Below are 288,358 nucleotides of genomic sequence, written 5' to 3'. Positions count from 1 at the left end.
GTGATAATGGATTGTCTGTGTACTTCTGTTTGCAAACTGATACCATGAGAGGGACAAATAAGGATTCAGTACGAGTTATCAGACATTCAACAAAGGTTTAGAAAACTAAGTATCGTTTTAAAGTACAGCCAAAACTACAAACATGCCTCTGACAATTTCTGGAGTAAGTTTACCCTGGCAGTAGTTGTAGTTAATACAACAGGTAAATATCATATTTGTCATGAAAAACAAGAAAAATGTGGCAATCAATGGGGAAATCAAAACAATTCCTGTTTTATATAAATATCCAGAACTATATTTAAACAAAAAGCATTATGATTCGCGGCATATCACTACCAGTATAACTTACTTGCTGTTTGAACCCCAAAGAAGTTCATCATAGGATTGGCCTTTGTATCTGGTTTAGGTTTGGGGGCATCACCCTAAAACACAAAACACAGCAGTAAAAAACTACAGAAATCACTTATTTATTTCTTTGTAAACAACAGATAATCAAACTAAAGAATACAAAGACGTACCACAGGTGCATCCTCCTTCTGCTCTGACTTGATGTCTTTGCCCTTGTCCTGGTTCTTGGGAGCAGTCTTATTGCCAAACATTCCCATGATGCCTTTCTGCGGCTTGGCGGACGGTTTTGAAGCCACGTTAGCGTCTCCGTTCATGCCACCCTTTTTGTGTTCAGAATCTGGTGCTGGAGCTTGATGGGTTTCTCTTGCCTGCTGCAGCTCCAGAGAAGACATGGGCACCGCAGTGGCACAGCGAATCGCACTGTACCTGCAAACACAGGAAGGAACAAGTCAGCACATTCATGAAAGCTCATAGTTTTACAAATTTAACATATATATATATTTTTTTTTTTAACTCCTACTGGTGCTAAACTACTTAAATCAACCTGTATCTCCCACTACCCAGAACTACATTAGGTGGTGAAGTAGAAAATGGACAGAAGAAGCAGATGTTCTAGGGCATATTTCTCATTTTAACATTTTGATTGTTTTTAAGAACTGTTGTTTCATTCAAATCACTGTTCTAAAACATCTACAAAATCTCTGCACGATACCTGTAATTTAAAATGAAATAGCTCTTCACATCTGTGTAAAGACACTGAATACTTCCCACGTTTAAGCACAACAAAGCATGATCAACATACTTGCTGCAATTCTTCAGATTGTCTTTCACAGCATCATAGTCGACGCTGTAGAGGGGACCACTGTCTTTCAGTAAAGCTTTCTGGACACTGTAGACATGGACACTGACTACCAAGCTCATCTTGGATTTGAAATCTGCAAAAGAAAACATGCAAGGTCAGATGTTTGCGCATCTTCTGCAAAAATTGGTTAAAAATACCAGCTATAGCCAGCCAACAATGCTGCACCAGTCCAGAGTGGTGAACTAGGAAATATATTTACACACCTTCCAACTGATCCTCTTTGACAACTGACACCTTGTGACTCTGAAAGGACGCACAACATCAGAAACACAAAAGAAAAATATCCTAAATCAGATGAAGGGTCTGTACAGAAATATGCAAATCATAAATTCATGTTAATTTTGTTGTGTTTCTCACTGTTTGGCCATTGTCCACAAACTTTCCAGACACAAGATAGGTGGCATGAAGCTGAGCTGAACTTTCCTTCCTCTTGTGATCCAAGTAATGGTAAAGCATCCTGAAAACAAGACATATCTTTTAAGGTTTTTTTGGTTTTAAAAAAGGGTCCCAGCCACTGCATTCATTGAGACCTTGAATTGTCTTGGTAATAAGTGAGATCATGCTTTATTCCAAAATAACTTCTGTACAATTATCCATGTGCAACACAAAAGGTTGTATTTTACTTAGAACATACCAGTACATACTGACCCTTTAGATGTGCCAGAACACCTGGTTTTGCCTGAGGCACATTTACAAGGTGAGTATTGTTCTATAGCCTATGTTTAGGGTACTGACCAAAATAAGGGTATCGACTGTCAAGTACTAAATGTTACTGCTAAATACCTGATGCGATTCTTGGCTTTGTTTACTTATTCCTGTATTAGTTTTTTCCCTTGATTTTTTAACAATTATTTGGGGTATTTTAGATTATATTGTGCAAATTCATTGTATTCAATTCATTGTGATGGTGGTGGTGGGTGGGGGGATTCAAATTAAACGCTTTGACATAAATCATATGAAGTCAGCCAATATTTATCAGCTATGATTTCAATGTTGGAATAATAAATAATCATAAATTTCCATTTATTGAACAATACATTTTCAGCCCTCATATTTATCATGCATCCATAATTGATAACAATTAAAGTCTACATAACATGGGAAAGTTTTTCATGTTAACATAAGCTGATAGTTATTCAAGAAGGCTGCTTTACTTTATTTGCTGGAAATTGTTTCGTTTGTTTATAATACATTAATTTATTGTTAAATAATTCAATTTATTTACTGATGATGCAGGGACTGAAACCGCAATCAGTATAACCAGGAAAACCCGATGTTTATCAAGCAAAGTCAGGCTCTTTGACTTGTTTTCTGCATGGTTATTCCAGTAGCCTGAAGATGAGGAGTAACTCACTGTTTGGCTGTGTTGACATGGACTCCAAGAGTGAGACTCAGCCATTTATATGTCACCTGTTAAAGAGAAAACACACCACAACATTTGCGTTCAAATTCACTTATTTTTTTTATTTTTTATTTTTTTTAGAAAAACACTGCCAGAATTTAACGTCCACTACAGCCGTTTAATAGGGAAGTTATTTTGCATTTAATTCGTCAGGTGCAGTTGACGTTACAATATGACTTGAACCTGGATAGATAACCCGTCATTTTTAGAAATGTTAGCCGATCGGTTTCCATCATTGCATTTGGCAAAAAATAAACATGTAACACCTCATTTAGCTTAGCAAACACAATTTTAACCTTTGACGCTTGTTAGTAAAACCTACAGTGTTCGCCTATTTAAAAAAACAACGTTGGCGGTTACCAGGAGGAACTAAAAGTAATCAACTAGCTATCAAAGAAACTAGGTTATGATTGAATTTAAGTGGCATTTCCTACACAATTCATCAGCCGAATTAATTTATACCTCTAAAATATTCTTAAGCAGTTGTAATCCACACTATGATAAATATAAACATCGCTCCAAAAGAAAGCGAACAGCAAACAGGCAATTTTCTGAACGCAGTTCGGCGGCTAATTAATTATATTGTCGTTAGCGTTAGTAAGCTGCTATTAGCTAACCGAGAATAACGTAACAAAAAGAGGACACATCCCGAATCAAACCTGCACTTACTATCTTGTCGTGGTCGTTGACAAATTCGTCAATGTTATCCAAATAAAGCTCGTCCATTTTGTCTAACTATCCGTGTATGTCTTCGTCTTGTTCGACCGGTTTAACTGCGCGGGAAGACAGTTTATTTACTTCCCGTTAAATGTCACATGTCTGTTTTCATTTCCGGTGGGATGAGAGGCTGCAACCGGCTGCCCTCTACAGGCCAACATGGGCCACACACTGATAATATAGTTCAACAAATCCCAACGAAGAAACAAAACCCATCAGTAAAATCATCATACTAATAAATACTGTCTGTGTATCCATAGCCTAATATATTTTTAATCCTCTGCACCAAAGAACCAAACTGTTAAACGTGTTCCTTTATTACCCCAGTATTTCAGTTTTAATGTAGCCTCATTAAAATGTATTTAGTTACTTGTGAGTATTTTGTAATTTGTATTTTGTTGGGCAGAAAGAAAAATAGTTTGTGTATTTGAACTGGCTAATTTTCAGTGCCATTGTTCAAGCTTTAAAATTTTTAAAATTAAATGTTATAATTGATATTGTTTCAGTAACAGCATTTGTTTCAGTGATATGGTGTCAGCACCATATAATTGTGAGGAAGTGATAATTTATTATGGGGGTTGGGGGTGGGGGGCAGCACGTTGGGTTATAATGTTAGAATTTATTTTTCTATTTTAAAATTAATTGTTTGGATTTTAATTAAATACATTTTCTCATACCAGTATTCTGTATTTTGTTTCAATACATTTATCTCTGATTACCATGAACACACTATAGTTTATTTTGACTCAATCACACGTACATCATTCTGCTGCTGTACTATAACAGTATTTGTCTGCAGTTAAAAAAAAAAAGTCCCCAGTGCAAATGCACTATTTACTTATGTATGTTTGAGTATTGTTTGCTAAAAAGTGTTGTGTCCTGGTGTTTCAGGAAATTACAGAGCCTTTCCCATGAGATAAACCACATTTTTATGACCAATATGTAAAGATCTAAGAAAGGATTTATTGAAAATAAGAATATGGGAAAACACCAGCCTTTAAACCTCCACACAGTTAAAAATCCCCCACCTTTCGCTTAAAATGCTGTATTAAAGTACAATATTAAAGTTGACTTGGGCATGTCCATTTGGACAAACTTTCTACTTTTTCCACTTCATATTACAATGATGTATTACAGTTTTTATTCTATTGCAGATTAAGATTGTGCAGAGGAAAGGCCAAAACTTTTCAGCTGACAGACACATTGTATTTTAGAGATAATAATAATAATAATAATAATAATAATAATAATAATAATAATAATAATAATAATGACCTTTATTTATATAGCACTTTTCTTAACAAGGTTACAAAGTGCTGTACAGAAAAAAAAAAAAAAAAAAAATACAAAAATATGAGCAGCCAAAACAAAGAAAGAAACAGCCAGTAAAACAACACACCATAAAAGCAAAAGGAGGAAAAAATGCATAAGGTAAAAGTCACCAAATCACATCACAAGTACAGGGATAAAAAGTGGTAAAAAAAAAAAAAATCTGTGTATCTAAACAGTTTAAGAGAAATTTCTTAATTTACTCAGCCTGTAGATCATTTAAGTGATTTGAAGGCAAGAAAAATCCAATAGTGAAGGTAAAAAAACATTTCCCCACTAGGACAGGTACAAAATGACATTTTTGGGACTATGTAAAACTACACTTCAGTAAATGAACTTCCTCAGTACACAGGAAATGTTTCCTCATTACTACACATCTCTGGGCATTTTGCATTACATTTACCTGCACGATATACCAAAATATGCTGAGAGCTGAGCTGTACTGCTGCATAGTATGTTGTGTAAAATACCCCAAAAAGGCAAAACATTACTGGGGATAGAGAAAAACGTGTTGTTTATCTGACTGCTATTTTCAGTCTCAGGTGTGATGAAGTGAGTGCACTTTGGGACCATTTTACTGTGATATCTCAGCTTTCTCACCTCTTTTAACACCTTTAGAAAAAACATGACATCCTCTGTTCAGGGCTCACCTCTGTGTGCACAGGGTCTCTCTAGATACAATGCCACATGTCACATTTGCCCCAAATATTTTTACATTTGCCACTCAATAACAGCTGGATGTTTGAAACCGAATAAAGGAGCAGTAATGAAATAAAAACATTTTTCAGGAAGAAACTGTGAACTAATATATCAAGTTTCACTCATTCTGCACCCATTCAAAAGATTTGCATATTTGATTTTAAACTTAACACAAGAGGGAGAATATTTATTTTTCCTTCAGTATCTTTCTGTCAAATCATTTCATAGTGTTAATATTTTAATATTTGAAGTTCATCAGAGTTACAGCTGCACAAATTAACAAAAATGTTCTGAGCAAATTAACAGAATTAAAGTGGTGGAAAAAGTAAGTGAAAGTACTTATTTACTGTACCTACGTGAAGTGCAAGTACCTCATTGTACTTGAGTATTTGTACTTTATACCTATACTTTGCTACAGTTCAGAGAGAAATATTGCACTTTTCATTTCACTACATTAATTTAAAAGTCCAGTGACTGGGATATAGTGAAATCTAGTGGTGAGGTTGTGTATTGCAACCAGCTGCATGCCCCGTGCCTCACCCTCCTTTTCCAGATGTGTAAGAGGAAATAAGGTGACTGCAGCTTCAGTTTCCTGTCTGGAAAGATCCATAGGGAGGAGCTTACAAACACATTCATTAGATATTTTATTACAAATTCCTCCTGCAGTGGTAGCTGCACTCTGATCTAGTTTAAAACGGGTCAAATTACATCAAAAATCCATTATTTATGATAGTCTAATCAGCGCATTACACAAGTAAAAACACAGCAGTAATGTTCTTACATTACAAAAACAAACCAAAAGCAGGAATTTGAACCTACACAAATTGTTTGATCAGAATATTTTCATGGATTTAAGAAAATTCTCTCATTTGAATTTAGTGTTTTCTGACAGCAACAGCGTGTTGCGTGTCTCTGATTTGTTGATCACTGAGTCATGTCTCCTCTGCATTTTTGTCTTAAAGTCTCAAGTCAAGTCAAGTATCTCAGCACACAGACATCTCGTTTTAGCTTTTCCATGTTTATTACATCAGCCTAACAATTATTTTTCGGGACAAACAGGACAGGATTTAGGATTTGGGACAGCTGCTCATAAGTCAGGATGGTCACAGCAAGACCACATGCCCTGAAAAACTTGTAACAATCTGAACCTGTCAGTGGCACAAAGAAGCAATTTTAGAGGAAGTACTTTAACAGGTGCATTTGCCCCTAAGGATTACATTGTGGCCACCAGCTGTGACAATCTACCGGACCAATTCCAAAACTTTTTATACCTGTATTCAGACATTTACAACCCAAAATATGTATAAATACAGGTCAGGTTTAAAAATACTGCAATTATCCCTTAAATTATGTCACACAATTGTCAGTTGAGTGGTACAACACTTTCTAATAGCCTACTACAAATGACCCAAGAAATAGAAAACACCATGAAGGAGTTTAGCTAGTTGATGAACCTTGAAATCTATTTATGAGGCTGTGCTGTTTCTGAATTGTGGCAAAACTGCCTCTTTATAAGAAATAAAATGCTGACTGTGAGATTAGCTACGAGGATGAAAGCCCATAATGGATAATAACTGCTGCTTTTAATTTGCTTTAAATAGGGAAACCAACTGGCCAGTAAATGGAAATAATCAGTGTGACAGCAGCAGAAGGCCGTTATAAATGGAGAAAAAGAAGCTCCTCAGCAGGCTGCAGGGAGGAGATCAGCAGCAGTTATTAGTGCATCGCAATACAGTCAATATACATTTTGAATTTCAATGAGCTGCCGTGACAGGGATGTTCAGGAAGTACAATACTGATATATTATACCTACAGTGACCTCATCATCAATTGTAAGTTTTCCAAATAAATCACTGGTCGACATGAGTTGTTCCCAGCTTCACAGCTCGTCATCATCGGTCTGTATCAAGTGTAGAAGATCATCATGACTCTGCCTGAATGAATGAAACTTTTCACACATCTTTCTCTTTAAAAATATGAATGAGATGATTGGCAGAGGTCTAGAGATTGATTGTGTGCAGATCTTTGTAACATGCCAGAGTTGATTTGCCAAAATAAAAACAACATTACACTGTAAAAACAAACAGTTTTTAAAGGAACAAGGATGACTACTGCAGTCCAAATAGCGAGTTGGGCTCAATAGGCTGAAATGCTGTTTAATATGCAGTCTATGGTTGAAAGACTCATAAACAGACACTTATTCATTGAACATTCTGCATTAATTTGAATTCTAATTAACATGAAACGGGTGAACAAAAACTGTTATTTTGGCCCGGAATAGAAATTAGCAACCATGGCTGGAGGGAGTATTTCAACTTGACATGTTTCCTTGTTCTCTGATGACATATTGTGGTCATTTTTGTGATTTATTCCAGTAAATGAGTTACAGATTTCTCCTTTAACTTTAGAGAGTTTGTGCCTGGGCTGCTTTAAAATTTCAAGTTGAAGTTTAAAATGAAAAGACAAGTTCAGGAAATTGAAACAAATCTTTAAATAAACATGATATTAGTTCAGTTTTACATGACAAAACATGTTGAACACTTCATCAACTGCTACTAACTCTAGTATCATGGTTCACACACCATGATAGTAGAGACACAGCAATTTTCATCTTTTTTTCTTTTCAAGTTATAAAAAAGAAGGGCCTTTGGAAGGTTTTAACGCTCTTACAATGCATGCTGGGAAGGCTGATAATATACTGAACATGTTTCTTTAGAAACTTAATTCAGTGAGTCCATTGAACAGTACAGTACATTTATTCGACTCATCGCTTCAAGTCAAAAGACTTCAAGTTAGAAGAATTCATGTTTAAAACTTCTGAAGCATTCTGATTTTTTTTTTTTTAAAGTTTAATTAACTTAAATTTGAGTCCACTAAATTCCTGTGTGATTTTTTACACTGTGAACAGTTAGAAGCTGCATTACTGGATGTCTGACAACAGCTAAAAGCGCAACAAATGATGCAGTGAAGGTCAGAGTCAGGGGTGGTCCAATCAGATTCATTATAGGCATCATGATGTACCAACCAAGTGTGGAAAATAATAATGATGACAGGTCTCCAGGGGGCCCATTAATGCTACCTGTTATTAGAGTGAAACCATAGCGGTGGTGTTTCTGTAGAACCTCGCCCTCCGTGCAGGAGGCCCAGGTTTCACTCATGGAAAATGCAATAACCTTTTCAACCTCAATCATATCAGAGAAGAATAATAACAACTGCCCTTTCAACCACAACATATCATTGATCGCCCAGTGGGGAAGTTCACACCTTCTACCTGGGGGGGCTGGATGCCATTTCTGGCCAAAGCAATAATGTAACCTGTGTTAAATTAAAGTAGAATGAAAAGGTCTCTCCTTAGCATTGATGGCTCAGTGGTAGATTTCTCACCAGCTTCCCCAGTCATACAAAAAGATAAAAAAGGAGTAAGGGACCAAATGTAAATGATACCGTCATTAAATGATCATGATACAACACAGGAAAAATGAAATCAAAATTGTCTCTGTGGCTGTGAAGTTATCAAACCAGAGGCAATACAAATGTAAAGTAGGTAAAATAAATGAGTTTTGAGAAGTTTTTCAGCATGGTTTGCAGACTCAGAGAGAGAGGGAGACCGAGGTCAGATAATGTGAGTGTTCTAGCGGTGGAATAGGGCTGCAAAAGTCAGGAAATGTATGAAGCAAAACCATGTAAGCCCTTGTAAGATCAGCAAAATCTTAAAAGAACAGTTCACTCCCAAATCAAACTGAGTTTTTGAAGATATTGGCTATAAAGATGTCTGTTTTCTCTTCAATATAATGGAACAAAATGGGCACTCAGCTTGTTGTGAGCAGTTTTGGGCTTTGAGCACCACAAGTGGAGTACCATTTACTCCCATTATATTGGAGAAAAGGCAGACATCTCTATGGTTGATATCTCCTAAACTCAGCACCGCGCACACAAAAAATTAGATGGATAAATAGCACTACAAGCCAGGGGAAAAATATGTCTTTTTGATTTTTGGGATGAACTGTCCTTTTAACGTCTCTTCTATATTTAACAAGGATCCAGTAAAGAGATGTGAGGATTGATGTGACTTTGGATCTCCAGTTGGCTTAAGTTTTTGTAATGTTCTGGAGTTGCAAGAAGCAAGTTTGCAAAAGTTTGTTTATATGAGGGTCAGTGTTCAGGTGTCTGGTCAAAGATTACACCCCAACTTGTTGGGACCAATAAGGAGAACCCTGATTTTGTTTGATTTATCTGAAGGAAGTTGAGTGATATCCATTCCTTTCTAGCAGCCATCCAGTCACTGAGGGTACAAATATTACCCATTTGCCCCTTTGGTTGGCCGCCAGCACAGCAGTGGTGGGAGATGTGATTGAACTGGGTATTATTCAATTAATATTTTTCGTTTCATAAGCTTACTGTGTCATGGATATAATGAGTGTGCCATGTCAGTGACACTCACATCTTTGTAAATGCTGTTTTTAATATTAATTTAATTACACTATCCATCATTATGAAGCTTTCACACACAGAGACACACTCATCGCAGACTGAGAGTGTGCAGGGGCCAGATTAGCACTGGGCCAAAGTTGTTTATGATGATCTGAAATTTCCTGTTTGTCAGATAGGATGGAAGCCAGTTGAGAGCAGAGGTGGAGATAGTGACCCATTAATTTAGATGATCAGCTAGGATGGAGTGATTAATTGTATCTAAAGCAGCAGTCAAGTTAAGCAGGACCGGAAGGAAATGTCCACCATTTTCAGCCTGTGTGAGGAAATCATTTGTCACTCTTAGTAGTGCTGTTTCTGTGTTATGCTGGTGGCAAAAGCTGGAATAGAATTGACCGAAGAGTCGATTCAACCAAATTATAACGAACTATTTCTTGCATCAAAGGTATCACTGGAAATAATTTCCACCAAAGAAATATCTTTATTAATAAGAAGTTTACACCAACCATAAATTTTACATGTCAAGATCAGTTGACTCTTCTTGGATAGTTCTGTTTAGTCTGTGAAAACGGCTGCATAATGTCTTCTGTGGCTCTGAAAGGAGCTCCAAAGTCTGAAACCAGCCCTGGTGATGTTACAGCGATGTCACAGGAGTTATCTCAGGTGTAGATTGGAGAAAGTATTAACAGAAAGCCTCTGTTACAGCTTAAATAAAATGTATTTTCTAACTCTCCTGTGTTTCAGGTGGACCAGTCATGTACTGACCTACAACCTGCTGAAAAGACAGAGGTAACAAAGGTAAATGTGACTCATCTACAGCAGAACACAATAAGAAAGACAGTTGGCTTTGTTCCTTCACGTTAACCGACTCTGATCTGTCTGAGGATTTTAGCTTTGCTTTGTGTCTTCGAGGTGAGACTGTGATTCTTGTCACCATTGGGGGAATATTTTTCCCTTCTCTGCTACAAGCCGCTGCCCTCCTGTTTGACATTTCTATTAGAAGTTGGCAGGCTGATCGGCCTCTCAGCAGCTGAAGAGTCAGAGCTACTTCAGTCTAAATATTATATGAGCTCATCTGAGTGCAAGAACAGCGAGAGTACACCTGAATTAATCATCATATGGACGGCGTGCGATACAGATTGGACAACTGAGCATCATTAACAAGGTTGTGGTTTAGAGTATAAACCATGTCAGCATAGTTTTTCTCCCACCTGCTTGATTATGATTGAACCTTGACATTTGTTCAGGTTTTGTGTGTTAATAAACTCAACATTGTTGCTTTTTTAAACAAGCATATATGTTCTTCAGCTCATAAGAAATTAATGTTTTGTCAAGATTAAAAGCCACTCTTGTCTCTGCAGCAACAAGCTGTTATGTAACATTGGGGACTTAAACCTTCTACTACTGTTTGTACTTTATTTTTTGTTTCTTGCACCATGCATTTACTATTTGCTCAATACTGCTTTTCCACTGAATAACAGTTTTTCTTGTAATCAGGGTACACTTCAATTCTTCATTATTTGTTTTAAAGTTGAGTTTGGTTGGTTGCATTTTTTAATTCAGTTCCAACTTGGGAAAACATCCAAAGTTGCTAAGATTAAAACAAAATTAACATTTAATTGAATTATTCATTCATTCTTTTAATATAAAGATTGGTGTGAAAACATTTGATGAGATAGCAAATAGGAAAACTGATTCATAAAACATGAGCTTTAGTTTTTAAATACGACTGAACATAAATTCAGTTTAACATATTTTTGTTGCAAAGCTCAGAAGTTTTTGTAGAATTTTAAAGGATTTAGATTCAGTTAGGTAATTTGATTTACCGTAAGCCCATTCAGTGAACTGCTATTGAACCCTGACTCTACTAATGTGACGCCGGAGTGGAACCTGAGTGGCCCAACGGACTCTCCGGTGAGCTCAAGTGCCTCTCTAGTTTGACCTAATGGGGCAAAAGTAAGCCCTGACTGTAACCACAAAACCCTGCACACTGGAGTGATGCCACTTCTCACTTTTATTCTTGAGAGACTTTGTGCTTATCGCTGCTTCTGGGGATACAAGATACTGTATGTGGTATCTTTAGTCCTCATTTTGTGCAGGAAACAATGTAGTTTCTCCGTAAAGAACTACAAAGAGTTTTTAACTGCCACCAGTTCGGATTCTCCTTGAAATCAGATTAAACTAGCCCACTGAATAGTACATTAGCAAATCAAAAGGAAGCAGGAGAATTTTGTTTTTTTTATGTAATATTTTGCGGTTATGATTAAGGAAATACTGCTGCTTTAGTCCACAAGGGCCTCCTAAACTAAATATGAAATTTCCTTGAAGTAGCTTTAATATTGGATGTGTATTTCTATGCACAGATAATAAATCACTCTCTGATCATCCAGTGTCTGTGTATGTGTATTGATCTGGAGGTTTATTGCAGGTTTTATTTTTACAGCACAACAAACAGCCAATGTTGGACTTGATAGATAAGAAATTCAGCTTGAAGTTTTTAAATTACAGATGTAATCTGTTTGTGAAGATCAATATGTGAGTGAGTGCTGGATGAGGAAAGTGTGTCGCTATCATCATTATCATGTAGAAAGAACTGTCACATACCTTTTAAATATTGTTTCACTTGATACTTGTCAGATAATATTTTATTGAATAACTAAAACAATTTGATGAGCTAATCAGAAGTCACTCCCCAAACAAAATGACACACCATTGTTGAATTTACTGGTACAAATGCTGTTCAAAGTGTCTTACAAAATAAGGCTGAGACACACATTAACAGAAGGAAAATATAGAGAGGAATTATTGAAATGGTCAAAAGAGAGACATAAATACATAAAAACATAGATAAAATGAAAAGAAATTACTGGGAGTAGTTTTATGTTACAGTATCTTTGTGACAATGCTGGTACAAAGTAGCTCCAGCAGGAGTTCTGTGTGTGAAATTAACAACTGACTCAAGAACTGAACTAAGAATTGCCTTGCTTCAGTACATTTGTTTTAGTTTGTATTACAATTTCAGTAATGTGCTACAGCTTCAGGAGTTCCTATTATTTTGCCCACCCCCTCTGTGTTGTTACTGTTTATTTGTTGTCTCAGAGAGCAAATGAGCCGACATGACAGCCTCCTGATAGCAACATCTACAGTAATATTTTACTGACACTCTCTGTCAGCAACATGATCCATCAATCACACACATGTAGAAGCTCAGTGGAAAAAAATGATAGGCTTGTGCGTATATTTGAAATCACTTTCAGCATCTTTCCTGTGTGTTTTAACCCACAACTCTAAAATCACGAGACCTCTCTGAGATTAACTTTATCTCTTTATTGACGCAGCCAAACATAAAAAAGGCTGTAGAAAAACATCAAATAATAGTTTTCAGAGGAGAATTAGAACCAAAACCACACTGATGCAAAGCACAAAGACCACTTTGTTGTTTGGATGCTCACAAAAGCAACAGTAATCCTCTTGCTCATAGAATATCAATGAATATGATGAGATCTTTGATGTCTGGTCTGGGTTAAACCTTGATAATGGATTCTTTTTTATCAGCGATATCTGATGAATGCAAACCATTTGTTAGAAAAAAAATGTTTCCTTTTATTCTGCCATGGAAATCTCTTACATTTTGAAGAAATGGGAAACATTTTGACTTTTCCCCCTGATGTTCTCTGGCCTCTGATAACACATTTGATGCTCCGGTGCTTCAGATCCACAGAAAAGATATCCGCTCTTAGAGAAATGCATAAGGAATGTATTAGATATCTCTCATGCTGCCTGCAGACCCATTTCAGAGGCGTTTGTTCTCCAACAGGCTTTAGGATTCCCTCAACAGGAAATTCAGATTGGTTTTATGATTTAAAAAGGCGATAGCTCTGAGGGGAGGTTATCTACTTAAATCCATAGCTACCGACTTTGTCAATTGTACCACGGCGGTCACAGCTCCCATCACAGCACTCAGGGGAGCGGACATGTGTGAAATGACATGTAGAGATCGGACAGATCCACGCAGAAACACAACAAACATATGACACGCTGTGCGGCCTCCTACAGATGTCTGCTTCAGAAGCTCGGCCTCTTTTTGACGTCAGGAGCCCCTCGCTGATACGCTTCAGACCACCGATCAACATTTGATAAGATGTTGTCTCACAAACTGCAGCTGAGCAGATTGTTGTCATGCGATGTGACGTTAGATCTGGATTGTAATTGTCTTCTCTGCAGGTGGAGAAGTTCTGTTAACAGTGGGAGCGGCAAAATTTAACATCAAAACATTTTTTATACATTCTCTCAGCACGCTACAGGGAAGTGACAGAATTATAAAAACTGTAGCTGTTAGTCATATTTTGGAGGAAACTGGCTAAGAGGGAACACCTTCAGGACATACTACTTTATAGAATATATGCACTTAAAAGATTTCTCACTCTGCTGGTATTATTCAGATAGTTTTTGGTTTGATTTGTTTTGTCCAGGTGGTTTTGAGACAGGTTAGTTTCGTGAGCCCAAACCGCTGTGACAGTTTTTAGGGGGTGATCGCTGCCTGAAATGCTACTTCCTGAATTTAATTTTACTGCATTGTGTGACTACTGCAAACATTAAATTTCATTTGCAATTTAATCTTTATAGTTATGTTAAGGCAATTGCTCTGCAGGGCAGCTGGAAATTCTCAAACCTATTGCACCAGCCTTTAATTGCTAATTTACTTTGTTAATTCTGTTTTTACATTTTTATTTGACTGCTGTAATGTTTGGCACTTTGTGTTTTACAGATAAAATAAGCCAGCAGCCTAATGACAGATTGTACAGACTGAAGTCTTACCAACTCTTCCAATATCATATATCCTTTAAGTCATGTCATTTATGTCGACATGATAAAATCATTTATTAAAATATATTGCATGGCACCAGGATTTGAGTTTTGGATGGGCTGGAGTAATGTCTGCTAGGCTTTTTAATTAGAGAAGTTAATGTTGTTTTACTGTTCATTGCTGCTTTACAAGTCACAGTATTGCTAAAACAGAAATCTGGTTAAGGGTTGTGTCAGATTACTTTCTAATGTAGTCACTTACTGAATACAAATTACATGGCAGTTTTTGTATTATAGTCAATCAGGTTACAAAAAAATGCAATCTAATCTGAATACTAATGGATTACTTTTGGATTATTTCAAAATAAAAAAAATATTAGGTGAAACTGTTGTAGGTTATACTAAAAAAACTGGACACGGCCACAAAAATGAGACTTCCATAAATATTCTGTTTGTTTGTGGAAATCCTCTGTCAGATGTGTTGTGATTGGTCCAAACTACTAAATGTTGTGTTTTCCTTTTTTTTTTTTTAAAGGGAAACATTTTTAGTCTTTATTGCGTTCTTAAAAGTTAATTTTGATAATCAAAAATAAAAGTTGAGAAAATGTGTTCTCCCAGTCATTTAGACCAGTGAATCAGTTGTACAAGTGGGTGTGCCCAGGCCCATTAGGCCCGTTGTAATGCTGTTTGTGTTTTATCTTAGAAATTGTTCATCGCTTTGCCATGTTCTACAGCAAAAATGTCAGAATGCATGAGCAGCAGATATCACAGCTATGTAGTCAGGCTTTGCTCAGATGTATTAGTCACTTGGTCAAATTGAGGGCATTACATTATTACATGTTGTTTATACTTTTTGGTATAGTGTTGTTAACGCTGCTGTGTGACCCTGACGGCCAAGCAGAAGCAGCGTTGCACGCTATTCATGCCAAGAGAGGGCTGCAGATAAACTGACTGAGCTTGTATTCAAGACGATGTTAGCCTCGCCCACTCCCTTAGTTTCTCTATATCCACAGAGTTGGCAGCCAGGGGTGAAGGCGCTTGGGAATTAAATTATTTACATTTTGTGAAGATTATAGATGTCTTTACTCTGTAAGAAAGAATCAAAGCCAGTCAAAAAAACAGTCCCAGCTAAAGCCCTGGCAGCCCAACATTGACAACATAGATGGTTTACAATACAATGTTGTGGTATTCGTAAGATTGTACACAGTATTCTGATTACTTTGCATAATCCACACAACACACTGGAAACTGTTTTATATAGGGACTACTTCTTTTATAGAAAGTAATTCCAATAAAAATGGTTGTGCTGGCAGTGCGATGTTGGTGTGGGAGGCAGAAATCTCAGCTCTATCAAAATCTGGGCATATAAAAGAAAAAACAAATCTGCTAAGAGTGAACTGGGTGAACCTACTCTTAAATGAACTGAGTTCAATCAAAGCCATAGATGTACATCAAAGCTCAAATTTTTATAAGAAAGCTGAAGAGAAAAGCACAGACACACGAATAGAAAATTATGAATGGCGTTTTAGGGTCACAGGCATTAATGGTTTTTAGGTAAGCTAAAGAAGAAAAAGTCAGAGCCAGTTCGAGCCACTTCAATGACGCTTAGATGCATTTTCCGTGCCTTTGCATTTCTAATCTAATCAAAGACTCTTGAGTCTATAATTCTGAAACTGAAGTGATGAACGACAGGCAAAATTCTTCACACTTATTATTTTCATTGGTTCACAACAACAGTAGCTGGATTACTTTAGTATATTTCATAAGAATAATAAGTTCATTTATATATCACATTTCAAGGGCAGTCATCACAAAGGGCTCACCAGCACAAAGACAAAAAAAAAAAAAGAAAAAAGGAAAAACAAATAAGAGAAAGTGCAACAAATATAAAGCGAAAGTGTGAGACACTTCCAAAGTGTAAGAGCTTCAATCTTAAAAGCACAATCTCTTTTTGTCTTGAGCCTGAAGTGAAGAAAAACCAAATAAACAACAACTCCCAAACCCTGATCAGCAAACTTCAGATTCCTACTGGTGATATTATTTGTCTGCAGTATCTCTTTATTTTCGGCAGGTGCCTGAACATGCAAGGATTACAACAATCCTAACAAAATAACCATGGGGTTCCATGAGACCTTTTTGGAGGTCAAAGGCAGCAGCATTCTGGACCACTTGTGAGCTCTTCCAGGATGTCTCGCTAAGACAGGCGATAAGGGAACTGCAGTAATTATAACAGGATGAAATAACTTCATGTATTATCATCCCCATTTCAGCTATATGGACGCAGTGAGGCTGAGTTCACTACTGTTTCTCAGATGGTAGAAACAAGAGCGAACCAAACAATTTACAGGCTGGTCAAGACTCAAAGCCTGGCCCAAAACCCAAGACTTTCCATCAACTTTGACACAATGCCAACTGGGGCAAAAATAAGAACCTCTTTTGTCAGTGTTTAGCTGTAGATGATAAACTGCCATCCATTCTTTAATAGAACTGATGCAATATAACTAGAGCTTAGTTAAATTTGATATTTTTAGACAATAATTTTGGAATTGCAAAGTTGACTGGGTTTTGACAAAAAAAAAAAAGTGATACCGCTAATAACCAGGTTTGCATAGATCAGATTATGGTTTTTAATACTGTGAATCATGCCATGTTGAAGCAAAGACTTATCAGTGTAGGACTGTCAGTACAAACTGTCTATTGGTTTGAAAACTGTCAGGCAGAAAGTTTAATTTCTCCCTGAGTGCATCCCAGGTCGTGCCCCAGGGTTCAGTGCTAGAACCACTGGTATTCATTATATATGTCAACAGTCTTGCTCAGAATGAAAGACAAAGACAAATTTTCAATTTGGCTGTAAATGTTTTGATATCTCATAATGTAACATATTGTTTTATGTCTGTTACAGTATCATCTATGCTGCTGCCTCAAAAGAAAAATCGATAATTCTCCTCAACGCAGCTGTGATGGCCGAGTGGTTAAGGCGTTGGATTTGAAATCCAATGGGGTTTCCCCTCGCAGGTTCAAGTCCTGCTCACAGCGTGGAATCTCTGTCCCATTAGAGCAGCATGGTGCCTCTGTAATTAGTACCTCCAGGTTTCAATTCCCTATGGGGGCCAAGGTTTTTCTATGTAGAGTTTAAAGGTTCTGTCAAAAAGTCTGAGGAGTCTTTGCTTCCACAATTTATTTGTACTAGGTGTCCACAAAGTCCATATTGAGCTTGGAGTCAGGTGCAAAACCCCTTAAATCTTCAGGAGCTGGTCTAATTGGACACTTTTAAAATGATTCTGGCCATGGATGTTTTAATATCTTATAATTATGTAATTTGTTCTCCTCATTCTATATCATTTTATGTTTTTCCTATGTCTGCAACTGTGTTATCTGCGCTGCTCGCTTACATGAAAAAAAAAAAAGCATTTTGAAGACCTGTGACGGCTGAGTGGTTAAGGCGTTGGACTTGAAATCCAGTGGGGTTTCCCCTGGCTGGTTAGAGTCCTGCTCACAGCATGCAATCTTTGCTCATTATAGCAGCACAGTGACTCAGCAGTTGCAACTGTAACAGCTAGAATGTTTTGGGTGCAAATTACCTACATTTTTGGGAGCTGGTCTAATTGGATGGGTTTAAAGAGTTTTTAAATGATGTGAAAACAGGTACATCTGGCTGTAGATGTTTTGAATGTTTTTGATATCTTATAATTCTGTCATTTGTTTTTGTTTTCATTCTATATTGTCTTATGTTCGTCCTGTGTCTGAAATGGTGTTATCTGTGCTGCTGCCTGAAACAAAAAAGTGAAAAGAGCACTTGAAAGAGCTGTGCAGATGCAGATTTCCTACATGTAGCTGACTACTGTAAGCTAATGCTAACTCCTTCAGTTGGCTGTGAAGTCTCCAGCTGACATTTTAATGTTTCAATCTGACACGTTTTAAAACAAGAATCCTGTGAATGTTGTTACAACCCCCAAAGTTGGGCTAGGGGATGAGGGGTGTAACAATAATCAGATGTAATCAGGTGAAAAAGGAATAAGGGAAAAGTGAGGCAAAAGTGCAAAGGTTGTTTTTTTTTTTTTTATTAACAAATTAAACACAAAATAAGTAAAGCAAACATAACAGAATAGTTAACCTACCAAATTAAACAACACACACAAAAGACAACAAGTGTCCTTGCCAGCGAGAGTGGCTGACAAAAGACAACAAGTCACAGACAACAAGTGACTTTGTAAGCTGGTGAAGCTTACAAAGCACATGAGGCACCTTAAGAGTGTCTTTGCTAACCGAGGAGGCTAGCAAGACACATAATACACAAACACAAATGACTTTGCTAGTTGTGACAGCACTTCACACACAAAACACTACAAGAATTCTAGCCTGCTCCTGCAGAACTAGACTGCAGACTTTCAGACCTCTGTCTGCTAAATGGCCCACTGGCCATTTCTGACAGCACCCTCCCAGCTTTTAAGCACCAGGTGCTGATTGTAGAGTGACTGCAGCTGCTGCCAATCACTGCAACTGCAAAGGGGGGGAGGGGCAGGACCTGGGCACAGGAGAGTACAACTACACGAAGACACTGTGGCACGTAACACAGTGTATATGTAAAGTTAGGAAGCAGCTGTGTACATGATGCTGAAAGGCTGAGACTAAAGTTAGCTTACATCTCAGCAAACATGGTGAAATACATTATCTACATGACAGATGACAGAGTTATCCTCGTTAATGTGGGAAAAGGAAGAGCAGGGACTCGATCAGTGCAGCGGACTTTGAGACAGTCAGCCAGCCAGACCAGCCGGACTGCAACTGTGGAAGACAGTTGGGACAGGAGTTAAGCTAACTCGGCTTAGACCTGAGACAGCAAGCCAGAGAGAGAAACATTGTTGCTGGCCCACTTAGACTGTGCACCGGCCCACATCCTCCACCTTAAATCCACACATAACAAATGTAGATGCAGTGGCATATAACAAGTTTGCATTTTTATGCAGATGATATTGTGATATACTGTTCAGCATCAACACTAAACAAAGTACTTTAGAGAGCTGTGATGGCCAAGTGGTTAAGGTGTTGGTGTTGGGTTTTCCCCTCGCAGGTTCAAATCCTGCTCACAGTGTGGAATCTTTGTTCATTATAGTGACATGGTGGCTCAGTGGTTAGCACTGTTGGAGCAAAACGGTCCAGGGTTGAAATCCATGCTGAGTCAAGGCCTTTCTATGTAGAGTCTGTATTATCTGTGAGCAAATATGTTACTTCTCCTGTCAGTTCCCTTCACCTTTAAAAAATGCAGTTGAACCGCCCAGTGTTACTTCTTATGGATTAAAGGCTATACTGTGTATGATTGTGTAAGCGAGCAATCTTTGTCTTAATAAATAAACAGCTGTCACTGGAATGGTGAATCTAATAGTAGAAGATGTTTTAGCATCACTTTTAGAGTCTTTGACTTTGATATTGTTTTATTTTTGTAAAAATAAGTAAATGTTGAACTCCTACTAATTAGAAGAGGTCTGCCAACTGAGATCTGATCTTGAACTCAAGTCAGGCCAGGCCTAAATTATAATTACTCTTACCAGGTCCAGTGTACCCCATTGTAATGCCACAGGTCTTGGATATGTGTGTCAATATGTGCAACACCCAAGTGGATCCAAATGGGCTTGCTATTTGTTTCATAGCATGGTGTGTTTATCCAGGGGAAAAATGTGTTTTTTCAGCTGAGACAGAAAATGTGAACTGTGAAGTGAAGGAAAATGACATGTATTGTTGCACTGTACATGCTGGTCTTTTTGACAGCTGCTCAGTAGTTGGTGGAGTATCATGCTGCTGCTGCTGTTGCTGGTGTTCTCACGCTGTTTGGATCTGTTCAAATTTGAGTATGCTCAGACTGGATGTCACTGTCCTTTGGTCCCCTTTGAAATTGGTTTCTTGTTATTAAAATTGCCCTTGTGGAGTATTCACAGCACATATTGTGTATCCTTGAGCTCAAACAAATGTGTTGAATGCATTTTCTTCCTTTGCAAAGCTGAGTCTGAAGTACTTTAAACCATGCATTTGTTACTTCTATGTTTTCTAGTTAGAGGTCTTCTTCCTTGACATATGCTGCTACATTGCTGTGACTTTGTGCACATTATCACCAGCTGTCAGCCAATGGACTACTGTGAAACCATTGGCAGAATTTTTTTATCTGTATCCTCATGCTCATGCATGATAACAAGGGATTTAATTTAACCAAGTTAAGTTTGGGTCGGTTCTCCAAGGGTCCTTTTTGGATCCAAAGTCCAAAATTTTGGACCCCAATTGAAGACCTCTATTTTTCAGTTGAATAGTGCCCATTTGCTTAGATTTTGGACAGAAACAACAACATAGAGACTACATTTTCCTGCAACACAAACAAACAAAGTTGTTGCCCTTGTCATTCAAAACCATGTCCATTTCAAGACCACTGTCAATGCCAACATTTCAAATATAGCACCTTGGTCAGAACCTTATAGCCAGATTTCCACTGCATGGTATAGTTTTACTCTGTTCACATTTTTAATTTTCCATGCGTGTCAGTACGTGGTACATGCTATTTTGTTTGGTTTCAGTAGTGGTTTCAATACTACACAGTGACATGGACACACTGCAGACCACAAATTGGTTGTGAGACACAGGATGTCCTGCATGTCCCGGCATTTTTAAATAGCTGAGTTAGCGACCACAATGTTTTATTCACTTAAACATGGCAGCCAACAAAACCAGGGTATGGTTACATAACTTACATATATAATTTAAGTAACTTATATAACTAAGGTTGTTATTTTCACCCAAGCCATGATCTTTTCCTGCATCTGACCAAGTATTTTTGTTGCATTAACCTAACCAAACTGCAACCATTCACCACATGTTTATTATTGTTACCATGACAATGAAGGTCACCTGATTTTCCCCTTTCCTGCACACCCAAAACTCATAAAATGTGGAATCTTTCACAGCAAACTTTATTTTGAAATATCTACTCAGATGTTGCGTATTGCTAAATTGACACAGAGCCTGCATGTGCAAAACTGATGCTACATGGGTACTTACAGTGTCATTGTTTGAAGCCTAGGGCCACTGATCAAGCTGCTGTATTTGACCTTTGAAGAAAAAATAGGGAGTCCTTCACTAGGTCAAATAAATCATGTTGGTAATATAAAAATGAAAATCAGGTGCTCTACAGGGATATGATTTCCAGACTTCTAGTGATGAAAGTCTGAGGTACTGGTTTGCAGTCTAGGAAAATCCGTATTGTGATACTATATCCATGCATTAATAAAAGATCCTTATATTCATAATCAGATTGCTTTAGACTTTTTGAGACTGCAAACCAATACTTTGGACTTCCATCAAGAGAAATCTGGACAGTCAGCGTTTGTCTCTTACCACTATTTGCTTGGATATTGGAGGATGCTAATTGTGTTTCCCCTGGGAACCAATATCACTGAAAGTGCCTCATGTATAATGACTTTTGCTGATCAATTTTCAATTCTAAAAAAGTTGAATCATTTCAGTATTTTCAGAGTATTACCAAACATCAGTTGTCAAGAAAAAAGATCAGTAACCATTCATGTCGGCAGCTCTGATCTTCCTCAGCCAATCTGATACAGTGACCTTGCAGTCATCAGCCTCATTTGCCAGCCACCAGATTGCTTCTAGTCTGAATTTTAATCACAGAGTTTGGATGTCACAGACTCTGTGCGTACTCAGACTTCATATGATGAGAAGATTTGTCTGTTAACATTGAAATTACATGGCAGCTGTCGCTGTCGGTCCTCTGCAGGGAGGCTATCGTGATTTGCCCCAGGCCCAGTGTCAGGCTCCTTCAGTGGGGACGCTCATTAGCTGCCTCCCCAAGGAGCTGTTCCCCTCCTCAGCATCCGCTCCACTACACCCTCAGCCCTTTGTGGCTCCTGCTGATAAGGCCAGGGTAATATCTGCTCAGTCGCTGGCTGCATTGGAAATGATAAACACAGGCTGAGCTGCTGTCCACTCCATCAGGACAATAGAAACTGGAATCTAGCCCCGGGCTATTGTTATTCTACAATAGAGGATAGTGTATGTACAGGCGAAATCCAGGGCAGGTGCTTGAAACAAACCACAAGACAGTGAAAGGGTGACAGATTGACTTAGTGGCTACAATGGCTGTGCTATAAACAAAATGTCACAGTTTCCACCCCACTAGAGTCACTGTCCAGACTGCTAAAATGTCCTTGAGAAAGATAATTAAGCTGTTGACATCTAAAAGTCACTGTGAGTAACAGCACCTGAAAATTAAATAGAACCAACAGCATGATCCACCTTTACCGCACAATTATTATCAGTATAGGAATAATTTAGACTGAAAATTTGTAAAAACAGAAACACCTTTGGACTAAATGTCTGATATTGACATAGAAACATAGAAACCTCACTCTGTCTACCTTTCTCTCTTTATCCCATTTGAAGTGTGTGAGTAGCTGGCAGAAATGGATTTAGAGGAGAGGAGATGCTGACGAATGAAGGAGCAGAATAACACACAGGGATTTATGAGGAAATAAGTTTGGCTGCATTCATGAGTTGGCTTTTGTCCCTCCGTAATCACATTCATCTTCCGGGAAGTTCAGAGATTGCTTTTTAAATCTGAGTAAACAACTGATTAACATGTTAGTAAGAACAGAAGAATTTTGAAATAAGATCGGCCGTATGTTTTTCAAAATCATTTATATAAAATCTGGAGACTGTCCAACCAAATTTCATTGTTTGGTGAAAATCACACAAGACCCATGGTTACACCAAGCCACATTACCAACAGAGCTGGGGCTAAGATTTGATTAATGTCCTTTGAAAAAATTGAGCAGACACCCCAAATAATGTCTCAATTTTGTATTTGATTACTTTTTATGGACATTTTTATTTATTCAGTTAACTGTGAAGCAATCAAGCTATCAATGGGGCATGTTTTGTGTCTACAGTCCAATTAGCAACTTGAGACATAAGAATAGAGTTAGAGGCTAATCTCTATTAACAGATATCTAACTACTAACTATAGGTTTCACATGCACAAATGGTACAATGGCATAATAGTGTAAAAATAAGCTAAAGGTGATTAATATTTACAGTTAATCAGGACTTCATTCTGTAATTACAGATATGAACCATCACTCTTCAATGATCAACCTCCTTGGAGGAGCTCTGAGAGCTTTTTCTAATTAAGTTTCTAGTTATCATTATGGATTTTCTCATGTTTTTTAGGAGTCTGTTCACACTTGTCGAGGCTAATAAACATAAATTTTGTAAGAAACTGAAAATATTAAACAAAAATAGACTAATTAGGCCATAATGACTCATGACTTCACATGAAAGTCAGACTGTCCACGGCAGGGCGCCAGAAAATTTCCTTTATTCTCAAATCCCAGTGTTGACAGGCATGTGCTTATTTATATGCTTCTAGAGAAGAAGGGTCCAGTTTGTAAGCTTTATTGGGCTCTATTGGCGGACTATTTGGCTATTTGTTGGACATTTGAAGTTGCACAAATAATGGTAAGTTGATGCTCTTTTGTTAAAAGGTCATTGCATTTGGTGACCAGTGCATATGACTTGTTTAGGACTTGAAACTCAAAACTTGGGACTTGAGACTTGACTTGACAATGACTTGGACCCACCTCTGCCTGGCAGTCAGGTCACCAAAATGAAGCAAGTAAAGGAAACACAACATGGAACAACTACATTTAATCAGATTACTCTGATTAATTCTATATGATTATTGTTATATTTTAACATAATAATGATTACTATTATGTGATTAACAGGAGTGACACACATCCGTGTACAATTATGTTCAGTTAAGAAACACTTCTGAAGGAGGTTTTAAGTGGTTTTCTTATACAAATATATTACTGTTCTGCTCAGATTAAAATCAAACTGCATTACAAACAAGTTTAATTACCTCATCAGCTGGTGTTGGCGGTGACTTTAAACTGAATTAAAGAGGAAAAATAACATTTGAAAACCCTTTAACAGCCTTGATTAGATTTTCATGTTTGAGGCAAATGACTGATTCCCACGCTGATTTGTTTCGTGCTAAAGATGCTCATTTCTGGCAGATTTCTTGCAGATATTCTCCTCATGTCATTATTTCTCATCCCTCCAACCATGACAGTTCACTCTCCTGATTCACTGAGTCACACAGAGTCATTATTAATGTCAGCCTTTCATGAATGCTAATAGTTTTTTTCTAATGAAGCTGGTCGTCTGACTGTCTGCTTCCCTGTAATGCAATATTTCCGCATTTGTTTAGATTTCATTAGTGTAAAATGTCCTCAGATAGATGAGAACACTCATAATCTTAATGGTGGACAGTAAACGCACAAATGCACACTCTCCTGAGGCCCAGGGGTGTGTTATTAATTACCTAAACTGACAGATACATATTCTGGGGCTTGTGTTTTTACCCACACACCAACCCGGTCATAGTCACCTGCAGTCCCAAACAAATTTTCAGTAATACTCGTACTGACCGTACTGACAGTTTAGGTCACAAACTGGATTTTCCTGAAGCTAACATTAGTGACTGGTCTGTGTAACTAACACTAGCAGTTGGTCTGTATAGCTAATGTTGGTGGTTGGTCTATGTTGCTAACACTAGTGGTTGGTCTGTGCAGCTAATATTAGTGGCTGGTCTGTGCAGCTAATGTTAGTAGTTGGAACTCCCTAAAAACTTGGATTCTCCCAGATGGACATGGTTTTGCAGGACATAGCCATGAACATTTTGGTGAGCTCATGGAGTGTGACCATTTCAGCCTTTCAGCCCATGCCCTCAGTACAGGAAAAATAGTTGAACTGAGTGGCAAAATATTGGATATTTTCATATAGGCTAGGTTTTATCTCTAAGGCTTGGAAATTAAGGCAAACTACACTGAACAATTCACATATTCAATATGAGATGTGTTTATTTGATGGTTATAAGCCTATTTGGGAAAGATACTATACTGATTTCAAAATACAGACCCCACATCTTAGTATATTTTTGTAGTTGGACATAATTTACCTTATACTTGTCAATATTTAGCAGTATTTAGTTCAGGGGCACAGTGGAGGCTAAACGAGGTGGAGGCTAACGTTAGGATGGTAAGATTAAAAATAACAACAGTCAGATAAAAGTCATTTGAAAATCATCAGGGAAGTCTAATGTCAGTTGTGGTTCAACTAACTGTAACTTCAAACATCTCCATTTGAAGTAACAGTTAGGTGTGAAGTCTCTTGTAGTTTTAATCTCAAAGTTAAACCAAAGATTAAGGCTTTGCTTTCCAAAAAGTGACGAGATGACCTAAAGCGAGCTGACAGCAACATAGATCAGGCAAACAACACTCGGTGCAATGCAGGACATAAGGTTCGTCCTCCGGATGAAATACCAGTGGTTGGTCTGTGTAGCTTTTCAAATTAGATGTTGAGATCTTGTATGATGACGGTATTTTCACAGGTGAAGGCAGAGCTGTCACTGGACTTGTGATGTTGTTCCTCTTTTCTGATTTAAAGGTTTAAATTTCCACCCATTGAAGCATTTTTTCAATAGAGACCGTGATATTGCACTCGCTGTAGATTAGCTGATTAGCTGATTAGACTTGGGACAAGTTCCCATTTTATCAGTGCTAATCTAATCTAGTCTTTTTATCTGTAATTGTAACAAAATACCTTTTTTATATCCTAATTACATAATCCTGTTACATGTAATCCATTTCTCCTCAAGCCCGTCCAGGCCTTGTGTGTGTTCTCCTCCACACAGGAACTCCCTCACACACACTAAGATCTCCTCTCTGACTCTTGCTACTAGGTCTGCATGGTAATCACACTCCTCTTAATCATTAATACACACTCACACACACTTACGGTCCGACAGGCTTCTCTGCTGAGTCCTGCTACCAGATCTGCATGATGATTATGCTCCCCACAGTGAGCTGCATGTCAACACTCTGCATGTCCACATTGCAGCTCACTCATCCAGAAGCCTCATCAAATGAAAAAGTGAGAATCCAACGCTCAGATCTGCTCAGCGTGGCTCTGACTGCTTCATACTGCAGATACAAAGCGCTGCGGGAGGCCACACACAGCATAAATCTGCCACGCGAGCCCTGCTCTGTCTGTATGAAGCTCTTATGTGGCATTCACATCATGTAGCATGGAGGGTAATGATGGGTGAGATTCCCATGGTGATGACTTTGCGTGCTCGGGACACCTGACAACTCAATGTGCTGCTTTTACTGATAATGACTGTAATTTACACACCAAATGAACAGTCGGGATACACTGTAAAATGATGTGCATTTACAAAATTTGAATTAAATTAGGTGTACTGATGTTGAATGATGGACTTTAGGTGATAAAAGGCATCCATGTCTATTTGTTTTTCTTACACTTTAGCAGTGGCAGACTCAGGCAGCGAGGTGGCAAGGGCAAAAAAATAAATTAATAGGGCACCAGCTATATGCGGTGTGTGTGTGGGGGGGTATTTGCTAACCTTGAGACCTTAAAAAAAGTATGATTTCCATAACCAAAGTGGGGTGTTTGAGCATCCTCCCCAAGAAAATGTTGAATATCACAGACTTTGGTTCCTACATTCTGGTGACTTTTACAGAATGAATATAACAAAATAATACAAAGTACACTATTTTTGCAAATAGGTAACTTTAAATTTATTAGCTTGAAAACACAATTGGACCACGGCTGTGACTCAAAACAGTTGAGAACCACTGCCTTAGGGGTCGCTTTGTCAGGTTTTCGGCACTGGAAGGCTTGACTTTGTCAGTGTCAAACTTCAAAGTGCAAACTTATGGTTATTTCCTGTACCAGTGTAGACCCTGTACGCATCAAACTCTAAAAAGTATTAGTAGAAAAGAATGGTTCACTCATTTTTGTCCAACAATAAGTCACACATGAGCAGACCCTACATAAGGTGAAACTTGAGATTCGACAGTCGACTGTCTTTCTCTAGAATTGCTTGTAGCAGCTTTAACCACATTTTTAAGTATCATCAATCTATCTTTCATGCTTCATGCTGAGTCTAATGGCTGAGACAAGCTTTGCAGAGGAACTAATTCTAATGCAGTGAGAATACAGATAACTGATAATCATATATACAGCACAAATACAATGATCTACTTAATACATTATTATAGAATCTAACATATTGAATGTACAACATGCCACAACAACATAATCTCTCTACAGTAAAGCCAGACTGGTTTGACAGGTCTGTGGTGCTTCAGGCTTCGTTGTAAAGGATTTTGATATTACAGGCATTTAACTGGAATGTAATTTGCCCGTTTGAATATTCATTTTCGGAATGGATTAATAAAGACCAAATTGACCCTGACTAAACTGACCCAGAGTCTTTGAAATTCATGGTCTCAATTCACTGTTTAATAAATGGTAATTTAATGCTCAGCGTAGCTCTGCTCTGCCGTCTTTGCTAACTGAACTTACTTCACCGTGAAATCCAGTGACCTCTGATTCACCGCCTGAATCTCCATTTATGTGTGTGTGTGTGTGTGTGTGTGTGGTTGTGCCGCACAGTCATAAACGCCCTTGGTAGTAGCTTTTGTTTTCAGGGGGCTTCCAGGAAAGCAGTTCAAGTGAGAAAAAACATGTCTATTAACCTCTTAACCTTCAATGTTCTCAGTGTTTCTCTATAATTTCTTTAAACTGAGATAAACTGTGTTATTCATGCCTCTTTATCCACTTTCCCGAGGAGTCTTTGAAGTAATATCATGCCAACACTGAGTTAAACATTCAAAGCTAATATTTCTTATGACTCCTCAGTAAAACTCCAGCTATGCTGCAGGGCACTCGAAAAGCAGCAGTTGAGGAAAAGGAGATATTCTTTATGTCCTTTTTACTGTGTGTTTCTGTTGTTGCAGTCACAGGTTGTCATTAGACTAATGGTCAAAAACACAGGCCTTACCTAGGAAGGCAGGGCTGACCTGAGGCATAAGCAAACTCTTCTCCTGCTAAGGGCCCCTGTGGCCACTAGAGGGCCCCCTAGAGCACTTGAAATGTCCCATGAGAGCTAGACGGTGACATGGGGGTGGATTTTCACTCCTGTCTTATCCTTAACCCTTTTGTTAAAAGAAAATCCTGTCCCAATCCCAGAAGAATGACTGCCGTCCCATCCTGTTCATCCTGTTCCTGCCAATCAACAGTCCACACACGTCGAGCACTGGTCACATGGCTGCAACCAGACACCAGAGCAAACAGGACAAAACCAACCGGACATCTCAGAAGATGTCCCAGAAACCTCACCAATGGAAAAAGGAACACTCTGCTAAATCTTACACCTGGTGTATGCCTGGTACATCTAGAGGAAATCTGACTTGCCTGACTTGTGGTCAGGTCTTCGGTAGTTGTAAAGGAAACAATGTGGATCACTTCTCCTTCTCATTTTGATACCAGGTGTAAATGGGATGTCAGTCACCTGCTGCAACGTTCTAAGGAGTTATGAAAGGGGACGAGGAGAGCCATCACCAGTGGAAAATGAACTCTGTTTTATCCAATGATGACTCCTCCAAGTGCTTAAAAAACAGGTAAAATAGCCTACTGGAAATTTCTTGGACCCAGTTACATGATGTTTCCTATCAACTTTTATGACTGAAATGCCATCTATAGGCTACGTGGGTGAAATTCAAGTTGTTTGCTAAGAGCTGAAAGTTGATTGATATTCTATATATTGGTCCAACAAAAAGATCAATAGTAGGCCTAGCCTGGGACTTGAATATGATAGGTCTGTAAAATTATTTAATAAAATTCATAAAAGTAAATGCAGATGATAAAAAAAGCTCTAAATAACATTTTTTTTTAAAATTATGATACTTTTATATCATTTAATTAGTTCATTAAGCTAATTAATCGAATTGTCCAACATTCAACTCTTTAGCAACCAAGCCTGATCTCATCTGACAGGCTTATAGAAGATATTTCATAACTCCGCTGAGTAACATGAGTCCTCCCACAAGAGCTGATGACAAACGGCTAAAATATTCAGTCAGGTTATGTAAATCTGTTCAGAAGTTCTGTGCCTTTTTGTTATAAATTACTCCCACTGTCACCCCCCCTTTTTCACACGTTGGCATGTACAGTTAATCAGCTGTCCATTGGCTCATGAGCAACTTTTACACTAAATCTTGTGGGAGTTTGTGATTCCATTTGGAAGCTAAGTGCCTTTTTGTGATAGTCCCATTACCATTTCCATGCCCCCTTTTAGCCAGTTCACATGAACACTAACACACCTTCACACACATACACAAACTCAACCTCCATGCCAAATTTCACCCTCCAAGAGCAAAACGGTGGCTGCCAAAGCCTGAGCAAGTGAGTGATCAATAAGGCTGCTGGTCACAACTAAAAATGATCTATTGTTAACTGTTTTTTCCTGTCCTGTCCCAGTCCTATGATGAAAATGACTCCCATCTTGCAGTAATCTGAATAAAATTCATACACACACAGGTAGAAAAATATAATATATTATGTTAATGGGCTGGCAAACCAGTAGTACTGTCCAATCAAACATTATTCTGCTAAAGTATGATAAGAAACAAAAAAAAAAAAAAAAGTACAACATGATGGCACCTCCAAAATGCAAATATGTATGTGATGCAAGTATTTCTCCAGTGCTGCCAAAAGAAAAATGAAGAAAACAAAGACAGATAGGAGAAGTCAGGATTCATTCATGAATGATAACACTCAACCCTCAAGTACTGTATTCTGATTTAGGTCAGGGCACAGTTAGTGACATGAGAGGAGGAAGTGAGTTAACAGGTGAAGCAATGCTGGAAAGTGAGTTCCAGGTGACTCCTGCATCCTGCAGTGAGTGTATGGTGTTACCTAATAATAGCTGGTACAGGATTAGTTATTAAATCCCCTAGACCTAACAACAGATCATTTAGTACCAGTGCTGTAACAGATTTCTGATCCCGAGCCTCTCTAGAAAGTTCTAATTTAGATTTAAAGTGTAGATGTCATGTCCACTTACTGTTATCTCAGAAAGTTGCTTGAAAATACTGACACCACTGGATTGCTTTTTTTTTATTTTCCATTTATTTTTTATGTTTTGGTTATCTTTTCTTTCCTTCAGCTCGTTTCTGTTAATACTCAGAAAACAAAGAGACACGATACAAGATTAGATTCAAGCTTTCCCACCTGCTGCCTAAATCCACTCTCTCACCATCTGTGTTTCCCTTCCCTGGCACAGTCAGACACACAAACATCACAACCTGTCTCATACTTGTTGTCTCATTCTCTGTCTTCTCAAGAATCCAGACAGAAAGCATGACATGACAACTAAATAAATAATGTAAATTAAATTTTCATTCTGTGATCATTGTGTCGCTATACACAAAAGTGTTGCAGACTTCATGCAAAGAATCCAGCTTGTTTTGGACACTGTTTTGAAGTATCTAGCCAGCGAGCCCTGCAGATCTTCATGCCGTAGGGATGACTCCATGAAAATAGCTGTCATTGCTGTATGACTTAAATGTGGTGAGTTATGGTCTTCATCTTGTTCAGATCCAAAATGTGTCAACACTGTATTTTGATTTGTGAGCACTAATACAGGTTTGTTAATGTTTGTTTTTCATGACAGTAGATGTGGTAGTATTAAGAAGCTTTCATGAGCTCCACTCAGAATAGCTTATTCTCAGTGTACCAAACAGAGTGAAAATCTTAAAGGATAATTCTGGTGTTTAAAACCTACGCCTTTTTAAATTTTAGGGTCTAAAGGACAAATAGGTTAAAAAAGTTTTGGAATTGACCACTCCTAAGTTCTGCCTATTTTCGCTCTCTGCTCCAGAACCTCAGTCAGCTTTCTCCTTTCCTGTTTCCTGTACATTCTGAGAAATAAAAGTGCTAACTAGAACCACAGGGTTATTTGGTCTTTTATAAAGGTTCCACTTGGAACCCTTTCAGAATACACTCACTCTGGATAAGTACCTCATACAACCCCATTAAAAAAAAACCCAAACTATCCCTTTAAATGCTTTTCTACATGTGAACCTGAGTTACAAACTGGCATTACAAGCTTTACACAGCCAACAATCAGCTGCATTCAACACTTCTCCACTTGGCAGCTGTGTGGATAGCAGGGCTGAATATCTTTTCTCTGTGTACAAAGAAAAAAACATTTTAGACATTTTCTGTTGCATTTAAAAGTCATGGCAAATGGCTTATCCACAGAAACTATCAATGAGAGCATCTGCAGCCCTGTGTTATTCTGTTTTTTTGGATGACAGAGCTCATAAATGTCTGCTGGCTGTAGCTGTGACACAGATCGGTGCTAGAAGGCACAATATCAGATCAATGCTAACATTTCTCCAACATGCCTGAGGCTGCAGCTGTCTCCATAAAGGGCAAATAATAGAGCAGATTAGCATAAAGCATCAAGAAACAGCTCAGGATTTTGTCACCATGCACACTTCTGCACACTGTCTGCAGTAAATGTGCTCACTGCACAAAATAACACCAGGAGAAACATGTCCTCCTAAACTTGGGGCTTCAAGGCTGAATGGTTGTTTTGTTTTTCCTCCGGTTTCAAGACGCTAAACCTCCATCTGAAATCATTAAATAAATCCTGCAGATCGTCGCAGCATCTGCTAACACAGCATGCTTGGTTAGATCAGTGAGCTCCGTGCTCCGCGGGGAGACTGTCGAACAAAAGCAGGAGGAACGGCACGTCGTGATTTTACATGCTCAGTTAAGTTTGACCACCGTGTCGGCTTCGAGCGTCGCTGTCTTGCCTGATTACTCCCAACAAGTTCCACTTCTCCAGTCATTTGCTGTCAACAAGTTCCAGTGGAAAACATCACACGCTTTATCTGAAGTAATTTACATAATAGCTGCCCTCTCTGGCACTGTGAGCCTCTGGAGGAAACAGTTTCTTTCTCTCATTCATCCATCCTCATGGTGCAGGACAAAGAGTCTTACTTGCTGCCTTCTGAAACACTGTAAAACTGAAAAAGCTGAGAAAAAGCAAAAACGTTCAAAAAGTGAGCATGAACTAAATATCATAGATTAGTTTTCCCTTTTTCTCTTTTATTGAACGGTTTTCTCCACAACTGAACAGCAAAGAAATGATGTTCCTCTTCTATGTCGAAGTCCTCGGACATTTCCTTCTATGTTGAAAGTTTGTGAAGTCAACTGTATGCGTAACAAGTCACTATTTCAGAGCAGATCTCGCTCTGTTGTCTGAGTCCCTTCCAGGCAGCATGTAAACACAGATGTGAATGTATTGTGAGATCTCTTATATCTCGTGTCACCCTGCTTGCAAGAGAGCTTGTGTACCCGCTTCAGACGTGTGCACGTGGATCTGGTCTGAGAGGCTACAGTTGACATTTAGGCTAAAAACATGGTGTAAATGGTGTCTTTTTGGGTCAAATTTTAAAGTCATGGCTTACCGACATTTTGTGCTATTTTGTGTTCTTTTTTTACATTTTAAAACTGGTCACCGTTCACTTCAATTATACTGGATTTGGCTGCAATGCTGTTTTCTGCTTAAGCTCCGGGAGTGTTTTGTGAACTGGAGATTTTCACCCATCCTCACATCAGCACAGGGGTGAATAGATATGAGTGAGTAAATTTTTGGGTGAACTCTCGCTTTAAGCAGTTTCACGTGATCATTATTCTCAGCAGTCCTTTGATTGGGTAACTGAAAAATTGAGGTTGTCTCTGTTTGAGTATATATGGAAATGTTTTGATGTTGCCAACATACCCGATGAAGGTCAGTTAGACCAAAACGCCAATATTCAATAAACATGTCTGCAGAAAACAACACATCGTGCAGGAGTTTCTCTCATTGTATTTAATTTGCACCTTCCTCTGATGCATCTGCCACAGATTCAGGTGTTTTTTCATTTTTAAAGGGTTCTAAAACACTAAGATTCAAGTTTACCAAAAGAATTTAAGCAAATCATCTCAACAAAAGATTACAGTTTGGCAAAATTTTAAGTTTATTTCAAAACTTAGTACAAGAAATCTGTAATATATTTACTGTTATAAATCATAAAGTAGCCCTGTCATCAGAGATCATGATATTGAAACATTTAAAATGGAAATAATCACTTCTCTGACATTTAGCTTCATTGTATTGGAGAGGAGTCAGACATCTCTATTGCCGACTCTGCAACCGCAATACTTATTTTTGATTTTTTGGGGAACTGTCCCTTTAAGAGTTTGAGTTTGATTCAAAACTCACAAAAGTGAAGGTGAAGGCAGTTGTCTTAATGATGTGTTTCCAAAACTTTTTTCTGTTTTTTTTTTTTTTTTTTTTTTTAAACAGTGAACAAATACGACAGCCTGTGAAGATGGAGGAGGCGTGTTGGCAGAAAGTGGAGCTGTTTGTGTTTGCTGAGCTGCTTTGGAAGGAAAACATGATGTTTACTTCATGTTTCCATCACTAATCGCTGTTTCACTGAAACCTGCCAGAGCTACACAACAGTCCTGGAAATCACAGTGATGTGAATTAAAGTAGAGGAATCCTTTTGCTCCGTGTAATACAAGTTAACAGGTTTAACTGTGGAGCTGAGAATAATGCTGGGATGCTGCAGAGAGAAGCAGAAATGCTGAGAGAGAGAGACAGGCAGTCATTCTGAGTTATGTAAATTTCCAGAAGCTGTTTCCAGTAATCGTTTCCATTGTAGATTGTGGTGTAATTGTGCTGCTGTTGGCTGCTGATAAACCTTTGGAAGAGTTCTGGTCTCTACTGGATTCTATCAGGACGCCGTCAGACAGGAAGCGTTGGCTCAACCAGGCAGCCAGGAGGGTTTTTTTTGGTAGCTGTAGTTTTTCCTCTTTGTCTCTGCACCAGCATGATGACGCCGCCTGTGAAGAGAAGACAGAAGCAGCAGACAGAGACAGATATCAACACCTCAGTGTCATCATATGTACATGCAGCTCGCTGGACGTTCTTATCTGCAGCAGCTCACAGCGCTGAGAGTGCATGGACTCTGAGTTTAGATGGTCCCAGAGGAGATAAAACCACTGACTGTGGAGGAAAAGCTCAACTCGTTGAACTTCACAGGACTTCTGTGTCTGTTTCTCTGCTGTCTGTGGCTCCATCAAACACTTTTCTGACAGTTTAACTCTGAGAGAAATGATGGACTCAAAGATGGAAAGAGTTCAGAAAGTTTTCTCAAGTTAGAATATCAGTAAAACTAAATCACATATATGTGAGTGTAGCAGAGTTCAGATATTTCTACCTAAGTCTGTCCTGTTGGAACAAGTCCTTTAAGGTTGCGCTAAACAATATTTTTATATCAGTAATAGAAAAATGACTATGTGCAATATTAAAACTGTCATTATTATTATGAAGCCACAGAGACATATCACTGGTATCTTTACTAAACAAAGTTAAACAATATAGTAATCTGGGATCCCATACCTACACATAATTGTATAATTCATGTGTTTTTCCTGTATCTGATTATGTTTGTTTGCAGTTTCTGTTAACAAACAAGTTGAAATGTTGTGCATATTGGAGCTTTATGATCATTTTTGTGAGTCCATATATGTACTTCATTTTTAGTGGAGATATGGGAGAGAATCTCAAACCATCTGACATAAATGTCAAATGTCTGGGCTTTGGAATAGATTTATGAAGATGTCTAATTAGAGAATCACTGAAAAGATATTTAATTGGAACATATTACATGGTCATTCCTGGGCGAACTAGTTCAAATTGTTATTTTGTTTGAATGATTTGTCATTCCTTTTCCAGAACAGGTTACTTTGTAAAATTCAGGAGATTAAGAGCAAAATTATGTATAGGGAAAAGTGGCATGTTGATATATGGTATAAACAAAAATTATGAACAACCGTCAAGATAGCTACCAAGTAGAACCTTATGTGAAGGTCCCACTGTGTACAGTCACGTTCAGGAACATTAGTATTTATCCATGAGACTGGCAGGTGTAAAGCCACTCCAGAGGAGGACAGACTTTGTTGCGTGAATTCAGTGAATATTTTAAAATTTTTTGTTTGCTGTCCTGTCTACAATGACGTGAGGGATGTAGTTTTTACTAATATGTCCTCCTTTTATGATTTTTTCTTGTGGCTGGATGATTATTATAACCTGAGTTGTGCTTTAGGATCAGAATTTATTTGCCAAGATTGGGACAGAAGACAGAATATTTTGTTTACTACTGAGCTGTAAAATTTTGCAATGAAAATAAATGCTATGAAATGTTTGAGCACTGCTACTGTGCTTTAAATCCGCGGGGGCTGGTCACTGTGTGCATGACATGAAAATAAAAGAAATCAAATCGATCAAACAGCCTGACTCTGCAGTTCCCCTCAGCTCTACAGAGCATTTTAACATCTTTCAGCTCACTGTTTTGGTTTTACTGCCCACAGCTTCACTCAAACCCTACTAACAGCCAGCTGTTTTAAGGAGAAAAGCTCTACTAAACCCACCGTGCGCCACCTGTCCAGCACCAAACAGCAGACAGAATAGGTTTGTGACTGCTGGACGTGTAAGGAAATTCACAGCCAAAATAACAAATAATGCAGGTTTGTGTAAAAGGTGTCCCTTTCTGTGATATGAATAATGCATTCTCTATCTTAGCAAATCAAGAACCAGCATGACTCGATGTCTTAACATGATGTAGTAGTGCTCAGGAGCCTTGAAAACACTTCAGTCAGGTGGTATGATGCATATTTTCCTCAAGTGTCATCAAACCGAATAGCAGTGTCTTAGATTTCTCAAGAGAAAGACAAAAATCCTTCACAGTGCTGTCTCCTTTACAATTCCCAATTCCAATTCTTGATGAAGTGTCACATCATCATGCCCTAATTAAACAGCTGGTGAAATACATATAAGGACAATATCCCCAGTCTAGGGCTGTGTTCAGACTATTCAGATCATCCAGATTCTATCCAATTTATTTCAGAATGTTTGGACCAAAAAAACATGAATTATGATTTTTGCAAATCAGATTGATCGTACCGTTTTGACGATATGATAATTGAACGGACACACAAATCTGATCTGACCACTTCCAAATAACAGTATGGTCTGAACAAAGCCTAAACATCAATGATAAACCTTATGGAAGGATGGGCTATGCTTATTGATTTCTGCAGTGTTCATAAATGATCATCAACCATGCAACAAACGGTAACAGCTTTTTAAAAATGTTCCTGCATGTTCATGTTCATGAATTCAAGGTACTTTTGCATAATGCATGAACAAATACAAGTACACCTAACAGTTCAAATGTTTATATAAGTAATCAGGATGCTCTCAGGTATGATTCACCTTCATGGATGTGAAAGTTTCTCTTTGAGATTATGACTCAACTGGGATTTGTGTATAGACACTAAGTACAATTCTGAAAATGGTGCAGATGAGCAATGAAATGGTATAATTTCCAAACACAAATAATGGCTTTATGTACTTAAGCTTAATAAACTTGGTTCACCCACTGCAAACGAATTGAAAATGTTAATAATTAAAATGATAATCAACCAGTAGCGATAATTCACAAAACTCCTCTCCAGCTCTTCATGCGTTCAATCATTTTCAGATCCAACATGCTTTAATCAGTGGTTTTAAAAGAAAATCCTCTTCACTAAATTCAGTTTACTGAGGCGTAGTGCAGAGGACAGGGCTGTTTGATGACTTGGTGGTTTTAAGCCATTCAGATGAAGATTTTAAATTACTCTTAAGGACTGCCTGAATGTCTCTCAGTGACCTGTGCTAGAGTAAGAATTCATGGAGGAATTAGGTGAGACTCTGAAAAGGTGGATAACCACACAAAGAGATAAAGTTTCTAAAATAAAGTGCAGCTCGGTGAAATAAAATGTTAACTGATCAGCAACAAAATCACATATCTCATGTATAAAGAATTCATGGGTAAAAATGTTATTTCCTATTAAAAATGAAAAACAAATGATAAGATATTTAAATGATAAATGAGCCACACATTTAATGCCCAAAGGCAGTTTAATGTGTTCTACATAATGTACAAAAGACATTAGGTTAGAAATACAGTATGATACATTAAAAAACAAACTAAAAGGACAGGAACAAAATGAAAAATGTAAAAGATGAGATAAGAGGCCGAGGCCGACAACTAAAAATACTGCCTCAGGCACTAAATGAGCATGATGTTCACAGTGTGTTGTGAGGATGATAAACTTCACTCTTCATTAGTTTCTGTTTTGTCCCTTTGTTGTTGTTGGCATTGATATAAACAAATAGAGTCATACAATTTGAATTCCCTCAATAATTCTGACACATTTATACTCATTTTATTCTAATCTAAACAAAGACATACTGCCTGCGTCCTGCAGTTTTTGCAGGAATACCTCACCAACACTTTGAATTATATAGTGTGTGAAATTCAGACCCACGGCTTTTGTAGACATAAAGAGCTCATTCGAAGTGAACTAAATCACAACAATTCTTATTTTCAGGTGCTTATATGCTTTCATGAATGAATTTACACATTGGACCTTTAAAAGTATAATCGGGAAAATGTACTCAATGTGAAGTAAAAGTACTCAATGGAGAAAAATGTCCCCCGTAATTATTATTATTACTATTATTATTACTATTACAAAAAACAAAACCACTGAACTAATGACACTAATGACACTGAAATATTTAAGTAAATGTTTATTTTATGCTTACTTATTTGTCAACCATTTTTTTTTGTTTTGTTTTTGTTTTTAGTGTTCAAATTAAGAAGAAGAAGGTGAAAAACTGTTTGAAATGGACATCTTTTTAACTTTGACTTCCAACTAAAACCAGATGGGATGTCCTTGAATAGTTGTCTTTTCAACAACATGAGAAAAACGTTTTTCACCTTTCACTTTCAAACAAAATCAAGGTTTTTTTATTAGACGTCTTTTCAACATTTTTTCAGCCAGATTTTATGGGATGGGTACATGGAGCTGCTTTGTGTGGGTGCAGCCTGAAGAGTAATTTATCATTTCATTGGTATGACTGAACGCTCTTTATGACCTGAAACAGAATTAACCACCAACCAGGTTGAGGATGAGTGAAATCTGATCTGATCAAAGCTGCCAATCCTGCAGTGCAGAGGCGGCAATAATAAGATCTCATTAACAATCTAATTGGGGATAATTAATGACAACTCATAAACCTTCTCATCTCCTCTAGTAAATCTATTTTACTGTCTATATCTTTACAGTTGTAGTAACGCTGCGTGCTGTTCAGTGACAATATGTTGAACGTGTTCGGCAGCAGTGTTTGTTGTGAGATATTTGACAGCTGTAGACTGTTAGAGGTTCACAATCTTGCAAGAATTTATGTTAATGGAGCTGATGGTTTGACAGAAACTCTTTTGGGAGCAACATAAATAGTGAAGTGAGTTGACACGAAAGAATATTTGCTCAATTTCCCATTTATTTGTGATGAAGCCTGCACAAGTTCAAGTGTGTTTCCTATTTCTGTGTGATCTCCAGCTATACTGGCTTGAGTTCATGTTATTTCAACTTTTATTGGGTGCTTGTACACAGTCGGCCAATAGGAACAATGATGCACTGAGTCTGGAAATGGAGACTTTATTATTCTGGAATTCATCACTATACCATACTACAGACTAACTGTAGCATCGCTCTCATACCCTGTTTATAGTTTGTGATCGCTTTGATCAATATTTATTCATTACCTGCCTCAGACACAAGATATCAGGTGCTTTTTCGGGGTCGAATTCAGGGTGATTTCTTTGAAGAGACGTGGCTGTACCTCGAAAGATGCTATGTGAAGCAGTTTATCTGTCTTAATCATTTTGTATTGTATAGACTTTCCCCTACTTTCTCTTGAAAAAGTCTGACTGATTTCTCTTCTCCAAAGAGAACACATTATCTTGGCCCAGTATGCACTAGCATCAGCCAAAAAACTGCAAATTTTATTTAGTAGGGCTCAGGGGGGATCAAGTTACGAAATGATTAAATGTGTCAAACACAGACTAAATTCACAAAAAGAAACTGAAGTGACAAATAAAATCAAAAGCCTATAATAACTGCACAGTTGAACTATAGCATTGAGCCTAAAGCTGGATTTATGTTTGCTGTAGTGTCCCTATTGCACGCTAAAAATTATGTCACATCTGCGGTTGTGTCTCATATGAATGCCCAGAAAGTTGTTGCATCGCTTGGTCATGTGCCTCTGAATTTTTGGCTAATTGACAGGTAGCACACGGCAACTTTTCATTGTGACATGGAGACCTTCAAGGGAAGACTGACCAGGCAGGTCTGTCTGTACAAGCATTTGTATGATTCTTCCCACCAAGAACACTGAGACAGCCAAATGCCTATCAATTAGTATTACTTCTGTACTTCTGCCATCTCTTAGTTCATTATGTGTCTTTATACAATGTGTTCTGTTTTACTTATTGTTAGGAAGTGACCATGCCTCAAAACAGGAAAATAAACTTTGTAACAAGTCTTCTAATGTTGTGTTGTCATGAGCAAAGTAAACAATTCAATTATTTTTTTACGACAGGCAATTCATCAGTTCCCCATTATAATGAAAGATGCATGACATATCTACTAATCACTGGAAAGCGTGAAAATGAAATGAAGTGCTTGTGTTTTTTCTATCAGTAACTATAGATAGAAGTCCTGCCCATTCAAATTAACAACAATTTACACAAACACGTTATACAACAGCCGAGACCAAAATTGAACACATACTGTCAAGGCAGCCACAGCAACACAAGTCAACATCATCAAACTAATACATGAGAACTGTAATCAGATGAGGAGGGAAATGACATAGAAGAGACGGGTGGATCTATTTGTCTGTTTGTCACTATAACAGACTCCAGGCTGTAGTTCACTGATAAACCATAGAAGTGTAGAACAACATTAGGCTTCATGGTCAAAGAATGTGTTTATATCATGTTCACACTTCTTTCCATATTTGCAGATGCTGTTTGTCTTTCTTTCTCTCTGAACTTTTGTAATCAATTGGTGATGTGAGCGTTGTTAACTCCTGAGAGAGCTGACAACATTTATGCTCATTAGTTGCAAACTGATCCATTTAATTCACCATTCAACAAAAACGCAAGCACGTTCAAAACACTTTAATGCACAGCGCTATAAGAGCCATACCACTCAGCAAGCGAGAACAGTTGCATAACATCCTCGGTGGAAAAGCTTCTCATAATCCCTGTGAGAAAAAGTTCCTTATGTTATCAGAATGATGTTATCTTGGGTTGGGAACTGAGACAACAAATCTACAACGGAAAGCCTGTTTCAGAAACAGGGGAGGTTTGAAAGACGATATACAGAGACTGAGCCTTACTGGGAACTAAATAACTAAAATATTTTGTCCTCCGTTGCTCTGTTTTTATCATTCTTTTTTAATCTGTCTCTTCTGAGCTCTTTGCAAATGCAGCACTAAATCAGTGGTGTTCTGTTTTTCCGTGTTTTCTTTTCTTTTTTGTTGAGGAAATACGTCATAGTTTTGAGCATTTAGCCCCTGATAATTAATTGGAAGAAACTGCATTACGGAGGTTAAACTGTTAATGAACTGTTCATCACTTAAATTCGCTCCTGGGGCATTGCGAGTCAAAAAGGTTGAGAGCAATAAGCAGTCATCCCGGCACTTCATCATATTTTACAGCACAGAAAGCGACAGAGCTTTTAACCAACTGATAGCTGCTGCAGACACACCTGCCTTTCATTACTTGTTAACCAGATAATGATGTCATTAGGGAGACTGATCTACAGCTAATGAAGCAACTGTGTTACTCAGACACTAAATAATAAACCTGCAGCGCTACACCGAAAGAGAAAAGCTCCCAACAAACACGGCTGTGTGGCTCTCTGAGGAGTGTTTATCTGCTGCAGCTGAAGGCCAATAAAAACAAAAAAGTGTCAAGAGTGTTTCAAATTCTCCAAGTACAACAAGTCCAAGGTCATTCCATCACAGTGACCACAAAAACAACAACAACAACAACAAGATGCGTTTCTGTCCAATGGGAGTTGGGACTTGTTTGGACTTGACTGGATCTTGTCAAGGTGGACGGACGTCCTTAGCTAAACTTCATCTTTGGTGTCTAAACAAACAGGATGAGCAGTGAGCTGCGATTAAAGAGAACCTGCTGAAAGTCTTTCTTATCTCAAAACACTTGCTCCCCAAAAACAGCTTAACTTGTGAGATTAAAAACATAAAGTGCTGTGTGCAAATCTGTAATTCAAGAGCACTTATGTTTGGTGTGGAAGGCTCAGCTGTTTGAGGAGCTCCCAAAGGAAGAATTACAGTGAATCTGTTTGGAGATCTAATCTTTCTTAAACACATACAAGAACATCAGATCTTAAAACCAAATGTTCAACATAAAATGAGGAGGTATGGTATAAACACACATCACTTTGTTTCAGGTCGCAGTATCTCAACAACTATTCAATAAATCTCCTCACTTTTCCTCTTGCACCATCATGAGTTTTTGCAATATTTGGTTATTATAAATTCAAAATTATTTCTGCATTTTCTAATTTTGAAACTGTGTAGCATATACTAAATAGAAAAAACTTTTCTAAAACTTTTTCGTAAACTTTTATGAACGTCTTACATCAATGGCTCAGCGACTTTGCCCCTAAATTTTGCCAGCAGCTAATCTTGAGTCTCCCTTGGCTAGTTATGGTTACCAAAATTGACAAAAAGAAAAGACAAGTGGAAAACAGATTTAATAGTTGCTGCTCCAGACAGATATTCTTTGTTTTGGGATGAAAAATGGCTCCCCTGATAGTAAAGGTTGCTGATCCTTGTTCTACTACCGCCATGAGGTTTTTGATGAAATGTCTCAACAGCTATTGGATGGATTGACATTAAATTGGGAACAGACAGACATCCATGTTCCTGACAGGATGAACCATAATAACTTCCCTAAACCTTTCAGCTTTATAGCTCCATCATTAGTCCATCGTTTGTCCAACACTTTGGTTTATGACAACCTTGAGATCAAGACAAATCTGCCAAGCTCGTGTTTTCACTTGCCTTGGCAGATACGTCTGGCTCCCATTTCCATCCAGACTGAATCTCGCCAGCCTTGGATCCAGCCGGGCTAATCACAACCATCGGTTTAATATGGGACAGGTCCTATATGATGATTGACAGAGGAATGTCACTGGTCCAGATTTTAAAAGTCACATCACACGTTTCACTGCTCTGATCGGTTGTAGGTTTGTCCAACTGTGTCCAGTCAGCAGGTCCCACCAACTCAGCGCCTCAGGCTCACGTCAAGCTGTCAAACTAGGCAGTGCTTATCAAATATGGATCAAGATTCCGGTACAGCATGGTTCAGTTTTTGCCTGACATATTTTCAAAAGCTTGATGAACTACCTGAACAATCAGACTCTTGGATGACTGGTTGGAAATTTTGTTTGGATGTCTGCAGTTTGAGAAATTCCAATGCCGTGAAAAGATCTGATAGAAACTGTGATGAACTTTAATATTATTGGAGTAGTATTTTACATGTTGAGCTTAAAACTGTGATACAACTTGTCTGCATCTTTCAGGTACCTCCTCCTCCATATTTTTCTTCCCTGTGTTCATAGAAGAATTACACAAAGTATTGCTGCCTTTCTCTATTTTTGTCAAGGTTGTTTGAGACACAGTCGTCTTGTTTGAAAAGTTGACTTTCACCCACATTGTGGTGGCTCAATTGATCCATAACATTGATCCATGAGTTTAAATGTTGTGGATACGGGCTGTGTAGAAAGGACGAACAAAATGTGCTTTTTCTCATCCTCAGTATTGTCAGTGTACAAATCTAAAATTTAAAAAACGGGACTTGAATCTGACTTGAATGAGCGCTGTTTTGTCAGATGTGTGTTTGGTCTCTGTAACAGCAGGCTCATATCTGCTGGGTGTTCAGTGATACTGACCTGACACCTGGCAGGGAGATACAATCATGTTCCAGGGCAAAGTGAACCCATTTCAACCAAGAAATACCGAAGATTTAATTGAAATTTCCCTCACAGTGATCACTGAAGTTTCATCTTATCTAATGTTTCCTGTTCATAGATTTTGGGTGGGTCACTCCGGGCACTCACCTGCTTGGTTTCCATAGAAACCATGTGGGGACAGGAGCATGACTGAGGGAGAAAGAGGACGCTGTCTTCTTCTTCTTTTGTGCTGTCAGTCTTTTATGATGGCAGATCACAGCTTGTGCGATGAATGTTGCCTTTCGGCTCCATCTCCTCCTTCCTTCCTTCCTTTTGATTTGAACTCTGACTCTAAAAACCAAAAAAAGCGACCACATACTACTGTGTCTGTCGTTCTGTGTGTGTGTATGTGCCTTTGACGCATATCTATTTAAATCTTAACCCTCCAGGCAGACTTTTCCTCCCACGTTTTGATTTTTCTTTTAACCACATCATCCCACTGAGGCTGCAAGACTCTTTCAGCCAGTCTCAACACGAGCAGAAAGGTGGCAGATAAACAACACACAGAAATCTAGTAAAAGTAAAGTACAGTCCGATGCCTGATTTGATCTTATGCCTGAAATCAATGTTATTTCCCTTTTGTGATGTTAAAGACTGAGAAAACTGATTGCACTCAGTGTTTTTCCTTGTTTTACAGCAGTTTAAGTCCCACTATACTTTTTAAGCTGATAAATCAGACAGAAACCTGCAGTGAAAAGTAACAAAATCCAATTAAAGTAGAGGCAAGATTGTTCTCCGTTCTACACACAACTGCAAAGCTCTTGCTCAAACAACAGCTTTAAACAGAACTTTCTAATAGTCTTTTTATGTGTATAGCTAAAATTCAATTATCACTGAGCACTGTGAGATACATCTGTTGTTGTTTTGGGGATTTGGTTATGCTTGTGTGGCTATGTGACTTCCTAAAATCTATTTATAACATGACATTTAAACATGCTCTGTGTACTGGAGGCTAAAAATTAAATAATAATGATAAAAAAGAAGCCACTGCAATGGACTGTTGACTCACAGGATTAGCTCCTAAATGCAGACATCTTTGCTGCTTCTAGGCCAATTAAAACATGTATTATATTATTAAAATCTCAATCATAAGAAGTCAAGTATCACACTGAAGGCAATCAGCAAAAGGCAACAACATGGCTGCTAGTGATGCTGGGGTTTGATGGGAGAAAGAGAAACGTGTGCAGGCAAGAACATCTCATCATAGAATAAGTTAATTGGCAGAAATCTTTCCGCACATCTTCTTCTTTCTTGCGCAAGATTTTTCTAACACATGGTCAACAATTTATTTTAACCCAAACCATGGCGTTTTCCTAAAACTAACCAAGCAGTTTTGTTGCTGAAACCTAACCAAACTGCAACCGAAAACAGAAAATAATATCAAAACTGTAGATAAGTCAAATAAGTCTAAAAATAACTTAATAATAATGAACAATAGTGAACTAATGACCTTCAGCTTAAATTTACAGACAAAAGTAAAAAAGAGTTGCATTGATGTACAAAAAAGAAACGGCAAGGAATTTATGGAAACACATATTACCCACAAAGAATGAAACTCTAACAAACTGTATGTCATAAAGGCACCTTGACATGGCGGAGACTCTCCTCCCAAGAAATACAGCCACATTGGGTACTGCACAGTAAAGACATCAGTATTCATGCCAACAACCTCTAGGAGCTGAAGGAATTATAACTCTTGTCCATCTGTTGTCACAGAGCCACAAAGTCTGTAGACTGTTATATTTCCCTAAACCATTACCACATTGTTTTAGAGGTTAAACCCAACCAAACCTTACCCACAGTGGTGTTAGGCAAAAAAAATGTTTGAGAAAATGGTTGGAGAAATGTGTTGTTCTGGAAGGCAATCACAAACATGTACTGTTGGTGAGATACAGAAGCAAGCAATAATGGCATGAAAGCATCAGGAGAGGGAAAATTGTCAGGTCATGAAGGTATATGTACACCTGAAAGAGCCCTGTTTAATAGATGGTAAAATGGAAAAAACACAGCATCTGAGAGAAGACAAGACCAGAGAGGAAATGAGGACTATAAAGGACAAAACAGCAGTGGCTGAGGAGAAAGAGCGCACGGCAGGAGGTGAAGACGAAAGAAGAAGAAGGAGCATGTTGACTCTGGCCATCTCATTATAAAGGTCATTAGTGTTCCTTCTCCTCTGGGTGCTGATTAATAACATCATTTAGATCAAAAGGCCGCTTAACTCAAGACCTCTGAATTATATTTTGGAGAAAATAAGGTCATCGGAGAGAAAGGCGGAAAGTTATGAGACACTGCTCTCACTGCAGAAATCACAACTTTCTAAATACTTTTATCTTCAGTCATTTAGATTTACAAAAGTCTGCATGAGGGGACATGACATGGGAGGTGTTTAATCAGTCGAAGGCTTTGTAAAACATAAAAGTCTAAACCTTCAAAACTGAACAAATGTTTAATAACGTTAATGTTTTATTCCTTTGGTATTTTCTCTAGTACACTTTATTTTACAGTACAGTAACAAGACATAGTAAGCTGCACTTTTTTTTCTTTTTTTTTTATCAAAAACTAAAAAATAATATGTCCTGTCTGTGCAGTCAGCCATATTAAAATCACCTACTGTACTATACCTCTGGAAACAGCTGCTGATGAAGAGAAAACTAAAATCAGAATGAGTCGGACTAATTTTCTCCTCACATCAGTTTGATTATTTATTCAGTCCCGCCTTTTCCTCTCGTCCTTCTGTCTAATTTCATAAACCCGGCGGCACACTTGACTCTCTCTTTAATTCAGTAGTACACCTGGCTCAGTTTAAATTTTAATTTCTCCTCTCGGCAGTGTTCATTATGTGTGTAATTGTCCTGTTTCTTTAGTGGCTGACTTTGCCTGCAGCTCAGAGAGCAGAACAGAGCTGCAGCCGGGTTGTTAATGACGGCACAGAAGAGTCAAGGAAGGTTCAGGAGACTCACTGACAAACTGCTGTTACCTGCTTCACTGATGTAATCAACCATAATAGACCACGGTGGAAACAGATGATTAAGTACGCTTTTTCACTTTGTCTTTCTGGACGCATGAATTCATTCTGAGACAATCAAAGCCTGTACTGTAAACATATTATGCTGTGTATAAACAGAAATGTGGAAACCTTGATGCAAGATGAATGTGCTGTTTCGACAGTTTCTTCACTGTAATTTTATCAGCCATAGTAATTATGCTGTATCCATGTGCTACTGGTAAAAGGAGTTATCTATTTTTTATAGTGCTGACTGAATGAAGAGCCCAAAGTGCTTTCCACAGCAAGGTAAATAAACTATTTATTATAAGAACAGCTGCGTAAAATGAGAAAAAAAACAATAAATCAGAGATAAGGACAGAAAAAGAGCTGATGACAAACATTTCAAATGAAGTAAAACAGCCAAATAGTCATAAGACACAAGCAGCTGAAAAAGACAAAATCACAAGATGAAATATAACATATTGAAATATCTCTGCGAGGGGTCATGAAAGGGTCCGAGCAGACTGTGAGCATCTAAATGTTTGTTTCTTATTTAACTGACAAGTAGCACTTGAATTCACAACACATGCATGGACTTGACCATGTACAGATTCGAACTCTTTACCTTTGTATCCCCAGAGAAGGTTACTTAAAGATTGCACCACTGCAGATACATAAGTTCCTGCACACCTTCTGACAAGGTGAGGCACGCATGCCTGAGACATGAGACACATCAGTCTGCTGGTTTTGGATTTACTGTCAAATATAAGTTCGATCAAACATTTGTGCAAAATTTGTGCAGTAGCTCGCCACCTAACAATAAACACAAATACGTATAATAATAAACTACTCGCACAGACAGCCATTGTTCTGGTATGTACGGGCTAGTTTAATGGCTGTACAGTTCAACCAAATAAACCTGACCTGATCTGGAATTTAAAAGAGTAGAGAGAGAGGGAGTGTGCTGCAGCAGGTGGAGAGAAACCCTTCGCCTCATAATATTATCCACTTCAGCTCTGCTTTCACTTCTCATCTGGGATTCTCCTGTTCCCTGTGCTCTGTTTAACGGTTCAATAGTTATCAAATCATTAATCAAGCCTGCATCAAATCTACTCCCACAGAGCCCCGTGTGTGTGTGTGCGTGTGTGTGTGTGTGTGTGTGTGTGTGTGTGTGTGTGTGTGTGTGCGCATGCAGGTGCGTGCTCTACCCTGCAGCTCTGAACATAGAAAGAGGTCTCCATGTTGAGCTCTGGTGATCAAAGCTCACTGACGGAAAGCTCAACTTCTCCATGGGGAAAATGTTGTTAAATGATTTTACAGTGAACGCTGAATTAATTAATTACAACAACAACAACAACAACAACAACAACAACAACAACAACAACAACAACATCAGCTTCTCTAAACTGACAAGTTGCAGAAAACTGGGATTCACAATGTTATGACACTGAACTATAATGCTGGTGGTAATTTATGACCCACAGTATGTCTTCAAAACCGCTTTATAGTTTGAAAGATTTTTATGCATTTGATGGGATTTTTTCCAGTTTTCTTCTGGGGTAACTCTTTAAAGATGACTTGTTCTTCTCTATTGTAATGTTATGCTGTCATGTTTTAAATGATTTTTTCTTTCTTTAATTCTATCATTAAACATGTTCACAAGTTCATCAAGTTGAACAAGTTCAGTCGATGATCATACAGGATACTTTTTTCATTCAGGTTTTTCATTATCTAATTAACAGATTTAGAGATATTAGACATTCAAATAGTAGTTAAGAAATTTCTGTAGCCCTGTGTCTCCATTCCAGTTTGATCATTCACAGTTCCTTTTGTGTAACTGACTGTGCCCAAACCTACAGTGAAACTGTGCTTCACAATCAACATACCGTGACAAGTTTAAGTTGAAACAAGTAAAATAACAAAAAAAAAGGACCAACATGGCAAGTACAAAGTCTGTGCTGCATCTAAAGTGCTCCTGCCTTTTCTTTGGAAGTTATTATACTTGCTTTCTACTAAAGATGGGTTATTTGTTCTCTTTTTTTGATCAAATCAGTGTGAAAGACAAAATATATTTATTCATTTTCTTAAAAAGTTGCTTAGGTTGTCATAGAGGAAGCATTTAAACCTCCAAGCATCTCTGGAGAAAGATACTTTTGAAATCGGTGGTTTAAATCAAGCCATCAACCTAAACCATTGATACCTCGAGCCAGAGTACTTTATGCCCAGCTGCTGTGATCGAACATACTGAAAAACACTTACTGAGAACAAGGATGAGCTGATAGTCAAGCTAGCCAAGGTAGACAGCAGTGGCAAACCGTGACTATTAGAACGAGGACTTCAGTTCAACCAGACGCACCGACAAATCAGCTTGCTTGTTTGTGACAGCAGCAGATGTCTGTAGTGTGTCGCTGTCACATGTCAAACCCAATCAAGGGCAGCAAAGGAAGACCTAAGGGGATGATATTTAGTCCCACCCACTATATCTCAAAATTTAATTGGTTAAGTCACCTGTCACTTGATTAAGTCCTAACCAATGATTGCCAGCCTGTTACGTGATGTAAAAATGAATGTATGTATTTCTGAAGGATTGCATGGTTGCAACTGGCTGATAATCTATCTCCAGAAAAGAACAGCTTGTTCAGTGACATTTCCTGTTGTCAGCCAACACAGAGGCAGAGCTGATTAGCAAGTTATCAAGTGGCATTTCTGATCAGTTGTGCGACAAAGCTTAAATTTTCACTGCAAACTCTGTGTTAAACTGACAGTGCTCAACGAGCCAGGGGTATTAATGACCAGTTCAAAGTAGCAGAAGAGTTTGTGTCCAATTCACAGTGACCTAACGAAAGTAAACAAATGTATAGACTTGCTGTTTGCATTTCTTTGCATGATGAAAATGTAATCAATGGAAACAAAAAAAGTACATTTTAAGAAATGCTCAATTTTCTCCCAGCACTTGAACATTGAGATGACAATACCATCAGTGGCCTCAAGCCAATTTGAGTATGGGTCAGTGAGTGGGGATGGGTTCAGCTGTATTTTTATGGTTGAAATGACTCATAGAAACACCTTGCACTTTAACTTCAATACAATTTGTGAAGTAGTTATTTGTTAAGCAAACTTTTGCCAACTTATGTTTCCTTCTTAATGACACGCTGACATTATTAGCCTTAATTTAGAACACTTCACATTTCCAAATACCACAAGCAGTCATCTGCCTGCATATTAATTAACTGGAGAGGCAAAACACGGGACAAGCCGTGTATCAATGTGAATATTTGACAACGTGCAACCAGAGCTGTGGGGGAAATGTGATCCACTGGGATGAAAGATGGTTTGTCTGCTTCTCACAGTCAGGATGCTGTGTTGACTGATTGCATGTAGACAGACCACACACACACACACACACACACACACACACACACACACACACACACACACACACACACACACACACACACACACACGCACGCACACACATTCTGTCAACATGACAGTAAAGCAGAGTTCAGATTGAAAACATCTGTCAACACAGTGATACACACACACACACACACACACACACACACACACACCCCCAGTGTCATTTCTGACTGGATAATGTGCCGAGCAAGAAACTGGAAGGTAATTATAAGCTTTTGTGTAATAATGAATACATAAAATCTCCAGCTGCTGACATCCTGCACACTATCACAGCTGGTTAAATGGAGGATTCACTGTATAATTTTCGCCACAGGAACAGAACGTACTGTGTGTAATAAAACTGTCTCAGTTTCAGACAATAACCACACCCAACATGTTTTGAACAAATATATTTTTTCCAGGACAGTGGCACTGGAAACATCAGAATTGTCAAGAGGTGGACAAAATAATGGAAACAATACTAGAAAGAAATCAGAGCGTGTTTACCACTGCCAAAACAATCCTTTAAATGCATTTAAAAAATTGTGAACCCTGAATTAAGCAGTGCATCACAATACACATGGTTATAGACAGCAATGGGGAACTGTGGAGCAGACTGACTTTATTCTAAGTGTTTGTGGTAGATTATTTGATAGCTCAACAAACAACAAAATCTTGCAATGTAAAAAAAAATCTCTCTGGGATCCACACTCAATGCACATGTCGAGGTTAAAGTTTTTATATCCTCCAAATAAACTTCCGTTCTTTCTGCCCCACTGAAAACACCCAAATGAATATCCTATGAATATCCAGATATGCATTTAATTTCTTTTCATGTTTGTGTTTTAAACTTAGATTTAAGATGATCACAGAGACACTTTCCTTACTCAGCAAATGACTGTGAAAACAGTCTTCTGTTGTCAAACTCTGCACATACATCATTCTGCACAGTGAAGGTCAAAACTCCAAATTAAGTAAGAATAAGCAAAATACATTTTAACTGTGACTGGCAGCTGTATAGGTCGTTCAATCCTTCTGTCAATCAGTTGGTTAGTTACATAACATGACCAAACTCACGCACCATTTTGTGTAGGATCTTATCGGAGGCTTCGCTGAATGCAGCAGATGCCAAGTTCATTTTTGAGTGGTGACGAATTTGTGTGTCTTGGCATGTGTCATTGGTCTTGGCAATGACTTTTTCCTCATACTTTAATCACGGAGGTCAAATGGTTGTGTATGTGTGTGTGTTTGTATGCACATAAGGAGGACATAAGGAGTAATTTACTGATGTTGTAGCTTCCCACATTGCTCTTTTTATGTTAAAATAAAGTCTGACTAAACAGCAGCTTAAAACTTGTTTTTGGTGACCTCCAGTGGTGTAAATTTTTTCTTCGCTGCTGTGAAGTATAATGCTGTGTTACAAATCTGATATTGAGCTGTCATCCGTCTGTGCTGTCACAGCCTCTCGGTCAATGTGATGTGTCTTCTGCTTTGCAGAGGATTGTGAGTCAGAATGGGCAGAACAGCATGCTGGCTTGCATGCAGCAAAACGTGACCAGATACAAAAGGATGTCTTGGTATTTTTGGCGTACTGCATTTGACCTATTAATTGTTTTTTTTTTTTTATGTTAGTATGGGTATCGGTTTTGTTAAACTTCCCTTGTGTGCTAAATGTGTATGTCTCTAAAATTCCACACCCCAGTTTATAATGCATGGCACACATGGCATTAAACCTCTTGTCTCAGTGGGGTGCCACTATAGCTCAGTTGGTAGAGTATATGCACCATGTGTTGAGGGTATCAGTCTTCTGCAGTGGCTGCTGGTTCAATTCCTGCCTGCAGCACATTTGCTGCGTGTTGTCCCCCCCCCCTTTCCTGTCATATATTTAGCCGTCCTATCTTAATAAGGGCAAAAAGCCCAAAAAAATAACCTTTAAAAATGTCTCAGTCTGAACAGTATTTTCAAATATGGCTAAAGTTAACTTCATGTCAAAAATTGGTGCAAGTTCCCATTTGATTTAGCAGTAGATGGAAAAGATGATGAGAGAAATTTTTCCCAATAAAAGCTTCAAGAAGTTGGGATATAAAAAAATAAATTAAGCAATAAAAATCTAAAGCAGTTAGGCATAGCATCTACTCTTTCAGTCAGTCAAACTGCAGATTTTTGTCAATAAAATGTAATCAAAGCTCTGTTTGAAGCCTCTGAAAACAGAAACTGAATGATTAACTGCCTCTGAAAAACACCAGCAACCATCAGCAAGAGGGACGATGAAAATGGACGGAAATAATCTAAATACCAAATAAGAACAGATTCCAGTCTCCCCCCTTTTATAGTCTCCTTATCATCCTGTGAAAGTGACCATCTGAAATGCAACAAGAGGAAATTTACAAAGAGGGAATACATTAAGCAGCCAGACAGCAGTGTGACTGTGAAAAAATGTTCCTCTTTAATCTGTTAGGGCTTTGTCACCACATCCTAATAGTGAGGAAATTGATGTAAATAGTCCAATTAGAGCTCTTTAGGTGGGATTTAGCCCTTTAATGTCTGTGTTGGGTGAAGAACAAAGTGTCAGAGTGCATCTGGAGCATTTAAAAACAGAATTTGTCTACATTAAAGTAGATTATTAGACCAAAGTGACCAAACAAATTTATTTTTAAGGTTGTTGTTTTAATGTTTAAGTTGTCTTTCAAGCACATAAACAAAGAGGGGAAGTATCTTCCAAAAAGTGGTGTTGATGTTCTGTAATGTCTGTATGAATTCAGAGCTGACTTTCTTGTCTGAAAAAGATCTTCACCACAATGAAGAGGCTGGCACCAACCTTTTGACAAAAAACTACACGTGAGAAAACCAATGCGCAGCATGGAGCAGACTGCACAGGTGGGAATGAACGAGGTTGGAACCACCTGGAGAGAAAACAGGGCAGGGGAGGAGAAAGAAAAGCAGGACACAACAAGCACTTTGAACCCTGCCTGTCACGTAACACTGGGATTTTACAAAATCAGCCTGATCAAGGCTGAAGGAAAGTCAGTGTCAATCACACATGGTCCAACCAAGACACTGATTTCCAACTAAACTATACATTATACACCTTTTTTGTGTATTTACTTTTATGTTTATTGTGAATCAGATTTAATTCAAAAAGAAATAAACAGATCTCAAGTAACTGCAGTGTTTGCGGTTGTTTTAAAGCAGCAGTCTGACTGCATCAGATCTCTGGTGTGTTCAATAGCTGCCCTTCTGCTGGGTTCATCAGCGGCTCATCAAAGGATTAGCTGACTGAGATTCGACCTTGATAAACGTGTGAGAGAGGGAGAGTAAATGTATGTGCCTGATCTCCCAGAGGAGCTCCATTCAGCAGCTGAACACACAGCTCCAGTGTCCCATCCCAGTTCATTGACCTCCTGCCAGCTGATGAAACCTGCTCGCTCTTTTATTTCCACACAGACACCTGGAAGGCTGATGTGTCGGACAAAAACAGCCTTTATTCCTCTGCATCTATCTCCTCTCTTTCTCTGTTGCTCTTTCATTCTGTCCATGTTGGAATACGTTACATGAAAGTTGGCTGATTGTTCTGAATATCTCTTTTTTAGCCTCATATCTTTGCCTTCTCTTATTACCTTCCACTATTTCCTTTATCCTTTTCTTTCTCTGCCTTTCTTATTTCCTTTTCAATGAAATACGTGACCATCCCTGACAGCAGATTCAATGCAGTGAAAGACTTTGTTGTTTCTCTGATGTGGTTGTAGCCCTGATTGGGCTCTTATAGCTTCAACAGGAATTGAACTGGAGCCTGACACACACAAAAATACCCCAAACACATTTTAACATGTTTTAAAATTACAAGGGAGTTCTTTCATTGACAAAGCTGCCATTTTTAAAAGTTTAATCTGTCCCTTTTCCCTGTGGAATCTGTTTCTTTAAAAAGTAGGATGGCAGTTATGTGGAAATAGTGCACTAGCAGTTTATAGGATTATAATCTTTGTTAGTATGTAAGGAAAAGTGTACAGTGAGCAGGACATTACTGTGAAATAAATCCAGATGTGGTGGTACAGGACCCCAATGCAAAGTGGAGGGGTTTTGAATCACCCTGAAGGGGTTTTATTTCATAATCATGACATGATCAATGTGCATGATCCTGCTTATTACATGGTTATCTACCAAAATAAATTGACACAAAATATTGACTTTAAAAAGGATTTTGTGTCCATAGCAAGTCTGTTATAAAGAAATAACACACCTTGGAATACTGCAATTGACCAATCAGAATCAAGTCTTTAACAAAGCCATGTAATAAAAGGCTATAATAAAATTTTTGTTATGACAAAATACTTTCTATTGTGTAAAATAATATAGAAATTGTTCAATTAAAAGTTGCTCCTGTCTCACAAAGTCTAAGAAAATAGCTTAAATTAGTTGTAAACGTTATCCAAGATCTGATGACTGCATTCAAGTTGTACATGTAGAAATACAGCATCAGCTTCCGCAAATATTGTGAACTTTGAGGCCTGTGTCACTGATGAATTCAAGAAAATGCACATCTTGACTGCAAATTCATACAGTCTGCCACAGAAAGACTATCGATTTGTTGCATCATGTTGCAGTGTGGTTTTGTTATTTTTAAACTGCATCATTTGCATGCATGTGACTACTGAGCTGTTTGTGCAAACAGCCCCAAACAGCCGATGTACCGACTGTACAGACAGCATCTGTCAGATAACTAGAAATGAGCACATCAACCGTACATGTGAAGTGACCGTGTAAGTTTGTGTTCAGCTCATTTGCTGATTTAGTTGTTACATGACTTTATCTACTAAATTTCTGGAAACAATAGTTAAACTATTACTGGCACAACCAGTTTGAAGTAGCTTGTTAGGAAGACATGGGCCATTGTGAGTAATTAACCAAATAACCAATGCTGTGGTATTTCTAGTGAGAACAATCACTTTTTATGCAAAGCAAAAGAGGCAGATTGTCAAAATTAGATCTTGTAGATTTGAACCATACTTCTATTATATTGTGGTCAGGGATTAATAAACTCCCACTTTGAAACCAATCCTGTCAAGAAAAGTGCTTAGGTTTAACATGATTTAAGTATTTTAAGATGTTGTTTTGGCATAAAAATCTTCAAATCTGACCTGGCTTCAAATTGATTCATTGCTCTTTTCTCTGGTCATGTTCTGCTCTTCTTTACCCCAATTGACACGTGGAAAACTTTTGGTGTCTGGTTAAATCTCTTCACCCTCCAGACAGACTGACAGACAGAAAGCACTGTGTGAGAAAGGTCATGATTGAGATGAAGAATTAATGATTTTGCTTTGCGTCTGTGGCACATTCTGCCTGTCTGAGAATCATTTTATTTTAATTCCTCCCACAGAAGGAGTTGTCTGTCTCGTCTGTGTTGCTGCAAACTCTACAGCAGCTTCATTAGAGAGACAGAAACATTTATTTGTCTGAAAGTCTGTTGAATCCTTGAATAATCTGCCTCAATAAGTTTGTGTGTATATCTGAATAATGTGTGTTCAGCATCATAATTAGTTCGCGTCAGTCAGTTTTGTTTGACATTTTAATTTACGTACTTTCTAAAGTTAATTTGTTGTCTTTTCTTCTTTGAATTTTTGCCATTCAAGCTCCAAACTGTTGCATAATCGCACATTTGTTCTTGTCAGCTCAGTGCAATGCATTTAGTCCCAAAGCGGCTTAACGTGTTTATGTCAAACCTGTGTGGTCTTTATGCCTTTCAGCTGGATGTATTTACTGTATATCACGTTCTGTAGCATGTGATGCACAGTGCAATTCGCCCGTCTTAGTGTGTCCGTACTGAACACATTTACAGTCGGATCAGTCTGGACCCGCAGGACTATCGGTGTAAACAATACGCAGCAAAAGTGTCAGTGTCTCTGACAGCTCTGCCAATACTGCCAGCAGTGAAGAGGATTTTACATAAACAAGAATGTTGTGGTTGGTGACAGTGTTATGAACAGTGTGAAACACCCTGTATCTTTGTGTTCCCAGCAAACTTTAAAGTAAAAGCTTCAAAATAACTGAGACTTTGTGCCTCTGTCAGCCCCACTCTGTGTGCCGTATGTTCTCGCACTAAGTAACTCTGGTGGTGCTTTACATCACCAAGCGGCACACCAAGTCGTGTCACATCAGTTTTATTTGTATAGCACCAAATCATGACAGAGTTATGTTTATCTTTTTAGTAAGAACTTTATTTTTACTTTCTTCCTCATCTTGCTTGATTGCAGTGTACATTTTGAAGTGTGCAAAATTAAAACTGTTGTCTTTCTTTTACATGTTCTTGTAACGTGAAGAACTTTGAGCTGCATTTCTTCAATGAAAGATAAGTTTTTTGTCTGACCTGGATTGACTCCACTTCATTCTACGCCCACAGCACACTTTGATTTTAAATATAGCTACAAAACGTATATATTTTTTTATGTTGTCATTTTGTTTTTTTTATTGCCAGCCAAGTGCACTTCAATGTGCTACATGACAAACTTATGATTTACAATCTCTGAAGCAGAGGTACAATTAACTAGTGGGGCCATTAGCCTGCCAGTCAGGCCTTGATGAGGAGAGCCAGCGGGGGCTGTTTCTTCACCACAGGGCCTAATGAGGCTTGTCAGAGCCAAGGGAAGCTAAGCTGACGTGGGAAACCACACGCTTTCTTTCTTTAAAACTACGATCAGAGTTGACAAATCATCTCTGATGATGATGATGATGATGATATGACAGGATAAAATTTGGTGGTCTTCTAAAGGTCTTCATTAAAAAGTTTTTTAAAAAGACTTCTGCTTGCCCTCTCAAACTTAAGTGGAAATTAAATCAACACTTCTCTGAAAATGCCAGGGATACAAGTGATTTTTTTTGAAAAACATGTCTTTCACCCTTCACTGCCAAAACAGCCTCAGCAATTAACACGCTTCCCTTCAGATACTTGAAAGGGATTTAGTTTCCTTTGTCACATATCAGCCTTTGGACAGAGCTGAAACGAAAGGAGTGGATTTAATTTACAAGGACGTCTTTGTGTGTTTGGGATTAGCATATTTCAGGAAGGTCAAGGCTAAAGAGGACGTTTCAAAGGCCAGATCTCTACTTTGTTTTATCAAAGGTCAGTAAACAGGATGTGCTGACAAACTGCCTGGACTCGACCTCTGATATCAGGGAAGAGGATTCCCATGAGATTAGACATTAAAAATACAAATGCACACAAAAATCATTAAGCTCTTATTAGCTGCGTCACTAAAAGCTGTACACATCAATACCAGGTCTGGGCTTCATGCCATACAGCCTCTACAAACCTGTGACACACCAGCTGATATTTAGGATTTACTGCGGGAATTCACCTCTCAAAGGAACTAAATTACCAGCCTGAAGATGTGAGGAGGCAAAGCGGCCACAAACAAGATAATTGTTGTCTGTTGGCGAGGGCTCAGTGAGGATGGGAGTTGAGGCGTTGATAATTCTTTCAGGTACAAGGCTTTGGTTCACTGTGATCTCAGTATTTTTATCTTCCTCATTCATATTCCAGACGAGACGCTCAGACTGTGTCAAATGAGCGATAATTGCGCAGAGCTGAAAGAGTCTCACTCATACAGCCACTGTGATGTGACTGAGCCCAGTCCAGCTCTGCTGATGGGAAGAATGGTTGGACACCAACCGCCCACAATCCCCTGCTCTGTTTCATTACAGCAGCGGCGTGCCATCGGCTGGTTTCAGTAGAACCTGCTAATAATCTTAGTGTTTCTGGATAGTTCATCAGATATAATGTGGAGGATCACTTTTCATTTTTGGTTGATGATCTGATGCCTGTCAGATCTTCAACAGACTGTAGAAAAGAGCTGCCATTGTTTCAAATGCAGAGCCAATCAGATGCTGCTGAATGTGAAGAAAACCAAAACTAGATCTAAGCATTTGTTCTTTACTTTTGCTGCATTTCTTTCTTCCTTTCTTTCTAATCTTAGGTTTGGCTCCAGTGCATTGCAAGATCCAAGGTAATAGCATTCTTCTTAGTTTCTGTTACATGATTGAATTTTCACAGGATGGAGTTTTTGGCATCATGCCCAACCTGGAGGGCCAAGCGCTGATTTTTGTCTGATCTTTACTTTAGTATCTCTCCAATTTAGTTGAACCTGCGGGGTGCTAGGTCCTTGTTGGTATAGCTCTCAAAATTTTTGGAGATATACAAGCTTCCCCACCAGGACAAGGTAAGCAGCAAATGAGACAAAAGGTCACGATGGAGACAGATTTTATTTGACACAAATTTTGTTCTTTGAAATGTTGTTTTTTTCTGTCTTCAGACGTGCAAGTAGGCGAGGTTGGAGAGAAATAAAAACAACTGAGAAATGCGGATCATACTATTTATTTGGATGATTGAAATTAAAAGCTTACTTTTAACTAGACCCAAAATGGTGACACCCCTCCATAGGACAGAGCCAGGCAAGATGTTTCCCCCATCTCCAATCTCTAAGCTAAGCTAAGCTAAGCTAATTTAGCAAGCCAAAAAGGAAATAAAATAATTTCCTGTTTAAGCTTTTTAAAGCTGGACTACAAATTGAAATTGAATCCTGAGACATTATGTGATCATCACAGGAATTCAGACTAAAGACATCAATCCTTCACTGACTCATTCAGGGTCACTTCCTACAAATATGAACAGTTTTCTCAAGGAATAGGCCTAGATCCACATGAAACTGATGACAGAATATTCTGTGAATTATCTAGAGCAACCTGCTGAGTCCACTGGACACAGCACATGTGCACCACAGTTTTGATCTGTCCTCCACATGGCTGCATTTCCCACCAGCAGCATTTCAGAAGCCTTTCAGCAGTGGAGCATTTTTCCCACCTGATTGTCTTTATTTGCTCAGATTTTGTTGATTTGGTCCTCTTTCCTTGCTTTTTATGTTTCTACCATGGGTAAGTACAGGATACATAGTTGAAAAGTTTCTGTTTTGTCTGCTATTGTCTAGAATGGTGACAATTTTCTCTGGTGGACGTGGCATGTAGCCGTTACAGGATGCAGCCTTTCCCGGGGGAATTAAATTGTAACAGGGACACTGTGGAAACCAATGTTGGTCTCTAAATTTTTTAATACAAAATCTCACAGACCTGGACTAATACAACCAAAACTCTCTACATGGCAATATCATTAGAGGTCGGTGAGAAAATATGTTTTTCTATAATCTGAGTGAACTGACCCTTTAATGCACATTAACACTTGATCCTAAGAAGCCCTTGGCTTGCAAGAGGTCATACCTTACTTGGAAATCATCTAAATTAATAGCCTAATGAATTACTCTAAACAACATTCATTTAATCACAATTAAGATTTTAAACTGCTGAATGTCAACGTAACTATGTCAGTTTTCATTTCAATATTTATTCATCAAAGACAAAGAAAAAAAAAAGCCAGACAATTTAGTATGGGATTTTTTTCCTCCTCCTTGGTCAGGTCAGGGCATTAATTAATTCTTCTGTGACAAAAAGGGAATATTAAGCATCTAATTAGTCCTGGCAGAACATAAATGGGTGTAACTATGAATAAATGACCTCGGCTGCTATTTAACACTGTTGAGGTGAATTAAAATGTGTTGCAGGTTTGCACCTTTAGAGAAAGAGCGAGAAGAGAGAAGAACCATATAACAGAAATAACTCTCCTCTCCTCTCCTCTCCTCTCCTCTCCTCTCCTCTCCTCTCCTCTCCTCTCCTCTCCTCTCCTCTCCTCTCCTCAGATTACCATATTAACACCACATTATTTGCCTTCCTGGCCCTAAAGGAGAAATAATCCATTAACCCTTTGAACCTGCAGCCACTGAAGCACAAACAGCTCCAGTCTGATTCAGTGGAGTCATTAGTGCCTCCGTTAATTCGACACTCAGCAGTTCATCTCCTGCAGACAACAATTCAAACAGCCTGTGGACTAAACAAGCATGTCGTCAGTTACTGCGAAGAAGATCATTACCACAGAGTGAATCAGCTCTTCCTAATATTCAGCTGAGAAATTCAAATATAGCTCTGCAGGTCAAACACTACGACACTGAATCAACAGATGATTGGTGACATTTTGATGGTGAGTGCTGAGACGGTCCTGAGCTCTGAGGAACGGTGCAGCTGGCTCATAAAAATGCTGAATTGTCGTATGATTGCTTGACCTTTGCAGCAAAGTGCTGATGGGAAATGAGGTGTTTAACTTATTCTGTGTCAGTCCGACCATTAGTGTCAGTGCAGGCTGAGTCCGACCTTTGACAGGACTGAGCCAGAATCTGACAGCAGGTAAAAAAGAATGTGACAGCTTTACGCTCAGATGTTGACGTTTCAAGAGCACCATGTTCTTCTTCAAGGAAACTACTTTACAAGGTTTCATCATCCCAGGCTTCATTAAATCATGTTCAGATTGAGGTTACATCCATAATGAGTGGGCTGCCAACAAAAAAAAAAGCGGCTGGTGACTTTGCTGTCAAGCGGCTCCACTTTAATACAACCAATTTGAACTGATGCAACATAGCTGTCAATCACAGAACCATTAACTAATTAAATTACAACATTTCAAAGGTTTTCCTCTGAATCTCTGTGTGCAGAAAGCAAAGATTCAAAGTTGAAATAATGTAATGATCACCTGAAACCTGATTTGACTTAATAGCCTTCTTTTACAGTGACAATTATTTAAAATACTGCAGAGCAATGTGCATCTGGGGCTGTATTACAGAAACGTCCGAAGTTGCAGATCCTATAACTGTTTGCTAACCACAGTAACTGATTTAGGAAAAAAGACACTACAGATGAACAATTCTTAACTTAAGATAGGAAATGTGAATAATACAAGCATCCTAACTTCCAGGTTATCTGTTGCTATCCAAATGTTCACTTTTCCACCTGTAGTAGTCACTAACTTACTAACTAGCAAACTAGTTATTTTTGCTAATAGTAGCTAATGTTAGTGTTAGCCAACTTCTTTAATCCATGATTTTTTTTTTCTTGCTTTTACACAATGGAGTCTCCTGTGTCTGAAACCTAGGTAGAATCCACACTACATGTTTGTTGTAAAACCCATAACTTATGCTGAAATTCCACCCAGTGTCCACATTACCCCAGTGTTTTTCGATACCTAAAACAGTTGTTTCAGTTTTAAAACACTGACATGCTCCTCCTGATTGGGTCTATCCGTCATTTTGTTTCATTCCCTAATTCATCACACTGCAAGCTTACAAACACTGCGAGGCTGGCTGTCATTTGATCCCTTCAGTTATGCTTATTTTATTTAGTTTTGATGCTCTTTTAAAAGTTCATGTCTCTGGATGTTGAGTTCATAAGTAATCTTCATCTGCTTTACGATCTGAGCCTTGAGGACCCCACACTTAACTTTAATCATGAGGAGGATCATATCAGTCAATATAGGCCTCCCTCTGATTGAGCCACCAGCAAATGTGCAGAGAGTTGTCTGTTTTTTTAGGGCAACATTATTAGTTCAGCTGTGATATGTACCGATCATATCAGCTTTTTCTTGACGCCTCACTTGCTGCTGCTGCTGGTGTAGCGCTGCTGGAAACAAGTGGTGCTCATGGAGTTTTTGTAATAGAAGCTGACTGCTGCATGGAAATGTTCTCACCTGCTGCAGAATTGAGGTCAAAGCTTTCACAAGGTTTGTTTTGGTCGAGACATTTGAAACACATCAGCTGTGGATGCACCAACCCCTTGTGGCATCTTACATCCTCCCTTTCTCACTCTCTGTCTGTGTCTCTCGGTGGTCAGTAATGGATGTTTACGAGGGAGGAGAAATAGTTTGCTCAGATCAGCCCCGCTGCTGTCAGCAGGAGATTGGTGGAGGGGAAACAAGTGTCAGCTGTGACAGGAAGGAGCCCTGCAGAGAAAAATGACCGACACCGACAGAAGACAGAGAGACAGAAGAGGAGACAAAAGAAAGAGAATGGCCCGATGAGACAGACAGATGGACAAGAAGAGGACAGCAGCACTGATACAGTGAGACAGAAGGAGAGGAGGAAATAACATAGGAGAAACTTAATGTATTTAGCACTGCCTCAGGCTACATTCTCCATTCAGATTAAGAGTTAGTGAACAGCAGGAAATTATGTTATTACCACGGAGTGTGAAGCAGGTTATTAGAAATGAATAATTGTCCAAATGTATATGCGGACAATTTCCTTTTTATAGGCTTGAGCCCTGGAACTAGTACAGCAACACTGCAGTATTTTATAAAATGAATCCAAACAACCTGTTATACAGAACTCTCAGACCAGTTAGACTTCAGCCCTTTCTAATATCCTGTTTTTCATTTGAGATATTTTTATTTATTTTTATTTTTTTTACATTAGTAAAAGTACAGTCAAATCAGAAGTGCTGAGGAGAAATTAGCGCACAGAATGTGGGGAAAAAAATACCACTTATCTAATCAGGTATCATTTATAAAGGTTTTAAAAGCTGCAACAATGGGTTTTTATTAATGGCTAAGCAATGTCAGTTATAAGCAATGTTAGGCAAGTTACTCAAAAGTGTATTAAGTTATTTTATTTTTTTCAGAGATGGGAATTAATTAAGTACAAATGCTTCATTACTGTACTTAGGTTTTTCAGATATTTACTTGAGTATTTCTTTTCCTGAGAAGTTTTTACTTTCTACTCTTTACATTTTCAAGACAGTCTCATGACTTTAGTTTTTAATACATTTTAAGGGAATTACTGATTATTTTTATTGTCCATAAATGTGTCATTCTTGTGTCAAAATAGGACACACAAGAATGACCGATGTAACAATTAAAACAAAGTAATAAGAGGAAAACAATGTAACAATACATACTAAGATGAAAATTACATAAAATATGTAACAAAACAAACATGACAAAACACTATAAAAACAACATAAGAAGATGTAACAGCACAGAAATTATGTACCAAGCTGAAAATGACATAAATGATGTAAAAAATTAAAGTGACTTAAAAGAAATAACAAGGTGAAAACTGTAAAAAGATATAATAAAACAAAACAGAGAGAGAGAGAGGGAGACTCATTGAGAAAAGGTGAGGTTCAGTTAGCTTTGCACAGAAACAGTCAGTAGGAATGACTTTCAAAGGGCGACTTTTTACTTTTATACTTTGAGTACATTTCAGAACCTGAACTTTTTCACTTTAACATGAGTGAAGAGGTTGAATCAGTAAGTTTGTAGTTCAACACAAACAACTGCAAACTTGTTATGCTGACTTTCACATTGAGGTGTATGTTGGTCATTCTCATTTCTGGCAGCTCTTACAAGCACTGAGTGTCTAAAACAGCCATAGAAACCTAATGTTAGATTGTGGCTTGCTAACGTTGCTAACGGTTATCTGTATATCAAAATGATCAAAAGTACTAACACCATACCTTGTACAAAGTGAAATGTAAACTATTAACAATACGTACAAATCAAACTGTAAAAAGTGAAGCATTCTGTAATAGCACCACCTACTGCACAATGCCAGCGGCAATGAATTTCTCACTCTTGTCACTCTCTGGTGTGACTGGGCAGTCAACCTAGACTTTTAATAGTGTCATCTTGTCATCCAGTGATCTGTGGTCAGTTCTTTGTCCTGTTAGCAAGTTCACTTCTGGGTCTCATCCAAGCCCATCAATGTTATCAATGCATTTAATAAACTGTAGACAGTCCCTCTGTCCTAATAGCAGGTTAGTCTGCTAACCCTCTCCTCATCATTTCACACTATTGAGGCAGTTTCTCTCGTTTAGCAGCATTTTGTTCCAGATGAGAGCAGCTGTCAGTCACAGCTGAGGGGTCGGAGATGGTTAGAGGTTGTTAGGACTCTTGAGTTCGCCCGCTGTGATGCTTAGGGTCTAATATCACGCTTCACAACACTCCTCAAGGCTCCTCAGCTAGATACAAACCACAGAAATCAGTCAGTCAAACAGGCACTCGTCCACGCAGTCATTCGTTCAGTCCTGCAGTGAGGCTCTGGGTCAATGTCATGCTCCACAACACTGCCAGTACCCCAAGGCCATGAAAACATTGCCTTAGTTCATCAGTCAGTAAAACACTGACACAGTCAGCCAAGATGTGAGAACTAACAACCTTAAGTGCTTAACAATAACATCACCTCATACCAAAGGTCAATACAATCTGCTCTGTTTTTACACATGCTCCATCCCATAAAGCAAGTCAACTAATACTTACATGTTCTTGAAATTGTGTAGCACTATATGCATGTTGACAATTCTTCGAGAGCAGAGTGTTAATGTTAATTTGAGTAAAGTGACATTCAGATTCCTGCACATCCCTCTGTGCATTAACATCACATTTCTGCCATTAGTTAAAATTCTGGAATGTGATAAAGAAGTGAAATAATAATTTTGTATGTAAATATGTAATTTAGCTGTAAGGTGATGGAAAAACCTGAAAATGAACATTGAAAATGCTTGAAAAGTGCTTGAATTTGATTTTGGAAAAGATGCATGAACCCTAAAACTGTGACTTTAGTTGACATGTGCAAATGTGATTTTGTGTGCGTCAGAACAGACCATCTTGAAAAATCCCTGTGATTTGTTTTTTTTTTTTTTTTTTCGGTTTTTATAATAGATTTCTGGTGTCCCATAAGGTTCCCAGGTTGGGAACCAAAGTCCTACAGTCCAGCATAAATCAAATGATCTACATGTGCTATATGTCTTACCTGATGTTATCATATTGTTGTCATCAAAATAAAGGAAAACAAAGTATAGCACAGCATCATTCAGTGGTTGATCTCTGGATTTTGTAGGGCTCAGACAACAGGAGTTTTAAAATCCTCATTGATTTTGAAATTGGTTTGCACAACTCACAAAAGGACATACTTCACAGATTTTCTTTTCTCTAATCTCAATCATGCATACACAAGATTTGAATATAATAGAGCATCACACACTACAGAATAATATTAAGATTATCGAGTCAGAGGGAGGGGAAGTAGATTTAAACAAAATGGAGACTGACATGCTGCAACAACTTGCTGTAGTATTGTTTTGCTGTGAGAAATCTGGATGAGCATGTGGTTGGACCAGATTTGGATGGGTAAAACTGGGGTAAGTTGTAACAAAACCTTTATAGTCCGAGCCTGGCTTTACTGGCTTTGGTTTCTTTGAGATTAGTTGCATCAGTGTAGTTCATAAAACACTGAGTGTAATTGTCTCTCATTTGGTCTAGTGTGTTGAGGTCGTACAAGACCTCTCCTCCATGGGTCATCACCTCACTGTGGTCAAGAGGCGAGCGTGTCCCCATGATTCCGAGCGCGATGCCATCGGAAGTATTAAGCTCTGACAGGGTCACCCATATCGGCAAGGTTGAGGATAAGGGTCCAGAATAAGAGCAATGAAACCTATGAGACCTCAACGCTTGGCCAAGCAGACAAAGTTGCTCTGAACTCGATGACTGTGAAGGTGGTTAAAAGCTGCAACAAATCCATTAGTTTCATCTTAGATTATTTGCCATTGGAATCAGCTGGTTGGCTTATGAAGTGTTGTGTGCTTTTTGGAGAGAAACATGAAGTAAACATTAAATAAAGAAACACACAGGCGTCTGCGTCCATAAATGGATCCACAAAAAGAAGACCATTATCCTCGGCCTCGAGGAACAGCCTAAACTTTAAGTCCGCTACAGAGGAACCGCACATGACACCTACAATTACATTTTTCATCTACATGCATTTTAATTCATGTAAACTTAACACATAATTGCACATCCTGTTCAAACTGACATTCAGGCATCAGGCATGGTTATTACCACCACCAAGACGGTTCTGTTTTTGGTGCCATTTTTTTGGTTTTCATGAAATTTGGTGTAAGGTAGCATGGGCCAAGGAAGAACCCATAACATTTTGGAGTGGATCTGAATTATGGGACAGATACACAAACCATTTTGCACTTTCATTAACACTGTTAGCCTTGGCGGAGGTCTGCACTCTTCAAGTGTCCTTCTAGTTGAATACAGACTGGTTAAGTTTCCAAGCAACATTTAGTCCCTGTTTATGTATAAATCTGCTTATAAAATGGCACCCATTCACCCTGCTGCTTCGTGGATCACAAACCAAAGTGGATGTTCTGTAACTACAGAAGTATATTTCTGTTTACCACTGTGCTTCAGATCAAACCTCTCCCCTCTGCTTCATTATCCAGCTGTGCTCATTAATTCAACAGTCGGTAAACACCTCTCTATTGACTTTTCTCACTGTCCTCATGAAAAATTCTGTGAAATTATTGCAACATCTTGTTGGACAGTTTCTGCAGGTAAAAACCAGAGTAAACAAGATGTTTGTTTGATCCTGTTTTCACTTCCAAAGAGAGAGGTAATCAACAACATGATGGATTCATAGTGTGCTCTTTTTATTTATTTATAACAGAATTTCTCTCTATGAAGCAAAATTTTAGTTTACCTGAGTAAGTGTGAGTGACAAAATGAAGAGGATGGTGCTGTGGGACTTTCAGTACAGTGTGCAGACACATATTTTGAGTTTGTCTCAGTTAAAACTCAATTCAGGATATCCTATCATACCAGGAAAAATGAAAGGAATAATACAAAGATAAGGGTTTAGATCAACATGACATTTCAACCAAAAGGTATTTACCAGACACTGTGTCACAACTTCTCGCTGCCTGATCTGAGATAAACAGTAATTGTACATCCTTCATATATTTGAGAAAGCTTTAGGAGCTCTGCCGTCTCTTATCTTGAAAAAGATGTTTCCACTTCCGAGGCGGTTAGTGTGTCAGGCAAGATAAACCGAACACCACTTCATAGGTTCAGTCAGTTGACACTATTTTTATGTATATTTCTGCTCCTTTCTGACTTTGTGTGAATAAATCTAATCTGAATCGAGAAAGTGAATAGAGATCTGAACCACGACTTTAACAAAGAAAGAAAGACCATTTCCATTTCTGAGGCTGTTCAATTTATATCAGATACACTTCAGGAAGTAAAGACATTTCATGCTTTATTCAGACATTTTTCCAGGAAGGGCTGTCTGAATGAATTCAATGGAAATAAATAGCCTTTAAAAAGAAAAAAAAAAAACCTGCTTGTAGAGTTTGTCTGAAAGTGCTTGTCTGTCGAGTGTCTACCTTTTCCTGTCCTCTGCTCTGTCTCTTCAGCTCCATCACTACTGAACCAACAGAGATCAGAAAAGTTTAATCTCATGTTAGGGGCGCAAAGCAAATCACTGTTTATTTTTTGGTGATTTCAGATTAAATACAAATGTTTTTACATTGGTGACACACACATCCCACATACACAGGCATGGGCACCTGGTTATGTTTTAAAATGGAAGCACAAACTTGGAAAGATACATATTCTGCAGGGGATGTGGGGGTCCGCCTCCTCCTCCACCTAACCTCATAAGTCAAGAAACAGCAGCCTGCAATGTGTTTACCCCCCACTACATCTCAAATAATAAAATCAACATGGTAATGCAGGGTAATGATTGTTTCATGGGGGCGTGCTCTCCTGGAAGAAAATCTTGTTACTATGATGAACTTTAAACACATTTGTTCGATGGTGGTGGTGATGACACAGCAGAAATGTTACACTTAGTCGTGGTCTCATTTACCATACTTGTGTTTCCATGTGGTGCAAAAGCAGTCATTGCACTCCGTTTAATATTTTTCACCCTCAGCTGAAATTTGAATAATGAATGCCAAGTGCAAGACAGAAAATCTTGGCATGTGCACTGTGCATCTCCACACCAGCACTTTATTTTGCTTCATGTATGTGTAGCTGGGCATCGGATTGATTGATTTCCATCACCTAGATATACAGAGCTATCATCTCATAATAACCATATTCTCTTTTCAACTGGCCCCAATTATTATTACCATAGCAATTGCTGTAGTAACTATAACAACTACCTTGCAAGAATTTAACACCCAAACAACTGCCTGTAACACCACAGTAACCACCTTAAATGCCCTAGTAGTCTCTTAGCAACCACCTATAACATCTCACCAGAAAATATAGATTGTCCATGCAAGCAACTCATGACCTATGTTTATTGTTGGGAAGCAACTTCTAGTGACAGAAGCAGTATAAAAAGTGAAATAGTCCATTTGTCTTTTTCCTAACCTGACCAAACTTGCCTGGGACCAGAATTTTGAATCGACTGGCACAACCGAGTTGGCTGTCTTTCTGAATGTGAAATCAAGTGTAACCAGTTGACAGTTTTGTCTGACATCAGGCTATAACTAAATTGCAACCCTGACTGACTTATGCTATGTGACTTGGATTATGTATTAAAGGTTAGTTCTGCCATGTTTGTCCCCCAGGCTATGTTAGCTGCTAACTGCTATTATCATGTCCTTTTTCAGCTGAAGTGGCAGAGTGATAAGTATAATTGTTCATGAATTATATACAGTACAGTGAGCATCTTTACAAGTGGTCATTTTCTGCCCTGTTATTGTTTTCAGGGCTGAAAAGCCTCTGAAACATCATTTAGCCCATCGTGAGACACAAAACCCTCAATTGAAACCAGGACTGTTTGTCTACACCAGATGCAACACAGCTGTGTTTTAATCTGTCAACAACATTGTCATTTTAAGCGATACCCTGTCTTTGGCTCACATCACTGCGAACTGAAGCATTTTTGTGAGCTTTCATGCATAAACCTGTTGGTCAGATGCTTTCACATACAAGGCAGAAACCTGGCTGAGCAGAATTGTGCAATGACAGAGGTTGAAAGTATTGATGAAGTGCTGCTTACATGGTGTCCATATAGTTGTTGAGCCATTAAAGCCTTTAAATGAAAACTCAACCCACAATAAAGCAAAATTAATATGTGAGAAGTATGTGAGTGATTTTGTGTGGATGGCTGCCTTTCTGTCTGTACACAGTATTTTATTTGCTCTAGTTTCTCTCCTGTATGTGTAATGATAAGATCATGTCAGGAAGTGAATCTCTGTTGAAATGAGTTCCTCCAGAATAATTTAATCTTCCTCTGACTCTGCTGACCGACAAACCATCCATCCATCCTGCCTGCCTGCACACCACGTTCAACAGCCAGTATTCTGGGTAATTGAGCTGTTTTGGATAAAGCCCCTCTTCTCCTTCTTATTCTCCACAACATAGTTGCACTGACAGTGAATGAGCAAAAAATCCTCATTCAATAACAGCACATTACAACAAAAAAATAAATAAATCCATATTTAATGTGTGCATCATTACAAATAATCACTCACTGCTTTCTCTCTCTGGACCGAAGGTTGGAGACACAGACAGACACATCCAGCCAACATTCAGGGTGGTAATTATGATCTGCGTGATTAATTTCCTCACTGGTTGAGCTGCTCTCCAATAACGGATGATTTTGGCTCTGATGAATTTCCTTTCAACAACATTTTTAATGAAGGAGGTGAATTGAAATGCTATTTTCAGGTTTAATGAAAGCCTATTTCCCTCATCTCCTCAAATGAGGTCATTAATGGATATTAATAGAAGCTCAGGTGGAATCAATGTAGGCTGCACTCCAGTTACCTACACTGATCAATCATTTGTTGAATTAAAAGGTATTTCTAATAGGGATTTCCAAATACAAATCAGTGAAGTAGACTTATTTATGTACCTAAAGAAAATTGTGTTTTTAGCCAAAGTGAATCTAAATCTAAATATGTATGGTATGTATAGTCAATAGATTTGCTTCTGGAAAATCAAATTTTCAATCCTGTTTCATAATAACAGAAAATATAGTGGTTGATATAAATAAATGATGATATAAAGTTAAATCCATGTGTTCCAGTAAACTGCACAGATATGATCAATGGATTAGCAGGCAGGATATTGTCTTACTAGTAAATGGGTTTTAAGCACGTCATTGGCATTTCAGTGCAGTAAATGCAGATTTCCAGATGTACAATATAGACATTTACATCTGTAAATGATACAGAGAGAGAGAGAGACAGAGAGAGAGAGAGAGAGACAGAGACAGAGACAGAGACAGAGACAGAGAGACAGAGAGAGAGAGACAGAGAGAGAGAGAAACAGAGAAAGAGACTTACTCTGGACACAAACTCAGCAGCTCTTCTGTCACTTCTAATTGTTCATTAATAACCCTGATGAAAATGTCAAACTGACCATTGTCAGAAACCATAGAGTTTGCTGTTAAACTTTAGCTTTGTCATGTAACTGATCATAAAGGTCATTTGACTACTTGCTAATCAGCTCTGCCACTGTGAAGAAATATTGTTTAACTTTCTGGACAGAGAATGTCGGCAACATGCAATTCTTTGGAAATATATACATACAATATTTTTTTCACCCCCAAATTGTGTTCAGCTGTATTGTAGTTTAAACTGGTATTAGACAACCAGAAAGAATAGTTAAATAGAAAATCATTTTGCAGGCTGGATATCATATTTTTGATATCATTTAGCAGCACTCAGTCAAGTTTAGGGAAAGATCATAACACAAACCAAAGTGACTTTGTTATGTAAACAGCATATGAGAATCTGGATGAATGTTGACTTACAACAGTGATCAAATACACTAATGTTACAGTGTCATCGCTAAACCTCTATTATTTGTTGATATCTCACACCATTAAATGTGTAATCATGTACTTAGTTTCATTTATTTGCCCTGAAAAGATTTTTGCTGGATTAAAAATGCTCTATTTACTTATGTAAAGTTCATGTTGTGGGAAAAACAACACTGGTAAGACATTTGATTTGTGTTTAATAAAAATGTAATTTCATAGAGAAAACAATGAGACTTTTGTAGAAAAAACAAAACAGTAAAGCAGTTGAATATTTTCTTCTGCTAATTACTGCAGATGGATTAGCAATATCATCTTTGTTATGTAGATGAATGTTGTGAAATGTTCTGAATAAAGAGGATCACTTATGCTTGGCTTGTTCTTACTGCTTTGATATTTTAATGTTTAATTGTTATAGGATTAAAAAAAAGAGTTTAAGGATTAAACTGTGACATCTTTATTGAGATGTGGAGAAAAGTTTTTACTCTATGATGTGGATGTGTCACTGTGTAATTCAGCAGAAGTAACTAAGCATGTTAATTCCTAGAGGAGGCAAGCTGCAGTGAACCGACCAACAACTCAACTCTCTGCAGCTTCCAGCAGGCCGCTGCTGCTCTGATCAGCTTTGTTCCAAAACAACAAAAACCCGAGTTTCCCCGAAACCAATAGGATTAGTGAAGGTGCTGTCTCTAGTTGTCTAACATCAGTGTTTCAAGGATAAAACAGGAAATTTATACTGCCATTTGGATCTCCTTTCTTTTCTAATCTGCTTTCATAAATCCAGGCTTACAAAACACCTTGAGGCTGTTTTTAACTGTTATTGAGCCAGGTGTGTTGTATAAAAACGACATTTATATTTATAGCATCCGCCAGGAGGAGTTGCTACAAGGTGAGGGAAGGTCAGAGAAGATAACTCAGTCACAGCCAGTGATTTGGCCAACTTCACCTCCATCCAGCACGATGATGGTCTCACCCAAGTTATTTCAATAATGAGCCTTGAGGAGAGGATAACAGTTTATTTATTTTGTTTCCTCTGCTAGCAAGATAAACACTTAAATGATTTTAAGTCAAAGTAGTCTCACCTGGAAAGTCTTTTTGACAGATGTGTAGGTGGGGTGGGTACATCTTATAAAAAAACAAAAAGGGAAACCTGCACTCTGTCCTCACTTGATCAATAAAGAGCACTTTTAATACACAATGTACACAATGACCATGGCCCATTTTAACTGAACTAATTAAGGCAGGAGTGAAAACGCCTTTAGACTGATGTCTGTTGTTGGGTAAACATAAATGTGTAATATATGTCTGAATCACCCAGCATTGATGGCATTATTACTCTGCTATTTACTCTGCTAAATAAATAAATAAATAAACTGAATTTAAGCCTTGGCAGACATCTGACATTTAAAGGCAAAGTCTGGAGCAGGAAGCCTTCGCTCCAAGTTTTTTTTAATTATTATTATTATCAGGGCTGAGTTGGACAGGGGGAGCCACTTTTCAACATGTTCTGTTAAGGTGCCTCTTTGCATTTTGAAATATAGTGTGCAGCACCTAAACGTCATTAGAACAATTAATAGAAAAGTCTCGTTGGGATAAACAAGAAAGATGATGAAACTTCAGTTTTTGTGTGGAAGTGCTGCTGATGCAGAAACAAGAAAACTGTATACAAACACACACCAATAGATTAGAAAGGAAAGCAGCAAAAGTGGAAATAGACTGAAATAAATATTATCAGTTAAGTAAACATTTGCCTCTGATAAGATCATCAGACTGGGACATACTGGAAAGAAATGGGTGACAAACTATAATGGATTTTCTTGTGCCTCCAGATAAATAGTGCAATAATCTTAGGAAGCAGGGTATGAATTTAAAGTGTTGCACAATGTGGTCACGTAATGTTGTTTTGTATGCCTGCTTTGTAATAAAACATAAAAATAAACCTACCAAAAAGTTCACTTGACCTTCTCTTGCAGGATTATAGATATCATCCTTGCAGTATTAACCTGCATATTACATGAACAGTTTAGTTCAGAGTATTCTCAGGATCCAGCAGGGACAGAGAACCTTCAGCTTGACAAAACCTTATTTCTCGTCTCTTTAAGATCAGATGATGAGCAGCTCACCTGTAGTCCACCCAGCAGAGGCAGAAAGGACCTCTGTGGGGAACCCAGCTGCTGTCTTCATCATCTGACTACTAGCCTGAAGGCATTTCACACCATCCGTCAGGCAAAGATTAAACAACACAGAACTATCTGTACCTGGAGCTCTCTACCTCTCACTAACAATCGAAATTCTTACACATAACTGTCAGAGAGAAGATGTCTCAGTAAATAAGTTTGATTGTTTCCAAAAGTGCAGCATAAATTCCAAGAGGTTATTTTAAAGTTGTTATGGATTGGAGCTTATGAATCATTAATGACATTCATCATGTCATATTCCTAAAAATCCTGCAGATTATTTAATGATTATTATAAAGGCCTAAGGACACGGTCATACACCCAAAGTTGCATCTTTCCTTTGTGTGGGGCTCAACAGCAGCTGCAGGCACCAAGGTATTTGTGTTCAGTTCAGCCTCTGACTGAACTTGGCACTCACCAGAGTCTCCTGTATGTTCATGAACTAAAGTATATTTCCTCTCCAGTCAGTGGTCAACATGGATTAAGAGAGACAGTACATTATACACCTGAAAAAATTAAAGCTGGCACCTATGTGGCTTGCTCTTGCAGACAGGTTGAGAAGCAAACGCGGAGGAAATTTCACTTTACACTTTCCCCAAACTGTAAAAAAATTAAATAAGATAAATAAATAAAAATGTTGTTGTTTGTTTGAATTAATGTTTATTCTGGAACAAAACAATGAACAAATGAGCAGCAACAAAACACATGGAGTTATGGCAGTCTTTCATCATCATCAAAAAAAAAAAAAACACAATCCATATTCTAATAATTTAAGATTCAGTATTTCTTTTAGGAACTTTGGACTGTGCAAAATCTATCCAAATTTGATGCTATGCAAATAATGGTGGAAGAGGTGAGGTGCACTGGTGAAGGCAGGGGGCAGGAAAATGAGCAGGGTGGGAGCTGAGGCAGCAATTGTTGATGGTTGAGCAGAGAAGCTGGCGCTGGGATTGTGGGGCGCAGGAGAAAACAATGTTAGCAAAATAGCAAAAACACAAGAATCTCTCAAATACTTAGTGATACTGAGTGGTCGATAATACACCACTGAGCAGGTTGAACAATCTGGTGCTGAATGGCTGGAGAGCTGAGTTCTTGAGCAGTGAGTTTATAAGGTGATTGTAAACAGGTGTAGAGTTCAACCACATGCCAGGTGAGGTAGCTGCACCCACAACACACACACACACACACACACACACACACACACACACACACACACACACACACACACACACACACACACACACACACACACACACGCAGAGGGGAAGAGGAGACACAAGGGAAAATAGGGACAGCACAAGAAAAAAAAACTGGAGTCACAGCCTGAGTGATCATTTATTATTGTTTTGATGATTCTGATGATGAAGACCATCTGACAAGTGTTGCAATGATGACGAAGGTCACCTGACGTCATCCTTTGATGCATGTCCAAATATGAGCATAAAGTACAAAGATATTAGGGGTTAAAAAAAGTGTATTGTCTGAACAATGGGCCTTCGGTGCAGCAGGCTTCTGTTTTCAGGATAAGGGGCTCTTGGACAAATGGGTTTTCCATTCAGTGGGACATTTTTCAAACTACTGGGATTTCAGAATAATGGCCTGTTGGAACAAGGGACAGTCTCCTATTGTCGTTACATTGTCTTTCCTCTGACTGCTTTTTATTGTTGTCCTTCATGTGTTTTCTGTTAGTTGAATGCAGAGTTACAAAACAGTTGTCTCTCAGAACTAGTTCTGACAATTAGGTTTAACAGACAAGGGTTTTAATAAAGTCAACATAATCAAATTTCCCACCCCAAAATATGCTCTGCAAGTACTTAAAAGACACTAGAGCTATGAAGCTAATAAATCACAGATTGTCCTGAAGCAGCGAGGTGAATTGTGACTGTTAATTAGGCCTGAAATATGTTTCCAACATGCTTCATTAAATCACAAATCATAAGTTATAGGTTTTAAACTGTGAAAATGCTGAATTTGATTTAGTCTGGAGTGCTGAACCCAGTCAGGTCCAGTGGCTGCTTACCAGGCCTCCCATTTGATCCTTAAACTCATGGGAGGCCCGAGGGCTGACAGAGACTTGTGCCTCTGTAAGTTTGTTCTCGGAAGAACATTAAACTGTAGAGTTTAGCAACAATTAATGAACTCTTTCTAGCAAACAAAGCCAAATGTTTTCATCATTTAAAGGCAGAATGTGATTTTATCAAAGTGCGTTGGCAGCCAACAACACGACTCTGAGGCACTGAAGCCCAGTAGGGATCTTTCTGTGCTGCTCTGCCAAAATAAAATCCCTCACATTAATGAATTAATTAACTCTAAATACAACTGAAACAAGAGGGTCTGTCATGTTATTATTTGGGACTCCCAAGAATAATCTCCACTTTAATGGGATAATTTTTATTACAATTTTAATTAAATAGAAACATCATTACTTTTTAGTCTCAGCCTGTACCACATTATGATAAACTCCGCTCACCTGTGCACACAGCTGCAGCACATCAGTAAACAGGCCAGTATATAAGCTTCTGCTCAGTCACTCACTTCCTGATTGTTTTTCAGTATCTGCATGCGAGACTTCCAGCATTCATTCCCAGACCAATTCCCTGTTGCCGACTCTGCCTGTCCCTGACTTACTGGCCTTGTCTGTTTCCCAGCCTTCTGTCCCTAACCACAAGAGCTGCCTCAGCATTCCTAATTTCTGTCTGCCTGTCCCCGTCGACAACATTGCAGTGAGAGTTTTCCTGTTTTCCCGCCTTGCGTTCCCGTGGAGTGACTCTACTCACCCCTCTACTGGATCCCTGACTCTTTGCCTGGACTTGACTCACCTTCTGTCTGCTCCCTGCTGGTTAGTTTGCTTGGACCTCGACAACGTCTCCTGCCTGCGTACAACTGTCCTGTGTGTGAGTGTTCGGATGTTACTCCAGATTCTCTTGCTTCCCGGGTTGGCTCAGTCAGCAGGAGCTCCCGAGTCAGCCCCAAGTCTCTGGAAGTCCAAGGCTTGAATATTTAACTGAACTGTATTTTCCACTTGCCTGCTTGTACAATTTCTGCTCAAGCCTACAATGAAAGTCATTAACAATGATTCCTGTTGTATGGTGTGCTGCGATTGTATGTTACCTTAAATAAGATGATACCTTGTAAAGAACAGATGAGTAGCGCCCGCAATATCAGATTTGTCCTCACAACATAATGAATATATGCACAAACACACCTCACACACAAAACCCTCCAGCATCACCTTTACCTTGATTTGTTTTTGATGAAGCAGCAGGCCAGTACTTTGATGTTCACTTGCTCAACATTCAAAAATTCATATGAGGGATTTACTCGAAGATTATGATTGTGAATATCAAATAATGCAGGTTCACTGCAGTGTTCGTGCCTTATTTCACTGTCATGGCCAAAATCACAGATTCCACTTACATTGCCTTAAATACAATTAGACTTGTCATTATCTGGCCCTCTTTAGGCTTCCTTGGAGCTTCTTACTGTCTTTCTGGGAGGTTTAACATGTCACTCTGCTACCCGTGTCATTGCCTGTATGTTTGGCAGCCTGCAGTTAGCATCACTTTGTGCCTGCTACTGTTAAAGAGTTGTGAAATGCTCTCTGGCATTTAGAGGTCTGCCCTGACTGTTAATATTTTATCAAGAGCAGAAAAGCCTTGAGGGCGTCTGTAGCTTCATCACGACTGTGTGATAAAAACAGATGAAAACATGTGAAGTAATCCTGTCCAAAGCATTTGTTACAAGCAGCGAGATAACAAACAGGACTGATTCGTTACAAACATCCCTGCTTTTTGGTCTCTGTCTGGCTAAAACAGATGATAAAGACATTTATGTAGCATTGTAACTGAACTGTATCTGTAAAACCATGGAACATTTAACATGCAAACACCAGTGTAAATAATTAATAGTACATTCAAATAATTAAAGTGCTGCAAAAACTTGTCAGACACTGTACTTTGATTTCCCAGTGTGGGTCCTGAATCATCTAATATATGTACAAGTCTGTGTTGTTTGACGATCACGCAAAAAAGAAAAGCTAGTCACCTTTATATCCTAAAGTGTCAATAACATCATGCCCAGACTGATGGTGCATGATACTGTGTGTCATCATGTAACTGTGAGAATAAACTGCATAATTAAAGTGATTTAATTGTGTTCAGGATAACGTGGAGTGCGTCATTTATACGGCATGCCCCTTAATTGATAAGACTTCCGCAGGATACAGATGTATTTAAGCAATTGGAAAATCCCTCTTCATGGCGGAGGGGAAACGACTTCTGGGTCGACGAAAGAGAGAGGAGACGAAGAGGCAAAATTCAACGTAATGAAAAGCACCCAAGGAGACATAATTCAGCATAATGGAAAGCACCCCCTCTGTCTCTCACTGCTGGCACAGCTACTTTTAAGCTTTTCACTCAGGCCAGAAGTATGTGATTGAGCAATCAGTGGGGCGGAGTTAGAGAGGACAGAAGAGGAAAAATGACTGTAACACTACAATGGCTTTTTAGCATTTATTGACACCCAAGTCCAGTTCAACTGCCCCATGTCTGATCTCTGATGTAGTCCTGGTCAACTAAAAGAATATCACAGACAGTCTCACTGACCACAATCTCCAAGACACTAGAAGAAATGAATACAATTTGAAAAGAAAACTGGGTAGAACTTGGACAGCAAGAGGGGAGGGTTACACCATGTTAAAGTGTGATGTTGTAATACACAAAGCAGGGCATAATTATCCTACAAAGCTTGAACAATGGGAAAAAAAATTATACAATGCAGAAAATGATTTTAGATTTTGGCTGAGGTAGTATATAAGCTCTCTAATGTTTGTGTAAGAATAATTAAAAAAAAAAGTTTCTGCTGCCCCAGTACACACTTTCTCCTGTTTGTAAAGCAGCCACCTGCTGTGTCCAAACACATCCAGCATCCTTTTAAAATGCCAATGGTGCACTTGATGGTGGAGTGAGTTCGTTCGTGCTGCTGATTGAAGGACACCTCCTGGTGAGTCTGAGGGTTGGTGAGTGGGGTCTTTAACCAGGGGGCCAGGGCATATCCTCGTGTGGCCAGTTGATTTATTCCATCCACGACTTGGAGGAGAGTGCAGCTGATGGATGTCTGCGATATGCCCATCCTGTGTCCGAGCTCCCTCTGAAATGTCCCAGTGGTTTAAAAGTCCAAGATGGAGAGTACCAGCTGGATGTGTGTTTAGACGGTCTGGTATGGCTCTGCAGTGCTGGCTCCAAAGTATGGCAAAGCTCCATGAGGACAGCTCTTGGTAGCCTAAACCCTCCGAAGAAATAGGTCTGTTGCAATAAACAATTTTGAAATACTGTTCTGCCAAATGCAGGGGATGGCAGGAAACTGCACACAGCACTAGGTTCTTGTTTTTTCTTTTTTTCATGAAACTAGGGCTTTCTTGTTTTGCACTTCAATGAGTATTAAATGAATGAATCGATGTTTCAAAACATCTGTCAAGCAATATGAGGGCCAGTAATGGTTCAAACTCAAAGATGAATCGATACCGGCTGTCTGTGACCCGACTTTAAACTTGGAAACTGTTGGTTTTACGCTGCTTTACTGTTCATTTTGTAGGTTAAACTGTTGAACTTAGCATTAGCATGCTGCGTGGTAGTGTGGCCACTCCCATGATTTTAGGCTAATGTTACTGGGACAGTTAAAACATTTTCTCTTAAGTGCTAGGCCTCATTTGAAGAAAATTAAATAACAAGAGTAACAACAAGATGCCTGTAACTTTTTTTCTCATGTTGCTTTTTGTGACAGTTTATACTGCTACGCTAACTGTGTTAGCTTTGTTACATGGAAGGTGACCAGTTCTGCTCTGTGATCCTTGTTGCTGGTGCGTGTGTGTATGTTGCTGTTGAATATAAATGTACTCAATAAACATGCCCTGAAGGTAACAATACAGCTATGTGTGAAAAAGAAATGGTCAAACTGCAGGAATTCATTTAAAATGATGTGCTGCCCGTTGAGCAGTGAGGAGAGATCCACAGATAGTGTTACACTTTGCTTTATTGGGCCAAATTACTTCTGTTATCATAAATGAAGTAATTTGCAAACAAAAAATGCTGCTCATACCACACGTATGAGATAACTTAACCCAGCAAACCTGAGATGTCTGACAGATGTCTATATTGCATTTGTCGGTTCAGCAGCACAACTGTGTGTCTGCATGACAAGCAAATCAGCTTCAATTTCTGAATGTCTGGCTAGAAGATTTTTGGTGGTCTGTGGACGTTCATTTCATTTGTGATTAAACAAATAAATAATATATATAACTTATGTGGACATCAAAACATAATGTACAGAAAATGTCCAGCTCCGGGGACATCTTTTCCACATCCAACAAGATGTTCAGAACTGCAGGAGAAATGCAGTCACCGCAACAGGTCTGCTAATACGTCCTCATTCTTCTCAGCAAATAGATCAATATAGTCCTTGATTATTTCATTCATTAGGGCACAATCTGCAACGTCTTACAGCAGCAGTAATATACGAGTAGGTCTGCAGTGCAGAAGTGAGTCTACTTTGGACCTACAAATAGTGTGATCAATCACTAATTTTCATAACTTTTGGTTTAAATATTTATGCTTCTCATTTCTCATTTGTCTTCACTATCATTGTGTTTGTTTTCAAATACTGTTTTCATAGTTTCACCAATAGACCTAAAAACTTCAAAAGACCAACTGCTGTCTTCAGCCCATACTGGATTTGGGTTTAGTTGGATGTAGAGAGAACAGAAAGAATTACGAGGCAGGTGGAACAGAGGGTAACGCTTAAAAGGCAGTTCAGGATGTCAGCACTATATATTGGCAGCCTAGACGGAGGTCAGTGCCTGCCAGGCTGGACTGAGGGAACAAAACACTGAACCAAGCAATCATCACCTACAGTGCACTGGGGAAAACTACATTACAGCAGGTCCTCCATCTCTCCCACATGACCTGTTTTACTTAATCTACAGCAGACAGAGGGGCAACCCTTCCAACCTAAAATACTGTATGATGCATCAGCGTACAGTACACAGAAGAGCTGACTTCTTTCTGAAGCTTGCTGATGTCTCTCCTTCTTTTCTGGCTTCCAGCAGCTTGATCTCTGCTCTGCTCTCAAAGAAACTCTGAGTGTCTTTTCTGTTTCAGCCAACTGGCCTGCCGCTCGGGCAGCAGGCCTCCAACAGCCTGCAGCTGCTGCTGTGAATATAAAGTAGAGTCGGAGAGCATCGATCACCAGCTCGCTCCATCTGCTATTCAACATAAAAAGGAGCATGGACAAAAAGACGAAGAAACGGCTTTCATCATTCAGCAGTAAACTCACTCATCATGTCTGAGACACTGTGGACCTTTAATGCTTCAGTATATTCTATTATCTGTTCTACTGACAGCTCACTGTGCCTTTGACTACATACTGATGGATGATTTTCAGTTAAAGATTTTAAACTTATTCTGCTTTTGAACTTTTAAGTATTAGCTCATTTGAAAGAATAGCATGTGAATATTCGGTTCTTTCTCATTATGAGTGAAAAGTTATGATTGTGGACAAAAGTGTCCCAAATCTAATTTTTTTTTCCCTCATACGTACCCGAGTCAGATCTGTGCACAAAGCTATGATAGTGCATTAGGGTCACTGTATGTTAAAATGATTTTTTTTTTTTTTTTAAAAAAAGATACAGACTGAAGAAGAGGATATTCAGAGATAATCAGAATTTTTGAGATTAAAGTTGTAAACTTGCAAGAAAAAGACTTGAATATTCTCTGAGATTAATATGGTAAATTCACAAGAAAATTGTCACAAATTTCTGGGGAAAAAAAAGAATTAAAAACAAGAGCTGGAGAGGCGTAAGATTCTGTGAAAACAAATCATAATTTCATAGATTTGTGAGAAAAAAAAAACCTTTAATTTTCTGAGAAATAAGTAACAAATTTGTTCTAAATTTGTACTGAGTTTCTGTTAAGTATTAGGTGTAAATTATCCTGGCCCTGACAAAACATTTTTTCCAATTTTCTTTGCAAATTTATAACTTTATAACCTCAGAGAATAATTTTTTTTCTTGGAAATTTACCACTTTAATCTCAGAAAATATCAGTGTTTTTTCTGTAAATTTACAACTTTTATCTTTCTGAGTTTTTTTTCTGAGATTGCCCCCCTCCCATACTCTTTTTTTTTAACCTGTATCACTGGACAATTAGATGAAATTAGATATTTTCATCCTAAATTTAGATACAGATCAGATCTTTCTTTTTTCTTTGCAGTGCGACCTCAGCTTGAACAGTCATATCGGGATTTGTGTGACTTACATCACTCTAGAACATTTGTCACAATTCTGCACTGGGAGGGGTTACTCTGAATACAAACACGAAGGACCTCTGTGATGGACGTCAGTGGAACAACAGTGAGGTGTTAGACCTCATCCTCATTACTCTGTGCTTACAAATATGTTGGCATCCACTGCACATCGACTTATAAATGAAGCCGTAAATGCAGACGGCTCATTGTTTATTTCTGTATTACAGCGTGTTGTTACTGTTCTTTTGTGATGGGATCAGTTCAGGACTGTGACTGGTTCAGAATGGAATCTGATGTTGACCACATTTTAAAAATAATGTGAACAACCAAACAAAAATGTCAGATCCGAGCAATAATTGAGTACTAAGGCTGTATGTAGTGTGAGCCTTAAAGATGATAGGAACAACTGAGTGTGAAAAATTCAGCGAATGGACTGAAACTTGACGCTCTCACTACAGATGAAAGATGTTACCAGGATGAATTCATTCATTCATTAATCATGCATTGTCCAGATCAGCCTCTCATCACACAAAAACGGCCTCTCCATCCTGCTCCCTGCTGCTGTCCTTTCTTCCTTTCAGAAGACCATTCAGCATGTTTGTTTAGCTGTTGGGAGTCAATTGCTGAATAAGTGCAAAATCCCATTAATGTTTATAACAGTTCATTCAATCTAATTTACTCATTTAGTGAGGTTCATTCGGCCAAGTGAGAGTGAAGTCATTTGGACTCGAGGGCACTAATTAACAGAAACACCTGAAAGTTAATTTCCTCTTCTCAGAGAACTGCTGCCTGGTTTGTCAGGAGTGAGAAACTAAATCTAGATATAGGTGAGGACATCTGCCAACCAGCAAGCTTACACATCTGGACAGAACAAAATGAACTGAGGGTAAAAAAAGAACTAGCCTGGCATCACCAGACTATAGGACTCATCAGGTTGGAGTAGGGGCATCATGTTGCAGTTCACTAGGAGAACCCAAATGCTGAACACAGACTCAAAAATCAGGGTGACAAAAAGGGGTTTTATTGCAAAATAGTGAGTGCGGCTGTAGGGGGAAAATCAATGGGAAGAAGACTGAGGGGAGCGGCCTGATGGCAGGGGAGCAGACAAGGTTGGAGGGGTTGGTCTGGCTGTAAGCATGGTGAAGGACGGGCAGGCAGGCAGGCAGTGATCCTAAGACAGCAGAAAAACAGGGTAAGAATCCACAAAAACTTCACTAGCAAAAACAAGGTAAACTTCTCATTTCAAAGGACAGCCTGGAGCATGACTGTACCACAGTGGTAGATGCAACGATCTGGAGAGGAGAGCCGGTGTTATATACTGAAGGGTTGATTACTGGATGGATCACAGGTGAGCAGCAGGGAGCAGGTGAGTTGAATGAATGCAATCAGGAATCCAGGAGATTGAGGGAGTTGCCACACCCACAGCACAGACACACAGAGACAGACAACGGGAGAGGGAACCAGAGGACAAGGAAAAACAGAGAGAAACTAGTGACACGGCCAGGGCTGTGACACATCAAGGCAGTTTGACTTCACACTTTTAGTGTGTGTTCAGCCATTTAAAAGAATAGATATACTCTAAAACACGTGCATCAGACACTTTCAATGCGTTGGGCCTTAAGGGTGCAATAACTGATTCTAACCTGTGATGGGAGACTTTGCCTAGTCACAGGTTGGTAAGCTGGTTGATTGTTGAGTCTCATTTGTAGGTTGTGCAATACTACACAGTCCCAATACAATCAATCCCATTCTTTTGGGAATGAGACTCAACAATTAGCTCTCACTGACATGGGACTAGGGCCCTATCTTACACCCGGCACAAAGTCATTGTGCCGCTGGTGCAAGTGTCATATCTGCCATGCCTGCAGGATAGCAAATGCACTTGGTCCATGTGGCTGAGGGCGGGAGGTGTAAAAATGACGGCAAAATGAAAGCATGGCCCGGCGTGTTTGCTGTTTTGTGGTCGGTACATTGGAGTAAAAACCACTTGCGCTTAAGACCAGCTAAAACCTGTTCGAAGCACAAAGTGTTTGGTCTTTCAGCACAAGATAGTATCCAGCGCATTAGGCTGAAACACACACACACACACACACACACACACACACACACACACACACACACACACACACACACACACACACACACACACACACACACACACACACACACACACTAGTATTCACAATCACAAAACACCTTCATTTCTGGTCATTGTTTTCCTCACACTGGAGTGTGTATTAGTAAAGTATCATTTGAACATATCTTCTATCAGCAATAAAGTGTAATATTGATTTTAAAAGCGTGCATATGTGTCTCCACAATCACAGAATACTTTTTATTGATATTAAATAGCCGTGGGCGCATGTCTTTGAAGATAAACTCACTAATAAGGAAAAATAAATTATTTTATAATTATAAATCCAAATCTAAACTGACCTGCAAAGTGTGCATGGGACAGGATCACAGCTGTCTTTATCAAATGAGTCAGCATGACAGCTAGAGCAGCTGTAGTGTTTCTGCATGTTTGTTGTGATCCAGACAAACAAGGATTAATCAGTTATGATCTATAACATGCAAAATGTACAAGACACTATATTTGATTGCACGAGTCCGGCCCAACCCGGAGAGAAAAAGGTATGTGTGCTTCTGTTGGAGCTGGTTTGATATATTTGTCCCTAATTTTGCATGCTTCAAAGCAAGGATGGGAGGAGGAGATGAGGATTAGGTGGGAAAGGAGAAGAAGGAGGAGCACGGACCGCTGCATATCTGCTCCTACACTTGGCTCAGGTGGGCCAGCAGAGCAGGGCAGCTTTGTCTGATACGTTTCGCATAAATAATTTGCAGCAGTGTTTTTCTCTTTCTTATAAAACCCAAACTTATTCCTCACTTGCACATTATGAAAGTTTGGTGGTGCGACGTCAGTTCTTTCACTGTCTGTTTGGCGAAATGAAGAGACGAGACAGGAGAGGGAGGAGGGAGCGCTTGTTTTGTGTGAGTGAAGTAGCAGGCGTCCAGCGAGAGCGGTGCAGACAGAGGCAGGGGGAAGGAGAGAATGGAGGAAAGTTACAGCAGCAGTTCCTTGATGCTAAAAATGAAACACACACATTCAAATGAGATGTATTGATATGCTAGTGCTGAATTGATTCAGCTTTTTACCAATACAGGCCATCTCATTGATGCACTCGCATCTTACACATTAAAGCCTGATGCATTGGATGCATTACTGAATTGTTACACCCTTAGTTATTGTGGAACTTTTGCTCAGTAAAATCAATCCTCCACCCTGACCTCCACCCCAATAAATAGATATTGGACATAGAGTAAACTGTGTGCTGCAGAACTGTCCAGTTGGCCTTTTTCACATCAGACATTTTGACTTGTCATAGTCGGATCAGCAAAGGTGTTACTAATAAGATTAACAATTGCTCCATGACATTCAAATGTCCCAGTAAACCGTGACAGTGAGACAGCGAGCCAGCATGCAAAATACCAGGACCTTGATACTAAAGCAGATGAATGGAATTCAGTCACCATCAATTTATAGTCTGTGCTTTTTTTCTGCTTTGACAAGTCAAACTATCTGTTAAAAATAAAAAATCTATATGAAAGTAATTCTTAGTACCAGCTGGCATAATCCAGGTGAGAACTACATGTCCCAAATGGTATCAATAGCCAGTACAAATTTGCTACAAGGTTATTAAATTATATTCATATGGGGTTGCAAGGAGACATGCTGATCAGATCAGATGCTCGAACCACCTCGACAGGCTCTTTTCACTTCTCCTGGATATCCAATCTCTTCACTGTCCCTAAGGATGTACCCAGACACTCTGTGAAGGAAATTTGTTTCGACTGCTTCTATCTGTGATCTTATCTTCTCCGTCACCACTCAAAGCTCATGACCTTAACTGGCACTTTGTAAATCTGAGCTTCCCCCTCAGGCTCTGCTCCCTCTTGACCCCGAAGGCCCGCCAACACTGCCGTCGTTGACTACAAGGTTATTGTTTGGGAAACGAGTCACTAATGGACCTTTTTCATACAGAGAGTCAGGGACTCTTTGATTCCAATTCAGAAGTGTACAATTCAATGAAACTGATTGTTGATGCATCAACATTTTAATCTTTCAAGCCACAGGGTGCCAGTTGGATTGTCCATCCGCAGCATATTGGCCAACCCTCTAGATTTTCATACTCCCTTTTTTTTACTGCCTTCTCCCTATTTCATCCCAGGATCACAATTCTCTGGGATTTCTCCCAATTTATGACAAATTTTCACACATTTTTAGCCTTTACATTATCACAACCCATTTCTGGTACTGTATGGTTTAAGAAGCCTAATGTCTCCAAAAGTCTACTGTTTCCAGGACAACATGGCTACACACAGAATAATTCCTGTTATTTATGAAAAGTTTTAAAGGAAAGGGGCATGCATTTTGTAAAATCTGCCACGTCAATTTTCTTTTGTGATAACTGCAAAAGATAAATTAATGAAAACTGAGCTCATACCAAAGGGGTGACCTTACTCTGTATTCTTTCCTAAGAATTAAGAGTAAAATAAAAAGTATTTAGCATGAAAATGCTGCTGTAGTGTACTTATTTTGTTATTTTCAAGTCTCAAATATGATCTATGGTTGCTCACAATCAGGCATCCTCACCAAAACTAAGCATCTAAGAATCAAGTAATCCCCCACCCCTACATTTTACACACATTTCTGTGAAATAACAGTTCAGTCAACTATGAGGTAAAGCACATTTCTCCTTGAAATGGAACAAATTGCTTTCACCACATTCCCCATTGTAGCCCAGTTTCACTCACGACTGCCAAAAAGAGAGATTTTATCAACCCTTTGAGAGCAGCAACAAGTAATCTTCCCTTAACAAAACAGGAATAGTATTATTCTGCTTTCTCACAGGAGGTAAAGCTGAGGATGGGTTTTCCAACAATGAAAGTGTTAACAAAAGCCATGTAACAAAAAGAAACATGTCGCCAGTCCACCATAAAGCACTTTATTTAACTGAAGGGCTTTCTCGAGGAAATGGGAAGGTCTGAGCTTCTGACAATAAAGCCTACAAGAAAAAATTCATTGCGGCCATTAAATAGCCCATTGCGTATCTCAGGTTCGCATAGTTTTAAAATCTGTCACCCATCTGATTTGAACATTAAACAGCCAGCTGGTTTCTCTGTGTGAGGTGTATCCACGGGCCACCAAGGTGTGTCGATTCATGTCGATTGTGTATGTTGGCGCACAGTTTGATCCCTTGTTTCTCGCAGACTCTGGCTTCAGTGTTATCTGATTCCCCTGCTGTGTTTGCTCTCAACAGGTCTTTTATCATCTGATTCCCCTGCTGTCTATACTCTCAGTAGGTTTTCATTATCAGATTCCCCCGCTGACTCTCTCTGCTCGCCTTCCCCTCTCCTCTCTGTTTTCAGGGCTTTTGCTTTAAATGTACAAACCCTGCTGAATGCTACCAAGAGCTCCCCTCCCATGTGGGCTCACAGTTACCCGTCTTGTCCACTAACAGGGATGTGCATCTGAGCTAACACAGAGCTGGTTTAGTCAGGTTTTCATGGCCAGCTACGTGAGCTGCATGAGAAATGGGTTGTGTTGTGCATTCCATTTTTTTTCTTGCTGCTCCTCATATTTACACTGAATGCCCACTGGCTTCTGTTGGTAACTGCACCTCTCATTTATTCTGGATTGGATATAAAACTCTTTTTTGAAAGGGTTATATATGTAAAAATGTAAGTCATGGTGCCCCAGTGTAAAAACACAACAGAGTGGATGGAAGCTTTATGCAAAGTTGTGGTGATTTTTGCATAGAGTCCATTATATTACAGAAATCCTCAGAGTGCATTCAGCTACTTAGCAAAAAAAGTTTGAATTGTTACTACTTTTTAAAGTTTGCCAGTAGTTTTGTAATAATGTCCAGTCTGTAAAATTTAGGGAGATCTATAGGTGGAAAAGTAGTCTGACTGTGGGCATAAGGCTGCCATTGGGTACCTTCTTCAGGAGTCATATGCCATATCCACTATCTGCATTTTAAGAGGTGCCTGTCTCAATGGGAAACAACAACCTCTGAGGTCGCAACCTACATGCTGAAAATGGCAACTTCGCACCTGGTTGCTAACAAGTCGAACGTAAACAAGCAGAAAGGTGCTGGCCATGGCTACCATGGTTTGCCTTCCCACATTTACATGTTCTACCAAAACAAGATCCGCTTTGACATGATTTAGCACAGGCACCGTTGCTGCATCATGGGCCTAATGAGGCCCAAGACACTTCTGATTGGTTCAAAGAAATACAAACTCAGCAAAGTGTTTTTCCTCTCTTGGAGAATAATAATGTGTGAAGCCTTTCTTCAGCATTGATGCAGCCCTGTGGAGATCAGTATGGCTATGTGAGACTAGCAGGAAAGGGACATTCATAAGTATGTTTTTATTAATGTATAAACACCCAAAAATAAGTATTTTTGTTTGTTTTCATTAGCTTAGAATAAGCTGTTTGTATCTACAGGATGCAGGTCCTCTTCCATGGAGGCCCATAGTATCCCAGAACCCTGGCTCAAGATAGAACCTTTTGCTTTCCCCAAGTTTTGCAACCACCATAGGTTCTCCTATATGCTAAGAGTGAGCGATACATGCCATGCCTGTCCCACAACCGGGATTTTGCAATACTGTCATTACCTTGATAAATGTCCTAGCATGTTAAAACTAGCGTGCTGTGGCTGCAGTAACATGCAGGTAGAGGGCTTCGCACAAACTTGTACAACTGCACACAAACATCTGATGATGCTTCGTGCACAAACACAGTCAAAGTGTTGTTTACATTCAACACGATGCAAATTCAAAAAATGCCATACAGAATTGTTTCTTAGGTCTACGCATTACATTTTTACCCTATTCCATTCTGAATTTGATTATCTGCATTCATGTATTTTGAAGGAACTGCAACTCTAATTTCATTGTAAAACCCTGTTTTGTATAATGATAATAAATGACCTAGAATCCATGAATACTGCATCATAAGCTCAGCAGAATTTGCTGTTACAGAAAGCCCCCACTGCTGTGTGATTTGCACTGGTGTGCTTGTGTGTGTCTGTTGCTGCTGTATGTAAATTTACTGACAGACATGCCTCGCGGTAGACTGACTATTGTACATATATTTGTGTGTTTTGGGTTTTCCTCCATATAAATGCTGCTGAGATGCTAATCCCAGTCCTTGTCTAATTCTGAGAATTAATCATATTATGTTTACTAATTAACCTACATAATGGAGCAGCCTCACAAAACACTTGTAGGCCTATACCTCATTTTTATTCCTATTTGGAGCCAATATACACATTTGCTTTTTCAATCATTTATTATTTCATAATATAGTCTCATACATTGCCAAGAGAGTGAAAAGAGGTAGAATCGTGTTTTGAGTGGAGTATTCCTTATTATTTTCAATACAGTTTTATAAGGCTGTCAATGTAAAAAAAAAAAAAAGTAATACCATCATATAACTTTTTAGGTCATTGTCCACCCCAACTACGCTTGGTTTGGATGAGGAGGGTGAGGCGAGTCAGCTGCCACCCGCAAAGTCACCACAAGATGCTACTAAATCCCACAGACTGGTCATTGGTCGTGTGGGGTATAACAATTGCTGCAATAGTTACCTTCAGTTCAAGTGCAAGATTACCCAAAATGCATATTTTGTTTTGGATTCCTAAGCTGACATTTTACAAAAACAAATCTTGCCTTCAAATTTTTGGATGTTCAATGCTGTCATAATTTCACCCACATACATGTAAGCACACTGCTTTGTTGAGAGGCTACTCTTTTTTTTCATCTCTGTAGCTCTGTTATAAGCATATACATATATATTTTGTTGTTACTGGCTAGATAGCTGCAGGAACAGGGGCAGACTGAACATTGGGCAAAGGTCTGCACTTGCCTATCAAGGGCCCCACAAAACATCCCATAAACTTTTAGCTACGTTTTTTTTCCTCTACATTTTACTAATTATTCAAAAGGAGGACAAGTCGGCTGTAAAACAAAAAGACAAATGCTTTTGCAGTATCAGCTGGATTTGTGAAATGTTTGTGGGGCATGACGACACGTTCTATGTATTTCATTCTCATCTTATTTTTACACATGGGTTTTGTTTTTCAACTTATTTTACATTATATTCCTCTTTTCTGTTCATTCTTTGTATTGGAATCAAACCAATTCAAACTGATGGCAGCGTTCTCTGTTTTTGTGTAAACTACAAACTTTTAACAGCCACTTGGGTTTTATGGAGAGTATAATTTTTATAATACATAATGTAAAACAGTTCAACTATGCCTTCAACACATTTTTAATGTTATACAGTCTAACGAACACCTGGCTGCCACTCAGAATTAGTACTAAGGATCATGATACCAGCATGAGCAGTGCAATGTCAAATTTATATTTCTGCAAGCCAGCGAGGAACATTCTGCACATGAAGCGCTCCCCTGAGTCAACTCATCTCCGTACTCAGTGAAAATGGACAGTTAAGTCCTTCCTGTTCTTAATGTGTAAAGACACAGGTAGGTGATTCCTGTAGATCAAAAGTTTAATTAAGTTTTGTACTTCCCACAATATTCCACAAAAAATAATATCTACTTTCATAAATATGGTTTAACTGCAAAGCTGGTTGCCGGTGGAAATTCATCTTAACCCATCTGAGTTCATCATTTGATTTACCATTGTATATGATAAGACATTGCGTCTCTCATGACCTGGATAGGATCCTGTACGTCTTCTCATGTCTATTCTGGGTTCATGTTTTTCCCGTGGGGTCTGTATGATCCACCTCCTACATATTTCTATTCTTGTTTGTTGTCTTTCACTGTCTCACACATTTATTTCTGTCACTGCTTGCAATCTGTACAATACTTGATGTTTGAACTACCTGGGACTTAATAGTGCAGGTACTACCTCTGCTGTGGTATTTTTTCTGAAACACTTTGATCCACCTCCTATCTGCCCTGGAGACTGTGCTGGATACTGATTCTTTTAAAAGTTACCTTAGTCCATCAAAATTGTGGCATGACACTACTTGCCTTTGCCTTCATCAGGTTGGTATATGATGTCGATAGAGACAAGTTGGAATTACTACAATGTGTAGCAAGTCATTACTGAATGCATAGCTTCCTTATATCTCAGTCACCCATTGCCCTTCTTTCACTTTCATGCAGCGATTTTCATCCAGGCTAATGAGTCTGTAGGGATGGTGATGCTGATCGGTTCACCATTTTTTTAAGACTGAAATATCTTGACAAATATTGTCTAGATTGCCAAGAAGTTTCTTGTGGAGGTCCGCAGAGGATGAATCCTAATGACTCTGATGATCCCTTGACTTTTCATCTTGCGCCAGCAGGTCGGTTTTCAGTTATCGAGTGAAATATCTCAACATCTACCAGATGGACTGGCTCAAAATTTTGTGCAGACATATGGTTTGGCAGATTGGGTTTCAAGAGGGTTACCCCCACTTGCAGTCACAGACTGTAAATATGAGCTACTTTTCTTGTTACCTGTTTATAGAGGTTTATTAAAAGTTCAATTGCTGAACCCCAGTTTAAACACAAATTGCTGAATAAACAATGTCAGTGTCTAGATTTGATTTCAGTTAGATGTCAGCGATAGAGGCTTTGCTGCCATGCGGCAGGTTTTTGATACTACTTTTGATACTACAGTTTGGTTACCGCTGGCCTAAGTGAAAGTAGAGATACCTTCCTAAAAAAGTGGTTCTCACTGGGGTGGGCCGAGGCACACTGATGTGTCATGAGGCAAGTCCAGATGTGCCTTGGGGTTTTGGAACAACAATGCACATTATTATTGTGACATACAAATATACAAAATGTTATTAATCAGTGTTTAATTTACTATGGCAGCACTTTGTACTTACATATTTCTCAGTACAGATGCAATTTCTATACCCTAAAAAACAGGTCACTATTTTGAAATAAATCCAGACAGGATGAGGCAGCATCATGAAGAGGTTAATTTCACAATAATTACCTTACTGTGCATAACCGTGCTTATTTACATGGTTACTTATCACATTTATGTGAAACTAAATATTAACTGAAAAAATGACTTTATGGCTTTTTTTTTTGTTTTGCAATAGTGACCTGCTGACTGTACATTATCCTGCTTGCTACATGGTTATGTACCCCCCAAAAATCAATGATTTTACACAAAATATTAATTTTTAAATGATTTTAGTGATTTAACAATGATTTGATTGATTTAATTTATTAATTTACAGCCGTCTTTTACTGTTCAGTCTGTTCTTCATAACAACAGAAATAACAAACCTCAAACAAAACAAACAAACAAAATCGAATATTTACCAAAGCCATAGAATAAGGTACAATAAAAAGGATGGCTTATAAATTCAGTTAGGACATGTCAGTAGAAAACAATGCAATCAAACAGACTTCGTCTGTGTTCAGTAGCCTCTATCTTGGCTATATTTTTTAGCTAACTGTATTACTGTCTTAAATCCTGTTGACAATGGTCGTTTTTCATGCCTGCCCTGTAATTCATCCCTATATTACAAAGAATTTCCAATTTGTAACTAACTAAATCTTCTCAAGTGACCCCTGAGAACCGAGTGCTGTCTGAGTGAGGGACTGTGCGCGCATTTCAGTTTGGCTCCAACCACAAAGATGCTGTATTCCTGAGAAAACAACAGACTGCACATTACACTTCACTGACCTCTCTCACTCTCTCTCTTTCTCTCTGTCACACCCCCTTCTCCCCTGTCCCCCTCCTCTCTCCTCCTCCTCCTCTCCTCCTTCAGTTCCGTGGGTTTGAGGAGATCTCTCTTGGAGCTGGAGAGGAGAGGTTGGCCGTCTCTCTCCTCCAGCAGGCACCGGGCTTCTCTGCAGCCTCCCGCCGCCTCATCATGGATCTGTGGACTAAAAGAGTCGCTGGGATTATCGTTCAGGTCGCCCTGCTTCTCTGCGGCTCGTCCGGGACAACCGGAGAAGGTGAGCAGGCTGTGCGCTTTTTACTTTTCCCCGGAGGAGACGGAGCGAGTCCGGGCAGCGCAGACCCGGAGGGGCGGCAAAAAACTGGGCTTTATCCTGGAAAAAAGCCCCTGCTTTCTAGATGCAGTGAAATTCAGCTGTTTCTTTTACTTGTTTTGTTAATTTGGATAAGTACAGGGATTTAGCGCGTTTCAGTTACGCATAAGCGCTGGATTGTAAAGGAGAAAGAAGGAGAATTTAAGTGGTTTTAATGGGAATGGTGATTTAATTTTCTGTTATTCACAAGAATTGGATCACTTTAATAGTGGACGGCAGTTGCAGCTCTTAAATTCCTCCTTTATTGAGTCTGTTTTGTCGCATTTTTATCAGCTGTTTGTTTACTTCCAGGCTTGGACTGATCATATTCCCTCATGGAGAGCTTTTCGTAAACGAAGGTGGCTCTTGCTTTGTCAGACTCTTTCTATCTCAGAGCCAAAATAAACATCTAATTGTTACTCAAACGTGTAAGGAGCCAGTTCATCCACTGTATGTGTGCGTAAAACAACGTTATCTCGATGTTTTCTGGTTAATTTGGCGCTCAGCGCAGCGTGCTGTGCATCCTGGGACTGAGCCACGTTTGTGCTCACACACTCCAGAGAGCAGCCAGGGTGTGAAAGTGTGTGTGTGAGACATAAAGGTGGTAGCCTATGCAGGTTGCAGATGATAGCATGGGACTGAGAGGCTGCTGGTTGCATTATTCGACCTCTATGGTGGAGAAATGGAGGAAAAAACGTCTTTTTTTCTGTCTATCTGTGTGAAGTTATTTTATGCCAATGAGTTTGGCTCAGCTTTGAATCTGTACGCGTGTCTGCCCCCCTGCATGAGAAAGGGAAAAAGAGATGGAGAGAATCCGGATGAAGTGAGGATAGAGACTGAGATGAATCTCAGTGGTTAATGAGACGTACTTGTGTGTCATTGAAACAGATGGCTGGAAAGTTCTCCATCCCTTCATGGTTTTATTGTCCTCCATTAAAACTTACAGATGTGCCACCTGATCTTCTCTTTGATTCTTCTTTTCTTTATTTTATTTAATCTCTCCCTGCTATGTGACTAACTTCTCCCTTTCTGGCTTCCTCTCGAATCTTCTTCGTCCCTCTTTTCCTCTCTCTGACAGACTGCCTGGCACACATCATCACGAAAGCATCATATGAAGCAACATGCACTGTAATGATGGTTCTGCTGCGGTTTAATAGAAAGGCAGTCGGCTGTAGGACAGTCAGAGAGACACATAAGATGGATTGCTTGTACAGTTGACAGATGAGAAAAGAGATGATATAATGAGGAGTGTGCAGTTAGAACAGATCTGTAGTTTTTCCACTCTTCGTTCCTGAAAGAAACACTGACAGCTTCTCTAAAATATCTGAATTTCTCAGGCCCTTTTGTTTGCCTTTTCTTTCTTGTCTTTTTCCCTCCTGCTGTTCCGCTTGTTTCTGACTCAGACCTGCAGCTAACTCTCCGTCTTCCCCTCTCTTCTCCACTCATTCATTCTGTTTTCTCTTCCTGCTGTCCTCCTCCGTTCTCCTGTCAACAAATTTCTCTCTCCTGGTTGCGTCCTCTCTTTCTCATTCTCTCTCCATGCTCACTGTGTCTATCTATCTGTCTCTCCGCTACAAGGATCTCTGCCCTCCTGCTGAATCTGAGTCAGAGAGCTGCTGCTGTGTCGCTGGATCTTTCTTCCCTCATTCATTTTCTTCCCCCTGACTGCATGTTTTCCTCCTGTTTTTGGCTTTGTCTCCTCATTTCTCTCTCTCCTCCTGCTCTTTTCTTTCTTTCTTCTCAGTTGATTTGATATTTCTGTTATCACCTCCATCTGTGCAGCTGCTACGAGTTGGAATTCATACACAAGGGGATTTCAAGACACAAACCAACACTAGTGCTTCTGTTTTATTCCTGTCAGGGTGTAAAAGCCTCCAAAACAGCATTAAGATCACAATAAGACACTAAAACCCTCCACAGAGGCTCAGAGTGATGACATTGTTGCAGCTCTTCAGAGCAGGTTTTCCCACCACACCTATTCAGCGAATGAGAAAGGCTTAGATACGATGAATTAATTTACATGTTTTATCACTTTGGTTATTCATGACTGGTGATTAAGCATTTAAGGTGAAATTTATCTGAAAGTTTTACAGATTGTTTTCATGCAAATGTTTTCAGGAAGATGCTTCATTATATTAGTGGTAGATAACACTGACTGATCATGAGAGTGGCTCGATTGCTAATGATTGCCAAAACAACATGTAAGACCATTGGAGAGTACCAGCGTCCGGCAGCACCAGACCTTTAGTATGTTATATAACCGACATAAATCAGTTGATTTTAAACATAAGGTTGCCCCCTGAAAGTCAGACTCCATAGTCAGCTGTGATTCTTCAAATTATTTCTTTTGTCAGTCATTGCACATTTCAGCAGCTAAACTGTTCTCATTCCAACTTGTCACATAGTGATGTTTTGTCACCACTGCTCTATGTCTCATATTGATACACAATGCACCCTTTAGTAGCCAGAAAGCCCTTTTAACATGTGGTAAACATTGTGAAACAGTCACAGTTTGGTTAGGTTTAGGCAACAAAACTTACTTGGGTAGGTTTAGGATAAGAGCGTGTTCAGGGTTACAATAATTATGCTACGTTCCTTATGTCATGAAGTCATTGAAGCCACCAGTAAGAAGCAAGTCACATGTTGCACATCATGTTATGTGCCTTAAAACTTTTAATAACAATTTGGTTTCACATGGGCCATGATCTCAGTCTCCTGGGTGAAAGTCCTGTGTTTGCTGCCATCCATCCACCCCACCTCCATCAGTCACAGATTTCTCCCTTTTTATACTCTGTGAACGGACTGGAGCATCTCATACAGCCATGGATTGGTTTTCATTCAAGTCATTTGAAAGTGTTGTGCGTCTCTTACAGCTGTGAACATGCACTGGGTGCATCTGCATGAGGGGCGGTGACAAAATGTCGGTACTTGTCAAGTTGGGAATGAGAACGGGCTGGCATGACAATAACAGAACAAAACAGAGAGAAGCTTACAAAAATGAAGGAAAAAAAGAAAACAGTTCAAGTTCAGTTCAGTTGATATGACAATGTGCACCGGTGGTTATCTGGTGAGTGAAGGTGAAACTTGAGGTGGAGCAGTTGGTAAAAAAGTTTTAGCTCTTGTATTTTGCCTGCATCATCGTACATAGAGCAATGCAACAGCATGGCAGGCTGTAAACTTTGCAAAATTGGGACGGGTCATTGGACAAATTGATCAGCAATTGGTGATTGGTAAAGTCCATCAGTGGTTCCTTTTTCTGAGCAATCTGTGTGATTTTATTTTGCAAATTTGATGGTATGAATGAGTGAGATCTGCGACTCAGCGACAGACTGTTGTTCAGCAGCACATGTTGTAAAACATAAAATGTTTGGGCAGGTTCAGGCACCAAAACTACTTGGTTAATTTTTGGAAATGATCATGGTTTGGATTAAAGTAAGTGTGTTAAGCAAGTCATGTGACGCAAATACCTTAAAACGATGGAAACGTCTTGTGGGTGTATGTTGTGTTTACTGGACCCATCTATTTATCCACCAACCTGCTTCCTCCATACTCAGTCTTTCTTGCTCTTCATACGGCTCTTTCGCAATTGCTATGTCCACTAGAGGTCGCTGCCTAACAAATGTAAATATGGGTTGTAATAAGCTGCTTGAACTGATGACCTATATAGCCATTTTTCTAGTGAGGACTGGATTAATCAATATTAAAAACTGACATTAGTTCAGTTTACTATTGATCCAGCTTTAGTTTTCCTCATTTCCATTAATACACATACACACACACACACACTCTGTATCTTACTCTCACTGTCTTTCCTTCTGCTATGTCTAACTCTCTGTTTATCTCGCACAGCCTGATCCAGCAGCACACTTGTCATGCATGGACCATAAACTACAGCAGCATAATAAGTTATGGCTGCAAAGGTGGAGGGATTCCAGCCACAGGTTTAAGACGGAGCGTCACATCTCCTTCCCCCCTGGAGACAGTTCACTGTTCATTATGGAGGTGGTGCTAAATGACAACAAAGTAGAAATACATATTTTATCAGCCACAGATGGCGCTCAGATGACTTGTTAGCCGGAGGAGTGAAGCGCTGGGGTTTATGTGATGAGATTCAAGGAAGTCAGTGTGTAAAACAGCTACCCGCAGGGCAGTAAAGTCACCGTGCGTTTAATCGCCTTCTGATATTAACAGCATGATGGAGTCACTGTGTGTTTTGAAATAGCTTCTTGCATGAAGGTTCTAGTGGAACAAAGGCAAGTGGGCCCAGTGACCATAATTTAACTGAAAGGTGTGATCAGACAGGAGTCTTTGTCTTGTAGTTAGTTCAGGTGATGATGATAAAGAAGTATGAATTGATTTTTCTGTTCAGTTGGGTGGGAGCAGCACAAGGTGTAAACAACATCAACATATCATTGCTAAAATTTGTCACAGACATTTTGCCACTACACATCTAGTAGACATGGCGCAGCATTAGGATACATTTGGAGTTGTGTTTCTGGCTGTCTGATGAAGGTAAGTCTAGGGTTACAAGGAGTTGGTGAATATCTGGATAATTTCTAGAAATTTTCCAAAGGAACTTAAGCTTGGAAATTTAGGAAATGTTGCACAGTTTCAATTAGTGCTGACTAGGGATGTAACGATACATTCAACTCATGATTCGATACGATTTCTGATACTGTCTTCACGATACGATTTTCTCACAATTTTTTTAACAGAATGAGCTTGCAGACAAATTGCATGAGTGCGCAATATATGAAGACAGCAGGACGTCTCCAAAACAACTTCATGTGGAAATAGTTTATTTTACATGAACGCTTGCAAAAAGTAATACAATAAATGAACCACAAATGTCACACAGATATGTAACTGGTTATGTTTTACACTGGTGTTCCTCCAGATTTTCACCATCCGTTGTCTTTTCAGATGTGGATCAGTCGGGAAGCAATGATATGACAACGATTAGTCTGATTCTCTAAGCGCACAATTTACAACCTGGAACAACCTGAATGTGATGTCAGAGGAAAATGGCAGCTGTATGAATGTGGTGAATTGTTGTCAATTTGGTGATGAGCTCCAGGGTTAGCTAGTACGATGGCTGAGGAAGGAGAGAAGAGCAATGTTTGGATTCAGGAGAGACAATGTGGTACAAACAGAGGTATTGTGTTAAACATGACAAACAGTTGTAGCAGCTTATTAATGTGCACACTTGTTACTTACTTGTTTATATTATTCATATCACAATATTGAACAATTTTATCCCTCATCACAGATTTTCCTGATATCATGCAGGTTAATGTCAATAGAAAAGGCATACGTTTTACTAGTTATTTGGGGGGAAATACACATAAGAAATACTAGAACTTAGCATGTGTTGGAGAAAAGTAAGCCCAGTGGGCACACTTGGAATGAATGAGTCAAAAAAACCCTTGGCATTTTTAAGCATCCACATTAAAATAGGATCTTTGTGCCAGGTGTCCTTCAGTGAAGACGAGCAAAGGCTTCTGTCGATAGTGGCAGTTTTGCACTTAGGTTCAAAAATCATGAGAAATCCATCGTAATGGGGCAGAGAGACCAATTTTTCCAGTCAGTTAGTTCAGTTCAGTCAGAGTGGCAGAAAAGAGAGCAGAACCAAGCCAAAATGCAGCCTCAGGGGAAGCTGTGCTCTGAATAAAGCATGTGGCTGTCGTCATACATATGGTGCACAAGCAAGCCAGCCAACTTACACTTGTTTGTGTTGCCATACACTCAGCTTTTATTGGAAACGACAAATTATCAATCAAAGTCTGGCTGCTGTGTAAAGAGTCTGGAAACTTCAGCACTAAATATAGCAGAAGTAATAAGTACAAACTATGATGTTTCAAACATCACGGACCAATCAGATCTATCTGACGCTGGGAAAGCTGAGGCTTTAACCTCTTCTTGCAGACACACAGCTGTACATGAATAACATGAGCGCATCCGCATGCATGTTGAGGATGTGAGAATGCCACATTGAAAATGATTACCTCTATACAACGATACGATACATCTTAAAAATCTTAGCTCATTCATAGCTAACGATTTGGTATGATATGATTCAGCCCTGTTATGATGCAATATGATATGATGTAAAAAGATACCAATCCAATTTTTGCAGTAAGTTGATATCCTACTCTGTTTCATATGAAGACAGATGTGGTTTTGATTGAATTTGACCGTGTAGAGGAAGTGAGGTGTGGAGAAACAGTGATGCTACGTTACCTGCTCTCCCAGTGACATGACGTCTGTGTGGGTCAGTAGACTTATGGTTCTGTACACTGCTGTCTGACACGTTTTGCATAAATGATTTACAGCAGTTTTTCTTATATTTTCTTATAAAACCAAAACTTATTCCACATTTATGAAAGTGCATTATGAGAGTTTGGTGGTGTGATGTCAGCTCTTTCACTCTCTGTTTAGAGGAAATGAAGAGGGGAGATAGGAGAGGGAGATTGTTTTCTCTGAGTGAGGCAGCAGGCATCCAGCGAGAGCGGTGCAGGGAGGGGCAGTGGGAAAACAGGGGAAAGTTACAGCAGCAGTTCTTTGATGTACATACAGTTTGTTGGTCCTAAAGAGATCCGCTAATGCTGCATCATTTTTTTTCCAATTCACGTTAAGTTTTTTACTGATACAGGCCATCTGAATCGATGCACTCGATGTTGGTGGTGGAAAATTGTATTTGTATCAGGATGAAGACTAATAGCCCACAGCCATTCCAGAGGCTCTATGAGACTGTACCAAGGGACAGCTGTTATAGGATGACCAAACATCCTAAAAAAATCAGGACAGTCCCAAATTACAGGCAGTTGTCCCAAATCATGAATCAAGTCCTACTGTCACAAAATTAACCATTGTAGTAATAAATAGTAACAAATAATATGAACATGTGAATCTGTGAAAATATTCTGATCAAAATCAGTTATACAGGCCACAATTATTGTCTTATTTGTTTTTGTAAAATATGAGTTGAGTATTAATGTTTTCCTTTGTCTATTGTACAGATAAGGTTATCTTAGATAACATATTTTTGATGTTGTTCGACCAATTTAAACCAGATAACAAAGAACGCAACCTATACCTTTAAAAATGTGTCTGTAAGCTCTTACATCTTAATGATAATCATAGCTACTGAGAAGATATTTAAAATCACTGTAAAATACCTGTCACTTCAACACCTCATTAACCAGGTAGCGCTATGTCACATGTTTCGTTGCTCTGAACACCTGTTGGTTAATCCAACTGCATCCATTGGTATTTTGGCCTGTGTGCGCTGGTAATGCCCCTTGGAAATAAAAAAATGAGCACAGAGGTTCCAGACTAAGTCACATTTGTCGATTAGTTTGGCGATGCCAGGGCAGCATTAAATGAAAAGTCATAAGATCACCAGAGTTATTATAGTTTGTCCTGAGGGAGACATGGATGTGTGTACCAAATATCATGGAAATCCATCCAATAGTTGTAGAGACTAAAAACCACAAATGTCAACCTCATAGTGGTGTTAGAGGAAAAGTCAGGGGGTCACCAGAGTCAGGAGGATTCATCCTCTAGGGATTTACTTTATGGCAATCCATCTAGTAGTTGTTGAGATATTTCACTCTGGACCAAAGTGGAGGACCGGCTGCCAGAAAGGCGGACACGGCCTTTAATAGTACCAGCATGACTGAAAATGTGAATGTGTGCCATTGATGCAAAATGCTTTTGCTGAATAACATTAATATCAATAACAATAAACCCTGCTCTGTTATCCTTACAGCACAGGGAGATACAAGTATAAGCAATTGTGTTTCTTCTTCTTCTGTAGTGTTTATTGGTATTCTGCTGTGTCTCTAATTGTACCCTCAGAAAGTTTAGATCTCTTGTGGGTTATTTTGCTCTGGTTTATTTTGCTGTTTCTCCAAGCATAATTTGAGGAGGTACAACAATGCCCTGGATCTATTTCTACATTAATTAGTGGATTATTTAATTAGTGTTGCTGTATTGTTAGGCTGTGGTTGTGTTTTTTTCCGCTGCCTTCCTCCTGATTGTTGCACTATTTCTTTTTCTGGATAATTCAACTGTTTCAAAGCATAAATTTAGGGCAATCAAGTCACGTCAAACTTGGTTGTTATTTCACGCTCTTCTTGTTAATTGTAAACTGTACCGTGTAACTATACATAAAGGCCAGTGTTGTGCTCATTAGCTGATGTGCAGTTACACTAAGAAACACGTGAAGACTTGCATTATTCAAAGTGTTTGATTTGGGCAGATGTTGAGTACAAGCTAACTCTAATTAGAGTTATTCTTGGAGGTGTAATGTCAAGCCCATTCCAGCAGTTATTGTGTGAAGAAGTTTCTTAACTCACCTCTTTTACAAATCTTTTACTGACTTCTTTTTCACTTTGTAATTTCTTATGTTTTCCAAGATATTTCTCAGGAATCCCCAGAGAACAAATCTGAACTTGTTCCATATTTGGATGCTGAGAGTGACTCTTTTTGGGATACATTTTCTGATGCAATATGTTTCAGAAAATGTAATTTGTGTTGTGAATTGAGTTTTACTTTCTCTCTTTTTTTCTGGCCATTTTTCAGCATCATTAATGCGTTAATGCTGTCACAATTCTGTGATCTGGTCTGGCAAACAGGGGGCAGTTAGACTTGGACAAACAGGCTCACAATGAAGTGTACTACAGATGCAAAAAAAGAAAAAGAAAAACAAAGAAAAACATACTATTCTTTCACTTCTGTTTTCTTAGAAAAAAAGCTAAATACTGTAATTTGTAACAGCACATCCACAGCAGACAGCTTAACAATAAGGATTGTCTGCTTGTCCAGGGTAAGTAAAATGCAAATTATATAGCAACTCATATACCTGACTTATCTATTAAACTATTTTGATAATTGAATGAAGCTGTGTGTCAGCCACTCAAATCTGGAGGTTTCCTGCTTTTCTCCATTTATTATCATACTAAATGGAATATCTTTGGATTTTGGAATGACAAACAAGACAGTAAAAGACATCATCCTGGACTTTGAGAAACTGGTATGGACATTTTTCACTATTTTGCCCTAAATTAAACATGATAATTAACTTTTAACTGTTAATAAATAAGGTCCCTAACAAACAAATAGGCAGCTTGCACAGATGAGCTATACTAATGGTTAATGTTTTTTTTTTTTGTTTGTTTGTTTTTCACTTTTTTCACTTCTGACAAGTGGGTCAGAAATCTACTTGCCCAAAATCAATTTTTACTTGCCCCCGTACAAATCGGCTTATTATGGTTTGTCAAATAACACATCTAAAGCTAATTGTCATGTTTAGTTTAGGACTGTAATTTCCATAAAATGTTTGAAAGAATTGGACGGACAATTTTCTAAGCCCATGGTGTAGATTTTCAGATTAATGTGATAATAAACAGAGAAAAGAAGTAACTATCCATGTTTTAGAGTCTGAAAAAAGCATTTTCTGCCATTTTTGCATCAAAAATTACTAACAATTAATCAATGATCAAACTAGTTCTTTTTTACCACTTGCCCACTTGTGTCGAAATGACACACACACGTGGGTTGGTGTGTAGGTGTAATAAATTCATGCACGTGACTCTTCCCACTGTGGGTTTCAATTAATTGGATTGGCCCTGGGTGTTTTAAGCAAACATGGGGTTAAAGTTTATGTAAGCGCATTAATATGAAGATGTAGGCGCCTCTGACCTGCTTCTAAACACACTAACAAATATATCTCTGTGGACAAGACTCTCCCTCCCTCTACAGTAGTACTTCCTGAGGCTGAGGCTGTAAATTAGAAAGTTGCAGTGGAAATGCTTGCTTAAGTACAGTGGTGATCAGAAAGCATAGGATGTAATGTACATTAAAGCTCCTCAGTATTTACACTGGAAGATTAGAGGGAGATTAAAAACAAAGAAGATTAACGTAGCTGTTTGTTACTATGAATTTTACTCATTATAAGATACATGCACATATGTAGTATGCAGTAACACTAAAGTTAAATTTAGTAGCTTTTAAAACCTTTTTTAAGACCCCTTTCATACATTTTAAGACCTCATCTGCACTTTGCGTTCTATCCGGTTTCATCACTGACACATCTTAACTTTTACTATATGTAGCACAATTAAATGGTCTTAGGTGGTGATGATTCCTTGGACGACTGCATCAATGCAGCATAATTCAGACAGGCGGCATTTATACACCCATCAACACTCAGAGGTCAGCAGGAGATGATCAAACTGTGACCATTGTAGTTATTTTAGCAGTGGTGGGACGGGACATTGATGTAGCACAGAAATGTGCACTGATGCAACACAATCTGTTAAATTGCACTTTTTCCTTTTGCTGTTCCTCTAATTGACAGGTATAATAAATGGTGGAGCAGGCACTCATTTTAATGTGAAAAAAGATGTTTTAGAGCAATTCTATGTCCATTTATGAATAATTGTGGGAGTGGAAATGAAGGTTGTGCATCCACTTCCAAAGAACTGATTTATAAAACACAATGAATTGTGCATAAAAAATAAAAAAAATATATCATATTTCTGTCTCTGCGCATGCACATTTTCAGCAATGAATACACAAAGCGTTTTATGCATCTACCCCCTGTTATCTGACTCCCATAGCAGCTTTGAGGCTAGCACATAGCTTGTGGGAGCATTGATCTTCATTAAGGGTACACTTCCACCTTTCGACACACAGAGCTGTATGCCTAGACCTGGGCAATGTAGTTGAAATGTATATCACAATAGTGAAGTTTCTTATCAGGAGATATAGACAATTATTGATCAGCTAGCTTGTGACTGACAACATGTTGTGTATTCCAAGGGGTGGAAGCAGCTAAGGTGATAAAATAAGTTGGTTGTATTAAAAGTTTACAGACAACATTGTTCTGGTAGTTGTCTGTCCATCCATCCATTTACTTCCACTTATCCGGACTTGCGTCATGGTGGCAGCAGGCTGAGCGTGACATCTCTTTTCTCAGCAGTGCTTCCATCTCTTCCACCTCAGTTGGCACCTTTTGGCGTGAAGCATCAGTGGTTCTACCCTGAGTACCCTCTGGGTGTCTGGGTTCCTTGCCCTCTGATAGTTGTCCGACTTAAAAAGAAAAACACAAACTGCCAGGCTGCTGAGCTGACCTGGTTTTTGTTTTGTTTTGTTTTTTTCTATCTGCACTCATTTTGCACACATTTCCCACACTGTTGTGTCACATGGCAATGGGGCAACTGAACAATATACCTGTTAAATGATTGGGTGTTTGTTTGTCACTTTTAGCACACTGCATTATCAGGGATATGACCGGCTTTTTATGAACTGGGGCATATTCATTATGTGCTTTTATGGTGGTTTGCATTTAAGTGAAACAATCAAACATTATATCAAACTGCCTTCTTATTGCTATTGTCTATTGCTGATACATATCACTATCATTTTATCGCCCAGGCCCATTAATGGCTCATGATTATTTCCAGAGACAGGTCTCAGCCATTGTTCAAACTTCTTGTCTTCTACCCACTTGTCTGAAAAAACTGGAAATTCTGCATTAGCTAGGTAGTTTAATATGAGGGCGTAAAGGAACCTCTGCAGGACATTATCATGCAGCAGTCAGTGGGTCAGTGAGTGTGCTGAAAGCATCTTTTTCAGATGATGTCAAATCTGTCAAGATTCCATAAATAAACTTCACACCAGCGTAAAGATTGAATTCCTGCTAAATTTAGCATACGCATACGACCTCATAATACGATGATACATATTGAAAACAAGATACGAAATTTAGTATCTTGGAAAATGGTGTTAAAGGATTTTTGATACTTCTTAAGGGCCTTAATTGTTGTGAAGTTAATTTATTGACTTACTACTTTTGAAGACCCTGCATACACCCCTTCAGAATGAACACCATTATTTAAGCTCATTTCTCAACACACCTGGTCAAATAAGGGTTAAAAATCAGTATGAGTAAATCAGTATACTGGTACAAGGATTAGGATGGCTCAATAAGATAAAGGTTAGGGATGAGTAATTAATAGTCACCATAACATATAGAACAAGACGTTATTTCAGAATTTTCAGAAAGCAAATTACTATTGAGGGATCAGATCAAAAGACCACAACAGACAGTTCAAGGAAGAGAGTGATGAATTGAAAATATGATATAGACCCCCCATATTACATCAGTATAGACAGATAGCAGCTGGATTTAAGAGTTCACTCCCTCAAAGGAAATTAAATAAGCAGTATCTGGCATTTAAAAGCCATAGAGCCAATAGAAAAAAAGGACATACAGCTCACTCAAACCAACATGCTGTCCTTCATCCATTTATTCCTATGAGAATATGAATCGTCCGTTCTCTCCACACGTCATTTGCTTCAGTGTTCTGCCTGCGCCAGGGGCAAGGTCCATCCGAAGCTGTTTATCAGAGTGAATTGAAAGAGCTCAAATACGTCCTGAGAGGTTGTGATGTTTGTGTTTCTTCTGTCACAATAATTCAGCATCTGTGGGGCATGTAGCCCTCATTTCAGTGCTTAGTGACAGGCACAACAAGCCTGCTGATTTATAGTTATTAATGAGAGAAGCACTTGGACAGTTTGACCCTAAAAGAACTACAGGGGAAATCATTACCTGTAATAAAGCAATTCCAGACATGTGTTTTTACAAGAACCAGAAGAAAATCTATGGTCCCTAGAAGGCACAAAATCAGCACAGTTTTTTTTTTCCATTGGTATCGTCTCATGTGCAAGGTGCAACTGACAGAAACAGTCAAAGGTGCTGACTGTCTTTCAGCGATGGGCTGAATCCATTGCTGGTTGCTTTTTTGAACCAAATTTTGGGGAGATGTAATTTTATTTTGCTAATGCAATGGTCTACAGAGTGACAGCTGCTGCTCTGCTCCACGCTCTCACCCAGCGGCACAGGACACTCACACTCACCGGACTATGAGTGCATTGAGCTGGGTGAAGAGCGAGAGATAAACAGCCTGCAGAATTAGACTTTTTGCCCTCTTTTCACGTGGTGAATTAAGGATTTAATTCCACCAAACCAGAGCTGGTGGTTGTTGGAAGAGTGGGAAGACGAACAAAGATGCTTTTGGCGAATTTTATGTTTTTGAATGAAATGTGTTTTACAAGGAGTCAACAAGACAATTAAGCTCATTTTAGTTCAGTACAAGAGAGAAACTTGAATTCAGAAGGTGTACAGCTGTATTTCTCCATGTAAAAAGGGAAATGGAGGAAAGTGTGAGAAAATTTAACTTCTTGACAGTTTGTAAGTTTATTTTCCTTCTTGCACATTGTGAACATACACAGTGTGTGTAAAATAGTGAATTGGCAGATTGATGGGCCGACAACGGTCGCTTGAAAATTTAAACATATCTCCCAAGTGTACTTGACAGGCTAATTTTTGGTAGCCTTGTTAGCATGGATGCCTGCACTGGAAAAGTTAGGCCTAATTAGTGGAGAAGTGGACTTAACTACAGCTGTCCTTGAAGTTTACAATTAGTCAAATACCAACTACTTTTCACAGCAATGAAAAACTATAGGTTTAACTACAACTGCAGATTTTGAAATGATCCATTCAGCTCATACAGATTTCCTTTGTTCACGCTCTCACATTTCAGTCATTTGATTTCTGAAATCTTCTCTCAGTGTGACTGTTTTTCAAAAGGGTTGAGCTGCACCTTAAAAACTGTACTTTATCTTCTTTGGTGTGGTCGTCAGGGAAATAGTTACAGTGCAAGGGAGGATGTGAGCTACTTTAACCTGGTTTAGACCTAAGAGAGCGAGCCGGAGAGATGAGCCCACTTTGATTCTGCACAATCCCACATCCTCCTCCTCAAACTCCCCACATAACAAATGCAGAGGCAGTATAATTGGACCTAGTTAGTAGAGTTAGTTAGTTGGACATGCTAGCATTTACAGCTTATGTTAGCGCAAATAAAGACAAGGTTTAATCCTCACATATATTTCATGTTGTTGAAAGACTACAAAAAAGAGACCACTGTCCAGACTGTTATAGTCCAATGCACACAGCTTCAATATGTACAGAAATGCAAAGCTTGACAGGCATGTGGCTCGCTAATCATTTACTCACATGTGCACGATGTGCAAGTTGGGATCAAGATGGTTACAAATCTAACCGGCATGCAATGTGCAGTGATCACCACTGATTGATTCTGTGCAGGCCTGGCTCATCTCACATGAGCCTATCAATACAGAGTCACAGAAAACAGGTCCCTCAGAGATGACTCCTTCCTTTTCATCTTTAGATCATGTTCTGGGCAAAGATGAGAGTAAAATGGGGTCATGTTACGATCAATACATGGGCCAGCTATGATGACACACAACCCATCATTTATTCATATAATGCTGTCTTCTCTAACATGCTCTGCAATGGTAGAAATGAAATTGTTTTCGTCTCATAAGTCATTAATCATATTACTCATCATCCACACATGAAGGATGGATGGTTGTATTCACTTCCCCAGCCCTCATCTTCAGGTATGCTCTCTGTCTTCCTCTTTCTTTTCCTCTCTTAGACTCATCAGTCTTCCCTGAGGTTTTTATCTCCCCTCTGAGCTGATTTAAAGTCACTGGAGTGTGTGCTATAATCATACCCTAATGACAGATAATCTCAAGAACACTAAATGACTTTAATCCTAGCCTAATGACAGATAATACCACTACACTCCTGCTGCGTGTGTGTGTATGCTGATTTTCTGGGTGTTAAGATGATGGCGGCTCACTGGAGTCACAGGATTCCCAGTTGTCTTTAAGGTGAGAAGTTTTAAACCTGAAGCTGTTATTAGTAGTAAGTTTATTTCCCGCCTGTAGAGAGAAAGAAAGGTGTCCTGCCCTGCCTCAAAGTCAGCTGTTGAGTTTCAAAAGCTGTGTGGAAGTCAGACATTTTGTCAGGTGAAAGGTGAGGTGAAATTCATTCATACTTAGCCAAGCACATTTTTTTCTCCTTGTCCTCCAATTGTCCTGTGCCACAAATCAGCAGACATGACAGGCAGGTGACGAAGATGAAATCCTTGTTTCGATCTCGTCACTAGTATTTCTGCTGGTTTCTGTGGTCAAATGCTCAACACAGATAACACTCTGTAAAGTATTTGTAATGTCAAATGCAAAGCTGGTGAGGGCAACACATCTAATCTGAGGAAAGACCTGGTTGAACACAACAAAAAAGAAAACCAAGACCCCTCTATGAGCATGTTAGATGATGCTGGGGTATTTAATTAGCTAGTTACATAGGTTGATCATGGAGATAACACTGTCTTTTTATTTATTATCTTGGTTGATGATGAAGTAGATTTTTTTTTTCTAGCATTAACCTACACTCAGCCACCAGCCTCATCCGAAACTCATTAGCATTATGTTAGTCTGCTAAAACAGAATGTGAGATTTATTAGTATGTCAGAAACCGATAAAATCAAAAGTATGTGAATTGCACACAATTTTAAGGGAAATGTTACAGCATGCAAGCACTGTGGTAATCACAACAACAACATGACAGGAAGGATATTGTATGTGCTTTTAAGCCTAAGACAGCATTGGATTTTAAATGATTGAGGATTTTATTTTGTGGGATGTGTAAAATCTCTAAATAAATAACAACGTTTTAAATACATAATGTTGAAATTGAGAAGTATGGACTGAAATTTCTTTTTTTTTTATGATAGAGACAGTAAGGTACCCAAAAAAGGTACAGTTCGGTACCAGTACTGAATTCCAGGTATCTGTACTGGTTTTTGCTCAAATGTGAATGGCACCTAATTCTATTACTCACCCAATGAAGGCTATTGGGCTCTTCTAAAAGACATGGTTATTTAAGCTGCGGAGGCTCCAGGGGAATATTAGTAGTGCTTGATTAAATCTCAGAGCTCACGATTAATCCATCATGTGCTCCAGGATTAATCTGGTAAAGAAAATGCTGAGGTTGGTGCAAATTCAACAGCCTATTTTAGGCGTGGCACTGCCCTGTCATATGAATTTATTGCTTTTCAGTGAGCTGGTTGCTTGCACCGAGAAGAACATAACCCTGTGAATGTAAACTATTGGGTCTGAATACGGTGAAATGTAAACCTCCCTATCCTTAATGATTCATGAGAGGGCAGCATCAGCGAGAGGCAGGATGGGGGAAAAGGGAAGTAGCTGAGGATGAATCCCCTTCATATTTCTTCTTTAGTGTCATTTATGGAAATGTGTGCAGGTAAAGTGGAGCCATGAATGGGATCTGATGAAGTCAAGGTTACAGAGGTGGAGGCGCCAGCCATGAATGTGGATTTATTAACCCAGGAACAGTTAGTTAAGTGAGAAGCTGACAGAGTACTGCTGCTGTCCATCTATTTGATATTAGGACCTGCTTTATTTGTTCAAGGCCGTCAGAAGAAGTCTGGCTTCCCGAAAAACGAAGCTATTCATCATGTAAGATTGTCATCATCTCAGATGACTTGTTGCTTCAAATTCTGGATCTACTTCCATCTGCGGAGGTCATGATAGTCCATCACTCAGATAATAAGGGATGATGTTGAGGGCACTTTTCTCTGTGGTTGTTTCTCCAGCTTCAGGTGTAAGTTTGCAGAGTTTTAACAAGAAACATTATTCAACTCTATTGTAGAAAACGTTGACAATGGATGATTATGCAAATGTTATGACTTTTTTTCTACATCAAATGTTAATGTATTTAAAATTCTGGTTCTCTACAAAATCTGGCTATGACAACTATGGAATGGTTATGGTTCTGCACAGGCCCAGTTTTGCAAACCTGCCCCACCTGCACCCGCTAAGTACCAGAACCGGCCTGTGGAATTTAGGTGTCTTGTTGGTGCAGGACACTTAAATAAATAAAAATCGATCCATCCGTCCAGCCATCCATTCTAATGGTTGTCTCCCAGTGAAAACTCAGGAGGCACTTGTCAGTTTATTAGTTTACTAATTAACTTCGAGTGACAAGCAACAGTAAAGTATAATGAATGAATGACTTATTCCATGTAACAATGTGATGCAAATTAGTTTTAAATAGTAACTAATATGTACATAAATAGGAGTAAAAATTAAGGTACATTAAGTATATGAGGATGTGATGGGCTCTTTCTGGTTAAATACCCATTAGAATAGGTTTCCATGTTAGTTGGAACAAATCATCAAACAGCACCGAAGTTGCTGCTATTCTTTGCATCACCTTCTCCTGTTTTGTCTTTTTGTTTAGTTTAACCTCAGATTAGTCTGCTCTGTTTGAGGAGAGATGAATTTGTCGTTTTGGCCTTCGTTCACCACGAATTGCTTCAGCTGTCACTACTGTCACTATTTCACCTTGATGCAGAAATGAATTATTTCACTTTTATTACAGTATTAGTTGTGGTGTTCCTGTTAGGCATGGCCATCAGTTATGTTAGATTTTCACAGCTAGCAAGCTCTTTCTACAACTTTGACATTGCTTTCAGTCTTGCTTGAACCTTCTAAAAATGCAGGCTCTATATCAGGCCACAGAGAGAGAGAGACAGGTGGTGTTTCTGAGCTCTGGAGACACAGACTGCTGTGGGAATGTTAATGTCACATTTTCATATGCCCTCCCCGCATTAGAATAATAAGTTTCACCTTGAAAATCTAAAAACTAGCCCATTAATAGGTTACTTCTGACCTCCGCATTATTCTAAATTTTTGCAAGGCTAATTGGAATAATATCTGCCTTCAGCATCAGTGCATCTACATAACATCATACCTCACATTTCAGGCGGTAATGTGTACTCGTTGCACATTGAAATAGATGCTGATCACAGCCTAATGCTGTCACTGCTGTGTATTTTTTATGAAGTCAGTGCTGCGTGACCTCAGCTCTGCAGACTGCTGATGAGAAGAAGCAGGGCCAGTCAGTTTGTATTAGTGAGGAGGACGGAGCTGAGTCAGTGGCCATTAAAGACGGAAAGGTTCGGCCGAATTTCAACACAACAAGACAGAGCTTAATCAGAGCTAAGCACCACAGCGAGGACAGGGGAGCAAGAGGAGGGTGGGAGGATTGAAGGTGGATAAGGCGAGGAAAAGAGAAGAGGAAGAGCAACGGAAAAAGTATGAGATGATAAAGTTTAGGGGTCAGAGTTTGCAGGCTGTCTGGTAGTAGTATTCCCTCTTGTGTTTCTCACAACTGCGGTGACATTTTCTACTGCCTTTCCTATTTTATCCCTCACTGACTCTGCTGTGTGTGTGTGTGTACGAGCCACCATCTGCTTTCTGGATGCACCGCCTCACATCTTTGAGATGATTTGACTTCATAAGATGAAGCAGGAAGCAGAGGAGGAGGGTGACAGGAAGGACAGCAGGTATGAAGGCAAGTGAGGAGAGAAGGAAGGAGGTATGAGGACAGTAAAAGGAGATAAAGGTAGGAGAAAGCTGGAAAAGGATAAATGTGAGGTTAGTATGGTCAATGGAGGTAAAGAGAGCAAGAAGGAGTGTGAAAAAGAACATACTGGAAGGATGAACAGATAGTTTTGCTCAGAGAATTTAGCAGGTTCCTCCTGTCTGTTTCCCTGCTGTGACATTCTCAACTGCCTCTACAATTTCACTCCCCGCTGGCTTTGAGTGTGTGTGTCTGTGTACATTTATGTGTGTGTTTTCATGTTCAGCTCTCTGTTTTGCAGAGCCCTGCAAGTTGTGGTTTTTTGCAAGACTGCACTGGTATCAATATTAATGTCTGGCCAAAAAAAAAAAGATAAGTGATTCTACTGAAAGTCGCTGTTCGTTGTTAAAACTGTTTAAGTAGACCACTGTGAAGATACATAATTAGAGAGACTACACACCCAGAAGTCATGACTTTTTCCCTTCAAAATCCGTTAAAATGTAGCTGCTGAAGCTACAGTGACTGTGTGTTTTTGTACCGGATATAATCACACAAGCATCAGGTCTTATTTGTTATTTCTCTTCACAGCTGAAAAAAAGACCAGGAGTGAAAATGTATCTGTGACCATCCTAAGAAAAAAAAACTGTCTCGGAAAATTATCTTTTAATTGACAAACATGTAATTTGTGACACAATTTCAAACGAGAGCAAATGATCATTCGACTCACACCATAGACTACTTTTTAGATTCAACAGATGCTTCAACTCATCTGAAAAAAGTGTTATGATTAGAGGTGTAATAAGAAGCTTATTTTATCCCTTCTCCTCATTGCTAATTCTATGGCAATGCAAGTCAACATAAGAGATTATGACAAGTCAAGGTTACATTGGGTCTATATATTCACAGTGCCCATACTGCCGTGCACTATGTGCTCCTATTTCTCGGCTGTCAAGTCCTGCTTTTGAAGTCACTACCTCTGCTTTTTCTTATGATTCAGCTAAATAAATTGGACAGGAAATACCTCTGATGAGGAAACAGGACCTTGGTGAATCCACACTGTCATCATTGTTGTTAGTTCAAAGACTTGGTGACATCATGTAATGCCCAGCATTGCTGAGCTTAACTTCAATGTGAATGGATGTATAATCAACTAGAGCCACTGAAAACGTGTGTGTGGGTGGGTGCCTGAAAAACTTTGGTTTACCTCTACAACCTTCTAACTTTACAAAAGTATTTCCAAAAGAATATGAACGATAAGACAAGCAATACTGTGTTGTCTGCATTATGGATAACTCGCCTAAAAAAGGCATAAAAAGCACAGATGTTACGGATAATATATACGACGGCTCTGTTATATGTGTCTCAGTAAGGCATGGCAATGAGTCAGCATGAACAATACCAGGACCCTGAAACTGATCCAGCTAAATGGAATTCATATAAAGGTTTCTGGTTGAAAAGGCACAGGAAAAAAGGCACTTTATTGTGAAACCATATACAAGACCATCAGTTCAGAACATTCAAACAAAGCAGGCAACAGGGACAATCCAAAAACCATGAAAATGTATGCTGCCTTCCAGTCAGTGTCGCAGGTTGGAATTTTGTAGTTGAAATGTCCAAGCTCCAATCTCCAAGCGTTTCAGGTGCGCTATGCTAGATGTAAACAAATAAACATGGCTGACTGTGACACATTTCTTGGCAATTGTAAATATTACTAAACTCTCAGCAGCCTCTTTGCATTTCATGCACAAATGAAACAGAGGAGGAAACTGTAACTCGCTACCTACGAACATTGGTGACATATTTTGAATTCAATTTATATGCACAACAAGTGTTGAATCCATAAAAAAACACAGCGTAAGATCCACAGGCCAGTGCAGCGTCTGCGTACATACAGTACGTCTATGGGCAAAACCAGAGGCAGGTGAATGAGCACAGGTGTGGATAACCAGGGGCAGCAGATACACACTGAACTGACAGGAGAGGTTAGCATTTCAAAATAAAACAGGAAACATCAGACACAATGTTACAAACAGGATGTTACAATTCAGCCACCATTCATTTTATTTTTTTTTACATCTCTGCTTTTCCTGCTGTAACATATCAAAATGTCCCACAAAACACTTACTAGGCTGCATAAATATTACTTAGGCTACATTATTTCTAACTAGGGCATATCATTATAATATGATTCATGATCATTTATCATTTAAATTATGTCTGTAGTTTCATAAAAAATAATTTTAATTAGATTCAAGGAAGTTATATCATATAGTTATATAATCTGATGCTGAAAAGATTTAGATGACATTATGCTCCATTCAGTACAGTACAGTATGTCATTAAAGGAAGCAATAGTGCAGTGATTAGAGGTCCATGATGATATTAAATCCCTACCAACTATATTCTGAACATGAACCTTAACCCTGCTTTAGTAGAGGCAAGAGAAAACATAATGTTCCCACAGGGACTTTACTGCATCAGTTACCATAACTACAACCAACCAGCATCTGTTCACCAATGTGAGCAGATGCTCTGTAACTGGACTCATTCTGACGCTGGTTCTCAGGGAGCAGAGAGGAGCTGCTGAAAGTTCTCAGGTCTTGACTGGTCACATCACAACTGTATGAAATTCTAACCCGTGGAACCAAACACTAAGGAACTGATTTCATGTATGTATCATTAAAATTTCCCTCAAGCTTCATGGAAACAATGAATTAAAGGCAGGCAGAGAATAAATGTGTGTAATACTTGTCTGGAGCAATGCCACCTACAGCTCCGTCACCTTCACCAGCACCATCAGCAGCATCTTTTTGAACAGGAAGTGATGGTGTGAAATGGATGGTTTGTCAGTTTAATATAATACATGGCTTGACTGCTGTATATCCTCAGCCTTGTCAATTCAATATTTTTAAATTGTAGAAGTTTTACTATTCATGCAAGAGGAAACGATGATGTCTTCCGACTGAAGTTTGTATTTCATCAAATCAATCTGTTCAGACGGATGTGACCAACGTGCTCTGACAGGAGATTTTTACCACCATATCCTATATTTCTGACCGCTGCTCTAATTGGAGTCTGTCAGGATTTGGACACAAACTTCCTCCAATTACACTGTCACATGAAGGTTTAGTAGTTCAGTGTAAAAGTCCTGCATCAATGCCCGTCTCTGCCACTTGTGAAAATAAAATACAGAAACTCTCAGTTGAAGAAATCCTTTGTTTCCAGCCTCAGGAGCTCTAAGTGCTTGAGAGGCAGGAGAAGATGGAGAACATCACATTATCTGCAGAGAAGTTTTTTTAAAGAGCACTTACTTCTAATGTCTCCTGAGGGAGGACGGCTGTAAAGTAAAACTAAGTAGATGCTGTGACTGCAGCTCCTGTTGTGGTTTAGTGAAGGTATAAAGAGGCTGTACACACACACACACACACACACACGGAAGCACACAGGAAAAGACAGAAAGAGAGCTTTTATAAAACTCTACTGCAGCACCAGCAGTAGGTACTGTCGGTCTCTTCAGCAGTGCTTTGAAGTAATGCTATGACATTTGTCTGCAACAAATAGTTTGTGGTGAAGTGAAGTTTGGTTACAGTCAGGAAAGGTTGCGGTTTCAATGAAATGTTAATAAAGACGCGTCTTGTGCTTCAAGTCACTGCAGACTTTTTCTGTATTAAACCAAGACAGTCTTTCCCAAGGCATACAACTTGAACAGAGGACAATTAAGTTTCTGTCCAAGTTTACATACAGCAGACATACATACAAAAATAAATTTAAATAAATATATATATTCACATAAATGAAGACATAAATTCAAAATAGTAAATTAATTAAAAAAAAAGTACACATACACTTGGGTTACATAGATATGTTGCTGTCATGCCTTCTACAAAGGAAATAAATGGCTGCCAGGTGACAGAATTTTCTGGTGGACCCCCTAATGGTATGCACATCACCTCTCTGATCCATTTGCCATATGTTGGAAGGAGAGCATCCTTCCATTTGAACAAAATAAGCCTTCTGGCCAACAGAGACCAAAAAGCCATCATATTTATATAGCACCCAAGGAGAGGAGAATCCACTGGAGCCACGCCAAACAATGAAATCAGTGGTGATGGGTCTACTGTTTTTCCACATATTCTACAGAGTGTGTCAAAGTTAGATTGCCAAAAAAAAATGTACGGCTTGGGATATGACCAAAAACATGTGTTGTGCAGGTATTTTGGAGGAATATAATTTTGAGATTGACTAGGCCCATATCTTCATTAAAACAAACAAACAAACAAACAAAATGTGATCTGGCGGGAATCATGCTTCCTTCAAATTTATAATTTGAAGGAGACAGGGTTGATTTCTATACATTAAATACAGAAGATGATGTGTAGTTATGGTTGTTTTGGATTTTACACAATATAACTAATTACTTTTGCTGCTGAGTAATTAGTGAAGGACTATATTCTTTCTGTGAATAATATAAGTAATTGATCACATTTTTTAGGTTACTCAAAAGTTGGAAGAATTGTGTATCATGTCACCTCATTCATGATACAAACAGTTTGACCTCAAAACATTGTTCCATAGCACCATACTATGGCTCTAAAACTGATGTGTTTTCTTAAGAAAGCATTTAATTGAAGTATAAAGGAATAAATCTCTGTACGTCCTTCAGATACCTCAAGAACTGTCCATTTGATCTAATTCACATTTGGCAGGTGTATTGCTTAGAACCCAAGGGAGTGCAGTGTCAAATTTGATTTCCTGGATTCTGTGGGTCCAGATGAAATGTAAGCCATGCCAATTTACAACCACATTTGGTGGATATGTGCTGATGATTGATTTGATATGATTTCTGAGTGACTATGACAGATTTGGTGCCATTTGGCCAATAGATGATGCTGTGGATACATAATCTAACTGGAAAGGAAGGAATCACTGTTTGTCTGCCTGCAGACTGGCCTTCACATATCTCAAGAACTGTTCATCTGATTGGCTTCATAATTGGCAGTTACATATGTTGCTGTGGACCCAAGGGAGAGCAGTGTTGAGTGTAAAGTTGATCAGATGAATGAATGAGTATCCTGCAAACAGCACTTCGGGGGTCAAACAACTGGTCTGCTCTGAATGTCCTTGGGTTCCAAGCAGCAATACCAGGAGCAAAGCAATCAGCAAATTCTTGTGAGCATGGATGCTTTCTGAAGGGGCACATGCTCGGTATTGTTATACCATCTCAAAATATATGGGAGGAGGTCAAGGTGGAAGGATGGGGGCAAACCTTGACTCGCCACTGTCACATTAGTGGTTGCTCTCAGTAGGAACTGTTGGTACTCTGTAAGTAATATTAAAAGGAGTACAGTCTAGACCCACTCTATATTAGAACTGCCCTGACATAACTCCTCTTATGATTTGGCGTAGAGTTGGGTACAGAATTTGACACTTTTAAGGGTACAATTACATCTGTACTATCGACGACCAATACACATTAAATTAATCTGTACCAAATTTCTGTCTGGAAGCTCATCTGGCTGAGAGAGTTATAGAGAGTACTGAGAGAAAGAAAAAGAGAGAGAGCAATGTTAGAGCAAGCAGTAGCTTTTTAAAGTAACAGTAAGTCAGGGCAACAGTGAACCAAAAGCTCTCACAAGTGTGGTTACTTGCACCACCAGCGCACAGTGAGATACAACTATCAGATGTGCCCAAGTGCCCTCATTAATTCACCAGAGAGTTTAGGCCGGCATGCAATAAGCTGACCAGAAAGTCAGTTCTCATCACCTTTAGGAAGCAGGTGCACCAGGAGCGCAAGCGATGGCAGCATGACGGCGAATTTACCAGGAGGAAACAAAGAGAAAAGATTTTCAAAGCGAGGAGACAGATCTCCTGGTTTAAGGAGTGAAAGCACAAGTGCACAATATATGGAGACAGCAGGACGTCTCCAAAACAACTTAATGTGGAAATAGTTTATTTTTGAACGCTTGCAAAAAGTAATACAATAAATGAACTGCAAATGTCATGCAGATATGTAACTGGTTATGTTTTACACTGAAGCTCCTTGAAAATGTGTTTTACTTTATAATTCATTATCTTCGTCATTATTATACAGCTCCACTGGCTGAGGAGTGGGGGAGAGAGATGTTACAATGGAGGAGAGGTGAACCGATCCAACCACCTCAACAGAGCAGTTACACGGCTGACTGTGCTCCTTCTTTCCTCTTCTCTTCCTCCTCATCCTCATCTCCTCCTCCCATCCTCACTCCTCCGTCCTGCTCACACTACTGTGGGTGTAGGAAACAGAATTTGAAAGTGTGTCTCAAGTTTGAAGTGCGCAAAATTACACAGAGTGCATCCAGCTCTGTCAGAAGCACCCATACCTTCGGGTCAGGCCAGTCTCATGCATTCAGATATGAAAGTATTTTATGCGCTCTGCTCTTGTGGCATGGGCATTGGCATTGCGATTCATTTTTCATCTCAACTGATTTCAGTCGTCTCACATTTGTATCGATTTTTAACTGTCTCACGATTCATCATTAAATCCCAAAGAAATGCAAAGCTGGTGAGGGCAACACGTTTAACAAATGCAAAATACAGTTCATCTAAAAGCTGAAAATTGATGGTTTTCATAGCCTGAAAGCTAAATCCCTCACAACAGCAGTAGCTATTGTTAGTGTCCCTGCAACTAACATCTAACTAGTGTAACTTAACTCTCCATGGACAGCAAAACTTTTAATGAGGCATCAACATCTTCAGATGACTAAGTTTGTTGAATAAGTTGCTGGATTGTTTATTGTAGTAACTGTCTTGGTAGGCTTAGCATCTGAAACTCCTTACCAATATATTCAGGATGCCCGAACAGTGTGAAGATTTGTACGTATGTATAAATAACATAAATAAATGACAAAATATTTTAAATTGGTGACAATATATTTAATTTAAAATTTCAAGCTATTTTTTATACAGTTGAAATTGCATTTCTGTTATAACAGAGAGTAAAGTACTGAAAAAAGGTACCGTTGGGTACCAGTACCAAATTCCAGGTAGTGGTATCTGTACAGTATGGATGTGAACTGTATGTGAAAAATGTGAACTGTACCCAAACTTAATTTGCAAACAAAACAGAGTTGACTTGACTTCATTTAGACAGAATACAGTCTCAGTGTCTGACAACAAGCAAAACACTGGTTTCTTTCAATTGTGAGCACAGTCTTTACATAAATTCAACAATATGAGTCCTCACTTGTTGCACCTGATTGTCCTTCTCTGTCAAAAACAAAAACATTACCCTTCGATTAATGGATTGCACAGGAAAAAAGGTTTGTAGTATGCTGTTCTGGTGTCCTCCACTGAAGCAGTGCTGCCTTTTTTTTCTCCATTTTATGAGCCCCCAGTGTCTCATTCAATTTCATGTCTCACTTTTGAAATAAATTAATTTTGCTAAGCTGCCTGGATGATGTGAATATCCGTGTGCTTTTTGTTGAATGACAGAAGCAAATTACTTTTTTTCCTATGGAGATGTGTTGATATTTTCAATTAAGAGGCAAATATATTCAAATCACTCACTTAGTGCAGCTGGCAAATTAGTAGATATTTTATGATACATATTTCCCCCTGGAGCCATTAGTACTAGTGATGTAGCCTGCAGCATCCCCTCTAAATCTGCATAATTCTGCTGTTCTGATTGACGGTAAGTGAACTGAACTGAAGTCTTGTTTCTCGGCAGCTTGCTTCAACTCTCCGTCTGCGTTTATTTGAGTTAAACCTGGGCAATTTAAAGATGAAGAGATTTTAAATGGTGCCATGATGTGGCTCGTCGCTGTTTTGATCACTTCATTTGGTTGATGTCTGTCTCCCACACAGCCACCCACATCGCTGCTCAGTGTGACGAGCCTCACTGAGGAGGATGATTGTTCTATCCTTTCAAAGGCAGCTGTAGATTGGTGTAGTGCACAGCAGTGTATGCATGAGGATGTTGTTTGTGTGGGCTGCTGTATATGCTATATATGCATTTATGTTCTCTTATGAAGCATGTGATGTTGACAGATCTTTTGACATCAAACAGAAAAGCTTTTAGTCGACTTTGTCTCTCTGACAGACTGGATTCATACTGCAGAAAAATTACCTTCTCATCAAGTCATTTCATCCTCATCGCACTGCTTAAAGGACACATTAGAAATGTTGGTCCAATTATCGTCATGGATGGATATCGACACTGGATGTCAGAGCTGGACTTGTTTGAGCTGCTAGCTTACAAGACTTGAGTAAATGTGGTCAACAACATGTTGCCTTGAAGGTTGGGAGGATGATCCAACAAGGTCATCGATTTATTTTGGTCTACAAGGCAGAACTACTTAATTTTTGGAAAGAGAAGTTTAAATGTGAAATATGAAAACTAAAAACACTAATGGTGTGTTCTCACCAACTTGTCCAGTTGAACTGAATGCTGGAGCCGTTAGGCAGGTTGGTTGGTGCAACTGCTAAACTCAAACTCTTATGACGACTGAACAACTGCTGTCTGGTCCGCCCTGAATGGATGGTCCTAGATCACTGTCAAGTAAACTCTGGAGCGGTTCATTTCTGGTGTGAATACCATTTGAACCAGTCATAGAAGTGTAACATATGCATCATTTCATTGGTTAATAATGTTTTCAGTCACTTCAGACTAGTACAAGAACTAGTAGCACGTTTGCTGGTAAAGTGTGGACTGGCAAGGGACAAACCTGGACTCATGAGACAGTCACTGTTTTCCCTGCCAATATGCTATTTTGTTACCCTTGGAAAAAGCCAAGCTAGCTGTTTCCTCTTGTCTCCAGTCTTCATGCTAAGCTCTGCTAACTGACCGCTGACTGCAGCTTCATATTTATTGTACACATGTGACAGTGATATGAATATTCTCATCTAATGCCCGGAAAATGTAGAGTGTAAGATAATAGTTAACAAAATCAGTATTTGTTTTGATTAATGAGCAGGAATTATTTAGTAGATTTCCGACATTGTTAAAATATTCTTTTAAAGATCCTAATTGTTTGCCAGCTGATTAAGAGTCTAGGAGCCATGGAAGGCAACTGGACTTGCTGAAGTTCTTGAAGATGCCACTCACCCCTCATCCGTAAGGTTGTTCAGCTCTATCTGACTAATGAGGCATTTAACCTCTTGTAGGATCATCAACACCTTGAGAGTTGTTATTCTTCTCATTACGGTTACATAATGAGGCAAATTTATTTTTAATAACTGGCAAAAACTGTGAACTGAAATGTGAGAGTGTGCTTTGTGTTGTGACTGAGGCTTTTTTGTGTTTCAGTGTGGAGTTTACAGTCCTTGCTGTGCTCATTTCGATTATGTTTTGTGTTATTTCTCAATCCAATTAAAATCTTTGCCTTTCCTTCTCAAATTGCAGTATAAATAAAGTTCAGAATAAGCATGAAATGACTTGGTGAGGACTTTGTAGTTGCGGTATGTGGCTGTAGATGGTAGGTGCCATATGCTGGTGTGAAGCCTGATCAGATTCTCTCATCCTGTGCTATTAATTATGTGTCAAAGCAATGCTAATTAAACCAGGAGAGGAGAGCTCCTGCCATGTCCTTACCTTCAGGGTATTAGTTAGCACAGTACGCTGCTCTGAATTTCAATTAATCAATTAACAAGTTGGGCCACAGGCAGCTTTAGAACAGATACTGGCTCCTGTTGAATAATTCAGCAGTTTTAATCAGCTTGTTCTATCTATCACGGCCAGAATGTAAATCTAACATGCTGTATAAATTAAACAAAAATGTATAACTGTTGTATTTTTGGTTGACTGTTCATCTGTACAGCTGATGCATCAGAAATTCTTTAATGAGGTCATTATTTTTGTTTTTCTCATGTTTTTCAGTCTATTAACTACGACAGTGAGAACAGGTTTCAGGCTTACATTTTAGGCGTCAATCATTATTTTGAAATTTGAGTTTGGATTATATTCAGTGGCTCTTTTCTTCCGCCACAGTAGCCTGTCAATTAGCCATACTGGCAACCAAGCTTCTAGAAAACACCTATTTTGTGGGTAAAATGGAGTGTGGATAAACTTTGTGGAGCCATTTTTGGTTTGACTTCATTACTCAGAGCCTAAGGCTTATAACATAAATGTCAAGTTTGCTTTATAGGCTGTTTTTTTTAATTTATAATGTCCTGGAGAGCTGAAACAATAAGCTAATTAGCCTTACTGGATTAGTTAAGTTACCAAGAAAACAGTTCATTCATTTTGATAACCGATTGATTGTCAATCTTTCAAATAAAAAAGGCTAAATATTTACCATTCCTTGTTCACAAAAGGATTTCCTGTTTTTCTGTTTTATATCATCGTAAAGTGAATGTTTTGGACTGTGACATTAGGTGGGATAAAAGGTTTTTAAGACATCAACTTGGGTTGGCCTTTTAATAGACTAAATAATTAATCAATTAACTGAAAAGCTAATTAACAGATTAATAGGTAAGGGAAATAGCTCAACTCTTTTGTGTCAAGAGGATGTTTTTGCCAGTATTTGTATCTGACAGGTGAAATGAAATGGAGTAAACATATAGAAATATCATATAGGCCACTGGACTTATGGTGGTGGATCCTCTGGTTCTCTGTACAAACTCATATTGTGATTCAGCAGGCTACAATTCTTCTATTTTATTGGAATCAGAATAGAGCAGCTTGAACACAAAAGTTGAAGTCACCTTGTTAAATCATCCCATTGTGCAACACTGAGTTACACGCACACACTATTTTTTTTTTTTTATCTCCTCACTACTTTGGGGCTGGATCTCTCCAGGTCAGACTGGAGGTAGAAGTTGGGCAGATTAGTAAAATGAACACTGGCGTTTTCAGCTCGAGGATGATTGTTAGTGCTCTGGAGCAAAAACAACCATGGCTGGAGCCTCATTATCCTGCTCACTGCTACACGCTCTGAATGGCTAAACAAGTCGGCTCAGTTTGTACTGAGAGGCACTGAACTCTGGGTTTGTGGGGCTTACAGAGCTCTGAAGTGCAGGACCTCCTGTTTCACTGCTGTTTGTTGAGCTGATGGATGGAGCTCATCGGTATTCAGGGTCTCCAGCTCTGTCATGGAGTCTGTGGGTACTTTGCTATTCAGCGAAAACAGTAAAGAAGTGGACAATGCAGGTGAATGAGCCGTGGTCTCCCTCACTGTTTCTCCCGTGCCAAGTATTAGTCTGCCTATCATGTCAGCGGTGATTAATTGTGCTTGACAGTGCCAAGGCCTTGGCACTCCAGAGATTTTTTTTTAATCTTTTGAGACTTTTTACTGCCGTCAGATTCACAGTTTATTCACTCTGAATGATAAAACTGACACGGCGGGTGGATGGATGGGCTGTTTGACTCTTTCTCTCCCTCTAAATCCTGCTCAGGTACCAGAAACGATTAAACATTCATTTGATGGGAGGATATTTTATTGAGATTAAAAGCCATATCCCATCACTCAAATGTCAATATCATGGTCGGTGAAGTTCTCGATTATACTGGGACTTCCTTTTTATTTATTTTTTTTTAACTGAGGAAGAAACGGCATCATATTTTGACCCAGTATTAGATCAGTTAAAGGGATAGTTCAGATTATTTGAAGAGGGGTTATATGAGATACTTATCAGTTGCCATTATATTAGCTACAGTAGAAGTCAGCACCCCGCCAGTTTGGAGAAGTGAAGAGGACGCTAAGAAATATACTGCTGCCAGCAGGGTCGGTTATTTTTTATCATATATAACAATGGTATGCATTAAGGGAAAAACAAATCTGTAATATTCACTCATTTAGAAAGAAAGCAGCAAATGAGCAGCCAAACTTTCTGTGCTATCTGCTGTGAGGCTTTGACATGTGCAGGTATTATGGAGCCTATACAGACAGACGCTGACGTTACAGTGTGGCGTGAACAAGGTTGTCAGGTGACTGTGATGCTGATGTAGTCAAGGGGTTAGGTTTTTTTAAACGGATAGTTCGGATCACAGAAGTCAGACAATAACACAAACAAGCTAAGGCATTGAGTCAGTGGTAGACCAGCAACTCACATATTTTGCAAGAAAAAATTACTGGATTCACCTATGAAGTTTGGTTGGTTTGGAGGGAGCAATATAATATTTTGCTCATGCACTGGCAGTTTCCTGTCAGAAAAGGCTGAAGTAAAGCAACTGAAATATTCTAAATATAAGGTGCACTAAAAATGATGACTATCAATGAGTACCTCATACAACCCTACATAAAATAATTCAAACTAGCCCTTTAATAATGTTATTTTCTACCACATTAGATTTATGACAGAAGAATCACTTCCTTTATAGGTTGAGAAGTGAACTTATCTTACCTCTGTTGCCTCTGAGTCCTCAATCACCTCTTCTCCCATATTTTCCTCTTGTAGAGTTCTTATCTTGAAGCAAAACAGCTCTCATTTTCCTATCTTTATTCTCCATAATAGTCCTTCTAATGTCATACAAATGCTTTTCTGCTGATGCCACTGATTCAGAAATGTCACCCTTTCCCTTCTGTAAACCTGGATACCTGGAATATAAATGTCAGAGGAAAACTGTTTTCTAAATGTACCCTCCAGAGGACGTCGAGGATGACAGAAAGAGAAAGATGGTAGGTTTGTTTTTGTGTCAGGGAGGAAGGTGCAACAGTTTAATATTCAGGAAAGCTCTCAGTTCTACACAGCCGGGGTCAGTGTCGAGGTTCAGTGGCTGCAGAGCCCAGCAGGTATTCAACATTTAGCTCCATTTTCCTCTGAGCCGTCTGTGTTTGTGCTCCACTGGTCACGCTGTCAGGGACGTCCACTCTTAAATGCCAGAGCTCCGCTGAGGAAAACTGGCCCAGTGTTTTTAAACTGCTCTGCTCTGTCTGTCTCACTCTGTTGAGTGTTACCTCAGCAAGGATGTGCTCTCACCACACATTATCTCCTCAGGGATTACCACGCTCACTATTGGAGAGCTGTCCCTCTCATTTCACCTCTTCAGACTACTGTAATTCACCTGCTTTTCACGCTGAGGGCTCCCCCACCACCCACAGTAACAAGTGTCAGTGAGGCCACGGCTTACGGGGATAAAGACTATCAGGAGGAGCTTCAGAGGACCACAGAGCTGGAGGCCCTCTGATGATTGTTGAGTAGCTCGCCGCTTTTTAAAAAAGTGATTAAATATTTATGAGGCTCAAAACCACTCTATTACTAACAAGTTATTAAAGTGTGATATGACTGTACATCAAGATGCTCAGTGAGTACTGCTGTGACAAACTGAATCAAATACACTTCAGACTCAGTTGATAATTTTATCATCAATGAGAAACTACTTAGAGCCACAGTGTCACTGAGGTCAAGTTGGAGGCACTCTGGTATTGTCGGACAAAATATTCATAGACTTTAAAACTTTATGAAAATTTTAAACAGGCACAAAGTGTAGCGTTTAACATCAATAAATCATTACCAACTAGCCTGGGACATAATATAATTAATAGTGTGGGGAATTTAGTTATTATTCCTCTTGAAATTCCTGTTATGTAATGACGATCTAAGAGAGAGGAGGTGGAAAAATATAAAAGGAGCTAACCTTTTCTTGGTACTGACCTGTCTTTGTGGCCGGGCTACTTGCTGAAAAAGCAGTAGAAAATGTTGGGCTCTCTCTTTTAATATGCAGGCAGGTCCATAATACTTTGCTACAAGGGCTTGATTGTGAAGTGGTTCTTCCAAACAAGTGTGAATTCACAATAGCTATGACCACTTACATGCATGCATCCACAATATGTGGCATCTATGGCCAATTTGAGCCTCACAGAAAGAAAATTGCAGTGTGTCTTTGTGTGCATGTGTGTGTTTCTACTAAGTTGCGTGAATCCATTTAGAGGATATGCACCTTTTAGTCATAGGCCACTACCACACCCCCTTTTTGCCAGCTGGCATTAACAGTTGAACACCTGTCCTTTGGCTCATCATGACCAACATGTCCACTAAAACTTGAGTCCATTTGAATGTTATGTGCCTTTTTGCAATAGGCCACTCCACCCTTTTTGCAACTGGCATAAACACAAACACACATCTTCACACACACACACACACACACACACACACACACACACACACACACACACACACACACACAAAATAAACAAACTAATATATTTATTTATAGAGCTGGTTGCTGCTCATAAAGTCTATCAAAGCAAAAAAAAGGCATTGGAAAAACTACTTTCTCAAATAATTCAGAACCCATCCTCCAAGAAAACAACAGCATCAGTTGTTTCAGCAAGCACCTTAAAAACTGGTTTATGTTCAAGTCACAAAGCCTTCTAAGGACCATAGTAATTATAAATGAAGCAAAGGAGGAAGTCAGATGATGTTAGACGAGTAGTCTACATATAGGGAGGAGGTCAGGGTATGGATGGGTCGACAGTCAATACTGCTGGTTGTTTACCCATCTACCATCCATCCAACCATCCTTTTGTGAATATAATATCTCAAGAACGCCTTGAAGGAATTTCTTAAAGCTCACAAATGTCCACTTGGACATATTTTGGTGGTCAGAGGACAGAGAGTCAAGGTCACTGTGACCTAAAAAAAAGTTTTTGGCCAAGAATTGTTGCACTAATTCTAACAAAATTTCACACAAGTACCTAAGAGGATAAAATGATGAGGCGATGACATTTTATATCCACAAGGTCAAAGGTCACCTTCACTGTGACATAATATTCAGCTCTCCATCAGTCCTCTGTACTGCTCAGTGAAAATAGTCTCTAAGTGAAGACAGCATGTTTCTTACTGGATTGCATGAAATTCACTGGAATGATACATGTCTATATAGTGATATTTTACAAAAACAATACACTTAATACCTTTCATTAAATTCCTTCAAAGTTTTCATGTCATATTACATGAGTGCGGACGGATATGGATGTGAATTGCCACTTCACTGGTTGGTGGAGGAATGCAACCCCAAGGCAGTAATTCTAGTTTGAAATAAGACCACAATGAAGTACTTAGTGTAAGCCACACCATGAGGTTTCCATAAACTACATACTTATTCATTTTACTTATTTATCTTGTTATTTTTGTTTCTAAACTTTTCCAGACCTTAATTAGTGTTTTCACGTCATAAAACATATGTTTTTTTTCACCAGTAACGTTTTTTAGAGATCAGAGAACAGAGATTAAAGGGGAGTGAATATTGGACTTAAATCTGCCCGGTGGACACAAACGTGACTTCAAATGAATGTTAATGTTGCTCTCCAGCATCCACAGAGCAACATGTTGCTAACACCCGCAATAACAATTTGCGACTTTGATTATGCGTTGTGTTTCCTGGCTTGTTACACCGCCCCCAAGTGACCAAAAATGTCTTAATTTAGGATTAAACAACACTGAAACGTAATTGTCCTCTTTAGGCCTGTGAGGTATTTTGGGAAGTGTAGTCTTATTATTATTATTATCTGATTATTTTCTGAAATATTAGCACTAGCAATGCCTCTGGTGTGTGCAGGCAGCTCAACCAGCATCTCATTAGTTAACTGTTGTCCCACAAGTAGAGTCCATCTTCAATGTGGCATATGTAGTCCTTGTAGATAAATAAACCAACACTGTGGTGAAATCTGTCTCTTTAAACGCAGCAAAACTCTCTTTTAAAAAGTGAAATCATCGAGCTGTGGTGGATATCGAGAGGCAGATGAAGACCTTGTGCTGTAGAGATGAAGTGCACTGATGTTGACAGAATAATCAAAGCTAAAGCCTCGTTGTCAGAGTTGTGGGCTGTGATCGGACTGCAGCGTGAATCATAGTAATTGGCTCTTGTCTCAGAGGTGGAGAACAACATCCATTAACGGAGAGGCTTTAGATGGAGGCAGCATTAGTTTGGATTTAGCTTACAGTTTGGAGCTGGAGGGGAAAGCTGTGAATATTTACTGAGCTGATTTTGACGAATCTGTGTGTATGTCTGTGTGGGATACAGTTACACTACAGGCTGTATTTCTACGGTTTGTCTGTTCACTGATTAGTAGTATACCATTTCTCACAGTGATAAATTACAGGCTACAGTTATGTAAATATAGCTGCAGTGCCTCATTATACAGTAGATTATTGCCTACTTTTCATGGAGGCTGTATTTTATATTTAAGTACATTTTTATTTACAAGAATTAAGGGACTGTACATATGTTTCACCTTTTTTTAAATAAACAACACATTCACAACATTATTGTGACTTTCATTGGACCAACTGATTTAATTTTCCATCCGTAACTAAAAGTGTATAAGACCTAAAGAAGATTGTGTACTCCAATTTGAACTTTTTGGCAAACACATTTTTGAAGGCTTCTTGAGGAGACACTGTTGGGAAAGTGAGATACTATTAACTACTATTAAATACTATTAATAACTATTGAGATACTGTTAATCTTTGAAGCCTTTTCTCTTGTCAGAGCAACATGAAATAATACTGTTAAAGTCTACAGTGAACCCCACATTTGTGTACTTTTTCTAAATACTCACACACTCTACTGTCTGAGCTCCTCATCATCTGTGACAGCAATAATTCTTGGGTACTTGAAAAATTCTTTCCTGTCTTCTTTTATTTCCTCTTTGGCAGCAAAACATGTTACAAAAACCTTCAGAATCTCCTGTAAGTTAAACTGACTTGGAAACGCTCATTACTCTAGCAGCATGGACCTAAACTGCAACACTCTGCAGGAGAAAGTGTTACGCTGATAGCAATCTCTACTGTTTGCTGCTGTGAACACACAATGCTGTATTCAGACCAAATCAGGTGCTATGGTGAAAATGCCAGTCCTCTCATCCAATATGAATAGAGGTAGAACATTTAGGCTGTGGAAATTGGAACTGCAGGTGATGCCAAAAAAAAATAAAAATAGAATTAAAAAAATACAGTGGTTGAAACAGTCAGCTTCTGGAAAAACACAACCTGATGTAACACTGCAATCCAGTAAGCTAGCAATCAGACTGCTCTGAAACTGGGCACTATCGAGGTAGAGTTCATGGACCAAATAATGATACTACTGCAAAATAGCGAGAGCAAAAAGCTTTCTTTGGTGTTTGCCCATTTGTTAGAGAGTGCAGTGGTGGTCCAGCAAGCTACAGACTGAATGCTGAGAGAGAGCGGTGATAGCAAGAAAAACAAGTGAATCAGAAAAATAAATTGATATTTTCTGATCATTTTGTATTGGTTTCTTTCCTAAGACAAATAAACACACCCACATCCCCACACGTCGCCAAACAACCATACACAAATTGCTGACATGCCTGATTTGGTCTGAATCACTGATATAAAGACAGATGCCGGGGGTCCACTTCCTCCCACTATACATAACTGAAATCAAATATCCTGGATACAAGTCTGCGCAGTAGTGATCAGGGCTGGAGATGGGCTTTCAAGTTACTGCCCACACAGCAACTTAATCTCAATTGCGAGCAGAGCTCAGCTGTCAATTAAGATGTGAAAGCCACTTTTGTAGAACCAGATAACTAATTAAAACCAAAGTGATCAGAAAAATGAACACTTGAAACACATCTTTCATCTTAAGGAAAAATTTATTTGATGCATACTTTGATTTTTTTTTAGTTTGGACCATGTCTAATCTGCTAAGGAGGAGGCTGGGTTCATGACCTGTACTGCAGCAGGCAATTAAAATGTTTCTCTTCAGTTTTGGAGAGCTCTCATGTTGTCCATTTCTGTGGTCTGAAAACAATACAATCCTCAGATGATCTCCACTTTTCTAAATGTAATTTCCAGAAAATATATCAGGGACAATTATGTAATTTTTACATAGCCACCAGATGGTAATGATCAAAATTATGGCAAACATAACAAAATTATTTTTGAAACAAAAGCTATTGCTGACACTTTACATGATTTTTTTTTTTATTTGTTTTTTTAAAACTTAACTGCTAAAGTGAAGGTTGGAGCTGCTGCATGAGGTGACAAAAGATGTGCTCTGTAGTGGTGGTGGTGAGATAAGCCAATTAAAAGGACAATTATTGCAAATTATGTATAAAGTATATGACATTTTTATTGCAGCTTATCATCCATAAACCATTAAATTGTGAAACATTTTGCTTCTGACAACGCTGATTTGTCTCCATCAGTACCCAGCCTGTAATGAGCCAGTCAGGATACCATTCATCTCCACAACACGACGTGATTACAGCATTCATTTATCCATCTGGGCAAAATTACACCATTCATTCATCCAACTGGACATTATTACACTGTTCATTCATCTAATATGGTGCCATTACAGCTCAAAGACCTGTTTCCACCTGGGGAACATTAAAACCTGCTTCTCAATGATTAGACTCCACTCTGACTCTCATGTGTTAATATTCACAGAATCAGTAGCAATGATTATGAAGCTGTTGTGAAAACCGCTTGACTTTTTATTTAAAGGCATTTGCTTCTCATCGTATGACATTTTCTGCAGTGGATAAATGCTGAAATGCATGATGGTCAAGTTGAAAGCAGTTCTGTATCTCTGTGGTACTGATCATTTTGAGATACATGGCTTTTACCTCTCAGCATCAGTGAGCTCCCGTCCTGCTGTTTTTAACAATTCAACAGTTTTCACTGAGGCTGAAAGATGGAGAATAATCCATCTTCTGCAGCGTGTGATATTGTGATATCCTCAGTGTGTGATATCCTCACACTCAAATACACTTTGAAGAAAAGTTTGAGCACTTCATACTTTTATGAACCACAAAACTTATAGTCATGCTAAGAGAGCAGATATTGTTGTATCAACCTACTGTTGTGAACCACTTTCTGTTCACTGAGAGTTTACTTTATTACTTTATTTGACAGGGTTGCTGCATATTAATACCATTCCTGAATATATGCCAATTTTCATCTGTAGTCCCCAGGCAAGCAAAAAGAGAGACAGGAGTGTAATGTCAAAGACTGCACCTCAATGATAAAACTCCACTCCTCTTCAGCTACTCAGTGGTGTTTTTAATCAAGGCTATAAAAAAATGTAGTGTTCCTACCCTGTCACCTCTGGTATTCTGCTTTTCTAATTCAGTAAATGCTGCATCACTCAGGTTAAGTGTTCTGATACTTTTTTTCTCTACTATTCTGAGCCTCTGAAGCTGAATGGATGAACTTCTTATTACCAAAACTTCAGTTTTACTGTAACTTTTCAGTAGCTATTAGAGATGCCACAGTGAGGAAATTATCCTACCAGTTAATAAACTGATTGCACTGAACATTTTACAAGAAAAGATATGAGCGATGACGGTCAGCGTCTGCATGGTTAGAGCGCTTACTTTGATCTTTGATGTTAGATCTTAAGATCTTCCTTTTACTTTGAACAAAATGATTGCTTTTAAGGTTAGTTCATTAATTTTCCAGTTGCCTCCAGTTGCAATAGAAATGTGCATGTGATTTACAAACAGATGAACATTTGTAGTGTCTCATCAAGATAAGATATTTCTTCATTAGTCTCACAGCAGGGAAATTTACGGTGTTAGCAGAAAAGAAGACAGCAATTATTATATACGGTTATATACAATGTACTGTAAGGCGAATATTCATATTGAACATAGAATAAGTGTTGCACATTGGAATTCACCTGAGTGAAATATTGATCAGCTGTAATACAGAATCTCTAAAAACATGCATATATAGCAGGAAATGTATTGATTAGTATCAACAATCAATCGTATTTGCTTTAAGGAAAACTCTGCAACACATGCAACCTTTTCAGTCAACAAACACCCTGATTACTGTTTCCCTGACAGCTTGCTTGAGCTTTGAGCCACAGAATTTAAAAATAACCTTAAATCCTTTTTTTTTCTGCTTTGTTACTGGTTGACAGAGGCGTGTGACAGCACGTTGGTGTCCAATCTACCGCCATCGTCCTTCAGGAGCTCCTCCCAGCTGTCCAGCAGTCACGCGCCGGGCTTCGCCAAACTCAACAGGAGAGAAGGTGAGGAAGATGAGGAAGAGTTTCTGCTGCTGAGAGTGACTGGGTGAATTATAGATGGATGAGTGGGATTTATACACTGGATTTGACTCAAAGTGTGAAGCATGATTTGGCTAAGTATTAGATGACGTTGTGATGGTTGCAAATAGAGCTGAAGTGTAGCTGTTTTACAAGTTTAAACAGTTTTTGAAGACTTGTCATTTGCAATATGTCTTTGTGTCTAGCTTGTATTGATATATGTTCAGTATTATTTGTCAATGGCAGCCTGGCATCTCCTTGTGAATTAATCTTGCATCTCTCAGTTATTTTTTTTCAGCATGGCCTAGTTTGATGGTTTTATTTGAGTTTTATAAGCCTGGTACAGTGCACTTGAAACTTGCGACTTTTCAAATCCGGACTGGTGATGCTCCTATTAGGACGTTTCCACCAACATGGAACCAGCCTGTTTTCAGTTCACCTACCAAATTTTTGAGTATTTCCACCCAAAATAAAATGGCTTAGAACCCGATGTTGGTTCTCAGCTGGAGCCAAAAAGTAGCAGGTTTTCCTTGAGAATTGAAAGTGGGCGTTTCATGTTCTACAGGTTGTTTTGCATTGTGCAACGCCCTCTGTTGATGAAATCTTTGATGACAGTGGTTATGCTCAAGACTGGTGAAAATGCTGGCTGGTTCTTTAGATAGCACTAATGCTCCAAGAATCTTGAATGGAACCAGGTCAAGAACCAGAGTTAATTTGGTGGAAAAGGACCTTGTCAGTCAGTGTATCAAATCCACCCCATGTTAAATAAAAGATTGTGACTGAAACATGAGAAACATGAGCTTTCTGATTTGTCTGGTTCCAAGGCCAGGTCAAAGGGCCCTGAAGTGGCAATTTTAAATGCCTCCAAAAGTATGGTATTTGTTGTTATCGGTGCTTTCCAGTCCATTTTAAATGTTTTGATGATATATGGTGGCTTTGTGGCTGACTTTCACATGTGTTGGAAGCCTTTGCTTTCTGTTGGTGTCCATTTTATTAGGCAACTTTTAGGTTTATTCAATAGCTGTCAGTGTAGAGACACGCACGGAATATGGGGACAGATAGGGAAGGATGTGACATACATCAAAATTAAGGAAAAAACATCTCTATCTGGAATTGAATGGGGACATTGCAATTACATGGCATGGACACCACGACAACCTGAAACTTGTCAGTTTTTATTAAGACATCTTAGTCATACTTTTAAGTTTGCTTGCCTTTGAAAAATATTTGAAAGATTGATAACTTTTCCCTCTTTTGTGGGAAACAGTCTTCAGTCTGAGGCAGACAGGCTGGCAGGGATTCTGGCTGCTTCATGCGAAAAAAAAAAGTGGATTAAAAGTTACCTGAATAACCTCTCAGATCATTTTGTCTGTACAAAATGTTTGTCAGGAGAGGGGAAACGGTTATCTGTTTCTGAGGAGTTGCTCTGCAGCAGTTCAATTGAGCTCACTGCAGGAGAGACTTTGTTTAAGCTCAGGACACAAAGCACCAAACAAACAGGAAAGTTTTTACTGGATTCACAAAGATGAACAGACAACTCACCAGTGACCAGTTTAGGGGAAGACAGAGTATCAGAATTATTTCTAAGAGACATGTCAAAATAAAAGAGAGAACAAGCAATAGCTGCTTTGGCTGGTCTTTATTCTCTGTAGATGTGTTGCCAGAAGGATAAATGTGAATGTTGTTTGTTCATCCAACATGAAAACCCAGTGGGGAGTCCTGTGCTGGATGCTGATGTGAGGCTTTGACAAAATGATGATCAGGGTTTGTTGTGGAGCTTTCTGCAGGGAACGAGCTTCACTTCTTTATCCCGACATCAAAGCTCAGAATCAGCTGGGAGGGTGAGATGAGTTTAATCTGAATCTGTATAACTTTCACCACCTGGGAAACTAAAGGAAGCAGAGCCTGCAGATCATTGCTCAGGTTAGTTTAATGGTCGAGATTTTAAGAAAATTTTTTTGTTCTTCTTAATGCTGTCAGTCTGCTGTCTTCGCTTGTTGATCTACAAATGAACAGGCTCTGAAAAGCTGCTTAATATATTTTAAGTACTTTTTGTCATCTCTATAGAAGACATTAATCTTTTTAACATGTAGGATATTTCCCCTGCAGTCCTTTTTGATGATAGAGTAACATCACTGACTTTTGACTGAGTTGTAGATCAAGTATGCAGAGAGTGAAGTGCATTCAAGGAGATGCACACTCAGGGATGCCATTGGAAACAGAGTGAACTGGGATTAAGTGAAATTCATTTTTGTGTTATCAGTGGGTTAGTAATAGTCATGGAAAGTATTTTGACATCTTCCATGCTCTAAAGAAAGAATAAACAGTGTTGTGTTAGTTTGCGCTGAATCAATCAATTTGTTCACATTAATTTCTTCAGTTTTTAAAAAAAAACATATTTAAGATCCACTGAGACACTGGAGCCTATATAATGACATTTACACACATGTTTTTGTGTTAAAACATTAAAGGCCAGGATTACTTATGTCTTTAGTTATGACAATTTACATCAATTTGAGAATGCACTACAGCACACAGAAAATGTGAACATCCACATACTACTGAAATTCAAAATTCCAACTTTCCAGTTCAAATTGAACGCACCATAACGCATGATGATGAAGAGGGAGACAAGACAGAGGAGACGAACAAATACGCACTGCACTGTGGTTCATACACTTCATGCTACATGATCAACCAAAGTTTCCTCACCTCAACATTTGTGTCCATGCTCACATGCTCCCTCTCTCTCAGCTGCGATCACACTTCTCTTTTTATCAGCCATCTGTGTGAGCATCATTATCACACTCAGCAGTGAACGTTGCTCATGTTCACATTCGCTGATTGCAGACTGATCTGTTCAGTTTACCATTCACCAAAAATATGAGCATGTTCAATTAACAATTGTTCAATTAATTTTTTTAGCACATTCATGCACAACACTGGGTGTAAGGATGCATGGGTAAATGAGCAATTGTTTGCTAATAGTTTCATATATTTATAATGCAATAGGTTGCATGATAACAGGTTATTCTGCTGACCCCAAATGTCTATATCTGTGCCTTCTGATCGCCTGTGCACAGATCCAACAGAGTTCCCCATTAATTATAATCACGTCAATATGAGAAAATGCAGAGATTAGGAGTGGTAGTGTAATGAATGACTGGGCCACTGCTGATAGCATCATAACCCATCACTTCACTGCTGCATTTTTCAAATCTAGCTCTGCTTGTTGGTAGATTAGGAGAGCTGTTTGTGTGACATTTTCCTCCTCAGTGGTATTAAGGGTGCAAAGCCGACATGATTCCAGCTGTTTGCTGAGGAAATCGATGAATAAATGAACGTCTCCAACTCATTTCCATCTCCTGCTGCTGCCGCTAACTCTCTGCCTCCTCCAGTCGTTCCCAGAGGAGCAGCTTTGCTCTCAGTTCATTTACTCACGAAATGAACAGATTATCAGAGCCCTGGAATAACACCTACTGGATAAATACATGCATTCTAGACATGGGCTTGATTTTACATCATAACAATGGACTGTAATCAAAATTGAATCATTACTTACGTCAGTTACAACCAGGTGATGGATTTCCACTCCTGATAGACTTTAAACTGGTGTAGCTGTTAAAACTGGAGGCTTGAATCTGACCATAGACTGTAAAAAGAGCCTGATATATACAGGAATAAAGATTAAGATGAAGACCTCTAATTATATTATACAAACTTTACCACTATCTGCAACACAAAAAAGTATTTCACAGGTTTGGCATGAATTGGTACAGCTTGCTAGAAGACTAAAAAGATGCCACTGATGAAAGAAAATTATAATGTTGTGTCATATTGTATATTACATTTATAGTAGAGTGATAAATGTTGTGTATCAAAGGCCAGTCAGCAGTGAGTTATTTGCTTCATATGGTATGGCAGCCACTGGCAGCAATGCATTAGTCAAAAGTACATAACATGTGAGTCCTGGCACTAACAGGATAATTTCATCAGCAGCTTAAAAACCTTGTTTTGTTTTGCAAAAACAAAAGCTGCCAGTGCAGTTACATTATTTCAACTCAGTCCAAATGGAAATCACTGTGTGATTTTTGTTTTGTTGCTGTCGCAATTTGTATGTTGAAACAAGAACAAATTAATTCAGGATGCCGCACAACAATCAAGAAACAAATCAGAACAGACTTAATTTTGGAAAATATCTGATCTGCATTGATAACTGGTTGAATTATTCTACCTGCACTGACAGATATTTGAGAAAATATGTGAAGATTCTCAGTCTGCAGGTCATTTTATATCTAGAACTTCCAAGTCAAAAGACAACTGGACCTGATCTTGATTGGTTGATCTGAGCAAGTCCAGTTGCCTTTTTGTCTAGCTCTAAGAAAAGAAGACATTAATGACTCAAATACAGATCCAGCATCACAGCCGTTTGTGAAACTGTTGCAAAATGTAGTCTATAGATTTGTGTACATGGACACAATTTGTCAATATTTTTGGTCACAGCACAACTGTCAAAATAATAAGGATAAATGTGGTATAACTCCTTGATTTTACAGGCACATTATGTCTGTGACAGTTCAGATTCTTCCTCTACACGGCTTCACGCCCCACCAGCAGCATTTCAAAAGTGGAGCATTTTCCTCACCTGATTATGTTTAGTTGCTCAGATTTTATTGATATGATTTTGATTTTTGATTGATTTTTTCCTTGTTTTTTGTGTTTTCATCATGGCTAAGCAGGCTACATAGTTAAATAGTTTCTGTTATGATTGTAAGTCAGCACACTGTGTTTTATTTTGAAAAAGCAACCTCATTCTCTGCGGTGTTTCTGTGTCTGACTTCACATTTGCTCGATCTTCTCTGTGTAGGCTGAGGCTGCATCCATCAAGAATAGATCCTGCATATGTTGAGCAGAGTGGAGAACTGCTTCTGAGATGCACTGTGGCATTGCTGGTGGAAATACAAGGATTGCTTAGAAGGGTCACAGTCTGCTTCGGTGGCTTTGGTGTGGCAGTAATGTGATGCCCATTAGAAAGAATTCATAAAGAGTTAGAAGGTAGATCTGGATTTTTTCCCATTTGAGACCAATTGTAACTGTTAATTGTTATAAATTAAGCAGATATTTTAAACCAAACACAATCTTCTCCTAGACCTAACCAAGTTATTTTGGTACCTGAACCTAACCATGAGCATTGTGCTCACAAATAAATGTAAAGTTTGTGTCCATGTAGATGAATTGATGTACTAATAGATTTCTTTTGTAAGAATTTAGATTTCCCAGTGAATACATATATACATGTATATATACTTTCCACAATAACAAAACAAAAATCTTTAATCTTGGCAGAACAACACAAAACAGAAAAACATGAACTGCTGTGAGACTTTGCAGTGATACACTTATTGGACTTTTCTTTCCTCAAACTTTTGGACGCCTACATACTGTATGAATCCACCCACCCACCTGCATTCACATGCATGCATGAGTCCACGGCCCACTCTGCCTTTTTTGATGTTAACTCACTCTTACTTAATCTTGCTTAACATAAAGCAGAGTTGTTGTTTCCTCCATCTGGCACCAGCCTTTGTGTAATCGCAGCTGGTTGATACAGTCTCTGCTACTTTGCGGGACTTTGTTGAGACCTATGGTGTGCCTAACAGATTATGACATACTGAACAGATAACGGCTTCAGCTGAAATGCCCACAAATTCCCTCTTTGAGGTTGGTTTTTGCCACGTTGTTTTATTACGCATGGCTCAGCAGTGATAAATGTGTTTGTGCCTGGCATAAAGCATGCAGCGAGATACACAGACACATTCTTTTTTATACATGGCGGTTTCTTTTGAGAGGTTGCACACGCAATATTTTGTGCATGCACATCATTTTTACATCTGGAAGCTGGAATTGGCTGAAAAGCTCTGGCAGGCAGCTGATTGGAGATGAATGTCTCTTTCACCAAGAAGCTGCAGGATGAATGAATCACTATTCTGGGCTCGCCGCTCTGTTTTGATCCTCCGTCTGTCTTCATTTTGATTTTCCATTGTCACTTTTTATCTTTAATTTTTCACTCTGCATTTCACTTTTCCATCAGCCTTTCTTTATTACTTGCATTAAATTATCATATTTTAAATTGTCTTCTGTACACTGTGGTCTGTTGTAATCATAACTTTCACTTCATCCACAGTCACATTTTCATTGGTAAGAACTAATTAACCAGCTCTCTCTTCTTGCCAAATGTTAATGACAGTCTTCATGTTGAAACGCTTTATTTTCTTGGCCAACACTCACAATTATCAGTGATGCCGATGCAATTATGTTGAAATAGACTTTAAAAGGAATTATTGTGCCATGGTAATCACTCTCTAAATGAATGAGATTTAAAAGTGGAATTAAACCTTAATTGGAACCTACTCTGGTTGTCCGCATGGATTCAAGTATTGATTTACATGTTTGTGTGCCTTAGAGTTCCAATGTTGCACTTGAAGATCAAGTGGAAATGTGTTGTACTTTGCCTGCAGCAGACAACCGCTGTTTTCCAGCCTCCTGCTGCATCGGGCCCATTAGGCTCTCTGTCCGTCTGACATGTTATCAGTCTGCTGAAATTACCATCCGGGCTCCCTTTTCTTATGTAAATGATGAGCTCTCACCCCAGGCCTGTATTAAAAGTCTGCCTGGTACTTGTCTCTCCTCTGCCTGTTCACTTCTCTACCCGTCTCTCACTGTAAGGGCTCACCTCTTCCTCTCTCTGCACAGCCTTTTCCATTCCGCTTTTCATTCCTGTCGTTCTCTTTGTACGCTCCTGTCCATCCTCTGTACCTGTCAGGTGGAATATCGGTGCATTATTAATGATTCAGCAGTCCTTTCTTTACTTATCCATCCATCTGTTCCTTATAGTGAAGCTGCTTTCCAGAGTGTCAAGCTTGGTTTCCCTTCAACAGTGAAGCAGAGGGAGATCTGTGCAGGCTGACCGGCTCTCATCCTCACCTGTTACATACACTATACCTCCTACTGCTCTAATAACAAGAGAAAGACAAATTGAGTTGGTCTCAGGTGTCAGAGTCCTTCAAGGTAAAGTGCATTACTGAAGTATCAGGGATGAAAAGAGCACTAAGCTCACCTCAGGTTAGGTACATACCTTTGGTACATAGTTTGTGAAAGAGAATGTGCCCTTCATCTCCCAAGATAAATTGAAATTATATCCTACTCACCCTCAATTCTAAAGAAGTTGGGACATTGGTTAAAACATAAACAAAAACAGAATGCAATAACAAACAAATCTTTTCTGACCTATATTCATTATTACAGTCTGAAGACACGATATTTAGTGTTTAATGTTTAAACTGATTAACTTTGCTTTTTGTAAATATACACTCATTCTGAATCTGATGCCTGAAACATGTTTCAAAAAATCCCCTTTACATTTAACAACACTCAGTAAGCATTTGAGAACTGAAGAAATTAATTTTTAATTCATTTATTATAGAACATTATTGAACATCAATTATTTGACAATGGGACTTAAGAGAAAAAGGGGAACTCAATAGGTAACTCTTTATTTCACTGGTCCATAATTTCCCAATCATTTTTGAATAAATTTACAGGAAATTGCCTGGAAAGAAAGGTAATTTGCTATTAATTATACCAAATCACACGTCTTTCCAAAGACAGTGCCCGATCACTAATCTTCAGCGCTCAATTACTTCTCTTCAAATAAGTGATCTCCACTGGCAGCAAAAACTGGGAAGAACACAAGCTGTGCAAGCCGACCAATCACATTCTTGCAGTCTTCTGGAATTTCTGTAGCCAATGCCTGCTGGACCTGTAATAAAAAATTTTTTTGGGGGGGGTGCTTTTTTCACCTTTAGTGTACAGAGACAGCCAGTGATAGAGAGGAAAGGGGTGAGAGAGCGAAGGAATGACATGCAGCAAAGAACCATAGGTCCAGAATGAAACTAGGGCCAGTATGTCCCAGTTGTATGCAGTATGCACCTCATAAGATAGCTACTTGAACTTTGACCCTTATGCTCAGACATTCATCACAAAGGAGTGTGGTTAAGAATAGCGAGAAAAGTATACTGGCTTGCATACTGCAAAATGAAACTGGTTGCAGTAGGACATCCTGGTATTTTTGGCATACTGCATTTGACATGCTATGTATTGGGACATTTTTCTGGCATACTAAATAGTGTGGTAGTATGGGGTTATGGAATGCACAGATAGCCTCAGTGCTTGGCCTTTACCAGTGGAGCTACCAGGACGCCCATGTCATTACATTTTTGAGGTGATGCATACGAGCCTCTTAATAACCTACAGCTGCCACAGTCCAAGGTACAATGGGAAGAGGACCTAAATGCAGACTCACTCGGGTATTGAGAGAAGTTAGACCTCAGGGTTTTCTGTCAGAAAGATTTTGGGAAGTTAGATATTGTCCAAAGAGCAACAAAGTCCATGTGGAGAGCAGGGTGGATCAAACAGGAGTTTCACACAACATACTAGGGTTTGTGTTCTGTGTGAAACACTTGACTGACTTTCATTTTTTTGTTGCAATTTGGTTAGGATTAGGCAACAGAATACTTGGTTAGACTTGGGAAAAGATCATGGTTTGGTTTAAAAGACTTTCGAACTGAAGTGATCAGCAGGTTTATGATTATCAAGAAGACAGTATAAAAAGTCTGACAGAGTATAAGCTGGAGGGCTGGTCAGAGACAGGCAGAGGGTAACAGCACAATTTGATGACAGCGCAGTAAAGCAGAGGGAAGAGCAAAAGTGCCTGGTATGTGCAGTATATACACAGGGACAAGAAGTAACAAAGCACAGATGAAGTTAAATGAGAAAATGAGGAACAGGTGTGCAGGTAACTGGAAAAGAAACTCTGAGGGCATCTGCTGGACAGGTGGGGAATAACATGAGCAGGAGAGATCCATAATAGATGCAGGAGCTGAGTGGAAGATAGGGGGAGTCATGAATGGAGTAGAAAGGAAGACAGGCAGGTGTCATCATGACAGTGGTGTATGTTACTATGGCATAGCTAGAAAATTTAACTCATAAAGATGACCTAAGTTTCTGTTTGCTAGTTTAGCAAAGCTGCTTAGCATCAATCATACAGTAGCACGAGTCACGTCCTTTTTTCACTGCTGGCGGACCTGCTTCTTAAAGGTGATGACAATTGACTTTCTGATTGGTTTATTGCATGTTGGGCCTAAACGCGCCTGTGAATTAATGAGGGCACCTGGACACATCTGATAGGTGTATCCTGCTTTGCACTGGTAGTGCAAAGGGCGGGGCAGGGCAAAATACCACTTGCACCCCTGGCACAAGACGGCAAAGGTGTTTTGGACACACCTTGAATAAATTAAATCCATTGCACATCACGCTTTACACTTGCACTTTAGAGCTTAAGATAGGGCCCCTATAATGCGGTTTTATTTTATTGGTGAGAAGTAGATAATGAGCTTTACATTGCTACCGGCAACCATCTCACTCCCCTGAGTGGTAAAGCTGAAGCATAGGCGAGCTTGGCATTCTAATTGGCTGGCAGAGCAGTGATGTCACATTCCTGACTGTCATTAAGTGTAAAGTAAGTTTCTCAGTTGGTGGTTAGAATCGGTTCCTTGACACACACTGGGGAAGAAAGAAACCGGGAAGATCTCTTAAATTTAAAGTGACAGCCATGACAGGAAGTGTTCAGACCATCAGCCATCAGTTCACTGCTGTTTCAATTATGTCTGACAGGCAAATCTCTGTAACGCCTCTCGGTCTCTTAGTCGTTTCCCTCTGATCTCTTTCTCTTCTCAACCTCAGTCTAATCTTAATGAGTAAAGGTCAGAGTGTCTGCTCTTCTCTGTTCCTCTGTCACTGGACACGTCTGTTAGTCAAGTGCTTATTAACTTTGGCCTTTAGCTCTTTAAAGATCAGGCTCCACCGGCTACCAGGGCGGCACGGATTCATGTTCACTGCTGAGCTTCTTTTCTCGATCTGCCACCGCAACTTGTTCAGAGGGATTTTTGACTGGTAACAAAAGTACGGAAACTGTTGCTTTTCCCAGACACAAGGTGGGAAGAAACTAGTATTACTTCAATCCAAAAATAAAGAGCTATGATGGATTTAACCATAATCAGAAAACCAAACTGAATATTAATCTCAAAACTGATCACTACAGGTGCTTGTACAACAAAGCTGACCATTTGCTACTTCTAGATTCCAGTACGATGTAGTGGACCAAATATTTTATCCTGAAAGGTAAATCTTTGCCTTTTGATTGTTTTTTTAAATTTCATTTTTATTAGATTTCCTGGCTTTTTGTCTTTATTAAACAATTGACAGAAGAGAGCCTCAGGAAACAGGGAAAACCAGAAGCAAATGACATGGGCCTGAATCTGCGGCATTGCCATTACATGGTTGCCTGGCTTCACCAGACCAATCTGCAAATGCAAATTCATCTTAAACCTCTCAGGGCTTTATCAGACCGAAATGCCTCTGGACACAACCAATCAGAGCAACGAAACATAGCGTAGTTGGTAAATTAAACTTACCAAATCCTGTCTGAAGTACAGCAAAGACATCTTTCTCATCAACTAAAGCTTTCAGTGCAGTTGTTTGTTCTTTTAGAGAAACTTTACTGTCTAGTTTGTTTAATACAGATGCATTGATTCAACAGAAGCAGTTCCACATCAGATGCTTCAATGGTCAATGAGGTCATACTCCTTGTCACAGTCATTGTGTAAAACCTGCTCCATATTAAATGAATGGTTATGATTGGCCCAATGAAAATCTGTCTGAACAGGAAGGGGGCTGACGTATCTATCAGAGCAAATACTGAGTTGAGTTTGCAGATTTGGTTAATGGTTAAAGTTCAGTTCGATGAAGATGTCAGGTCTCACTGAAGGTGTGTCATCAATTCTGTTTTTGATTTTCATGACAGAATCTCAAGGATGAGGAGTGGGAGGTGTCCACTTTGATAGCATCAGGACTGCACTGCAGGACTGCTTTTCACTGATGTATTTTTTTTTGTTGGCTTCCATCAGACAGGGACTTACATCAGGTTGTTTGTTGCTGAGTGTGAATCATTTGGAATTGAGTGTCAGTGCCTGGTCTTATGGTGCTCCGCTGGAAAATGGCAGATTCATCCCTTCAGAGAATCATCCCTTAAGAATTATGGTGACGATGAAGCTGAGCTTTGATGGCGAAATTCTGAAATTCTGTTCAGTGCATAACACTTCCTGGTGGCCCCTGCTTGTTGGGCCCATATAGCTGTTTAGCTGACTGTTGGACCAAACAAATAATACAATTGATTAACAACTGATTCTTTTGTGATGGATTTGTGTGGCAAAAAGGTTTTATAGAGTCCCAAGCATCACATGCAGTTCTGACTTCAGCTTCTATGCTCAGTGCTGTCCTCTGGAGGCCGAGGATAAATTTTGTTTGTAGCTTTGTTTCAAAATGCTTCCTGCTGCTAAAACAAAAAGCAGACAACAGAATGGCACCATGAGGACGAGTGACATTTACACTGTTTGTTGTGTGTTTGTTCTTTTAATGCTTTCCAAGAGCTTGCCGACTCCCAGAGCAGTCCCTCCTCCTCTCTCTCTTCCTCTGTATTAATGCCTGTGTCGTCATGTTTGTGCTATGCTCTCTTTATTTGTGTGTGTGTGTGTGTGTGTGTGTGTGTGTGTGTGTGTGTGTGTGTGTGTGTGTGTGTGTGTGTGTGTGTGTGCTCAGTGGGACACTGGTCAGCAGCCTCCTCCTTCAGAATCGTCCATCTGGCGTTCTGAGCTCTGAGGCATCACTTTGGCCTGACAAAGCAATTTCCAATACACACACACACACGCACCCACACACATACAGACAGACACACACACACTGGCACCTTCTTTATCTTGTGGCAATTGCCTCTGTATCTGAAAACAGACAAATTAAAGACAATGAGCTTGTATACGGCTGATCAATAACTCCAGTCTTTACTTAAAGCATTTTGGGATAAGACATATTGTTGCTAACATAAGGTACAGCTACACAATACTACATATAAGAAATGCTACCAGTTTATTGAAAAAAACTGCACTTTACAGGAGAAGCATGTTTCACTAAACCCCCTTTTATTTTCTCAACCTATTGACCTGGAATACAACCAATCAATATGTTACAACGCGGCTCTTTATTGGTGATATGTAATACGGGAAAGGATAGGAACCTGCAGGGCTACTGTAAAACTGATCAATACCTGGCACCACAACCTACTATTGATGATATTCTATATAGCAAAGGATCCAGACTTGCAAGCAAACTGTACAACCAATCAATAGATCACGACACAGCCTCTTAGCAATTCCGTATTTGGGAAGGGATGCAAATGGTCTGGCATTCTGTGCAGCAAATCAATACGTGGCACCCTGACATCTTATTGATGATGCTTTGTTTTGGAAATAGTAATGAGCTTCACAGTGATATGTGGTGTGAAATTATGAGCTTAATCCAGCTCAGCAATGAGGTCAGAGATGATGCAAGTGTAGGATCTCACTATTAGGACATTAGGAAATCATGAAAATCATGAATTGTCATAAATTATGGTGTATCATTAAACTACCTAGCAATACAAACACTTATTTGAACTTGAACTTAATTTTTAACTTAAAAAATGTTATCTTAGTCATGTTCATAGATGTTCTTTGTGTGTGTAACAAGAATGGGGCTAAATTGCAGTTAAGGTTACATGATAGAAATCATGTACAATGGTGCATTTTTGTGCTAAGAAAGTGAGTGAAAAGGTAAGAAAGTCTGTTATCCAGAAGGACCGCTAAATAGCTTTGCACTTTCTTAAAAAAAAAAAGAAAAACGTCAATCAAATAACAAATTTCGAACTAACATGAAAAGCCATAGAGGCTGCAGGTTTGTAAATTGGAAAATTGTTCAGAAATGATGTTTTCATTCTGTTGAATGTCTTCTTATGATGTATAAAGACAAATGGACTCCAACATGTACTGGGTCTAAAATGGCTATTAGGGAACATTCTGTTATACACAGTGGCAATCAGAGTGCCACTTTTTAAATTCAGTTTCTTACATTAAAAAGCTCCTGCAGTGTCTTGGAATGAAACCAATCATCTGTTCCAGCACAAAAGAAATACACAGCATTTCGTTCAATTATTACTCTGAAATGGGTAGTATGTGTCTCACAAAAATGTGCTTTATTTTGGCTCTAACAATAAAATGTGATGTAAAGTATGACTCAAAGGTCAAGCAATTCATTCCTCACACACATATACAGCATATATACACACACCAGTGACTCCAAAGCTTATTACATCTTTTACCTTGTGGGCTGAAATGTAATAAATCAATCTTTTCTTTAATTTTCTCTCTGTCTGCAGGAGCTGGAGGTTGGTCTCCTCTCATCTCAGACAGGTATCAGTGGCTGGAGGTTGACCTGGGCGAGCGGACCAAGATCACTGCTGTCGCTACTCAGGGCCGCTATGGCAGCTCTGATTGGCTGACGTCTTACCTACTGATGTTCAGCGACACAGGACATAACTGGAAACAGTACAGACAGGAGGACAGTATAGGGGTGAGTCCATACATACAACACTGTCTAATGCTCAACAAAAACAGACAGTACATTGACCAAATTAACTTTTTTGTGCAGCAGTGAATCACAGATTTGTCCCAGAAGGCCTTTACATTATTAATGGCATTCAGAACAGGTGTTACTCCTCTGAAAAAACTGTGACAAACAATCATAAGAGTGACAGTTTGTTCACTGACAAGTTTATCTCGAATGCATTTGAAAAGTACGTAAACAATTTCAAATTTACATATGTATAGGAAACATGACTTTCCTTGGAGAATACAAATCGTGTTTGAGTGACAGTTTTTTTGCAGTATTTTCTTGAGACACAACTTGCACATTCCCAAGAGTTTCTGATAAGCAGCAAGAGGCTGTATCTCAGCTAAATTCTTTCAAATTCACCAAATACAAAACACACAAACAGCTGTAGAATATGTCAAAATACACACTTACATGTGTATTCAAATTCACATCCACCCATCAGTCCAAATTCTACCACTTATCTAGGGTCGGGTCACGTTGGCAGCAGGTAGTCCAGGCCTCTTTTTTACCAACAACGTGTTCCAGGTTTCTGTTTTTTCTCAAGCCAGATGAGATATATAACTGCTCCAGTGTGTTCCAGGTCTACCCCAGGGTCTCCTGCCAGCCATATGTATCTGAAAAACCTGCTAAGTTAGGCTTCCAGATGAGCTCCCACCAGATGTCTGAGCTCCTTACCCCATCTTTAAAGCCAGTTTTCCATACATGTGCTGGTTTGACTCATTGGATTAGCCCAGGATGGCTGAGGTTTGCATCTCGATTATGACAGGACTACCCACTTGACAGTGTGTCAGTTGAAGAGACACTTGTCTTGAATCAAGTGGCTGTGAAGTGGTGGATAAACACATTTCATTTCCTATAAATTCTTCATAATGAAAGTTCCATATTCTTTGTTATTTAAAAGCTTTTATTAATCAGTAATTCATCAGCAGTAACTTTACACACCTCCTACAGCTGAAAAGCAAACTTGAAACAATGCAATAAAGCAGATACTTGAAAGCACAAACAGCGACACAGGAGAGAAAGTAGACCTCAACCACAGAGATTCAGTTAGAAGCTACATGCACAGGCTTTTAAACATGTCAAATAATGAAGTAAATGTATGTCAATGTAATCCCTGTGAGCAAAATGTCTGGGCAGAGACAGCTGCGTATTGGTTAATTGAGCTAATTAGCAGTTACTTGCTAAAGTAGCTAATCTCCAACAAGTAAAGTGCTGTCCATCAGGAAACTTGATAAATCACAGAAAGTTGAGGCAGAGAAGAGGACATGAGAGACAAAACCAGATTATATTTCCTCCATAAAATATAATCCAGTTTCACAAAAATCAGTGAATAAAATTATAAAGTTGTGTGCTTGTGTATAGTAATCAGTCACCGAAGCCACTCTGTACCAGCTGCCTCTGTCTTATCTCATTTTTGGTTTGGTAAACAGAAAATTAATAACATTTGGTGTCTCATATCACCATTCTCAATGCTAAGACCGTGCTCAGAAGCACTGTACACTAAAGTAGCTGCTAACAACAAGAAAAAGTTCAGTCAGACAACTCACGTTTTATAATGTTTATTCAGAAGCAGAACATGACTTAAGTTTGGCATCTAGGCTCCAACTTCATCACTCCCTGAAGGTTAAAATACATAGAGATATAAGGGGAGTGATGAGCGAAGTCTTGAAACCCCCCCCCGTTGGAGCTTACAGGTGGATGCTGGGGTGGAGGTGGGGTAAAAGGAGCAGGCAGCGACACTGTGCGGGGCAAAATGGAAGGTTCGGTAGTTTAAATAGACCGCCAGATTGGAAGGGTGCATTTGGTATGTACTATGTACTATGTATGTCACGTGATTGGCAACACAGCTCAAGTTGTCTGCCTGAACTAGCTCGCAGGCGTAGCCACATTCGTTTGGGAATCAGAAAACTCTGTAGCATAAATATCTAAAAGCTAATCCAGCTTCATCAAAATTAGTGAATGAAGCTGTGTTTTCGTACAGTAGTCAGTCAGACCTGGCAGCCACTAGTCTGGAGTTGTAGAGTGGAGCTTGTAAACATATAGTTTAACAGGACAATATAGATATGGCCAAACAGAAGACAATTAAACCATTAAAAAAGATCTATAACGGAGACTCCAGCAATGTGATACAGTACAACCTTAAGAACTGCTGCACACGTGCCCAGACAGTAATGTAGGTACAGTATTACTGTACTCCACCACTCAGGTGTTCACAGTCATGTTTACAATGCATGTGGTGTTTAGCAGCGCTGGTCTGCAGGGATCAGTCCATCCTGAGGAGATAATCAGAGTCATCAGGAGCCTTTGACTCCTCATTAATAATGGATGAGCCAATGAAAGAGCTGTGCTGACTGTGTGGACCTGTTGCCAAAACACCTAAGCTGCTGTTGACGGACACTGAGTGGGACAGAGAGGCAGCCGAGCGTCACTTTCACGGAGGTGCAGCCTGGAGCACTAAAATCAATGAGGAAAAACTCCAGCGTCCTCTGAACTGAAGCTGTGGTGCTTTTACACAGATGTTCAATCTCAGGCGTCGTTTTAGTATTTTTCACTTTCAAGACCCGCACCTTCTGTAGGTATAAATGTCTCAGTCTAAGTTAACAAAAACACAAGGATTCTTATTTTTATGTTCTGCCAGTCGAGCCCACTGAATCTAAACTGGACCTTTCAAGAAATAGTCAGACATTTAAGACAGCTCAGCAGTTGTTTGTTGTTTGTTTAATCTGTATAAAAAACAAGTATACAGAAAGTGTAAAGACAACAATTTGCTGTTGTATTGGTGTTACGTGCTGTGCTGTGTGTGCTCATCTTGTTGGACCCTCTTCTTCTGCCATGGTATACTAGTTTTCCAGCCGGAGGATTGATGCCACCTACTGTTTATCTCAGTGATCCAGAACCTAGTAAATGCCAAACAATAGTGGATGGAAACAAGCATTCACTTGCATTTTCTTTTAGGTTTACTCGAAATTCAGTTAAAATATGCAGAAACATGGCTACTGATGAACAAATATGTGCCACACCAGTTGATTTAATGTGCCTCTTCTCTGATTAAACTGAGCCATACTGTATGAATTACATAAAGAAAACCTAAAGAAAACCTATTATAGCAGTGTCACATTGTCATAAATCATGAATGAAATATTTGATGCAGACATCATGTAAGAGAGGTGTACTTTCACTTAAATTAGTTTCACGGCTTTAAACTGCAATGTGAGAAACTCAGCTGGTCTCTGTAGGGCAGATTAATGAAGAAATCAGTCAAATGGACAGCAGAGGCGCTGAGGCGCCACCCCGCAGCACTCCCCTTCAGTGCTTTCCTGTCACACAAGTGTTGTGTTGTACTTGTATTTGTCCCACTGTGGTGACTGTACACAGTTCAGTATACAGCCACAGGAATACTAAGTAGTTTTGATCTGGTTTGTGTAGGAAGCAAACACAGTGATGAATCCTGTCAGAACAGAGAGCCATATGCTTGATTCTCTCACCTGCATGCTCCTGGGGAACCTTAAACCAAATCAGAAAGTGCAACAAATATGGAAAAACACCCACTAAACTGACTGTGAGCATGGACATTTATCCAGAGTAAAGCCACATTTGTTACAGTGGTGCAGAGAGGAGCTTTTCATTAGAAGTAGAGCTGAGGCAATTTCCTCATATGGAGGGGATCCAGCTAATCTGAGCACTGAGCGTCTTTCTGAGAGAGCAGAGAACAGCTTCTCACAGCTTAAAATCATGTGATGTGACGCTCTACATAAACTGAGCATGATCTCAGTCACATTTCAAGGTGTTTCTCAACCAAATCAGTCAGCTGAGCTTACAGAGTCTGTCAGAGGAGAAAGTTGATGGCAGAGATGTTGGATCCACCAACATATTTCCCACTATAAGCTTCTGCTTTTATAGAGAGGTTTTTCTCTTTTTCTTTACACTTTTGTCCTTTTGTTAAAATGATAGCACGGATTATTTAAAGTGGGGTTCTTATTGATATTCAGTGCATTTATTTGCAGTAGGCATAGAGTTGACGCACTACCAGTTTGGGGAGGCAGAGAGGAGCTCTGATGAGAAAGCTAAGCACTGAACTGCTGTGGACAGGGTCAGCAGCAAAACCTATTTTTAGACACTTAAAAAAAGGTCCACCTAAAAACATCAATATCAGTTGAAGTGGAGGCCATATTTAGAATATTTTTACTAATTAACCTTACTGTCAGACAACCTTTTCTGATGGGAAACAACTGTTATATGAGCCAAATATTGCTCTCTCCACATCGGCCCAAATCCACATGGAACCATTGTTTTTACCTTGTGGAGTAAAGGACTTGACGTTCTACCACAGCCTTGAACTTCTGGTTTGTTTGTGTTATTGTGTGACTTCAGTGTTTACAAAAAATAGTTCAGATTCACCAAAGTCTCACAGTAACACAAACAAACTAACAGATCAAGGCAGAAATAGATGAAGCAGCTCCAATGTTCTGCAAGGTAAAATTACTGATTTTATTCCTGATGGCATTTGGTTTGGAGAGAGTGATATTTGGCTTATATAATGTTGGTTTCCTGTCAGAAAAGGAGGTGTGATGGCAAAGGAAAGCAGTGAAAATAGTCTAAATATAGTGTACACTTGACTTGATATTGACTGGACGTTTTTCAAGTGGCTATAATACCTTGTGTTGCTGATCCTACCCAGAGCAGTACATCACTTAGCTTCTGTGCTGACTCACCTTTCTGCTTCTCCAAACCATGGCATTGTAATTATCAAGCAATACACAACTATATTTCATACAACCCCACATAAAAAAAACAAAAAAAGAATGAGGAGATGAACAATACAGTGTAAATATCACTTTTGTAATATTTTGTGTAGCAAAAATGCTTGTAAATTGGACAGCTTTGAAACACAGGAGTCATCCTGAGTGAAAAATGTACATTAACATCAGCAAATGAAAAACAAGAATGTCTCACCTGCCATCGTAACCAGATGTTCTTCTATTGCATAACACCATCCAACCCAAGTTCAACAAAGCGCCTGATGTGTGAATTTACACTGAAACAGTATGGATAGCACTTCATGCGGGTGAGAACACAGGAAAATTAGCAGTGAGAGAAGTTAAATTTTTTTGTGTGAAAAGAAAGTTCCTCCTCTTCTCATGGCTGTGTTCAAATGACAGATTAAGTATGCAGTTACCAGCAGACTGTTCACACTGAAGTGTACTCACACAATTGTCTTCTCTGCATCACATAACTTTTGAGGACAACGTTACTGGTATGTTATGTGTGTGTCCCCTAAAATGTCTGATTTTGACTATAGTAACTATGGTTCTCACCCTCCTCTGCTGAAGGGGATAATCTCTGTGTATTTTCCTAAGTGATTCAAAGAGCTTCAGCAAACCCAGGACAGTTCCTCCATGTGTGGACCTTATGTCTTTTTATCCTACGTCAACAGCCCGGTGTGTCACTTTCAGGCATGGAAGGGCACAGTCTGTGTTTGTATGAGTTGCCCAGGGCAGGTGAAAAATTGGCAGTGTTTGACGAGTTGGGAGTGAGACTGGGCTCTCCTGGGTCTCCTGCTTCACATTCACTCACCATCATTCTTAATTATTTTATCCAACCATGCATCTTAGCCACAGTCATGCTAGAACTGTCTGCCTTGTAGTGAGCCACTGGGCAATCTGAAGAGATACAATGCATTTTAGGGTGGATGAGTACGTCTCAGTAAGCATGCTTTGAAATTCTTGTTCATCTAGTATACATCCAGGCATTTCTCACGTACACAAAATCCACATATTATGCAGCTGGTATGCACTACATACTCAATTTGACATCATACTTAGAATGATATACAGTACGTTAGTATGCAATTACAAACACAGCCTCTTTCCTTCAAACAGTTTCCGAGACTCAGGTCATGTTTCTAAAAGCAAACAGTCATTTGCTGAGCTGATGACTGTTCTGGTTCATCAGCTTTGAGGAAAATCTATGTTCAGCTGCTCGCTCTAAAAAAAGCTGGCACATGACCCATGACTCCCAGCTGTGCTGTATAGTCACATGTATACAGCATATACAGAACATACACATCATGTACACACACCCACACACACCCCAAACAAATTTGCCGTTTTTGTGAGTGTAATGTGTTGCTGTGTGTCTGCAGTTATTTCTGTGCATCCTGTTGTGAATTTGATTGTTTTTTTTTACTTAAAAGAGCAACAAAGGTTTTTAATACGAACATAATTGAGATCCAGGCAAACACACACACACACACACACACACACACACACACACACATTACACAATTATAAGACTATTATAATATACACAACGCAGCGTCTCTCTTCATCATCAGACTCCACTCTCTCATGATTACAGAAGAATTAATAAGTTAATTGTGTGTCTAAGCTTTTATTCAGCAGTGGGAGAGCCAGTTAACCTGCATGTCAACTTCAAGGGAGGGATGTAATTAGGATAGATGGCCAGATGGGAGAGATGGAAAAAGATGAAAAGAGCAATCCATCAGGCATTCAGCCTGGAGTCACAGAGGAGACAGACCATCAGTTCACTCTGTATATCACACGTTTTGCAGAAAACGTTCATTGTTAATCCTGAAGAATATCATATAAAAATGAAGAATTAAAAATGTCAGCAAGAGAAGTATTTGCTCACTGTAAGTTCACTTGTACAGCTATATGGTGGTGGCAGATGCAAGTATTCATAGAAGTTCATTGAAAATGCATTTCAAGTTTGTGGGTTGTTGTTTGTGGGAAAATTTATGATTGGAGTTTACATTTATATCTGAGCTGCTGAAAACAGATAATTTCTTGGTATTTTTGTTTGAAAAACATTAAATCAACTATCAAAATAGTTGCTAATTATTTATTTATCAAATTTGTACCTGGTTATTAATTGAAGGTGAAAGTAAGAAGAGATTAGGCTCAAAGCACATTTATATCCTCTTGTTTTGATAAACATTTTAAAGGTCTGCATTCCAAACAGAGGGACAATGCTGGGAAATTCTAAAAAAAAAAAAGTGTAATTATTGCAAAAAACATGTTTTACTCGAGGTTGACTGAAGTTGAGACGAATAAATCGTGATGTATAAAGAATATGTGATGTCACTTTCCAGTTTCCAGCTAATAAGTTACAGTTATAGGTCATCTGCAGACATAGAGATGAGAATTTGTGACAAACAAAATTAACATACATGCCATATTTCTATCACTATGTTTTCCAGCATTTGAGCGTTTGCCTGGCACTGTTTTAATTATGTTGTCTTATTGCACCTTCTTCTTCTGCAGTGGTTTACTGCGTTGGCAAGACAATTAATACCAACTCTTTATCTTGATGAGCCCCACTCCTAATATTCACATACCAGTAATCAGATGGAAACATGGAGCGCTGATTTTCAGGGACCTGGAAACTTTGACTGTAAACCTAGTTTCATGAATAAACTTCCTCTTCTTGTGTATAATAGTAAAATGTAGCCAGTGAGCCTGTTTTTATTGTGTTTGTGTGTTTTCAGTCTTTTCCAGGGAACAGTAATGCAGACAGCGTGGTTCAGTACAAACTGCAGCAGCCGGCGATGGCTCGCTTCCTCCGCCTCATTCCTCTGGACTGGAACCCCAGCGGGAGGATTGGACTCCGACTGGAGACCTACGGATGTCCTTATAGTAAGTCTTTAAACTTTCACTGGCCTGACTGGACTCTCCAGGGCTTTCATCAGAGTGGACAGATGCTGGCTCACTTTTGGGTGATCTCTGTCACCACGGCAACACAGACTACACGCGCAACTGACTCTGCAGCACCTTAAATTCAGGTTATTGAATGCTAGCATATTTCAAAATAATAAAGTTAATGAATGAAGTATTCCTAGATGATCATTTACTGCATAAATCTAATAAAGAAAACTACACATGATTAAGAATATTGAACTCAAATTAATTAGGCGAGTAATAAAATGTCTTCAAAGGGGAACTGTTCAATTATTGTATTAAGATTGATTGTTTTGTGAGGTAACATTTATTAGAGATGTGCAGAACCACATTCATTTTTAGTTGTTAGATTTGTAATACAATATAAGTAATGTGTCCAGGCCATTTAGTGACTGTCTATAAAAATACTCTTTTGCATATAAAAGCCAGCTTTAACCAAACTGCAGGTAGGTAATTAGTAAAGGTATTGCATATTAATGAATACAGATGAATTAGCTGAATGTAATCTTTTATTGGATACCTTAGATTGGAAAGAAAATTACAAATCAGATGGAAGACTAACATCAAATTGACAAGACAAATTGCATTAATTCAAGTTTTATTTTTGCAGTGAAGTGGTTATATGACAGCAGAAATATGCATTTTAACACATATGACTATGTGCAGTTTACTGAAGTGAAGAAGTATTCTGACCCTTTTCTTTCATAAAAGTATCAGTCTCACAGTGTGAAAATACTTCATTTCAAGTAGAAGCCATGCATTTAAAGTTTTACAAAAGTATTCTTTCTCAAAACAAGTTCTTTAATAAAATCTACCTCTCTAGTTAGATTTTTTTCAATCTCTGTCTGATGTATCTGACATCAACTTGTTGCAAGACTGTTTTTGGAAAGGAGTGTAAGACTCTGGAAAGAAGACATAATGGATCACCGCTTTAGAGTCAAGAAAATGTCACCTTAATCAAAAAAAGGTGTTTGAATTATGCAAAAGGTTAATCTACAAAGAAACTCAAGAGATCTCAAATGTAATGGTGCAGAAGTAGCAGAACATTGATATACTCAAACAAAACACAAGTACTTCTAAATTAGTATTAAGGCATAGAAATATTTTTAACTAAATTCTGGACAGCTTCATAATTCATCATTTTGCTGAGGATAACAGTATTTTATATAAAGGCTACTAAACTAATCCAAAAACACAATGTAATATTTTAGCTTAAGGTCTCTGGGAATCATTTGTGCATGGAGGCACTTTCTGTTTTATCTACTAGTTTTTTAATTGGTTTCCAGATTTCCAGAAGTACAATAACGATGTACTGTATCCTCTGGATACCTTATAATCATGTTAAGTGCCTTATGTTTTCACACATTGTTTCAGCTTCTTTTTTTAAGCATGTACACCTGTGTTATCATTTTACATTATGTTTTTGCATCAGATACATCACCCACCACACCTTCTCTTATTGGTATGCTTTTTTCATATTTTATACACGAAGAAACACAAAGACTTACTGCCAACCGTATCTCCCTCTACATATTTTAATACTCAACACTGATAATCATCATGTTTCACACTTTTCTCACCTAAGAAAGAAAGCTTAAAGCAAGGAAACATTCTGGTAACAATATAATTGATCCTGTTTCCATTTTGAGTATTTCACAACAGACATAGAGTATAACTCTGAGATCCACACTGTGAAAAAATATAGCTGCAGGTGCCAATGAACACAGTCCAAGCAGGTATTGTCACATTGTTGGCAAGTTGGCTATGTGGCAATTCAAACCCTTGACCTTTGTATAACCAGAGAAGTTATTTATGGACTGTGGAGATGAGGTTTCCGCACAACTTTGAACAAGTTGGGTTGAGGCAGTCACATCAGACGTGCAAAACTGGGCCATTTTTATCTGTTTCAACTTAAAAAGATATAAAAAGGTTGGTGAGAAAATAAGAAAATGCTATGCATACAGTACAGCAATATATTAAATATAAGTACAGACTCACTGACTGATCTAAACACCATCTGAAACACCTGATATCTACCATGTATAGAATGTCTATGTCGATTTTGGTCTCATATGAATGAAAACTTGCGGGGATATAGATGATAATTTTGCAAATTTTAAGAAATACAGATTAGATATTTAGATAAAATAGAGAGATACAATATAGTGAACACTCCTGAACATGCATCTGTTCTGTGCTGAGCGATCAGCAACGTCTGTATTTAATAATGACTTTTTTCTTTAGGTAATTTGCCCACCAACCTGGGAGGAGTTTGCAAAAAAAGAGGATTTTGATAAAATTGAGAAAAAATCAAAAAAGGTGACATTTTTAAAGCAGAAGACCAGTTGAACAAAGAAGCTGCACAAACACTTTCAGCTGAGAAAAATCACTCAGTTCTGCAGTCATAAAATCCACACAGACAGAGGCTGTGTGTGTGTGAGAATTACTTTCTTTATGTAGTATAATCTGCTGGTTCTACTTCAGAATCTATGGGAACTACTCTCTTTAAAAAAAATAGTTCCTTCATGAAACTGCTTGCAAAGAGGTCTGTGGATTATTTTTGATTAACCGGGTCATGATTTTTGGAAAGAGTCACTGATTTTGAATTTTTCGAATGTGTTTTTTGGTGCTTTGAGCACCACAAGCCAGGTGCCATCTACTTGCATCACACTGCAGAGAAGAGAGACATCTCTATGGCCGATATCTCCAAAATTCTGTAACTCACACCAAAGATTTTAATTTTGGGGTGAACATACTGATATGACCTGAAGGTCCTAACTCCTTTCTCTCTATTTTTGTTTCAGCCTCTGATGTTGTGAGTCTGGATGGCAGCAGCAGCAGTCTGGTGTACAGGTTGAGTCCTGGGCCGAGGCGAATGTCCAGAGATGTCGTCTCCCTGAAGTTTAAAACCCTGAGGAATTCTGGGACACTCCTGCATGCAGAGGGAGAGGGAGGACTCGGGCTCAGTCTGGAGTTAGAGAGAGGAAAGCTACAGCTGCTGCTCAGACAAGGTACAACACACAGATACTGATATCTGCTGACAGATACTGACATCTATTCATAGATACTGATATCTACTACACAAAAATCAGTTTAAATACCAGGCTTATCTGCAGAATGATAGTGGAATATGAAGGTACCACAATACCTGTAGAAATGAAAGGCTTAAGAAGCTTATATTGTTGGCACTGCAATAAAAATGAAACTGCAGCAAGTAAGCACACTTCTTATAACAAGGGACACAATGTTTACATCTGTATCATCCAACAGAAACTAAAACTCTTCAGCTGAAATAATCTGATCAGTGAGAAAGCATTTTATTTCATGTCATTTGTGAGTCACCTTGTGGACTATAAAGAGGACGACAAATTGGTGGCCAGATATCTCAGTTGGTGGAGCATTTGCCCCATGTGCTGGGGCCATGGGTTTGACTTCCTCCTGCAGCCCTTTGCTGCATATCATCCCCCAAATCTCTCTCCCTTTTTCCTGTCTTCACCTCAGCTGTTCTGTCTTATAATAGAGGCATAAAAAGCCCCCCAAAAAAGTATATCCATAAAAAAAAGGAAGATGACAATTCAAAATCTCTGAAATAACTTCAGATTGGCTGTGGTTGGATGAGGTGGATGACACGCACACTGCCACCTGATTGGCTTAAATCTTGGCTCACAGTCTGGTGCTGCGCCTCTGTCTAGTTACAGCTATGATGGATGATTCCCGTTTACTGTAGCATGTGTTAGGGCTGGACTCTGTGAGACTTGATGCATGGCTTGCAGCCTGCACAGTGGTGTGTGTGTATTTGCGTTGTTCAACTGTATTCGTGAGGGACCGGGAACCTGCTATACTTGTGAGGTCCAGCCACCTTTGTGTGGCCAACCCCAGAAGTTTAAAGGACTTACTGGACTGCACTGGACTTAGGAGCTGTGTCAATCAAAGTGTGTTTTTTTTTCCTGAGGCCTTTTTCCTTTCTTTTTTTTCTTAGTCACAGAGTTGAAAAATGTTTAGCTATGGGTACAACACTGCACTCATCATAATCACTCTTTACCCAGCTGTCCAATCACAGTGTAGGGGTGGGACAAATACACTACCACAAACTATGTCCTGTTCATACTCCTTAAACCAAACTCTGTCCAATTTCAGCTCTTGAACCAAACAGTAGCACTCGCTGAAATGTCTCTGCACTCATAAAATCTCATAAGCCCTCACAGACTGGTAGGTCTGTCCCCTCCCCCTGCATGCTTCAGCCTTCCCCTCATCCAGAGGACCACAGCAAGTAGCTCACATTATCTTGTGTTTTTATATTCATTGATAACACAAACTATCTGGGGAAAATAGTAACGAGAGAAACACATTAACTTCTCTGTGGATATTTCATATCATGGAAACTAGAGTGTCTCAGCTGAAATAACGGTGTGCCTCCAAAGTGCTCTCATACACTCCCAGCTGCTCTTTGGTGGACACAAGCCCTTAAAGTGTTCTTCTGTCTCCAATGTCTGCAAACTTCCAATAAAAGAAGACAAACACTGTACTCCTTCCTTCTGCACCAAGTACCTCTTGTTGACTGAGGCTAAAAATATTGCAAAATTTTGAATTAAATTGCAATAGGATCAGACACAGATACAGTCAGCTCTCACACTGATATAAGATAGAGAGAGATGTGTGAGTAGTCCCAGGAACGTTGTTTTAACTAAGAGGAAAGCAAATTTCACCATTACACCACCATTTTTCCTCTTGCACACCCCATAGAGGTATTGTTATGTGTGCTTTGTCCATCCTTCTTTCATCTATCCTTTTCTCTGTCACTAACTTGTCTCTAACTCTTATGAAAAGACTTAGTCCTATAAAGACAGGGGAAAGAGAGGAAATGTCCTCTTTAAGAAAGACAGTCACACATCCTATCTCATTAAAGGCACAGTGAAATAAAAATGTTTTTTTCCTTTTAGTTATGTCTGGTTTGTTTATATGCCAAATATCCTTGACTTTTCTCCTGTTTTTTGATTGCTTATTTTGCTCCTTCTGGTGTATACTAGCGTTATCACAGTACCAATACCCAGTTTAGTATCACAATACTCAATACCAAAACAATACTTGAGACTGAAACAATATGAGGTCAATACTCGATACCTAACAGATCGTTAATATAATGTCCATAGGGAACATGAACCCTGAACATACAGTATGCTTCTGTAAAGCCAATAATTATACATACATTTACAACAAACTCTGATTAATTTCATACATATGAGGGCAAATTGTCTATCTATGATTATATTGATTGGGTCAAATGTTAATATGTTATGTTTTATAGACCTGTCCTGCACAATGCCCATGAATTATTCTATGAGTAGTTCCAAAACTACAGACCATTATTTTCCCAACAGGTCATTTACACTAAAACATTACTCTGGAAACACAGTCATGTTTTCTTTTTTAATTCAGCGGCATCATGTTCACTATGGACACCATTATGTTCACTGAATTTATAGTAGGCCTTTTTCACCGGCCATTCTGTCTGACCCTACAGAGCCACCGTAGTTGAGAAGCTACATGTGACTAGTATTAGTAGCCCTGTTCAGTGCACAGCTCAGAGGCTACACTGACACACACCTTTGGTGCTGTGTGAGGCAGAAATAATACCTGACCATTTTTAATTAAAAAGTATACAAAAATTACACAGAATTAAGTAAACCATGCAACTCTAGTCTACACAGAGATGTATGCCACCAAATGTGATAAGGGACGACAATTTACATACATACATACTGTATTTAAGCAGAGATTTAAAATACTTGTGCTTAGTATTACTATTTTCTGCTTCTTTATAATTCTACTTCACTACATGTTGGAACCCAATATTGTACTTTTTTCACTAAATTTATTTGAGAGGTTCAGTCATGATAGATTATTGTGGATTAAACTACCTAGCAGTGTATAAAGTAATTAAAAGTAGGTCCAGTGTTACCAGCTGCAACATTGGAGATACTTACACATCAAAGGCCCAGTGTGTAAGATTTTGGGGGGCTCTATGGACTGAAATGGAATATAAGTATATTTTGTGTATCACCTTAAAATAATTATTCTGTTATCATTACCTTACAATAAGCCATTTTTATCTATAGAGGGTGTCATCTTCCTTGCAGTTCATCATGTTTTTAGAGGCCACTAAATCCTACACACTTGTCCTTTAATGTAAATGCTTCGTTGTGCATGATACGTTTTTTTTTGGTACTCATTATTAAAGTTGCTCTGTAAAAAGACAGCTCCATCTTAAAGAAAAACTGTGTCACCATAAAGAGACACTATAGCTGAGAGAGAGGAAATTAAAGCCTTCGACTGAAACGATAGTTGAGTGAATCACAGTAGTTCTGCGTCTGCTGCTTCAGACCTACACTGAAAACAACAAACTGGCTTTCTTCTCACTCTTCTGTCCCTTTTACAACTCTGCAATGTTTTCAGCCTTTGCTGTTCTAATTACTGCTGTTTGTCTCCACAGATCCTATGTTCCTTGTTTTTTCCATATCAGAGAGGCTGTTTGCTTTTTCTGTTCTTCTCGTCACATTTTGGTGCACTGTTATAGTTCTCAAGTCCCCTTCTTTGTTCTTATTTCTCAGTTGGATGCCCTTCATCATTTTGTCTCTCATTATTTCTAGCCCTGAATTCCTCCCCATCCTTTTTTCCCCTCTATTTACTGTACTCTCCATCCTCTCTCTTTGTCTCTACGGAGGCTTTTAGGTTACAGAGTGTGTAATTTAGGTCATCGGCTGTGTGCATTGACCCTGAGCTCATGCATGGTCTGCTCTGCTCTGTTCACAGTAACACATCCAGGTCTGACCCCCTGCAGCAGATGCAGTTCACTTTATGAGGCAACTCTGAGTAACAACACTGCACAGAAACAGTAACTCTGTCCAGTCCTGGATGACAGAGGAAACTAAACACTAATTAGATGGATAGATTCAATTTTTTTCTGTGAGTTTAAGTTTAATTTGGTCAAACAGAGTTCAGTATCTAGTCACATGGTTAAGTTAATATAAATTATTGCAACAGCCAAAAGGTGCTCTGCAGTTGTTAAATTAATATTTATGGGGTACGTGGACTAATTAGTTTTAGTAGTTTAGTTTAGTAGTTTTAGTTTTTGTGCCTATACCTAACCAAACTGTGACTGTTTTCCAATGTAAACCATGTGTAAAATTACACGAGTAATGTCACATGACTCACAAAACATAGTTAAGGTTCGGAAAACCTGTCACCGCTGGTACCCTCCACTGGTAATATACGTTGTTTTAGGAATAATTGGCAAAAGATCTTTTCTTTTTTGTTAACAAAACTTCATTTGCAAAAGGTGTAAACACATACAGAAAAATAAATCCCTGGCTCCCCTCCCCTGCAGCATCGTTCTTAATAGCCCCTTATGGTCTTACCTGTCAGTTCAGACAAAACTTTGGACACCCTGCCCCAAAAGTCTTGAATAGAGGGATAAATTAAAGTTTGCAAATATTAAAGACTCTCTATTTGTCTCATGCAAAACCTGGTGACAGGCATATGATAAACTCTGTAATAAAACTTAAAAAGGATAAGTTGGTAATTGGTAATTTAGTTGGATGTTGTTTCTCTCAGCACCCCCAATTATGACTGTCTCCCAGCGTAAAAAAAAAAAAAAAAGGAAGAAAATTATGAGAATTAGTTCATTTTTGGGACTTTGTTCTAAAATTGTGGACAATGATCATGAACAAGTTCATTGTAATCTGTGCAAACTGAACTTTGAGCCAGCTCTTGTAAAGTGTGAACATGCACAACACTGTTCCACAGAATCCCCAAAGTCTCCTCAGCAGCAAACATTAGAACATGCTAACACAATTTATTTAGCTTATAATGACAAGTCATCTCGCCCAGTCTTTCCTATGAGATAAAAATCTCAGAAAGACACAGGAGTATAAATCTTAATGGCCTATCAGTGTGCTAAAATATTTGCTTTCCCAAAGTGTGTTTACAGTTAGAAAATTGTTTGTAGCTGATTACAGTGACAGCAGCTCCTGATAAGCGCTGGGTTTGTCTCCCTGTATAATCACATTTAGAGTCACAGTGATCAGCTGTAATGATAGTGCAGACAGGATGTTCAGCAGAGGCTCCCAGAATGAGGCAAACACATCCAGTCTGACCCTCTTTCACTCGAACAGAAAATACTTAAGTCATTAACAGCTTTTTATCCGTTATTTATCCAAAGATTCTGCTAATTATGCTCCCTCCTCTTCAGCAGCAGACTTTACATAGAATCTCACACATTCAGATTTTGTAGAGGTTTAGGTTCAGGTTATTTTGTACACAGGTGCAAATAAAGTAACCCAAACTTAAACCTGTACAGGTATTTGGTTTGTAGTAGAAGGCAAGTCATTCATCTTGATGCATTTGACAAACATGACAGAAAAACAGGCAAATATTGAGAAATAACAATTAAAAAAAAAACAATCAAATAAAATTAATTGGGTTAAATTAAATAAAATTAATAAACAAATAAATAAGCAGTACTTTTATAGCATCTGTGCAGTTTTGCTATAATTAGTTAATCTGAGTGATGGCAGCTGGAACAAGGCTATTTCTATGGTGCTTTATTCTGAACCTTGGAACTAACAAAGCAGCTGAAATTCACTGTGCAGAGGGTGGGAGACACTCCTCATTTAAAATCCAGCTGGTTATCCCCTATAACTGTCTGGTGTACAGGGACTCCGGGTTAAGCTGTGACTCACCAGTCAGCCTACTAAACCACTTAACTGGATTCAAAGACTCTCACTTCTTCAAAGAAGCCAAAGAAAAGAGAAAATTGATTCAATAAAAGCATCTTTGAATATAGCAGTCATGGTTTTGTCAATGTGGAAATAGGACAGTTTCTTCAATATAATACTGGTGCCTTTCTTTGTATACATCTTTGCGATTTGTTTTAGAGTTCAGTTTTGAGCCAATAATTGTCCCAAGAGTGTACATGCTCCAGTGTCTGACCATTAATGGATGTGGCGTCACGTGAGTGGGCATGTCTTCTAAAATAAATGATCATGTCTTTGGTTATGATCCTACAAATATAATTGGAGAGCAGGTTGTGTGTTTATGTATTTGTATGTCCCACCATTCCTCCAATCCACATTCTTCTAATCCCCTCCATTCCTTCCAAACCTGCTCCAAGAGATGTTGGGGGCCTGGTCTTGCATATAATATGTGTTATAGGTGTTATTTTTTATGGTTTTTGATCATTTCATCTCATTTTTAATGTTAAATACGTACTCAGCAATTTTACGTTTTACTTTTAAATCCTTTACTTTAAAATCAAGGACCACTGTCTTCTGGAGCTACTTTTTCCACAGTACCACAAGCAGAAGAAGAGAAAGAAAACAGTTACACTAAATGTTTGAACCCTGTCTGTCTGAGCCAACGGTACAAGGTTCATCCTCCAAAGTTGAAAAATCTTTTGACCAATGACCTTTTTTCTGCATGACCATCATCCTGCGTTTTAAATTTTTCATACCTGCTGACCCGTTGCTTGTTAATATTTTCTTCCCACATTCATGCTCCCACCAGGAAGTAACCTATTGATTTTTGGTGACCCCAATCACAATTCATATCACAATCTGGCTCAAGGACTTGGTGACACAAGGTTTTACACAGAATATAACTTTGGATTTTTGTATTCCACACCCAATTCTTTTGCCATTTGGTTTAAAAAAATATTATCCCTGATGACTGCAAAACTGCTGAAGAAAAGAAAACTGCGGAGAAAGTGACAGCAACAAAGAAAAAGAAAGTGGTCATTCTTTATGTTCAATTCATCAATTCATTTTGTATCTGTTTGCCCTCAGACCTCTCATATTGATCCCTGTTTTCCCTTCCCAGTCATTCAGCCAGTAATCAAATCATTCATTCAATGAAACCCTCAATCATGTGGTTCTCTTCCTCTCTTCACCTTCAACTACATCTGATTTGTTTTCAAGTTTTGCTGTCCTCCCTCTCATATTGATATCACTGTCTTTTTCCCACTTGTCCAGACTGTAATCAAATAACTCCTCACAGTAATGGTGTTGACATGACAGACTTCCTCTGGATAATGATGTCCATATTGTGATTTTCCAACCTGTTCTCATCCGAGGTCGTCAAAGGCCGACATCTTTGCTGCATCATTTTGCATTTCGCACTGATCCACAACGTGCCCTTAGCATCTTTATGAGACCCTTTTCAACATGATGTGAAGTGGTCACAGGTTGGTTTAGGCACCAAAACTACGGGGTGTGCTTAAGACATTACATTGTCATTACAATGTCATAACCATGTCATGACACCTGTCATGTACAAGAAGTCTTTATTACATATATGACTGTTGTCATTGAGTGTCATGTGGTCATTTTTGTTATTTGTAATACAAAGCTGTCATAACAAAGACATTACTGGCTTGATCAATGTCAGGTTGTCAAAACAAAGTCAACTCAACCAATGTCAACTTTGCATTAAAATGCTGACATTGTTTGACATGTCTTTGTTACGACAACTTGACATTAACATTAATGTTAAGTTGTCATTACAAAGGCATCTCAAATGCCAGCTTTGCATTAAAAATAACACAATTGACTTAATGACAGTCAAACATTTGTCAAGATGCCTTCATCTTCATGATAGGTGTCGGTTATGACAATGTAATGACAGTCTTATGCACACCGTTTCAAATGAAGTGGTGCCCTTAAAACTTTAGATAACAGAACATTTGGGTTTACATTCATATGTGTCTCATACAGATGCTAAAGGGTGCTTTTTATGTCTGTATGAGATGCAGAGGGGTGTGTCAGTGTATCTATATTTGATTACCTCAGAATGGGAACAGGCTGTTTTCTCTCAAATTAAGTTGTTTTTCTCAGCCAAGCTACAGTCAAATATTTAATCTCACAAAGCAGGCTGAAATATCAAAAATACATTTGTCGATCATTTTCAAAACTGTCTCTGTTCCTCTCTTTGAAGTTGGAATTGTCTCTCCCAAAAGAATATCTAATACATTTTTAATGTCTGTCTGCATTCAGCTCTTTCTGCAGCCTTTTCTCTCAGCAGAAATACAAAGTTTCTCTCTCAGGATTTTGGGGGAGATGCAGAAATGGATCCACTAATTTGGACCGGCTGGTGCTCATCCATCATTAATGATGTCTCACTATGTTTCCTCTGCAGGCTTTCAAATGAGGGATTATCACATATTTGGCTTCAGTTCTCAGGCTCTACTATGCAGATATCCTGTAGTCTCTAATGAGATGTGATGGGCTGACCTCAGCCTGCTCCTCTCTGCGGGACACTGAGAAAATTAAAATATTAATTACATTAAAGAGGCTTTTATTGGCCTGGTGTTTGCTTCTCTTAGCACCAGGTCAGATAATGGAAAACAATCCCAATTTTCTACTCCCTCTTGTCACCCCCCTGCTATCTTCTCTCTCCTCTTCATCGTCTCTTCCAGGTAGGGCTTCATCCTCTGAACCCCGGCGTCTCGCCTCTCTCGGCAGCCTGTTAGATGATCAGCACTGGCACCATTTAGCGGTGGAGCGGCGCGGTTCTCACCTCAACCTCACTGTGGACAAACACACTGAGAGGGTTCAGATCCCTGCAGAGTTCAGCCACTGGGACGTCGAGCAGGTGGGAAAAAACACAGGAAAACCCATTAAGCATTCACACTTAAGATGTTATTGTGTCAGCCAAATGCAACTCTTTTCATGGAATAATAAAACCAAACAAACACTGAATGTTCAACATTACAACAGATGCAGAAGAAGTTTAGATATTTCTATTATTTAATGTCTTTGCAACCCTTTCTATGTGTCTGTCTGATTTTGTCTGCAACAGCTGACAATAGGGACAGTGCAGAACCCCAGTTCTCAGAAACCAGTTGTCTCCCAGAGGAATTTCCATGGCTGCCTGGAGAACCTGCTGTACAACAGTCACAACTTGATAGAACTAGTAAAAAACAAAGACCACGGAGTTACTGTAATGGTAAGTTAACTGAGCTAAACACAAACACCTACACAGTGAGGTGCAGTGGGGCCACTACATAGAGTTCAAATCTTTTGCGGATATAAAATGGTGCTGACAAATGTAACTAGTTACCTATTGATGTAGTAAACCGCATTGTGTTAGGGTAAATTAATGAGATTTAAATGTTTGGAAGCCACCGAGTCACAGTGATGGTCATACAAAGTAGTCTAACACAACAACCACTAATACACTGTATCACTAATTAAATTTTCTGTAACTTTTTGTAGCTACTGGCCCCAATTAACTGAAGGCTACAGTGCTGCACACAAGAAAATGCAACAGGATACTTTGAATCTAAGTTAGCTTACTAATATAACCCAGAAGAGTGACACTGAGATACACAACCTATAATGTACTGGGTAAGTAATTTATACAGTATGACAGTTCTTAACAATAGATATGTTAATATGTTAAACTAGTTTTTTGGTAACTCACCCTGGCTAGCTGCAGGCTAACATTACAGTATCTGCAGATACTAAAACATTCAGGATAATGTAGCCTAACAGAGCTGACGGTTACAGTAAATTAACTTTGGTCTACTGGTAGCTAGAATATTATTAATAATAATAATAATAATAATAATAATTAACTTGTGTAACTTTCATACAAGAAATGCAGCCAGAAGTGCTTTGCAACAAAGAAATTACAAGCACCAAGTTGTTCACATGAAAAGACATAGAATGAACATAATAAAACACATATTAAAATAAGATAAGATGAGAATAGAATACATAGAATGCATCTTCACATGAATAAAACCCATTTGATCATACTTGTAAAAGTGAGATTAAAAATAAGGATCTGACTGCATAATTGTAGTCTGCATAATTGTATATCATAATAAAGTTGACCTTTACCTTCATATAATTTATGTTGAATTTCAGCAGCAGTGTATGATGTGCTGATATGATCTAAATCCCACCATGTTGGTAGCAAATTTGGGGGCTTACTCAATGTGAAAACTCCTATGCTTAGGTCCTTAGTGGGATGCAATGTCTGTTTATGTCATGTAGACAAGAATCGCTTTGTGTTTTTAAAGTTAAGTTTCTTTTAACTCTGTGGACTCAGACTTTTATCTGACAGTATAGCATCAGTCACTGGACATAGGCCACTGAAAATCTGACAGAGACCGCCTCCATAAAATTCCCTTTTGTCATTGAAACTCTGATAAAACATTCTCCTTGGTGTTTTGTGACTTTGTGAACCATTATTCAACACAGTGCATACATACCAGCATGTGTCTTTTATTGTTCTTGTGGCTTATGTTTTATTTTGTTTTAAGTAACAGGATAGTTTTTTTTTAAACTTTTTTCAGTTGTTTTTTATTGGTCAGCCTTGCGTGAATGTATTCCCTGTGTGTGTGTGTGTGTGTGTGTGTGTGTGTATTTGATTCATTCTGTCCCCACTAGCATTCAAGCTTATTGGCTTAACGTCTCAGGCACTGCGTTTCCTGGTTGATCTGGATGCGTCTGCTGGTGCTAAATGAAGCCAGGACAAAGGAGTGCAGACGGTGGTTAGACTTCACTAATGCCTCCTCATCTTGGCCATTAGGACTGTCAGATGTTTCTACATTCACGATGAGCCGAGCGAGCTCATCAGAGAGAGCCTGTGAAGCGTACAGGGGGTAATAAATGCTCTCTCATTACAGTAAGCAGCCCAGGCAGCAGAGAAAAAAACATGAAGTCTTGGTAAAGAGGTTGAGAGATTTCACAAGCATGACTGAGGATCTAATAGAGGCAATTTTATGTTGGTACTGTGGCTGTTAAGGTACTCACCACAAGTTATGGTCCAATTTAGCACAGAGATTAAATGGTGCTTCATATAGCTCTGCCAAGGAACATTAATACAAAGAAAATAAGAATGTGGTCGAAGGAGGACCAGTGTGTCAGTGCTGTAAGACTTTTGGGGGTTTTTAAGGCAACTTTTTAGTTTTAGCTGCTTTAGAGAGGAAGAAGAAGCTGTTTCTGCTGTCTGTGCCAACCATCCCATGAAACAACTTGCCCAATGGAAAAAAAATTACTATTATTTTACTCGCCCCAAACCAGTTGATGGAAACATGTCTAATTTGCATTTTCTGTTTTTCCCATTTTTGACATTTCAAGCAGTTGCTTCAAAATTGCTTGACAATTAGGGAAACATAGATAGTATGTCCTTGATAAACAGAAACAACAAAAACAAGCTTCTCATTTCTAGCTGTTTACTGTTGATTTTGTTAACTATTGTGGGTAGTTTTAGCAGCTACTGCTAGCAGAATGCTCCTTGATATTAGCTCCACGAGCTAGTTGAAACTGCTGTCTGATTTGTTTGCAGCTGTTAGCTGCAAGAGTATCGTAAAATTAAAACACTTGGATGGTTACATATATGATATTGTGCTAAAAGACTTGGGATGAATCTAATAAAGAGCAGGACAGAGTGGCTAATGTTAGCTTAAACTCTGATAGTATCCAGGACTCACTTCCAAAGAGAGGGGAAATAATACACAATGGATTTATAGTCATGAATGGGCCTAATGTAACTAACAGGTATTTGGTTAATGCTAATCCTCCTTGGCCTTGCAAACTTGGCTCATGAACCATGTGAGCACCAGTGCGATAGACCGTGTTGGATCCTGGCCCTCTCTGATTACTGTTCAAAGCATAACTTCATTCACTGATTTTGGTGAAACTATTTCACAGGGAAAACATTTTCTGGTCTTCCTTGTGATGCTATGCCTCAAGGTTCAGGTTATTTATGCCACAGAGTTCTCGGCCAGACAGATGAACATGGTGTGAGTGGCTGTTAGCCATTAATGGCAATTTAGCTCAGAGATTGGCCTCGTTATTTGTGAGTGCCATCTCTGCATGGAAAATCTGAGAAACCAAATGTTACTAATTTACAGTTTATCAGACCACAAATGAGACAAGGATTAGTTTGGAAAAAATGGTAGATGCAGCCAGAGCAGAGTGTGACTGGTTTCTGTATACAAGCACATAACTTTCTAACTTTATTCACTGATTTTGGTGAAACTCGATCATATGTTATGAGTGAAATATTTTCAAGTTTTCTCTTGATTTTGCCTGACGGGTCTGTCTCAACTTATGTTGATTTATGTAGTTCCCTGAAGGGCAAAGCTTTATTTGTTGTTAGCAGTTACCTGCTTTAGCCGCTAGCTGCTATTTGGCTCCATGCTGCTGGCTCAAACACCAGAGCATGCTAAGAAACAATAGCAGGTAGCTACATTAGCATCAAGTAAAGATACCATCAGAACCTCTGGAAATTAAAGAGTTGAGCAGCAGCACTGGAGAGAAAAACAGCTTCACAACTTAAGCACTTTCTGTGAGACAAACTGAACACAAATATAATCCGGAGCAGAGGAATCGAATGAGGACTGAGAGGGTGGGCATGGGTGCAAGCTCTGCTGTACCTGGAGCAGATGACCATATAAAAAAAATCCACACATGCCAATGGCAATCGTTCAAGTCATCAAAAATAGAAAAAAAAAGCATATAAAACATTGCATTTAGGGCAGTCTGAAACCTGAGCAGTTTTCTGATATGTATTCCTTCTACATATGTTCACACCATTATTTGACACTTTGGCCATGTTTAATATAAACATTGAAAATAAGAATAGGGAGGACTGGTGTGTCAGTGCTGTAAGATTTGCGAGGGTTTTTAAGGTAACTTTTTACATTGTGTTGTGCAGCATCACAGCCCACTCCATCATGAATTATTGTACGTCACTTTAACTGCACCACAAAGGGCTTTTAGATGTCATCTGTGTTTCCGGAGCATTATAAAGATAGCAGACTGATATTCCCAGCAGAGAGCCGGGACTGTAATATATTACTGCTGCAGCCTTAGCAATGGACCCGGTGTCATTACCACTTCTCAAAACAATGGACTGTAACAGAGATGTCAAGATATTGTAGTGCAGGGCGTACTGTATGCTCTCTTTCATTTTCTTTCTTTATCTCTTTTACCTTCAAGCTGGGTGACTTTTCAGTTTGCTTTCCTAATCTTATTCTAAGGCTTGCTGTTATCATTATGGTAATACCGGTGTCCTCTTTAAGGAGACTTGCTGATGAGATCATTGCGACAGAGGTCACATCGACACGCCCTCCGCAACTGATTAATATTCATGTTTTATGTTGTTTTATCTCTCTAGTAATCAGTTTTCTTCTGTCCCACCTCCTCTCCCTTCACTCTGCATGTTACCGTCTTAGGGCAATGTGACCTTCAATTGTGCTGAGCCAGTTTCCGTCGCCGTGACGTTCCCCGGACCCCAGAACTTCCTTCAGTTGCCAGGGCCGACGGCATCCTCCTCGGCAGGCGTGTCTGTGGGGTTCCAGTTCAGGACGTGGAACAAGGCGGGGCTTCTGCTCACCTTTGCCTTGCCTCAGGAAGGAGGCGTGGTCTGGCTGTACCTGAGTGAGGCCAGACTCCGCCTACAGATCCATAAAGCCGGCAGAGCGCTGCTGGAGCTCAGTGCAGGTCAGTGTAAAGCCAAACCCTTCACCCCTACACCTTCAGATCCACTTCTAACAACAAATGGTAGAGTTAGTGATTACATTACATGGATACTGAGGCATTTCTGTGTCAACCCATTTGTGAGTGAGACAAGTTAGCCTCTGTGTTATCATGACAACTTAATCCCAAGCTTTTAAAAACAAACTATAAGGACACTTTAATCACTTCTCTCTCTAATAAAGTCCGTAACAATTGCAATTAGAATTCCAAATAGTTATAATCGACTGTGTTATGCTTATCTCCTGATCTTTGGTCACACATCTACATCACTGCAGAGCACAGTGCAGCTGATGGCAAAGTCAGATGACTGGAGTGTGTTCTTGGACAAAGTATCATCAGTAAGAAAAATAGAGGAGCTAATGAGATATTGATTTATTCCCAAGCAACTCCAAACAACGCACAGATTCACACAGCAGACACAGCTGAGCTGGAACTTGTTGCAGGTTGATTGCACAGAGGATGCAGGAAGTAAAGCAGACGCCTGCTTGATCTCCACTCACCTGGTGTTTTAACCCCTTTGTACCAAATTTACTCACCAGCAGGCAATTTTTGCTCATTTCCTAAATCATTGTTTAGTCTTGACTGATAATATTCTCCTGAGTGTGAGAAGGAAATGATTCACAAGTTTTTTCCAAGTTGTTAATTTCTTGTATGTTTGGCACATCATGGTGCAATAGGATACCTAGTTTAGTCATTACTACATGAGTGCCCATGCTTGACTTTACCCTTGAAAAAACAAAATTGCAATGCCAACATCTGATGCAGGTCATAACGGCTAGATGTGCAGCCATGAACACGTGAAAAATAATCAAAGTTCCAACAGCGCGTGTTAATGGGCGTTTGGTTCCCAGGTTCTGCTCTAAATGACGGCCAGTGGCATTCGGTGGAGCTGAACTCCAGACGAGGTCGTCTCAGCATCTCTGTGGATAAAGAGGAAGGAGGTAGCGCTCAAGCCAGCCCCTCATTTCCTGTCACCGTTGAAAGTCACCTCTTCTTTGGTGGTAAGAGTGAAATCGATCAGATATATCTTTCTTAGAATCTAGACGCTGTCAAGTGTCAGACAGCCACATGGACATGGACACTCAAATGATGTAAGATCTATCTTAGACAATAGTGTTCAAATGTATCAGCTCATCTCTAAAAACTTACTTTAAGCATCATGATAGTTTATATTGTTTGACTGTATATTGACTCTTGTGGACTCTGGCTGATCTCCTCACCGCTCTTTTCAGGTTGTCCTGCTGAAGACAACATGCAGGAATGCAGAAACCCCTTTAATGTCTTCCAGGGATGTATGCGTCTCCTAACTCTGGACAACCAAAACGTGAACCTGACCATGGTGCAGCAAAAGCAGCTAGGAATCTACAGCAACCTGCAGATTGACATGTGTGGAATTATCGACAGGTCAGTTTAAAAACTGTTCGTTGAACTTTTTTAAGACATTTTTGTAGCTTTGCATCTAATGCAAGCCTCCTAATATTCTGCACAACCCATGGACCTTTATCACACCGTAATTTAATTGTTTAATCAATATTGTGCAGAATTCAGTTACCATATCAAGTGAAATAAATGAACAGAAAGCCTTATCTTACTCTGATATATCAATTTTAATACTAGGCACTTTCAAACTGTCTTGTGAGCACTGACCTTTGACCTTAAACTTAGGTCATACAAGCATCAATAAGGTATCTTTTCTTAAGTTGTTGCATTATTTCCAGTCCACTACCTGCAATCAAAAAACACCTACCAGGAGTGGGATTTGAACTTATAAGGACTTTAATCCATTATATCTTGAGTGCAACACCTTAACCCCTCAGCCATCCTGGTGAGATGAGCTCATACTCTAACAGGTCAAACGCCAACCTTATGAAGATAAGAGGTGATGAGGAGATGAAGAGATGAAGAGGTGAACAGAAAACACAAGTATAAGAGTAATTGAAACTAGAAAATAAGTATTTCATTGGACTTAAAGACCAGTGACTAAACTGCACTGAGTGAATAATTCAATAGAAATTCCCTCAAGCGTTGTGGGAGCACAGAAGGACATTTGCTGAGGGATTTTAAGCCCAACAACTTCACCCTTCAGCCATCCTGGTGACTTCAGCATTTTGGTTTCAACGGCAGGGAAACGTCAATTTGAAGATGCATTGAACCAAACTTTGCCCTTTTCATTATCCATTTTATTGAAGCACATGCACAATAGAGCAGTTGATTCTTTGCTGCTACCTCTGATATATAGCTCTCATCTAATGTCTTTTAATGTGTTAATGTTTATTTTGGAAATTTTGCCCAGTGATGCCGAAAATACACTGCATACCATAACCTTTCAGCATATTGTAATTCAAAATGTCCGAGAGAGAACTAGACTTCTGCACCTCATCTTGGCTCTGTTTACAGGTTTAAGGAAATCCTGACTGGAGACTCTGGCCAAGACTCTGGTCATTTTCAAGAGAAGGCATTCTTGTCATTTGTTTTACAAATGCAAACACGGGTGCACATCCCTTCAAATGCTAAAAGTCTGATTCAGGGGTGGCAAATCCTGTAGCTTGTGATAAATTCCTAATAACTCATTTGCATACAATGACATGTAGTACAACATGTGTGTGAACACATGCATGCTCCACACGGAGCTTTAGGCTTATTACGTTTGATGTCATGGAGTTCATATTGACGAGTGACAAAGTGGCATGATGACAAACAGTGGGGTGTACTGGACTCTTATCCCGCTGTTAGACAGTGTTGCAGCTGACCATGAAGCTGGGTGCACTCTGTCTTAGCGCTGCATTTGTGAAGGCAAGTCATAGCGAGAGGGACCAGGGTCTTGGCAAGGCTGATAGAGTGGAGAGAAGTACAGATATAACTCGGTATTAGTCAGTGTATTTAAAAGCCATCTACCAGGAGTGGGGTTCGAACCCACGAGGGCTTTTGCCCATTGGATCTTAAGTCCAACGCCTTAACCACTCGGCCATCCTGGTCCTTTGCAACTCATGTCAACAGTAGAATAAACACTAATCTTTGTCATCCCTGTCCCTGTCTACTAAAAATTTTAGTCAAATTTTCAGTCAATTCAGTCATATTGAAATACAGGTACCTTTGCATATGACTACAAATCCCAGCATTGTACTGAACCGAACTGTGACCTTCTTGTTGACTATTTTCTTGAAACATAAGCTTTGACTTTGATTGTGAAGATTTTATGGAAAGTTTGGTGTGTATTAGCCATAAGCATAAGCTGTGCATTTTCAGTCTTGAGACACACCCTCAAGCGAGCAGCCCTGTTGTCGGAATGGAAGTACAAATCCCTGCTCTGCTGGACTGATGTGCCGGGTCAAACTGAGCCAAGCCAAGCTACCACGTGTATGGAAAGGAGTATCAAAGCCATTTTAAACCTAAACCACAACATCTTTCTAACCATGTAATGTAAGGTCCTATATACATAATAGTAGAAAGTGAAAATGATTTCTTATGTTGCTTCTAAGCATAATTTAATAAACAGTGCTTTCTAGTGATGATGTGATAAAACAAAACCCAAAAACAGAGCAACAGCAGCATTGTTATTCTGTCAAACTACAGTGTGTTTTGTTGTTTTTAATCAGAAATGTTTCTTCTGTCCTTGATTGTTTTATCTCAGAACATATTTTGAGAAGCATTTTTTTCTTGATTTGACACAACATTTTTCTTTCCTCATTTTTGCTTGCAGAGTGATATATATTTGTGAGTTTGATGTGGGTCATCATTTTAGATTAAGACTGCACCATTCGGGACACACAGATACACACAATCACAAGCCTGCACACACACACTTACACTGTCTCCACTGTGACATCCACAACAATTGTTCCGTGGTGTTACAGTTGTATTCTTGCTGATATCTGCCAGTCAGCTGTTCTACTTGGACCTTTCTCTGTTCCTACTAGACCTCAGTACGCCACTAGTCACAATGTAATTGCCAAAAGTGTGTGGCCAGATCAGAGCCCTTTTTCAGAAAAATGGAGGCTGTTATAGCAGCAGAGAAATATAATATATAATAGTTTTCAACAATCACATTTGAGTGTAATGTTCAGATGTCCTCATGCGGTTAGGCTGTACAGCCCTGCTGGTTCCAGCATTTTTTCCATTTTTAGTTTTTTTTGTCTTGGCCACTTATGGCCACCTATTCATCAGTCATATATGCAATTATGGTAATGTGTGGGTGTCAAAATGTCAAGTTACTGTTCAAATTACTGTTTATAAATGTCACTTAAAGTGGAGTCGTACATGCATACAGAGAGAGAGAGAGTATAAAGTCAATACAGGGTGTGTTTGGATTGTACAGCCATCACCATGTCAACCTGTAACAATTCAAATATGTATGCTAAGGACAGACAGAAACAAAGATACTAAGAACAAAGACACAAAAAGAGATTTAATGAGTTTATTGTCTGGTATGTGAGACAGAAAGATGAACTTGTTTGCCAATTGTAGAAGCAATTATGGCAGTTAGACACTGGGTGATGATAAAAGCTTTAATTAGGAATTCAAGGATCCAAAGGCTTTATTGTCATGCAACAATAAAGTCAAATAAAGTTATCAGTGTAATGAAATTCTTAGTTTGCTATGTCTCTCTCCCTGGTACCGTCAATCATTCTATTTACAACTGGCAAAAATATACTAGAGACTTAATAGATGAAAAAGAACAAAAGAAAAGAAAAAAGAAAGAAAGACGAAATAACAATAAGATTACTGAGGTACACAAGGTGATAAATAATATACATGTATGTGTATAAAATGGTAGAACAGTATGAGAGTCTGTGCAAAAAAGACAAGGTGTGCATTTCGTTCAGTGTTTGCTTTGTTATGTGGCGCAGGGGAGGTCTGTGCAAAAAGATATTTTCCAGTATGTACAAAGCTGCATCAGGTCCATTGTTTGATTATGTGAAGGTGGGAGGGAGCAGTGGCTTAGGGGTGTTATTCAGCCTTATGGCCTTGGGGGTTGAAACTGTCTGTGAGCCTTGAGGTCCTACCTTTCAGACTCTTGTACCGTTTGCCTGACGGCAGGAGTGTGAAGAGGTGATGCTGGGGGTGGGAGGGGTCTGATGGTGTTGTGGGCCCTTTTAAGGACTCTCTGCTGGTAGATGTCCTGCAGAGATGGTAGTCGAGCCAAGTCAGTTTTATTGATATAGTACTAAATCATAACAGAATTACCTCAGGATACTTTTCAGAAAGAAGAAATTGTACTCTTAATATTATTTACACAGACCAAACAGTTCCCACCAACAGCAGGCACAGAATACTTGCTATCTGTTATTCTGTTAATATTTTTATATTAGGTTGATTAGGTTTTACATACAGTCTAACACAACTGTAACTTTGGGACTTAGTAAGTATTTGAAGTTCAACTGAAATTAATTGAACAGAGTAATTTTGGACATCATGATAAATATTTTCAGCATAAACCAATGATGCAGTCAATGATGTCAGTGTAAGTCTATGATGATGATCCTAATGCAGGTGATAAACTGAAATATAAATACTAAGGCTGTTCCTGACGGTCAACAGAAATATTCTACTTGTTCCTTTTACTTCATATAGACTGTCAAGCAAAACAAGCAAAGCTGCCAGATTTTCCAGTGCTGTTTAGCAGAATGTTCATGTAATATAGTAAATAGGACAAATTAGCCCTCTGAGCTAATGTGTGCTAACTACATGAAGGACAGATCTGAGATGTGCAAATGTACAAACTAGATATCAAACAAAAGCCAGAGATTATATCATGAAAAATCTGATGTGAGCTGCAAATACACTGCAATTCACCAAGAGGACAGAGGATAATATTATCTCCTAGCCTGACCTGGCAGAGGCTCTACTCTCCTACTTGTACTACATTTCCATGGTGTTCACAGCTGTCTGTGTACATGTCCATTTGGGAATATACCTGTCAGGTGCCTGTATCCGTCACACACATCTTAACTGGACGAATGGGACTACTTGACAGAGTGAAATAATTTTAACCTGGAGTAAAAACGAGCAGTGATCACTCTGCAGCAACTTCTGGGGACTGAAATGTGCCCTGACGTACACTACATGCTGACTGACAAAAATCCCAAATGAGTGTTTGACTCGAAGAATCTCAGTCAAATGAGGGGTCTCTAACTGGTGATTCAAAACTTTGAATATCAGAGGACAGCTCTAATAAAAACAGTACCAGCAGCGCCCCTATAGCTCAGTTGGTAGGGCATGTGCACCATGTGTTGAGGTTATCAGTCCTCTGCAGTGGCTGCTGGTTCCATTCCTGCCTGCAGCACATTTGCTGCATGTCATCCCCTCTCTCACCACCTCTCCTGTCATATCTTCAGGTGTCTGAATAAAGGCAAAAAGCCCCAAAAATACTCTAAATAAATACAGTACTAGTCAAAAGTTTGGACACACTTCTCATTCAATGTTTTTTTTTTGGTATTTTTAATAAGAGATGGTTCAGATTATACCAATAGTGTACAAATCTGTCAACACAGCAAAAGGTGGCTACTTTGGAGAATCTTAAATATCAAAAACCCAAAAACTTTTGCACACTCATAGGTCGACAGGGGCAAAGGAGAGGACCATGCATCGAAAAAACACTCTCACACTCTGTCTTCTGCACTTGCAATCAAAGATTTAATCAAAACTTTCATTGTAAGTGCAGAGGACAGTTTTTTCACTTTTTTGTTTGAATGCAGTTCCATATTTCATACTTTTGATGTTCTTCAGTATTAATTTACAATGTAGGAAAAAATAATAAATATAAATATAAATAATAAATATAAAGAAAAAACATTGTGTGAGAAGATGTGTTCAGACTTTGGATATATATCAACAATAACAATGCAGATGTGACAACATCAGCCTCAGCAGAGAGAGAGACACAGAGATGTGGGAGGGAGCGCAGAACAAATTATTTTGTTTTGTTTTGGTGTCACGCCAAATAGGAGCACAATTAATGAGACGCTTACACCAATTAAAAAAACCCCTCTGGGGCACAGCTCAAACACACACACTTTCACACACACATTCACAGCAAACTGGATGTAAACAACAACATACACACAAATACTGAATGAATCACATATCTTTGCCAGATAAGGAGAATCTGCTTGAGTGGTTTTAATTAAATGTCTCCCTGTTTCTGCATTCATCACATTATTATTAACCAGCGGAATACAGTTCCTGCACAGATCTGACCGCTCACTGAAACAAACCTACCAAAAATCCTGTTTCCCATGACAGAGAGAAAAAAAATCTACCATATGCTCTCTGGCTGTAATCCTGCTGATTGAATTTTGGGCCCGTGGGATATATTGTACTGTAAAGTCAGGTGGAAAATAGACTCACCCACACAGCTTCAATGCTGTAGCCATACTTCAGAGCAGTTATTATATCTGCAGCTGTGTGTATGTGTGTGTGTTTTATGATTATTGCCCATAGCAAAGAGTATTATTAGCCAAAGCAAACACTCCATTAAAGGCACAAATGGAGCTCAGACCCACGAGGAGCCTCTTCACACCATCAGTTCAATACCTTGTGTTATATCAAACCTGCCTGCTTGTTGAGGATTACATCATTAATGCGGGAGCACACATAGGAAAATTAGTGTTAAGATATATGTCAGGGTACATGCATGCTTCATTGTTATCATGACAATCACAGTTATCATTTTCTTATTAATAATTGTCTTTTCACTGTTATTTTTATTGATATATATTGATATATTGACTCTTTCTTGATGAAAGTTTTTGCTGTTTCATGCGTCTGGTTAGTTGCCGTCATCAGAGTCACCATCTCCTCCCTTTTTTCCCCCATCTTCTCCTCCTCGTCCTATTTGTTCTTCTTCTCCCACCATTTTTCTTCTTTTTCTTCTTCTGGTGTCTGAATCTGGGGCAAAAGGGAATGTTCTTCTCTGTCTGGTCAGAAAGAAGGGAAGGGCTGTGTATTTTCTAACAATCCTGAATCTGTGCAGCAGTTTTTCAATTCTAAGATTTGACTTTTTCCCTTTTTACCAATTTAGCACTACACTAAACTCAAATCTCAACCTACTTCACATTTTAATGCCATTTTTGTTATCTGTTATGTGAAAACATCAGATTTCCACACAGTCGGAAGCGTACTGCAGAACATCTCTCCTGCTAGCAGCTGAAGAGTCAGTCACAGTGGACGGCGGTCATAGAGAAGGCAGTACCATTGTCTGGTTCAAATGTGATTCAACCGACTTTACTGACAGTCTTCACCTGAGCAGAAAGCATCAGATCAGTCAACAGACTGCGCTGCCCTCGTTCTCCAGCATCATGCTGTTCTCCGTTTCTAGCACCCTTCTCTGCTTCTATTACAGTTAGATTTGTGGTTTATGTTCATTTGTAGACGTTGATTGTAACGTGTACTGCCTGCCATGTTGTTAATTCTATATTACTGTGTACAGCGATGTAGCTAAAAAAAAAAAAAAGTGCAGCGATTTGGCTGAGTTCCAAACTCCGGGTCTTCTCAACTAATGACTCGAATAATTGATTTTACATGGCAGCCCTGAACTACCTTAAACTAATTAACAGTATATGAACTGCTTTTACTTAAGTCAGGTTTGGAAAGCAGGACTTTTCAAGCAGGACAGGAAGAGAGGAATGGGGTTCTCTACTGGGACCAATGTGCTCCTTATGAGTGTTTGGTTGAATTTTTGGTTTGTACAGGTTAAACTGACCACGTGGCTCACAAAGTGCTGCAGGATAGTGGGCTGATGGATGTTGATGTAGTGTTTGTAGGAATGATATCTGGCTGTCTTAAGGCCTAAGTATGAATATTGTGTTTCTGTGAATGACATTCAATGAATGTGTGGATTAGAACAGGCTGTTTGCAGTCTCAACTGGTGACTATTGTTTTATCTCTATGGGAAAAACTGGTTGCCAGGAGCTATCAGTGTCATGTTTTCAATAAATATGTGTGGGGTGGGATTGTATATTCGGGGGGAGGGTGGATGGGTTGGAGTCTTTATTTCAAGTATTCTTTTTTTGTGAGCTATACAGACAGCATCATGACTGGTGCTTGGTGTTTTAATAAAGGAAGGTTGACATTAAGTCTCCCTCTCCTTTTCCTCTCTCTTCAAACGCATCATCATCTTTGTCACTATTTTTCTCAACATCATCATCATCATGGCTGAGAAAAGAAATGAACACCACCCACAGAATCGTGTCTGTTATTGTTCTTTTCAGACGGATGTCACTACTTATGCGCCGAAACTCAACAGAATAAATATGACAGCAGTAGGCGGTGGTAGTTTAGGTTAATATTAAAGTGAATTTAATGTGAATGCTAACTAGCTCACTTCACATTAAAGCAGTATATCGAGATAAATGGAGGTAAAACACACACTGTAGCAGGCTGACAGGATGCTGACTCAGGGCTTTTATTTAAATAAAGGGGAGGCTGCAGTTTCTGTACAGTCATCTGTTTTCTCTTCAATATTCTTGCCTGCATTTGGGCAAATGCACACTATCACATACACTTACATTTAGCACTCAAGCATTACAATATAAGCAGAAGTATGCAGACTACCATCCCCCCAGATACTAGGACACAAACACACTGTACACACTCACAAAGGCAGAACTGAGAAATGAAGACATGGGGTTGGAGTGAAGTAGTTATTTTTATGTGTGAATCAAGCCCTGCTGAAGGAGACAGCCAGGCTGGAAATAACACGTGGATAAAAAAAATACTGTTACCTGGGTTTCAAAAGAAGCCAAGTCAGGATCAATATAAACAGAGGTTAAAGATAACGCTTGTAAAATAATGTAATATTTATCAAAAGCCTTGTTGCAGTCAGAAAATTGCTCACAGAGCGAATGATGAAGTTGTTGTGTAATGCAGTCTCCTCAGGCAGAGCAACACTTATGAAACAAGGTCCATCCAGCTGTCTTTAAAAATACAGATCTTGGCATCAGGCTGTTTTTTTGGTTTCTTTGGTTTTTTAACTCATTTTACACACTTCTGCAACCATAGCTGGGTTATGTTGATGTGAAAATGGTTTACAGAGGAGTGGTAATCACGTCACATGACTTGATTTGAGTCAGACTTACACCCTAAATTGTAGGACTTGAGACCTGACTTAAGCAGACCAGCAGAGACCAATACACAAGGCAACTATAATGGAGGGTACTAGTCCAAAAATAATAAAATTTGGATTCAAGGATTATGTGACAGAGGGAAGCCAGGGCGGGAGGCTTAATTTTATGGTGATTTTTTTTTTTTTTTTGCATCATACATCTATTTTCACTTTAGAGCCACATCATGATTTCACAGCTCCACTCTCCTTTGCTGTTCATTTTGTAGGCTTGTTATTGATTTCCACAAAATATCAGATATCATTAAAATTTACACAAAATATGGTAGAAATGGTGTATAATAGTCATAAGTATGTTTTCATCATCTGGAAAAAAAAGAGAATAAGCTGTTTATGTCTACAGAGGGTGTGGGTCCTCTTCCACAGAGGCAGCCTCTACAGTAGCCCACTACAGACTCTTGATACTGCTTATTATATTTTGAGTTTCACAGCCACTGTAGCTTCTGCTACACACTTGGAAGGGGAGAGTGAGACAAGGCATTTGCAATGTGCATGCTGCTAAATCATAATGTACACAGTGGTCCTTTAATCGTCCGATTTCATTATTCTACACAAAAATACAGCTAATTATTATCTTTTTTCATCTTCTGTTTGTTTTTTTCTCTCCCTGTTTTGCTGAATGAGATCACTTGATGTTTTTAATTTATCTTCCCAGTGACAGTGTAGGTCAGACATGCGAGTTTAAGTAGATAAGCTGAGAAAAGTCCTTTGTATGTCAAGCAAGTACGATGCAGCCCTACGGTGTTTTTAAACTACATGTTTTATCTCTTCAGAATAAGCTCTGGATGAATCAAAAACACAACTTGAAACACTGAAAGTAGGTATTTTAAAGTTCTCTGTAAGAAGGAAAGATTTTGATTATTAGCATCAACTGAAAGAAAGTTATGAAGATGCAGAATAACTTTAATCTTCCTGGAGAAGGATGAGCTGCAGTTGAGGTGAACTGTCTTTCCTGCCAGCATTTGAAATTAAATGTTTCAGAGATTTTTTTGTGTGATTCAACAACCTCCCACTACATGTTGCCTAAATAGAAAAGATGAACTCTGCAAATATTGAAAATAAAATATTTTCTCTTTCCGCTGGGTTCATTGTTCCTGACCCTCCTACACATATTTGTCCATGAAAGGAATAACATGAACAAGTAAACATCATTTTAAATGCTTTCTGCCCATTAATGAAAAAGCTTTATGTAACAGACTAATTTTTAAATTAATTTCAAGCACGCTTTGGTTGGTGTTGTGATGACAGTGTGAGATTGACAGCATTGTCTGTCAATTATTGTTATCTAGTATCATCTGTAAAATAACCTCAAAAGATCAAAACGGACAATTTTTCCAGTCAAAGTTTCCAAACACACCGAGCCTGCTGACTCATTGTAGGATAAACAACTCAGCTAAAACACAAAAGATGCTTCAGCAGCTTTTTCAAACAAACTAACAAAAAGAAAAAACTTCTCCTGACAATAACACATGAAAGGTGTTTATTGGCATTGACTGCTTTTGTCCTCTTCTAGAGGTTTTTGGCAGTAAAACCTGCAGTATTGTTTCCAAATGTTCAAGCTGCCAAAACAAGCAAATGGATTTCTCAAATCTGCCTCAGTGTATATAAAGATTACATAATAATACATGTTTCTCTTTTCCTTCTTGACAGCAAGAACTCGTGTCTATCAGGATATTGTTTGGGACTGAAATAAAATCCTCGAGAAACTTTGTGATAAACTTTGTCGACTTCTCGTCTCTTGTCAGGTGTTCTCCCAGTCGCTGTGAACACGGCGGCCTCTGCAGTCAATCCTGGACCGTCTTCCACTGTAACTGCTCTGACAGCGGCTACAGCGGAGCGACCTGCCACAGCTGTGAGTCATCTCTCCGCCACACATCAGCACATACAGTAACCAGTGGACAGTAGGGCCAGATTGAGCCATCGCAGCGCTGTCAGATCCATCAGGTCCACTCACTCTCTTTGTTTTGTGTCCTGTTGCCTCACACGTACACAGCACTCAGCAAATGACACATGGCACCTCCATTATATGTTGCACAAATTCCCAGAAAACAACCAGTGCTCGTGTGCTGAAACGCTGTTTTGTTTTCAGGTTTTCTGTGTGTTGAATTGTTATAACATACAGTTAATTCGTCAACACATTCTCACTCCCAAAATATTAAGAATTATGCTTAAACCTGCTTTTTTTTGCATGAAAGGCTCCACAGTCAAGTTAGCAGTAATAAATATGCAACATCTGGGTAAACTTTCAAAATAATGGCACAAAAACTACTTGGTTAGGTTTAGGAAAAGATCATGGTTTGGGGTTAAAATAAGCATGTTAGTTATATAAATTAACATTGGTAATGCACTTAACATAACGTATGCAAGTAACCTAATCTAACTTACATACGCTACATAAGTTATGTAAGTTAAAAAGAATGCGGTGTTGATTTGACATGAACCCTGGTCCCCTGAGTGAAGAGCTTGTGTTTGTTTGACCCATCCATCCATCCCATGTCCTCTATATGCAGATTGTCTTTCTCTTTATGCTGCATCACCTGACTTTGACAGCACATCAAAACATAACATCAGACAGGTGCCTCCAGAAATTATGCAAGAGGGGTGCTTTCATCTTCAGAATTTTAAGCAGGAACTGACCGAGCTGCCATATTTGATTTGTGGGGAGTGACAACAGGCTGAAAAAATAAAGCTAGTAGATTTGATAACACACGTTAACACAGTTGTATACTTCTATTCTGGTCTGCCAAATATGTTTTAAATGAAACTGGATTATGCTGTCTGTTTTTTGTTTTTTTTACCACATACAAATCATAATGAGGAGTCTTACAAAGTGTAGGATTTTGACAATGAAGGCCAGGTTCTGCATCCTGTGTGCAGTCTGGTAACCTGGACCCTATTTTCCCATGTTTTTGTGCCTAAGTGACTTACGGAGACAAGTTTCAAAATCAGTATTGAGGGAAAGCGCTGTAGCCAGCAGAGGCAAAACTGAGCTGCAGTGTAATCCATCCTCTCTGGTCTCCCACAGCTTCAATTGGTTGGTTTGCTTGTTATTGTGTGAGTTTTGGGGTTTTAGAGGATTAAAAAGTAATTGAGGCAGAGATAGACCAGAGGGGTAAAGTCACTGGTTTTGTAAATGGAGTTTGGTCACTGTGAAAAGAGTGGTGTAGTACCTGTTTCCGGTTAAACAAAATGGATCTTACTCTTTAAAAATGGTCTGTCTCTGTAGGGATCCAATCCATAATGTCGCCTAACCATCTGAGCCTGTTAGTGGCTAAAACAAGCACTTTTAGTGGATGTATTTTACCAGTGTGAAGTTTCCCAAAGAGATCACTTTTCTCTTTTTCTAGCTGCAGTGGTCTTGACCAATTCTAGAAATTGTGCCCATTAGTCACATAAGACTCAATATTTTAACTAAGATGACAATCTATCCATAATGAGGAACTACTAAATGTAACCATAACATCAACGATCATGCTTTAGTGGATACTGTAATGCAGAAGTAGATTAATTACATTTTAAAAAGGTTTCCAAATTATTTTGATATAAAACAATTCATCACTACTGATCTTCAGGCAAAGATAAATGCTTCCAGATCAGAGTCTGAGAAAGTCTCCAGAATGACAATAAGCAGACGACTGACGGAACAAGGCTTAAAGGGAAGACTAGCTGCTAAGAAACCATTATTGAGGCCTGCAAACACCCAGAAACGCCAGGGAGCATGAACACTGGACTGTTGATAACTGCAAGAAGGTACTCTGGACAGACGAGTCCAAGTTTGAACTGTTCGGTCAGCATCGTCGTGTTTGTGTCTGCAGAAAAGCTGGAGACCGTTTTGATGCCAGATGCTCTGCACCCACAGTTGAACACGGTGGAGATGGTGGTGATTTTCAAATTAGTGAAAATCGACGGTATCATGAACAAGAACGTCTACCACAACATCTTAGTGCATCATGGAATCCCTTTTGGACTGAATCTGATTGGTCATGGGTTCATATACCAACAAGACAAAGACCCCAAGCAAACTTCAAAGCTGTGCAGAGACTGTTTGACCATGAAAAAGGAATCTGGAGTTCTGGAACTGATGGACTGGCCAAGTCAAAGTCTGGATTTGAATCCTATTGAGCAAATTTGGGATTTAGTAGGTTCAAAGATTGATCGCACAAAAGTTTCATCTAAAGCAAGTGTGTGGGAACAGCTAGAAACTATTTGGAACTCAATAACAAAAGAGACTGTCGAAAAGTACATAAAAACAATGTCAGCAAGAATGCAAGCTGTTGTCAAGACCGAAGGAGGCCATTCAATGTGTTAGGTTTTTTGGTTATTATGTGTGGAAAAAAGGACTATTTAGTTCTTTCAGTTTGTTATTTGCCAAAAAAAATAACAATAACATCTTTAGTTTTAAACAAGTTTTTGAAAGATCTCTAAAATATTTCTATTTTCACGTTTTTTATGACAGGTGGTCTAAGAAATTTGTTAAGCACTGTATATGCTGTTGCAAATTTGTGGTATGTAAAAGTAATTCCAGGAGACATGTTGAAAAATAAGAGAGATTTGATGGATAAAATGGAAATCAAAATTAAGTAAGAGGCCAAATGTGAAAGAAACAGCACAAAAAAAGGCAGTTAATGAATTTGCTTTTACATGCAGTTATTTTTACAAATATTATTATCGGAGAACAGGTAAAATGAAAAAAAAAACTATCAACAAATATGACTTACAGTTTAAAAGTAACAGCAGTAGAGCATATAAGAAAAGAGGGATGAAAGATGAATAAATAAAGCAGCCTGGAGACTGCACTGCTCTGTGTTACTACTTTTATGTACATGTCAGCTGTCTCGTGTAAGAGGGGATTTAAGAGACGTTTTCTAGTTGGCAGCTCCATGTGGCAAAGAGGCTGAGTTTACAGTTTGAACTTCAAATTGCAAAAAAAAAAAAAAAATCACAGATGCACTTACCGGCTATATTGTTCAATAATGACAGTATGTGTAGCTGGTGTAAATTGTGAGATATGACAGAACAAAGTAGTGTTTCTTGCTTTTTGTTTTTCTTTTAGCTGCAGCCTGGAGACATTTTTAAAACAAACAAATTCCTTTGTGAGCTTCATGTGATCAGTATTTTTACCCTCACTGTAGAATATTTATAGAATCTGTTTGCATGTGGGTGATATGATGGAAGTTAATGAGACTGTAGCTGTGACTAAACTACCAAATACTGAATGAATAAATGAAACCGCAACAGCGAGGAGAGATTTACTGCTTCTGTGCAGATTCCCTCGAGTCAAATCCTCGGGTTTCCCACACGGCTCACCTCTGGTCCCATTTTTATTGCTGATGTTTCTGTGAATTCCTTCTTCCAGCCATGCCGAGGGAATGTGATGAATAAAAGGCCTTTAGCCGCAGAGAAGTAGAAATATAAACAGGTGAGTGTGGGAACCTTTAGATATGGATTTGACTTGAAGGACTCGATTCTTTGACTGCAGACGATGAGAGGAGGAAGACTTATGGAGATAGAGAGGAAGATGCGGAGCTGATAAAGGTCTGAAGTTTTATTTATTTAGTCTTTGTTCTCCCATCAGTCATTACTGTCCTCTCTGATTGAAGTAATCTTGACTTTATGGGACGCTGCTGCAGAAATAAAACTTAAAATGATTGTCTTCAGTCTGAGATGGTAATTCAGCACGTATGAAGCAGTACCCATAATCCTCCACGCTATTTGATCTTCATCCCCTCTCAGCCCCTGTGTGAATATGCCAGCTGATGTGTTGATGTTGATGTGATTCATGCTGGAGCTGATCTCATTATCTTCCTCCCAGCTGTGTACGAACAGTCCTGCGAGGCATACAAACACAACGGCAACACGTCGGGACATTTTTATATCGACGTGGACGGCAGCGGACCAATCAAACCACAGCTGGTCTACTGCAACATGACAGGTGACACACAATCACACACACACACACACAGTCACGCACACTCACACACTATATCAGTCAACATTTTGTATGATTAACATTTACATAATTGTAACTGATGATGCTCCTGTCATCACGCTCTGATGCATTTTATCCCCCATCCTCCCTTTTTCTACAAAGCTATTTTTTCTGTCATTCTCTTCTCGTCTTGGTGCTTTGTACCATTTGTATCACGATGATACAGAACTTTGTTGATTTTATTTTTCTCGCCTTTTCATCATATATATCTTTCTTGCCATCTTTATCTACTTGATTCACATAATTGTATACATTTGAATAGTGATTATTCTTTTATTTATGTGGGTTCCTCCAGTTTTTTTTTCTCTCTCTTGCTCCGTCCTCGTTTATCACATGCACTATGTGGCCAAATGTGCGTGGACACCCGAACATCACATCACATCACATGTGATTGTGATTTTGTGCATCTCATCTTCTGAAATGTTTTTAAATATTTATTCATATTTAAAGTAGAAAAATGCTTGGATGGTAGTATGGGTGTGTGCCTGTTTACATTTTGCATTAACATGCATCTTGGGTGATCCAGTTACAAGTGGACATTTCAAGGTATATCTGTTCACACCTGGCATTAGAATGCAGCTAGTGACCATCATTTCTCTCCTCCTTATGCAAATAAACAAGTAGCCACATCATGTCTGTTTGTAAAGACCACATGCATTTTTGTTTGTAACCAGCAGTAGTAGCCATCATGCTGGGAAAAAACGACATTATTTTTTACACAAAGAAAGAAATAACTTCATGTTCAACATTTGTTGCATTTAAAAGAAGTAAGCAATCAAAAGTAAAGAATTAATAATTGTCATAGACAGTGTTTCACAAAGTTTATAAAGTTTCTCCATCAACGGCTCACCAAATTGGATGATTTTCTGGGGGATTTCTCCATGGGAGTTACAAAGAAGTAGCTTATATATGTTACTCTTTATTGTAAATTGAAACATTTGACATGTAAACCATCAATAAAATTTTGACTTCTTTAATATATTTAATGTAAATAGTGAAATAAGTCTCTTGTGAAATAAATACACACTTGTGTATTTACAGGAAGTCAGTTGAGGAAGTGGTCCTTCATTGTGGCCCAGACCACATTCACATACACACTGTTGAAAGAATATGATCATATGTGACACAGACTATGTCAGAATGTAGTCTCAATGATCAGATCTCAAAGAGTCCTCAATGCATTTTGGGTGCAGTCATACCTTTATTTATACCTGTCCACTTGTGATTGGATGACCCAAGCAGCATTGTTAATACCAGGTGTGAACAGGTCCAGTGTTTGCTCGAGGCGTTTCAAACAATGGAACTAACGTCTGTGGTCCTCTGAAATTTAGGCAGCAACTATGTTTATATACAGTATAGACCTGTGGTGATGCTTGTTCATATACCTGATGAAGGTTGAGGACACCAAAATATGGTAAATAAATAAATATATAAGCAGTTAGCGAGACAGTGTGCAGGACTTTTATGCAAAGGAATGCAAATAGTGAAATAGAAGGTAGACAGAAAAGTTGTTCTTTTGGGAAAAATAAGAGAAAAAGAGAAAACACCTCTGACCGTCAGCCCTCTAAATTATAAGCAGAAGCCAAACCTTTGACCTTACAATGTAATTTATATGATACAATAGTAATGTTTGTGTTTTCTTGTCTGTGTGTCCGTCTGCAGAGGAGAACACATGGCTGGTGATCCAGCACAACAACACAGAGCTGACCAGGCTCCGACCTTCTCCAGGGGGAAACCAGCATTCAGTTCACTTTGACTACTCGACTGAAGAGGAGCAGCTTCTGGCTGCCATCAGCCAATCAGAGCACTGCGAACAGGAACTGTCTTATCACTGCAGGAAGTCCCGCCTCCTCAACACCCCAGGTAGAGACCTCTTTCTTTGGTGTCTGTTCAGCTGGCTCAGATTTTTTTTGCAGGGATTCAAAGAAAGTAAGATGTTTTTTTTCCTAATTTGATTCTTTCTGCTTCATTTACCTCCAGTGAGAAAAAAAAACTCAGACAAAATGAGGGCAAAACAAATGATTGCCTTTAACATTGTTAAATATTCTGTTTTGTCTTTCTATGAAGGACTTGATTTACTGGATACAAATATTTGTTTTGCATTTTGTGCCGATTGAATTTAATTTTATCAGAGTGAGTTATGAAGCGTATATCATTTTGTAGAAAAACAAAAGCTCTGGAGAAAACAATCTTAACTCCCTACAGGCTCCACATATCGTTCTCGCTCTGCCAGACAAAACAGAATGATTGTTACACTCTTACACTCTCTACACACTTCAAACTAAATCAGGCTCCAAAATTATTTTCTTTTTATTTACCATTGAGCCAGACGAATGGATTGTGTGCGATTTGTTTAAATGTCTCCTTCCTTTAGAGTCAGTCCAATTAGTTTGTCTGGGTTTTTTTTTTTTTTTTTTTGTCTGTCTCCATCAAGTTTAAGTCATTAATTGACCGTCATGCTGTGGAGAGTCAGTTAAAAAAAACAAAAACAAGAACAAATGTTTCTACTGGCATTTTACTAAATTCAAAGCATTAGAATCATTTCCATCTTCTGTCAGGTTGCAGTGAAGATAGTTGGCAATAAAGCAAGACAGAACAGTTACGTGCAAACAGAATGAAAGAGGAGGCGAAAGAACAAATGGATGGATGTAGAGACTGTTTACTTTCTTTCTTAGTCTGTACATCAACATGACAAGAGGAGAGCAGTACATGGAGTATGTATAGTCATGCTCTTTTGTTGTGCAGAAGAGAAGTTCCAATAAAATACATGAAATAAAAGCAATGTAGACAGGCATCATCGATTGTTTTTGGAATGAGGGAATGGATCGACCTTTCCTGACCCCAGCTCACAGTGTTCTCATATTGATGATGCTCCCAACTCACAATAGAAGACGTTTATTTCATGGCCTCAGTGTTTTTTTTTCTCTTCCCAAAAAGTCTTTTCAGTTTGATTGTAAGAGCTAAGATATACTTTCACTGAAGTGTTTACTGGAGGACATGAAGCGAAAGCAAAACAAAATCAAAGTTTCATGTATATGTTTTTGAGTGTCATCTTTGAATGCTTAATGTGTACATGCTGTTTCAGTGTGATGACCATAAAAGATGTGTTCAAATGAATGAAGTCTCACTCGTCACCAAGGTGAACTTTTAGTTAAATGTTGCAACAAGAAAAGGTACTGAAAACATACTCACAATTATAAAAAGAGTAAACTCCAGGTCAGTGCAATGTAAGGTGTTCTTGAACCTGGCCAACCACAGAAAAAGGGAAGCCCCTGGACTTACCTCAGGCACATTTGCACTGAGCCAAGGATGCAATTAAAATGCCATTATTAGTGAAGGCATATCACATGAAAAAAATCACAAAATAACAAAAGGAGAATGCTGACCAGTTTGAAGTGCAGTGTTTTATATTGTAATTTTATTTATAAGTTTTATATATGTTTGTGTGTTTGTGTAAAGCTTTGCAACTGTGTTTTTAACTTACTTAGCTGGTATAATAAATATTAGTAGTTAGTGTTTATATCCATTTTATTTTATACAGCAAAATAACTTCTAAGTGCAACTAGTTATTTTCTCTCTGCCAACCCAAAAAGTACATTTATGAGATTATAGAGTGAAAACCACTTTAGAACATAAAAGTAAGACTAGTGTAAAAGGCTGAACATAATTGAATCAAATGTTCTCATATTTATCAAGATACAAGGGTCATTTATTTATTCCACAACACAGGACTGAACAATAAAATGCAAGTTGGCATCCTTTTATACTACTCACAAAACAAAAAATATATGAATAGATGAATAAATATTAAGTAGACTCATGGTGGAGTCTGGAGGATGAATTAAGGAGTCTTACAGCCTCTTCAGTTTTAGTGACCTGCTGTTTCCTGTCCTGGACCTGGTCCTCTGTAGAATTTAACAAGAACTGGACACTCCAGGATGGAGATGTGACATTTCCAGGGCAGATTCTCTGTTAAGGCTGATCAGCTGTTTGTGTGTGTGTGTGTGTGTGTGTGTGTGTGTGTGTGTGTGTGTGTGTGTGTGTGTGTGTGTGTGTGTGTGTGTGTGTGTGTTTCAGAGGGCTCTCCGTTCAGCTGGTGGCTCGGTGGTCCCGGTTCCGGTCGTGTCCAGACTTACTGGGGTGGCTCCCAGCCAGGCAGTCAGCAGTGTGCCTGTGGCCTGCAGGGCGACTGTGTGGACCCACAGCACTACTGCAACTGTGACGCTGACCGCACAGAGTGGTATGAAACATTCTAAGCACATATTGATTTATTTTTCTCAACATTTATAATCACACATCTTACACTTTTAAGTTCAAACATGTACCATCAGCTTGCCACCATGTTTCATGAAAGGAGGTGGAGGACAAATTATTCTGTAGTCTGTATAAATGAAGCTACTTACCATTTAATGTGTGGTGGTATTATTTCTTTATTTTTTTGTGATTTTTGTAATACTAGCTGTTACTGGTGTCCTTTAAACACATTTTTTAATATTGAAGGAGAGTCGATGTAAAAAGGAAAGTTTTATGTGATTTCTAGTTTTTTTGTTCCTTGTTGCCATCTTTACATGAAAAAACAGTTAGATAAGAGATCTAAACATGTTTTTATAGTGTAAATTTAGGATAAAGGATAGTAATTTAATCAGGAGAAACTAACTTGCTGTAGAAGTATAGAAAGACACATTTTTTGTAATTAGATCTCATCATAAATGTTTTACTCTCATGTTGTGGTAACCAGTAATTTAAGAATTTCCTCTGATGGACATGGTTGATGGTGTGTAGATCTGGAGATGATTTGGCTTTCTGCACAGGGAGATGATCGCTTTCTGACAGAAAGAATTTTCTAGCAGATATCTTTCTGCCAGAAAACCTTTCTAATATATGGTTAATGATCACTTTAAAACCTAATCATGATCTTTTCTGAAACCTAACCAAATTATTTTGTTGCCTAAACTGGACCAAATAGCAACAGAAAACTGACATAAAAACTGACAGATAGTAAGTCCACTAAATCTAAAAATAATATGTCAATGGTAAGTTTCACATGGGAGGCAACCACCAGTTTCCAGGGTAGAAGTCCTGCGCTTAACCCATCATCCACCACAGTCTCGTACCTCATATGTACTTTGTCACTCTTCATACTGTCACCTGACATCCTAACAAGCCTAAATCAATAAGAAGATTGATAAACAGAGGTCTTTTTACTGAATCTACAAGTGAAAGAAAGCAAAAGAAACTTCCTGTTGAGAAGTCTCCCAGACTGAACTTTGTTTTACCTTTTGTTAGGATACTAAACCTGAGCAATGACTGTGTACCAGCAGACACTGTTAACAAACTGTCCCAGTTTGACTTGTAACTTTTGGCTGTTGAGCAAACAACAAATCGACTGGGATAAATTGAGCAGGGGACAAAACAAAACTGTTTTAACCTTTCTTGATGTTGTAAGCAATCCTTCCTTTGCCTCCCTTCCTTCCTTCTATCTTTTCCCAGTACAAACTGTTTGTGTAACGCCGTCTCTATTTTTACAGACCGGAGCTGCCACTGCCGCTCTTCAATATTTCATCAGACTCACAAAGTGCCGTGTACACTCCTCGCTTCCAGTCCTTCCAGTGCCGCATGTATTTTTACACAGAACTTTCCTCAGCAACAAGGCTAATAGGCGGATTATCTCAAAGTGCATAAAGCTTTGTGTGGGCGTATGGACGGACAGGAGGTGTCTTGCTTTGGGAGTAGTTGTTCCAAAAACTGGATGGATGGATGCTGACTGTCAGGATGGTTAGAATTCAGTTCTGGAATAAATAGGTCCCCAAGAGATTGCACCTACACTGTGCAATATTTACATCAGCAAGTTACAACATGTAATATTGTCACAAGAGTGATGCAACACTAAAAAACACAAGTAGATTTATGCATGCAAATAATCATAGTTTGGGGTTTTTGATATTATAGAGTATATTTGAGTGTGTATGTTGATTCTCCACATATTTTTTCTTTTTCAAAATATATCTTCTTTAACTTTGTCTTCGTCTCCCTCCCCATCTCCTCCTCCTCAGCTTTGCTCTTTTTTCTTTTCCTCTCCACCTGATTCTTTTTGTCAAACTTCTCCATCATCTCATTCAATTATATTTATTTCTTCTCTTTCTCCCTCTTCTTTTTTTTCCCTGCAGGGCTGAAGACTCAGGCCTGCTCACCCATAAGGAGAGCCTCCCCGTCCGGTCTCTGGTACTGGGTGACATCCAGAGGCCAGGGTCAGAGGCGGCATACAGAGTGGGACCACTCCGTTGTCAGGGAGACAGTAAGTCCAGCCCAGTTGTCCAGTTGCTTAGTTACATGTGAATCGTCATATTATGGAAATTAATGACTGACTTATGAGACTCAGTCAAAGAAGTAGATGCTTTGTTAGAAAACATAAAAGGTTAAATCCTCACCATCATATAGTAACCCTCTGATTCTGTTATTTCTGGCCAGGAAATACTTCTAAAACAATAGTTTGACGTTTTGGGAAATTTATAAACTTTCAGTTTACGGAACAAAAAAAAAAACATACACTGGAGGTTTAAAGCACCAACCATCTGCCCCCCAGCCCCTCAGTAGAAAACTGATTACAGACAAATTGCTCTGAAATGTTTTAAGGGTCTAATTAATTTCAGGATTGTGTCTAATGAGTTTTTAGTCCTATGCCATGTTTGGGATGGAGGGAACAAGTGATTGCAAGATCTGGGCATCTCTAATCAGGCTCTTTTGATTTGTCTGGTGGAGTTGTACATATGATGTGAAACTACAACCAGCAGCTGATTAGCTGCTTAATGGACTACAATTGAGTACAATTCTTTGAGTAATGTCTGGAAAAAGGACATAAATCCCTAGGAGTTGTTAAGGTGTTTTTTTTTTTATAGCTGTCACTGATCAGCAATACAATATGTATGTTCTATTCACAACAAATCAAAGTGAACATTCTTTCTTTCTTTTATGGTACCTGTTAAATCACAGCCAGAGTTACTGTACACCTTTTGTTTTCAGCTAATTAACATAACAAGTTGCCTCTTATGATGTGATTTCTGTTTAAAGATCTTGACAGTGAGTTTTCTTTGTGTTTCTCAGAGAACTTCTGGAACGCTGCATTTTTCGACAAAGAGACGTCGTACCTCCACTTTCCCACCTTCCACGGAGAGCTGAGCGCAGACATCTCCTTCCTGTTTAAAACCACGGCCTCGTCTGGTGTGTTCCTGGAGAACCTGGGCATCAAAGACTTCATCCGGATCGAACTGAGCTGTGAGTAAGAGCTGGAGGATGAAGACTGAATTCAGATCAAACACAGTTAAAGAGAGGTGTGCTTGTCTTTTAAGCCCTTTATGGAGTGTGTGTTATTTATAGTATGACAGACGTTTTCATTCTATTTTTATTTGTATTTATGGGTGTAATAGTGATGCAGCAGAATGAAACTTTGGGTCAGTTTTTTTTTTTCAATTGCTAACAAAGATCAGCCAATACTGAAGCCACTTTTTCAAAACTCTTCCTGCAGCCTCCATTACCAACATGTATCAGTTAATCTCACCTCTGAAAGTCTTCCAAACCATCGAGACACTTTATACTAGGGACAGTTTAGGGATTTTGTTTCCAAAACAAGGTGCAGTTTAATGGATCATACAGTAAATACTTGTCATATTGTAATACAATACACTAAAGTTATAATAAATTTTGCAGTGACATTGTATCAGTGCAGGATACAATCCAAATTTGTCAGTAAGCTCCAGTGGAGCAAAACTCACTACCAGCATCCCAGACTGTAAACATACAGTAATGTTAAAAATGTTTATTTTGGTAAAACTTGCTGTATGGAAAAGGAGATATACGCTAAGAAAATGTTTTAGACTTTAGTCTTTTTGGAGATGTAATGATGAAATCAATGCACAAATATGATAAAGTACATGGGTCAACAAAAAGTTGCAGATTACATCACAAACATTGGCTCACCTTCCTCTTCTTCCTCCTCCTCTTGCTCTCTCTTTTTCTCTTCTTCAGGCTAAGGTAAGAGCTCTCGGAGAGGATTCTCTGAATGTTTGTGAGTCTCGTTGTTGACACACTTTTCGTGTGTGCAATGAAGAAAAGTTATAAAAAAACAAAACAAAAATTGCAGCAGCTGGGTCGGCTTTCAGTTGAAATTGCAATCCACTGCATTTCCAATGATTATTAAATGTTCTAAAAGAGTGATGGCATCTGAAAAATGTGCTGGAAGTATACACTGTTTTAGAGGTGGTGGAGTAGCAGAAAGAGTTCATGGATTTTGGAAAGTGTGGTACTTGAATGTATTTTGTGTGAAAGCAATGAAAAATGTTTTGCTGACTGTGTGAAGAGTTTTGACAGTGTGACCCTCAGTTCAACCAATACATGTTAGTAATCGAAAAAAACTGTAATCTCATTTTTAGAGTAACTTGGTCCTTTTGGTTTCTCTTTTTGATCTATGAACACCCTGCGTATATCCTCACAATTTGTTTTCATTTCTTTCCCAGTGCTGGGATTAAAGTGTGTTACTGCCGAGGTTTTTATTGACAGGCTGTTTTTTTTATGGAGTTTGTGTTTTCTTCTGGTGCTGCTTGCATTTTCCAACATTCTGTTCTGCTTCAGGTTGCGTTGTTTGTTGTTTTCCGATCAATTTTCTTCCCCCACAGACCTCAGCTGAATGCACTGCACAGTCAATACACCGCCGTGCATAACGTATGCAGGCCCACACGGGACAGCAGTGTGTTCACAGCACAAATAAAACGTATCCAAAATGAAATCCATTAAAAGGGAACTTATAATCATTGCAGGTTTCTTTTTTTTGCACCCTTGTTTTTAATTTTACAGTTTTATGAACTCTCAGGGACATTTTCGCCCTGACCCTCCATTAATTCCTGTCTCTTGTGTAATTCACACGTTTATGAGCACCATAGTGTATCATTTAGATTATGACAGTAATAACCAACAGGGTGTTATTGAGTTTATGGATGGCATGGAAATGTGGCCGGGTGTGAGATGTATGTTTATAGCCTACCATATATTGTGTCATTTAAAATATAGCTGTAATACCCAACAAGGTGTCCTTGTGCTTATATGGTTATGGCAGCATTGCAGATTGTATGAGGTACACGTTTATGGGCGGCAGTGGTGTGTGTCATTTAGAGTGGCTTGTTTAGGTGACTTGAATCAGTTATTAGAGTCACTTTGGAGCTCTTTCGCTTCATTTTACCTCACTAGTTGGCTTTAGTTTGCCGTTTTTTTGGCTTGTTTTGTGTTGTGTTGCATTTTGCAGGAATCTGTTTCAGAAGTGGGATTTGAAGGGACACAGAATCTAATACAGGGACACTGCTGCACCTCCTCTGGGAAATCATTGTCAGTGTGGTTGTTCCACCTCTGAATACCGCTGCTGTGTTGCCGGCTTCCACATATCGCTTCGCAACACTGTGAGCGAGCATGAGACCAATTTCAAAAATGAAGTTACCGTATGGGACGCTGGGATATTGTTTCATCTTGTTCTGTACTCCCATAGTAATACATCCTCAACACCTTCCACCAGCACAACATGAAGGATGATGGTTTGCTTCGTCTGCACTCTACTAAATCTTTGGCTGTTGGTGGAGAGAACAAAGAGAGAGCTGAGCAGACAACCCGAGAGGAGTAAATACAGACACGCAGCGCTGTGCTGCTGTCCATGGTGCTGAAACAGAGTAGCAAGAACAAGGCAGAGGAGCTGGCCGTGGTCCTGCCTCAGGATGTGGGAGCTAAGAGGAGAACTTCACTATGTGCAGGGGTGGAAGATTTATTCAGATTCTACAGAGAAGAAGGCCCAGTCTCCAGAAAGTTCTGGACAAGATCGTGGGATGGTTAACAGCCCGTGATCTGTAGATCTAGGAGCTTGGCTATACTCTACTGTACTGTACTGCAGGGCTGTAAACACAAACAGAAGAATCTTGTAAGGAATTCAATTACTGAATGGGGAGCTAGTGCAGAGATGCTACTACAAGCTTAATATCTTCCCTTTTTTACGTCTGCTGGAGTTTGGCTGCAGTATTCTGTATCAGTTGTATACAGAGGCCTGGTTAATACTAAAATATACAGAGTTGCAGTAATTGAGCTTTGAGGATATTAGAGCATGGATGGCTTTTTATATGTCTTTAGGCAATAAGAAAGTCCTGAGCAGTGCAGGAATGAATCTTAATAGACAGAGTTTCTGTGACTCTGTATTTTAACTGTGAACCCTGTGCTGCTATTTCTAATATTGTTTTTAACAGTCAGTTTTTTTCTGGATGTAAAGCACTTTGTGAATACCATGTAAGCAATAGCAGCGTAGAGGTGGCCTGATGTTTGAAGATGATGTAGCCACAGTGGAGTGATGATATCCATGCAGAGACTTACGTTGCACATTAGGACACCACTGAGTGTCATAATACATGTATAATATTATACACTCTCTGCGACAAGAAGCTGAAGAAATGCACATTATTCACCCTTTGAGTGTTGCATATTTATTTTCAGTGTTTTTCTGTTGTAAAAAGTAAGTGTTGGGTAAGTTACTTTCAAAATATAATATTGTTTTTATCAGACCTTTTGCTAACATTAGCTAGCTTTAGATGTGACTGTTCCCCAGCAACATCTTTTAACTGTCTTCTAAATGTGTTTTTCTTTTCACCATAGACAAGTATAGCACATAGCATATGTAAATACAGGGAACAGGAAAGGAGAAAGTTGCCTGAGGTTCTGCTGGGCACCAAGCTTGCTTACTGTTTTGGAACACGGTGCAAAAAGGGGCAGGATTTAAGAAGGGTCAGTTGTCATTTTTATGATAATCTATAGTTTCAAACATTAGTCAGGTGGTTGTTATTTGTTGCTGCTAAGAACTTTATACACCTATACTTGCAACATATAATAATATATTGCAATTTATGTATTATAATATGTCTTAGAATCAACTTTATGGGCCACATACATATACATGTAAAGGGAATTTGACTCTGGTTTAATATATAAAGTCTCTATTCACAAGTAATTGCAGTGGTCATATAAAAGAGTGGTGTAAAAAGTACAATATTTCCCTCTGATATGATGTGGAGTATAAGTATAAAGTGGTGTAAAATGGAAATTCTCCATTCAAGTACAGGAACCTGAACTGTAGAAGTGCAGTGATAAATGTACTGGCTGAGTGTATGAGGCCCAGAATAGTATCTGCACCTGCTTCTACCAAGGAGGTTACGTGCGTGACATTTTTCCTTTCACATTGCAAGTTTTTCCACTTTATCAGTACACAACTTCTTTGCCAGACCCTCAAGTCTTTTGTTTGTTGTTGTCCTGTGAGAACTGTACCCAGCCTGCTTAGTTAGGAGGCTCTGCTGGGTTTTGTGTTTGTTGTTTTGCTGTGAAAGAGTAATTAAACCAGATTCCAGGGAGCCCTATATCCCCCCCATCTGCTTGTTTGGTCTCCATACACCTCGAGTCCAGCCTACCTGCTTGTTAAAGCTTCTGTTTTCTATTCCCATTTGTGGCATTGGCAAGTCTTCGACAGACTGTGGGAGCTGTGTGAAAATATGCAGCTCTACAGTGAAGATTCACGCCAGATTTTTATGTAAACATACAGCTGCCTCCTTCACCTTAAATCACAAAGTGAGGTTTCAGCAGTGTCCCGTTCTCATTCATCCAAATGTTGCGAGTGGGTCTAGTATGCAAAAATTAAATGTTGGTGTGGGGTCTCTCACCTCAATTATCCAGAAAAAGCGACACTGAAAAACAATATTAAGTGTCTCCCTATAAATGCCCCATCCAGCAAAATCAAGTTTTTAAACCTTGTTATCGTGTTCATGTGTTGTTTTGGCTAGAAGACATATTATGAGCAAAACAAGCACTCAGCGTTATGAACACTGAACATTTCCACTATCATAGCTCACATACCTAAATAATCATTCTCATTAACTTTGGGGCTTTCCATATTAATACTATGGCGAAACAAGGGGTATCAATGAAAAAGCCAAGTGTAATTATGTATTAGTGTTTTGCAAGTCGATTTTCATTTTCCATTTTCCAGGGCACTGTGAACATTTTGCTACAAAACTAACCCTCTGTTTCAACTGCAAGTGAGTAAGACAAGTAAAGGCAAAGTGAAGGCAAAGGAGAGTTACATGCAAGCCACTTTCAGGAATTAATGTTTTCTTCATGAAAAAAATATTAATTTGTAATTTTCATGAGCAGAGATGAGTTTAATCAATGCCTTTAACAGCTACAGTGAAGAATGGCCCTGTTAACAAAAATTTATATCAAAACAATATCAGATCAATTTGGAGCTATTCTATTTTGTTTTAGAAAAGTTTAAAATTTTACAAAGATATAACATTGCTTTTTAGATTTGCCATTACTGATCCTAGAATAACAGAACGTCTTGTAGAAAATGAGTTTGATGATTGACAGACCTGAATTTAGTTCCTTGATTAAATTTGTGTCTGTGTGGGGGAAAAAAAACTCATTTGTTGTGACATTTTAATCAAAGCACTGTATCACTAGAGTCTTTAGTTTGATTTGTAGGATTCAAAAATGTCTTCGCACAATAAAATAAATCTGCTTTAATCACGGATTCATTTAATATGCAATTTTGTTTGGCAAACAGATGGTAAAATGTCAGGTGAAATTGGCTGGAATGACGACCAAAAATTCATCTAAATATGACTCACACAGTACATTAATTATATTGTTTTTTTCTTTTTTCTTTTTTGATACTTCCCTATATTCCCCTTCCTTTCCCATCTCCCTCTTTTTCTCCATGATCTACATAATCACCTTCTTGCTATCCCCTTTTCTTCCCTTTCACCATCTCTGCACCTCCGTCAGCCTCCACTCAGGTGGTCTTCTCCTTCGATGTTGGTAACGGGCCGCTGGAGGTTCGGGTGGAGTCGAGAGTCCCGCTGAACGACAACCGGTGGCATCGAGTCCAAGCCGAGCGCAACGTCAAGGAGGCGTCACTTCGATTGGATGGACTTCCTGCCGCCACACAGCAGGCTCCTGCTGACGGACACTTCCACCTGCAGCTCAACAGCCAGCTGTTCATAGGTGAGGAGTATGAAGCAAGAGGACAAAATATTGTCTTTAATGGACTGTTTATTGATATAAAACAGTGTTCCCATAGTACAAATGTGTGCATGTGAGTTTCTGTGTGATTCTTGCCTCATTAGTCTCAGTACTCGTGGGTTCAAGGCCCTTTCTCAACTCTTGCGGGACTGGAACAACAGTCCCTTTCTGTCTCTTCATCTCTCTCAGGCACTCAGGAACTTCCACACACACACTTGCCTTGTTTCTCATATCCTCTTTGCTCTCCAGAGAACCAGCAGTTCAGTGTTTCTGCCTCCGCAGCTCCTTGTCAGTTAGCAGCTTGATCACAGAACTTTTAGTCAAATATTTTTTTAGTCTCTCCCAGCAGAAAAAAACTGTCTCTTTCCTAAGTTCAAAAAACATTTACAGAGCCTTTCGTAAGAATTTGAAACCTACATTGTTTCATAGTTTCTACATCAACGTTTTCTTGCCAGTAGTCTCGGCCTTCCCTGCCTTTGTTGGGGCATTGTTATGTTTGGTAACACATTACCACCAGCAACTGTTAATCATTGGAAAACCACGCAACCAAAACTGTATTCATGTAAAAACCTTGTAAATTCATTTCGCTGGTGCCTTTTGTAAACAAAAGACACTGACAATTAAATACATTTAACCAGTCAACACTTAATTACTGCATAGAAGTGGATCACAACAAATTATCAGGCTGGAAAGGCACAACAGCCTTTAAAAGAAGGAGATAATTTGTGTTTTTATATAGTACTTCAGCTTTCCCTCAACAGACAAACCTGGTCGAAAAAGTAAAGTTTAGACATCATAAGCAGTTAGTTGAGGATGCGATCCTACCATAGACTGTATAAAACATGGACGGAGTCTCCATAACACCACCCAAGGTTTCTCTTCGGGTTTCTGAAGAGACTTTGTGAAGCTCTTAGTGTGACGGCTCTGGACAGTGCTATCTTGGCAGTGCCAAACTTTGCTCGGCTAATCCAAAAATCTGCAAAGAGGTGTAGCATGGGTGGAGCTTAGGCAGCTTAATGAAGTGGCTATCTAGCAGCTAGCCATCTGTGATGGCAACCATCTGTCACTCAGTGTGGCTGAACCCTTGACTATGCATAACTTTAAGCCTTAGTATAATTTACTATAGTTTTTGGCACTTCCATGTATCCCTGTCAGACAGGAATTAAATTCTCATAAAAAGGCTAAAATAGTCTCTTTTTCCACATGTGTTAACCTGCTGTTGGCTGACCCATGTTGTCTGCTCAGCTGTGTTAGATATGAAAGTTGCTGAGTCTGCAGCGTTGTTTTTTTTTTTTATAGGGTTTCTATTACTTTTCTCCCTGCAATCTAACAGTATCCAAGCCCCAAGACAATAGTCTGACCTCTTCCTAGAGAGTCCGATACTTTAAAATGAAAAGAATTATTCTCTTTCAAAGTGCTAAACTACTATTGGTTAAATGTCATCAGTTGCTCATTACTATTGAATATGAAAGTGCTGAGTCAATGGTTTCTGCCTACTGAACAATTATTACACTTAAAAAAGCATGCATCACATAGCAGTAATATATAATGTGGGGTGTGATGTGATTTCTTGCAGTGAGGGTTTTTGAATCATCTGTAAATTAAGCTCCAACCTTAAGTAAGTAGAAGTACTGATTCAATTTCTTTACTGCATTAAAAGTAAAAAAGTACAGACTCAAAGTTTTAAAGTAAACCCTATGAAGGACGTTTCTACTGGCTGTCAAAGCTAACTGAAACTCATCTTTTTTCAGTGGTTGAGTCTTACTCTCTGTTTTGACTTGTTACATCTTTATTCTCGTTTTATCTTCTTACGTGTTTTAGGTCATTTTCATCTTGTTACATCGTTTGTGCCATTTTTATCTTGCCTCATGTTTTATGTTGTTTTTCATGTTATGTGTTTGCGCCATTTTCGTATTGTCACATCGCTTTCCTCTTGTAAGGTTACTGTACATCTTTTAACTTGTTTTCATCTTCTTGCATCTTCTTACATGTCTTATGTCATTTTTGTCTTGTTGCGTCATTTTTCGTCTTGCTGCATGTTTTACATTGTTTCCATCTTATACTTTTGATTTCATTTTTGTCTTGTTACATTGTTTTTTGTCTTTTTACATGTTTTACGTCATTTTCATCTTGTCATGTGTTTTGTGTCGTCTCCATCTTACTGCGTGTTATGTCGTTTCATCTTCTTACGCATTTTACGTTGTTTTTGTCTTTTGACGGCTTTTACATTGTTTTCATCTTGTTACATGTACAAGTACAATGTTTGTACTTAGGTACTTCCTGTCACAGTTCATTACACTGTCATATGATTAACCATCTCAAATACAAACTTCATCAACACTTGAGCCCAGTTTATCTCAACTTTATCAGTTTGATTCTACAATTCAAACTCTCAGTTTGACCTCACTGTTCATCTGCAGACCTGCAGGAGAAATAAGTTTTTATCATTCTGCAAATATTATGTATGTCACTTCACATCAGTAAACACACACTGTGGAGGGAAAACAAACCAGCAAACACTGATAAGATTGGATGAAGGCAGCAGCAGCAGCAGCAGCAGCAGCAGCAGCAGCAGCAGCAGCAGCAGGAGGGAAATCGAGGTGAATATTGATTGGCTGAATGTGTTTAGCCAATAATCCACTCTGAGGTCACCACTATCACACTAAACCTGTTTATGTTTACCTCTGAATTATCAGCACACCTCACAGGAGTAATGGATTTATGTGTTGTAATGGAAATGCACTTGTATTTATTTGCAGAAAGGTTTGGTAATGGAAGTTTGCAGTGAAATATTGGACTTGATTCTGTGCAAAAGTATGAAGAAATCCCATCCTCCTTTTTTAGACTAAGAACAGTAACAAGTATAATATATTTTCTGTTACTGTCCTTGAGAAAACTATTGAAGGCATCAGTTGTATTTCTGAAATGTAAATGTGAAGTACACAATATATGTGTAAATAAGGACTGATATCAGTTCAGCTTGTATGGAATTGTAAACCACAACAATGCTGTACATACAAGCTATGAATATTACTTGTGAGCCGTAATCCTTCCCTCAACAAATTCATCAAGAAAAGTGTTTACTTTTGTTTGAATTTTTGGATATTTGTATTTTGAATATATATTTTATCACGTGCTTTGCATTCATGCAAGCACCACAGGTTTATAAGTCTACTTAGTTATGTGAATTAATGAGTTAGTGTTGTCTTCTGTGAATTCATAAGTCATATTCTATGAACAGTGTATTTACAAGCCTTAATTATTCCTCGTACAAATTTATAAGGCAGCGAATTATAATGTTTCAATTAATCACCCATTTTATTGCCTTGCTTGGATTTATAAACCACAGGATTGCTTCTCCACTTTCTTTATTGCCTGATATTTGCAGGTGTAAAATATCCACACGCAGCAGTTTCAATTGAGAGAGTTTTGCATTCTTTGCAAGCAGCATTTCACATTACTTGTTGTATCGCCTGGTTTGGAAAGATAAGCAGCAGTTTATTGGTGCTTCATTGGCCTTCGTGTTGGCTGGTGTGTTGAGGTTTGTTTTCTGCATCCTGTGAGTGGTCCCATAAGACACAGTATTTTCATTTAGTTAAAAACAGCTGCTGTTATTAGAGTGTTGTGATGTTGTTTGACCCCAGTCTCATAAATCCTGCAGAGGCTAAATCAAATCTTCACATTGGGTCTAATTTTGTGGTGGTGCCAAAAACCAGAACAATCAGCACTAACAGTTTGGTTTATTTGATGACCTTGAAATTTGCTGTGTGTCTGTGTGTCTGTGTGTGTGTCTGTGTGTGTGTCTGTGTGTGTGTGTGTGTGTGTGTGTGTGTGTGTGTGTGTGTGTGTGTGTGTGTGTGTGTGTGTGTGTGTGTGTGTGTGTCATTTTGGTGCCATGTACACAGGTGGGCAGAGCAGCACAAACAAATAGGAGGGTCACTCAAAAGGTTATGGTTGCAGAGGATTTCACTGTATTTTGAATACACTATGTTTTTGGACTGTTGGTCAGACAAAACAGACATGAAAATGTTACCTTTGGTTCTTAAACTTTTTTGTGGACTAAACAGTTAATTGATAACAAGACAGAGTCAACAGCTACACTAGCAGTTTTGATAACGTCAGTAGGCCAACATACTCACAATCACAATGCGTACAAGCTGAAGTTAAGCAGATATAATGTTCAGCTAACTGTGAACCAACCATGAAGGCACCCATTTGTTTTGAAGCGTTTTGGCATTATGGGGGTTTCCATCTTGTTTTGTTTTTTACAACCAGACATGAGCATGGAGCTGGTGGGTGACATAGTTTGACTGTTTAGTTTGGTGTTTGGTTTTTGCTCAGAAATACTGGTGGCTGCTCGTATTATAGCTAAACAGTACACTAAAATACATTTTGAAAACATTTTAGTTGAGATATAGGCAATGCAGTAACAGAATATTGACCCCTATTTGATCAGCAATGCCCAGTTTGACAGTTTGATCTGAGGTTTGGGAGAATCCGTTGGAAACTGGAAACACAATGGCAGCCGGTTTGTTGTGATCTTTCCAGTATTACAGCTAAACGGTACATCAAAATATGTTTCTTAAAAGATTTTAGTGAGAAATTGTATTGACATTGATCTAGTTTTCTATCTCTCAAAAAGGCTTAGCTTAAATGATGATTTAAAAACATTAGTTGCATCCCTAATGTACTCTTTGATCATTAATTCAATCTGGAGTGTGTTTTATTGCATAATATCCCATTTTTACCACTGCTCCTCCTCCTCAGAGCAGAGTCTGTATTATCTGATGTATGTATGATGTGGTTCAAATTCTCTCTGCTCCAGAGTTTTCTGCTGCCAACTTTCCAGTTTTGAGTTCTTTCTCTTTTTCTACACTTTTCTGGGCCTGCAGGTCGAGGTTCTTTGTATCTTGAGTCACGCACTTTGCCTTTGATGATTGCTTTGATCTCCATTTCACTAATTGTTTTTTTTTCCCATTCACTCTCATACTGTATGCTTAGTCAGTGTGCTCTCACAGTAGGATCTCTCGTTTAGAGAGACGGTAATCGTCTTGTTAGAGCTGAGGTTGTATAGGACGTTGAAATTCCCCCTGATCTTGAAGGTCTCACCGATAGCATTGCTCATTTGGTCAGAGGTGGAGTTTATCTGCTTTTGGAGTCTTTGATCTTTGCTTTAATCTTTACTCCACAGATTCCTCAATGTGCTTTTTATAAATGATCTTACCTTCTGAGACGTGATTCCTGTAAGAACTTCGGCCTTCACTTTGTCGTCCTTGTTTGAGCAGAAGCTGCACTGCTGGATATGTGGTGTAAACACTTGCTAAGCAGGCGTAGTTCTACAGCTGTATAGTTTATATAGCTGTTCAAAGTTTCCGGATTCAGAAGGTTTCACTCTCAATGGCAGTCTACAGATTCATAGTGCCACGTGAGTAAGTGAAAAGTAGACAACTTCTTACAACCCCAGTTCCAAAAAGTTGGGACATTGTGTTAAAAAGTGAATAAAAACAGAATGTAATTATTTGCAAATACTTTTCAACCTATATTCAATTAAATACAATACAAAGATATTTAATGTTCAAACAGATGCTGATGATCTGGATGACTATACAGCACACTGTGTTTTGCATGTAGGGATGGGTACAGACACTTGGTATTAAACGGGCCCCCGAGTATTGATTAGGTCCAACATTTAAGGTTTGGTGTAATTTATTATCACACAGCTGCAGGGCAGCATCTCTGCTCCCTTCTCTGTCTGTGTCAATGCAGCTGCTCCACATACTCACAGACTGAGGTCAGTACACAGCAGAGCGGAGAGGCCACTGGTAGAGACACTGAAATGAAGCAGGTGAAGTAACTACGCTCGTATATAAGTGCAATAAACCCATTGCGAGTAGAGAGGCAATATTTTTATCAATACACCTGATCCACCACCACTGTTTTACATGAAATAAGCTAAAGTCAAAGCTGTCTGTATGTTGTCTAACTGTTAAACTTAGTTTGTCATGTATGTTAAAATTTGTTTAATTATTGTAAACTTCCTGCTGGATGAGACAAACAGCCCCTCCTCAGGATCAATGATAATGATTGATGTCTGTATTCTTCACTCTGTGTTTTGATGTCAGGAATATGATTTACTTTATTTATTCATCTTAGAATTGTTTCCAGTGAGATATTAATTAGTTTTTTTTTTTTGTTTTATTTTGCTTTTTTAACTTTACATTTTCCAGTGTTGGAATGTAGTCATTCTTATTGCTTGAGGTTTACTGCTTATTTCACTCCTGATATGTCTGACATGAAAAACACCACATGAACATGTTCACAAGGTTAAAAGCCTGATTTTCACTGCAGGGGGTGTTTAAACCCACATTTATAGATCAATGGGGGGTTTTGCTCTGTGCTCCCTGTGGTTTCCTCTTGGCTAATCCAGGGGGCCTCTTAAGAATCATCAGTGCCAAGCATAACTATATTTCCATTTACCTTCTTCAGTCATTTGCAGTGTGTTACTTGTATCACAGCAGAGAAAGGGGCCAAGCATTGATGTACTGGTGTGAAGAGCAGCTGCCGAGGAAATTGTCAGCTTTGAAGGCTGAGAGCAAAGTGCTGGCATGTCTGAACTCTGACAAAAACTGTTTCAATCTGTGATCTTTGCAGAAATGACAGGTTGTCAAGTTTGAACTCTTGCTGTGCCATCTCATGTGAGTGCTCAGTATATGTGTGTGCAAACGTGGATGCCTATTTCTCATATTGTTTCACTATTCTCATATCTGTAGCTATTATGAAAAAAAAGTGAGAAACTGCACGATGTGCTGGAAAAGTGATTGAAATGGAAGAAAATCTGCCTTTCTGCTACGCACAGACAGACATCTGACCAGGCGCATAGTCACAGTACTTCAGCAAGGCAGTCAACAGCTAGATGATGCTATACAGACCTAAAGACAGCCAATGAAACTTATGTCCCTGATGCAGTTTTCCACCTCCAGCTCGTTGCCTCATCGCTGTTTCATTGTTGTGTCATTTCATAAGAGCAGTGTTGACAGATTGGAGCTTCTGGGGGAGCAGAGGCGACATGTGGATCTGCTGTGAATGACAGGAGGAGGAGAAATGAAAAGCTAGACAGAAAGAAAACATACAGACTTGTTGGCACACAAAGACATAAAAGAAAGCTGGGACAAAGAGGACAGACATCTTTGTTCTTGGAGTGGCAGATTTGATTCCTTCATGCTTTGATGAAGATTGCTTGCGATATTAGCAAGTAACAAAATGAACACCATGCATTGTTTATATATTTGCAGGAGGCACAGCCTCCAGGCAGAAGGGCTTCCGGGGTTGTATTCGCTCTCTGCAGCTGAACGGCGTCACCCTGGACCTGGAGGAGAGGGCAAGGATCACACCTGGAGTTCAACCCGGCTGCCCGGGTCACTGCAGCAGCTACGGCTCGTTCTGCCAGAACCAGGGCCGCTGTGTGGAGAGAACCAACGGCTTCCACTGTGACTGCGGCCTGTCGGCATACACTGGAGTCTTCTGCCATACAGGTACACACATATGTAATACAAAGTGTAGAGGTGAAAGGAAGCCATACTGTCAAACTGATATGTGTTAGTCAACCTTTCCTATGGCTGGAGAATATTCTCACTTTTGAGGTAATTTGGGGGTTTTCAGTACTCAAAAAACTATTTGAAATAAAAATTACTAAAAATATTACTTCTCTATTGTGGGTTTTGTCACAGAGATGCTCACAGTTGCAGGTCACGCCCATAAAACCAAACAAGCTGATGGATTTAAAAGTTAAGCTTGAAGGTGTCCTGTGCAGTTTTCTTTTAAACAAACAAAACTTGTGTTTACATGCAGTGTTATACTGAACAGAGTAAACTGTGTGCGCCCATGAAGTCCAACAAATGCATTACCTTTTTGATAGAACATTTGTAAAGCTGACAATTACATTTTTATAAATCCTGCATTGTTTACATCAGTGTTTACATCAGCAGTCTTCTTTTTCACTGGCGCATTTCTTTTGTCTAACCTCAAACAGTTTTCAAGAGTTGAGCTGACTGCATTCCAGTATAGCAAGCCAGAAAACAATGCGTTCTATGAAATTTCATATATGGAAACACTGTAACAATAAGTTCACAGACAGTACTGTGTGTAGGACTGATTTTATGAGACTCAAATGCTAATAAACAGCTTTCACTTTTGTGGATACGCAGAGCAGCCATATTGGATTCTGTGGTCAGGTTTGGAGAAGTTCCTCTGACTTGAATTTGGAAATTCTAGTTCAGGGGGCGTTAAAATTGAAATTTCCAACTGGGAACTCGAATTTAGTTCAAATGGTCATACCATTATCCATAGTGTATTACAATACTAACAGTAGACAGACAGAAGTACCTGCCTCTGTCCCTTGGACTCCCTACTTCCAACGCTCTTACACTATATTTAGAATATTTTTTTACTTTTACTTTGCTTTCAGGAAGCCTTTTCTGACAGTGAACAGCTGTTATATACACCGTTGGAGCACTCTGCTCTCCAAAGCCACCAGATTCTTTTGACAAAAACAATAATTTTAGCTTGCAGAACACTGGATTTGTTGTGTGTGACGCTGGTGTTTTTAAAGGTTAGTTCATTCACCAATTTCCATGGATGGAAATGTCCCAGTCTTTATAAAGCTAAAGTCATTAAAAGGATATATTATATTATATATTCTGCTTTAGCAATTTTGGAGGAGAATGAAAGAGTTGCCATAGAAAATTGCCTGAGCAGTGTCCTTCACTCTGCAGAAGAACCCTGACTGTCTGTGTCTGTATAAAGAGAACGTCTAGTAAGTCTTTTAGTACATACTGGCAGTTATTTCTGTAGGACTCTAATAGGATTTATTCTCATAATACACTTAACAAAACTAACAGAATGGAAATACAAAGAAAAATAAACATCAGATAAGAAGAAGAGATTGAGACCGTTGTTCAGAGCATCCATGTGTGGGTGTTCTTTTACTGCTGTTTAAAGGTTAAGAATCCATATAATTACTCTCAGCCTTTCGCTGCACTTAACACTCATCAAGAGGTACTTAGTTACCATGTGACATCAAAGGTTTCATGCAAATAGTGTCCGTTTGATGTGTTGGGGTCTATTTAAGTCATTCGTTTGATGTTAAATTCATTGCACTAATAATGCGTCATCACATTTAAACTTTTTGTCTCAGTTCAAGAGCTAAGAGGACTCTCTTCGCCCTCTCCTAACAGCCACTGGTATCTCCTGTACTTATCTGCATCTGCGTCAGTAGGCCGCAGCACGTGTTTCTGCAACTAGTTTAAAGGGGTTTTTCTCGTTTTTCTGCTGATATTTTGAAAACAGCCTTGTGTGGTAATCTCAGATGTTTAGATGCTGTAAACATCTTATTGAGCTAAATAACCCTCAGCAATTCATTCTGATATTGAAAGTGTAAAAGTGACTGTAAATACACAAACCGCGCTCTGCCCAGGGAAACAATTATTCTCTTCCTGGTGATTCTGAAAGATTATTCAACTGGAGGCAAAACGAGGTGTTGCAAATTGAAATAAATGGTGTTCATGCAGGATAAAAAGTCAATACACTCCACTTCCAAGAAATCTATCAATAAAGCTAAAGTAATAAATGATGGAAAAAATATTTACTGCTGTGCTTGAGCTAAGAATCACAGCAGCATTTTAATCCTGCTGAGTGTCAGTTTTGTTCTGTGTGTTGTGTTTGTGCCACACAAAAGAAATAAAAAGTCCCTGTTTATGTAACATCACCACAGCATCTTCCAGTACTCCTCACAGATCAGCTGGTCTGTGAAAACTTAACATAGGTAGTTAGTAATTACGAGTAAAAGTGATTTTTTTTCACTGTGGCAGAAAAACAAAATCACAGGAGAAAACACGATTGATCATCTGATCACATTTGGTACTCTATGTGCATCATTCAAGTGCATTACTTAAGTAAAAGTACTAACACCTCACGTTGCAAACACACCACTACAAGTAAAAGTCCTGCAGTCTAGACTTAAAATTTATCTGAATATTGCAGAAAAAATTCATGAAAATGTCAAAAGTAAATGTATCATTACTCACTGTTCAGTAGAATCATCCCTGTCAGTGCTTTACTATTAGATCCTATGTTTCTGGATTAATATTACTGCTGCATTAATGTGTATGTTGCATTTTCCTTCTGTAGATATTGATGGTTTTGGTCATTTCAGTGACTTAATAATACCACTGCCATTTGCTGCATGTCGCCCCGTTCTCTCTTCCCCCTTTCCTGTTTACCTTTGGCTGTTCTGTCATAATAAAGGCAACAAAAGCTGAATACATACTTTGAAAAGAGGGCAAAATCCCTGTAAAGGTACCATCTGCTTGTTTACATTTTTTACCATGAGTGACCAGGTTTGGGTTATGGTAACTTTTTGTTTGTTTGGTTGGTTTGTACTTGGTCCAGTTCTATTTGGATTCTGATGGTGCTCATTTGTGGTGTGACAGCACTGTCAGTAAGAGGGAGTAAAATCCCTATAATAGAAATATAACAGTAAGGTAGAAATGAGAAAAAAACTACTGAAGTCTACCTCCTTGATGAGAAACAAATGGTAATACTCTGCTCTGAAAATATCAAAGGCCTCAGTTTATATTTTAAGGATCTAGAGGTTTAAATATATATGTACAAGACTGGGGTTTGTGTTAAACTAAGTGTTGTATTCCTTTTAACTTATGTAACATATGCAAGTAGCAGACACAAGTTAAATAAAAGAGACTTATTTTAACCCAAACTGTGATTTTTTTCCTGAACCTAACCAAGTAGTTTTTGTGCTTTTACTCTTAAAGTCTTTTTTAGACAAGAGGGGTATCTACAGTGTCATAGCGTGAAGTGTGGGGCCACTGGCCAAGCTGTCATATTTGGTTTGGGAGCAAGAGCATGTTGGGTGTGAAAGCATCCTAAGTTATTATGAATAAGAGGCTGTAAAATACCTAAAATATAAATATAAAGATAATGTAGAAACAAGAAAGAAACGGTACTGAGGTCTACCTTGATTAATTAATCAATAGCAATAGTCCATCACTGATGCTCTGAAAACATCAAAAAGCTTACATTTATCTTTGTCTGCATGAATCACTGGCCAAAAATAAAAGCTTCATGATTCTGTTTTTTTAAGTCTGACTTTCTGTCTTTGATGTTTGTTTTGCCCCATTGTTTCCAAAGCTCACTATGCTTTGATATATCGTCTTATTTTTCCCTTTCCATTTCTAATACTGCCAAATTAAAGTCCATACTGTAAACTCTGTCTCTGTGTCCATGTCCCTTTCTTCAGAGGTGTCGGCCAGCTTCAAGTCAGGGACGTCTGTCAGCTACACCTTTAAGGAGCCATACGAGTTGAGCAGGAACAGCAGCGCTCTGCCGTCCTCCATCTACTCCGACATGACGCTGAGAGGAGAGAACGTCTCCCTGAGCTTCAGGACGCACCAGAGTCCAGCTGTGCTGCTCTACGTCAGCTCCTACTACAGAGAATACTTGGCCCTGCTCATCAACAAGCATGGTGAGAGGGAGAAGAATTGAAGAATTTTGTTTGTTTGGCTGTTGCTCAGGCAATAAGATTATAATATTAGGGGTATCACTTTCTATAAAGCTATTAAACACCCCTAACTCATTAAGACTGAGTTGGATGTTATTTATGAAAAGCAGCACAAGTGTCTGTTTTTCTCCTTCTCACTTAGTTTTATTTCACCCTTTAACACCTTTTTCCAAATTCTTACTCCTCCATCCCTCCCCTTCTAGTAAATTACATCTTCTCTGCTTTCGTGGTTCTCTCACTCCTCTTAATCTCTCCAAATTTTCAAACCTAAAATCAAAAATCTTGTCAAGACTTTTCCTTTCTGACATCTCCCTGCTTCAACTTTTTTCAATTACTTTTTCCTCCTCTAGGCCTCACCTCTTACATCTCCTCTCCTCATCCTCTCTCATTCTTGTCATCTTCTCCTGATATCGACCTCTCCTCTTTTCCTTCTCCTTCGTCTCTCCCTCCTTGTCCTCATCCTCTGCTGTGCTCTGCAGCTTTACCAGATCTATCAGGATCTGTCAGATCTTCCCTCTCTCTGGATTCACCCTGTCAGCCTCTGCTGCCTTTTAATCCGTCCAGCCGGGCCGGCCATTATGTTTTGTCTCAGGCTGGAGAAAAAAAAAATGTTCTGTGGTCTCATCACTGAGACCTGATGAGTGATGCTGAGGAAATAAAAGTTTTGAGGGCTGCTAATGGGTGGCAGGTCAGTCTGCTGCTGAATAAAGTGGCAGAAATCTTGCTGATGTGTTTTATAAACTTTTGTGTGAAATAATTACATTGCAAGTTTGGCTTTTAAGAGTAGTAGGAGGCACTTTGAACGTGAAATTACATTTTCAGCATTCAGCAGTCTAATAAAATCAGCACTTTGCCACTAGATTAGCTGTAAATGGATTTTTTTTGGTTGTTAATGAGTCAGAAAAAGCTGATGGACAGCAGGGCATTAAGGTTTCATACTGACTGTAGTCAGGTAGATGCTCTTACACTGAAGTGTCCAATTAAATCCCTGAGAGCTTTCTGAGATTTCTTTTCCCCCTCCTCTGCAGTTTCATGTCCTCAGCCAAAACAGAAATTTCTTGTCAATCACTTAAGGCTTGGTTTCAGAAACAATAGCTGATTAGATGAGCTCTTACAAATAATTATTACGTCTTGGTTAAAGGAGAAATTTGTAATATATATTATTTTATGATTTATTACAATAAATATTGTCAGAGATCAAGAAAACATGTTAAGCTGAAATATTTCTATATTTATATTTCAATATTTTCTATATTGTCATTTCTCTGACATCAACGCTGCAGCCCCCCTTTGAAATTTATATTCCAAATAATTGATTTTGTTTCCCCTTTTCACATTAAAAAGAGTTTAAATTAATAACGAATGTTCTCCAAATGAGGTAGTGTCGGTTTATGAGTTATAATAAATCATTAATAATCTTTTGAAAGCGCAGATGTGTATAACAGATAAAAAGATAAATTGAGCAATATGTAAATGGAGTCTGGCTAGCAGTGTGACATGAAGCGGTTAAACTCAGTCCAGAGTGTGTATTTTCAGAGCATTAGGCTTTTGTTTTCAGGATAACAGGCTCAGCTTTATATCAAGGGACAACTGACAGTTATAAACAGCTGATTAACTTACAGTGGAGGACTTGTCATCACTTATCGCCAATTTTAGATGTTGAGCATGTCCTGTGCTTCTGCGGAGCTTTCCCTGAGTCTGAGGAAAGGGTGGCAGGGGTAAACAACTCACTTCAGCCATAGATCATACATTAAATAGGATTTCAGCCTATATTTTAGAGTCAGTGGCTCCAAGTTGCTATTTGAACTGCTGTACTCATGTTTGAACACACAATTGCTACTTATTGCTCCTTTGATACAGCTTTGTAATTAAAAGAACATAATCATGAAATGTTCTTCTGTGGGATAAATTGCTATACTTGAAAAGTATAATAAATGTTAATTTGTATGCATTTGAAGGACAAAGTATTATCTCAATCTTAAAAGCCCAAAGACATCACAGGGCTTTTATTAAATCTTTTCTTAATCCCCCTAATATTAGTGAAATTGATTAGATTTGGAGTTGTGTTATTGATAGGGAATTAACTGCTAATCCTCTTAATATGGAAAGCTTTATTGACTCAGATACTCATCATTCAGACTCATCACTGAAGTGAAAAATACATCCTTAAAAAAGATTAGCAAAGACGACCTGGATGTTTACATCAAGAGAAAAAGGTTAAAATGGAAAAACTTTGTGTGTGTGTCTGTGAAGATAAGCTGGAGGTGAGATACAAGCTGGACAGCAGCAGAGAGGCTGAAGTATTGAGAAGCAGAGTGAGGAGCCTGGCCAACGGACAACTACACACTGTTACCATCAGGAGACTGTTGGACACTGTGTCTGTGCAGGTAACAATACATTCATACAGCCACAATAATATTTCTTATTATTTATACTATGTATCGATTGATATAGAGAGTTGAATGAATACACAGTATGATATTTTGAGAGATTGGCCTTAAATTTATGGAAATATATATTTGCCAGTTAAGATTTGAAAAAGCAGAATTAGATTTTGTGCACAACTTTGAAGAGTCGTCCTGTTAGACTCCTAATTTCAAAATAAGAGTGTGACATTTTTAACCGGTGAATGGAGACAAGAATAATATGTTCAGCGGGTTTCCATTGTGCTGTCACTGTGCAAACTTTTGAAAAACTTTAGGTTGCTGTGGTTCAGAAGATGGAGCAGGTTGTCCACTGATCACAGGGTTGGTGGTTCGATCTCCACCTCCACATCAAATCAAAACATCAAAGTCTAATGCACCAAAGGATACTTGGGTCGACACTTTTCATTGGCAGATTACATTAAAAACAAGAAGGGAGTGAACTATGTGTTTTGCATTTTGCTGCATCAGATTTGCTCTGTGCTTGTTTGCCATCAGGTGAGCCTTTCAATAATCAGGTCTTAATCACCACAGAATCATTCAAAACATTCTCTGATACAAATGCACCTGAAAAATCACCAATGATAAGTGATAGCAACTACAATTGGACCATGCAAAATTAAAAAAATATTAATGTTATATTGCATACTGTTTCCAATAATTATTGTCAGTACAAATTCTGGATATGTACATTTCCATAAGATGCTATGAATATAAATTACCGATTATCTTCATAACATACATATATAAAAAGATAAGATAATGAGTTACAATTTCTGTTAAGAGTACAAAATCTGACTATTCCATCTCAGTTAGTATAGAGGATGAGCAGATTCAGAATGCATTTCAATAAGATACCATAATACAAAGTACACCTCCACATTTACCATTTAAAAAACCCTGAAGACAAGATGTGTGTTTTGTGTTGTTAGTTTTTTCAGAAATGGTAACCAATGCCAAGTTCTTAGAGCAGGCAAAAACAACTGCAGATGAAAAGAGAGAGCAGACTGAGCTTTGGGAAAGTATTTCCTCTCTGTGTGCTCTTGTCTCCAACTCTGCTTTGTAAAATCTGGCATTAAAAGGTTTGTGTCCGTTTCCACATAGTTCCAAGGCGAAAAATGAAAAAAACATCCACTCCTCCAGCATAGTCCAATTTTCCATACATATGCTCAGTATGTTCCAAAGACTCTGCATGGAAATATGGCAAATATACATCTTACTTTAGTCACTAAGACGGTGAGCTGTTAAAGTTTGTGAGCACTGAGAAATCTAGTTTTGTGCAACAAACTAACAGCTAGACACACCAGTGACAGATGAAAGCTGTGTATTCTGCCATATTTTGGTATAGATTTCCATTCTCATTGACATGTCTGCAAGCTGAACCACTGTTGTTATGAAGAATCTTACTACCAGATTTTAACAACCACCCTCCACGTCTCCAGCTGATGACTACCGATACTAAACAGAACTTTCCATTAACTGTTTACTTGTTCATACAACAGAAAAAAAATAGTTCATACTAGGTGAAAACAGTGAGCTAGTTTTTGTCAGAATTTTGGCAATTTTCCACAAAAAAGTGACAGTTTTAAAATGATTTGTTTTCCACTTTTGAGAAGATGAGTCATCTGCTGTCCCTGGAGATATAATGCACTAAAATGTTAACTACTGAAACTAATGATCTACCAGGGACACATGGTACTACAGATCACATGTGTGGGTATAGTTTAAGGGAACTAACAGAGTTGCTTCTCTACAGGACTGTGTTGTTAATAAAGCTCCAGTGATGGCAGCAGATCTACGGCAGGGCAGCAGGGACGAACTTCACATTAGAAGAGCTTCAGATGAAATATGAAGCATCTTAATCGTATCTGGATCTACTGAATGTCTTATCTTGTTAACAATAGCCTGGGATGATGCATGAGGTAAACTTAATCTAACCAGCAGCCTGAATGTCTGTATAATTATAAACACCCTGAGATGAAATACAAGGTGACCTCGTCTTGCATGGGTGCAGCCTCCTGATTCACCATGTTGTGAGGCTCCAGTGAAATATGAGCTGCATCTCATCTTGCCCGTTTCCATCACCTTGAATCATTATATCATTAACAACATACTCCGGGGACATCAGGTGAACTGAGTTTCAGTATGCTGTGTCCCGATGGCCAGCAGCCTACTGTCTCCACACGTGGACAGGATCATATCCTCTCCCCTGAGCAGATGTCCCAATGAAAAATGACTCACTGAAGCCGAGATGTCTCTGGGCTACCGAGAGACCGTGTCTTCTGTTTTCATACGGGTATCCAGTGTCCAGTGTTCTTCCTCCAGGGGTTTCCTGTTGATCTCACAGCATGCTCCAGTTAGTCCACTCTGTTCGGACACCCGAGGAGAAACGCTCAAGGTTCTGATATGTGGAAACTGAAATAAGTCACATCAAGTGAAAGCAAAGAAAATTTTACCTGGAGCTTAGTGCAACTCTCAAATTGAACTTGTGAGCTTGTGGTTACAGCATGGGTAGTCGTGTACATGATATGCTTGGCGTCCAAGCGAGAACACTGCTGCTAGTCAACGACAACATGGAGGCCAAAACTTTGTGTCTAGAAGCCACCGAGGCTAAAAATTTAGCAAGCTTGCAAGGGGGTATAGTTTTGTAGGAAATTTAGAGGCATCATTAAAAGATGAGGCTGTTGGGAATAATCAACATTTACCTCAGACATAAACCAAGAAGCAAAATGTTATACTATCCACTGAAAAGTGAGCCTCCACAGCTATTTCTGAAAATGTCAGTAAACATGTCAAACACTTTGCAAAAAAGTTCCACTTCAGAGGTTGTGAATACCTCAAGAAAAGGATGTTGCTAAAGACTCATGGAGAACATGGAAAACACAACCCCATTTGAAGGTAGCATATTTTAATATCAACAGAACAGGACTGTAACCACTTCCTGTGTCCATTTGTGCCATTTTGTTTTATTTTTTAATAGTAGAGATTAATTTGTGCACAAGCTCAAACTGATTTCAAACTTATGAGGAACCCCAGCTCTGTAATATTTCAAACTCTCTGCTCTCTACCTTTTGTCTGTCCATTCATTACATGGAGTCACATAGCCTTGGGCTAAATTCAATTTTAGCCATGCTAGTGGCATGGCTTTAGGCTTTAGGCATGGAAATACAGCTCTGTTGGAGGATGTCCAGCCACCACTGAAACAACAAATACTGGACAGATTGCCATGAAAACTTGTAGAGTTTCAAGGGATGTATCATTGTGATTTTAGTGATCCTCTTTTTCTCTAGCACCACCAGCAGGTTGACACTCGTGGTTTGTATTAAATATTATACTATATTCATATATATTCAAAATACTAAATGGATCGCTATGAAATTTAATTTGGATGTTCATGTCCTTTTGAGATGAATTAGGTCCACTAGCAACATTATTTTGTTTCTTTAGTGCAATAGTCAGGTCAACATTTTCATGTGCACAGTACCTTGGTTTGTGATCAGATACCTTCAATACAAATAATATTGTCCTCAGCTTTCAGATTTCGTGTCATTTTGAAGATGGACCAAGCACTGCTACATCACACGTTTCACTGCTCTGAGTGGTTGTAGGTCTATGCAATTGCTTTCACAGGCATTTTGGTCTGCATGTGATGATAACACCCCTCAGAAATCGAAAATTAACTGAGAGGTTCCAGACTAATGTTAGATTAAGATGGTGAAGATGTTTAACAGTATACCTGCTTAACTGTCACTGCATATTTTAGCAAAAAGCATGGCTGTGCCAAAGTAAAGCCGTACAGAGGCAGTAGCAATGGCTAAGGTTCATTTATGCCCCCTTTACGTACAAACATAGATACATCCCTTTCAAAGGATGTAGTCTAACCATCCATGTCCACCTACTTCCAAGTGTCTTTTATGATGGCATGGATGTTAAGCAATACATTGACCAGAGGGCGCTGCTCTGAGTCAAAAGAAGATTCACAAGTTTGACAACAACAACCATGGCAACACTGGAGGAGGTTGTGATAATGAATGGTCTTTAATGTTCCTTTCACCAACTAATTGAAGACAAACATAATTTCCAGTACGTTTTCATTTTCAGGCCCTGTGGTCATGTCTTAATTGAACTATTGGCTACATTGCTACACTCTATTTGTAAACCTGAAAAATTGTGCCGAAGTAAGGACAAAATGACGTTCCAAGTCTTGTTTTAACTTGAGTTAAGAGGGAACAGATGAAGACTATGCACATATTTCCCCTAATATGGATCTCCCAGAAGCAAACCCACATTCACTAAAGTCCAACTCACCTGATTTAAAAGAAATTTGTAACACGTTTGTATGAGACTTATGTTTAGGGACTCTAATCTGAAACCATCACATGTCACTGCTAAACCACAGAATTAAATGATATAAAATATCCATTGTAGATTGAAATAGTCTTTTTCACTCTTCTTGCCACTCTGTGTGTACTTGGGTTTTTGAAAAACATGTTCATTTAAATGTATGATCCTAACAGAGTGGTGTTTTAACCAGTTTCAAGTCAAGGAAGACCTCAGTGATGTACTTACTATTTAAAACTCCTACTGAAAAAGTCAAATGGGGCTAAAAGTAAAATATCAGATCAAAATTAAGTATCTCTTCAAGCTTTGATGATGAATTACCTTTAAATGCTGAAGTTAGGTTTTGAACTTACATTTCGGCTCCGACGAGCGTTCCTCTCCACAGCCTCATGGTGAGTCTCTGTAGAGAAACCTTCATTAAAATAATCTCCAGTGGAGAATGTCACCCTGAGTGGCTGAATATTTGTCATTGAAAGTATGGACTCTGTCGCTCATGTCTCCCACTGAGCTGGTGAGATGAAACAAAGGCAAAGCTGAACGCTGCTCTACAAACTCTGCTCTAAATTAATGGAGAATTCAGACATCACCACAGGTTTTGCCTTTTGAAAAAAAAAAAAAAAGGGCGCAAAAGTCAAAATTACTGAGCCATTTTAAACTTACTGTTTTTATTTAATTAGTGAGCCACAATTAAAAGAGAAATATGTTGGCTGTTTCAGATTGACCAAAATGCCAGAGAGGACTTCAACCTGACATCTGACGGAGAATTCAACGCCATCAAGTCGCTGGTGTTGGGCAAAGTGCATGGTAAGTGAGGAAGCCGTAAAAGCAGAAACAAGGTCTGTTCAGTTAGAGCGCACTTTGTCTTAAACTCATTAAACAGCAGATGTTTGGCCTCATCCAACACTCGGCATGTGCTTTCTTAATCTACAGAAGTAAATGCAGCAAAACCTGTTTGTACCAAGACAAAAATAAAAAACACTTTATCATACTGAGTGCTACAGTAAGTAGTGCTGAGTCAATATTTAACACAAGAACTTTTACACCATGTGGCTGAATCCAACTTCTGCTGAAGTAGTTTTGCTTAGACTCAGGTTCACATCCAGAATCACATGTTATGAGCAGGTGTAGAACCGATGTTTGGATTATTTAAGTTTAAGTTTGTTTTCTCCTGTAGGACTGATTTTTGGATAAATTGATTACTTCAGACTGTACGGTAAAAGTCAATGTTTTGTTTGTCCGTTCTGGGCTACTGTAGAAAGATGGTGGTTTAATAAGGTGGCCTGCATGGAAGAGAACTTGTACCCTTTGTAGACAAAAATGTCTCATTCTAAGGCAACAAAAACAACAATTTTTATTTTAATTTTTTATTTTTAATGAAAAGATACTTATTAATATACACTAAACTTGCAAAGTCATGTTGCCTGTGATAGGAAACATTTTTGGCATCATTGAGCAGTACGTCCATAATAACCTTTTATCATAGTGCTCATGCAGGAAAAATCATTATGCCAGCATTGGCAACTACTGCTTAAAGTACACAGGAAGTCAGAAAAGGACAACAACATTTTATTGAAAGAAAGAGAGTCCTGCTAATGAGCAACATGCTCAGCCCAGGAGTATGTTGGCTCTCTGGGTTATTTTTGACTTTACCTTCAGTTAGGCTCATTTGCCTCCATTGTGGGGCTTTTGCCAACTGTTGTGTGGAGAGGCTGCCAAAGAGTCAGAGTCAATTTTATAGCTATCCAGAGTAGTGCTGGAGGATATGACCTAAAATCTATATCATAATAAATTGTCAGTCCCAACACTGCAATTCACATTTACACCACTATCATAAATACAAATTGCACTTTTACCATGTACACATGCATTTGTTGACAAGCTGAGTGATTTGAGACTGGCAAAGACTAGTGAGTCGACACAGCTAAACATTAAACAAGTACAACAACAAAAGACAAATTACTTACTAGTCAAACAGCAAGAAGGCTGTCTTGCAGACTTATTTCTCAAAGCTTTGGGCAACAACAAAAATTTATTCATGCATGGTCACTCCTTTTCTCGTCTTAGCTTCCTTTGTCAGCGTCCTCTTTGACCTCTTCACCTCTGCTATGATGTCTGTACTGGCAGAAGACCCACAGCTGGTGGTGTGTGACGTAATGCTGTAAAGCATCACGCACTTCTCGTGGGACATTGTACTCAAAGTTACATAGTGCAAGAACAGGTGTCTGGGGTGTGGAGTGGGAATGAAAGAGGTGCTCTATACATATTACAGGTCAGTGCCCCAACAAAATTATTTAAGCTCAAAGTCAATGAGCTGATTGGTTGGTTAGACGATTAGCACCTTCTAGAAATTTTGTTTTCTCACTGCCACTATTCACCTCATTGTTGTGAGTACAGGTATACTCCAGGACCCCGTGACATTATTGTTGGCTGTGGTTACAGGTGCAACAAAGCACCTAGTCTAGTCTCGACTGCACACTCATATTGCAAAAAAAAAGAAAGAAAAAAAAGGCAACACCATGCGGAGAAAAAGTTGAACCAGAGTAAACTTTCAGAAAAGGATAGCACTCCCAGTTGTGTCCTCGCTTGGTTTATTTTGTGTACCCAGCTTTGATGTCTGCATCTGGCTGCAGTTTATGCTGCAAAATAGCGAGACAAAAAGCTTTGTTTTGTTTGTGTAGATGTGTTGGACAGGCAGACAGAGGGAGAGAAAAAGCATGTAGCATGCAGGGTACATACTGAATGGGGACAAAGTTCAATGAATCAGGGAAATATGTTATTTTCTGTTATTTTCACAGCAGTTTTGTTTTAAGTTGTTGAAGATACATTTTGTTGGTCATTCAATAAATTTAATTTCTTGTTCAGCCCTAACCCAGGAAGTCAGACTGTTCGGTCAAAGCTCTCTCTGCCTTCACACAGTCTTCTCGTCAGTCCTGAACAGAAGTGGACAGGAGTCTGTTTAATGGTCGCTTTATTGCAAAGCATCACCAACCTGGGTTTAGTGCCATGTTTTATCCATTTAGCTGTGTAGTCCTGGACAGGGACCTGTAACAGAGTCGGGCTGAGAGAGTAATTGGCTCCGTCATGGCTCCATCAGAGACGGACTGAGATGTAAGCTGTTAATAACATGAGGGGCTGAGAGGCTGTGGGCTGCAGTCACAGCTCTCTGATAAGATAGACACACAGAAACCACTCTGTCAGTTTAAAGGGAAACACACTAGTTAGTAAAACTTGAATTTAAAATGACTTTAATCAACACTATCAAACAATACCATTTAGGAAAGTGATATATCTTGACAGTGTCTTTTTTCATTTCTGAAATGTAGTAGTTTCTTACTCAAGTTGCCCTTTACAAGAATCTTGAAAGAATACAACAATTTCCTCGTTGTCAGGCTGGCTTTACACATTCAACATTTCACAGAGCTAGTTGTAGTTTGCAAATTGCATTAAACGGTTTCCATACAATTTGACAGTTAATTTCTGAATTCAGGATTTTTTGGGTGAACCTGAAATTTGGCTCAGTGACATGCTGGAGCCATGATCCCCCAACACTATATAAGACCCATGAAACCACACATAAATGGCTCCGCCTCCACTACATACATACAGACATACATACATACATAACATATGATGTTTGTCACGGGCTAACTGCAAACTCATGTTTGTTTGTTGAGAGCGTGACCAACTTGAGATGAAGTCTGAGGATAATCTCATTCTGAAGTGTCCAAAAAGCCATCTTCTGTTTCATTATATTGTTCATTTTGGTGATTTTGGTGATAAGCTGTTGTCAAAATGAGTTGGAATGATATTGTATCATAGTTTGATGTCATATTTGGACATGTTATCAGCATTTTGATTGGCTGTTGCATGAAACTAGTTTCACAGAATTAAGAGTTTTACAACTGTTGTGGCTGAGTTTCAGACAAGTTTCACGTGTTGAATAGGGCTTTACATTATGCAACTCAATGACCGTTTAGTTTCACCTGAGTTTCAATCAGTTTCATGGTGTAAAGCCAGCCTTACATATTTTTGTGTGAATGCTCAACATTTCAGTCATCTTTATGAAGTCCGTAATCTCAGAAAAAATCCATTAGATCCCTCACAAGCAAATATTATCTCTTGATTAAATTCAGCAGAGGCTATTACTGTCTTAGGCTGTAATTGATGTTTCTGGAGGTTTTTTACTCAGTGTCAATCAGTGCTTGAGAAGTGTAATTACTTGCATGTTTAAGCATGAAATTGATCAAATTTAAAAATAAACTGTATGAATTTAATTTAATTTCAAAACATATAATTTAATATACTGATAAAAGAAATGAAATGTCTTAAAATAAATATTTTGTGAGGCATGCACACTATAGCTTATTTAATAACTGACACAAATTCTCTATACAGTACAAGATCTTTTGTCATTTTGGAGTAAAGCTGCAGGGCGGTGTAACTCAGCTCAGTGTGTTTTAACCCAGTCATGTCAGCCTGTGACCGGCCCTCCCCTCTGTCAAACCAGTGCAGGCAGAGAGTCAGATCTGGATCAGGAAAGCAGCAGGAAAGTGGATTTTCTGTCATTTCCTGTCAACCCTGTCATCCATCAGCCAAACTAATGGACCCGGAAGGAATACGGAGAGACAGGGAGGCAGACAGAGGTGATGGAGTAAAGAGTGTGTCAGCTGAGAGGAGCTTACAAGCAGCTGTAATGTTTCCTGCTGCTCTCATCAACATGCAGACGTGTTCTGGTAAAACCACAGTCACCTCTCAGTCATCTGAACAGACACTGATGCAGCTGTTTATAGCAGCGTTGTCGACTCTCACAGCTGCTGTTTACACTGCTGTGAAGGAATGTGGGTGAATGATGAAGGGATTTAAGTCAATAAAGTGAACAGTAGAGGTGAGAGTGCACATAGTATGTCTTCAGGAGTGATAGATGCAGACTGGAAGCTGAGACATTGACATTCTGTCCACTGTAATGAGGCTTGTGAGTGTGAGTGTGAGTGTGAGTGTGAGTGTCTTTATGATTGGATGGTGATGAGGATTATCGTTCCTGACTTGATGTCAGTTTGTGTCCTGCTGTTCTCAGCAGAGTAAACAGATATCTATATAAATATATAAAAGTATCTACAACAGAAACACTGTTGTACTCAGCATAAAGAATGAATGGCACGTTTACAGGTGCTGAATCAGTTCAAGTCCATGTCCTGCCACCAACGTTCTGATGACAAATAACAAGAGAATCTGCAGCCAAGTCAATGAACCTGTTAGTGTATGTCATGGCCATGGGCAGTCTTGTGCATGATGCTCCATGCTGATGCTAGAAAATGTTTTAACACATCTACTCTGTAAAAGCAAAGTTAAGAAAAGTTAGAATTTCAAGGCAACTAAATAATTATATTTATAATTTTGTGTCCTACTCGAACTTTCGAGTTTTGACAAAGTTTTTCCAACTTTTTTTTTTTTTTAGATAATGAACTCTTCTTCTTGAGATAACTAAAATGACACTTCAAGGCAGTTTTTGTTGGGGCAAGTGAGAGCAAATAAAAACTGGGCTGTTCGTTCCGTTGTTTGCAGCTCAACTGTCTGAAGCACTGTTTTTGGTGGTGCCCAGCATGCTTTACTGCACCTCTTTTTCTTCCGCTTTCTGCATACACACATTGGACCTCATGCAGCAACATTTTCTTAAATTGTCTCTTAGCTCATTTTAATGTGTGAACTTAACTTTGAGCTAGCTCTTGTGAAGTTTAAACTGGTCATGGAAATGTATTGAGTCAATAAGATAATCAGACGTCATTTGCACCAGTTCATCTTGAAGTTGCCATTCAAGGTGTGACCAGAGAGACAACTGATAAGTTACGATGTGTGCTGCTACCAGCTTGCAAGCACCTGACAGTCTCCTCCACTGATGTGATGGTATTTCACAACACAATAACGCCTACTGGGAAGAAATCAGATGTCTGTTTGTGTAAAGCATATGCTTTATTTAAAAAAAAAAAAACCAAAAATGTGTTTAATGGATTACCAATACATACTGATCTTCTAGCTGTCAAAATATGCAATTAAGCCTCTTTCATGTCAGTGTAGATCAGTTCATTGTATTTTTTTTATCTGTATGAATAAAAAAGAGCCAGTATTATGTCAGTACTGTACATGTGAGAGCATTTAGATACTTGTACCTTGTAAACACAGTGAATATATCTCAGTCCAAACAAATGCTGTTATTTAAAAAGACAATAAACAAGATTAAATCAAAAGCAAAGTGATTGTGGGGTTTTTATTCACTTGTCTTATTCCATTTCTTTCTACAGGGTCTGATGATTTGGATCCAGACCTGGTCAGGTTGGCGTCTCTCGGTTTTACCGGCTGTTTGTCGGTGGTCCACTTCAACTCCATCAGCCCTCTGAAAGCTGCTCTGCTCCACCCAGACACCAGCCCCGTCATCATCACTGGACCTTTAGCTCAGTCCAACTGCGGCTCCTCGGCCTCAGCCAACCCCTACGCTGCAGAGAACACACACCACCTGTCAGGTAGGAGAGGGAATGAACTGGTTGGTGGTTAGAAATTTAATATCAAACTTGATACCATGACAGAAGTTCATTATGTTTTTTGACTGCTTATTTGTAGCATAGACACTTCTAATAGCTGTGGTCCTGCAAATGTAGTCTGTCCTAGAAGTTACAAAGTACAGTTGTAAAGTAAATGACAGGTACAGGCTGTAATGCCATCAGAATGTGCAATATGTTGCTGTGGAAATAAAGCTTTGCTTGAGGGGAAAAAAACAAAATCTTAAAAATTTGCATATACCAAACAGTACCAAATGTGAATATGATTAATAGATTGTTAATTTTTACCAATGATTGATTAAGGAAAGAGCTTACAGTTTGCAACCCCGCTGATCCTGTAGAGCTTTGTTTGTGGATTGTGAGTAGCCTGTTTAGGAGGTCAAGGGTGTTCAGACACCAGCAAATCCCTTCGACTTTCTCTGGTGATTTTTTTTAATACGAGATAAATTGTCATCAGAGGGAGGGATTAATCTGTCTGTCAGCTTACAAAACTAAGTATATTTGCTACTTTGAATTATGTTTCCATAATTTTATGTTATTACAGTCAGGTCTACTCATGCTGTAATGATGGAGCATTGATATTATAAGCTTTGAAACACTTCATTGAAAAAAAAAAAAAAAAAAGAAAGCAGCTCTGCCGCCCATAGACTTGTGTATGTTTGGTCATATCCTGTAAACACCACCCCTTTAGTGTGAATGTGCTCATGGCTGGATTGGGAAACTCCAGGTTGATTTACCGAGTTGATAACTACCATTGTGCAAGTGCTAAACGTGACTGTAGTTGTTAGGTGTAGAGAAGCCAGATTTGACTAACAAGCGTTGTCTATATAGCTAAAGCCTGATCACTTATTCCTCTGTGGCATTCAGCTCCACTGTTGTCTAAATGCTGATAAAAACTGTTGCACTGGTCGACATGTTCTTTATTACTTTAAATCTGTCACTTAAAATAGTCCCCAACTAATCCAGTATTTGTTTGAGCTACATTTTTTAAATTACAGTTTTACTACAGCCGTTTTAGAAAATGAATAAGCTTTTTTTTTTTTTTTTTTTTAAGTAAAATTGTATATTTGTCAGCTTTTTAAGATTTATTTCTTCAGCGTGAACAACTGGGCTGAGAGCTACAGACAGGAGTATTTTGTGGGATTTGTTGACAGTGTAAAGGGATAAAGCTGACAGCATTCTACATATTTCAGTACTAAAAAGGAAGCCACAGTCAGCACAGCCGACAGTGACAACAATAGTGCAGTGTTGTTTGCCAGATTGGGAGTTATTAAAGTATCTTTGGTTAACTTGTCAAGCCTGAAGCCCTTATTATGTATCATGACAAGCTACACTGCTCAGCTCATTCAGACCTGCTATGGTATTTGCTTCTACTAATACTTTGTACCGTTCCTCAATTTGCACACTTTGCTGTAGTTGAACAAAAGAGTTCATCTGACCGTGCAATTGGTCGGGAGCCAACGATGCAGCTTTTACAGTTGTCATGGAAACCACAGTAGCTAAAATGGTGAAACAAAAATGTATATTTCTTAGGGAAGCTGTTTAAATCCACTGTAGTCAATTGTTCTACAACACCAAGGACATTTTCTATGATGTTGTTTAATTATGACAAATGACAAGTTGGTACACACATTATATTTTAACTTTGGGATTTGTCTGTATACAAGAGTAGCATGCACCTCCTGTTGTCTTTCCATTTGTATCCAAATTGCATGAAAGCTGCTTTTCCAGCTCATTAGTCACATACAGTATCATCTTTGTTTTTGGGAGACTAATGACAGTGTGATCAATGCTTTACTTAATTTGGACCACAGAGGGGAAAGTTTCCTTTGGGATTTCTCGCCTCTGGGCTCATTCTCATCTGGTTTGTGATGCTTTATTAGAGTAATTTGAAGGTGATGGATTTCATATCTACTCTGAATGATAATGTTCTGATCTTGTCTCTGTATTTTCTTCTGTCTGTCTCTGATCTGATTCTCTTTTTTTGCCTATTATCCTTTTATTTTCTTGTTATCTTTCTTGGTTCTCTTTGGTTTTTCATTTTCGGTTTTATTGTCCTTTTTCCCCTCTGTCTTCCTCCACTCCTCCACCACTACTCTTCTTTTTCTACTGTAGACCAGTCTGGTTCAGTGGGTTCAGGTCAACCTTTAGTCAATGCCATCAGGACTGACTCAGCTCTGATTGGAGGTACTGAACCTTTACACTGTCTTGCATTGTGCTGGAGCAGGGACCCGTTTCACCTGGTTTTAAGGCGTTTTCACACCTGCCTCATCAACCACAGGATTTTATGATGGATGATGTGATTTTAGCACCATTTCGACTGCTGATAAATCCATCAGCTGATTGTGAAATCTGTCCAGGAGGCGATCGTATAATTGATAAGACATGTATAGCCTATATTTATGAAATTCATATACTAACAGAGTAGGACACAGCAGTTTTAACAGCTTTTGACCTGTTAATCAGCGTAATAATACCTGTGCTGAAGTTCATACCTATGTGCTTTGTCTGATTTAACAGTGTGTGACAGCGATTCCACAACTACAACTGTATGTCACACACATTAAAAAGTCCGGTGAAAGGCAGATGTGCTGTCCCCTCCCCCCCTCTCTCTCTCTGAACAAAGGGAAAGAAATCACATTGCTTTCTTCTTCTTTTTTCCCCCAACACTTCTGTAAACTCAGTATAGAGGAATATACAGTAGGGCTGGCAGACGCAGTGCGCCGTCTCTGTGTGGACATTACACACATATGAGCCACAGCAGGTCAGTGAAGTGCACACAGGTGCTCTGTGTCCTGGAAGCTACAAGACACCTACTTTTCATCCCGTTTCTGTCAGTCACTCACAACAAGCTGCGACTTGCAAAAATAATGCTTAGAACTGGTTGGTTGTGAGCTCTTAAATATACACATCTGAAGCAGTAAAATGCTGCGTGAACTTCTGTCAGTCACAGGAATTTGATTTTCCCACATGGCTCCTGATGATGCAGGATGACAAATCACTAAATTCAGTGAGTTACCTATCAGTCTGTAAAACTGCATGTTTCGTTTGTAAAAAGTCAATGTGAATATGAACCTGACTGGGACTGAAATAACAGTATTTCTTTTTTGTCCTTTTGGTCCGGACCAAATGAACTGAACTGCAGGTGTGAAAATGCCATTACTGATATAACACCACCATCTGTTTTCTGGTATACTTTGGACAATCATTAATTATAATTGCAGTTTGTCATCTATCAAATATCAATATTTAATGTATTTGGTTGGTTTTGTTTTTTCAACATAGTGACGAACACACCTGGTAATAACATGCATCTTGGTTGATCCAATCACAAGTGAACAGCTTTAAGTGTCAGTTCACACCTGGTATTACAATGCATAAAACCTGCTCTATATGCAAATAAACACTTCAGCTAATTTGTGAGTTGAAGGTCCATTTGGCCATTCAATACAAAGATTCAAAAGTTTGTTCCTTTTTTGTCAATTCAGCGCCAAACTTAAGTCCTGAATAAGTGTTGTCAGCAGCCCAGGGGAAAGGAGAGACACTCTGTGGTGCTCTGGGATTTTATAACTGTACTATGAGCAGAATGCACACTTAAACTCTCTCTCACTGTATATGTGTAGGTGGTCCTTCAGTGTGGCCCTGAACACATTGCTGCACACTGCTTAAAGGATGTGGCCAAATGCAGCCCAGACCACCTGGATCTCAATGTGTCTTGGCTGCATTCACCTGTGCTTGAAGTTCATGTTTGTTTGATTGGCTCACCCAAGATGCACGTTGATACCAGGTGTAAACAGCCTCAAAGATCAAGTTTAAAGGTTACGTGACACCTTTGCTGGGGTGAACAGTTGTGGGCAAATGTTGAGCTCCGAGAAAGAGTAAAGTGATGTGCCAGACAAGAGTCCATTTAAAACTCATTTAAAACTTTGTTGCTCTGCCAGCACAGATTGATTCAAAGTGAGGACTGAAAAGGTTCAATCTATAATCGCGTAGATAGAAAAGGTGAGACAGGCAGAAAAGTCATTTAAAACTGTCCATTAAACTGCCCTGACTCTGTCTCCGTGCACAAAGGGCAGTTCACCTAATTAAACCTATGAAGGAATGACTTGCTGATGGAAAAACTTTTTTGCTGTTATCTTAAATAGCATGGCCTCTGTGTAATGTAAGGTAGTATTAAATTGATTTCAGATGTATTTTGGATTTCCAATTAAATGAAACCTGCCCTCATATTCCTGAACGTGCCCAACAGAGCAGAAGAGCCTAATAGATTTAAAAGATTTAAAATGATGTTTAATGTACTTAAAGATTAGACAGACTGGCAGCACAATGGGGAAAATAGGTATAGATTTTGTTCTAATTTTGTAATAGTTCCTCTAAATTTTTGAAGAATTCATGCATGTTAAAACTTGAAAAGATAATTTTCTGATATGTCAACATTTTTAGATCTTAAAATGTCCTCTACCTTGCAGGTGTCATAGCAGTGGTGATCTTTGTGATTGTGACTGGCCTGGCCATAACCGCCAGATTCCTCTACCAGAGAAAAGAGACATATCGAAACCAGGAAGTGAAGGGAGTCAAGCAGGAGGACAGCCAGGATTTCCCTTTCAACAACCAGGCTGACTCGCAGAATGTCTCCTGTGAAAACCCAAAGGAGTATTTCATTTAACTGGAGGCCAGATGACCTAATGAACTGGTGGGTTTCAGAGCAGACGGTGCAGACAGGGATGTCCTGTCACACCTCAGGACTTTACACTGCACTCAGAACCAATCAGAGACTTCGCTGGCAGATGTGGCTGCATAGCATGAGGAGACAAAAAAGAACAATTCACAGTGTTGTCTTTTTGTTGCGTTACTATAAATTGTGAATATACTGATACAAACAGGCAACAGTGTGGGACTTATGAGGTGTTGATATCCTTGTTTCAATTGTAAATATTCAAAAAAATGTAAATGTTTAATTAATGTCTTTGTAACAATCTCTGGCTAATGTCACTTTGTCATATTGAAATGTTGGACATAACGGAGGTGTTAGTATTTTTACGGTGGATGGTAGGAAAAATGTGAATCTACGCTCTCTTGTGGTTGGGCTTCTCTTGGAGGGAGATGTGTGCTTATATGTAGATCCAGGAGAGATCTTGAGATTGGCAGGATGTTGTTTTCTATCCCATGGTAGCTCAGTCAGACTTTTCACATGGTCTCCCTCTGACTGCAAATTCCAATATTTTTTTTTCTTTTCACCACCATCCATCCCACTACCTGCTTTCTTTGAAGGTTCAAGCTTTCACATTGTCACATTTTTGTTGGTCCTCAGTGTTTAGGTGAAGGAGAAATTTCTTTCTAAAACTGATTCCAAATTTATGAAATTAGGTGTGGATATACACAGTTTTAAAGTTACAATCCTTAAAGCAGCTCTAATTAGTATTTTTAAAAATAGTGTATTAAATGACTGAAAACATGTGGCATGTAACAGGGGTCGTTCATAGCGATGAACCTACGGAGAATTATCATCGTCAATCTGCAGCTCCCTCCTGCTTTATGTGCCTCAGCTGTCCGTCCTGCATCTTTACGAAACAGTTAGTGCATTAAGATTTCAGTCCTAGCTGGTTTGAAAACACTCCCTGAACAGCTACTTTGTTTGGCTGCACTGTGAGCAGATACACCAGTTGCTCTGTTGCGTTTCTGACCAGCCCAGGATCCACTGATCAGATCCATCAGAAGATATCATGTCAGAATGGACAACATGAGAGCTTCCCAAATGGTGATGCTAGAGCATCTTGATCACCCCCTGGCCTGCCTGCAGTATAGGTCATAAACCATGCCTCCCCAGTTTTCCTAAGACATGAGCCAAACTAAAAACGCACACAAAAATCAAATTACACATCAATTAATTTTTTCACAAATATATTTTCTGTTATTAGGTAGTTCTTATCACACTGATGTATGTTGAAGTGTTTGGTTTTCTAGTCAGTTTTGGTTTTATTAGTTATTTGATGACATAAAAAGAGGGTTTCATGTCATGACTGACAGCTGAGCTATGTTCACCATTGTGTTAGCCTGCACAGGCTCCAAATGATGTCACCAGTGCAAGATGGCAGTGTTCATATACAGGATATTTTGACTTCATTTTTGTTCAGTAGGAGACACTAGAGATATGGCATCTATCTTAATTTATAAGAAGAAAGTCTGCACAGTGAAAAAGGTAGGATGGGTAGTTGTGTCAAACACAGGAGTGTTTCACAGGGGACTGGGGTTTGGTTATTGTGTGAAACCAATAGTCATTATTGAGGAAGTAGCTATTTTAACCAAAACAGCAATGTTTTCCTAAACATAACCAAGTAGATTTGTTACCAAAACCAGACCAAACTGCAACCACCTAAGATGTTTCTCAGCAAGCTTTATTTTGAAAATCTAACCAGAGATTGCATAATCATAACTGCTTATTTGACCATGGAAAAACCAAGTGTGCTTTAAATGCCTTGGTGAGCCAAAAGGGTACACCATCAGGTCTATTAAGCGCTTTGGCATGATACCAGATTGTTCTGACAAACTTCTATTGAAGGTAGGCCTAAGGAGGCAGTTTAAATCCAGGGTGGGAACAGCAGACTCTGCCACCAACTATAGCTACTTAAAACTGTGTGAATGATTGAAAGGTTATCGTTGAAAAAAAACACCCGCCATAAATATCAAAATGGCTTTTAATGTAATGAAAATGTTAAGGAATATAAGTTTAAGGACAAACTTTTATACTCTACACAGCAATTATCAGTGACTATTTACATCCATCCAATGGCCAATCATATACATAATCACGTAATTTACAAGCAAAGCAGGGTCAGTAGGCATTTTAAAGTCTTGCTTAAACTTTGCAAAGTGAAACGACGGAGAGAAATATGAGAATGTCAGCAAGAAAGCTGTGACATCACTTAATTAACCTTTACCCTGCAGACATCTCCATAAAAAGTTTCATTAAAAGTGCAGAGACATCGGAAGCTACAAAGGTTTAAAGCATATCAAAGTGGCTTCTCTTATGTAATGCATCCTGAGAAATGCTATTTGAAAATTCATAAGTCAAGCAGTTTCTCCCACAGACACCCTGCCACCATAAGGTGACTTCTTCCTTTCCCATGGTTCAAGCTATTCAAACAGCTTTGTTCCAGTAAAACTAGGTTCCTAGTCTGTAGTTCGGGTTCATTTATTAGGACTTTTGTAAGTGAATGATTGTGTGAATGTTTGTTGCAGTGAAGGTTTGAGATCTGAGCCATAAGGAGGGAAGTGGTAGAGTGAGATTATTCTTTCGAAACATGGTGGCATGGCAGGAAACCCAGTCTTCTTCATGAACTTTGATCACTTCTATCAAATGTGCGGTTCCATTTAAAAGCCTCCACATCCTGTTCACGTTGCTTTTTCTTTTTACCCCCACTTAAAAGTTCTCTTCCTTGCTGTATGCAGGCTGCCTGCTGGGAGCTTCCTCTCCCAGCTCTCTAAATGTCTCTGAAGAGTGAAGCTTTCAACACTGACAGCAGCACAGACTCTATAAAATTGTTGGCTGTCTGTCACCTCGTTCACTGCACGCAGAGACAGTTAATGTGTTTCTGAAATGCTAATCTGCTTCGGTCTGACAGGTGGATTGTGACTCAGTGGAAAGTAGGGAGATGATCGGAATGAGAAAGTGTCAAGCAGACATGGATGTAACGAAAACAGCTATTCTGATATTAGCACTGAAAATAAAGCAAATCCCTCAATGTGTAAAGAGCTCTGCTGATAGGAGGATGAGAAGCAGGAAGGGTATCGACAGCAGCTGTTTATCAAACACACACACACACACACACACACACACCCAGAACACACAGATGGGATTTTAATGACAGAAGTTATTAAAACTTCAAAGTGCATCTTTAAACTTAATCTCTTTGAGCATTTTTTAATTTTTTCACCCCACAACAAGTTAACAGCTGATGACAAGCATCATATTCTGCTGCATTTGTGTCACTGGAGTTAAGTACCTGTTCTGTGCATCTCTGCTGCATCAGTTCTACAGCAGCCACTCTCTCTTAACTTTAAAACCGAAGTAGTAACCATGCATACATAAATAACAGTACAGTTTGGTCAGCATACTGCTGCCCTACAAAAGGAGATGGGTGGCAACAAACTCAACTAATGACCAACTGACCCTTCACTAAGCCCCGCTGTCCTCCTGTTACTGTGTCTGTCAAGCTTTCCATTCTCACACTGCAAAGTTTACAGCGATAAAGGTGGCAAATTTAAAGGAGGATCTGGCTCCAACTTGCCATTAAAACTGCAGCGATCATTTTTGGATGCATTATTGTTTCTAACTGATGACAGTGGATTTTGTTTGTTAAAATGATGACTAACTAGCTAATGTAAGCTGATGCTAATAAACTCCTTATGTCAGCTGAGAAGTCTCCAGCTGACTTTGAAAGTTCCTTGTAGTAACTTTAGCAGCTGTGTACATGATTTAACTTTAAAGCTAAAAGACTGAGGAAGACAGAGGCTAAAGCAACATCTTTGCAAACATTGTATTGATGGTGAAATATGACACATGATAGGTAACAGAAATCCACTCATTAACGTGGGAAAAGCAAGAACAGGGATTAGATTAAGTGCAGCGGACCTTTAGACAATCACTCAGCCAGACCACAATTGTCTCAGGAAGAGAGCTGGGATAAGAGCTAAGCTAACCACTTTAAACCAAAAGAGAATGAACCAGACAGGGTTGCCAGGTCTGTGTAATAAAACCAGCCCAATGAGCCTTGAGACAAAGGAAGATGCTTTATTGTTGGCGCTCTACTTTGATTCTGCACCACCCTACATCCTCCTCAAACCCTACAAATAATACTCAACTGAACCTCTGGGAATAACCCCCGAGTTTGGCAAATGCGATGGTTTCAAACCTTGCCTGTTTGGCTGGAAGAAACCTTACTGCAGGTAGTAAGCTAGTTAGCTGGACATGTAAATGTACACAACTTATGTTAGGCTAAACTTTGTCTTGCGAGTTTGGACAGTGGTGTCTTTTGTAGTCTTTCAAAAATGTAAAACACAAGTGCAAATGTGTGAAATAGAGCAGATAAAGACCGCTCTTCTTAGAGACCATTGCACACCTCTTCAACATGTAGAGACATGCAAAGCTTGCAATGCCTACTTATGGTTGCTAATCTACATTGTGATTGACTGTTGCTGTTCGGAGGAGCTGCTTAGCGAAGGGTCAGTTAGCCTCTTTACCTCTGTCATCTTCTGGTAAAGGGTTGCCTGATACATAGGTGAAGAAAACAGTTTATTTTGTTTAAAAGGCTGAGCTGAGTCATCATGTTTCACTTTTGGGAAAAAATAAATAATTAAATGTTTTTGCTTTAACTTTGTAGGGCAGAGTACAAAAAACAACAGTCCAGTGTGAAGGTGAGTCCCACTATCTGTCAAACCATTTACATGACATGGTCAGAAAAACTGTCATATTTGAACCTGCATAAAGTGCACATGAAAACCTAAAATTATTTTGACATTAAATCTCAATTGGGTTTTGCTGACAGTGGTTTGGTTTGTTTTCTGGAAAGGTTCGTAGTTAAGCTGAATGGTTCTCAGTGTAACTATAATAATGTTATGGTGCTTAGTATTGGTGATAACAGTGATGTCAGTGAGTTTGAGTGACATGCCATACAAAAAGATTTTAACCATATTCTGTTTGTTTGGTTACAGACAAAATCCTGTTTGATGAAAATAAAATGTTTTTTTCCATAGACTGACTTTGATTTTTATTTTGTTTGGAGGATTTGGACCCCCAAGGTATACAAATCACTTAAACACGAGCTAGCTACAATAACCTGGAAACTTCCAGTAATATTCTGAATCCTCTGTCATGTAGTTCAGATTCTACCACCTGAAGTAGCTCAATGTCCTGCTATATTCTTCAGGTATGTTTTACAACCTACTTTTATCTAATAAAGTGTTGAAAATATACTAAATATAGTTTACACTTGGTGACAGTTGAATAATAAACAAACTATATGATCAAGACAGCGGCAGACCAGTAACTTCTGTGTGGTAAAGGAGACAAAAGGAGTCTGGAAAAGGAGTCTATAATGGTCGTTTCCCACAGCAAAAGGCTGTCTGCAGGTGAGGTAGAGAAGTGGAAGTATTCTAAAAATAGTATACACTTAGCTGCAAAACCTGTTTTAGCCATTCAAAAAAGTCCCCCCTAAAAAATTTATCACTCTTACTATCCCCATCAGTACATCACTTAGTGTAGTAGATGCTGGTCAGAAGAGGAGAGGGGCACCAGCACAGAAACTGCCAATTGATAAGAACGTCATACAATCCAACATATATATAATCCAATATATAATCCAAATTTTCCCTTTAACCCTGTAAAACCCAAATATAGAAAAACACTAAAAAAAATTTTTTTCAACCATTAAGATGTTGTTGTAGGAGGCATTTGATGCTAAAAATGAGTTGTTTTTTAAAAAAAAATGTTTTTGTAAGTTTTTACAGAAATGTTGTAATATTGCAACGTTGGGCTCAATGGGGAGCAGAATCTCCTGTATTTGTACTCATTGTCTGAACAACAATACAGAACTAAGGATTCATTTGCAGGGTTTTGCTTTTGTCCCAGAACAGTACAACATGAAAAATAATCTCAGTCATGTTGTTATGAACAGTCATTTATTGCAACAACTAGAACTTTGACATTTATTTACAGTGATAGTCCCAGAAACAGTTCTTGTCCTCTGAAAAACAGAGGCGAACATCACACTTGCTGCATTGGGTATTAGTATACCCTTTACTGCAATGTCTGCAGCGTCCTATCTTCACCTTCATTGGGAAATGTCCAGTTAGGTCCTTGCGCACATCCTGTGGGGGGTGTGCACATGCTTTCTTGGAAGAGGGACCGTTTGGACTCCCATCACCTAGGGATGGTCGAGTCCCCGTCAGTCGCATCAGTGTCGTCGAACTCTATGTCCACATCACTCTCTCCATTTTGGACAATCCCAATCACATCCTGCACATTGTACCGAAGATCTCTCCTTGCTGGTGGCATTCTGAAATGGAAAAAATAAGATTGAAACAAATGTATATATAAACAGCACACATTCTTATTAGATTCTAGATAACCTGCAGAAAAAGAGGGGATGGTGGGGAGATTGATTTCAATATGAAGCGTTTACACATTGCACTGAAGTAACCTATTCACACATTTAACTGGTCACACAATAGTGTATAGCTGACCAATTGTAAACTCTGATTATCATACTAATAGGTATGAAGGTAGCCTCCAATTTACAACAACACCTTACATTCCTGAACATCAACACCTGTTCCAGAACAATGGAAAAATGCCCTCCCCCAAGCATCCCCCACAACTGCTTTGACTATGAATTGATAGGAACATTTTCTTATTGATAGCCAAGACAAAGGGCAGACATGCACAAACAGAATTTCTTTGTTAGAAAGTCCTGCTTTCTGTGATAAGGGGAAAATACTGAGTGTTGAAGGTGGTTAGAAATCATTATAAGTAAAAGAAAATGATTAGATATGGAAATATATCTTTGCACACTAGTTTCTAATACAATAATATGGAATCTAATATCAGGCTAGAATGTGTAAATCATGTGTAGTTTAAAGTTATATTGGGAAAATTTAAATTGAAGTTCCTCTCAAAACAGGGTTGTTTTGACTACCACATTCACCCAACGTTGTAATATTGCAACAATTACAAAACAAGCTCTAAATAAAATGTAAGGCACATTTTCCACAATGACTACATATGGACATGTTCTAGACACTGTAATAAACACAAAAAAAAATACTTAAAGCATTTTACTTACTTCAATCAGATAAATCCAGTCCAGTAAATCGAGGGGATGATGCTCTCTCAAAAATCTGGAGGTTGTGTGACTTCTTGACCCGATGGCAGGCCTTATATACAAATGTATGACCCAATAGCATTCTGAGACCGAACAATAGGACCAAACGAGTATGTTAATGTGGTTGAACCAAAAAAAAAAAAAAAACGGGGGTTTTGGGGGATAACAAAAATTGTTGTAATTCTGCAACAGTGGGTCTTACAATGTTAAACCAAATGTAACTCACGTCACATGATCATGAGTCATATTCCAACAAAAGCTTCAGATGAATGCCAGTGTTTGGAATTAATCATTTATTCTGTTCATTTCCCTTCAAACACATTTAAAAAGCTGATCTTAATCTTTAAATTACTGTTAAAGGGGAAATGTGTGATGCAGCAAATTATTACAATGCCAGCAGTAAATGTTGGCCATTTAAAATCACTTCAGTGTTACTGTGCTGAGGCCTGCTATATTCATACAATTCATTAAATTTATTTCTCCTACCTCAATGAATAAAATAAAAGATCTTAATCTTTTAATGACCCTCATTTTGTATTTTAAGCCTCATAAATGAAACCTGTGAGTGTGCAGCGATGAACGAGCAGGTGTCAGTCAGCAGGAGACCTCGGTGTTCCTCTGTGCAGAGTTGCTGATGAGGGGATCGACTTCCTCCAGCTAGACGACATCTGCGTCATGTGGAGAGCAGAAGAAGAGCTGCTGATCAGGATTAGATGGAGGGAGATAACATTTAAAAGGGAAGAGAGAGGCGGAGAAATGGTTTCAGGTCTTTACTCTGCTTCATTACCACTAAGCATCAACACAGCTGTTTATTGCATTACATTACTGGCAGATTGAAGTTTGCGCTAAAGAAGAAATGTCATCGTGAGTAAATCATTTGGGGACAATGTCTGCTTTTGATTGAGTCCCAACTTAAAGCACTGGTGTAGGAAGTTACAATGTACTGCTGTGGACAGGATCAAGAGAAATTTAAGCCACCTAAAAAAATGCATAACTAAAAAAAAAAAAAAAAATCTATAAGTAATATCACTTTAAGGGCTGAAAAAGAAATGTCAGTTGGAATCAGTTGCAACTGAATTTATGCTGTCCAGTTCTCCATGTTCTCTATGAAGGATGGGAATGGTGGAATCAAATTCTCAGGCTGTGCCCACTGACGTTTAACTTATGATGGCAGCTCTTCCTATAAGAGCATAGCGCTCGATCATAAGTCTGAAATCTCCATGATCTTTTCAGGGTGGAGAAGATCAGAATCCACTGTGGCTGTTGCTTTATTGACACAGTTGATCTCCCATATTCAAGTTTTACAACAACCCTGAAGCTGATTGTCTGACAGTGTAAAAGGTTGGTCCAAGTGGTATTTATCATTCTTACACATTAACTGTACACTGCACTGCCGAAAGATGAGACTATCACATTACACTCTAATTTGCAGTAGATTTGTTGATCTTTATCATGTTTGACATGTTCAGCATCATCAGTGATACTGGGGAGTCGGTGAAGGCAACTCAGTTATCAGCTTTATATCTCATTTCTGCTTGCAGAGATTTAAATGAATCAAACAGGGATCAGTGATGTGTGGCAACTGAATCATCCTGCAACCTCAGGCATCTGAGTGTTTTAACAGGCAGAGATGCTAAATGACTCTTCACAGAGACACACTTGGATATCCTCTGCTCTTGGATGCTTCGTGGCTTTACGTATTTCCCTCATATTTGTTGTGTGTAAAGTCGCATGTTAACAGCCATCAGATATGTCATGTGACCTGCCCATACTGCTGACAGAGAGCAACAATCACGATATAAGTGCAAGTTAATCATGTTATGTTAGCTGAGGGTAAACTCTTGCTCAGCTTTGTATAACAGAGAAACAAAAGACTCAACAATGAGCATTTAAATCTTTCAAAACAGATCAAGTAAAACTTTTGTATAGCCCAATATCACATCACAATTGACTGTCACTCTCTCCAGGGACAGTCGAGCAAGTGTCCTGTATGTTGTGTTCTAGGCCATTTTGTTAAAAGGTAACCGCAACATTTTTTTCAATTAAAAAAAAAAAAAAAAAAAAAAAAAAAAAAAAATAGGTAGAGACTCATGTTACATAATGTCTTTCAATGACCATCTATGATATTGGTGACCTATGATATTTTTTCTCATTGTTTTGCTGTGTTCAGTACACTTTACCAACCCAAAACATTGATATTTGATATTCTGATGCGTTTATGAACAGCTTGGACAAATGCTACTTAAAAAACAAACAAAATAAAATACATTGCTGGTGGACCTTTAATGTCACATATATCCATGTCTTAAGTTAGCTAATGTTAGCAAAATGCTTGCTCACTAACTACCATTAGTACCACCATTTTGCTAACATAAGCCAACTTAACATGTGACCCTATGTTGCTTTCATGGGAAAAGGGAAACCTTTTTTTAATAGATACCTTTTGGGGCTTTTACACCTTCAGTTTTCAGGACAGCTGAGGATAGAGGATAGAGGATAGAACATGGGGTCATCTGAGACCAGGGTCTATCACAGAAGAAAAAACCCACAGGAAGAGCAGCAGAGGATGGATCATTCTCTCAGGACGAATACACATGCAACAGATGACATGTTTACAGGATACTTTGTCAATTAAAGGCTCAAAAGAGTAGTACAATAGTGTAATGTTAATAGTCCTTAAAGGCTCAAAAGAGTAGTACAATAGTGTAATGTTAATAGTCCTCAAAGTCTCTGCTTCTCCACACTAGGATTGTGCCGACCAACATATCATGCAGGTAATAACCAGACTTCAAATAATCCAAACTGTCCCTTTAAATTCAAGTGGTAATATTACTAACTATTTTGTAATCCATTCACAGCAGCTTCTCTTTGCTTTAGACTGCACAAACATTCTTTGTGTATCTCTGTCCTCTCATTCCACTGTTGCTTTTAGATTATTCCTGTTTGCATCATCTCATCATGTCAAACATCCGCAGCAGGCAACATTAGAAAAAGTAGTAAAAAAAAAAAAAAAAAATTCAGATGTTTACTTCAGAGAAATTGTATGTTTTGATTCATGAGAGCCTCAGACCTTCAGCTACCTGTCAGCGTCTCATTTTCAGTGTTTATTTTCTCTGCAGCTAATGCCAGAACTATCTATTACCATCTCAGGATAATTGCTGCACTTACAGTTCCACCCTGTCATAATACCATATTATTTCTGATTTGGAGGCGTAGATACTGTGTGTATTTAATGGTCAACTTCGGAATAATATTTGAATTTAATCAGCTACAAAGTCCAGACAGAAGTCAAGCTTTCTAACTAAAAGTCCCTAAAAAATTTTAGATGTTAAAAATACAAAAATATTGGCACAGAAGGGGTGATTTAGCTGGATGATTAAGTCATAACTGTGTCCTACATGCTGTAATTGAGCTCTATAATTACCTGTAGCCTGCTATGTGAATAATGATACTTGTAGCAAACTAACTCTACACGGCACTCAGACTTCAGTGTCACACCAGACTGGATCTATTTCAGTCATCTAGAAGGTTATGGTGACATTAACCAGAGCTTTCTGACTTCTGACACCTACACAAGGAGCAGTCACACTGAAGAAGACTGCATCACCACCTATCAGGGTTGTTAGAGATGCACACTGCGTGAAAAATGTCACTTGCTCTTTTTATTATGCACAGATAAGATGAAGCCTGGTAAAAGCCATTTCCTTGTATTAATTTCTCTTATCAAATCCAAAGTTGCCACAAAAGGAGAAGATGTAAACAGAAGCAGAAGGGAAGGATTTTTAGGCTTTGAGATGACTGATAGGTGGATCAGGTGACTTGGTCTACAACTGAATATCTGGAAAGTTCAATTCAAGTTATTGTAGCTAGTGGTGAAATCAAACTTTCTTGGAGGTTTTCTTTCAAAATAAAAATGACCCAGATCATAAAGACAGACAGAAAAAATATTAACTAACTGTGTGACCAACTGATCCATGGGAGAAGCACAAAAATCAAGGAAAGAACAAAAATCTGCAAGTAAACACAGTCAAGAGGGCAAAACCCTCTGCTGCTGGTGGGGCATCCAACTGATTACAGATAAATCCAATGTTATTGTCATAGGACCAGACACAATCACATCGCCTCAAAACTTGTCACTTACGATAGTAATCTAAATTTCAATCAGTATGTTAAAACAGTTCAGTCTTGCTGGACAGTCTTCAAGATCCTGTCCAGCTTCCAAAACCCTGGAAACTGTCATTCATTACATCCCGCTTAGATTACTATAACTCACTCTATTCATGCTTAACTAAACACAATCTGTCCAAACAGCTGATTCAAAATTCTGCTGCCTGACTTACCCACATTATACATTTAGCATCACTACAGTGGCTGCCTGTGGATTTTAGAATGGACTTTAAAATTTTATTGATCACTTTTAAGGCACAGATGGAACTGACCACTGAGTATATCGACAGCTGCTGAATTCCTTATGAGCCCAAGTGTAGCCTGAGATCATCCGGTGAGAGAGTCCAAGATCCAGATTAAAAACCAATGACGACTGGGCCTTAGCCACCTGGGCCCTGTTCCTCCAGAATGAACTGCTGGAGGAGATCAGCACATTACATCTATAAAACACCCTCAGAAATGTGTTTTTACTTAATTCCTTGCTGTGTATGTCTTTATTTCAATTTCTTTATCATATATTTCTGTATGCCAAGTCTTGTGTTCTTTTTTTATTGTGTTCTTTTTATAGTATTTTATTGGATTTTGTTATTATTCAACTGTTATGAAGCACTTTGTAACCATGTTTTGAGAGGTGCGAATAAAAATCATTATTACTGGCTTTTCCAGAGCTTCCTCAGTGCAAAGTCCATCCACTGATGAAAGTCGTGAGATGTGGCTGAGAGCTCCAGGAAAAGCTCACACAGATATGTTTACAATCATTCTATCAAAATGATTCAAAAGCTTTTCAGTTTCCACCAGAAGCATCAGAAGCCTCCGCTCTCTTGTGTCGGATTTGACTTGCTGTTTTATTGTTGTTGTCAGTGGAGATGGGGAGACACTGTTGGGGTAAAGGAGGATCTTGTCTCATTACACAGCAGCAGCGGAGTAACAGAGGAGTTTCTCTCTGCTTCGACTTGAAGCCCTTGATGTTTTGTCATGATGCTCTGCTGGAGGGAAAAGATCTCTGCTGGTAATTATCCAGCCCACCTACAGTTTATAATCTGAGCGGCTGCAGGGATGTTTCTCACTGTGGAGTTTGAATTCAAACAGATGAGTAATTGGATTGCAGAGTTTGTCCCGCTAATTATCAGCCCACCTACGGGAAGACAGAGCAGAGTCAGTCCACTATCACTCCCCTTCACTCCTCGTTTCTCTTATCCAACAAGTGATCTACCAAACACTTCATTTCAGTTATGTGCGGGCGTGTGAATTGAGAGCATGTGCTAAATTTTGGTACCTGCCTCAACTGGACAGCTAATTAAAATCTATTAACATTGAAGAATGTGACATCCATGACCCTGAAAATATTAGTCAAGTGATAATTATGTGAGCAAGTACACACAATCACTTTAGTGTACCTGTGGTATTGTAATTTAGGGTTAGATATATGAATACCCCCCCACAAAAATACTACTAATACTATTTAAAATGACAAATAGTGCATGAGGTTCTATTTAGTTTCTTAAATCAATCATAGATGTGTTTTCAGCACCACATGAATTAAACCAGTCAGTGTTGTCTCTGTTTTCCTTTAAAGGCCAGATGTGCCTGTACCTGGCACATTGCCATTTGAATGGCAGATTCTGCAAGGTGGCACAGCAAAGGCTTTTCTGAAGAGGAAATAGATCTTCTCATGCATAAATTGAGGCCGTGTGAGCAGACCATCTAAAAACAGGCAGCAGTCCAAAGCTCATTGAGATGAAACACATGGACAACATAGTGGTGTCCTCATACTCTGATGTTACTAGAATGGCCACCAAATACCAAAAGTGGGTCAACAGTGGCTCAGTCCATAAGGGCTTGGGTTGCCAGTTCAAGTCCAGCTCTGACCACAGAATGGAGTATGGGCTCGTAGCACAGAGAGGTGCTATTTGACCTTATTAGCACTGCTGCCTTCAGCAAGGCACCAAATCGACAACTGCTTGGGGTGTCTTACTCAGGACAGCCCCATCAGTGTGCCAGCTCTCCCACTAAAGAAAAGATTTCACCAAGTATGGCACGTGTGCGCCACGGTTCTGATCCGTCCTCCACACTGCTGCAAACCCCACCAGCAGCGTTTCAGAAGCATTTCAGCAGCGGAGAATTTTGCTCAGATTTTGTTGCTTAGGTCCTCTTTGCTCTTTATGCTTCTGCCATGGATAAACAGGCTATGTGGTTAAATCATTTCTTTTCTGTCTGTCCGTATGATCAGTCTGCACAGGGTCTTTATTTTGACAATTAATCGGATTCGCCTCGCCTTTTCTGTGTCAGACTTCCTACGCATTCGATCTGCTTTATGCTAATTGATGTGGCATCCATCAAAAATAGACTGGGTGCATATTTGAAGCAGCGTGGAGAGCCATTTCTGGGACGCATCAAGGTGCTACTGGTGGAATCACAAGCATTGTGTAGAATTGCTGCGATCAGCTCTGGCAGACATGGCGCAGCTATAATGCAACACAGCCTGGTGGAATTTAGCCATAACTGCATATGCATGTGTGTATTTAGGCCTATGCATGCTAATAATTAAAAATGGAATAAAAAACCCGCCTATGTAAGCCCATTTTACTATCTGAATAATGCACCCTTTAAATAGCAGGAAAACACTGTGCTATTGACTTTAGACCAGGTTTTTGTTGGTCAATGGCACAAACACACTCTGCTGCCTCAAGACAACATTGCATCAGCAACGTACCTGCACACACACACGCACTCACATGCATGAAGAGGGAGAAGGAGGAAGAAAGAAGAGAGAAGTTCATGCAATCCAAACAGCCAAACAAATGGTAATGTTGCAAAAACAGGTTTCTGTTACAATAAAAATTCAGATTTGAGAAAACACTTCAGCTTGTGTGTGTTGTGGGATAAGCCACAGGTGACTGTTAGCCTTGGTTATATGGAATACACTCTTTTCATAACTAAAGGAATGTAGTTTCTGACTACATTTAATATACTGCCATTTTTTTATGTATGAAAAACAGCCCAACTAATGGTAAGCCAGCCCAAATCTTTCTACCCAGCTAAGCCCAATTTAACCTGTACAATGTAATCCAAACAGCCCAGTCTGGCAACACTGCTGTCAGCTAGTTATACTCAAGTATTTGCATTGTGCATTATATATTTAAAGTGATTGCATGTTCAAAACTTTCCAACTTCCATTTCTAAAAAGATGGTTCTAATAAATGTCTGAAACACAAGGTAGATGGTTACAGTATTCCTTTTCATTGTGTTTGTTCTCAGTGAATTATTCCCCACCCACATGGCTGATGGCTGTCACCCATTCAGAATCACTTTAATAAACAGGTACAGATGTGTAAGGGATTTACCTTGGGTAGGTGTCAGAGTTAAACAGAACAGCAACAACCAAAATTAAAAGCAAACTATACATTTACTAAATATAGCAAAAATAGCCATGTATGAAATCAGCAAGTGACTACAGAGGACAGACAAGAGAGGAAGTAGAACAATGCAATGAGAATTCAAAGATTTATCTTGGAGTACATAGAGCTGATGTTGTGCATGTCTGCAGAGAACATTTATCAGATTGTTCTATAGTCTCACAGCTTCGGTTTAAGAGCACCTTGACTCTTTCCACCTTTCCTTCTTAATAGGAGATAACACTGGTCTAATCTCTAATGGAAAAATAAAAGGCCCTGGAGAAACAGAGCTAATCAGTGACAGAGAAATAACAGCAGTGGAGGACAACTTTTTAAACATGGCTGCCTGCAGATGCCCTGTACTTTTACAAGACTATCCTCTCACTCGTCGTCTTCTCCCTCCAAAACATTTCCAGTTTCTTCTGTCTGCCTCCACACAGAGGAGTCAGTGTTCATCCTGATGCTTATCAGTTATCACCGCTGCACCATCTCACAGCCTTGCTATCCAATAATAAATTGATTGTCTAAAAAGTTTCAGTTTCACCTCCACATGCTTTTATCAGGCAGGTGGAGAGGTGAGGAGACAGAGGGTGCAGGCATAACTGAATCCAGATTACCTCAACTATTGGGATCTTTTGTCTCCAAAAAACCCTGCCAGCATTTAAATCCCTTTGATAAGCAGGTAGAGACTTGAATCTGATAAAGACATATCATTTGGAGTCAATTAGATCTTCAGCTGCATGTGTGGGAGGCTAAATAAAGTGAACATACCTCGTGCTTACTGATGTTCAGTATACAAACAGTTGAAGGACTCTTCTCTTTATCAGCATCCTTCTGCTTTTCTGCAGCTCTTGCTATGGGTCAGTGGGACTGTGGTCTTGAGTCTAAACACAGAAGCTCTGAAGCGCTTCTTCTCTCACTGCCTTACTATTGGAGGGCAGTTTGGAGTACACCCTTTCCTGGGGTTTACATTTCCTTACATGTATTTTCTGTACAGTGCTTAAGTGAATACATTATAATGGCCAAGTTCATTTTACTGATGTTATGCAAGTGCATTTCAATCAGAAGAGACTTTATTCTGAGTGCACAAAATGCACAATCAAGATGAGAAATGTGAAGTTTTTGGTGATTAGACTCCATTGTGACATCATGTCTAGAGGGGGTTGTGAAGCTGTGATTAGGAAAGGAAATCCCTGATTTGAGTCTAGAGACTGGTGGTGGTGAAGGAATGGCTGAAGATCTGGATGTGATGAGTGGACCTCTGATAAGTTCAACCTGGGCACTGGATTAGAACAACTGGAGGCCAAAGGGGTGGAGGATAATTGCAACAATTCTGTGCTGAAAAGACTGCTGAAAGTGACAGAATAACAGGTTTAAAGTTTTGATGTCAATGACATGATTGGCTGATGGAGACTGTGGCTAAACCTGATCAGTTAACTTAAAGAGTTAATGCCCATCGATTGCTGATCAAGAATGAATGGGTAAAGAGAGGAAGGAAAGAGACGGTTGAGTTTGGGGACCGACAGCAAATAAATGTGCACATTTGGAAAATTCAGTCAGTATCCAAAGTTAGTAAAACCCTGAAGAGTACTGCAAAAACACACTTCAAAAAAAAAGGTCATACAACATGGTTTTAGTGTGCTTCTCCATGTGTCTCCCATTCAATACAACTGACACCAGGCAGAGCGTATAATACGTTAGCGGTGTAATTACCCTATAAGTTTCCTTGATTTTTGAGCTTTATTAATTTTTTTCCTGATTTTAATTGGAATATGGCTTTCACATGGAACATGTAAAATCTGGTTATTCATACCCCTGTATAAATCACATTATCCAGCAGAGAGCCTTTTGGGTTTATCAGTCTTGACTTGGGACTGAAGGGCAAAGACTTGAGATGTACTTGTCGCTTGCAAAAGAGTGACTTGTTCCCACCTCTGGCATCCAAGTTTGTGATTTTCTTGACTTACCGAGTTGTGACCACTTATCCTTAATTGCCTTTGTTAGGTTCAGTGAAGTCAGATTACCTGAAGATATCCTGGGTGTGTTGAACTTGCTTTGTAGTGCAGGCCTCTGGTTTCTCAAACTGGGATCAGCTGTCTACACACACAAAAACAGGCAAAGACACCAAAAGCCTGATAATAACCACAATTCCTGTGTGCATGCAGCTTTTCTTATTTTTTTAGGTTTTGAAAAAACTGTAATTCTGCAGCAAGCAGGCACTGAGGTGTGTGTTGTATCATGACAAAAATTGGTAGATAAAATCATTGTTGGTTTTTGTATTTTCATGGGATTTGTTGATAAAGCTAACAAGACAAACTGTGCTCTCTGTGTCGATGCTGCTGGCAGTTTCATTAGTAAGAACAATCTGTAATGTTAAAAAGAAACTCATCTAAGACTTCAGTTTTCAATTATACACTGCAGGCTGTCATTTCTCTGTAGACCTTCTCCAAGGCACTCTGCTGTCATCTGTATCTCGAGGCATTCACTTGCTAAAGTGTCTCATTTAGCCCTCTGCTCCTCTCCCATTACATACACCTACATCCTGACATTTACACCAGAGCCCTATTTTGTTGTTACCTTGCTCACAGAGGCAATAAGGCTATTTTCAGCTCAGCGGGCTCCGCCTTCCCATTTGCTCTGCCTTTCCATCTGCAATTTTCTCTGTTTTTTTCCCCCTCATCCTTTTATTTTTTCCTGGCTTCATTCTAGTTTGTTTCTTGCCCTATTGTCAGCTTTTCTCCCAGGTTGGCTTTTAATCAGTTTTTCAGCATGATACATGTCTACAGACTGAATATTGATCATAATAATAATAATAATAATAATAATAATAATATACCTATTAAGCTGAGATACATCCTTATGTTTTATTCAATTAACAGCTTCACAGAAACATCTCCTTTGTTGTTGCATTTTGGTGGCAGTTGAGACATTTGTCAAGCTGCTCTGTAAATTTGAGCACAGATTTAGTCTGCCATACTAATCCTTCTGTTGTGACTGGGATACAAGTACATTTCCTTTTTCTGCTGATGTTTGTATGTTTGTATGGACATTTGCAGCATCCAGGTTGGAAGATCTGGTATGTGTTTTGTTTTTTGGGTACAGTTAGAATTATCACAGTTGCAAGAGCTTGGTTTTGGGTTCCCCTCTAGACACTCCGTCTGCTGAGGCTTGTGTATTTTGCATTCTGTTTTTCCTAAGCTGAACTTTCACACTGCCGTTGGAGCAGCTGAGAACTGCACAGGTTCTTCCCTAGAGATAGTTATCAAAAGTAAGGTTACATAAAAAGTACATGTAAAAATTGAAAACTATGTGTCTTACAGACAGCTCACTTTCAAGCATACACACAATCTTGGAGATGCTACTGCAGCAGTGGCAGTATGTTTAATTCTGGTGCTTTCCTGGATTCGTCTGTATAGAGGACACTGAGCATATTGAAGGCCAAAATGTGGCCTGCAACAGACAAGGTAAGCCTTGTTTTTAACCTAGCAGTTGACCTGCATTATAACAGAGCAGTCATGAAAATGCTTAAGTTTCTCGAAATAGACCAAACAGACAGTCATAAATGTGGACAAAATAAATTGGACTGGCCTTGGCCAGTATCCTCCAAAATATTGTAAATAAAGTTTTGAAAACAAACTTTACAACAACAGAAAGGAAACATCTTTTCTTCCTAGTGAATCCTGAAAACTCTGAAACTCTGTTGCAACAATTGGTAATAAATTAATGTCAGCATTTGAACAGAAAAAAAAGTTTAGCCAAGTTGCATTCTGCTCACATTCAGAAAGTTGGGCAGAAAGTTGTTATAAAAGGTGTGGCAAGGTCATGTTAGTGGGGGGAAAATAATTACAGTTTTGACACAAACTGACACTTGTAGAACCTGCTATTCGTTCCAATTTGGTAACCCCTGGAGAAATATTTACTGCTAAAGTAAGGCCGATTTGGTGCCGAGGGAATCATTAGTGCCATCTGGGGCATGCAGTCTGAGAGGCCTCAGAGATATCACACAACATATCTCACAATTTATTTACCCAGTTTGTTGGCAAAAGAAATGTCTCCAAGTAATGAATTAAACATAGCAGCAGGTAAAAATATATTAGTGCTTACGGGGGGAACATGAATAATGTATTGGCAAATGGATCCATTTAAACTGAAATAGGTTTTCTCTGCTCGTTTGTGTGTTCACACACAGCAGCACAGCTGAGGTGGAGCTGACGGCTACACTTTAATTTCCCCACCGGGCAAATTTGGCCCTGTTGAAATGAGGGTTTTAGAAAGCATTCAAATCTCTGCAGGATACATATAGCATGTGTAAAGAAAATGTTAAGCTGAGAGAATGTCATACTGGTGACAATGTCTGTTATATGGTGACACTAAGTCACTTTTTGTCATTTTAATGACGTAAATCTTTCAACAAAAACGTCACACTTTTTGTAATGCACAAAGACACCCAACACAATGAGTATCAGCAGCAGCAGGCGACAGTTGGGGGTTGTGAACGTGATGGATGCAATTCAATTTCAGCATCAGGTAGATTTGGTCGTCTCAACATGAGGGCTTTGGAGAGCATATCCAATCTTGTAGGTATAACAGACGTCCCTACCACAAGGAAACAATGATTTAGCAAAACAAGCTGAAACTTGTTTACCATGTACATAATGTTACAAGCTATTTTATTGCAATTCCCATGAACTTGGCCAGGCCATGCTCTAACTTTATTTCTGTAACATTTGATGGTTATCTATCTAGTGATGAACACCACTATTTATAGTTTATAAATAGGCCTCCTCAGGTCTGGTAGTGGACAGTCACCATCCTCTCTGTGCTCCTCTTCTGTTTGCTTTTAATTGAATTCATTTAAGTGGCAGTCTGCCTCTATGCAGTAATGGATGGGTTACCTGCAGTGAATTGCAAAAAAGGAGTAGGAGTGTATCTGCCTCCTGGTTTAAACTCTGGGTTGTCAGGATTTTGATTCAGCAGTAAACTCCATGAATGCAGTCTCTCCTTATCAGAAGATCTGCCAATCTTCTATCATTTGGACACCACCTCAACAATCAGTGGTTGAACAACATCATGTGACTAAAGTTGATGGCCAGATTTGACAAGAGCCCAGAGAAAACTACAGAGTCCGACGTTGTTTTTGCATATGTAGTTCTTTCACTGATGTTTATCACAATCTTATTGTATTTCTGCTTCTCCTTAGTCAGCAGTTTAAAATGGGATTGGGATTTAATGATGCCCACTAAGGCCTAGTGTCGCTAACTTCACATTTCTCACTAGAGAGCTCCAAATAACCAGAGTTGGTTTCTCAGCGGATGCGCTGCTGAGTGGAGAGAACCTCTTAGAATTGTGAGTGGGTTGGTGGTGAACCATGGACTGATGCTTTGGACTATCCTTCTATCATGCTCACCCAGAGAGGCTGGGAGTGGGACAGTTATCAGGAGCTACACTACATCAGCCTGCACTAGTTAATGGAGGCTGGCTATCTACAGCTGACTTAGACATCTTTATCTTTCTTCTTCTGAGGAGTGACTTATGGCCAAGAACATTTTCCATAGCATTTTACACAGTTAACCAGTGTAACTTGACCGCTCTGCTCTGCTGACATTTCTTAAAACAAACAAAGAGCCAGTGACACTTCACTTTATAGACCAACTCACCTACCACAGGTGTGGTTCTCAATTAGCAATCAGCAGGTGAGGCACTTCCTGTTTCTTCCATATATGGTCTTTGACATATAAAAGAAATGAACAAACAGACATCAGGTATTTCAGATCTGAGAAAACTGAAAAATCTGAACAGATAAATACAATGATTTAGGGGTGAAGAAATTTAATATTCATTTTTTAACACTATCCTCTGATTGATGTGATCTATGTAAAATAAAGGCAAAAATAAATTGCAATAATATGATTTGCATAGCATGAAAAGGGAAAACACCATACATCAATCCAAACATAAGCAGAGGTGAAAGTTTGTAAAAGATCATACAAAGGCAACTCAAATCTTATTTTATGTGGCATCAATTAATTAAATTTGTCTTTGAAACACTGCTCAAAATAATTACCTTACTCAGTTACTGTCATCTTTGGTAATTCTGAGCAACCTGGAAAGCACACAGATTGAACAGACTCATCCAAACAGTATGATGCTTAAATCAGCATAATGCGATTTATAATTTATGGCTTTTTAAACAGGAAGTGTGTTGGATACATAATGAAATTTTATTGCTTCATGGATTCTACATCTTAGATTTTCAAGTCTACAATTACTTTATTTTATGAGATTTGAATTGAATTTGAATTTCCACCTTTGTTGGATTTTGTTTAAAATGGATCATAGGAGATACTGTTTGACAAAGACGTGGTTCACAAGATGGTACTGATTACTTGCAAAATGAAGACAGGTGGAGCTACAGGTGCAACAGATGACAGCCAGATTACTGAAGGATGCAATCATCCAATAGGATGCTTTGTAGGCGTATGGTAAAACAGTATATAAAATGGTTTCTGACCATCACTTCAGTTTGAAATAGGTTTCAACAGAAATGTTGGGTTTTGATTCAATTTAATGCAGTTTGACTGAAAATACTACAGAAAAATTTGCTCTCAAGGGTTATCTCTCTGGACACACACTGACACATTAGCACCATCTGCAGCAGACTATAGTCTGTTCTGTGAGAAAATGGCTCCCTAAGAAACACACTGTTTTCAGGTGGTAATGATGCGGGAGTGGGAATGATTGTCATTAGCCAAGTCAAACCTAGCAGTCCAAACTTTTCTGGCTGGTTACAAGGCCAGAATGCGTCGACCCTACAAAGGCAAAACAGTGGTTGCACAAATGCCATGAATTTATACCACAAGGTTGAGAATGGTGATAGAAAAAAGGTACGACTTCACAAGTCTGTGCCCAACCGTTCAGGCAAAAAGACTGTACCCAGTTGGCCACCCCCAATTATCAATTAGCATTGATTTTATATTATGTATATTAATGAAGTATTTTCCAAACTTCATGCCTTACGTCTGTGAATGGAGCGTTACAGCAACTAGACCCTCTGCAGGAGTCAGTTGGTGCATCACCATCAGTTTAAGAGGCCCAAAGAGAAACATGTGACGCAACATGTGTGCTTGTGAAGCTGCAGACACCAGTGCCTGAGGAGGATGCCATATCCACAGTGTATGCGACTGTCTCTCAAGAGCCAGGTGACCGTAAACAAGATTTTTCTTCTAAAAATTTGAACTTGTATGAGAGCCCCAGTACCCCGTCGACACATTTGCAGTTAAATGATTCAGTGATTTTTATCTGATAAACCAGAACGTACATCACCCTTGTGTCTTAAGCAGGGTAATGCTTTACAACCGTCTATATCAGTGCAGTCTAATTTTCAAGGGCCTGCAGATCTGCTTGAGTAGAGGACCCATAAATTCACTTCATCAGGAGTCATCTGCTGAATCACTTGGAGACCCTGAGATACTTTTTCCTCAAATAATGTGGTTGATTAGACTGTAATTTTGTAAATAATTTGCAAATTTACATGAGCAAAATTTGAGTTGCACAAGTAACAGTTTTATTAAACCTCTTAAGCTTCTCAACAGTCTTATAAGTGCTTTGTCAGAGGCAAAATAGTGTTAACTTATTTCACTAGTTGGTATCATGTCTCAGCCTGCTGGTAATATTAATGATATCCTTGACCTTCAGTGTGCTAAGAGTGAACAATATGCCAGAAACCACGATTCACAGCCTGCATCCAATCAAAAATATAATTTTCCTGCAAGATGTTGGTCCCAACATTACACTCCATTCACTGGAAAGAAATAACTCTTGTTCTGCTCCTGTTAATGAAATTATCAGTTAAGTCAACAATACCTTGCATACCACAGACAATAGGGGTGAGTGTTCACAGCCCAGTCGGGGTGTGTGTGAGATATAGCTGGTAACTCTGGATCAAACAGTAGGGGTTCTATGAATATTGAACAGAGGGGTCAGTTTGGTGGTGCGGGTAATACTACACTCCTGGTCATACACGATAGTCCTGTGTAGATCAATGATCTGGGCAGTGGGGTGCTGGCAAATCTGGGGTGAAATCTAATTCATCCTCCACAGGTAGTGCTGAGAAAGAGCATGTACATGTCAGAGACGTACCTGCTTTTAATGCCTCTGAACTATGCCAGCGTCTCGACTTTTAGAGACATTGTGTAGATAATCCAGAGCAGGTCCCTGCTAAAATCAGAATAAAGTTGTTTGACGTAATTGAACAAGAGCTGGATGGTGCACCAGCTAGAAATGTTTTGAACGTAATTCCAAGGCTGGAGATATACTTTCTTTTAAGTACGTGTTCTCACTTGTCTCAGATTAGGCAATGTACCATGAGATTTTATGGTAAAAAATGACTGTCTGTACAATCCAAACAGTGGAAACATATGTTTCTATGTCTTGCACATATTGCTAAAGCTACCAGGTCTGAAATTTGAGAATCCCAAGTAATTGCAAACAAATATAGGATTTGATCATCTGACAGCAATGGGTACATTCATTCAGCTTTCTACCAATGTGCCTGTCTAAAATACCAGCAACCTTAGGCTTTAAAGATATGGAGAACGGTTACTTCCCACACAAGTTTAACACCAGGGACAATGAAGACTACATTGCAGCCACCCCCAAATGATCAAAAAGGGATTTTGATTCCACTGATAAATACTTAAGGTTTGAAGTGTACTGTGCTCCCGTCTGAGAGGTCTATACTGAGATTTAAAATGTAAGTCTACAATTTCATTCATGTTTCACTGCAATTTATGTACCTTCTTCTGGGCATTCAAGGGCACTGATGCAGCTCGAACAGACTGATTTAACTTGGTTTTACCTCTTTCCACCACTTAATTTTAAATCATCAAATCGATTTCAGCCCGTGTTTGTGCCGCTCTTTGCTCTCAACTACACAACCACCTGTTCTGTGTTTTGTTTGAAACATGGGGAATCTCTGGGGATTCACCCAGGAAGGAAAACAACAACCTGGTTTTGCTGTGGGCTTTTTATGTTAAGTCACGGTTCGACTGAACACACGCCCACACAATAAAGCAGCTTGTTACAACCTCAACAAATCAACCCTCACCGTGTCTCCTTGTTCGACAGGCCTGCTGTGGTTTGACTGTTTTCAGCTCCAGTCTCGGGAGTTTTGATAAGACTTGGCACAGTTCAAAGCTCCTCAGGGCTTTCATGGCTCCAGAAGTTTGAACACAAAATGACTGCAAAATCAGAAATATTGGGTTTCTAGGCAGTTCTGTGTGTGGGAATCATGGGGGATTTTAACTTTATCTCAAAGGAAAACTCTGCTGGGTGAAGAAATTTTTACAATTCCTAAACTATCCAGTAGAAAAATGTCACAATGTAGCTTTCTTTTAAAGACACTTTTCCAGAGAATTTGAGGTCTTCTTTTGGTTGCAATTGCAATAACATTTGCTTCAAGTTCCCATGAAATGGCCTGTGAAGTGCTTATTGATGGCATCACTGTCGCAGACATTGATTGACATTTACAGTAGCTACTGATGCTTTCTATCCAGTCCACTCCTATGAATGGATATATTCTCCTGCCATGTACCACTGTGAGATAAGCAAAAGCATTTCATTTGATGCTAATTTTTTGTGCTTTCCATTTACCTCAAATCAGAGCTGGGCATGACATCACACTTGAGTTGACCATGTTCCAGTGTTGCACACTTAAACACTGAATTTTGATTTTCTTCTTTTACTTTCATTTCAGCTTGCTTGCTTAAAATACACAGATGAAACAGTACATCACATTTTGACACACCTGTCCAGCTCAGCACAAAGTGCCTTTGTTTACAACTGTCAGAGGTGCTCACTTTAGTGGATACTCCCTCTTGTGTCGAAGGGGCAACAGCACTTATTTTCATATGCACTGTTTCAAATGCAGGAACTTGGAGTACAGTCACTATTTTGTTCAGACACACCAAAGGAAAAGAAAAAAAGGTATTTTGGCAGGACATTTTAACTTTGGAACACTTTGTTTTATATTGCTATAATGAAATTACAATTAGATGAAATTAACAATTACATTAAATAAAATATGGGGGTGTCTTTCCATATTAACCTTTTGTATTTATGAGACACAAGTGCTAATAAAAAGCTTTACTGATGTGAATGCACAGAGCAGGCACATTGGATTTAGAGGTCGTGGTTGGTGAGGTTCCTCCAACTTTCTGAGTCAGAATTTTCACTTCGGGGGGCATTCCAGTTTAATTTTGAACTTCCCAGTTCAAATGGAATGCACCATAAGTATCGCCCCCAAGTGCAGGAAGAGTCATCAGACTTTGATCATTTTCCAGAAGATGAAACTCTGAAATATCATTAGAAATACACAAGAATGTCTACAAATCAACTGTCATTGTTGTGCCAGATACAGCATAGGTGACATAGCAAAAATACACAGGATAAAAAGCAAACAAATTTTCATGAAGTCGAAATCTGAGTTTCCTTCAGTTCAGGGGGGAATTTATTTTCTTGGCCTCAAACAACAACAAACATTCACACACAGACTCCAGTCAATATTTTTCATCCATGGCTTCAATTCTGCCACTCATAATCCATATAAGTGACAATGCCAGAGCAGATGACAGATTGAATGAACATTATTTCATAACCGCATTCAAGCCACTTTCTCTGTCCTGATGAAAAGTAACACTTAGCTGGAATCTCCTCGTCACACACATCTAATTAGTGGGAATTAGTTGCACGCATGGCTGAAAGAAAACACCTGCAGTTGTAATGAGATCTGATCCATATTAATTTCAACATCATTTGGTTAATTCACATTCGCTGCAGTCAGATGGTGAAGGGTCGAGAGTCATTCTGCATATTAGATTTGGAATAGCAGCTCTTTGTAGAAACCACTTAACTCTAACACATATTCTGTGTAGGTCAAGACTGTCTGCTTTGTGTCTGACTAACCCACCATTCAGTCTGTGGCATTGCAACAGTGATGTAACGCCTGGTTTTAGATGCAGACCAGGACGCAGGACCAGAGAGAGTGGATTGGTGGCTGAAGAGATGCCAACTCACCTCTTGGGCACTGCTGTGGTGCCTTTGAGCAAAGTAATGAATCCCCCACAGCTCGGGGTGCCTGGTTCTGAGCAGCATCCGCTTTACCTCTCCTGCAAAATTGCATGTGTGTATACAAGCCTGTGTGTAAATTTTCCAAGAAATGGAGGAAAAATTAGACATATTTAAACATTGTTTCTCCACCACCCTAATTCAAGGTTTTACAAAACCCTTATTATTAAGCACATTCTAATCACGTGTCCAGCCTCAGAATAATCGTAATCTCTTCTATTCATAAAGTAAATTGGTGTTAACAGTTTAGTTTGGGTATTAAATTAAACTTGAGAGAGCAGAGCAGAACCTTTGCATGCAAGTTGGGGATTGATTTGTAAGATTTATTACTGATGCAAAGAGAGAATGATAAACACAACAAATACTACACAAATGTCTGAGTAATGGCTCACTGAGGATAACGAGAATCAAGAGTCCTTGTCTCCTGTTTATATTTATCTGCTTCATCTTCTGGAGCAGGTTGGCAGGGTTCAAGGTGTGAAGCCCCCTGACACTTCTCTGCACTCTAGTTTCCAACATTTCTTTCTTAAGGTCTTTGTAAAGAAACCATGATGAATGAATAATGAACACTGTTAATTCAGGTTTACACATCACGCATGGCAATCCTGTATAAACCTTGATGCATCTATGTTCATGTATATGTCTAGGTGGACCTTTTCCATCACTCTGCTGTGTAGCATGGCCAAGCAAATGTTTTGCCTTTGTCTCAGTGTTTTCTAAAGAAAGAGATCAGCTCTAGTCAAAAACACACTGTATAACACCTCTGGTAGATCTTTACAAGCCTCTTAAATCCTCCTCACTCGGAGGCCTTTGTTTGTCTACACCATCTTTGGCTCATTTTTCCATCTGATCCAAATGGCCAGATGAAAGGCAATCACTCTGTGGGCTGGCGGTCTGTGTTTTCAGGTGAGAAGGTTTCATTATGTTGATTTCCCAGGAGCCTCACATCTCCTTGGTACAGCCCTTTGTTGGGTCATTTCTGTTCAGCTTCTCAGACCTTCTCATTACTCTGCAGCCCAATACCAAAACATCAACAAATGATTCTGCAGCTCCATTCATAGCCTATAATACCTGTTATTTTTCTGTTCTAATACCAGCCACTTCTGTGTTTCTCCTATAAGATCATTTACTTTTATATTCCTCGCTGCTCTAAAACCACCAGCAGCCCATTAATCATCAAGTGTTTGTTTCTCATGCAGCCTGCAGTCTGTCATGGCTGCCTCTTCTCAGAAGGCCGCTGCCTCACAGCTTGTTACTGTGTCAACTCGCTGACCACCCACGACTGTCTGCATGTCTTGGCATTGGCCCCAGAGGCTCATGGGTAATTGTTCATCTAGTGTCTGTGTAAACACAAGTGTCATTATACATCGTTTTGATGTGTCAGCCTCACTGGCTTAAAGCCCAAATCCACTCCCACTCAGTCTTAATTAACTGCTCACATTCAGAGAAAACAATTACTGCTGATATGATTCCTCCATTTGTCCAAAACTGTTTGTAAAAAGCCATTTTCAAGTTCCAAGAAAGTGATAAAAGTGTGTGACATGAGGTGTATAATCTGTTATCTTGGGCAATGTGTGAATCCAGTGATACTGATCTAAATTTTCATGGGATATCTCTCATTTAAAGGTTTCACCTGTCCTGTACCTGTGCACATCTAATAACTTTGTCAGATTCAAATGGTATGAGAGAGAGTTGTCTGAAACAAGACAACAAATGATCATTCATAAATTATCATGAGTGTGGGGGAAGGAGTGGGTACCTGAACTTCTTTCCTTGGAGCAGCAATTCCCTTTCCAGCTGGAGGAATAAAGCAAGCATTTTCTGCCAGAGATCCATGGATTCAGGTTTGGGGGTACATCCCAGCCGCCTCGCACTCAGCTGCAAAACTGTTCACTGCATGCTGGTAGTTTGAGGAAGCTAAAAGAACATCATGTTTTCGTGCTGCTACAGAAAAGCCCAGAAAAGGGACACTATCGTTGGCTGTCTCAAAGTCCACAAAACACATGTGGACTGGACTGTCAATCCCCCGTGACTCCCCCAGTAACACTTCAAGGGTAAAGAGCCGGTCATCTGTTCCAGGGTGGAGTTGTTCCTACTGAAAATGGGGTGCTACAACCGCCTTGACCCTCCGTTCAAGCACCCTGAAGTCATCTCTGAGCAGTGTGATACCCCATTATACCACACTCTCCAGTCTGCCTCTTACTAATGAAAACCACTGCCCCGTCTGCCACTCCACTACAGGAGTTACTGTTCCTGTAAAGCTGTGAAACTAACTTAGCTGGCAGACTTTGTGTTCTAGCTGCTGGTGCTAAAAACATTCACTCACTTTGTTTAGACAAGCTCCCGCAGTGTTGCTTTAAAAAAAAAAAAAAAAAAAAAAGTTCAGTGTGTATGCTTTGAACATGCCACAAATATTGTTCAGAGACCCATGAGAGATCTGGGTGAAACATCCTGGAAAAAGAGCAGTCTGTATCTGTTCAGGGCTTAGAGAGAACAGAGGTCTGTGCCTTCCCTCAGCCAGAGCAAGTGAGAGAGAGGTGCCTGTGCCTGCCTCCTTATCAGGCTGGAGGGAGCGAGGGGCAACGAGAAAAGGTTGACTTTTGTTCCTTGCAGGCCAAAGATTGTGGATCACCCCCCCTTAACCAATTGGAGCTGATTGCTGGGTCCATAGGTGTGAACACCTGCAGACTTGTGGGAGGCTGAGTTCAGTGGCTCCCTTTGTTCAGACGACCCAAAATAGTGGAGGAGACTGCATGGTCCTTTGTCTTAGGCCAGTTTTAAGCAGGGTAATGACTTTCCCCTAAAGACAGCATTCTGAATGTTGTACTGAGAGGTCAATCACTGTCAGTGACATGTATGCAGTATTGTGTGCATGTTAACAACTATGCCAAAAACATTCCTGAAGGAACTCGAACATGTAATACAAGCCAGTGAAATTGATGATTGACTTGAATTTGTTTTCACAGCAAACAAATGTGACGTCATGAGGAGAAAATTACAAAATGTTCTGTATAATCACATTATAGGACAGAATGTCTCTACTTCTCATCACACGCAGACAGTAATTTATGCTTCTTTGTATGTAATGCGTTATGTATCCACATGTCTAACAATGAAAACCAGGAAGAACAATCCATGCAAAAGTAGTCTTACTACCAGATGTGTCAAAATTCAAGAATCGTATGGTAAAATGTTTGACTATAATCATGGCACTAAAAAAACAGGCCTGTACTGACCCGAGATCTTCCACAACTATAAAACACTATGGCTTCCTCTGTATGAAGATCATTACCACATAATACAAAACAAAAAGCCTGTAAATATGTAAATATTGTTTGATGGGTTACATGTGCATCTCAGCTGTATCACAAATGTAAATGCATCATATTTGCAATGTATACCTGTCTGAAGAGTTTCAAAAACATAATTTAAAAGCCATGCTATCCAGATTGTCACTGTATTTGTAGATCAATGTCATGTTTTAACAGACACAAAGATGTGACAGAGTCCAAACATCATGGAGACCTGTACTCTGAATGTCACAGAACAAATATTGTGGTTCGTAAATGTGGTCATAAAAAAAAAAAAAGTACGTCCCTGTCATATACAACCTGAAAAAATGTCAAAACCACAAACCAGATCCGTTTATGACTTTGATACGCAAACAAATGGTGGACCTTCAGTATAATTTGTGTCAATCTCTTTGTGCAAAAATTCAGGCGCTCTATATCCAGAAACATTCATAGCTATTACAATGCATCAAGATGAGGACTTCATCAAACAAGGCTTCACACTGAGAGAACCATGCACTGAGGTAAAGTCTATGATGAGACACACACCTGATCTTATCAACCATTTATGGTGTTTTGGTGGTTCTTTATGCAAATTAACTGGTTCATGTACAGGCACATGTAGAACAGATGGAATTCACTGTACTGTCTGGAAATACAACATGGTTAAATCATAATGTGCACTGTCATAAAGGACATTATATTAATCCAATTCATTTTGAGACCAACCCTGAAAACAAGACTCTGTCTGGTTCATGTCTGGACTTTTGAAACCCACATTAAATTTCAAGAGAATCTAATCACCACTTTCCAATCTCCTGAGCTCCATGTTTATGCTGGCTGCAGAAAACAGGAAGATTGGCTCTTTGTGTCGCAGTGAGGGCAAATGAACCTGAGCAGCTTTAAGTGATCCTAATCAGTTCAGTCAAGTGTTTTGTATAAACACTTTGTCATCAAGAGCAACATGTGGATCAACTAAAACTGATGACATGATAACGTTTATTTCTTCTGTGACAAGGATAAAATCCACTTCCTGGAGGAAATGTGGCATGGCAGCACTTTTGACGCCCAGAAAAATCCATATTGCAGGACGTCGGGGTGATACTTCTAGGTGAACCACCTTGATATACAGTCTCCACTCCCTGTCCAGTGTCCTGATGGAGTCTTGCACCAGATCACTTTTTTTCTGAGAAACTAGGAGTCCAAAATACAGTTTTCATTTGCCATCATGCTTGATCGAGCTGTTTACATTATGTTACAAAACACAAATGTTCCTTTTTGTCAGTGTTTGTAATGTATCTGTACAGAACATGGTGTGTTGGTTATTCTCATTTTTGTGCAGGTTAATAGTTAAGTTTAATAGTTTTTAGGTGGCTGTTACATTTTTTTTTAACCCAGCTGGATTTTGCATATTTTTAGCTTTTGTCCTTATGTTGAATGTCATTAAGGAGCTGACACCACCAAGAGCTGCTTCATGGCTCTCATTCCATGCTGCTTGCCACAATATTTTATTTTATTCGCCACAACCATCTGGCAATCCCCAGAAATTGTCTTTCAGCTTGCTTGGGGTTCCTGACCCCCACGGTGTAAACCACTGCTCTGGATTACCATGGATTATTAATGATCTTAAATTGCATTTCATGATATATATTTGGCAATTTATCTTTTTTGCATTTAATAAGATTGTTTCCCAATTATCTTTACTTACTGTACTTCAAAGATTTGATTCCCATTAACATCTATGGATATGGGTATTTTCTCCCATTTCCATGTACAAATAAGTGTCTGTATCTACAGAAACAGATTTGACCAGCAAATTTTTTAGGAAGCCTTATCTCATCCTTCTTTTTATAGTGGGGAACAGAATGAACACAACTCCTCAATGGCAATTATCTAATAAATGCATTTGTTCTAATTTATACTCTGTCTTCAACAGAGAAAATGATTTCATTGCCAGTCCATTAAACAGATCCTTTAATTGTCCTAACTTCCCACCTTCTCTTAAATCAGTGTCTAAGCAGGACAAAGGGAAGTGAGGGTTGTTAACTACAAGTGCAAGACAGGATAAGGATCCCACCATCCCATAATATTTATATACATGGTAACTTAAGCTGCACACCTGACCTGCTCTGGCACGTTTTGCTCATCACATCATCCATACACTAAAAAAATGATAAAGATCTTTGCCTAATTTTTTTTTTTTTTTTTGCTTGGTTCTGATTTTCTACCAAATTAGTTTTTTTACACTGCTGGTACCACAGCCAACAGAACACTAATTTAAGAATTGATTAAATCATTAATATTAATCACAGATAATATTCAATCAATAAAATTTATTCCACTTTAATCTAACCAATAACTAAAGTGATTTAATCATCACTTTCAGCATGTTTCAGCCTATATGGAAGGGCTGACAGAAGGTAGGGGAGGATAGACAATAAGGGAGGTGAGGGGGTAGAGTGATGTGGAGGAGGAGCAGTGATGTGCTTTCACAGGCTCAGACACAGTTGGAAGTTCATTCATTCATCCGTCTGACAGAAACATCACAGCTCCATCCTCTCTGACTGAAGGCCTGCTATCAGCCACCTGCAGCCTGTTATGGGCCAAAGAAAGAAGGATAGATGGAGAAAGGGAGAGACGGCCAAGAACACTGAATAAAAACTTAAGTTAATTATGTAGATTGCAGTCTTAAAATAGCTCCATTCTGTGAGTCTTTGTTGACCAAACTTCTACGCAATTTATTCATATGTCACTATTACACCTGTTTTCATGCACATTTTCAACTTGTATTTGGTGGTTGAAAGACCAAAAAATGTTGAAATGTTATAAAAATGTGTGCCTGGTTAAGCTGGAATGTTGGTGTGTCAATATAAAGAAAAGCAACAGTGTGATGGAAAGCATCACATAACATTAATGGATGAAAACATGCATTAATCTGCATTTATCATACATGGTGAAGATGAATAATTTAAACTCAAATGTAAATCTAAATTTAACACAGTTCTCACTCTTTTGAAAACAGAACTGTTTAGAGACAATATCAACATTTAGTAGGAAAAAGATGAATTTTCACCAAAACATTTAAAGCTGCAGTAGGTAGAAAGCCTCAAAACAGTTGCTTGAGTCTCATCTGAGTTGGGTTACATTTTCTCCATCCTACCAGACCAGCAGCATGCGCTTCATGCACACACACAACAGTTTATTGAGGCAATTGTGAGCAACCATGGACCGACAGACATCAGCTGTGTGTAGTAAAACGGACACCTAAGAGTACAAAGATTCAGTTTGAAGCAGAAGTACTGAGAGCTGAACATAGGGTACTTTTAAAAACTTTCTCTCTGCTCTCCTGTATACACACAAGCTCAGTGTCACAACACACTCTTGTTTGAGGGACAGAAAAGTAGGCTTGTCACGGTCTGGCCACTGTCAGGAAGATGTCTCAGCTCCACCCCTGAGACACAGAGCCGCAAACCCCTGCAAGAGACATGAACGAACCAAGTGAGCTGACAAACTCCTCAGCTCTTGTTCATTAGCTGGACTCTTTAAAATTCTTTGACAATTCCGTTTTATAGCGTTTTTTTTCCTGCAGGAGTTTCTGACATTGATTCATAGTGTCACTGAAGGAACATGCACACACAGCTGCGGTGCAATGTCGGTCTCTAGATGACATGTGATTGGTTTAAGTCGATCATGGATCAGATTGTCTAAAGGCTGAAAACAGAACCAAGATGAGGTGCAGAGGTGTAGTTCTGTCTCGGATTGCTTTATTTGCAATATTCTGAACGGTTATTATGAAATTATTTCTCAATAATACCAAAGTAATGTTGCCCACCCTAGATTTAACTTATTGAGGATTATTCAAATTGGAAAGGAATAAATTCACAAATAATTAGCATAATGTATAATAATTACGGCTAGAGCCAAAATGCCAGTGAAGAATTTGTTTTCTCTATATTATTGTGCATTATAATTTGCCAGTTAGTTGAGTGGGCTGACAGAAAGGAATGGTTGAACTGTTGAAATACTGCTTAGAGATGATAAAAAATGAATGAATTATTGAAGAGCACTTTTGACAGAGCTGACCAGTCAGACAAGTGATTAGAGAAAAGAGGAGAGGGTCTGCAGTCCTGGGAGAAAGAAGAAAGTGGGAGATGAGTGGATGATATTTGAGCTGGGGGAAGAAAAGAACAAATGATGAGAGAACTGGTGAAAAGCACTCAAGCTGAAATATTCTTAAATCACACTTAGTCTTCCTGAAGTATCCCTGCATCCTGCTTTTCTTCACCTTCCCCATTTTTTGATTTTTCTCCAATTTGTGCAACTTTTGTTTTATGCCCAAGGAATTGCTCAAAAGTTTGTAACTTCACTTTTCTTTTTTTGTGCTATATAATAACATCTCGCCTTTCATCTTCCTCTTCTGGCTACTCCTGTGTTTTTATCATTTCACTCTCTGATGTAAAATATAATCAGAGTACCCACTCTGCAGTCGCACAAAGCATTTCTTTCAGTTATACAACACACTCTGAATGGGAAGCAGGCGAAAGCGAAGATGGAAGTTTTTGGTGAGAATGCTGAACTTTTAAACTGAAAAGTGCACTCAGAGTGGCAACAGATGATGAAACACCTACTGCAAGTCTACCACAACTACCACATGCAACCTGTGGTTGCAAAGTTTTGAATAAAGTTCTGTTTTCTAGACGTACACTCAGTTTTAATGTTTTTCTATGTTTTTCTACTGTACAGTCTCAGTCTTGTACAGTTTTCTTTAAAATACATAGAATAGTGTAATGGCATTGTAACTGAACATCCTAAATTGTTTAACGGGTTAAGCTACAAGCTACAAGCTAGGTACATTGTCTCCATAGAAACACATTAGACAGCTGCAGGAGCACAGGTGCTACACCAGGTGGTGCAGATTGATCTGAAGAGATCAATGTGGATAATGTGTCTGTCTGCACTCAGCTGAGCAGGTGAGAGCAGATGTGGGTTTGCAAAACTGAACTCATGCTGGACTCTGTTGTTTCATTATTAGTTTATACAGTTAAGTGAACCCAGGACAAACAGTATGATAATTTAAACATCCTTTCAGTTTAGAACATTAGAAGCAACAGTGCAGGTTTAGAGCTATATACATATGGATACCAGATTTCATGAACACTGGTTCAAAATGAAGCAAGTTACAGTCAATTTTGTGGTGAAGTTTGCATCTCTCTCGTTTGCTGTCCTTTCTTTTTCTTTAACTTGTTCATTTTTCAATTTTTCTACTCAGTGTCCAGTTTCTGTCTTGAACCTTAAGTTAATTCAAGCTGGGCTTTTTCATCTAAGCTCAGGCTTCATTAACAGCTTTGATGGAAAATCTCCCAGCCCCGTCGGTCATGCATGCATCTGCACAATCTATCGCGTGATCTCCCCACCTATGCCTTCAGGGAGATCACAGTGGTAATAATAATTATCAAATATCCAAGCTCCAACATTTTGTCATTTAAAGATTTTATGCACAAGCCATTTGTTTGCGTAGGCGTCAGTTGTTTCAGACACTGAATAGCTCATTATATAACAAAACTCTCAAACAAAAATCCCTCCAGGGCCTTGCTTAGACTTTTGTAATTACAACCATTTTACAAAGCACTGACAGAGATTTAACTTAATGATAGTCTTGGAGGAAATGTTTGAAAGAAACAATGGATGCTGTCATATTTCTGTCTTGTGGTCACATTGTCAGTTGAAAACAGTCCCAATAGCTACAGTACTGCTTGCCAAATGGAATCAAAAGTGGAAACGTGTGTTTTCTAAATGCTGCAGAGCCAAAAGGCTCATCAGAGAACGATAAAAAAAACATTTCAAATACAAATAAAACAGACTCATGGTGCTAAAGGAATTAACAGCTTCACAAGGGTCATTTGTGTCTGCTCTCATCTCAATTTAAGCTCACGCAAACTCTGCTGGTAATACTGCTGTGATTGTTACATCCTCTGTGGGATTTCTTCTGTGTGAAAATTAAGTCAGTAAATGCAAAAATGTGCTTTCTGGGTGGAGAAACCACATCAGAGACTCAAAACAACCCTTCAGGAAGCACAAACAAGGATGAACAGGATCTGATGTGGACAGTCTGGGGACAAATGAATCATAACAACACTGAGGTACCCTGCAGCGTCTCCTCTCTGCTTGACCCGCGCTGACACGGGTCAATGGACGAGATTGTTTTGTGGTCACAGGGAGAGGAAAATAAAAACAGACTTTGGAAAGTTGGGGAGAAGCTCTGCGGCCGACTGTCAGAGACACTAATTGGTTTTGCTGCCTGAGGTGGAAAACAGAGCGAGCGGTCTGCTGGATCCACGGCTGCAGCTGCAGGTGATTGACAGGTGAGGGGTAAAAGACAGAGCTCAGACTGACGCAGGAGGCTGGGCAGAAGGCTGAACGGGTGGAAGGGTTTTGTTTGGTGACCCAGACCGTGCATGAGTCTGAGGCCACGGGTGCAGGTTGAGGTTGGGCTGGGATCAAGTTTAGTGCCCGGAGCCAGGAGAGGTCAGGATGAATTTTTTGGTTAAGGCTTCACAGTGAACCCAAACTACTCTCAGGTGTCTGAGCTTGTGTCTGAGTCACTGAATGAAGTTTGTGTCATATTTTTTTTTTTTTTTTTTTAGCTGTGTCATTGTGGGAATTTTGAGATTCCCTTTGTAAAGTTTACAGCCTGCCATGCTGTGTGTACAAACAACAAAACTAACCTTAATGGAAACAGTGAGGAGTGATGGAAATGGATGTAATTTTGTCTAATCACCACAACTTGTCTGCAAATTTGACCAGTCATCATAGCTGGTGGAGTTCCAGTTATAGCAGTTCCCCACACACGTCATACATGTACATCTCAATGAACAGACTCACTGTTTAATTTACTTATTTATTTGCTGTTTTTTATTTGGTCACTTTAGCCTGCACACTTATTTTCTGACCAAACTCTGTCCCATTTTTCACACGTGGATTGCAAAGAAAATATTTCTGTCACAGACTCCCATAAATCACACACAACAGCCCATGGGTGCAGTAGGAACATTCAGGTAAAAATAATCGATTGCATTTTACTCTTTAGGCATGTTTTTTACTTTTAATGCAAAGTCATGTAATTATTGGATATATTGTGCTCACTTTAATTTCTTGTATGAAGCTCCAAGGTTATTTTGCACCACAGGCTGTTAATTTGTGTCCTGCAGTGAGCAGCTCACTCTTTCTCTCTCTTAGTCATGTTTGGGATGATGACTTTTGGGACGAGAGTCACTGGCACTGATGAGTGAAGAGAGACAGGACAGAAGATTTAGCCTGGGGCTGGACGTAAAGGTCAGAAGACAAATACAGCTGAGACAAAGTTGGAGTCTTAAGAGAAAGCTGCAGAAGAACTTTAAATCCACTTCATTTCATAGCACTTTCTCGACAAGCTATAGGAATGAACTACAGCTGGTCAGAGTTTTACTTTTCCAGTGTGTTTGACCTGCAGAAGGACTTTGTCGTCTTTCTGTTCAAGGTGTACAGGAGTCTGGTGTTGTCAGTTCTGCCTGCTGGTCTTCAAGCTTCAGCGGCTTCACTTATTTCTTCTTCTCACCTGAAGAAAAAAAAAATTCCCAGAGCACTAACACTGAACTAAAACATTTGGACTGTCCCTCTTTACACTATCCACACACAAATAAACCAGCTGAATATCTGAAGGAATTATGGCCACATTGGACACTGTGCCTGATGTCATGACAAATATGAACTGGCTCGAGTAGATTAAAGTAAATGGGCACCATATTTGAGTTGTTATCCTTATTTTATTTATTTAACAGGGACAGTGCACAGCTACTTAGCCACACCAGAGTTAGCTATAAGCCAATTTTCATCTGTAGTCCCTGGGCAGGAAACAGAATAATTTCTCTGCTAAAAGACTCTATAATATAAAAAAAAAACACAATTACAAAACGTAACACATTCATGACACAACGGCTTCAGTAATAACAATAGCAAGATAACACATCAAGTCATCACAACCATAACAACTGCAACAATAACACTACCACATTAAAATATAACAGGATTTCATAATGTTAGGTCAAGTGTTTGAGTTTGTGTGAGTACATGATTGGATTGAGTTTAGCCATGATTTCATCTTAAATTTAAAACCAACAAAGCTGTTGCACTCTGTTATCTCACTTGGTTACTGAGTTCCAGTAGTTTGGTTAGTGTTGATCTGCCAAACTCAGTAGATCTGTGCTGTACACAGTCCCCTCCTTTGGTCGTCCTAGTTGTCCTCCCATTGTCTGAGCGCAGTTGTATGAACTCTTTAAATGGAGGAGCAGCCAGACTATTAATCACTTTGTACACTAGACTAGCATCAGCAAGGCACACAAAGCTGTCAAAGGTCAGGAGATTATGATGGTTTTTTGGCCAGTGCCCTGAGTGTTTTTAAAGAGTTTGCAGTGGGGCCAATGTTGTTTTTCCGACTTGTGACGAGCTTGTAATGCAGTATGAAATGTGTGAAAGAAAATCATTGAATGAATGTACATTTTCGCCTCTTCTAAGGGGAGCTGTGTCTTACTTAAACTAGTCTGCTGCATTATCTAATATTTGCTATCTATTAAGGATTTGTTTTTACGAAATGTTTTAGTTGTCTAACTATATTCTAACATTTTATTTGCTAAAACCACAAGTTTTCCATTAACCATACCATAGTTCCCATGCAAATATTGTAGAAATCAAATGAAAAAGAATCATTTAAAAAGGGTGTAAAACTTTTTTTTAAATCGGCAATTACATAATGTAGGGTTTGAAATACATCCTATATTAACATTCTTGACTGGTGAAAAGGCTTAATAAAACGCATGCCTTAACATTTGTAAATGCACACTACTTGGTTAATCCATCAGACTGACAAGGAACTTTATTCTGCCAACATCAGGTCAATAATTTACCAGGGTTGCTAAAAAACAAATTTATTATGATTATGATTTACTGCAAAAAGTCAAATAAATTTCAATAAAGTGCTTGTCTGTCTGTCACTACCAATCTCTCCCGTGCCCCTGTCACCTTCTCAAACACATATGCTACCGTTTTACAACAGAAGAAAATGAAAAATGAGCCAAAAACATTTATTTCCATTACTGTGTGTCAGTGCTGCTGTTTGTTTAATGCACCAATCTAAAAATGTCTCTCACTTTTTATTTCTCAACAAGTGTTACGTTCAGCACACCTGCACTTTAATCAAGATTCAGCCTCAAATGAAAAGGCTGAAAAAGAAACTAGAGCTGCTAATCTTGTCTTCCAGTGACCAAACACTTGAGCTTCAATTACAAGATGAGTTTAAAGAGTGAGCATTCAAACATTTATCTTGGCAGTCATTAAAACACTTTTCTTCCCAAGCAAGGCAAGAAACAGGGTTAAAACTGAGGTACCAAAATTTAGATTCCTCCCTCTCCTGACCTTCTCTTCATTTACAAGGCAGATTGAGACAGCAAACAGTTGTTCAACCCCACCTTCTACAAAAAATGGACTTCTCTTCTGGTTATACAACAAACTGTGATGGCAAACACTGAGAGGAGGGATTATACTGTGACTCTTGATTGCCTCACAGGACTGACTGGGATGGAGCGGAACCAACTCATTATCATTCTGCTGAAGAAAATACATGAAATAAGACTCCCATCACAGAGGAAAGAGGGGAAGGATGACGGAAGCGAAGAGGGGGATGAAAGGATGGAGGGTTAAAGCAAAGGGCTGTCAAATGAAGAGAAGTTCAGAAGGAGGTGGTCGAGGATGAAAAAGAGCTTTTGAGCAGAAGGAGAAAGTGAAGGAGGAGAAGAGCGGAAGCTAATGAGCTGGAGCGTCACAGCAGGAAAGCAGGATGCTGTTTATTCTCCTCACACTGCTAATGACTTCTACTAAACAATGACATGGCCTTTTTTTTTTAAAGGCTGCAACTTTGACTGAAGGTTTCCATTAATGACTCTCAGCAAAGACTTTCACATTTACAACAGAATTTTTCTAACTTGCTAATGACTTTTTAATGATGTTTATTAACAACTTTTACTCAAGAACTTGCTACCTCAGAACTTGTTACCTTAAAGTCCTTTTCTCTTGGGCAATTTTCTTTGGTCTACTTGGTGCAGCTAGTCGGGATACTCTATAATCAAATGAATAAACTTTTATTAAAAGCCACACTAAAAAGGTAAGTCTCACATAGCCACACTGCTCTCCACAATCGTTGGATTCCAGAGTGACAGGTGAGCAAGGAGCCATGGGCCCAATAGAAAACAGCAGACCTCAAGTCCTAAGGGACAAAACAAGTGGTCAGGTGGGCAGGAGCTGGGACCAGGCTGGTCTTCCAGGGTGGCTTTGAGTCACTCCTCTACCTCCCAAGTAAATGAAGCCATCAGATGCAGAGCAGGGAGGATGGTGTCTGGAGCTGAGTCCTTAGGCTTAACGCTGCAGGAACTATAGGAGAGGGAGAAGGTGAACTTGGTGAAGAACTGCGACCACCTGGCTTGACGTCAGTCTTTTTTGCAGAATAAACATATTCCAGGTTCTTGTGGTCAATCCAAACCAGGAAGGGGAGCTTCATCCCCTCCAACCATTGACGCCACTCTTCCAGCACCAACTTCACGGCCAACAGTTCCCGGTTCCTGACATTGTAATTCCTGTCTGCAGGGGAAAGACATCAGGAGAAGGCGGCGCAGGGGGTGAAGCTTCTGGTCATCACCGGAGTTCTGAGACAGGACAGCTCTGATCCCCACTACGAGCTGTCTCTCTCGATCAGGAAACCAGGAGGATGGGAGTAGACATAAACCTGGAATGCCTCCTCAGCTGACAGGGCCACTGAAGGGGCAGCTTGGAGGAGGTGAGGGCCGTGAGTAGGGCTGCCATTGTACTGTACCCACCGATGAACCTCTGGTAGAAGTTGGTGAACCCCAGGAAACATTGCAGCCATTTCCATGACTCGGGGGCAGACCAGGAGGTGACAGCTGAGACCTTGGCAGGGTCTGTCTCCATGCTGCCTTGACTGATGATGTACCCCAGGAATAAGATGCAGGTTGGGTGGAACTTACATTTCATAAACAAAGAGTTATCCAACAGGAGTCGCATGCCCACAAACGGAAACGGTTCAGTTCTGGTGCAGGTGACCATACCAGAAGGGAGCAGGTTGCAGATGTGGTTGACAAGGTGGAGGATCTAAAACCAGGTGAGTTGACAGATGGAGCAGACGAGCTGACAAGGGGCAGGGATAGGCAGGAGGTAAGTCGAGGCCAGGCAGAGGATCAATCAGCCAACAATTAGGTACACAAAGGACACTCACACAGGAACACGTGTGGTTACACATGGAGAAATGCTGAGCCACTGGCAGCCACAGAAAAGCAGGAGGAAATACCCACGCTTTAGTATCGCCGAGTGTAAACGCCAGGCAGTCACAGACAGGAACCAAGGATTTCAAGGCAGATCTTGTGGTTGGGGATGGAAGGCTGGTGCATTTACTGGGAGACAGATGAAGCGGGGAGGTCAGAGGCGGGCAGGGTCAGCAACAAGGAATCAGTCTGCAGATGAATACTGTAAAGTCTTGCATGAGAACAATGAACAATCTGGCAAAAAGTGAATGAACTGGAGAGGCTTTATACGAGGCTGATTGCTGATGAGCTGCAGCTGTGAGACCAGGTGAGTGGAGTGGGGTGATTAGGAGGGAGTGGTTGGCAGGTGGAGTGAGGCAGAGGCAGGGTGAGTGGAAAACTACTGTGAGAGCAGAGGAGCTGAATGCAGATTATGACACAGATGGTCATATTGTAAATGTCAAACAAGAGATTATTGATTTACTGACTTTTGCTGCTAGGAAGAATATTTGCTCTTTTGGATCAAGGACATTGCTCCACATAAAAGTTATGGCACAATCTTATAATGGAGTGGATATCCGATGTATACATCTCTGTATGCATCACTCTTCTGAGGACACTTCCTATAAAGTTTGGGACCCTTATTTAAAACACATTGGACCTATACTGTCATCCTTCATACTAAGACTTATTAAACTGACCTAGCCTGTCACTGCACATTGTCTATTGTGTAACCTTGCTATTTGTCAAGACATTTATTTCACGTTGTCTGTCTCTGCTGCAGGAGAGTAGATTTGGATATAATGCCTTTTTATTTTATTCACTCATACCTACTCCTTTTTTTGTTCTTGTTGTGTTCTGATCTCTGAGCTGTTTTGTTCTGTGTTGCATATGGAAAATAAAGATTCTTCAAAAAAAGATTCTTCCATGCTTACAAAAAAGTCCCCATCTATAAGTTAAGATTTGAACCTAAAAACAGAGCCAGAGAGGCCAGGCAGACTGAAGACTACCTAAAAGAATTGATTCATCTACTGAATCAAAGGCTACAGTAGTGCTAATATAGAAAGTTTTTTTTTTTTTAGATCTGCATTTTACCTGAGGTTGTTTACAACCTTGACTGGAGCCTTTTCAGCTATGATTGGCCAGTAAACCAGAAATATTCAGAACTACTTTGGGAGTTGATATAATCATTTTACTGATGAAAAGGTTCTGTAAAATTTTATTTTAAAATGTCAGATTGGATACTGGACTACAGTTATTAAGACTCATTAGTAAAGTTGCAGTTGAGCCAGAGTTGGCTTAATGATGCTAATTTTCATCTGTTTTCCCCAAAGAGTTGTAAAATAAATATATACACAAAATTAATATAGAGCACAAAACATTTGATATTGAAGGTTGTTACTCACTATAAAGTTTTACCAACCTTACCAGTGTTTCTTCAAGTTAAGAAAACACAATGCAAGAAAGGAACCAACAACTTTTTTTTTTTCACCTATTCTTATAAAGGAACAGATATGTCAAGATTAGCATGTGATAATTAACTGCTGTCACAGGAAGTCATGCTTAACTGTGATTTTTTTTTATCAGTGTTTTTCTTCAGTCTCTTAGGGCTTGGAAAAAACATGGCTCCACCACAAGATGAACATGAAATCTTCACATACATATACAGATGGAGTTATCACAATGTAATTAGTAAAGTGGGGGATTTGTCTCTGGGGAAATGAAGAACAGTCTCCTTTTTGAATATGGTGTGTCTAATGATCCGAGTTGTTAAACAGCTTCCATCCCGTTTCACTGGACCACTGGTCCATAGCACAATGTGAAAAATACACCCTCTGTTCTTAATGCAACTTTACTCTGTTGGATGTTGGGATATAGAGTTATAGATGTTCATCTTGTCTTTTATGTGGCTGTCTTTCTGACAGAATAAGTCATCAAGCTTCACACGATCCTTGCCTGTCAGATCTCTGACACACAAGGGTCGGTTTCAGACATTGAACTTGATTTGTTACTTCACTTTGCTTTCTGGGCTAAAAGATGGTTATTACAAATTTCAGTGTGGCAAAGTGGGCGAGAACATGCCATTTGTCCCATTTAAATTTTTCCTGTATTTCATAATACTTTAACTATGCTTGTTAATTGTTTTCTTTATCCACATTTCCATCATACATCTGTAACCTGCAAATATATGCTATCCTGGATTTGTTTGTTTTGCATTGGGTTTAGCTTCTAGTTTATATACCATCAACATTTCTGGTTAAAGTAAAACACGTACAAGTATTAAGTTTAATCATTGATTCAAAGCTGTTCATCTCCTCTCTCACACATGTATGTCCCCGTTTTTATTTATTATGAACTGGTGTTGCCACTGTAAAATTGTAAATTCTTTCATGTCACAGTATTCATGTTATGTTTCACAAGGTGGAGGACCCAAATGCAGACGACACAAGACAGAAGTCCAATGAAACAGAATCCATAAGAGACAAACTCAAAAAACAGTCCAGGGGAAAAATGACGCAGTAGAAACACGGGAGGGAGACACATGGGATGCAGGCTGACTGACATGGGAAACGAGCACGAACTGACACAGAGAAACAGAGGGACTAAATAGACAAAACTAATGAGAGACAGGTGGACAAACAGGTGAAACTAATGACAATCAAAAAGAGAGGGAAAACAGACAAAGACAGGAAGTAAAAACAAGACACACGAGGGAGGACCAGAACTACCAAAATAAAACAGGAAATAACCAACAAAAACCAAAACCATGACAATTCAACCCTTTTTAAAATGTTGCACCTAACTTTACTTTATACATTAATTTCTTTATTATATTACTCCAACTGACAGTGTATTACGTCTCTTAGTGTAAGACTCTTAATAGAAAAACTATAGAGATTCATACACTTATATAGTTCTTTGATCCATCATTAATTATCCAAAATACTGGTTGGTTGATGGAGCATCACGAGGCATCATATCCAGACAGGAAGGCAGTCATGCAATTGATTTTTCATCATACAAAAGCAGACAGGTTCCATGATCTCATCCATAAAAGAAAGGATCGTTAGATTTGAAATGTTTGGAAGATCAGATGCACCACAGCAGACCAGAGAGAGTCACGTCTGCAGCTCAGGGATTATTCAGAGATAGATGGAAATAAACAGGTTTAAAATAGACTGGGCTGTCAGACAGTGATCCATGCATACAGTAAATGAAATGTCTGGAGGGCTGCGAGCTTCTGATAGAGGCTCATAACACTGTATATACTGTACTCATTCAAAATCACAGGCACACTCACACTCGCATCACGCTTATACTGATATGAGTCTTTCACAGGCTCTGTGTGTTGATAGAAATCTTGCTACTTGAATAATGTCTCTGCTGAGGAACCAGTACAGTATTTAGACATAGCGTTAGAGGGAAGTGCTGACAGGCAGTATGTCTTTGTCAGGTTCATAAAGAGCCCTAGTGTCTATTACACAGCATCATGATGTGTGCAGGACATTTTTGAAAACGGTAACACAAAACTGAATCCTTTAAGTCTCTGTAGACACATTTTACACATAGATTACATTACTGTTGATCCATATACCCACTAGATTTTGTATTGGTATACATTTATATATCCAACCATCCATTTTTCCACCTGTTATCCAGCTGGCAGTGGCAACAGTAGTCTGAGGCCCATTCCCAATGCCGCCCCTTAACCCTTGAGCTCTGAACCCTCACAGCCTTAGCAGACGCCATTTGATAATGCTTGTGTGAGAGGCTGCAAGGGCCCAAAATGGTATAAACAGAAATGGGACAGCATTAGATTCGAAGAATGCATTATGACTTGTTTCAGATTCAAAACTCAAAGTTTAGGACTTGAGACTTGGCTCAGAGCTCGACTGCTTTGATTTGGGACTTGATTGTAAAGCACTGAGACTTACTTGTGACTTGCAAAACAATGACTGGTTCCACCTCTGGTCTAAAGTCAACGGAACTACATCATCCACATCATCAAGAAGTGACTGCCTAAAATGCCACCCTACTTAGTCTGAAGTCAACCTGTCCCTCTGAAGCCAGTTCAGAGGGCTCTCTTGATTGCTTTTAACAAACAGTGGCAGAACTGACACAGAGAGCCCTAAGGATAAAAAACAAGTCATCAGCAAAAAATTAACTGGCTGAATGTTTGCATCATCCAGACATCTGGCCAAGCAAACTTGTGAAATAATGAAATTAATCAGATATTAAAGAGCACCACCATCTAGAAACCAGTTTTTTTTTAAAAGGCTAGGTTTCCCCTTGCAACCCCATGTTTAACATCACAACACACAACGCCTGTGGGTAATTCCCTCAGACAAGGTCTGCAGAAATACAGACGTAAAGTGTTTAAGGTTCATTTATGCTAAAACAATAGATACCTATACACTTTGAGTCTTCTGTCTGTATTCTCAGTTCATTTCATCCATGTTTATGTATGGTTTTTACGTACGGACATGGATGAAATGGAGCCGTACAGACATGACCACAGGATAAGGAAATTTTAAAAATCCGATAGTATTGGAAATTAAGGTCATCATCAGTTAGTGAAGAATTCTCCATCCACACGTTGTCATGCCTGCACAGACCATGACCACTGTCTTCACTTTTCCCTCATTCTCACGAGGTTCATTATTACAACCTCCTCAAGCATCGTCATGTTTGATGTCATCAGAAACTCTTCTTTGGGGCAACTTCTGACCCTGAGCAGAGCACGCTTGTGGATGCATTGCTTAATATCCATGTCAACATAAAGGACAGTTACATTGTTTAAAAAGGATGCATCTATTTTTGTACTTAAAAGGGGGATTAAAAGAGATTTTGACAGCTAAAAAAAACTGTGAGAGTCCTTAAAGACTTCATGATTTGACAGCCCAAGCCCTCAGAGTTACCTTGAACACAACTCAAAGTTTGAGTCATTGGGATTGGGTCTTGGTGTTCTTCTCCATAGCCATGGCCCCGCCAGCTTTTCCTGAGGGCTCCTGAAACATTTCCAGGTCAGGTGAGATATTCAATATCTCCAGTTCCTCAGGGTCTCCTCTCCATCGGACATTCCTCCACACTGAGGTGGCCTGGAGGCACCTTGATGACATGTCTGAGCTCCTCCTGGATATCTGAACTCCTCACCCTGTCCCCACAGGTGAGCCCAGCAGTCCTTGTGAAGGGAACACATTTCTAACCACTGGTATCTCAATTCTCCCTGTCAGTCATTACTCATATCACATGACCAATCTCACACGGCAATTTAACTTCGCTTATGAAGAAGACTGAGATACTTCAACAACTCACTCTCTGACCTGAGAACTGAAGGTTCTGTCCCTCATCTGCTTCACCTAAAATAGTGTAAACGGTCTGAAATCACCTGCATGAAGTGAAATGTTGTCCAATTTGGTTTTAAAAGTCACCCTGTCCAGCTGTCATCCAGCAAATGTTTATCCTGGTGAAATCCAGCATCTGGCCAATCAAAGAACCTTTGTATATTCTGAGTGATCATTGTGACAAAAAGAGAAAGGTGTTTGATAACTTTTCAGAGTTGTAACTTGCTTCAACATAATTTTATACTTAAAAATGGCCTTTCTGAATTGCATTTCATCATCTACTTATGGCAGTTCACCCCAACCATTGCAACCCAGAAGTGTTTTTGGGCTGAATGTCTGGTTAGTTTAATGGGACAGATTTTTCTTGGGCGACTGCCCCTGACAACACACCTCCAATGGTCATGGAGACATGCAAACCTTGTCACCATATTAAGGCACTTATTCGTTTTATGTTTTAGCTGCAGCCAGCAGCTCTATAGCTCCCTCTGTTGGTTGGTCAGTCAGTCCACAAAATTCCTCACCTTTTGGCAGCAATAGTTTTTATCCTGGGAGGCTGACATTTGACATGAATGTGTTTGAAGGTTTGTGTTCATTCCAGTAGAGATCAACAATGAAGTTCCAGAAGTGAAAATCCCATTCATATTCAGAATATAGGGTTTAGATTATCAGCTATAATGTTGTAACCATCTAAACTAGACTGACCACAAGGTATGAGCTCATCAAATGATGGTATGTTTGGTAAGTTTGTATGATATCAATCTTGTTTTCAGAAAAATGTTTTATTTGCAGTAGTCTGTAGAAGTAAAACACTACCCACAATCCTAAAGTGTAATAGAAATGTCTCCGATTGGAGCTCGCTGTTGCCATGGAAATGTTGACCATAGCTGCGAAGGAGTAGTTCCCCTAGCTAACAGATGTTAAGCCACAGTAGATATAACTTCTATGTACACACAACAAACTACTTGGCAGTGGTTTGTGTGAAGTAAACAGTGGGCTGTTACTGTTAAGGCTTTGGCAATGAGAGTTGTTTATTGCAAAAAGGTGTGTAATTTCCAAACGGATTCACAGACTTGCACTTGCTTTTGTTGAAAGGTTGGTCATGAGCAAATTGGCAAAATGGGGGCAGTGGCCCATAACAAAAGGACATACGTTCTGAACAGATTCACCAACATATGGATACTTGCAGGTATCTTGTTGCCATTATTGCAGTCATGCATGTTTTATTATGAATGAACCACATGAAAAGTATAGGGGAGAGTTTGAGTGTTTTCACAGTCTGTGCACACAGACATACGACAGAGTGGTTACATTTTTTCTTAGATTTTGTTTTTTGTTTGTTTGTTTTTTCAGAGGTAAGCGTTCACTTATGTCTAAGCCCTTGTCTCTATGTGCACACTGATCTGCCCATGCAGCCCACTTGGAATGAAGAATCCAGGTATCAATGACAAACCAGCCTTATAGATATTCAAATTTCATATTTAAATAGCTTTAGATAAATCTTGTGTACCTCAGCTCTTCCTCTCAATCTGGATGATCTGTGGCCATAAGATATTTTGTGAGGTTACGAAATAATGAAATGTATAAAGAACTTCTCACATCTACATTTATGTTGTACTCATAATTTTGCTGAGAAATACATTTTGTTTGTTGAAGTAATAAGGAACCACAAGCCACAAAGCCTCTGAACCCTCATGCTTGTAAGGCATAAAAATACATTGTTTGTTTTTTGCTGTCCCTGTACTATTGGTCACTTGCTTGCATTTATTTGAGATCTTTTCTTTACTGTTCCACTTGAGTGAGTTGCTTTACATTCGAGCATCGATTAGCCGCCTATAGTTAGGTGGAGAGATGTTGTCTGCAGCAGAGGGAGATTCAGTCTGAGGCAGACAGAGAGAATCGGGGGGGAAAAACTGCACTCAGCGCAGCCACAGAGGACCAAGTGACAGACAGTTTCTCCCTGCGTGGCTGCTTTAAAGACAGGCAGCAAACTCATTCAGTAGGACAAACAAATCACTGGGACAAACCTCAGCAGGGATCTGCCATCACACACACACACACACACACACACACACACACACACACACACACACACACACACACACACACACACACACACACACACACACACAGCTCCCTGCTGGAATATATAGAACTCTGTGGGGGTCTTTGAATGGTAATAAAACTGAAGGTTCATCTATGCAGAGACCAAGAAAAAATAATAAAAGCAGATAAAGAAAAGGTATCAGGCACTCAAACACACACACACACGGGAATATATGAGCCAAATGTCCATTTCTAATGTCCATCCTGTCAATATACCTCATTCTGTTAGAAATGAAATTCAGCTTTTATGGTTTATTGGACAGAATGAGTTTTCGCCACTAAATCGAAAGAAGCTACAGAGCAGGAATGATAAAGACACAGAGTTTCACTGCCACAGTATATGTCTAACATGTTAGCCACACTCAAGTCTCTGAACTGATACCTGGAATTCAATACCAGTACAAAATAGTACCTTTTTTCAGTACTTTACACTCTCCGTAATGACAGCACTTTACACACCACACAAAATAAAAATCCCTGCCTCACCAGGGCAACACAGTTTTTTATGTTGAAGAAAAAATAAGAGATTTGCAAAAGAAAAGAAAAAAAAAGCAATGTCCAGGTAGCTCTTCAAAAAATGTACATGGTTAGGTTTAGGAAAATTGTTTGGATTAAAATAAGTATGTTAGTTACATATGAAAGTACTATGTACAGTACTTGAGTACTACATACTTGAGTTAACAACTATTGTCATTTTCTGATGTAACTGTATTAAAATCACATCATAAAAGCAGATTGAAGCCAACTGTAAGGAGTTCTCCAAGTCTGTTAAATAACTGAAGATGATATACATGAATTATGCTGTATTTTTCACCCTGATTAAAAACAATCCAACTTTAAAAGCTACCTGGAATAATGAATAATTATAATAACATCTTGAGATTTAATTTTGTCTTTCTCCTGCCGTCACCATTACCACTTTTTGTTTGAATGACAGAGGGAGAACTTGCTTGTTCTTGTTTCAGAGAGAGACAACAGAGAGAACAACAACCTTCCTAGAAATGTAGTGGAGTCAAAAGTACAATATCTGTCTTTGAAATGTAGTGGAGTGAAAGTCAGAAGTTTCCAAAAAAAACAAATACTCAAGTAAAGTACAGATACTCAAAAAATGTACTTAAGTACAGTACTCAAGTAAATGTACTTCACTACTGTCCACCACTGGTTATATTACAATTACATATGTTCGTTAAAAAAGAAATCAATGTTGATTATTGGTTTCACACATTAAAAGCAGTCTGCTGGGTAAAAGTCCTGTGCATGTTTGTGCTTTTTATACTGACTTCGATGGCACATTATAAAGTACCTACAGCATCGTAGTTTGAAGCATTTGAAGCAGAGGCATTGACCAAACTATTTGATATGTTGTGATTGAGACTAGGCCTGAATTATGGACAAACTACTGGCCCAGTTTTCAGGAAACTTGGTGGAAGGGTGTAGCATGGGCCAAGGAAGAACCAGTTACATTTTGGAACGGATCTGAACCACAGGGCAGATACACAAATTATTTTTCACTTTGGTTAGCATTGAGAGAGAGAGGGCATTTAGCCTCTGCAGATTTCTGCGCTCTCTGAATAACCTTCTAGTTCTGTCAGTATTTTATTTACACTAATTATTTAACACTTTAACTACATTTGACCACCACAACTGTGTAAATCATAATTACAGCTAACACGCCCCTTAAGATAAAGTTTAGGTGTGGATGTCATGTTAAGTGCCAGAGCTTTAACTAAATATTCTTGAATGAATACTGTTCTGTGAGGAACACGCTGCTCTTGTGACTATTGCGTTGTGAGCAGCTCTGAGTAAGTGCCTTCCAAAACACTGAACAAAAATTACACCTTTCAAACGCTCGGCTGACAGTAACAGATTGTGTTTTCATAAACGATCGCCAAGCTGACAGGACGTACGATATGGATTGTGTAAATTTCGAGCTTTGTTTTGTTGGTCATGAGAAGCAGAGGTGGGGGAGGATCTGTGGCCTCGGTGTCAGACTGATGAGGACACGGCCAGTTTGACGCACAAAGAGCACATCTGATGGATCCTGTCTGCTGTCTGCCACCTTCAGTTCTCACTGTCGCAACCTTTGTTTACATCAACTGTATCACTGTGAATTATTTCAGGACCATCATTTCATCACTTTTTGTACTGCTGTGAGACATACTGTATTTATATACATGTAAATATCATTCACATTTAATGAAGGAAGATGGCATTTTTTTAAGAACAGTTCAAAGTGCCTTTTTAAATGCTTACATTTCTATGAAATTCATTGCTATTGGTTGACAATCATGATTTAGGATCATTAGAGCATTAAAAACAGATGAGGACAAAAAATTACTGCTACTCAAGATGAATATTTTAGTCACTTGGATCAACATGTAAAACAACACATGTAATTCCAATTCTGCTAATCACATTTTACAGCTAAATAAACACAAACCTATAAACAGAGCTAAAATTAAGAAATATTTCTGTGCCTGAAACGTGTTTGAGGGTTAGGAGAAAAATGTGGTGCACTGCACAATGATGCTGACATTTACTGTCTTTAATTTCTGTTGCTTGTTCTGTATGGAAGTTTGTGAACTATTTACAGGTCAGGGATTAGGTGTAAGTTTAATGGCCTTTCTAAAATAGAGGTAAACAGAGGACAGTTTATTTATTAAGATATCTGTCTTTGTCTTTGAGTTTGTTGATCAGCCCAGCTGTCAGGAGCTGCTCGTGTCTCGCTGAACATCTATACACACAAACAAAACAATAATGGAAGATACTGGAGATATTTTGGTTGTATAAGATGCTAAAAACACAGCCCATAGCAAGCTACAAGCTGCAAGTCAGATGGATGATGGCAAATCACGACCCCTTTTAGAACGATAATTCCCCAGATCACGCCAAATCTAATCATTTCTAAATGTGAATCCTCGTGTGAATGTAAAAGGTCCAAATGACAGAAAAATGCATTAACTGCTCACCCTTTCCTCAGTCAGAAACCGTTGTCTGGTAATTGTTTCCAAGTCTAACCACAAAGCCATAAATCAAACACGCCTATATTTAAAACATGTCAACATTCATTTCTCTGTTGGTCTCTGCGCAGCTAATGCCAACAAGACATTTTCACATCAGCTCTACCTCTCGTTCATGCTTTACTTAGCAAAAGTGAGTTGAAATACCACATTACATTCAGTTACAACAGTTTGAAAAGGATTTTCCTTTGTGCTTGGAAGTTTATATACTTCAGATTTTATTAAATTACTTATGCTATTTGTATTCTGTCTAACTAGTTTTGATCCTTGAGCTGCTGTAACATTTCTTATCGCATTTCTGATTGCTTTTTTATTTGTTTCATGTGTGTCTGTCTTTGTTGCAGTGTTTCAGAGTTGCAGCCTCATGCATTATTGAGCAGGTTTTTATTGATAAAGTAGATCTCCTTATTAATACAAAATACAGGGTTCCAAAATTTGGAATATTTTCTAATCTAAAATGCCTCCCCACCAGAACAGTGCTGGAGAACTTTAAGCCCAGTCAGGTTAGAGTGTTACGTTTAGACCAAGGCCTGGACCCCGGATAAAGAGACGGAGACAGAGAAAGCAAAAAAGGTAACAAAAGGAGAGAGCAGGAGCTGGCAGTGGTCGGCTGGCTGGCGTTGTGGGGGGAGCTAGAAGAAGCCGAGCATGAGGCAGCTCTGGAGCACGAGAGGTTGCATACATGGCTGGAAGGCACACTGGTTGCTGCACAAAAACAGACGATTTAGAGTCTCAAAAACACAAGAAGTCCGCTGGTGCACAAGAGAAGAGCTGTGGCTACGTTACCGACTGAGACAGTATAATCCAACACAGGAGTGGCGTCTTGACCAGGCTTTTATTGTAGGAGGAATGAGTAGATGAGAACCAGGTGTGTCTCATTGAGAGGAGCCAGCCAATCACCGCTGCCGCTGCACACACACTCTGCCCTGGAGAGAAAAGGGGGGGGGGGGGGGGGCAGGGAAAACACAAAGCATGCCACACAAAACCAAAAACCCTACTACCATGACATAAAGATCACATTGTAGTTTCAAGAACAAGCTCAGTGCTTGGCTGTAGGACACTTTTAACAAAATTACCAAAAGGAAAAAAATAATCTCAGGATATAACTTTAGCATCATCATTGGCAAAGTCCCTGGTTTCTTGAATAATTCCGAATTTTCTGATTTTCATATTTGATATTCGCCTACATTCTTCTTCTCACTTCATTATTCTGATACCACAATTCTATGAACTTCTGACAACAGTCAGTCTTCAGGGATTATTCTAAGTAACTAACTACAGAATTGGCTTTCATCAAATTATGAGAAAAATAATAACTTGGATGGGAGCTGAGACAGAAACACGTAGATGACTGTTGAAACTGAAGGATGAGTTGCTACATGAACAACAACAACAAACTAAAATCTAAAACATTAAAATATGACAGCTCTCTTCAAAGATGAATGAGTTGTGTCCTTCCTGTCCGTTACCCTTCACTCATTTGAGCCGTGCAGCCTTCATCAGCGTCAGTGTTGCTGATCAGCGGCCAGAAAGGTTGCGCGTTGACTGACAGGTGTGATGTGCTTCTGAGCATCCCAACTAATCTTGACAAATAGCCGCTTGTGTGCAGCTTCACAAACTGCAGTGGCGTGAAATGAGCTTTAATTACTGCCAGTTATTACAGCTCTGACGTTGTTTGTGCTTTGTTTTGCTCCAGCGGACACCGACTCGTTTGGTTTGTAGATGAGCTGAATATGTTGTTGTCGCTGCTGCTGAAGGTGAACATCTGTAAACATCTGTGCAGGAAGAGATACTGTACGTCACTCACAGCTATAATAGACCATCAGACATTTTTTCTCTTGGTATCTGTAATAGATTACAATTATGTTCATTTTGTTATTTAATTACATGCAACTGGTTTGTGACAGTGACCACCAGAATCTAATCTGCTCAAAGTGGATTTTCTGGATTACCAGTTTAGAAGAAAGCCTTAATGGGAGCGGGATGGATGTGAGGTCACAGTGACTTTTGACCACAAAAATATAATTATCATCCTTGAGGCCAAGTGAACATTTGTGCCAAGTCTGTAGAAATTCCCTCAAGGCGATAAAGGATGTCTCCATTTGTTTTTTTGTTTTCTTTTTTCTTTTGTTTTTTTTTTTTGTATTCCTGCGCATCAGTTAAACAAAAATCAATGATGTAGCTGCCAGCACTGACGCCTCCTCACCTTCAACCTGGAGGGTTTATATGTAGCAACATCGTCATGCAGAAACCGACACTGGGTCACACAGGAAAACGTTTTTAGAAGGGCTTGGGGAAACTTTGACACTAAAACACTCATGATTTGAAAACATGAGGAACGCCTATAGAGAAGGCAAAATGCAAATTCCATCAGGTTGGCTGAGGAGTGCGACTTCACATATGCAGGTATCAAAAAGCTGGTGCTCTTAGGACCATGAATTTGTAAATATATGGCGTGATGATCTGCTCCACCTTAAATATCTTTACATTCCCCCGAAATCTTTTCCTCATTGCAGTTAAGCAACTTCAGTGAAGTACTGGAACCTGTACTGAGGAATCATCCATATTATTCCATTATATTTAGGCATGTATTTGGTTTTAATATAGGCATGTTTCTACGTATTTCTTTTCCTGTTTGCTTGTGAATGCCTGTTATTTACTATGTATGATGAATTTGCTAACTCTAAAGACATAGATGTCTTTTTAGAGTCACTGTAATGGCTGCGCCTCGGACAGTTATGTAGGGCTGTTCTGGTTGTCTGGCAGCTGACACCAGCCTGAGCTAACTGTGAGCTGCCACTTTTTGTTTTTACATGCCCTGAACAAGACTGAGTTGAAAGTCATAGGTGTAAAGCCCACTTGTCGAAGGCTTTTTCATTTTTCAAAGCAGACTGTATTGGTATGTTTTTCTTTTTCTTTTTTTTTTTTTTGGTTATGACTTATTGATCATAAAGCAAAGTACAAGTCTAACCTTGCTTTCTTTTTTGGCCACATAAGGAGCACTACTGTGAAGCTGTAGAATGATTAAAAAAAAAAAGACCTGTCCTTTCAGAGCACGAAGTTAATGTGGAGCCCACATTTCCAAACATAAATCAACATGCGTGTCTTTTTTTTAAAGCCACTAAACTCTTTGAACTAATAAAAGTGTGAGCCGTCTTGTTGTTTTGCAGCAGAATGAGGCAGATCAGACACAGTTTAACATACCTGCACAGTCCTGACAGAAGGTCCCATCAGGCAGTGGAAGTGAAAACCTGTGTGGGTGGACTGTGGGTGTTTGGAGGCTTTAATGTTATACAGAAGATTCAATCTTTTCGGCTTTGTGAATTAGAGAGAAAAAAAAAAAACACACTGAACGCTGAACTTGTTTGTGTTTCTGTCCTTGTCCAGAGTGACTTCTTCATCCAAGAGAAAGATTTCAGTATTGATTCAATTTAACATCCTTTAACCCTCAGGTCTTCATGGACGTCATTCATGTGTTTTATCGTCTCAGTCTGACACATTTTACCTTGTGACATTATTGTGAATAATAATGCTGAAAACAGTCATTTTCTTAATAGTAATTTTATAAACCTACCTAATAGTGGTGAAATTTTTTCAAACTTCACAAGAAGGCATTCTGTATAAGACATTTAAAAGTGTTGTCTTTAGTGCCCCCTACTGGTCATGTCAACAAAGATCCTTCCACTGGGGGACAGTGGACACAATACTGTGACCAAACACATGAGCACCAACTTTGAGTTCTCTAAACACCAAATACTTAAACTACGCTAAACACCAACCACCTTAACAAAAGCTCCATGCATATAAAATGTAACATTGAACAGCTTTATTCAAACTAATGAATAATAATTTTTTTTTTTTCTCTTGATGCTTCAGTATATTTTATTTCCAGCATTTTCAGACTTTAACTGAAGCCTCATTTTGTTTGAAGGACATTTGGACTCTCCTGCAGTGATGTTTCATTAAGGTCTAAAATATTTGAGTACTTCTTAAAGACACTGTAAACACACAAACCTGCAGCTGACAAACTCCTAATGAAAGACAACCACAGGCTTCTACTGCCATCTACTGGTTACATTAGGACATACAGTTCAATTCGATCTAAAAGTGAAAATCTAAACTGGTATTTGAGTAAAACAATGAAATGTAATGCAGATTCAAAGACAAAAATCCTGTGACATCATAGGTGGGGGTCATGTTTGACAGTTTCAGTGTGTAAAGAGAGAGCACTGCATGAACCGTCCTTCAGACTGCTGATGGATGGATTGAGGTACTTTTTGGTATTAAAATGTCTCAGGACAGAGCTACACTGAGTTACATCACTGGCACTCTTGTTTGCAAAAATGTTGCTGTAGCTAGTGTTCAATCATGAAAATAAATTAAGTGTTAAAAACATTTGGCTTCCTTTATTTGACTTAATTTTCATTTTATTTAAAGTTAAGATATTAATAACTTAAAAAAAATTAATTTGATTAAACATAATTTTAGTATGTAAAATTAAACCATTAAATTGATTTAATCAGTTGATTGATTGTCACTCTACACTGAACATAAAAAATACAGTAAATTGTACTCAGAATAGTTAAACTGAAAGTATAAATATATTGAAGATAAAGTTAAGTACACTCAACTTAAGAAAATATATCTGGATTTATGTTAATTTATTTCATGCAACCACTTACCATAATCAAAAGAAGTGAAGTCGACATAACATTTTTACTTTTCAATAAATATGAGAAGTATAATGTAAATGTGTGGAAAGACGAGGCAACAGAGGTACTAAATTCAGCCACAGAAATTTGCTTTCCACAAATATTCTTCACTTTCTCTTTAAACGTCCTTAAAAACGCACATCTTCAAAGCAAATATGATGCATCAGGTTGTTTTTTCTCCTGCCAGGTCGGCTGCATGGTGGAGCACTTATTGAACAAACCCTGTTTCAGACCTGTTTCAGACATGCTTTTCATGAGTCAGCAGGGCATTAGTCAACATGGGGGGAAAAATCAAACTGCAATAGTGTAAAGACATAACCAAAAATGTAACCACGTTGCCCCCCCCCCCCCCCCCGGGGTCTCCAGCCCTCCTGGAAGTCCTGGCCTCCGTCAAAGTCCTGCTGGTTGTCGTCTTGAAATAAATGAAGATACAGTTACGTTTGGCGCTGCTCTGCTCTTGAAACGTTCTCAGGATTAACCAGGCAACATGCTAAGCAAAAACAGAGAGCACAAACCCTCCATGGTTTTAAAAGAGTGGACCTAGGCATGACATAAATATCATTTAACCTTTGAGCCATGCTAGAAGTCTCAGCTAAAAGGTGAAGGGTGGTGGAGGTGAAGCTTTGCCAGTGTGGAAGAAGATATTTTATTTCTTTCTATTGTATTCTCATTTTGTATGGGTCTTCTATTCTGAATTTGAGTGTCTCTGCTGGGAGTAAGCCTTTTACATTCATTAACATACTTCTGTAAATGAACCTTTTGTTGTATTGTGAGGAGAGCCCAGTTGTCCCCTGACATCACACCTTACTTACCCCCAACTGCCCTCCCCTTTCAGTCTGTGTCCTTCTTTAACACAAGAACCCATTGCTGTTATAATTACAGTCTTTCACTTTGGATTGCTCAGATGCACTCCCACTGGTTTAGCGCCTGATTCACATTTGGATTCAAGAAGCTTGTTTCCTGAACCTTCTGATGAAATCTGCATTCTGACCCTCCTGTGATTTCCTGTAAAACTGTATATAACCTGACAAACAACCTGACTCCAGCAGACTGTATCACGCTGTTGTGTTCTGAGGCTCATCTAGGACCAGCTAAAGATCTTGGTCCTGAAAAAATCTTTTCATTATTATTTCTCAACTGATTTGATGATGTTTTTTTCTAACTTACTCCTCCAACATTACAGTGCTTTTATTCAGAAAAAATGCAGCTCCCCCTTTTGTTCATAGGTCAGTCTAACATTGACAATCCAAAGGCAAATGCAATTTGCAATTTAAAATATTGTACCTGCATGCATGTCTTTTATCATTTTGTTTTGTTTTGCTGTTTTTTGTCTGTGCTTCTGCTTTGCATGTTCTTGTGTCTAACAGTCCAGTATATTGTTGTCTTAGTCCACGTTTCTATCAACATTTATATCCCTCATTTAATTGCTTTGCATTTGCTGTGTTGCATGTTTTAAATAGTACTATTAGTATTCTATATTCTGTTTTTTAGGTTGACTTTGTAGCATCTGTCCATGGACTACAGATGAAAAACTCTGGTGAATTTACAGTAATGTTTATTAATGTGCCTTGTCCTTGTTAAATAAACTAGTAAAATAAAATAAATGAAATCAGCCTCCCATCTTGAACTCATGCCCCGTCTTCTGTTTAAAGGTGCTGGAGGTGACATTCACTACCACTACAGCACCAGCATCTTAGACTTGGAGGAAAACGGCTCACTGCTCAAAAAAAAACTCAGATCAGACTGTCAAACTACGCAGTGCTGATCAAATATGTATTATGATTATGTTACTGCATTTGCTTTTTCTGTCCTTAAATGTTTTTACTTCCCTCTGAATGCACACACAGCAGTTTGTCCACAGCAAAGTTCATAATCATGAATATTCATTAGAACTATATTAAGTCCATTTGTGCTGAAACCACCAACACTATAAAACCCTGCTGTTATTGCGCACTAGTTTACTTCAGGTAAAGTTCATTATAAGCATACATTTTCATTACCTGGACATTAGGAGAGTTTTCCCTCATTAAAAAGCTACTTACACTCTTTCTAATAATCACCTGCGGGAAGATTCAAATGAAAAACTAACTATTATTCTCCTGTTAGAAATCAGTTTTCAGCTCATCTTTGCTGCCTCAGAGAAAACTCTGCTGGTTGCTTTGTCGTCTCATAACCCCCCGCCTCACTATCATATCATTGATTTTTCCTCTAATTGCACATAATAATTGAAATCAGCCATGCAGATAATCTGCTGTTTTCCCAAAGGCAGAAAAAATGATGGTTAGATTTCATGGATTTTTATTTGGAGAGAGCTCCAAACCCTCCTCAGCTCTCAGAGGACACTGGCTTGAAATAATAATAATCACGGCTCGTAATTCAATTATTTGTGAATGATTAATGCTGTTTTGTGATCTCTTAACAGACAGCGGTCTGCAGACTTCAGTTCTTTCAGGTATTGTAATGCTGTGTTGTGTGATCTTCTAGCACCGCCAGGTAATAAATCTTCATTGGAAGACTCCCACACAAACAACAGATCAATTATACTCTCACACACATAACTGAAAAGCTCTCATGAAAAGCAATTATTTTTGTATTTGCTCTCAAGTCTCCAAGTAAACCAAACCAAAAGAAGAGACTTTTTGGAAATATACAGTATGTATCAAAGAAATTCTCTGGAACCTGACTGTGAAGTTAGCAGAAGTACTGAGCCCTGACACATCTCAGCTTTGCAGTCTGACAACTTTATGTTCTGAATCTTTCTTTTTCTTTTCTCTCTCCTTTTTTTTCTTTTTTTTGAATAATTCACTCTTTATTAATACTTTTCAAATATTCTAATAATTTTACAGTTAAATTCTTCCAGAATGCAAATGTTTTCTGCTGGAGTGAGCAGAGCTGACTGTTTGACAAGGTCACTCAGTCAGCTTTATTGGCTTGAAAAAAAGGCATTTATTTACCCAGAATTCATGGCAAGTTAATCATATTTAAGGCAGTCAGGAGTGAGACAGATTTGCACAGCAAATGATTTGTAAAACTTTGTTCAAAGGGGCGTGCATAAGACTGGCAAGACAAGCCATAACATAACACCTCAATCATGTCATTGTTTATGCAAATTTAGGTTAGGGCTCCCAAACAATGTCAGCTTTGTCATAAAGATTCCTTCATACCTTCATTGTTTTCCATCAGGAAAGGTTATGTCATGGTTATGACAGTGGCATATCAGTCTTACACACACACACACTCCTTCAAATAAAGCGTTATCAAATCATTTAGATTTTTAGATTGTTCATTTGAAGTACATTTGTCTGACTTTGACTGAAGCTCAAACTATGTGTGTGAAAGTGACATTTATAGTTACTTAAGTATATACTTAATATATACACTGCCTGGCCAAAAATAAAAAATCACACACTCTAATATTTCAGTGGACCACCTTACCTTTGATTACAGCACGCGTTCACCATGGCATCGTTTCAATAAGCTTATGCAATGTCACATTTATTTCTGTCCAGAGTTACATCGTGGCGTTGTCATTTTGGAATAAGCCTGTGCCATCAGGGAAGAAAAAATCCACTGGTGGAAAAACCTGCTCATTCAGTATATTCAAGTAGTGAGCTGACCTCATTTTTTTGGGCACATAATGTTGCTGAACCTTGACCTGAGCAACTGATGCAACCCCAGATCATAACACTGCCCCCACAGGCTTGTAATCCAGGTGTGACTTTTTTCTTGGCCAGGCAGTGTATTTACCTCATATTGTCATTGTGTTTCTCCATATTCTATTTATGCTATTGTTACTTCTGTCCACTCTTTATATACAATACCTGTTGCACGCCTGTCCGTCCTGGAGGAGAAACCCCTCCACTGTTTGTCGATCTGAGGTTTCTTCCTATTTTTCCCATTTTTGAGGTTTTTTTCTCTGAATTACGAGTCTTAATTTAGGAGCGCGCTGCATGATGTACAGATTGTAAAGCAATCAGAAAAAAATTGTGAATAATGTTCTTGACAAGCATGTCTGATTAATTGCTAAGCCAACATGCAAAAAAGAGTTTTTATCCTACTAGACTGAAAGGAGGAAGCTGAGAAGTAAAATAAGCAACTCAGAAATGCTGTCTTATATTTTATTGTGATGGGGAGTCATAAAAATGGAGCAAACTAAAATAAAAACAATACAAAAAGACAGTGGATTTACAAAGGGTGAGGACATAACGAACGATATGCAGCCTTTGACAGTACAATGGAACAAGTTGGCACAGAACAGAAAACAGGGTGGCAGGACGATCTAAATTTGGCTTTAAAATAAAAAGGGAGGAGTAACGGCTTCATAACAAGATCCTTCATTAAAACGGCGACGACTCATGCTTTTAAAATCACAGAGTTTAGAATTCAGTAGCTTCATAACGACGCAAAGCGCGGATGCACATGTAACAGTTTCTATTTCTCACTTCATTCCTGTCTTTTTTTTTTCTTTTTTAGCTTAAAACAGAAGTCATGTTTACAGAATACATGTTTTATCTTTTTATGTTTTTTGTTTTTTTTTGTTAAAACAAACTTCAGCTCCCAGAACCACATTTTGGGTTTTTTTTGTTTGTCTTGAGATTATTTTTCATACTAAAATATATTATTGTATCAATTCAAACTACAGTAATGTACACTACAATGTGTAATAAATAACCATAAAAGAAAATATAAAAATAAGACACATAAATATAAAAAAGTCTTCTAAAAACTAAACAGGTACATTTTTTAATCTGTGAAAAGGGTTCTAATACTGCCATTGTTGAGAAAAAAAAAAAAAACATACAGAGGACACGCATAAAAACAAAACAAGAAAAAAAAAAATTAAAACAGACTAATACAATAAACACTGTTCGGTAAAACAAACTGAAAACACTTCGTCAGAGACCAGATTCACTAACGTTTGTCACCTGAAGTGCGGGACAGCTTGCCACAATTTTTTTTAAACAAGTGCACAAGTTAAAAAAAAAAAAAAAAAAAAACTGTAAAATCCTTCATTTTCCATTTTACTTCAAATTAATCTTGTTTTTGTTTATTTGTGATTTCTTCCTGAGCCTGCTGAGTGTCAACTAGGAGCTTAAAATATCTCAATCTGCCTCTTTTTTTTTTGAAGCATTATGTAAACATTTCTAATACTTTGACTTATGACAAAGTTTCTGAACTTTTAACATCAGTGGGAAACTGATTATCTTTACAAAGCATTTTATATCCACAGGTAAGCTCAGTATGGACTGTAATTCTCAATGAGTTCCCACACATTTACTGTGCACAGCTAAAACAATTCTATTAGTTAGCTGATTAACTATAAAGCAAAAATGCTAAAATGATGGTTAAGTTTCCAGCATTTCCTTTATGACGATTTGCTTTTTTTTTTTTTTTATCCGTTTTGTACATCTGTAAACTAAATAAATGTGGGTTTCAGACTGCTGTTCAGGCAAAAAAAAAGACATTTAAAGGTGCCACCTTAGGCCTTTTATAGACTAAATGATCAATCAGTTTAATCAAGTCCAGCTCCTTTATGCTCTGGGTTCCTGGAACAGTTGAACGAACGTGGTACCTGGTGGAATCTTGGTCGCTGCTATCTAACTAGTGTTTTGCTAACAACAGCAATCAGATGTAATTAGCTAGCGAATTACTAATGTACATAAGCTAACTAGTTGGCTATGGATTTCCTGGCTTTATTTATCAGATGTAACTAGATAGTTAGCTAATAATGTAGATTAGCTAGCTAGTTAGCATGTGTTTTGCTAACATTCGGAATCAGATGTCACTAGCTATCTGATGATGTAGATTAGCTAGCTAGTTAGATAGCATTTTC

The 288,358-nt window shown here is 39.0% G+C and overlaps 2 protein-coding genes and 2 non-coding genes across 4 annotated transcripts in view; 2 read left to right on the top strand and 2 right to left on the bottom strand.

The window, feature by feature from the left end:
- The window catches only part of pold3 (polymerase (DNA-directed), delta 3, accessory subunit), a 6,700-nt gene extending 3,279 nt beyond the window's left edge, over positions 1 to 3,421 (bottom strand). The window contains exons 1-7 of the mRNA XM_084733083.1: positions 3,282 to 3,421; positions 2,565 to 2,620; positions 1,568 to 1,667; positions 1,414 to 1,453; positions 1,151 to 1,283; positions 519 to 774; positions 350 to 422 (exon numbers count right to left, since the gene is read on the bottom strand). Coding sequence (XP_084589209.1) covers positions 350 to 422; positions 519 to 774; positions 1,151 to 1,283; positions 1,414 to 1,453; positions 1,568 to 1,667; positions 2,565 to 2,620; positions 3,282 to 3,338 — 715 coding nt within the window. The 5' untranslated portion in view covers positions 3,339 to 3,421. The remainder of the gene's footprint in view (positions 1 to 349; positions 423 to 518; positions 775 to 1,150; positions 1,284 to 1,413; positions 1,454 to 1,567; positions 1,668 to 2,564; positions 2,621 to 3,281) is intronic.
- A 14,124-nt stretch (positions 3,422 to 17,545) lies between these two features.
- On the top strand, positions 17,546 to 17,627 carry trnas-uga (transfer RNA serine (anticodon UGA)). The gene has a single exon. It is a non-coding gene; the product is annotated as a tRNA-Ser (tRNA).
- Positions 17,628 to 91,707: 74,080 nt separating this feature from the next.
- Positions 91,708 to 227,834, top strand: LOC146318036 (contactin-associated protein-like 4). Its single transcript, XM_084732216.1, has 24 exons — positions 91,708 to 91,878; positions 130,095 to 130,205; positions 143,584 to 143,777; positions 151,327 to 151,474; positions 154,321 to 154,527; positions 162,984 to 163,159; positions 163,367 to 163,513; positions 167,760 to 168,027; positions 168,915 to 169,064; positions 169,296 to 169,467; positions 179,929 to 180,035; positions 183,996 to 184,115; positions 185,835 to 186,035; positions 188,250 to 188,412; positions 190,340 to 190,467; positions 191,274 to 191,444; positions 197,025 to 197,243; positions 204,554 to 204,793; positions 208,573 to 208,797; positions 211,087 to 211,220; positions 216,314 to 216,401; positions 221,894 to 222,112; positions 224,264 to 224,335; positions 226,618 to 227,834. The coding sequence occupies exons 1-24, from the start codon at positions 91,794 to 91,796 to the stop codon at positions 226,812 to 226,814; spliced, it is 3,942 nt and encodes a 1,313-aa protein (XP_084588342.1). The 5' UTR covers positions 91,708 to 91,793; the 3' UTR covers positions 226,815 to 227,834.
- Positions 170,956 to 171,038, bottom strand: trnal-uaa (transfer RNA leucine (anticodon UAA)). Its single transcript has one exon. It is a non-coding gene; the product is annotated as a tRNA-Leu (tRNA).
- Positions 227,835 to 288,358: the final 60,524 nt, after the last annotated feature.

This window comes from Lutjanus erythropterus, chromosome 12 (assembly GCF_056507025.1).
Source record: "Lutjanus erythropterus isolate fLutEry1 chromosome 12, fLutEry1.hap2, whole genome shotgun sequence".
Lineage (NCBI taxonomy): Eukaryota > Metazoa > Chordata > Actinopteri > Lutjaniformes > Lutjanidae > Lutjanus > Lutjanus erythropterus.
This window is presented reverse-complemented; position numbering and strand designations above follow the sequence as displayed.

What these genes read in the sequence shown, in the direction of transcription:
- LOC146318036 (XM_084732216.1), top strand. Translation starts at nt 91,794, where the DNA reads ATGGATCTGTGGACTAAAAGAGTCGCTGGGATTATCGTTCAGGTCGCC. An exon ending in CAACAGCCAGCTGTTCATAG is followed by an intron (nt 197,244 to 204,553) that starts GTGAGGAGTATG and finishes ATATATTTGCAG; the next exon opens with GAGGCACAGCCTCCAGGCAG. An exon ending in TGGACACTGTGTCTGTGCAG is followed by an intron (nt 211,221 to 216,313) that starts GTAACAATACAT and finishes TGGCTGTTTCAG; the next exon opens with ATTGACCAAAATGCCAGAGA.